The sequence below is a fragment of the Hemicordylus capensis genome, chromosome 11, assembly GCF_027244095.1.
Source record: "Hemicordylus capensis ecotype Gifberg chromosome 11, rHemCap1.1.pri, whole genome shotgun sequence".
NCBI classification, from domain to species: Eukaryota; Metazoa; Chordata; class Lepidosauria; order Squamata; family Cordylidae; genus Hemicordylus; species Hemicordylus capensis.
In genome coordinates, this window is record NC_069667.1 from 14,806,508 (window position 1) to 15,037,710 (window position 231,203).

General features: G+C 54.4%; 8 protein-coding genes and 1 long non-coding RNA gene across 26 annotated transcripts; 3 read left to right on the top strand and 6 right to left on the bottom strand.

Moving 5' to 3' along the window:
• Nucleotides 1-10,654: 10,654 nt before the first annotated feature.
• Nucleotides 10,655-13,745, top strand: LOC128335618 (uncharacterized). Its single transcript, XM_053274196.1, has 3 exons — nt 10,655-11,923; nt 12,537-12,692; nt 13,077-13,745. The coding sequence occupies exons 1-3, from the start codon at nt 10,810-10,812 to the stop codon at nt 13,241-13,243; spliced, it is 1,437 nt and encodes a 478-aa protein (XP_053130171.1). The 5' UTR covers nt 10,655-10,809; the 3' UTR covers nt 13,244-13,745.
• A 584-nt stretch (nt 13,746-14,329) lies between these two features.
• LOC128335710 (40S ribosomal protein S4) lies at nt 14,330-21,125 on the bottom strand. The gene is made up of 7 exons (XM_053274388.1): nt 21,049-21,125; nt 18,871-18,948; nt 17,402-17,582; nt 16,399-16,496; nt 15,346-15,517; nt 14,713-14,870; nt 14,330-14,502 (listed from the first exon to the last, which is right to left on the bottom strand). Exons 1-7 carry the CDS (start codon nt 21,049-21,051, stop codon nt 14,401-14,403), a joined length of 792 nt encoding a protein of 263 aa, XP_053130363.1. The 5' UTR covers nt 21,052-21,125; the 3' UTR covers nt 14,330-14,400.
• Nucleotides 21,126-21,691: 566 nt separating this feature from the next.
• On the bottom strand, nt 21,692-30,847 carry HDAC8 (histone deacetylase 8). Its single transcript, XM_053273918.1, has 11 exons — nt 30,694-30,847; nt 29,674-29,726; nt 28,577-28,707; nt 28,270-28,411; nt 27,463-27,575; nt 26,409-26,486; nt 24,961-25,069; nt 23,701-23,873; nt 23,063-23,157; nt 22,454-22,559; nt 21,692-22,225 (listed from the first exon to the last, which is right to left on the bottom strand). The coding sequence occupies exons 1-11, from the start codon at nt 30,778-30,780 to the stop codon at nt 22,203-22,205; spliced, it is 1,110 nt and encodes a 369-aa protein (XP_053129893.1). The 5' UTR covers nt 30,781-30,847; the 3' UTR covers nt 21,692-22,202.
• A 1,981-nt stretch (nt 30,848-32,828) lies between these two features.
• On the bottom strand, nt 32,829-69,490 carry PHKA1 (phosphorylase kinase regulatory subunit alpha 1). 6 transcript variants are annotated; one of them, XM_053273916.1, is made up of 34 exons: nt 68,552-69,485; nt 67,471-67,567; nt 65,354-65,512; nt 64,330-64,377; nt 62,722-62,890; nt 62,440-62,522; nt 60,916-60,996; nt 59,704-59,802; nt 59,226-59,372; nt 57,113-57,166; nt 55,849-55,971; nt 53,845-53,940; nt 53,034-53,141; nt 52,646-52,724; nt 52,175-52,309; nt 51,792-51,901; nt 50,312-50,456; nt 49,925-50,003; nt 48,547-48,722; nt 45,957-46,130; nt 45,129-45,217; nt 43,942-44,081; nt 42,882-43,038; nt 42,294-42,373; nt 40,962-41,040; nt 40,747-40,876; nt 40,035-40,136; nt 39,763-39,878; nt 38,171-38,209; nt 36,993-37,037; nt 36,652-36,807; nt 36,416-36,469; nt 35,654-35,854; nt 32,829-34,921 (listed from the first exon to the last, which is right to left on the bottom strand). In XM_053273916.1, the coding sequence occupies exons 4-34, from the start codon at nt 64,360-64,362 to the stop codon at nt 34,748-34,750; spliced, it is 3,453 nt and encodes a 1,150-aa protein (XP_053129891.1). In that variant the 5' UTR covers nt 64,363-64,377; nt 65,354-65,512; nt 67,471-67,567; nt 68,552-69,485; the 3' UTR covers nt 32,829-34,747. The 6 variants fall into 6 exon arrangements, with proteins under 6 accessions (XP_053129891.1, XP_053129890.1, XP_053129887.1 ...); XM_053273915.1 differs by lacking the exon at nt 67,471-67,567 and having other exon boundaries at nt 48,643-48,722; nt 68,552-69,486; XM_053273912.1 differs by lacking the exon at nt 67,471-67,567 and having other exon boundaries at nt 43,942-44,078.
• A 13,161-nt stretch (nt 69,491-82,651) lies between these two features.
• Nucleotides 82,652-89,070, bottom strand: BMP15 (bone morphogenetic protein 15). Of its 2 annotated transcripts, none has more exons than XM_053273360.1 (3): nt 88,230-89,070; nt 84,208-85,267; nt 82,652-83,656 (listed from the first exon to the last, which is right to left on the bottom strand). In XM_053273360.1, exons 1-2 carry the CDS (start codon nt 88,576-88,578, stop codon nt 84,375-84,377), a joined length of 1,242 nt encoding a protein of 413 aa, XP_053129335.1. In that variant the 5' UTR covers nt 88,579-89,070; the 3' UTR covers nt 82,652-83,656; nt 84,208-84,374. The 2 variants fall into 2 exon arrangements, with proteins under 2 accessions (XP_053129335.1, XP_053129334.1); XM_053273359.1 differs by having other exon boundaries at nt 82,652-83,758.
• A 12,523-nt stretch (nt 89,071-101,593) lies between these two features.
• SHROOM4 (shroom family member 4) lies at nt 101,594-136,368 on the top strand. Of its 6 annotated transcripts, none has more exons than XM_053273595.1 (11): nt 101,594-102,029; nt 114,290-114,441; nt 118,567-118,698; nt 121,379-123,632; nt 124,373-124,434; nt 126,076-126,732; nt 127,442-127,554; nt 127,642-127,912; nt 128,382-128,562; nt 130,340-130,612; nt 132,515-136,368. In XM_053273595.1, exons 1-11 carry the CDS (start codon nt 101,874-101,876, stop codon nt 132,782-132,784), a joined length of 4,521 nt encoding a protein of 1,506 aa, XP_053129570.1. In that variant the 5' UTR covers nt 101,594-101,873; the 3' UTR covers nt 132,785-136,368. The 6 variants fall into 6 exon arrangements, with proteins under 6 accessions (XP_053129570.1, XP_053129571.1, XP_053129572.1 ...); XM_053273596.1 differs by having other exon boundaries at nt 127,645-127,912; XM_053273597.1 differs by lacking the exon at nt 101,594-102,029 and adding an exon at nt 102,427-102,556.
• On the bottom strand, nt 130,025-144,175 carry LOC128335415 (uncharacterized). Its single transcript, XR_008311608.1, has 4 exons — nt 143,759-144,175; nt 136,855-136,908; nt 134,016-136,744; nt 130,025-130,719 (listed from the first exon to the last, which is right to left on the bottom strand). It is a non-coding gene; the product is annotated as an uncharacterized LOC128335415 (long non-coding RNA).
• On the top strand, nt 143,628-199,886 carry LOC128335414 (diacylglycerol kinase delta-like). Of its 6 annotated transcripts, XM_053273601.1 has the most exons (30): nt 143,629-143,873; nt 144,300-144,525; nt 169,090-169,200; nt 169,729-169,809; nt 171,056-171,160; nt 171,969-172,101; nt 172,608-172,714; nt 172,929-173,054; nt 173,715-173,817; nt 174,496-174,658; nt 175,014-175,122; nt 176,153-176,292; nt 177,254-177,335; nt 177,548-177,639; nt 178,553-178,652; nt 178,804-179,050; nt 179,554-179,655; nt 181,076-181,175; nt 182,150-182,257; nt 185,643-185,739; nt 186,120-186,227; nt 186,521-186,634; nt 186,777-186,911; nt 187,742-187,908; nt 188,083-188,197; nt 190,779-190,865; nt 191,759-191,878; nt 192,301-192,430; nt 193,271-193,401; nt 195,697-199,886. In XM_053273601.1, the coding sequence occupies exons 2-30, from the start codon at nt 144,328-144,330 to the stop codon at nt 195,784-195,786; spliced, it is 3,501 nt and encodes a 1,166-aa protein (XP_053129576.1). In that variant the 5' UTR covers nt 143,629-143,873; nt 144,300-144,327; the 3' UTR covers nt 195,787-199,886. The 6 variants fall into 6 exon arrangements, with proteins under 6 accessions (XP_053129577.1, XP_053129581.1, XP_053129576.1 ...); XM_053273602.1 differs by lacking the exon at nt 190,779-190,865 and having other exon boundaries at nt 143,628-143,873; XM_053273603.1 differs by lacking the exon at nt 193,271-193,401.
• Nucleotides 199,887-200,390: 504 nt separating this feature from the next.
• CCNB3 (cyclin B3) lies at nt 200,391-214,206 on the bottom strand. 2 transcript variants are annotated; one of them, XM_053273365.1, is made up of 12 exons: nt 214,074-214,206; nt 212,923-213,041; nt 212,006-212,089; nt 211,363-211,481; nt 209,153-209,261; nt 207,350-207,448; nt 206,255-206,347; nt 205,374-205,511; nt 202,614-202,769; nt 201,603-201,752; nt 201,255-201,385; nt 200,391-200,644 (listed from the first exon to the last, which is right to left on the bottom strand). In XM_053273365.1, exons 1-12 carry the CDS (start codon nt 214,129-214,131, stop codon nt 200,575-200,577), a joined length of 1,326 nt encoding a protein of 441 aa, XP_053129340.1. In that variant the 5' UTR covers nt 214,132-214,206; the 3' UTR covers nt 200,391-200,574. The 2 variants fall into 2 exon arrangements, with proteins under 2 accessions (XP_053129340.1, XP_053129341.1); XM_053273366.1 differs by lacking the exon at nt 214,074-214,206 and adding an exon at nt 213,167-213,295.
• Nucleotides 214,207-231,203: the final 16,997 nt, after the last annotated feature.

A 231,203-nucleotide genomic window follows, 5' to 3' on the forward strand; every position in this document is an offset into this window, starting at 1 on the left:
AGGGCTGACATCTTGCTTGGTTACAAAGGTGTTGCTTTCCTACTTCGTCTCTTAATACACCATACATAAAGCTTCACCCTTCACCCAGTCTTTATTTCAGACGGGTCTTATTTCCAGGAACCCCGTCCTTTATTTCAGACTGTCTTATTTGTCTTGGCACAACTCCTCCTTGAGATGGTCGCCAACCAAGTGAACTTCTAACCATCGCTCTGAAGCTGCCTCTTGTGATTGACAGCTCTCCAGGGTTCTAAGTTAATTTGCCCAGAAGTGGCCCTGCACCATTTCATCACAGGCTCTTCCTCATGCCTCTGTGGGTTCCGGCACACAGGCCAAACCCCAGTTCCAGCACCAGTACACTGTGAGGCTCACTGGGGCGAATTCTTCAGAGTCGCTAGCATCTGCATAGGGCCAGCCTGGGCAGTCTCCCCCCAGACTGCTGTACTTGCAGCATCACTGGGCGTCAGGAGCAGGAGCAAGAGGCTGACATCTGAGTCCTGCCCCCAAGCCCAGGGCTCCAATGTTCCACATTCCTTCCCCCTACTCTCTTCTTTGGGAACCCCCCACGTCTCCTTCCTGATGAGTCTTAAACCTGAAGTGAACCCATTTTTAACCTGAAATTGTCATCTGGTGCTGAGGATGCTTCCTGCGTTGTGCTCTTCATCTTGCGTTACATTTAAAAAGCCATCTTCTGGTTGAATGGGCGATGGGCCTGGGAGGAGGAAAAGGGCTTGATGAACTTTCGATGGATCAATAAATAAGGTGATGCGCTGGCTTCAGGCAGTTGCTTTTATGTGTTTGTGCTCGTCGGTGAAATGCACGGCGAGGTTTGCCATTTCAAGGCTGCACAGCCAAAGTTTGCTCTCCAAGTTTGATCTGGGTTGCACAGCGTCTTGGATTTCACATTTCACAGGATTGAGTGAGAAGCCACACAGGTGGTTTGGCATGAAGGGATGAAAAGACGGTGAGAAGGCCAGTATGGTGAGGGTACGCCATGCCCAATGACTTCAGAGCCCTGGCCACAACTTGGCATGTGCCATAGCAGGGCGAGGGCAGGGGAAAGGCTCAGGAACAGCCGGCAGATGGTGGCAGGCAGCTGCAAAGTCTGGAGCCAGGTCACAAAATGCTGGAGGGCCCCACACGAGGCAAATGCTGGTGACCAGCTCACGGTGGACAGGCAGTTCCTCGGAGAGAGCCTCTTTCTCCCAAGCCTCTCTGAGGCACCCATCTGGAGAGCGGCAAAGGTCAGTAAGCTGGGGGTCAGGCCGTGTCAGCAGAACAAGGGGCTACTGTTGCTGCTGCTGCAGTTCTCCGTGAGTGGGCCCAGTGGCTGCCTCGGCCAGAACTGGGCCTCCGCCTCCTCCTCCGCCCTCCCTCCGCTCTGTTGTTCCCAGGGTGCCCTGGCCTGTCTCCCCAGGCAGGGGCGTGGGCCCTTAGCCGGCAAACCCGGGTGATGCCGAAACAAAAACACCCCGTGAAAGAACAACAAGTCCTCGACACCGCTCGAGTTCCCGATTGGGCAAGCAAGCAGCGCCTTGGAAGGTGCTCTGAGTTGGAACAGCAGCTCCAGATGGTGCCAAGGGGTGGGGCAGCCCTCGGGCCACTGCGCGCCTTGTTGCTGCTATCAGAGCAGAGCCCGGCCCGAGGAAATTTCCACATCACCCCACAAGGGAGGGAAGCCTCGGTGCAGCAGGGCCAGATCCCTGGGCTCGGGGGACAGGGAGCAGCCACCCTTCCAGGAGCTCCTGCCCAGCTCCGTCTAGGCACCCGCTGCATTTCAACAGCAAGTCACCTGCCCCCTAGGCATGGGCCCAGGAGCCCAAGGAGGCACTTGAGCCTCAGGTGGGACTGCCAGGTTGGAGGATGCTCCCCTCTTTTTTGGGAGGGGCGGCCAACCCACACAGGATGAGAGGACCGCCTGGCTTAGGAACCTAGGAAGCTGCCATATACTCAGTATTGGTCCATCTAGCTCAGTATTGTTGTCACAGACTGGCAGCGGCTTCCCCAAGGTTGCAGGCAGGAGACTCTCTCAGCCCTGTCTGGGAGATGCCGCCTGGGAGGGAACTTGGGACCTTCTGCTCTTCCCAGAGCGGCCCCATACCCTCAGGGGAATATCTTACAGTGCTCACACATGCAGTCTCCCATGCAAATGCAAACCAGGGTAGAGCTTGCTTAGCAGAGGGGACAATTCATTCTTGCTGCCACAAGACCAGCTCTTCTCCTCCCGGCTGGTCAACGGTGCTGCTGCTGCGACTCTTTGGTGCTGCCTCCTTTGCTGCTGGGTTTTTATTTTAATTGCAAACTGTGTTGGTGGCCCATAGCAAGCGGACAAGAGGCTGATCAATGTTAACCGTCAGTGCATACAGTGATCAAAAAAAGGGGATGTCAAGGCTTGTTCCTTGTTCTGAGCAATAGGGGAGGCACCATTCCACACAGCCTTCGGTGCACAAAGAGAGGCTGCGTTGAGCACGCGAGCCGTGTTCGCACATGAAGCTGTGGGAGAGCTGGTCTTGTGGTAGCAAGCATGAATGGTCACAGGATCTGCTTTGGTTTGCATCCAAATGGGAGACTATATGGGGAGGGGAGGAGAGCTGGTCTTGTGGTAGCAAGCATGACTTGTCCCCATAGCTAAGCAGGGTCTGCCCTGGTTGCATCTGAATGGGAGACTTGATGTGTGAACACTGCAAGAGATTCCCCTCAGGGGATGAAGCCACTCTGGGAAGAGCAGAAGGTTTCAAGTTCCCTCCCTGGCTTCTCCAAGATAGGGCTGAGAGGTTCCTGCCTGCAACCTTGGAGAAGCTGCTGCCAGTCTGTGAAGACAATACTGAGCTAGATAGACCAATGGTCTGACTCAGTATATGGCAGTTTCCTATATGTGAGCACTGTAAGATAGTACCCTTGGGGGACGTGGCTGCTCTGAGAAGAGTCCTTGCATGCAATGCCAGTCTGGGTCAACAGTACTGAGCTGGATGGGCCACGGGTCTGACTCGGTATGAGGCAGCTTCCGATGTCCCGATGCTGTTTCCTGAGTCAGAGCTTTGCTGCGTCAAGCTCAGTCCTACCCACACTGACTGGCAGCAGGACTCCAGGGTCTTTCCCAGCCCTGCCTGGAGACAGGAGTGGCTCATCCTAACGATCCAGTGGGGCACCAGAGGAGGCTGCGGGGGTTGCTCCTCTCGCTCCCACCCCATCCCAGAGCGGCGCTGCCTGCAGGCTGGCTATTCGATTGGCCAGATTGCAGGAAGTGGGGGTCTCAGCTGGGGTGGGGCGGAGGGAGAGGAGAAACCTGAGCTGAAATGCAGAGGCTTCCTCCTTTGGCAGCACGCGTGCGCACGCACACCCCGGTTAGGATGAGCCATTCCTGCCTGGAGATGCTGCCAGGGATTGAACCTGGAACCTTCTGCATGCAGAGCAGATACTCTAGAACTGAGCTATGGCCTGAGCTACAAACCTGGAACCTTCTGCATGCAGAGCAGATACTCTAGAACTGAGCTACGGCCTGAGCTACGAACCTGGAACCTTCTGCATGTGGAGCAGATACTCTAGAACTGAGCTACGGCCTGAGCTACAAACCTGGAACCTTCTGCATGCAGAGCAGATACTCTAGAACTAAGCTACGGCCTCATCCCTGAAAAGGAACACAGGAAGCTGTCTTGGTCAGGTCTTTGGTCCATCTAGTTTATCGTTGTCTACACTGACTAGCAGCAGCTCTCCAAGGTTTCAAGCAGGAGTCTCTCCCAGCCCTACCTAGAGATGCTGCCAGGGATTGGGCCAGGACCTTCCGCATGCAATGCAGATGCTCTACCACTGGGCCATGTTCCATTACTGAATTCATCTCCCAGTTTGTTTGTTTTTTTGCATGATTTGGTTCCCTCCTCTTCAGTCCATCATCACAGTAAAAAGCTGAAAGCTGAGTTGGAATTATGATTCCACAGAGAGCATGTACTATACAGGCCTCCTCTCCTTGCGGTCTCCTAATCTGGGGTGGGTGGGGTGTGGTTACTGAGGAGTGAGAGAAACACACTCTGCACATGCTCCGGTAGCGCTTGTTTTTATCACACATGGCAGGGTTGAGCCTGGGCACCACACACTAGCTTCCAGGCAGCTCTTGGAAGAGCCGACCCAAAGCAAGTCCCACTCTCATGCAAGTCCCCGGCATGAGAGTGGCCACGTCTGGGCTCGCTCAAAGCCTTGCAGAGAGTCCCTGGCTGGGTTGGAGGGTCCAGGCGCATCGGCACCTGAGCGGGTTCCACGCAGCATTTCCTCAGCCGCCCGCTGCAGAGAGCAGGTCCAGAGGGAAAGCCGCAGCCCTCTTCTAGGACTCGCTCCAGACGGCCCAGCCCGCTCCAGCGGTGCCAAAATCGTGTGCCAGACTGGGATGGGTTGCCATTGCCGAATCGAGACCGCAATCTTGTGGAATGATATGGTGCACTTATGTAACATCAGGGCAGGCACGACGAAGAGGAAACGCGGTTATGTGATCCTCCGGCTCTTTTCTTTGCAGAGCTGTTTTCCAAGGCTCTTGGCTCCAGCCCCGCAGAGCCCACAAGCCTCAACATTTTCAGGGTGTTCCGCTTCTCCCGCCTCTGGAAGCTTCTTACATAACAACTTGAAATGGAACATTTCTCATTGTTGTTGTCAGTTTGTTTTGTTCCTTGTCAAGCTTCCCCTCCACACTGGGTTGCCTTCCTCTGTTTTGCAGGGCAGGCATCATCTCCATTTCCTTAGCGGTGTGGGGGGGGGGAGTGGGGGGTGCGGGGTCCACAGGTCAGAAGGAACCACCAGCAGCCACCACAGCCAAGATGAAGCTGAAGTGGGGAGGCTTGGTGATGGGGCTGGCCCCCTCCCCAATGTGAACAAAGGGGGCCAATTGCGGGACAGGACCTCCCATGTGAGCAGGTCTGGGGGCAAGCCCCTTCCGTGGTCCACACGGAGGATGTGCCCAGAGGATCGGGGCTGTGATGAATGCAGAGCCACTGTCCACGTCTGCCTTCCTTTCCTTGTCAAAAGCCAAGTTCAGCTGACCCTAGCATTAGCATTGGGACACACATTCTGAACACTGCCCTGTGACCTGATGGGGGCAACTCTAGAGAATTAAGCTGGATTGCCTGCTTTTTCAATCACATTAAAATGTTTTGGACAGTTCTGACTGATCATTCAAAGGAGGGCAGGTGCATGCAAGTGGTCCTTCCTCAGGAGCAAAGGGTGCTCTTCTGGGATGCTCCGTGACAGGCTAGAGAAGCTGCCACTTGGGCTATGAATTCCCATGGGGGTGGGGTGGAGGGGAGTTGTCAACCCCCCCCCTCAAATGTCAATATCAACACTGGCTACAACCTGTTGTGTTTTGATTTCTGCAAAATATACACACAAAGTATGTTTTTGCACATATACCCCCACCTAGAAAAGGTCCTGTGAATGCCCATGCCAGGGAGCTGAAATGATGAGGACCAGGACAGCTGGATGCCACCTTGACTAAGATGCTTGTGGTGGTCCATACCAGGGATTCTCAACGTTGGGTCCTCAGATGTTACTGGACTTCAGCTCCCATAATCCCTAGCCCCAGTGGCCTTTGGTTGGGGATTATGGGAGTTGAAGTCCAAAAAACATCTGCAGACCCAACACTGAGAATCCCTGGTCCATACAGACTTCTGGGCACCACTAGGATGCTGGATGGAGCACAATCATGCAGAGGCACCATTTCCCTCCTCCAAATTACAAGGGGGAGGGCCTGGTCTTGCCAAAGAGCAGCTCTGAAGGACCCTCTGCCCTCCTTCCCGAGGGAGTTGAGGGGAGCTGACCAGGAACAGGGCACACTCTGAAGCACGAATGGTCAGCCACAAAGCCCCTCCCCTCCCCCCCAGCAGGCATGGGCCCCCTTTCTCTTACCCAGAGGTGCCTAGACAGGAAACTCTGCAGGACAGGGAAGGAAGCAGAGCTGATCTGAAGGGACTTAAAATAGCATTGGCTCCGATCTCTTCCAGCAGTGGGACTGCAGAGATTCCTATTTCAAAGGCGGTGGACTGTTCATTGTTCAGAACTGCGTGGCTGGGTGCAGATCTACAGAATGGCAGCCCAGCAGCACAAGCCAGACAAGACATCCTGAGGCCTGGATAGGCTCTGGGTTTGCCACTCGGTGCTCTTTGTTAGAAAGGGTCCGTCGGGGCAAGTGGGGTGTGTGCACAGGACAGCCCCTTCATGCTGCCACTTCTCTCCCTACACTCAGCTTGCAGGATGGATTGATGTTGGCGACCATAAGCAGAACCCTGCTGGGTCAGGCTCAAGGCCCATCTAGTCCAGCATTCTGTCTCCCACAGTGGCCCACCAGGTACTCCGGGAAGCCACACAAGCAGGAGAGGACGGCCTGCCCTCATTCCCGCTGTTGCTCCCCTGCAACTGGCATTCGGAGGCCTCTTGCCTCAGAGCCTAGAGGTGGCCTATGGCCCTCAGAATTAGTCGCTGTTGATGGACCTTGGAGACCCCAGTGGGCAACTGCCTCCGCTAAAGGAGCATCTCCGCAGCTCCTGGGCTGAGGTGCACGCTAGTAGCACAGCTGGGGCTGTTTCCTTGGAAGAGGGGGGAGAAAAAAGGAATTTGCTCCTTGGCCTGCTTGGTTCATGGTGGGGGAGTGGCTTGTCCTAACAAGCCGGGGGGGGGGGGGCGGGGGGAGGCAAAGGATGTGCAGCTGCCTCTGCTTTCTGGCAGCAACTCAGGCCGCGCCTTTCCCACTCCACCTGAGAGTCACGCTGCCTGCAGGCTGCCCATTCATCAGGTAGAGCTGTGACAAATGGCCAGCCTGCTGGCAGCGTGGGAAAGAGCTGCTGCTGCTGGGAAGCAGAGGCGGTGGCACCTCCTTTGGCAGCCCCCTGGCTTCTTAGGACCAGCCGCTTCCGCCTAAGAGAGAGAGCTCTTTTCTGCAAGGAGCTGTCTGAGGAGCGGCTGGAGGCAGATTCCACGTCCTTGAAGGCTGGAGGCAGATTCCACGTCCTTGAAGGCTGGAGGCAGATTCCACGTCCTTGAAGGCTGGAGGCAGATTCCACGTCCTTGAAGGAGGCCTGAAAAAAAGGCCAGCCCCATTGGCCGCCCCGCTGCCCTCGGGTTTGTTCCCAAGGCATCACGTTCAACCTGCCCCTCAGGCAGAGAAGAATCCCCTGCCAAGGATCCTCACAGGCAACTTGCTGCACCAGACCTTTGCTTCCAGGTGTCTTGGCAGTCTGGGTTTTATGTAAGCTGCTCTGGGCAGAGACTCTGCTTTTGTTTTCACCTCCCAGCCTGCCCCAGCAAATTCTGAGTAGAGCAACATGCTCATTGTGTAGGCAGATGGTGCAGCTTTTGCAGGGAGGGGGGCGCCCGCACCACATGGGGTGCTCTTTGGGTGAAGATCCAGGTATATTGGGAATGGCTTGATGCATGCTCACGTCAGGGGCCAAGATGCAAACTTGGCGAGCGCCCAAAACCAAGCCTGCTGCTGCTGAGTTCATGTGGGCTCACAGCCTGGATGTCTGCCGACAGTTTGTCAATGTGAGATGCATGTGAATCTCCATCACCAAGTGACTGTGAAAGAGGAAAAACCTTGCAGTGGAAATCCAAGCCGCTCTTCTACAGCAGCACTCCAGTTAGAAAGCTGCCTTTCCCTGAGAATAGCAAAGATTCTACTACTGTGCTAGCTTCCCTAAAAACAAATAGATCCCTAAACACAAAAAGATAGTTGCCTTGCCTTTCCATTCTGTTAATTCTATTTGTCATTGCTTCAGCATCCAGCATCCAGCAGCAGGATCCAAGGAGGTCAGGTTCATGGCTGGGCTCCTGACCCACAGCAGTCCTCCTGGACCCCAAACACAGCAGCTCAGGCTTCTGAGCCACCATTTCCCAAGTCCCTCTCTGGAGACCCAGGATGAAGCAGTGAACACCTTCCAGGGTCTCTTCAGTTGTCAACAGCGTGGAAATTTTGCTGGGGCAGTTTTGTACCCCAGTGACATATGACTGTGGCACAAATTCACCCCTATGCCAATGGTGATTGCACTTGGGCTACACTGGAGGGCATTTTCATTCACCTGAAATAAATGACACCTGGCTATACTTGGGGCGGGGGGGGGGTCTGCTGTTCAGCAAAGTGCTGGGGACCATATCTTCCAAGGGCAAAGCTGCCAAGTCACTAAAATGCAAGTCTTTGCCAGAGATGGGCTGCTTGGGATAGAAGATAACCCAGAAAAGAAGAGGCAGGGCTTAAAGAGCAAGCAGTCCCTGGAGTTGACCATCTGCAGGAGGGCAGAAGCTGCATGGGGTGGGGGCACAGCAGGCCCTCCGTCCTGCAAGCAGCTGGGAGGGGTCTGGAGCTTAAGGTTCCCAGGCCTGCAGGGTTGCCGTGCCACCTCCAGTTTGATGTGCTTTCTAGTGGGTGGGAAAACCAAAGGTGCAGCAGGCCTGTTCTATAGCTGCCACCTGCAGGCAGAAATGCAAAGGGTAACTTGCCCCAGAAGGGAGATCCTGCCATGCTGGAGACTTCTCCTGTGGACCTTTTGCCTGTCCAAGCAGCTGCTGAAAGCACAGCAGCCCCGAGAGCAGGAAGGAGCTTGCTGCCTCTTTCTGTGTCTTCATGTCCTCTGTCCCTGCCCGGAGGAGGTCAAAGACCTTGAGGAAGATGCTGTTAGGAGCAGGAAATGAAGGTTCCGGCTTTGGGGTCAGCATCCTGAAGGCCTCCTCCCAAAGCCTCTTGCCAGATGGGATCGATCCCAGAAGCACAGCTGCCTTTCCCAGGACTGCAGGCCGGGGCTGAAGTGAACACTATGTACCCTGGCTCCTTGCTGGAAAAACACCAGTGAACATCTGCGGCCCACGCCCTCCTGAAGGGGAGGCCTCCATCTGCAGGGAACGAGCTCCCTCGTGTGGCAAGCAGGAAGCATCTCACCCTTGACGCGCACTGCCCCCTTGATCTCTTTCTGCTCAATGGTGCGGCATGGATCTTCCAAGGTTTTCAGTGCTGCCAAGCAGTTCCCCATTCCCTATGTGATGCTCTGCTACAAAAGCAGGCCAGGAGCCAAGGATCCTGAGCTGGGGAGGCTCAAGGACAAGGGACACTGGGTGGGGGAATCAATGCACAACAGCCAGAACTGGAAGCCAGGGAATTTAATCAAACGAAAGTAATTGTTTTCAGTAGTAATACAATTTAAAAATTAACTCGGGAAACTTTTAAAACAAGTCCTTTGCACTTTCCCCAGGGCCTTGAAATTCCATGGGTTCTACGCAGACCTGGCCCAAGGCCGATCAAGGCAGGCGGAGAGGGGGGAGGGAAACCATCCCTCGGCGCACCCTTCCATAGGTTCCACTTCCAAACCTTATTGCATAACTTCTTTTAAGACTTTGATGCATGACCTGAACAAAGGATTTGACCCTGTCATCGAAGGCGATAGGTTTGCACACACAGACCTGTAACTGAATTGACTCAAATTTGCCATTTTTGAAAATTTGGCAGGAAAAAAAATGGTTTAACATATAAGATTAAAAGCATGTTGGGAGGGTCCCATCATGCTGAAAGTGCAATTGTTTGGTAGTTGTGGATATACTTAGCAAGTACCAGAAATATCTCCTTTCTATTCCTACCCCTAATACTTTTAATCCTATTTCTGGTCTGAGAGACTTTTGAAAAAATGCAAACCCCCTCCCCCATATTGTCACAATGAAACTCAGGAACATAGGAAGCTGCCATATACTGAGTCAGACCACTGGTCCATCTAGCTCAGTATTGTCTATACAGACTGGCAGCGGCTTCTCCAAGGTTGCAGGCAGGAATCTCTCTCAGCCCTATCTTGGAGATGCTGCCAGGGAGGGAACTTGGAACCTTCTGCTCTTCCTGAGAGTGGCTCCATCCCCCAAGGGGAAGATCTTACAGTGCTCACACATCAAGTCTCCCATTCATATGCAACCAGGGCAGACTCTGCTTAGCAAAGAGGACAATTCATGCTTGCTACCACAAGACCAGCTCTCCCACCATCACCATCACCACAATTAAAGAGCACTTGCTTGATGGGTGTGGATGCTTTTAGCAACTCCACGAAAAAAAATCTACTTGCTCTTTATACTCCTTATACTTCTCAATCATGTTTTTGTCTGCTAGATGTCTAAACATTGGCCAATTGCCGCCCCCCCCCCCAATTTGTCCAGCAAAATCAGCATGTTAGGAGGGTTCCATGTGAAGGCTGCTCTAGCCTGCTAGCCATGGATGAGCTTAGCCACTCCGAGAAAACTCTGGATACTATTCCTCTTACAGCCATCATTTTGTGTGCCAGATTGCTGAAGGGTGCACAAAAATGCCTCACCCTTGTCCACCCAAGGCCAGGTTGGGAGGTGTTGGGGCGGTTGAGAATGGCCTTTGGGGAGCAGACCAAGGTGGCTGAAGCGAGCCATTTCCTGCACCCCAGGGTAAGTGGGGTCATCTTATTTGTGGGTCTCATTTCATCTGGAGGGCTTGCGAGAGTATGGGGCCAATGAGGAGCCCAGAACTGGGGCCAAAGCAGCAGGCCTTCCCCACCAGTCATGGCAGGCTGGCCTTGGTGCCCACCCCAGCCCCTGGGTGTCACAGTCCTTTCTGTGATGTAGCACCTCCCCGCCTCCCGGTTGCTCAGCTGCAGGTCCCTCCAGGTGCCACTCTGTTCCCCAGCCCAAGTGATGATGGTGGGGTGACAGGCTCTCCCCCTGACAGGCCCCCCAGCCTCCTTCCACCCCTTCGGCTCCAGGCCGATGGCAGAGAGGGAGGAGGCGGGGTGGAGGGGAGGCACCTCACCATGGTAACCTGGGGAGGTGTTTCTCCTAGCGGGGATGGAGAAGTACGAGAAAATCCTGACTCTTGGCCAGGGCGCGAGCGCAGAGGTCTTCCTGATGAGGGACCTGAGGACCAAGCAGCTCTTTGCGGTAAAGAAGGTCAAGATGGTCCCGGGCAAGAGGCTCCGGAACAAAGAGGCCGTGCTGCAGGAGGTGGCCATCCTGAAGCAGCTCCGGCACCCACACGTTGTCGCCTGCCACGACCACTTCCTGGACGCGGTTGAGAAGCACGTCTTCATCGTGCAAGACTACTGCGACGGGGGCTCCTTGCACGAGCACATCCTGACCAAGCACGGGGGCTACTTCTCCGAGGGCAACATCATGAGGTGGTTCGTGCAGCTGGCCCTGGCCATCCAGTACATCCACGGCCTGAAGATCCTGCACCGTGACATCAAAGCCTCCAACGTGTTCCTGACGCACTTGAGGACCCTGAAGCTGGGCGACTTTGGCATTTCCAAGGTCCTGGACAGTACGGTGGAGATGGCCAGCACCTTCGTGGGCACCCCCTACTACCTGAGCCCCGAACTCTGCAAGGACGTGCCCTACAGCTCCAAGGCGGACATCTGGGCGCTGGGCTGCCTCCTCTTCGAGCTGTGCGCTCTCCAGCCCCCCTTTGAAGCTTTCAGCCTGATTGGCCTGTTTCATAAGATCGTGCGGGAGGACCACGCTCCCGTGCCCGGGTGCTACTCGGAAGGTCTGCGCGGCTTGATCCGAGCCATCCTGCAGAAGGACCCCCAGAAGCGGCCCAGTGCCACCACCATCCTCTTCTTCCCCTTTGTCCAGAAGCATCTCAGCCTCTTCCTCCTCCATCGAGAACCCCAGAAGCCCCTGGCAGAGGTGTTCCACAAGAGAGACACGGGAGGACTCAGCCCACCCAGACAGCCTCCCAAGCCAGCCCACCAGGGCTACGCGGCCTTCACGCCAGGATACGTCCCACCGGCAGCCCACCAGCAGCAGGCTGAAGCCCAGGACCCAGAGGAAGGCCTGAGCGCCTCCAGCAGCGTCTCCAATTACTCGGCAGACTTTGAACACACGAGCACCTCCGCGACAGACAGCAGCTCGGATGGAGATGCCCTCAACAGAGAGAGCACAGAGAGCCTGACAGAGACTGGTAAGCAGCCAGATGGGCATGCGATGGCTCCGGATCTTTGCACTGGGCCAAAGAGAACAGGGCAGCGGGATATATTGTGGCTGGGGATGATGGGGATTGTAGTTCAGCAATAGCTGGCATGCCCAAGGTCGCCTACCACTGCTTTAGAAGACTTTTTACACAATTTCCCTACAAATCCCAAAGGACCAAGTGTCTAAGCCTTGTCCTGTGCCAACCAAACTGGCATCCCAGACTGGGCTCTCAGCCTCCCTGCAGCGCCCTTCCTTAGCCAAGCCACACCTTCATCCCACGATGGACAAGGCTGGAGTGGCAGCACTCCCGGAGGGGAGCCCTCTATGGCAGGAACCCCGCCCCCCACTGTCCTCCGAGGAGCTAGGAACACAACTGGGTGGGGGAGTCGAAAGGATCCTTGGCTGCCCCACTCCACTTTGGGCCACTTGCCACATGTAGCCGACTGGGAGGCTTCAAAGGATGTCCTCCTTGGCAATCTGGCTGCTGGGATGGGATTCTGGTTTTTGAAGCCACGCGCTAGTGGGGGGGGGGTGTCAAGGGGATCTAGGAGGGCGGCCATTAAGCCGCCCCCACCAGTGTTGCCTCTCCCTTCCTGCCACAGAGTCCGAGTGGGGTGCGTCCGATTACCTGGACGACTTTGAGCACTCAGAAGAGGGGGGCCTGGAAGAAACGGAGAATGACGCTGAGAGTGCCGTGCAGGTGGTGCAGAAGGGCAGGTCCTACTCCTCCCCTCTGGGGAGCTTCCCAAAGTGCAGAGGTGAGATGGGCCCAGGTGTGACCATGGATGGGGGGTGGGGTAAGGAAAAGGCATGCGCTGCTTGGGTCCGTTGCTGCCATTTCTTCTCTCCCTCCCCCGGCTCTTTCTACAGACCCCTCCTCCCACATCCCAGCTGGCACCAGGTGGGCCCCTAGTGGGGGAAGGCCCTGGGTGATGGCTTCTGGTCCTGGTTAGCTCAGCCCTCCCTTGCTGCCATCTGACATCCTCCAGCGCTGTCTGTACGCTGAGGACTAGGCAGGACATTCCACTTTGGCTACGGTGGCCACCAAAGGGCGGCCCCCCTTCAAAGCCACCAGTTGGCCCAGCCCTTCAGCAGCAGTCTGCCAAGAGAGCAATGCTGGTAACGAGGGGGCTTGTTTGCAGGTGGCAGGGGCTTTTCTGGAAGCGAGGATGGCAGCTCTTGCTTTTCTGGAAGCGACGACACCACCAGGGACTTGCCTCCCCTGTTTGAGCCCAGCCTGAGTGTGGACGACACGGAGCCGCTGGAGGTTTGCTACCTGCTCAGGAGGCTGGGCCTGGACAGTTCCTAGAGGAAGCCGGACCCCATGGCACCAGCGCTGGAAAGGACCCATTTGGAAAAAGCAAACACCTGGCCCAGAACTGGTCGCTGAGGACCCCACACGGGAAGGGCTCTAGCACCCAATGTGGGCAAGGGGCTCCCATGGCCACCTCTCCTCCTGCCCCCGACCCAGAGACTAGAGCCTGCTCTTCTGCCCTCTCTTGTAAAGCAGGGATATTAAGAGCCTAGAATTGGTAGAGTGATAAGACAATAGTAATCCTCGTTATCTTGGCATGTCCAAAATCATGCCAAGCAGATTTATTCAGAACTCTAGCTTTAAATGCACCTATTTAAATCCAGTGATTGCCCAGTTGAACTCACCTAGAGGAGTCACACCCCCTCCCCAGAAAACCATGGGACCCCCTGGGCCTACTTTTGGGAAAGCATGGGGACTGCCCTCCCCTCTCCCTCTGGGCCAAACGTCCTCACATGCCTTCTTCTAATTTTGTTGGTGAATAAAGAGAGCAAAGAGGCTGGTTTGCCGGGCCCTGCCAGTTTCACAAGTCTAGGTGAGAAGCAGGAGAGGGATAACGCCCCCCACCCCCGGAATACTGGCCAGAAAATATTCCGCCATAGATAGCCAACAAAGGAAGGGAGGAGGTAAAAGCAGGGAGCCTGCCCTGCCGTGGGAGCTGATGGCGCCCAGAGCATCTTACACAAGAACTGGCTTGCAGCCGTAAAGCACTCTGTGCAGAAAGCCAGCCACAACCAATATCCCTTCTCGGGATGCCCGCCACTGAGCCCCCCTCACCCAAGCCAAGAGCAGAGACCCTGGCTGGACAGTCCTTCTGCCCACAGAGCTGAGAGAAGTAACTGGCAAGATGCAGTTCAACCTGCAGGGCGCTCTAGGATGGGACCCCTGCCTTTGCCAGAACAGGCGCCGTGCAGCCTTCTGCCAGAGCCCTCTTCTTCCACAGCACACCTCTTGGCTTGGGTCAGCCACGCGTTTCCCCACCTCTTCTAAGGGAGAGACCATGCAGGGGCTTCTAGAGGGCCCCGTCCCAAAAGCAACGACGCCCGAGTCCTGTGCCACAGGCAAAGGGAAGAAAGGCTCAGCCAGGTGGGAAAAGGTTTTATTTGTCAAACAAGGAAACTCTGTGTGGGACTCTGTGTCCGCAGGCCAGGGGCTCAACCACTGCTCTGCTTGGCTGCCAGCCTCTTGTCTCTCTCCTCGGCAATGGTGAGGCGGATGCCTTTCCCACGAGGCAGGGAGATCCAAGGCTTGTTCCCCTAGAGCAACAAGGGCAGAGATCACAACCTGCGGCAAAAGTCCCGGCCCACCCACAGAGCGGCTCAGAGGAGACTCGGACAGGGTCCTGCCCCACGGGTGGGCGGAGTATGGCCAATCCATGCCGACAACCAATTCCCAGCCGTGTCTGTCATAACGGCCCCCATGGGACACAGCTGAAGGCTGCGCGTGCTTCCTCCTACCCTCCTTACCTTGCCAATAACGAAGATGTTGGACAGCCTGGTGGCAAAGCTGTTGCCATTGGCATCCTTCACGTGGACCACATCAAACGAGCCAGGATGTCTCTCCCGGTTGGTGATCACACCAATTCGGCCCAAGTTGGCCCCTCCAGTCACCATGCACAAGTTGCCTGTGGTGGCAAAGAAAAAGGTCAGAGAGCCATCCTGCTCTCCTAGGCCAAAGCCAAGCACAGGCAGGGTGTTTTCCAGCAGAGGTCACAGCAAGTCACCTCCCTGCCCCAGTCACCATCAGTGTTCCCTCTAACAAGGATTCCCAGATGTTGACTACAACTCCCAGAATTCCGCCCTTGCAGCTGGGGATTCTGGGAGTTGTAGCCAACAACATCTGGGAATCCCTGTTAGAGGGAACACTGGTCATCATCAGCAGGGGCGAAGGCTACGGGGCTCTCTGCTCAACCCCACAGCTCTCACAGATGCTGTGGGACTTGCCCTGGCCATGCCCCCACTGCAGACACTTAACAAGACAGGCACTTGCCCCAGGAAAGGTTCCTGGCAAGGCGCAGCAAGCCAGATGCAACTCACAGCTCAACAAGCCCAATGTGCTGCTGCTTTGAGAAACGCCCCCAAGCAGACAGCTGAACCAACCTGTGTCAAACTTGATGAAGTCTGTGATCTTCCCTGTCTCCAGGTCAATCTGGATGGTGTCATTCACCTTGATGAGGGGATCTGGGTAGCGGATGGTCCGGGCATCATGGGTCACAAGGTGGGGGATCCCTTTGGTGCCCACAAAGATCTTCCTCACCTTGCACAACTTGTACTGGGAAGACGAACCAGAGGGAGATTTGCAGGCAGGATGTGAGGCAGCAGGGCCAGGATGGGCTCCTAGCACCACTGCCAGACAAGACAGCTGGCTGCTCTGTATGGTTTCTGAGGCTGCCCCACTGTCCAGGGTCCCCCTTTACAAGATAGGACCACAAATGACCCACCCACAGCTTTGGAGCAGGTTTCCCCACCGCAAGTAACAGTATTCCCGAGCAGCTCCAAAAAAAAATGCCCAGCCAAAGGAATATCAGCCACTTTAGCACAGACAAAAACCTCAAATCTTCCCTGGAGACACAGACCCAGCCCTCCTAATGCCTTTAGCCAAGGGGCAGAAGCAGCACAGACTACGGATCAGCATTCAGAGAGAACTGAGGGTGTGCTGCAGCCAACTGCATTGCTCAAACGGCATTCCATGACAATCCTCTTGAGCAGGGGTCCCCAACCTGCGGCCCTCCAGATGTCGCTGAATTACAATTCCCATCATCCCAGCCACAATAAGTTGTAGCTGGGGGTGATTGGAATTGTAGTTCGGCAACATCTGGAGGGCTGCAGGCTGGGGACCCCTGCTCTTGAGCATTGGTCAAGAGCCACAAAAATCTGCAAGTGGAATTTCCTTCTCCCCCTGAACAGCGAAGCCCCTGACGCACAGAGGCCCCAGAAGGCAGCTTTCACAGCCTCTGCTCCTGGCCAATCCAAAAGCAGCAATTCAACAAGGACAACATCCCTCCTTCCACCAATGCTTGCAACTCAAAAGAACTCAGGGGGTGGGCAAAATGGCCCAAGTCAACACCGCCAGGTTTCCAAATGTGCTTCTGAGAGTGCCATGTTCTACCCTTGACCTGATGGGTCACCTGTGCTGGCAGGGCCGGGGCTTACCTTTGCCTCTTCTGGGGTGATTCGATGGACAGCAAAGCGCCCCTTGGTGTCGTACACGAGGCGGAAGTGCTCGCCTGTCTTCTCAATGCTGATGACATCTGGCAAGAAGGCACAACTCAGAATCAGTCAGGAAAGGGCCCCCTGCAGTTCCTACTCCTTTCAGAGCCCGAAGACAAGCAACAATCAGGACTCTGAAATCGCACACTTCCAGCAGGCCACATCAAACACAGCACACCTTTAGGACAAAGAGACCGTTGCCCAGCTGCCGGCTCGGACAAGCTGTCGAAAGGCAGAGGCTGCCAGTGAGAAGTCAAGGAGGGCTCTGGAGAATCCTAACCAGTGTGCTTTCTAGAAAATTTCCACCTGTGTGCGGCATGAGTTTTGTTCAGGGCAGCAGTATCAAGGCAGTGTGTGCACACAAGCATTCAGAGTAGGGCCTTCCTGATTCAGCCTGAGTGGGATCTAAAATTAACTGAGTGGCCATTAAAAAACATGTGAGCGCATGCATGTGCGCACGCAGGCCTGCTCAAATTAGGTCCCCCAGCTGTTTTTGGACTACAACTCCCACAGTCCCCAGCCACAGTGGCCAATAGCTAGGGATTGTGGGAGTTGTAGGTCAACATCTGCAGGAGGTCCAAAGTTGAGCAGCCTTGCCTTAGAGGGAACACTGATCCTAGCACAGAACTGTGTGACTTCTACAACCATCGCTGCCACTCGATGCAAGGGGCAAATCGTCACCCTCCCACTCCACACCTCACAAAAGGGAAAAGGGCTTCAGGGACTCTTGGGAACTCTTATCTGATCAGATACAGTGAATCCTTTTCAACAATCACATGACTGGCACAGTGCAGCCACCGACATGATGCCTTGGGTCATACTGGTTGGACCCGAACGGCAATGAATCCAAATGCACATGCCTTAGAGGGGACACTGGTCCCCGCTCCAGTCCCAAAGCCAGCTACTGTTCTCGCTGCCAGGCGGACCAAAATTCATCTCCACTCACCCATGAAGCCGGCAGGGTAGGTGATGTCTGTGCGGACTTTGCCATCAATCTTAATAAACCTCTGCATGCAGATCTTCTTGACTTCATCGCCAGTCAGGGCATACTTGAGCCTGTTCCTGAGGAAGATGATGAGGGGGAGGCACTCCCGCAGTTTGTGGGGCCCTGTCGATGGACGGGGTGCCTGCCAAGAGAGAGGCCAGCAGTCACAAGTGAGCCCTGCTCTTCCAGCCAAGCTCCCTCCCAGAAGCAAGGCTGGCCCACACGCGCTTCACAAGGTGGCGGCTGCTCCTTCAAGGAACAGGCCACAGCATCCCCTGTGGTGGTGCCAAGGGCCCGATGATGCCTCACTGAGGACTTTTCACATCAGCACATTCCTTGGTTGTCCAAAGCTACAGGATTCCTTCAAGTTCTAAGGCCCTCCCAAGACCTCAAACGCAGCCCGTTCTCCAAGTCAGCTCACACTGGTGGCCAAAAAGACAGCGCAGGAAAGCAGCTCCCAGCTCCCTCCCTCCCATGCCAGGCTGGCACCAGCCTCTGCTAGCAGCACTGGGACCATGAGGGTGCTGGGGGGCCCTGGCTAGGAACCAGGCTTTGGGCATCTGTAAATAGGCCTCTTCCTCTAGAGCAGGCTTCCCAATCCCAGCTCCCCAGATGGACCACAAGCTCCATCACCTCTCCAGCCAACAGCAGCCTTTGGGGAATTGTGATCCAACAACAGCAGTTCAAAACACCGTGTGAGAGACCAACCCTTTCCTTCCATACCCCACCCACCAGCACATGTTTGGAAAGACCAAGAGATTCTGAACATATCCTGCAGCAGAGAGACAGAGAGGAAGCAGGGCCCTGACTCCACAGAAAGCAGCAAGGCTCACGCAGCAGAATGAGAGGGCACCTCTTAGGAAGAAAAACACTCAGAAATTGGCCAAAATGGGCTTCTGTTTGCTACACAGTCAGAGAACACAGAAGATGAACAAGGAAGATCTCTGGCTCAGAGTACTGGGCAGGCACCACTACCCCAGATGCCGATGCTTTTGAGAGATGGAAATGAATGGCAGAGACAATCTTTGGAGATGGCTCTGCAGGGCCTGTCTCTTTCAGGCAGTCATTGAATGGATTCACACAATGCATTTGCCTACAATACCAGAGCATCCAAATCTTAAATGAAGATGAGAAACCAGGTTCAAACTAAAGGATCAGTCCTTCAAAACAAGATTACAACAGAGTCCTGCAATTCTGAGGAAGAACATTCATTGCTAATGCTCTGAAACCCACTCTGAAGAACTTCTGCCTGAAACAGCAGCAGAGTTCCCCCTTTGTGTTTACACTGGCTCCCAATGGCTTCTCTTTCTAGCATCAGAACTAGGACCATTATATGCCGTCTCCATCTATGTGCTTTGGACTGGCTAGTTCGCAGTGAGGCAATGCAACAGAAACACTCTACTTTCAAAGAGAACATACAAGACACTCACAAAGACTCCCGTCAGCTTATCCAGCATCCAATGCTTTGGAGCGGCTACGCGTTTCAGGTGCTTCTTGGGTCCACGAGCCTAAGAAAAGAGGAGGAGGAGGATAAAGGGATAAGGTACAGTCCTGCTTTAAGAGAGAAGTGAAAGTGGGCAAATCTCTTGCACAATCCCCAATACTAGCTAGAGCTCACCCAATCTGGGAGAGGGAGACCCTGAGATCCCTTTGGAATCAGCTTGAAGATCCTTCCAGTCAGGCCTCCTGCTTCCCACAATGGTCAGTCACATGCCTCCAAAAAGCACACAAGCCGGGCTTGAAGTCCACCCTCTGCTGTTGCTTCACCAGGCAACTGGTAGCCACCAAAAAAGGTGGTGACGGCCACTAGCTGAGGTGGCTTTAAAAGGGATGAGACACATTCACGGAAAAGTCTATCAATAGCTCCTAATCAGCTATAGGGAGCCTTCATGTTCAGAGGCAGTCTACACCAAGGTTCCTTTTTAGCTACCAAGGCTAAAAGGTGCCAATATTCGAAATTGCCTCATCCCCTTTTAAAGCCACCTAAGCCTGTAGACATGCACACCTTAAGTGGCGCAGCGGGGAAATGCTTGACTAACAAGCAGAAGTTTGCCAGTTTGAATCCCCGTTGGTACTATATCTGGCAGCAGCGATAGAGGAAGATGCTGAAAGGCATCATCTCAGACTGCGTGGGAGGCAATGGTAAACCCCTCCTGTACTCTACCAAAGGAAACCACAGGGCTCTGTGGGTGCCAGGAGTCAAAATCGACTTGATGGCACACTTCACCTTTAAGGCTGTGAGCATCACATCTTGCTGGCAGGTCTATTTAGGATTTTGTGAAGAATTCTCTTGTCCATCCTAAATTTTCAGCAAGCCACTTTCACTGACTTCTTGTATTGTGCGAGGAAGGTACACTTCTTTCTGCCCATCTTTTCCACATCAGCAAGTTTCATATGTCCCCCTACTCCATAGTCCTAAGCTACAAAGGCCCAAACACGTTCGCCTCCCCTCGCAGGGAAAGCGCTCCAAACCTCTAACCGCACTGGCTTCCCTTTTCTGCAGCTCCACAACATCCTTTAAGAAGTGGGACAACCAGAGCAATAGACAGCCTTCCCAATGTGCCTGCCCCATGCATGGATTTGTATGGGGGATCTGTGCAAGGTGGCCAACCTCCAAGAGTCAGCATCCATCTCCAGGGGACTCTTGCAAGTGAGCCTGGAGGTTTGAATGGCTCAATATGGTGAAGAATATTGGGGGAAAGCACTGGAGACCAAGGTTCCAGGGGCGGGTTCAGAGAGGGCAACTCTGCCACCACTCCTCCAATATGGTCAGGGGTACACACATGGGGTTTACCCTCCCAACCACCCTGTGAGTTAAGCCAAGTTGCATAGACCGGCCGGGAGCCTCCAGAAATTGGCATCCAGAAGAACAGCCTTTCTGGACCAGACGAAAGGCCTCTCAAGAGTGCAGCACTCTGCTTCTCAGTGGCCCACCAGATGCCTTGGGAATCCACACAACCAGGAAATGAAGGCATGCCCCCTCCCCCACCATGGTCCCCCCCTGCAACTGGCATTTGGAGGTCTCCTGCCTCTTGAGCCTGGAAGCAGACCGAGCCATCAGGCCCAGTAACCACCCAAAGGCCTGTCCACTAATTTTTCTAAGTACCGCTTGCAGCCATCCAAGCTGGTGGCCTGCGCCACATCCCAGGGCACAGAATCCCACAGATGGATCATTCTGACGGCCGGAACCTCTAAGCGTCGGGAGAGAGGGGGACGTTCTCCCTCCGCACCACGCATATTAGCCATCTCCGAAGGACTCTTAAAAACGACCCTGGAGACTGTAGTGCCTTAATACTGGGTCGGGGAACTGGCAGCACCGGCGTGGCGACCTTGCGCTTCCCTAAGGAGCCCAGCTTTTTCTCCCCGCCCGCCCGCCCGCCGCCCTCCTTCGCCGGCCCGGGGAGAGCTCCTGATTCGCCGTCAGCTCGTCTTCCCCCGGCCCGTGACTCTCATCACCCCCGCCCGGCCTGACCTCTGCCCATATGGGCACCCCCCGGCGGAGCAGAGCCCCCTTGTTCCTCCTGCCGCAGAGCGGAGCGCCTGGCCCGAAGCGGCACAGCAGATGGCGGGCGATGGCAGGAGGCGAGAGCCCACGGCCGCGTACTCACCATGGCTGCGCCGCGCCGAGAAAGGGCCGCCGCTTCCGCTCCGCGCCGGATATCCCAGCCTGGCGACGGCAGCCTAGCAGGGCCAAGGCTAAGCCACCGAGCAGCGCCACCTGCCGGTCGGTGGCGTTCCCGCAACACAGAGGATAAAGGGAGGCTCTCCTCTGCTAGAACGGAGAACAGGAGCGCCCTTGCCCAAGAGAACTGCAGCATAGAGCTTCAGTGCTCAGAAGCAGTCCACCTGAGTGGCACTCAGTGAGTGCCAGATAGGGGCCAATCATTGCCTGCACCGCCACAGCTGAGGGAGCTTGTTTGAAATGCACTTCAGCCACCAACACCATAACAATCTCCTCCGCCACAGGGTCGAAGCCAGGGCAATAGCTCCCAGCAGAGGACCACAATGAGGGCACGGCCTCTTACCTGGGCTACTGAGGAAGTGGCCCCTCCCCACTGTCCATTTACTGAGCAAGAAAAAGGTTATCAGGACCATGTATGTGCAAATGGAGGAACCAAGGAGTCAGCTGGAGCTGTAACAGCCATGGTCTAGAAAGCAGGCTGAGAAGACCAGCCCAAATACAAGAGAATCAACTGGGCACTGGAAGGCAGCAGTAGAGCCTCTGAAAGACCACACACAAACAGGCAGGCGACAAATATAACAAATACTTTATTGGCAATGCAAACAGTGTTAAAAAAGCAACTTGCCCTCCCTCCGGTGTGGCTACAGCCAGTACCACAGGCAGGTAGAAGGCCCACACATCCTCCAGCCCCCCTTCAGCTGTACAGGGCACTCCACACTTGGTATCAGGTGAGTGAGCTGAGCCCGTGCTCCTCCCCGCAAGGCAGAGGAAAGGTCAGAACACCCAGCCCTGACGCTGGAGGAAGAAAATGCCTCCTCTCCACCACCCCCACCAACTTTAAAAATATACATATAGAACCAGCTACTTAAAAAAAAAAGAAAAGAGTGGGCATGGAATTGCAGCCTCAATGCGGCAGTGGTCAAAGGGCTCAGCCTCCACTGACCGCAGGGCCTGCAGCTTCTCGAGTCCTCCAAAGTTTTTCCTTCAGACTCCCTTGAAGGCGGCAGCCGATGGCTTTGTCCTTGTGCGGTCTGGTCCAGGGGATGGTTGGCGAGGCTGAATGAGGAGCTGTCTTTCCCACTACACCACATTCTTCAGGTTCCCTGTAAACATAGCAGCATTCACAAAACTCCCCTTCTGCTTAGGGGAGGGGGCCAGGGCAGTCTTTAAAAACAGAGGGGGCTAGCAGAGCAGCTTCTGAACAATGAGCACAATTGTGACGCTTTTCAGTGGCACTCCTGGGGTGAGTCTATGGCAAAAACCAGCTGGGGAACTCAGTTTGACTAAGTCAGGAAATGAAGGCCAGGGCTGTCGACGGCCAAAGTCCTCACCTTTTATGCGGCTGAGAATCTCTTGGATGATCTGGGGCTCATTGCGGTCTGGTCTGCAGCTTGGTGTGATTTCCAGCACATAGTCAGGACCATATTCTGTAAAGAACTGCAGAAAAGGAGGAGAAAGGCTATGGGAGGGAAATGGACAGAGACGATAAATCCGGGCATCCAGAGTGCCCTGCCCACACCGCCCACAAGGAGCTGGTTTCCCAAGCAAACGGCCGCTTCTCTCCCTGTGAAAAACACACTGCTTCTCTCTGGGGAAGGCTGGCTTCTCCCTGCCGCTTGCGTGCAGCCCAATTTCTCCAAGGAGAATAAAACCCTTGCAAGAGCTGTGCCACATGCGCGCGCACACACCCCAACGTGCTCTTTGTGCTCCTCTAATGATTTGAACTCCAAGGCAGATTGGCTTTTGAAATCCTTTGGGGATGATGCATTTCGTCCCAGGTTGTGGGGACAAGACAGCCTCATGCTGTGTAGAGCACACGTTCCCGATATCAGAGGACCTCTCACCTAAGCAGCACTGAATAGCCAGCACACATCTGGGTTCAGTGGAGGGACTCAGTTCTTGTGCTAAGAGAAAGGAAGGGTTTGCCAGAGGAATCTCACCTCATGATCTGGAATCTCAGAGGATAATGTTCTTCCTAGAATGATCCCCGTCAAATACGTCCAGCAGCGGGCTGTGTTGGCAAGATGGTAGCCGCCTGTCTCCAAAAGTGAACAGAAACAAAAGGTAGTCTTGTGGTAGCAAGCATGAATTGTCTCCTTTGCTAAGCAGGGTTCACCCTGATTTGCATTTGAAGGGGAGACTACATGTGTGAGCACTGTAAGATATCCACCTTAGGGGATCGGGCCGCTCAGGTGAGACCATCTGCATGTGTAGAAGGTTCCCAGTTCCCTCCCTGGCAGCATCTCCAGATAGGGCTGGGAGAGCCTCCTGCCTGCAACCTCGGAGAAGCCACTGCCAATCTGTGCAGACAATACTGAGTGAGATGGACCGAGGGTCTGACTCAGTATATGGCAGCTTCCTATGTTCCTGAGGCCAAGAACCCCTGTAGTAGAGGCTGCCCTACATTTCCTGTTGCTCAGGGAATGGGTGTGATCCGGTGGGAAGTTCTCTTGCACAAGCTCCATCCACACAAACCATGCAAAGGGGCTTCCGAAGAGGAGCTTCTTGCCAGATTGTGACCAATGCCTTGGGAACCTGGCCAGCTGCATCCCAACCGCTCCCTCCAGGAGCCGCTCACCTCCTCCCAGGATGAGGGTTGGCAGCTGCCACTGCAGCACATATTTCAGGCACTTGCCCACCCCCTCGGGGGTCATGTTGAACGAGCACATGGGGTCCCCAGCCATGGTGTCCGCTCCCAGCTGGAGGACAACGGCTTCGGGGTGGAATGCCACATAGACCTCCTTCAGCACCCTGCAAGGGGTAGAAAGAGGAAAGCAGGCCCTGTGACCACAATGGCATGCTTGGGAGGAAACGGAGGCTGGTCCAGAAGGTCCCCCCGCCCCGGCTATTCTGTACACACCGAATGAGGCCCCAGCCGTTTCTGAAGGCATCCAGAATTCCCAGCCCGGCCTACAGCTTGGCTTCTGCACAGAGGGAGCTCCCCATTGCTTGTGCCAGCCTGGGCCCACCCTTCGTGAACTGAGGGCTTGTCAAAAGCCACTGGACAGGAGTTCTTTGCCAGCCTTGCATTCACATTCACTCAGAGACAAGCCAGCCACAGCAGACATGGTCCTTTCATGGCCGAGAGTTGCTGGGATGAACAAAGTCTTGGGAGCAGCATTCCCTCTAAGAGGGAATCCTAGATGTCGATGACTACAACTCCCAGCATCCCCAGCTGTGAGGGCCTTTGGCTGGGAATTATGGGAGTTGTAGTTGACATCTGGGAATCCCTCTCAGAGGGAACGCTGCTCGGGAGGAGTGCCTCCGAGGCGAGAGGGAGCACCCAGCTTCTCGGATGCCTCGAGTGAAGACAGGCAAAAGGCTATTCAGCCTTGAAAACCTCCAGTAAGGTGGCGAAGGGTCAGGCGCTTCTGTTCGGCTCCACAGAACCTGGAGACATTCCCGCATCTGATGTTTTACGTGCTTGCCTGAAGAAGTGGCAGAGCAGCTGCTGTGCCCACGGATGGGCGCCTGAAGCAACTTGGTTACTTGGCTACTGAACACGGGGGAGTCCTGACTGCATGCCATCCCTCCTGTCACCCACTGCCTTTCCAGCATGCCCGGATGCTTGCCAGCTTCCAGATCTTCTAAAATCTGGGCACCAAGAAGCGGCAGGAGGTGGGATGGAGCTGGCCCAGCTGGCGTCGAGGCGTGGCCGGCAAGAGCGTGGCATCACCTCAGGTGCCACCAGCACATAAGCGGGCACTGCAGGCGGTGCAGAGGACACTGGGACCCCAAGGTAAAGGGGGCAGGGAAGAGAGCTTGACAAAGGAAGGGGCAGGAAAAGGCAAAGTGGGTGACCCAGAGAGGCTTCACAGGGGGCAGTGTGGATCCTTACGTCTCACAGATCTGGTAGTACTTCTCATCTTGAATGCCGTCCTGGATGGGCACGTTGACACTGTAATAGCGCCCCTTTCCCAGGCCCACATCAGTCACGTCTCCCGTTCCTGAGCAAGACAAAGAAGAGGACAGGATTACCCCTTGGAGATTCACGGCTCCTGGGATGCAGATCACTTCCATTGCAGCTGAGCATTTCCTCGTCTCAGGGCTTAGCCTCCTCCACAGACCTACATAGCCAAGAGAGTGGAGCCAGGGTGGGGCAGAATGGTAGGAGCTCCTCCACACCACCCTTCAAATCTAGACTGCCAAACTGAACAATGTCCGCAGACAGAGCTCCTACAGTCCCTAGCGGACACTGAAAGAGTGGGGCAGCCAAGCGGAGCGGGGAGGATGGTGCGAGAACCCTTGCAAGGAGAAATCCTGCGTGCCTCCACTACAGCCTCTCAGGCCATGCTTTGCAGTGTAGCCCTGCCCCAGCTCCGGCAGTGCTCCCTCTAACAGGGATTCTCAGATGTTGTTGAATGCAACTCCCAGAATCCCCAGCTGCAAGGTCTTTTGCTTGGGGATTATGGGAGTTGTAGTCAACAATGTCTGGGAATCCCTGTGAGAGGGAACACTGAGCTCCGGGTGCATCAACTCCTGAGCACACCTGCATGGGAGGGGCCAGCTTTTGCATGGGAGGGGCCACCTGCCTCTCCAATTCACAAAGGCTCCCAGTATGCAAGGAATCCCCTCTGCCTGAAAAGCTGCTGCCAGTCAGAGCAAGCAGTCCTAGGCAAGAGGGACCACTCATCTGGCAGCCTCATATGTTCATATTTCTGAAGCCACGAGTCTTAGGACCAGGCTGTTAAGACATTTGAAGTGATTTGGGAAGAGCCAGCAGAAAACATTCACAGCACAAGGGACCACATTAACCCAGGGACCAGCTCTGAAGAGGAGTACCACATACGATGACAATGACAAATATATTTATATATACCGCTTTTCAACAAAAGTTCCCCCCGCAAAAAGGTAGACACCAGTAACAGCCACTGGAGGGATGCTGTGCTGGGGATGGGTAGGGCCAGTTGCTCTCCCCTGCTCAATAAAGAGAATCACCATTTGAAAAAGATGCCTCCTTGCTCAGTCAGCAGGGGTGTGCGATATGGATTTGGGAGAGAATGCGAAATCCAAGAAACAGTGCTGCAATGTACAAGGTCCTTCTGTCTAGAACTTGTATTATCCCCATTTCCAACCAAGAGTTAAACTGTACGTTCCAGGGCATCACAATCGCGAGACTCAAAGAAACCGAGCAAAGCAGGAAAACGTGCAAAATTTCTGCCCTGGTATGAAGCCGAGGTGCTAACCGAGAGAAGGTGAGGAGGAAAATCTCCTTTAATGGTGGAAGAAGGTCCCATAGACAGATTTAAGGACAGCAGCACTCAGCACAAGAAACTGGACACTTGCCTGGGAAGAATCCTGGTGAAAACTTGTGCAGAGACACCGTCATGACTTTGGAGGTGAAACTGAAGGCATCTTCAACGCCTGGATCAGGGGAAGGAGAAAGAGAAGAGACACTGTCACCTCTGGGCCACTGGCCTATCAGAACGAGGTCTAGCCCAGGCACGAAGCACCCCAGAGCAGAATGGAATGAAGGGCAGAAAGCTGTCACCCTGGCAATACCTTTAGCAGAGAGCATTAGCTCAGACTCAGATTCAGACATGGACTGAACGAGAAGGGGCAAGCATCTGGAGAGATCACACTTGGAGGAGCAGGAAGCGGGATGCATGGAGAGCAAAGGATTAGGGGCCCCCTTTGGATGCACCTCCCCGAACCGGGCATTCCATTTTAGAGGACTGTCACTCAGAAACCTTCAACAGACATTTGAATTTGGGGAAGGGGCAGTGGGCGCTGGGAAGGAGAGTTCCCTGGAGAGGTCACGCACCAACCAAATGTGTCGTTGTGGGGTGGGGCAAAGGGAGGAGACAGGGACCAAAATGGAACACACCATGAAAATCAGAAGAGCAGGAAATATTAAGCTGCGTTTACATGACACCTCACTGCCACCACGCAGCAATGGGTTTCTTGCAAGGTTCAGACAAGGTTCCCTCAAGGCTGCAGCGTAGAGGCCCACCTGGACCCAAAGGAAACGACAGTGAGGGGGACAGTAGAGCCTCTCGCCAGGTTGCCACGTGACTTGACTGCACCAGGCAGTATACACACTGGCTGAGCCGTTCGTGCACTTGGTGGGGACAACCCCACCCATTACCCAAGCCAAGATGTGTACAATACAAGAGCAGCAGGCCCTTCAGTGTACTGGAAGGATGGGGCTCTGGTCTAGAGTTTGTGGCAGAGTTCTCCCTTGGGCCAGGGGCCACAAGAACACAGATGAGGCAGCCTCAAGGCATGAGGGCAGGGGAGGCAGAGTGGGGCTAACAGGGAAAGCCCAGCGCCAGTTCAGCCCACCAATGCAACAGGTACAAGACAAGATGGGCTTCCCGGACACTGGCAGGATCCTTACCATCCCCGTGATGCAAATCTAGGTCCACATAGAGGACGCGGTCAAACTTCCGTCGAAGCTGCAAGATGCCCAGGACAGCGTCGTTCAGGTAGCAGAAGCCAGAAGCTTCATCTCTGCAAGCCAACAAGCAGGATGGTGAAGCAGGAGGTTGAAGAAGCCACCAAATTAATGCCTCTATGAATGGATACAACCTCTGCAGAAACCATCATGCAGAGGAAAAGCAGGATTTCACAGGAGAGGAAATTCTTATCTTATAGGGTAGAGGGATGAGGCGTTAGAGTGTTGGACTAGGACTGGGAGACCTGGGTTCAGAACCCACTCTGCCTTGAAACTTGCTGCGTGACTGTAGGCCGGCCACCATCTGTTAGCCTAGCCAACCTCACAGGGCTGTTGTGAGGATAAAACAGAAGCGGGGGGAATCATGCATACCGCCCTCAGCCCTTGTAGGAAAGAGAGAACATCAATGTAATAAATAAATACCGAACAACTTCTAAAAGGGCAAACCAATAGGCAAGACAAACATCCCCAGCTTCAATGCCTTAACCAACAGGCCCTCAGCCCTGAAGGTAAGCAAGCTAGGCCTGCATCTGCTGCACCTCTTGGGCACGTCCCCCACTTTGGCTGCCTTCTCGTGCTGCAGCTCTGCCTCTCCCTTTTTCTGCTCTAAGACGCCCAAGAAAGCAACCCTGCCTGGCTCCCCACTCTCCCCTCCCAGGGAGCTCAGGGCTCCCCTCCCTGCAGAACTGAGGGACACGGAGGGCCTACCAGACAGAACAGAGAGAGCAGGCTAGCAGTTGGCTTCCTTACTTCTTGGCATGATGCCACCCTCCTGGCCAGTTGATCGCTACATTGCACTTGCCATCCGCCAGGCACTGGGCGGCGGTGATGGTGGCTCCTCCCACGGCAGCTGCATAGTCAAAGATCCCTTCAGAGGCCGGGCAGTCGTAGCCTGGAGAGATGGCAGGCAAAGGGGCCTGAAGAGGACCACCAAGAGACCCTCTTCCCTCAGCAGCCCCCTGAGCATCCAGAAGCCACAGGCTTCCCTCTGGGGGTGCTGCCCTGGCCTCTGAGGTGGGACGCTTCCACAAAAAGCACCACATGGTGAGCTCCTCACCTAGTCCATATTCCACAGATTCGGGATGGTCCTCATCACCCTCCTCACTGATTTTCTGTAGATGCTGCAGGTAGGCATCAGTATGGAAGCTTGCCATCTCCTCCATGGATGCCATCTTGGGCTTGACTATCCTGGGAAGGACAAGAGCCAGGCAAGTGACTAGAGAGCATCACACAAAAAAGGAAGAGAGGGCGGTTGTCAGGGGGCAGGCTGAGAGAACAAGGCAGCTACACCACAGGTGACTCTGCCCTGAGGATGCCACTTTCTCTTAGAGTGACGCTGCTCTCTGTTTTCAGCAGAGAAGGCTTTACTCTGGCTTTACAGCGATAGAGAGAGAGTTCAGCTAACAATATAAAAGGACATAATAAAGCTGTTTCCCTTTGGCCACAAAGTGACTACACATGACTTGAGTTGCACCTGAGAGCTGCTGCAAAATACGACAAATATGACAAGTATTTCTATACCGCTTTTCAACAAAAAGTTCCAAAGTGTTTTAAAGGTCCGAGTCGGTGTCGACTCCTAGTGACCACAGAGCCCTGTGGTTGTCTTTGGTAGAATACAGGAGGGGATCACCATTGCCATCTCCCATGCAGAATGAGATGATGCCTTTCAGCACCTTCCTATCTCGCAGCTGCCCGATATAGGAAACACACCAGTGAGGATTCGAACCTGCAACCTCTGGCTTGGTAGTCAAGCCATTTCCCCACTGTGCCATTAGGTGACTCCAAAGTGGTTTACATAGATATAAATAAATAAATTAAAAAGATGGTTCCCTGTCCCCAAAGGGCTCACAATCTAAAAAAGAAACAGAAGACAGACACCAGCAACAGCCACTAGAAGGATACAGTACTGGGGATGGATAGGGCCAGTTGCTCTCCCCGCTGCTTTATAAAGAGAATCACCACTTTAAAAAGGTACCACTTTAAAAAGGTGCCTCTTTGCTCAGTTAGTAGGGGATGCTGCATTCAGGACTTCCCCAATAAGAAGCAGAAAACTCCAAGACGATTTGACAACCTCCTCCCAGAATAATTAAGAGAAGCACCCACATCTGTTGAACAGAGAAAACCGACTGGGGGATGGGGTGGCGTTCTTCCTACCTCATGTGATCGAGCAGTGAGTAGGCTTTGATCAAGGAATGAACCATGCTGGCCTGCAGGGAGGAGACAGAGAAGGAGCCACTGAGCAGAGTTCAATTGCCCTTCCAGCACTTGCTAGTCCAGGACACACTCTGCTTGTAGTAAGTATATGCAGCATTAAAGACCACCTCCAAAGAGTTCACACCAGAGCATGCAAGGCAAGGGTGTACAGACTACCATCCAAACCCAGACCTGGTTTTACATCTGTAGTCCAGAAACAGAAGATGCCCTTCAGGTAACAAACCGATTAGTCTCATCCAGGCAGCAGATCCATGATAAGTCATTGTCAAAGACAAACACAGGGGGAGGGGGAGGGAGAGGGAGTGTGTGTGTGTGTGTGTGTGAGAGAGAGACACTTTCGTATTTCAAAGAGCATTCTTCCTATATTAGGAACTTAAAATAGCTTCTTGAAAAGACTTTCTGCAAGCTGCACCCCACAACACTTTCTTCTTTGCCCTTGCAGCCCACAAGCCCATTTTAGCCTTTGTGAAACAGCAGCTCTCCTTCAAGGGACCTGGGGAGAGACCCAGTTGCATTGCTGGGTGGAGGACAGTCAGAACTCACAGGTGACAACTGCAGTTTTGTCATCCTGAAAGGCTGAGCAAGCCCTCTGAGTTCATGGTCTGGGGAGAGGGCAGAGCACACGCTGCGGGTTTGATCCCCAGCGGCTCCAATCAAAGCTGATGGGAAAGAGTCTCTTTCTGTTCAGGCTCTGGGGAGCTGCTACCTGTCAAAGCAGACAATACTGAATTACACAGAGCCCACGGACGCGAATATTTATCTTTTAAAATCTAAGTGAGAGTCCTCAAAGTTCTATTTTACTTTGCTCAAAGGGAACCTAGGAAGCAGACAGACAATCCCCCACCCCCAAAACAACCCACCCATCCCTGGTAGGGACACAGCAACACCGAGGACTAGTAACATGATGCTAACAAGCAGGGCAGGCCCCAGGCACCCCTCCCCGCTCTCCCGGCCACGCACCCGCTGGGGCACTTTGCAGAGGGCGTCGCATCGCGCCAGGTACTCGGCGCTGTACACGTATACCGGCGGAGGCGGAGGCTCAGCCATTTGCGTCCCGGGACCCAGCCGGCCTATGACTTCCGGGATGCGCACCGCAGCCCGAGCACCTGCGGAGACGGACTTCCGCCGCGCGGCATACTGGGAGGTGTAGTTTTTCTTGGGAGGGACGGGAGCGCTTGGAATGGATGGCGGAGGACGTGGTTTCCCCCGCTCGATCGCTGCTGGCTGCTTTAGCTTCGTGGAGAGGTCTGTCTTACAGCGCTCACACAGAGAGCCAGCGTGGTGTAGTGGTTAGAGTGATGGACTAGGACCGGGGAGACCCGAGTTCAAATCCCCATTCAGCCATAATACTAGCTGGGTGACTCTGGGCCAGTAGTACACCGCTCTGGGCTCCTTGGAGGAAGAGCGGGATATAAATTTAATAATAATAATAATAATAAATGCAAGTCATGCTTGCTACCACAAGACCAGATCTCAGTATGTCATCATCCAGCCCTGTCAGCTGCAGATGTTTCCTTTGTGCACAGGGCTTCTCTCCAGGTGCAGTTGGAACTCCCATCATCCTCTGCCATGATTGCCAAAGACCTGGCATTATTGCAAAGTCTTGGGTATGGGGAAGGATCCAGAAGGATCTGTCTCTAGACTAAGTGACTGCAGACTGGCACAGTTGATGGAATTCAGTGTTAATGTGTGCAAGGTGATGCAGAAACCCAGGCTTGGTGGAAACAGTGGAAGTTCTGCCCCAGGGCATCTCACATTTCTGTCAGTGTCAGTCTCTGCAGAAGGACCACATTTCACCTACTGTATTCATTCATGCAGCTCGTGGTGACTCACAGAAAATCAATTTGGTTTATTTATTTTATTTAACATATTTTTATACCGCCCAAAACTTAAGTCTCTTGCCTTCCACACCCTTCTCTTTGCCTTTCAGCACCCTTCTTGAGAAAGGGAGGGAGGGGGAGAAGCCTCTGGCTTCTGCCTGGTGGGAGACTCACCCAGAGAAAAACAGCCGGGGGGGGGGGCACCTAATTACCCGTTGAGCCTCTTAAAAGGAGTGCTGTTGGAAAGAGATTACAGTCATCCCTCGTTTTACCAACCACGGTTTCAAGTATCCACAAATGGAAAATTGTGTCTGGTCTTTATGCTCCTTTGGCTGATGGTTTCTTGTTCTGAACTTCTAACAACTTTTAAATTTAAATTGAACTAATTACAAAGTAAAATTACTTGTTTATCTTTTTTTTTTTTTTTAAAGGTACCTTCTGTTCACCCCATATCTATAGGGCTTACCACTCTACCAAGGTTTGTTTTTGGCAACTGAGGTTTGAAAAGCTCTTGCAGCAGACTCAGCCCAAAGCCTAAAGGTCTAGTCGGTGGCAGTGGGTAAAACTTGTCATTTTCGGGGAGTTCCATGCCTCGTGTTAGCATCAGGGTGGATCTTCTGCACACGGTGGCAAAGTGGTGGGATAGACAGCTATTCATTGCAGGCACACCATAATGTGCCTGCAATGGCTGCCATCAAAAAAGCAGAGTTCCAATTGGTTCCACACCCTCCCTATTCCCCAGATTTAGCCCCCAGTGACTTCTGCCTCTTCAAAAACATGAAGGAATACCTACAGGGAACCAAATTTTCCAACAATGATGAAGTGATGAGTGATTGGGGGAGCAGGAGGAAAGATCTCTCTCACTTGGAATCCATACATTGGAGCATTACTAGAAAAAGTGCATTGACCTTCAGGGGGACTATGTTCATTTTAAAAAAAAAATCATTACCACTGCTGCTTTCTTTCTATGTCATTCTATGAACTTACTGATCGATCCTCGTAAAGTGAAGTTCCTCTGTAAAATGTTGTAAATTGACTCTAAGAAAGCTAATTATTGGTTCAATAAAGCTTTGATGGATAAGAGCCCCAAGTTCAATTTCCTGTAAAGTATACCAACTTCACTCTCCAAGCTTTGTCTGACACAGAGATCTCCATTAGCCAGACTGGGAATCATTTCTTTACCACCACCCAAATATCCCACTTCAACACTCTTAGGTTTGATTCTAATGCACAGAAGCCAGAAAGCAAAGGAAAGAAAATATGACAACAAAAGAGTCATGAGCTGGAGACCTTTTATTCTGGCTTTCACTCTTCAAAACATTAAAAATTCTGTAAGGTACCCTTTATTATTTTATTGGGCCAAAGCCAACTGTGGCTAGCCGTTTAGCACCCCCCCCCCCACACACACACAAACAAAAACCAACAACCAAGAGTGGAGTTTTGAAATGTTGCACGGTTCAAGAACCCTCATTGATCATAAAAGTGCAATTGATTAAGTCAGTAAACTATTGCAAAAGTGCATGGCAGTAACCATACCCAAAAGATGCGGACACAACACAGTTCCCATAAGACTTGTTCCATTTTTGCACTCCTGTTTAAGATTCAGTGGCATGTCAGAAACATATTTGGCACTTGAGATGGGGAAAAAAAAGCAAGCAAGCACAGCACAGCTATCCAGCCACAGCCCTGTTACCACACACACACACACACACACACACACACACACACACACACACACACACACAAAAGAGGGACCACTTTGCCAGCCAGAAGCTGGGCATGGACGGCACGGCCAGCTTTTAGGAGTCTAGCTCCCTCACCGCATGGGACCAAAGCTGCTTCTTCAAGGAGTGGAGCTAGATTCAAAAACATTCCCCAAGTTGAAACTTGCCACACTCACCAGGACGTCCAAAGCTTCAGTGGGACTCATATGAAGCTTCTCTGCCTGCAGTGGCCTTTTCATCCTGGAGGATCATTGTGACATTTTAAGCTTTTGGAAAGGAGGACTTTCACATCAACCACACAAAGGTAGTGGTTGGCATCTGAAGCCTAGCTACCCAAGAGGAGCCGCCAGCCAATGGCCAAGCACTTTCCTACAGCCAGGCAGCTCCTGCCTCCTCCCCAGGACAAACCATCAATCCTCCTCTTTGGAGTGGCTTTTCGTTCAAGGCAGGTGCTCAGTGGTGTGTTCATATTCACCAGCTCTCTTCTGCAAGCCATGACGGGTGACAGGAGTGAAGTGCCTGTTCCAAGCATCTTAGTAGAACGGTCTTTTCAGTCTCTTGGTAGACTCGGGAAGACAATCTAACAACCTGAGAAGAAACCTAGGACACATTCCCACCAAGCAGAGCTCATCGGTGTAGTGTGCCTGGCAGGCGTTCATTCTGCGAGCCGCTGCCTTGAAAAAAGACCCAATTTTATTTTCTAAACGAACATCTGAGATATGAGGTTTGCAGCCCCCTCCGTCTAGTCCAGGTTGGCACCAGAACAGACAGAGCTGCAAGCCTGCCTTCCAGTGGTTTGGGCATCAGCTCTTTGCACCAGAGCGAGGGAGAGAAAGTACCCGTGAGGCTGGTTGTGCTGCTTTAAGGCACTCAGGAGGCTGTGTCAATAGGGAGACCTTGGTATCTAGCAGCAGATCAGGCTCATTCAAGTCACACAGGCAATAGGTAACCCCCCACCCCCATAATACACGAGAGAGAGGAAAAGCCCACCCAGGAACAAATGCTGTAGCTGCATGCAAGAAGGAGCCTCCCATGAAAGCAGGCACTCAGAGTGCAGGAAATCTTTTTGCCCTTCGGATGCTCACGAAGCATGAAGTCTCCAAAACAGCATGCAGGTGGCTGTCCCCATCAGAGGCAGAGGGGATCAGTTCCCAGGACCCTCTGCCTGAGAAGCACAGACCCTCCTCTGGGAGTGAAGGAGATTCTGGGTCTGCAGCACTCCTCCTCCAAGAGCAGACCAAGCTCCTTGCTGTTTTGCAACGCTGGAAGCGCCTCCTTCCTCCTGCCAGAACAGCTACTGCAGCACAAGGCTCATTTCCAGGATGCTTTGCCAAGGGGTGTCAAATCCCCCAAACTGGGTGGGTTTGTTCAATGATCCGGGTGCAGCCCGCCGACAACAAAAGTAGCTTAAAGGCTGGCCTTGAATCCCAAGCTCGTTCTGCAAACTTGCGTAGAGAAACCCAGAAGGGCTCATTGCATGCTGCAGCCACCACTGGGGAGGAACTCCTGCACGTAGGTGGCCACGGCTTTAGAGAGATAGGTCATGGTGCCGAACCTGCCACTGGGGGCGCTGTCATAGAGTAGAGTGCAGATCCCCGTGGTGGGATCTTTCTCCAGCATGTGGTCGTCGGCACCCAGGGCTTTCTGTTTTCAGTGATGAGGAAAAGATCTGGAGTTAGTGCCGGAGTCCAAGATTTGAGGCTGATGCTCCCCACTCCCCAAATTTATAACTCTGGTATTCTGCAAATGAAGCCAGGAGCTACACTTGGGACCTAATCCAGTTCATCCCTAAAGACAATCCCATTTCTCTTGAATTTGTGCTCTGCACTCCCCATATTCCAATTAACAGCTAAATTTGGCATTTTCAGGAAAGCAGAAGGTCAGATGGACATTTTGTTCCCTTGTCCCAGTAGTTCTCAATGCCACATGAAATCTGCTTTGCACTTTAAGAAACACTTTCTGCTCTCCGTTTGGAAAGTGACAGAGAAGCTTCAAATGTGTTGCATTTCCTGCATCTGATGAAGTGGGTTTTAGTCCACAAAAGCAGATGCAATAGATGTAAGAGAGTGTTGAGACATCATAAAACTGTTACAAGAACAGCAAACCTGGGGGCTTCAGTATCAGGCAGTATCAGTAGGTGTGACCCTACTGTGGCTTTTGGCAAATTTCCACATTTACTCTGGTTTGTGCAATCCACTTTGAGGTTGCTTTCACAAAAATGTCATCATTTAATTCTCCCCTCAAATATAGATAGAAGATGGACTCGGGAGAATTGCACAGACTGAATATTTCAGACCCTGACTTCAAAATGTATCCACACGCAGAGCACGCCCGTGTGTGTTTGGCACCCACAGCCAGAACAAGGGGGGGTCCTACCTGTTCGTCGTAGAACAAGCCATTTGCAATGTGGACGATCTTCTCCACGGCAATAATCCCGCCGATGCTCTGAACCTCCACATCCGCCAGTAAAGTCAGGACCAAGATGGCCTCTACAAAGAGCTGCCGGTACTCTGGCTGAGGGACTCTGTTGAGGACAGAGTCAACATGGACTGCAAACTTGAGCTCTCCTGGAGTCATCTGGGCGAGGAAAGCAAAGAGAAGAGCGTCGAAAGGAAGGCCATGCACTGGCCAGAAGGGCGCAACTCAGACTGTTCTCTCCCTCTGCGCATGCTTACAGTGCTTTCCCACTGTGGAGCAAGCCTGGAGACACCCAGATTCAAATCTATGTCCATCTAGGAATTTCACTGGGTGGCTTTAGGCTGCTCAGCATCTCTCAGCATGACCTCCATCACAGGCTCGAGGGGAGGATTAAGAGAGGGTGGAGGGGCAAGAGAATCATGTACGCAGTTCAGAGCTCTTTGGAGCAAGGGTAGGACAGAGGTGGAAAGAGGCCTCATGTGTGCCACAAGGGACATCAGGTAGAGCCTGCGCAGCTCTACCTGATGAGTGGCCAGCCTGCAAGCAGTGCGGTTCTTGTTAATGTGGGGGGTGGGATGAGAGAAATAGGCACCATTGGGCTGCTGGGATTTGGTCCCCCCCGCCCCACGCATTCAGGCAAACCACTGTTGGGGTACAGAGGGCCATGAAAGAGCTCCTCAGCATCCCAAAAGGGTGAAGAAGCCAAGACTTGACCGTTACCTCTCTGGTTGTAGTATAAGGAAGCACAAAACCATCAACAGAGAGTCCATGGCACTGCAAAGCAAAAGGGAGGCTGGTTACTTTCAAAAGAACTCTGGGGCAGAGGGGTTCTGGCTGTGCATTTCCCCCAACACACACACACACACCTTCCCCAAGTAGGTTCTGACTACATTCCAGAAAGGGTTGGACAGGATTGCCGACTCCACCCCCACACCTGCCTTGTAATCGGGTCTCACCTTCTGCAGGATCTTCCAGACCTTTTGGTAGAATCCCACAGGGACTCTGTTGAGGGCCCCATCCAGCCGCCTTCTCCGCTGCCACTGACCTTGGCGCCCATCCTTGGAGGGGTGGTCCTCCAGTGGGCCAGCCAGAGCTGCTGAGTCTCTGGGCAACTAACAGAAAAGAGAGCACCTTACCCCAGGATCTCCCCACCTCAGGTCGCCACCCCCCAACAGTGCCTGGCATGCACTGTGCGTAGCCGGGCCTCCAGGGAGGAACCCAAGCTTCAACGCAGGGCCCTCCAAGAAGAGCAGAAGCTGGCCCCCTCCCCAGGTGTGCCCACCCTGGTGCTCTTTACCTGGGAAGGTTCCATGCTGGTCTCCAAGGAGTGAAGACCACCAGACTAGAAACAAAGAGAGAGAGAGGGGAGGAGTGAGGGAGAACTGGTCAGGGCCCATGGCCACAGCAGCAGAGGTGCCGGCAAAGCGAGGGCCAGCGGGCAGGCCTCCCAAGGAGGAGGAATTAGAGCTGGTTTAGGACACGCAGCCACCGATTGGGGTCTTCTGTTAAGGCAAAGCAGTGAGAGTTAGGAATGCCCCCCTATTAAAAAGCTGGTGGGGTGGGCGGGCAAAGAGCGGGAATTTGGGGCCACCTATGGGAAAGAGACCCTTTGGGGCCTGGACAAGTGGAGCGTATTGGAGCCAGCCAAGTCTTCTGGTCAGCCATGTGGTCACTGGGTGGCTGCCGGCAAATAACGTCGGTTGCCCGTCAGCAACATGGGAATAAAGAGGAGTAGATGTATCAAGCGTGAAGCCTACCGAGGCAGACCATTGGCCCATCTAGTCCGAGTGTCTCCTGCAGGGGTGTCTACTCTGACCAACAGCGCCTTTCCCAGCCCTGCTCACTCACTACCCTTTTAACGGAAGGTGCCTGGAACTAAGCCAGGGGCCGTTTGCGCTCAAAGGAGGCGCTCGGCAGCTGAACCATGGCCCCTCCCCTGCCCGAACGACTGCTGCGAGGAGGGAGACGTTCTGCATGGCGATCTGGCCCTCTGCAGGTTAAGACGTGCCACAGGAAATTAGTAAAGGCAGAGAGGTGTGCAGCGCTCAGCGTGCCTGCGAAGAAAGAGGTGAAGCCGACAAACTCTCCCCTGACCTGCGGTTTCTGCAAAAGGCACCTTGAGGAAGTGGAGCAGCTCTGGGTAGAAGCCCCAAGGACAGGGTGGGTTCCAAACAGGAGCCCAAAATGCCTTTGGGAAGCCACGTCCGAGGCCCTCTGCCACAGGGTTGCCAGCTGTAATCCTGGAGAGGGCTCCTGTCTTCCTAGTGGCCCCACAGGTGGGCAAGAAGAAGAGGCCTCTGCTACAAGATCTGCCTTCTGGCCAACTGTGGGAACGGGAGCAGGAGAACTTCAAGGGGGACGCAAGCTTGCCGCTGCCCCAGCTCACTCGCCCTTTTGCTCATGCAGGCCGAGATGCTTCCAAGAATGGGCAGGACGGTTCAGCTGGCGGGGAGGGGAGGGGAGGAGGGATTTCACCTTAATCTCAGACACAGACTGCCTACGTCTATCCAGTTGCTGAAAGAGAAGAAGAGGAGACAGGAGAGAGTCACCAAGGTCACGAGAGAGAGAGAGAGTCCGCCCTGGGGGGTCCTGCAGCCCAATCCCTAGAGCTGAGCACCCTCCCTGGGGCTCCAGGATCGGGCCGGTTGCCTCCCAACCCCGTGTGTTGGTGGTGGAGTCCCAATTCTGGCACAGGCAGCAGAGCACGCCTGGACCATGTCCCTGGGCCCCCAAGTGCAGCCAGCACAGCAGGAAGGCCCATTCATCAGGCCCCACAACACACACCAGAGTCTTGAGCTGCCCAGGTTGGGCAAAAGCTGCTGCCCGCCCCGGATGTCCACCGGAACAAGCTTCCTGTAGGCCAGCGGCAATTCGAATCCACAGTCAAGTGGAGGAACGTGCATGGAAGTGTGCCATCAGCCCAGGCAGAAACTGCAGCCCAGCACGGGCCCCCTGCCCTCACCCCCCCGCCGCCTCCCTGCCTTTGCAGAGGGGGGGCTTTTCCACGGCTCTGCTGTCATTGTGCTGCCTTCAGAGGCGGTTTCAGCTATTGCCTTCAATGGCATGTCTTACTGTGTTTTAAACAACCACAACAAAGTCGCCATGAGGGGGTTCTTTGGAGACATTCTAAAAGCAGGAGTAAAACTTCTTTAGGTACACGAAACTACACAGCTGCACAAGGGGGGGGGACAATATTGTCTACACTTTAAATGAAAAGGAAACAAATTTTACACAACTAAATGGTACAATTTAGAGGCAAAGGAAACATCTGCCTCTAACAACCACCTGGATGGCTTGAAGAGGGGTTTGGATGACTTCATGGAGGAGAGGTCTATCAATGGCTACCAGTCGGAGGGCTGTGGGCCACCTCCAGCCTCAAAGGCAAGATACCTCTCAATACCGGTTGCAGGGGAGTAACAGCAGGAGGGAGGGCATGCCCTCAACTCCTGCCTGTGGGCTTCCAGCGGCATCTGGTGGGCCACTGTGAGAAACAGGATGCTGGACTAGATGGGCCTCCTTGGGTCTGATCCAGAAGGGCTGTTCCTATGAGGTCTTAGCCTTAACACAGTCCTTGTCAAACCAGCATTTCGATTTGTACCCCCAAATCGGCTGAGACATTAGGTCTAGGGTCCTAAGACAGAAATTCTTGTAGATCTGAAATCAACTTCTGAAACAATTCAATTCAATTCAATTCAGCCTTGGAGGCAAGACGCCTCTAAATAACGCATAATCAGCTTGTGGAATTCTCTGTCACAAGGTGCGGTGACAGCCAACAACCTGGATGGCTTGAAGAGGGGTTTGGATGACTGCATGGAGGAGAGGTCTATCAACGGCTACTAGTCGGAGGGCTATAGGCCACCTCCAGCCTCCAAGGCAGGATGCCTCTGAGTCCCAGTTGCAGGGGAGTAACAGCAGGGGAGAAGGCATGCCCTCCATTCCTGCCTGTGGCATCTGGTGGGCCACTGTGTGAAAACAGGATGTTGGACTAGATGGGCTTTGGGCCTGATCCACCCCCCTCCCGGGGGCACCTGTGCAGCTGCACGGTAGACTCGGTATCCTCCGCTTACCTGCTTGATCTCACTCTTGAGCCGGACAATCCCAGCACGCTCCGTTTTAGTGGCTCCAGCAGGACCGACTGCACGGATGGAGACTGCTGGGGTCAGCGTTGGATCCACAGAGCGCACTGCAGGGAGAAAGCAGGAGGGGCAGCGTCAGAACTTCAGCCTGCTTGGCCTGAGAGCTCCCAGGAGCCTGGGCTCCTGTGTCAGTATTGGGCTTGGAGAGGCTCCCCTTTTGCACATCCAGAATCCCCACATTAGCCCTTCTCAGCCAGGCTCACCGCTTCTCTCCACGCCAAACTCTTTGCCACTGAGAATGTGATGCAGAAGACTCTTCACATCTGAAGGGCTGAGATTCATCAAGCTCTCAGTAGCTTCCTCAGCTGAAGGAAAGACAGAAGGTGAGTCAAAGGAAGCGGCCTTAGACCGAGTCAGACCCTTGGTCCATCTAGCTCAGTACTGTCTGCACACACTGGCAGCGGCTTCTCCAAGGTTGCAGGCAGGAGTCTCTCTCAGCCCTGTCTTGGAGATGCTGCCAGGGCGGGAACTGGGGACCTTCTGCATGCAAGCAGGCAGGTGCTTTCCCCAGAGCAGCCCCATCCCCTAAGGGGAATCTCTGACAGTGCTCACATGTAGTCTCCCATCCAAATGCAAACCAAGGGGACCATTCGTGCTTGCTGCCACAAGACCAGCTCTCCTCCCTTCTGTTCATTTCCATCAATGCTGTTTGAGGAACAAGCCCCACAGGAGATCCCAGCAAGAGAGGCTTCTGGGGCAGAGGAGTCCTCCAGGGCCTTGCATCTGCCACCATGGGCCCGATGCCCCCCAGCAGGTCATGCCCCTCCAGCTGTTTAGCACCCTTTTCAACAGCTGGAACTGATGCAGCCACCACCGTCTTCGCTGGCCAGGCACAGAGAGGACAGCCAGTTCTAGGGCCTGACTTTAGAGCCCCAATGGGGCTGGTCCCCATTCCACCAGGCCAGGCCGACATACCTGAGCAGGACAGTGAGTGGGCCAGCTCCGTCGCCATCACCTGGATGATGAGCCCAATGCGAAGGCGGAACATCTCTGCAAAGAGGGCAGGCTGCGTCCGGATGTACATGGCCAGGTAAACCATGATCTCCTGCAGAAGGAGGGAGGAGCACCGATCACGGACCCAGCCTCCAAGTGCCCCCAAGTCAAGGTGGCAGAGGGGGTCCAGTTCTCACCTGGGTCAGGATGGAGATGCTCATATTCTTCTCACTGGCTTCATCAATCAGGCATGTGAGCTTCTCATATGGCAGCGGACTGCAAGGGACAGACAGGCGTACAGAATAAGCCCCTCACCGGAATTATACACCCTGTGCTCAGGATTTCAGGTTCCGGGGGGCAAAATCTGGGTCTCTTTCTTTGGCCGCAGCATACAGAGACACACCCATCCACCATCCGTGCTCCTTTTCAGCCATATCTTGGGGACAGAATGCCACCCATCACTCGCCTTGGAGATGCTCAGAGAAGCTGCCATGGTTGCTTCCCCAGCACAGATGTTTCAGGCACCTCCCAGCAAAGGGAGACAGGTGGTGGAACACAGGAAGCTGCCTTCCACCAAGTTAGACCAGTGGCCCATCTAGCTCAGTATTGTCTACACAGTCTGGCAGCGGCTTCTCCAAGGCTGCAGGCAGGAATCTCTCTCAGCCCTATCTTGGAGATGCTGCCAGGGAGGGAACTTGGAACCTTCTGCATGCAAGCACACAGGTGCTCTTCCCAGAGCGGCCCCATCCCCTAAAGGGAATATCTTACAGTGCTTACACATGTAGTCTCCCATTCAAATCAAACCAGGGCAGACCCTGCTTAGCAAAGGGGACAATTCATGCTTGCTACCACACAAGACTCCTAATGGTGCAGCGGGGAAATGACTTGATTAGCAAGTCCTGTATTCTACCAAAGACAGCCACAGGACTCTGTGGTCACCAGGAGTCCACACCAACTCGACAGCACACTTCACCACAAGACCAGCTCTCCTCCCATAAATATATGCTCATTTATTCATCCTAAATGTGGTGAATGTACACTCAGGCCAAACCGCTCTCTAAGAACATAAGAACAGCCCTGCTGGATCAGGCCCAAGAATGCCCATCTAATCCAGCATCCTGTTTCACACAGTGGCCCACCAGATGCTGCTGAAAGCCACAGGCAGGAGTTGAGGGCATGCCCTCTCTCCTGCTGTGACTCCCCTGCAACCGAAGACTCAGTCTTCCCTGTAACAGGGATCCCTAGATGTTGTTGACTACAACTCCCATCATTCCCCACCCAAAGACCATTGCAGCTGGGGATGATCAGAGTTGTAGTCCACAACGTCTGGGAATCCCTGTTACAGGGAACACACAGCTCCTCCTCGTGCATTCTGCATTCCCTCTTCCTTGGATTGATCCCGTCTGCACAGTGAAAAGCAATTGCCCACCGGGAGAGCTGCCTCCTGTCCAAAACCAACCAAGAAGCCTGCCTTGAGCTGTGGGGCAAACACCCCTTTCAGAGGGGCACTGGCAGCAAGGGGGACTTACGCCGAGATGGTCTTTTCGCGAGGCTCTGGGGGGAGCCCTACCGTCAGGTGCTTCTGGTGCGACAGCAGGTCAGTGCAGGCCTAGGAGAGAAGAGACCGTCAGGTGCGTGGCCAAGTCGAGTTCCCCCTTGGGCAAAGGCCATCAGGATTTAGCCCTGGAACCCACTGACCAAGAGCATAATCCCCTGCGGACAGAGCAAAGAAGCACCTTCTTAAAACTGGCAATTCTCTTGTATTTAGCAGGGGGAGGGCAACTGGCCCTATCCAGCCCCAGCACAGCAACCCTCCAGTGGCTGTTGCTGGTGTCTGTCTCATGTTTCCTTTTTAGATTGTGAGCCCTTTGGGGACAGGAAACCCTTTTATTTATTAATATCTATGCTCACTGCTTTGGGAACTTTGGCTGAAAAGTGGTATATATTAATCACACACACACACACACACACACACACACACACACACACACACACACACACAGAGTTATAGCCCATCTTTTTACAAAAAACATATCACTATGGCAAATGGATCCAAACAAGATAATACCAACACGATGAAAGTGCGCTTTGCACATCCTCCAAGGAGGAGGCGTTACCTCGTCGAGAGCTTCCACCTTCTTTTTCAGGATCCCAGAGATGAAGCGGATCAGGCCCCACTGGCGGGTTGCCCCAACTTTGCCATAGAGCTCCATGAGGAGATTGTTGACTGTGGCCCCTGTTTCCCCATAGATCTCCGTGTCCCAGTCGGGCCCCCTGCAAAGCAGAACCACTGGTCAAGTCAGAGAAGGAAGGGCGGGGCCCAACCTGCTCAGCTCCTCACTTCCAGCCTACAGAGTTCTCCTGCGTTTCACACCCAAGACAGCACCTGCCACTCTAGAGATCAGCACAGCCAGGTTAGCCTCGGGTGGGGGGGGGGAGAGCCACATGGGGTGCCTGCGGAACTCCTGTCTGGACAGCAGCTGTCCAGAGCAATCCAAGATGGCGGGGCCCATGACACATGGGGTGAGACCTCTCAAGGGCGGCCAGGTTACCCTAAGAATCCAGCGCGGTCTCAAAAAACAAGAACAAGACCAAGAAAACCCCACATCAACGCTTCAAAGTTGAAGACTCTGCTTTTGTGGAAAGTGGACTTGCACCCTCCAGTCTGGTATGCTCCAAAATCCTCTGTGGTTCCCCTTCCTTCCTCAATTCTAGGCTTCTCCTGTGTGGCCAATGGGTCAGCTGTAGCCGCCTTTAATGCAGAGGTGGCATGGCCCCGGACACCAGGGGCCAGGAAAGGTGTTCCAACAGGGAGGTGGTTGCCCTCTGGTCCCCGCTTGCTTGCAGGCTTCCCAGGTGCACCTGGCTGACCACTGCATGATCCAGGATGCTGGGCTCGATGAGAACATAGGGAGCTGCCATATCCTGAGTCAGACCATTGGCCTATCGAGCTCAGTATTGTCTTCACAGACTGGCAGGGCCTTGGGCCTGATCCGGCAGGGCTCCTCTTATGCTCTCCAATGCAGGAAGAGGAGTTGGGAATGCCTGTACGACGTTGGCTGGGGCGGCGTTCCCCCACACGAAGAGCAGCCCGACAAGGAGGAGGGCAGCCTCCCTTCCTCTCAGCAGGCCAGCCCCCCACCCCCAAGCACCCCAGGGTCCCAGAAGTGCTCCTACTTGAGGGTGTGGAGCACGTAGAGGTGGTTGGCCTGGTCTTGCAGGGTTGGACACTCCCGGAGCTGGGCCACCAAAGCCTTGCAGTCAACACTCCCGTCGGCCTCCTTGGGAAGGTTCAGCTTGGCCGGGATGAAGGGCTGCTTGGGAAGAAAAAGGCCAAGAGGGGCTTCTGAAGAACCCACCCAGGCTGTGCACACGGCATCCCCCACCCCACCCCGAGCCCTCATCCAGCACGGCTCACGGGGCCACAGGAGGGCAGCCGCACCCAGACAGCCAAACCCAGCTTGTATTTCGGAACATTCCAAACCTTCATCCGGGTGGAAATCTCACCAAAATGCTGTGAAAAGCATTCCCAGGGCAGGCGGCTCCCATTTAAATGAACTTGGGTCTTTGACTACATGAGAATCTTTAGAGGACAGGGGAACTCCGAGCGGGCCATGATCGTGTTTGGTTGGCCCACCCTGGAAAAAGGTTTCCTTTGGAAAGAGGCAACGGTAATGATCAAGTGGGGAAGAGGACCAGAGCTCCAGCTTTTCTTTTTGAAAGAAAAAGGGAGCCAGCATGGTGTAGTGGTTGGACTGTACCGGGGTGACCGGAGTTCAAATCCCCATTCAACCAAATACTTGCTGGGTGACTCTGGGCCAGTCACTTCTCTCTCAGCCTAACCTACTTCACAGGGTTGTTGTGAGGAGGAACTTAACTATGTACACTGCTCTGGGCTCCTTGGAGGAAGAGCAGGATAGAAAAGTAAAAAATAAAATAAAATAAAGGTTATATCCAGGATTTAAGACAGACAAGAAATAAATTAGTATAGTATTAGTATAGTAATTAACCGGATAACAACAGCCAGGATGGAAAGGGCACTTGGGCAGAAAACTGATGTTACTTTATTTAGCGATGATGGGTTAAGAACTGGACAGAACCCCTTGCTGACCATAGAGCTGAATAGCTGAATACAGTTCAGAGAAGGGAGGAAAATGAGAGCTCATTTACAGGCAACTGCAGTTTATTCTTTTGGAATATAAAATTTGGGCAGAAATACAACTGCTCACTAATTATTAGACAGATCATCGTCTTCCTCCCCACTACAGACCTGCAGAACTGCATTCACTTAGACTGCTCCTGTGTGTACAGAAGACGGCGACAGGAGCCCGCTCCAGAGAAAGAGCCGAGCCCCAGAGCCTCACCCTGGCGTCCTGTTTATGCGATGAGCCCAGCAGGTGAACAGACGGCTGCGACTCCTGGAAGAGGTTGGACGGGATGTACATATTGACATCTGTAAGAAGCCGAAAGAGAGCGTCCCGTTGGCGAGTGAAGGAGCCTCCCTTGTGTCGCTTTTACCCAAGAGGGGCTCAGGTGACCCCGGCACATGGCCGGCCGGAGCCACAGTCAGGACTGGCCACTCACTAGCCAGGGACGGTGCTGGAGAAATAACTAAACACAAGTTTGAGTTAAAACCAAAATTTAAAAATCACAAGTTAGAACTCTGCTCTCTCTGTATCCCACCCCGCAGAATGTTTACCTAGTGGCTGTTGCTGGTGTCTACTTGGAGCTGCTTTTGGGACAGGGAACCATCTAATTTCTTTTTCTAGGTAAACTGCTTGATGAACCCCTTTGTTGAAAAATGGTATATAGACATTACACAAGAGCTGGTCTTGTGGCAGCAAGCATGTCTTGTTGTCTTACCTAAGCAGGGTCTGCCCTGGCTGCATATGAATGGGAGACTTGATGTGTGAGCACTGGAAGAAATTCCCCTCTGGGGATGGAGCCACTCTGGGAAGAGCGTCTAGGTTCCAAGTCCCCTCCCCGGCAGCATCTCCAAGATAGGGCTGAGAGAGATTCCTGCCTGCAACCTTGGAGAAGCCGCTGCCAGTTTGTGAAAACAACGCTGAGCTAGATAGACCAATGGTCTGACTCAGTATATGGCAGCTTCCTATGGACATCTGCACTAACAACGCATGGGAGAAGAACTGCGGCCACAGGGCTGCCTCACCACGCGGGTGGTTTCCACTCACTTTCCACATGTAGCTCTTTGGCCTTGGTGGCCAGAGACACGAGGTCCTTGGTGGTGTGCACTGCTGCACGGAAGCGATGCAGCCCCTTCTGCGCGGTCGGCGGGAGGTTTTCCTTGGGAGCCGTCTTCTGCAGAAGGTGGTCCAAGTACTGGGCAACTTCGTCACAGATGTCAGCTGGGAGAGAGGCTCAGCGTTACTTTGTGGTTACGCTTCCCAGGGGGAACCCACCCTCTGGAGACCCACAAGTCCTGCGTAGGCTGGAGCTCCCCCAGACAAAGCACACTAGAATCAGACCGACCACTCATTGCCATCAGGTTGGCCATGCAAGACCTGTACTGGCCAGAATGCTCATCTGCATCACAAATGCCTCTTCTCCGCCTTCTCTTCTGCAAGGACAGCCGGGATACATTCATGGAAACAACAGGAGAAAGGCGCAAAGGCTGTTTAAGCCTTATGTGTGAAAATGCAACAACACACACACACACACACACACACACACACACACACACACACTTCAAGGTTTCCCGGACTAAAGTCAGGGGAACCTTGGGAACTGCATTCCACATTCAGGAAGGATGCCATCCAACACTTCTGGCCTTTTCTCCCTGGGGATGGGAGGGAGCTCACTTCCCCTCTTAGTAAAGCGAGTCACCAGCATGTGCATACAGGTCCCTACAGACAAAGAGGACTCCCAAGGGACGCAGGAAATGCTTCAGGGGTGGGGGCAGGAGCTCCCCACCTTCTGGAAGGCAGCTCACGTTGCTTCCCTGGGGCAACTGGGTAGTATCCTGGCAACAGAGAGGAGCTCTGCATGCAATCTCTGGCCCTGACCAGGGGGTTGGAGGAGCACCCCATGTGGGTCAGAGAATTGCAGCCCGGATCCCTCCTTCTCTCCCTATGAACCAAGGCGCCCCCCCCCCGGCAGGCCGCCCTACTCCCACTTGGAGCCCTAGGAGTTGTGTGGGTGTTGCCCAAAGAACAACCCGGAGTCTCCAAGATCGCTCCCCCTGCTTCCAGCACCTGAGCACCACGCACAGCTGCAGTGTAGTTTAAGTCATTGCAAACAAGCAGGGGAGGGAGGGTGTATCAAGCAGCATGCCTGAGCCATCTGTGCACCCCCAGACTCAAGACGTGGGACACAGACACACACCCCAAAATGCACCACACCAGTTCCAGCATCCGGAGGTGGTAGGGAGGGTGTGGCCAAAAGCCGGTTACAGCAGGCACAGTTAATGGGATGAAGTGATTAAGAGAGAGGAGTTCAAAAGGGGTAGAGGAGAGGAGAGAGTTAAGGCCGGGGTAAGGAGGGGATTGTGGGTGAGAGCAGAGTGGCTCGGTCAGAGAAGGACAGCTTCAGATGGGAGACTTGGAACTGGCAGCTATTTGGAGGCCTGTCCTTCCTGCGACAGAGAGACTGCCCTTGCCTTCTTGACTGAAGCATATGCACCATCTCATACATGTACAAATGCGTTACACAGAGCTCTTCTTCAGGGAGAGCCAGGAAAGCCTTAACCAGACTCTTGCATTGGCCAAGGAAGTCAAGGCAATGATAGTCTTTAAAACCTCTGCATTTTGTTTGCATTAGTAAACACCACTGTTTGATATGCACCCCAAAGTGCAGCTCTCTTCCCTTTCTGCCCCCTGAGAAGCTCTGTGCAACTCAGAAACTTACAGATTCCTCTGTCAACATGGCTTGGCCCTGTATGAGACACCTGCCTGCTCTGCTGTTGGGACTATTATGGCAGCAGCTGCCAATAAAATGTCCAACTGTTTCACTTGTTGCCCTTATCAACGCCTGTGTTTCTTGGCTGTTATTGCTCTCGTGTGTGTGTGTGTGTGTGTGTGTGTGTGTTTTGTTGAAACATTTTATTTGTTGCATTTGGTTGTTTTGCTTTGGAAGCGGTCTTGGGCATGGAAAGACAAGATATAACTGTATATATTACCCCTGATTATTATGGGAAGGCAGCTGGGTTTACTGTTCTCCGGCCATGGTTTGGACCATGCCCCTGGTTCAGTTGAGGTCTTCAGCACATCCCCATATCCTTTGCAGAAAGGAAAGGAGCCATGTGCAGACCTTAAGAGGTTTGCCACTATCAGTCTCTTAATGAAATCCCTTCCTGGCTCTGCTGCTTTTTCTGGCCCAGGCAACAGAGTCAAACTGCATTCCTGCAGCACTGGATGGCTGTGAGCCTGAAGCATAGACAGGCCAGGCGTGCAGAGGAGGAGGAGAGAGATGGAGCCCTTCTGGCATGACCAAAATAAATAAATTAGGCAGACGCTGTGCAACAGATCTGTGTTTGCAAGAAGGTCCGTGGTCCCAAAGAGGTCACGCTGTCGAGAGGAGATGGTTGCTCTTCTGGCTGTACTTGGCCACCAGTTCTGTGCATCTCTCAGCTCTGTCTTGCTAACATCATGGTAAATGTTAGAAAGAGGAGGTTAATTGAGGGCAGGGGAAAGAATCAGATAAGTAAGATGAGTGAGGCACAGATCAGAGGGCTGTGGCGTTATGGTCTGGATTAAGAAATCCGGCATTCCTGGCCACAGCAGACCCCAAGTGCAGGAAGGGGGGGGGGATGACCCATCTCCTTACCATCTTCTGCCAACTGAAAGCCATGCAGCCAGTCCTCAGGGTCTAGCTCACTGAAGCTTTCAAGGCTGAGCCCATAGTCATCAGCATAGAGCTTACCCTCCGGCCCGGGGTCCATGAAGCTGAGGTGTGTGCGACACGAAGTCGTGAGAAAGTCAGACAACCTACCCGTCTGGATCCTGCAGGAGTCAGAAGGGGAGGAGTGAGAAAGCAGAGGGGCACAGCAAGCTGCCCTATACCGAGTCAGACCATTGGTCCGTCTACCACCAACTGGCAGTGGCTCTGCACGCTTGCAGGCCGGAGTCTTCCCAGCCCTATCTGGAGACGCTGCCAGGGACGGAGCTTGGCAACTTCTGCAAGCAAAGCAGATGCTCTGCCACTGAGCGACGGCCCCATCCTCTTCGGGGGATGTCCTACAGTTGACAGTGCTCACATGTAGTCACTCATCCAATGCAAACCAAGGTGAACCCTGCTTTGCTAAGCAAAAGGGGTTTGCCTCCCTAGCAAAGGGGACAATTCATGCTCACTAGGATAATGCATCTGGACACCCACATCTTCCAAATAGGCACCCCCTAACAGTCTTAAAGGAGCACAGCGGGGAAATGACTTGACTAGCAAGCCAGAAGTTGCTGCTTTGAATCCCTGCTGGTATGTTTCCCAGACTATGGGAAACACCTATATTGGGTAGCAGCGATATAGGAAGACTCTGAAAGGCATTATCTCATACTGTGTGGGAGATGGCAATGGTCAACCCCTCCTATATTCTACCAAAGGCAACCACAGGGCTCTGTGGTCACCAAGAGTCAACACCAACTCAACGGCACACTTTACCTTTACCGCAAGACCAGCTCTCCTCCCCCTGGTATTTTCTAAAGCAAACAGAAAGGGATTCTCCTGCCAACCTTCTCTGCTCAACCAGAGCACACACACAAGCCAATTAAGTCCAAGACAAGGCCAACAGTTTCCCCAGGAGATGAAGAGACATCCCCCCGTCTCTGGTCCATAACCCCAGGATTCCTGCTAGGAAAACAGCAGACCCAAGAGTTCGGCTTGCAGGTCCTTCATGTATAAGTGAACGCTTCCCACCTTCAATTTGAAATAAAAACTGTTTCCTGTTGTGTTCAAACCACACTTAGGCAAAACAAACCAGGATCTGAAATGATGGTTGGATCCTAGTTTGTTTTTTCCTAGCTATGGAGTCACAGTTTCCTAAGTTTGTACATAAACAAGAAACATGCAGGTTTAACAAAGCAAAGTGTCGGCTTTCCGTTGCACACAGAGAAGAGGGCGTACATGCCTGCCCATTCTCATAGCAAGAAACCATGGTTTCCCATTATATCTCAACCAAGCCTCTTCTGTCTGAAAAGCCACCACCGCTTACCTTGCCCCTCCAAAATACCCGTCCTGCAGCTTCCGCAATGTGGCCAAGACAGCTGGATGGATGCTGGTGCCAGTTTCATCTTTCACAGAGAGAAAAAAATACAAAATATGGCAACAGTATGGGTTTGAAGGATGCCCAGCCAGGATCTGCAAAGTCAGAGTCTACTGTTTGCCTGGTGGGGGGCCCACTCTTGTGGCTGATCTCCTGCCCACAAATGGCCGAGAATTCCCTGCCGGAAGCCTGCAAGATTTAGCAGCTTGACAGAGAAAGCAACATGCAGAAATATTGTTTTGCATTGTTTATTCTGAGGGCAGAATTCAGTAAGCGTGGAGAGCAGGAGTACACCAAAATACTAGAGTCTAGTATTTCAGCCAGCAAGAAACCCACCAAGCATAGTATACGAGACAGGGAAGGTGATCGTTGGGCGCCCCGTCATCCTCCAGCGGCTGCACAGGTAGGAAAGGTCCGTCCGGAGCATCTCCACAATCATCTTGTTGTCAAGGGCCAGGTAGAACTGCTGTTGGTCTATGAACTGCGGAGGGGAGAGCACAGGGAGGTTGAGAAAGAGCAGAGAGAAAGCTGGGGCGGCGGGGGGGGGGGGGGGAGGCGCCCAGGAAGGAGCCAGGAAGGGCAGAGCTGTCACTCAAGAGCATTTAAGACAGATGAGCTACGCTTTAAAACCTTTAAGCCCCCACACAAACTGGGGATTAAGGACAGGGGCAGACAGTGGGCCGTCTGCCCTCATTCACACCTACGTGTGCAAGTGGCAAGCCCAAAAGCATGATGCCAGCTGTGGTTCATGAACCCACAGGAATAGGGAGGGCTCAGTCATGTGGGGAGAAGAGGAGGAACGGAACATTCTAAAACGAGATCAGAAGGCAGGTTTCTTGCTCGTGTGGATGAGCTCCCAAGCGGACCCCGTTTGTTGGTTAATTTAAAAAGCATGCCCCCTACCCCTGCACACTCGGCCAAGGCCAAAATGGGCTGTACTGTCGCCCAGTGGCAGAGGCCTTGCTAACTGAGCAGACACACCTTTTTAATGTCGTGATTCTCATATATTTAGCAGGGGGAGAGCACCTGGCCTTATCCAACCCTAGCACAGCATCCCTCCAGTGGCTCTTGCTGGTGTCTACCTTATGTTTCTTTTTAGACTGTGAGCCATCTTACCTATGTTTTATTTTTCTATGCAAACTGCTTTGAGAACCTTGGTTGAAGAGCGTTATATCAATATCCGTAGTAGTAGGGCACCTGCCTTGCATGCAGAAGCTCCCAATCCCTGGTAGTATCTCCAGGTAGGGCTGGGAAAGACCCCTGCCTGAAACCTCAGAAAGGTGCTGTCGCCAGGCAGCACAGAACATAGGAACATAGGAAGCTGCCATATACCGAGTCAGACCATTGGTCTATCTAGCTCAGTATTGTCTACACAGACTGGCAGCGGCTTCTCCAAGGTTGCAGGCAGGAATCTCTCTCAGCCCTATCTTGGAGATGCTGCCAGGGAGGGAACTTGGAACCTTCTGCTCTTCCCAGAGTGGCTTCATCCCCTGAGGGGAATATCTTGCAGTGCTCACATATCAAGTCTCCCATTCAGATGGAACCAGGGCAGACCCTGCTTAGCTATGGGGACATGTCATGCTTGCTACCACCAGACCAGCTCTCCTCTCCTCTCCCAGACAATGCCTCTGACTCAGCATGGCAGCTTCACATGTTGAGACATGAACCAAAGCAACTCTCATGTGTTCTTGGAAAACCACCTTCTCCCACAGGAGCACACGTGTTGCTGCTTCTCTCAGCAGCCCCTTGGGGGCCTTTCCAAGTGACCCCACCGTGCTAGAGGGAGCTGTGGCCCAACAAGGGCTCCTGCACCCACCTGTGGCGTGAAGGCAAAGATGTTGTTCCGGATGTCGTAGAACTTGGAGGTCCCCAAGACACCCATGTGCCGGAAGGGTCGCCCGCTCAGGTTCATGCGTTTGTTGCGGCCTGCAGGGGCCCAGAAGCAGAGACGGTGGGTTACTGCCACAACTTGGAAGAGAGCTGGAACCAAAGCTCTGATGGGCTGCCGGAACCAAACTTCTGTCTCACGGAACACCCAGGATTACACTGCACATAGATTCCCCCGCTCCAGAACCCAGAAAATTCACACAAGGGGGCCCCCCGGAAAAACCCATTCCCCCACTCCGACCTTGCCTCAAGTGCTGCACGTATCTTACTTTCCATCACCTAATGCCTTCCCTCCCTCTCCACCCCACTCACCCAGGCGGGCATAGATGTGGCTGAGAATTCTCGCTGGCTGCACTCGGATGGGGTAGACATCCGCCACCGTCTCCACCTCGATGCCTTCCTTCCGCAAGATGATCTTAATGGCGTCTGTTTCGGCTAGGATGCACACTAGGAAGGAGGCAGGTCAGCAGCTGAGCAGGGCGAGCTTGGGACCCAGCCTCCCTCCTGCCACTTCACCACCACCCCTCTTCCCTTTCCAGATTCCACAGCCACTGGGACTGCGTCTTGGCCATGAATACAGGAAGATAAGGGTCCCTCTGCTGGAACCGGAGGAGGCCTGGGACAGGCTGCCCAACGAGCAGCAACAGGAGCCTGGAGTTCTCACTGTCCCAGAAGTATGCAAGAAGCATGGCCAGCTGGGAAGCCCATCCGGAAACAGCGCTTGGCAGGAGACACCAGCCCTGCCATTGCCCCATGGATGCCCAACGCCGCAACCTTGCTCACCTTGCACCACCACATCTGGCTTGGGGGTGGTTGAAAACCTACGGTTCAAAGGGTCAATCTCCCCTGGAGCCAGAAAGCCCTGCAAGCAGAGAGAGAGAGGCTCAGGATGTGCCTGCAGGCCAAGGCCACGGTCATCAGCGTCGCATCCTCATGGACAGAGAGCCCCCCAGGCAAGCTGGGGTGCCATGGGGAAAGATGGCCCTCAGGAGCCTCACTGACCCTCAAGTCACTGGGGATGGGGCAGAGGCCAAAGAAGCTCCTCCCAGCCCCCCATGACAGGATCACGCAGAATGGCACCTTCAGCTCTACACAACTCATGTCAACCAGCCAGAGGGCAAAGCAGCCCAACGGACCAAGGAACCAATGAGATCCGACGACAGAGCCTCACCTCTGCCATGAGGCAGCCCAGGATGTAGAGAGACTGACCCCACATCAGCGGCAGTTTGCCCAGTGGCACCCGATCAACGGTATGAGGGTTGCGGTATTCCTCCTCCACCTGGAAGGCAAAGCGGACGATTACGGGGTGGGAAAGGGTCAAGAGCAGCTGGAGAGGAATGCAAGCCGAGAGAGGAGAAGAGAGGTTTCTAAGCAACCCTGGCTTGGCAACATTAAGCACATGGGAGGGAAAGAGATGCTGGTTAATGCCTGGGTCTTCTCAGACCATTGAGAATTCGGCTTGACTGGTTCTACTGCACGCTGATGAACGGCGGGATTCCTTGCTGCAGTCAAGATGGCTGAACCCAAGCCAAGAACGAAATGGTGGAAGTCACAGTAATGACCCCACCATTAGGCCGAGCAAATATCAAGGTGTTCTTCCTCAGGTGCCAAAGTGTCTTGGCCCAATGCTGGGAGCCACTGAAGGAAGCCATGCAAATGTCAAGTAAGGGACCTTAGAACTACTAACCTGCCAGATCTTTGGCGCAACTGTTCTAGGATGCTGAACATTCTTTTCCTCTGGGGGCAAAATCTCAAAAGGCAGAAGACGAGCTCCCTCTTCCCTCCTATGCCAACACTTCTCACACCTGCCATGCAGTGTCCCTCAAAAACAGAGATTCCCAGATGTTGTTGACTACGACTCCCAGAATCCCCAGCTGCAATGGCTTTTGCGTGGGGATTATGGGAGTGGCAGTCAATAACGTCTGGGAATCCCTGTGAGAGGGAACATAGCTGCCATGTGTAAGGAGAGTCCAGGCACCCACCTTCTCCAGAGGGACGCTGTACAGCTCTGGCAGCAGCCGGAGCCCGTTCTTCCCCTTGATGAGGATGCCATCCAGGGCCTCTCGGTACTCCTGGACCTGGAGGAGGAAGAGATTTGCAAGGGATGGTCAAGGCTCGGCTGCAGAAGTGAAGCCAGCTCTGGCTCTTCTCCTGACACGGCACCTCCTCTCCAAGCAGCTCCAGGCTAACTCAGCTATGCCCTTTTGCCGACTGCAAGGTTTGACCGCACACAGCTCTGCACTCCATATCTTATCAGAAACACAAAATGTCGGATTGACACATTCGTTCATTCAGCCAGATTACTAAAGCAGATCCTAACAAGCTGGTGGGGTGGGAAGGCACCAAAGGAGGTACGGCTGCCTCTGCTTCCCAGAGCTCCCTTTGCGCCTCTCTCTCCTGCTCCACCCCAGTGTTAAGGAGAGCAGTGTTGCCTGCAGGCTGGCTATTCATCCGGTAGAACTGCACGGTTAGCTCTACCAGGTGAATGGTCAGCCTGCAGGCAGCCACGGGGTGGGAGAGAGAGGCCCTGAACCATTTTTGGGAGGGTGGTACACAAATCAAATAAATAAAACTCCAGGAAGCAGAGACAGCTCCTGGCTTGTTAGAACGAGCTTTTCCTGGACCAAAAAGAGAGACCTAAGACATCTCAGCAAAACCAGGGTGCTGCAGGAAGAGAGCTGGTCTTGTGGTAGCATGAATTGTCCCCTTTGCTAAGCAGGGTCCACCCTGGTTTGCATTTGAATGGGAGACTACATGTGCGAGCACAGTTATTCCCCTTGGGGGATGGGGCCGCTCTGGGAGGATGCTGACATGCAGAAGGTTCCAAGTCCCCTCCCTGGCAGCATCTCCAAGACATGGCCGAGAGAGATTCCTGCCTGCAACCTTGGAGAAGCCGCTGCAGGTCTGTGTAGACAATACTGAGCAAGATGGACCAAGGGTCTGACTCAGTATATGGCAGCTTCCTATGTTCCTCTTCTGCTTCAACCCATCTCTGCCTTCAACGGTGGAAGGAGACCAGAGGTCTGCCTCAAGTCAGCAGATGACTTTCTCCACCAGTCCAGCAAAGCCAGGAAGAAGGGGCTGCCCCATCTCTAGGAGTTCCAGCACCTCCAACCAGGACTGGGTGGGAGCCCCTAGAGACATCCTGGGGCTGTTCCCATTTGCCTTTGCAGCTATGGGGGCAGCTGCCCCCTCCCACCCCACAATGGCACCAGAGGCAGGCCTGGACCTGCAGCCCCACCCCTCAAGTGACAGAAGGCTACAGAGCAGACTTTCCCCCAGGGCTGGATTAGGACACGCTGAGGCCCTAAGCTACGTCAAGCTTCAAAGACCTCGTAGCAATACCAAAACATTTATTATATAAATATGTTTTATTTATATAACAACCAACATAGAAATAACAACCCCCCTTTTTGTTTTACTTGGCAGAGATCCCATGAACTAATTATCTAACACACACAGTTATCTTGGAAAAAAAGTCCACTTGCACTGGAAATACCTTTTAAATGCACAACTAACATAATAGTTGTGCATTCCACTTGAAATGTAGTCCCTTCTTTTGTCTTCTGAGGCCCCTCATGATGGGAGGCCCTAAGCTGCAGCTTACATAGCTTGTGCCCAAATCCGGTATTGCTTCCCCCACCCACCCCGGCGCTTTTGCTTCCTTCCAGCAAGGCATAGTGAAGAAATAATCCAAGGGGCAATCTGGATCCTTGGCTTTGTGAGAGGCTTTGGGCGTGGATGCTGGCACTGGACCCAGAATGCAACTCCTCTATTCAGGAAGGTTTGCTCTGGAAGCAAGTTGGCTTGGAGTGGCCCAGCAGCCCTTTTCCCCTCTCACAGAGACTGGAAAGAAGCAGGTGCCCCACTCTGGATTTGAGGCTCAGCCTCAAGATGTTCCCAGCACAGATCCCGCTTGCTTCTCCCCCAACCAAGAGCCAACCACTCCGCCTGCTCAGCTCGCAGACCCCTCCCCACATGCCCACCTGCTCAAGGTTGCCACTGAAGATGCCGTCAATGATGAAGTAGGTCCAGAAAAGAGGCCACTCACACTCAATGTTTTCAAAGAGCTTCAGCTCCGCAGGCTCATAGTAGAGACGGTTGGGGTCCTACAGAGAGAGCACAAGGGGCCACACTGAAGACCTTCTGGTTGCCTTGAACCTGGGCCAGAACTGAGCCCCTGAACACACAAATGGCTCACCCATTCCACAACCAGCCACCATTTGCAATGGCCTGGATCACGCTTTGTTTTCCTGTTGATCACCTCGTGCACACACAGTTTGTAAAAACCTTCAAGCATTCAGACATATACACTTCCAAAACTTCTTTTTGCAAGCCACAGAATTATCAAGATATTAATTTTACAGAGCTACAGTTACAAGCAAAAGAGTTTGAACCACCTCTTAACCGGTTAACAAAGGACATTAAATTTTTTTTTCTCTTGGCTGGAAAATACAGATGAACCTGAACAGAACTGAACCCACATCTGGAGGCATAAAACTGTTTCCATCACAGGATTTGCAGTTCCTAAGCCTAATGTGCCTTCAAAGTCATGGCCTCCTCATGACCTGCTCCTACTTTCAGAATTGTAGGGAACTGCAGCCTGATTACCATGTCAGATTTTCTACAAGGGATGCTAGGACTGGATTTCCCAGCCTTGGGCAATCAGCCTCCTTGCTGAAGAAACAAGCAGTGCCAAGCCTCAAGTCTGGCTAGATTAGTCATCCTTCCCATATGGACTTGCCCCAACCAAGAACAAGCTGGCCAACTCAAGGTCCACGCACACAAACGGGGCACCACAACAAGACTGAAGATACAAAAACAAGTGGTGCACGACTCTTTAATGATGGCGAAAGTCCTTTCGCATTTTGAGGAGAAATATCTTCCATTCTGTATTTGAGTTTTACATGTCCATTATCCTCGTCTCTTTGGTAATTTGCATCTTATGTTTTGTAGTGCTTTTATTGTGTAATTCTTCATAATGACCAGTTTATCTTTCTGTGATTTATTACATTCCCTGTAGGTCTTCTTGAATCTTATGTCATTCATATACTGTGTCTTGTCCTATTGTATACCGCAGTCCCCGGAAGAGGAGGATTCTCCTCGAAATGCATAGCAACTTTTCTCATCATTCAACAGTTATTATTGAATCCTCAGCTAGAAGTCCAGCAGGTTCTGCAGTCTGTGGAAGGATGCTGCCTAGACAGGCCAAGCAGAACCGGCCAGCCCACAGACCCTCTCGGCACTCACCTCCCTGGGGGTTCTGTAGCCATCCCGGAGGAAGCGGCAGCAACCGTAACGGCCCTGAGAAGAAAGCAACGGTGGAGGAAAAGCCACCACATCAAAGGCAAAAGGGACCGGCAATCTGATCTGCAGTGCAGGTTTTAGAAGAGGACAGTAAAGTCTCCTGAAACCCCGACAAAGCCTGTGAGATTTTTCCACCCCAAAGTGGGCCTCAGGAGGGAGGCTCTGTGGTGTCAGGAGGAGGGGGCTAGGTTGATTAGGCACTGGGACAAACAGGACACTCTGGGACAAACAGGACCTGTACAGAAGGAATGGGCTTCACTTGAACCATGAGGAAACTAGACTGCTGGTGATTAAAATTTAAAAAGGTGGCTGTGCAGTTTTTTTAAACCGAACCCGGGGAAAGCTGAAGAGGAGCTGTGAAGCATCCAATTCAGGGCAAATCATTTATTTATTTATCATATATGCCATCTGATATGTAAATCTCTAGGCAGTGTACATTTTAATATTAAAAATCACAAGTTAAAATGCAATAAACATAAAACAAATGATTAAAATTCTAATTTAAAAGGATGACAGGGAAAGTGCTTCCAATTGTCCAAATGGAGAAACACAGACAAAGAAAGTACAATAGGACAGGCTGGCCATTCAAAGAGACCAAAAAGCTGCAAATAAAGACATTTGGGAGACAGAGGGGGACATTGCATGTGTGTGCTTATATGTACATTTTAGAAGCCTCTGAGCCAAAATGGGGGAGTTTGAATGCTTGATTCTGGAGGAGAAGAGAGATACAGGGACTGTAACAGAAACCTGGTGGAACGGAGAGAATCAGGGGCACAGTGTTATCCCTGGATACAAACTCTACACATAAGACAGGGAAAGGTGGTCTGGGGGTAGTGTTGCTCTGTATGTTAGAGAGGGCATTGACATTAGCAAACTAGAAATCTCAAGTTGGATGGACTCCTCCACAGTATCACTGGGGGGGTGTTTATACCATGCCCCAAAGGAAATTTAGCACTGGGACATACTGTCACCCCTGACCAAAATGCAGAAGGTGATTTTGAGATGGAGAATGAAATCAGAGAGACATCCAAGAGAGAAAGGTTGCAGCTATGGGTGACTTCAATTACTCTCACATAGACTGGGCAAATACATGTTCCAGCTGTGACAAAGAGGCAAACTTTTTAGGTATCCTAAATAACTGTGCCCTAGAACACAAGGGGAGGCCACCTTGAACTTAATCCTAAGCAGTGTCCAGGATTTGGTACAAGATGCGTGTGACGTTGAACCAAATTTAAACAGTGACCACAATGCAATCAGATCCTGCATACAGGAAATCTAACATAATCACGTTGGATTTCAAGAAAGTCAAAAGGGTCAAATATCTCCAGGATGCTTGGAGGCTGTTCATGACATGAAAAGGGGTGTATAAAATTATGCACAGTGTGGATAAAGTGAACCCAGGATCATCTGTTGAAGCTAAATACTAGAAGACTCAGGACAAACAAGAGGAAGAAGTACTTTACACAACATGTACTTAAGAGTATGGAATTCATTGCCACTGGATGTGGCGATGGCCACCAGTGTAGAGGATTTTAAAAGGGGATTAGAAAGATTCATGGAAGATGGAGTTTTAACACCTACTAGCCTTGGTAGCTATATATTCCCATCAGGATCAAAGGATTCCTCTAGGAAGTGAGCAATTGCCCTCCTCTCCATGCTTGCTGGCTTTCCAGAGGGACCTGGTTGGCCAATGTGTGTGAAGAAGGATCCTGGACGGGATGGGCTTTGGGCCTGATCCAGCAGGATGTTCTTTATGCTGTTACAGACTGACTGAAGAGGGAGGGCAGCGTGGTGTAGTGGTTATAGTGCTGGACTAGGACCAGGGAGACCCAAGTTCAAATCCCCATTCAGCCATGAGACTAGCTGGGTGACTCAGGGCCAGTCACTTCTCTCTCAGCCTAACCTACTTCAAAGGGTTGTTGTGAAAGAGAAACTCAAGTATGTAGTACACCGCTCTGGGCTCCTTGGAGGAGGAGCGGGATATAAACGTAAAAATAATAAATAATAAAAATAAGAACTCCTCTTCGGAAGACCTGGCTCCATCCACAACACTTGCCTGCAACTTGGTGACGATCTCTTGCTTGGTTTTCTCCACCACCTCATTGTCTTCTACGGCAAAAGCTGGGTAAGAGATGACTGAGAGGAGGCTGGCGTCGACCTCTTTGGAATTTGAAGCCCTCGGCAGCATAGAATGGAGAATGGACTACGGAGGGAGAGGAGGAGGGAGGGAGGGAGAACAACCCCTGCATGAGCGCTTCTGTGGCTAATGAAAAAAGGCCACTTTGGCTGGGTTAGGCAGAGGTTCTAATCGGGGTCTCACCTCCTGGGAGTTGACCCGCAAGGTCAAGGCAGGCCAAGCAGAGAGGGTGACACCGTGGAGATACCACTGTTCTGGTGGGCAGCAAGAATTGCGCTTCCTCAAGCCTCCTTGTCTTCCCCCCAGCTGCTCACCTCACCCCCAAGGATGGAAAGTGGCCCCAGCTTTCTGAAGCAGGAAGGGAGGAGGGGTTCAAGGTAGGCAGCCCTGTCCTTACCTGGCAATGCTGCACCTCGTCCGACAGCACATGGATCACTGACTGGGGGCCCCCCTTGGCCCCAAAGAGGTCCAGCTCATCTAAGGCCTCGAGGGCCGCCTGGGGAAGATACATGGATCAGCACCAGAAAGCAAGCGCCACCCTGATGAAGGCCAGATGGCTTTTAAGAAAATGAGATATATTTATGGGAGGGGAAATCTATTGGTGCCTATTGGTTCCTTCCATGATACAAGATCAGAAGAGATCAACCGACAGCTGTAAGCTATGGCAGAAAATGGAATCTCTATATCCAGAGGCTCTGTACCTCCGAGTAGGAGCATAGGAAGCTGCCTTATACTGAGTCAGACCTCTGGGCCCATCCAGTTCAGTATTGTCTGCACTGACTGGCAGCGGCTTCTCCAAGATTACAGGCAGGAGTCTCTTCAGCCCTACCTGTAGATGCTGCCAGAGATTGAACCTGGGACCTTCTGCATGCAAGGATGCAGAGGAGAGCTGGTCTTGTGGTAGCAAGCATGACATGTACCTTAGCTAAGCAAGGTCTGCCCTGGCTACATATGAATGGGAGACTAGAAGTGTGAGCACTGCAAGATCTTCCCCTTAGAGGATGGAGCTGCTCTGGGAAGAGCAGAAGGTCCCAAGTTCCCTCCCTGGCAGCATCTCCAAGATAGAGCTGAGAGAGACTCCAGCCTGCAACCTTGGAGAAGCTGCTGCCAGTCTGTGTAGACAATACTGAGCTGAGATGGACCTATAGTCTGACTCAGTATATGGCTGTTTCCTATGTTCCTATCACTGTGCTACAGCCCCATCTTCTAAGGGGAATATCTTACAGCAGACGGTGCTCAGATGTAACCATCCATCCAAATACAAGCCAGGGCGGACCCTGCGTAGCAACGGGGACAATGCATGCTTGCCGCCACAAGCCAGCTCTCCTCCCCAAGATGCCAGGGAGCTACAAACAGACTGTTGCTTTCATGTCTTTGGGAAGCCCACAAGCAGAACTTCCAGCTAGACACTGCTGGCCACAGGATGCTAGACCCAAGGCTGGATCTTTGTCAGGTCTGGCAGGTTCTCTTTTTGAGGGCCTATTTTCCTGCCTCTTAGTCCAGTGGCAGGCTGTTCTATCAGCTCCTAGACCATTAATAGAAAGCCATGCAAGCACTGCCACCCACCCAACCACTTCCTGGCCCTCAACCAGACACGGGGTAGCCTCACCTTTGCTATGCCCACAGAGCTGGCATTCAGCTCCGTGATCCCTTGGTTGGTCTTGTCTCCACGCTCCCAGATCCCAAAGTCCTGTTGAAGGCAGAGTGGCGCGTCAGAGAAGCCAGAGGCAGAGAAGGGGCCTCCCTGACCTGAAAAGAACCTCCCGGCAATGCTCTTCCCAGCCACGAGAAAGGACGGAGCGGCAGCCCGGATGTTAACCCGGCTTGGAATGGAAGCAGCCCCCAGGGCGCTGTGCTGCTTTTGCTCTTGGCTGGATTGGGCCATCCAGCCAGGCCTTCTTCCAGCCGTGAAGGGCCAAGACAGCCCCAGAGAAGGCGATGGGAGGGAGGCAGCAAGAGGGCAAGCGGTATTTTGGTGGCTTCCCACTAATCGTAGCTCCCACCTCATACTAGGGATGTGTACAGAACCGGGGGGGGGTCAGTTCGACAGTGAGGAGGATGCCTTTAAGGGAGGGGTGGGTGTTGCCCCGAGGCTTTGGAATGCGCTCCCTAGTGAAATAAGAGCCTCTCCATCTCTGACATCTTTTTAAAAGTCTCTAAAGATGCATTTCTTTACCCAGACTTTTAACTGATATTGTTTTGATTGTTTTAATGTTTTTAGAATATTGTTTTAAAATTTTAAGTAAATAAAAACCCCGCCCGGCCATGTTTCCACCACCAGTGTGTAAGTCCTTAAAAGCCCATCGGGTTGGCAACGTACCTCCCTGCCGCCCCTTGCCGGTGTTTACCGGGTGTACCCGGAAGTAGGAACTGTGACTGTGTGTGTTGCGTGCACACACAAGCAACACACAGTCGCAGTTCCTACTTCCGGGTACACCCGGTAAACACCGGCAAGGGGCGGCGGGGAGGTACGTTGCCACCCCGACGGGGTTTTACGGACTCACAAGCCGGTGGGGGGGGGAACGTGGCTGGGGGGCGGGGTAAGTGCACCCACCCCCGCCCTTAAAGCCAATCCACCCCCCCTCCGCCTTTTACAGGCCTCTGAGCCGGTTCATGCGGTCCCCTACCTCACCCTAAGGGGATGCATCACTTCTCCCAGCAGCTGCAGAAAGGCCAGACCCAGCCAGCAGCTGCTCCGGCCTCTGCAGCCCAGCTGGGAGAGGTTTACAGGATGGTGGAGAAGACGCCAGGTATCTCCAAAGGATACAACCAACCAAGGAACACGAGAGAGAGGGGAGGGTGCGCCCCAACACCTGATCGCTGCTGGGCAGACACCCACAGAGACACGAGTCTTCATCACACCCTGGCCCTAGATTTCTTAGCTCCCCACACCCATGAGCCTGAAGCTTGAAGAACGGGATGAGGAGTCTCAGCACACCCCGGTTTCAAGCCTTTTTAGTGCCTCCAGGCGGGGCCAGGAAACTTGCAGGTGCGCAGAAACACGCAGGACACACCATCGCCTCTCAGCTTCCACACGGTGGCCTCAGCCCTGCTACCAAACCCCTCAAGAGGCAGCCAAGAGGCCTCCGTCTTCCCCTCGACCAGCCCCGGCCATGCACAGAAGGGCACTCACAGCCGTCTTGTAAGCCGCTTCAATGTAGAAGACGAGGTTCTGGATGAAATTGACTTCATCCAGGCTGTGGATGATGTGAAGCCCTGAAACGGAGGGAGGGAGAAGAGGCATGACTCCCAGCGACGGGCACAGAGGCGCCTTCCCTGCGCGGGCCTTTTGGGCGGGAGCCAAGCCTTGCCCCTTGGAGAAGAGGGAGCTCTGCTGAGCTGTGGGGTGAAGCCGCCTCCCGAGTCCAAGCGCAGGTGGCTTTGCAAAGCCCGGCAGGCTGCTCACAAGCCTCACCTGAGGCCGTCATCTGAGCCAGCATGAGCAGGTACAGGGAGGTGGCGTCCAGTTGCAGGTGGCCCCACTGGTCGTCTCCTACCACTGTGGCACACGTGCTGGTGTTGTACTTGGCGTGGAGGCAGTCCTTGGTGCTCTGGCTGTACTTGAAGGCTTCTACTTTGTCCACCTGAAAAGGCCCCATTGCAAAGGGGGGGAAAAAAATATCTGTAGCTGCCTTCCACTGAGTCAGGTCCTTGGTCCAGCTAGCTCAGAACTGCCTGCACAGGCTGGCAGCAGCTCTCCAGGGTCGCCGAGGGGGGTCTTTCCCAGCCTTGCCTGGAGATGCCAAGGACGGAATTCGGGGCATTCTGAATGCAAGGCAGAACAGGGTTCTGCCACTCAGTTGCGCCCCCCCCCCGAGGTGGGAGGAGGTATGGGGGGGGCAGAATTGCACAAGCCGGCTCCACTGGCAGGGAGGCGGGCAACCACCACCACCCCCCATTGCAATGCTCCATCACCAGAGCAAGAATCAGCCCGCCTAAATTGCTGCACAGCTACCCCATCACCTGGTAGTTCCTTCCTTCCTTTTTTTTTTAAAAGGGCAATAGTGGGCAGAGAATGCGGTGTCAGACATTGTGGGGCTGCCCTCCGAGCATCACAGGCACTGCCAGCAGGGGCACAGTTCAAGGGGGCATCAGTGCCAGCCCAGCCCCTTGGAGCAACACAGGGGCAGCAGAGGAAGGAGGTCTTGCCTCCCAGCGGCCAACACCCTCCAGAGCCTGCATGCCTTTGCCAGGACGCCACCCAAGGAACAGGGAGGCCCCAGCGAACGCACCCGGGGTGGGGGGGAAACCAAGGAGCTCTGCTCAACACAGCCCTAGGGATGTGCACGGAACGGTTCGAACGGTTCCACTGGTTCGAAGGCGGGGGCGGTTGACTTTAAGGGTGCGGGAGGGTGCACTTATCTCTCCCCCCGCTTTCCCCCGCCGGCACTCTGTTTGCAAAGGGTCCGCCGGGGTGGTAACGTACCTCCCTGCTGCCCCCTTGCCTCATCAGACCCTACTTCAGCAGAAGTACCCAATGCACCTGCATGCGTCACCCTGTGTGCGCTCACGTCGTGTTCGCGCACCCACCCAACGCGTCAGGTACTTCCGCTGACTCAGGGTCCAACGATGCAACAGGGCGACAGAGAGGTACATTACCACCCCAAAGGACCCTTTGCAAAGGCAGCGTCGGCAGGGGAAAAGCAGTGGGAGGGAGAAGTGCTTCCTCGCCCATCCTTAAAGTCAAAGCCTTCAAACATCCCCCGGCCAGCTCTGTGCACATCCCTAACAGGGCAAAGAGACACCCTTCAAAGGCGATTCTCTTAGATTTAGCAGTGGGAGAGCAACTGGCCCTATCCATCCCCAGCACAACATCCCTCCAGCGGCTGTTGCTGGTGTCTACCTTATGTTCCTTTTTCGATCATGAGCCCTTTGGGGACAGGGGACCATCCTATTTATGCACTGTTTATTTCTCTATGTAAACCGCTTTGAGGATTTTGTTGAAGAGTGGTATAGAAATATCCGTAGTAGCAGTGGTCGAGGGCTGGGGACACCCTGTCATGGGAACTCCCCCAGAGCCTACCTGCCTCACCATGCACTGCAGCAGGCCCCGCATCAGCTTCACCACGCTCTGCAGGGAGGAGAGAGAGAGAGAAGCTGGGTCCAGCCATTCCAGAGGGCAGGAAAGAGCCCTTGCTCAGCAAAGGCAGCAGGCTGGTGACCTTTTGCAAGGCCCCAGCCTGTAACCGGACCCCAGGCTCACGCTCTCGCTGGCATTTGCTTGCAGCAGCAGCCGCCCAGAGCAGGTGAGCCCCGGCTACGGAAGGAAAATGCAGAAGGACTCCAGCTGCCTGCCATCCCAGGAGGTCAGAAAGCCAGGGTCCACGGAGGGCTACCAGGTTTCTGACAAGCCGCTTCGGGCACAGACGCTAGCAGGCCTTCAGACACAGGCCTCCCGGCCACCTGCTCACGTCTGCACTCCTGACTGCTGGTCGAGGCACAGTTGTCAACGCCAGCCCACGACGGTACCCAGGATGGGTCACACGGGCCAAATGACGCCAACGCCATCCTGAAGGGGTGGGTCGGTTTGCAGCAGACCCCAAGGGGCCCCGGGCTGCATCCCAGGCCAGGGAGAAGAGACGCCGAAGGTCACATCCGCATGGCCAGAGGCACCCCTCATTCAGGGCTAACCCGGCCCCCGCACTCCCTCTCTGGAGCTGCAGCAGCCCCAGACGCAAGGCAGAAAGTGGCGAGAGAAGCAGAAGAGTGCACCGCTTCCTTACACCAAGAGTGCTACCGCGGAGGCATCAGAACAAGGACCCTCCCATGTGGCCACACATTCATCGTTTTCTGCCACCAGGCCTTCTGCTCTCACCCACCGTCTCCTGGAAGATGGTTCCAGAGTGTGACACCACCAAAGCGCCAGCCCACCTGGTTGCTCTTCCCACCTCCACCCACACAAACCCAACCCAGGCAGTGGCTGGCGGGCACGGATGGAGACGGCGCATCGCCCAGGGGAACCAAGGCAGTGTCATCTCTGCCAGCAGAACCTCCACCGGCCCTGGCTGAAAAGCAGGCTGCAAGCAACCCTCGGGACCCATCCCTACCTGCTCCAGTTCGTAGGCCTTCGCCTTGTCCTCGTCCCGGTCTGCATTCTTGCGATAGGCCAGGCCCAGCCCCCAAACCGCCAAGATGCTGTAGACGTTATCCCGGACCCAAGCATCTCTGTGGTCGCAGCTGGCTGGAAGCAGCCCTGTGACCGGGTTCTGCAGAGAGGGCGAGGGGAGGGGGGCAGATGTTTTGCAGCTTTCAGTTTGCATTTCCTGATGGGTCAAAGTCAAGTCAACAGCAGTGGTCCCTCTAAGGAGTGCACATGTGCGCATGCTCACAAGTTTCTGGATGTCCGCTCAGTTCATTTTAGATCCTGCTCAGGCCCCACTCTGAATTACTATTACTATTACTATTACTATTACTATTATTATTATTATTTATACATTTTATATCCCGCTCTTCCTCAAAGGAGCCCAGAGTGGTGTACTACGTACTTGAGTTTCTCTTTCACAACAACCCTGTGAAGTAGGTTAGGCTGGGAGAGAAGTGACTGGCCCACAGTCACCCAGCTAGTCTCATGGCTGAATGGGGATTTGAACTCGGGTCTCCCCGGTCCTAGTCCAGCACTCTAACCACTACACCACACTGGCTCGCACACTGCTTTGATACTGCCACCCAGAACAAAGCTCATTTTGCACATAGATGGGGAAAAAAATAGGAAAGCACACTGGTCAACAGCATGAGAACGCCAAGAGATCCCAGGACCCCAAGTTGCCAGGAGCATCGCACAAGCAGCTTTAGCTACAGGGTGGGGCTATGGGGTCTGCACGCCTGCGGGATTATTCCAAGCTCCTGCTTTGAATGCTCAGGCAAAAAGATCTTGCCTCTGCATACAGAGATACAAGGGGAAATGCACAGACGGGATCCTGCCCCATTGTCCCATAAGATGCATGTCAAAACACAATCAGATGGCCTGCATTTGGCTTCCGGGTGCACCCACCCATTTCACTGCACCACAATGTATCTGCTGATTGCCTGCTCAAAACCACAGGGGAAGGGGATTCAATTCTCTTCTCAGGCAAAATGGTGTGGAGGGCAAGGAATCTTGGAGCAGCACTGCTAGCCGGGGCAGATCAAGCAGTGGCAAGTGGGGCGGGGAGAGAGAGAAGGGGAAGGTTGCTTGTGGTGCAGCGAATACAGGCCATGCAACCAGTAAGTGTGCTTAAGTAAGTAGTGCCTGAAGAGCCAGCCATGCAAAGGGGTCCGTAGCCCTTTGCCAAACCATGGCGGGGGGGGGGGGAGGCGCTACCACCCGCCCACAGCTTTGCCACACTGGGGAGCCCAGTCAAAGTCTGGGTCTGGAGTTCAGCCCAGAGGAGCTCACCGTGGTGAGGAGGGCTGGGCCATTGGCAGAGCGGGGAGGCTGCCTGCTACCCTCCTGGCAGGGAACTGCAGCCTTGGCATTTCTCATAGAGGTGCCCTGCCAGCCTCTCCAGACAGCCTGATGTAAAACCCCATTCATGAGATCTGGAGCACAGGCTGGGGCCTCTTGGACCAGGAGGAAAAAGCTCCAGGGGAAGCCCAGAGAGCACACCAGCATCCAAACGCTCAAGAGAGGCGGGCAATGGGTCTAGTGCCCCCGCCCCCCCGCAACTCTGCCTTGTGGAGAGTCATCACACAACTGATTCTGCAGCACAAAAATTCTATTCTTCACACCAAGCCAGATGGTACAAGAGGCGCCTTCAGGCCTGCTTAGGACGGCTTCAGTCGCACACCAAAGAGGGGGCAATCTGAGATTAGGTGGCAGCAGCACTGTGATGAGACGTATATAGGAGCTGGCGAATGAGTGTGTGTGGATTACCCTAGTAACCAAGCACAGAAGGTACAGGGATTTTTAAAAAGGCAGTGGAGACAGAGAGGAGAGAGAATGTGTTGGGTTGAGTTGCACGGGAGTAGGAGCTGTTTTGAGAGATCGGGGCTAAGAGATCAGTTGGTGTGTTCTGAACAGCAGAGATCATTCAGGGGGGTTGTGTGGAACTTGAAGGGTGAATGTGTGGAGGCTGGAGAACCAGCAGCGTTCTGGGCAGTGTCTTAATAGCAGACAAGAAGGTCTGGAGGAATTCACTTAAGTTTACAAACCCAAGTTTAATTACCTCTGTCCCTGTTATCTCACCTCCTTATATGTTACATTTGATCCAGAACAGCTGATGGACCTAGTGACTTGGCAGAGAAGCTTGGGTCCTCTGCTTTGCAGAAATCTTTATTCTAATCTGTAAATGATAAACTTATTCTTGTTTTTCATTTTATACCTCTAATTTTGTTTCATTTTATATCCTGAACATATATACCTATCCTGCACTCGAGGGGCTACACAGCCAAAGGTGCTGAGTACCAAGAACAGGGTAACAAATATTTATAGATGGTGGCAGCGAGGGAAAGCAAGAGCCGAATGAACTCCCAGAATCTGGAGACTCCATTGTCACAGAACAGAAACAAACCACCTCCCTAGGACTGAGAGGGGCCTCAGGGTGGGACCCTGACGGAGCCCCCGGGAATCTTCTCTCTCAGGGCGGGGGATTTCGAGGGGAACACGCATCCCGCATGGCGGGAGTTCTGGACCCCTTGCCGCAACTCTGCGCCGCGCGCCTCGAAGCTGCTTTTCACGTCGGGAAACCGCTACACGTGTTCGCCAAGCAACGCCCAGTCTGGCTCCCCGACCACGGAAGCAGGCCGGCCAGCAACTTCTGCCCTCCCCAGAGGGGCTCCCTGCCGGCAAGAGCGGCCAGAAGTGCCCCGAGACACGAGTCCCAAGTAGAGGGCTCCGAAACGATCGCGGCCGGCACAAGCAAGCTGCACCTGCTGCTCCAAGGGGGAGGCCGGGCGGGTTGCTCCACTCGTTACGCAAGGAGTCCGGAGCCGGTGTCCGGTTACTAGGGAAGCGCAGGAGCGGCCGAAGGGAGCTGCCCGCCCGGCCGGTCCATGCACATCGGGGCTGGGGGCGGGGGAGACAGTTGCGGTGCATTGCCAGCGGATCGGGGCCGGCTTAGGCTCTTCGAGGACACCTGAACGTCGGCCGCCGGAGGGGTACCCTGGTAACCTCCAGCCCACGCGCTTCGCCCGCCCTGTCTAAGTGCCGCCCGGGGGACGCCTGTCTCTGCCGCCGCAGCCCCGGGGCAGGAGCAGAACAGTGGCCGGGGCGGGAATCCGAATCTGAATCTGAATCTGAATCCGAATCCCCCTCCCCGCTTCCGCACCTGGTGCCTGAGGATGGTCTGCTGCACCAGGCGGGCGTAGCCGTCCAGCCGCACTCCGGAGTTGCTCCTGCTCCGCATGGCTCTCCTCCTTGATCCGGATCCTGTTCCGGATTCCGCAGCACCACAAAACTTGCAACACGGTTTTTTCACCACACGTAGGCACTGGCAGGAATAGAGCCCCCTCTGGTTCCCCCAGCCAGACAGCTGCCGGGGTGAGGCGGGGACAGCCGGGGAGCCAGCTGGGAGCGCCTTCGACCCGCCCCCTTTAACCCCTCCACGCCCCCCAGAAAACTCCTCAGCTGCAGAGAAGAGGCTCCGCCTCCGCAGGGCCCGGCGGAAAAGGGGTTAACCACGGCTCTCGGCGCATCCTGGCAGCTCCATAGCAAAAGTAGCGGACTTTCTTCTGATATCGGGGGCAGGAAAACAGATACCCTCCCATGGCAACGGCCTAAGGAAAAGCTGCTCGCGGGGTAAAAGAGGAGCCACCCGCTCCTTCCCTGCGTGGGGCTTTCAACACCACGAAGACTAGCGCCCTGCCAGGACGCTCCCAAGGCAACAACTTCTCTAGCCTTCGGAAGTTTACTTCTTCGCATTGCCACTTTTCTTTTCCTGCGCGCGCCCCCTGCTGGCCAGAGGAGGAGCTGCGAGAGAGCACCCGACTCGATTCCCATCGCGCTTTTCTCCCTAAAACTCAACACTGGACCGGTGAGGCTCAGTCTGCGCAGAAATGAAAAAGGAAGCGAACGAAGGCTCTGCTTCCCACAAAGGGTCGGTTCACTTATGCGCTGCACGCGTCGCTTGGCAAAGAGGCTTTTGCTTAGAGGAGGGGGCCCGACCTGTCACCTGACTGCTGGATCAGGTCACAAGAAAGTCCATCTCGTCCAGCGCCCTCTAGGTGCCCCCCCGGAAGCCCGCGCAAGAAAGTAAGAGCCCTCTGTCCTGGTACTCTCCATCAACTAGTATTTAAAGGTAGATTGCCTTTGGACGTGGGGGGTCTAATGGATCCTCCACGTCCAAAGGCAATCTACCTTTGAACACTAGTTGATGGAGAGTCCCAGGACAGAGAGCTCTCCTTCTAGTAGGGATGTGCATGGAACTGCAGCTGTGCGGTCCAGAAGCAGCGGGCTTGGCACTTTAAGGGCGGGGGCGGGTGCACTTTACCCCTCCCGCCGCTTTCCCCCCGCCGGCGTCGTTTATTTCCAGAAACCTTCAGGGCAGCAGCGTACCTCCCTGCTGCCCCATTGCCCTCATCAGCATGTGCACCCGGTACTTCTGGCCACTTCTGGCTGATGAAGGCAAAGGGGCAGCACGGAGGCACGCTGACGCCCCAAAGGTTTTTGGAAATAAATGATGCCGGCAGGAGCGATAAGTGCACCCTCCCCCCGCCCTTAAAGTGCCAAGCCCGGGGCCTTCAAACTTCGAACCAGCCCCGGCATTCGAACTGGTTTGGAGGCCTCTAAAATGGCCTCTGAACCGGTTTGCGCACATCCCTACTTTCTAGCCACTGTCTGAGAGAGCTTCCGCACGAATATGCCTGATCCCCTTCATCGTCTATCAGGGGCTCATTGCTGCTCCCCCCACCCCAGCTGCCTTTCCAGGGCTGGCCCTCCTGCAGATGTTGGCCTACAGCTCCCATGATCCCTAGCTGTTGGCCACTGTGGCTAGGGATTATGGGAATCGTAGTCCAAAAACAGCTGGCAGGCCAAAGTTGTGCAGCTTTGTATTTAGCTCATCAAGACAGAGGCTCTTTTGTTCTAAGTGCGCCTCTTAGTGATGAGTATCTTGTAATTTTTCTTTGCTCAGTGGAACATACTCTGGAAGCAGATAGCAGCAAATAGCCTCCTTGGGCCAGTTTCAGGGTAGCTGGACTTCCTGTTTCGTCTTGGAAGGCTTCAGAGCTGAGCCGGAGGGTGCTCCTTCCCCCGCACGGCTCTGCTTCCCTCTTCGCGCACACACGCATGGGTGTCCAGGCAGGAAATAAAATTATACGTAACTCGGCATATGAAACGGCTCTCCTGCAGGATCCCAGGCAGAGAGGGGCCGATCCTAGCCCTGCTCCGGGAGGCCCCTGAGCGGGAGATCATGGGGATCAAACGGCTTCTGGGGCAATGCAAGTGTTCTGCCCCCCAAGCTACAGCGCCTCCATGTGAGTCAGAACCTTGGCCTATCTAGCTCCTCTCCAGAGCCTCTGACTGACAGCGGCCAGGACCCCTCAAGGGCCTTCAAGCCTTGGATTCCTGGATGTGGTTGGACATGGACTACAACTCCCATCATCCCAGCCACACTGACCTACAGTCCAACAGCATCTGAGGACACCAGCTTCCCAACCGCTGTTTTAAGCAGTTAAATATTCGGGTTGGGTTCATGGCCCTTCCATCACGTTTATCAGTCAGCTCTGTCTATAAAAAGGGGAATATTTTGTTCCTTGCTGAGGAATTCTCCCTGCACACCCTTCATGCAGAATGTATTTATTTGATGCTTCTTCCTTTACTCAATGTATTCCTCTTTTTCCAGTATACAAAAGCATAATCATAAAATTATACATAAGCATAAAAGGAGGAGAGCTGGTCTTGTGGTAGCAAGCATGACTTGTCCCCTTGGCTAAGCAGGGTCTGCCCTGGTTGCATCTGAATGGGAGACTAGAAGTGTGAACACTGTAAGATCTTCCCCTCAGGGGATGGAGCCGCTCTGGGAAGAGCAGAAGGTTCCAAGTTCCCTCCCTGGCAGCATCTCCAAGATAGGGCTGAGAAAGATTCCTGCCTGCAGCCTTGGAGAAGCTGCTGCCAATCTGTGAAGACAATACTGAGCAAGATGGACCTATGGTCTGACTCAGTATATGGCAGCTTCCTATGTTCTTATAATCACAATAAAAACCAGTGGAGACAATCCAACTTGTAAGATTGGGATAAAAACTCAGTGTATGGAAATCTGAAAATGACATCCCCAGTAAATGGTTGCAGGAGATGAGGAAGGACAGTGACCAGTATGCTCTAGTTTTAAAAATTAGAGAAAGCCAAAATATAGAGGTCTATAAAATCATGCATGGTGTGGAGAAAGTGGATAGAGAGAAACTCTTCTCCCTCTCACATAACATTAGAACCAGGGAATCCCATTAAAATCCCATGAAATTGACTGCCAGGAAATCTAGGACCAATAAATGGAAGTACTTTTTCACACAACGCATAATCAACTTGTGGAATTCTCTGCCACAAGATGTGGTGACAGCCAACAACCTGGGTGGCTTTAGGAGGGGTTTGGATAACTTCATGGAGGAGAGGTCAATCAACGGCTACTAGTTGGAGGTGGCTATAAGCCACCTCCAGTCTCAAAGACAGGATGCCTCTGAGTACCAGTTGCAGGGGAATAAGAGCAGGAGAGATGGCATGGCCTCAACTCCTGCCTGTAGGCTCCCAGTGGCGTCTGGTGGGCCACTGTGTGAAACAGGATGCTGGACTAGATGGGCTTTGGGCCTGATCCAGCAGGGCTGCTCTTATGTTCTTAAATATCCTGTGCTGCGATGCTATTTTGTCTGCTGCCTCCACACTGAAAACGGAAATGGTTGCATAAGGCAGTGATCAGTAATCAGTTTTCCAATGTAGCACTCAATCATGGAAATGAGGGGGCGAACTGGCCAGGGTGATCCCGTGGCTAGGAAGAGCCTTTGCTGACCCATGTGGCTTGCCCCATTGATAGGGCAAAGTCCAGAGCTTGCTTGACAAAGGGCCACCCAGCAGCAGAAGCAAGGACTTCACTCCAGATCCAAATGTGCCTGACGGTGCAGAAGGCAGGGAAAGATGTGGGTTTCCCCCCCTCCACACAAAAGCTAAATATTGCAAATTTTGGCCAAAGGTACAGACACAAAGAGTTCTCAGGACGTTCTTTACCCAGCCGTGTTTGCTCTGGCAGGTCAAAGGTCAGCTGCCCAACCTGTGCCTTCTTGGAGAAAGCCGCCCACCCCCATCCAGTTCAAAAATTCTTTGGGTCACCTGCTCAAGTAGTCACTAGATGGCACTGCGCCCACCTGTGTGTTGCACCAGGACTGTGGGTGCAATTTCAAAAGCGGCACTAGAGAGGCCTTTGAGTCTTGGATGCATCCCCTGCAAGTCCAGTTCACCTACCCACCTCCTACAGCCAGCGCAGTCCTAAGCAAGATGCCTCAGGAGCAAGCCCCATAGAGTTCAGTGGGGCTGTCCCTACTAGGGTTGCTGACTGTCCCTCATCATTACGCAGGATGTCCCTAATTTCAGGGATGAAATGCTGGTCCCTATAGGGACAGCATTTGTCCCTCATTTATTCAATAGCATACAATTCAATTATATATACATCGGTGATACTCAGGCTCTTGATTACCACTGCATACACGCCCCCAGCCAGCCCCCACAAACTTGTGGCGATGAAGTGTTGGCAACCCTAGTCCCCACAACAAGTGGACTCTGGGCTGCTGTCTAGAAAGCGCATTTCGGTTTCTGGTGCACACTTTGTACATGGTATGAGCCCCATCTGCCCAGGAGAGGAGGAGAAGGCTCCTTTTCTAGCCCATGTAGGTTTTCTGTTTGCATTGAAAAGCTCTGCTGAGCCCAAACCAATTTAAAGCTCCAGGATACATCACAAAAGAAGGGAACTGTTTAGAACTCAATGGTGCATTGGGCATCATTACTGACTAAAACAAATGGATCCCAAATCGATCCCATCAGATATTTTGCAGGTGGGTTTTAGCTGCTTCCTGTTGACTGCTGAGGGCCCTTATCTTGGGCTTGACTTAGTCCTCCTCACCCGGCTGCAGCCCTTGACTTGCTCCCACTTCCGCCACAGGCTTGACACATCCACTCTGCTCAGGCACCGAGGAGCATCTTCTGCAGTAATTTTGGCTTCTGGGCATCGGCGAAGGAATTGTCATTCTTTGGACAGGCTCCTGTGAACGGAGAAGGGGCTAGACTGCAGGAGGGGGCAGCGAGAGGAATTGGACCAGAGCTCCACATGTGGGATGGAGGGGTGGGTGTCTCCCCAGTGTTCCCTCTAACAGGAATTCCCAGATGTTGTGGACTACAACTCCCAGAATCCCCAGCTGCAAAGGCCATTACACCAGGGGATGCTGGGAGTTGTAGTGAACAACATCTGGGGAATCCCAGTTGGAGGGAACCCTGCCCTCCACCCCGCTCAGAGGTGCTATCAGTGGAGCCATCTTTCCAAGGCTCTGGCCTGGCAGGGCTGGTGCCAGCGGTCCTGGGAATTGGGAATGTTTGTTCTACAGGGGAAAGGTGTTGGACTCTGACCAGCCACAGGACGGTGGGAAATAACCCCTTCCTGGCCAGCCTGCCCCTGCTGGCCCAGAGGGGTTCTTTCGCTCTGGGGCCACACTCTGCCTGCAAGCTTTCCCTCTGGGGACCCCCCTCCTTTGTCGCCTCCCCACAGAGGGCGTTCTCCTTCTCCCGTCCGTGTCCTGCCTGGCAAACGGAGGAGCACCTCAAGCAGGGTGGGAGGCCAGCATCCTGGGCCTGCTCCCGTGAAGAAGCACCCCTGTGAGGCTGCCAGGAAGAGCCAAGGGGCAGACGCTGCCTGGCTCAGCAGGGTGGCAGGTTCCATTTCCGACATGGCAAGCAGGACTTCATGTCTCCCTCGTGGGCAAAAGTGGGGATGGTGGGCAGCCATCGGGAGCAGCAGCACTGCAGCATGGGGTGGGGACCGTGAAGACTCCTTGGGAGGGAGGAGGTGTTGCGGGACAGAGGTTCTCTGTGGGTAGGAAGCGCCAAGGAATCAGGACAGGGGTTCTCAAACTTGGATGCTGTTGGTCTACAACTGGTCTACAACTGGAGAGCTGGTCTTGTGGTAGCAAGCATGACTTGTCCCCTTAGCTAAGCAGCATCCACCCTGTTTGCATGTGAATGGGAGACTTGATGGGTGAGCACTGTAAGATATTCCCCTCAGGGGATGGAGCCGCTCTGGGAAGAGCATCAGAAGGTTCCAAGTTCCCTCCCTGGCAGCATCTCCAAGAAGGGCTGAGAGAGATTCCTCCCTGCTACTGTGGAGAAGCCGCTGCCAGTCTGTGAAGACAATACTGAGTTAGATGGACCTGTGGTCTGACTCAGTATATGGCAGCTTCCTATGTTCCTAACTCCAACCATCCCCAGCCACAGTGGCCAAAGGCCATTGTGGCTGGGGATTATGGGAGTTAGAGTCCAAGAAGATCTGGGGGCCAGATATCGGCCAGGTTTGAGAATCTTGGAGTTGGGATGCTCCCCGCCTTCCACCACTTCAAGATGCCTGAGAAGGAGACAGACCTAAGCAGTGCTTCTTGGGGTCCTGCAAGAAGCTGGGACTAAAGTGCTTCTCTGGTGCCACAGGAGAGCCTTTGGAGCCTTTGGGAGAGAAAGGAGCGTGTGGGAAGAAAGGGAAGCTCCGGGCTACTCTTTTGGCTTCTACTCTTCATGATCTGACAAGGGGGTCCGAGCAGTGGCCGTTCCTGGGATGGGGGGGATGGAGAGAGAGAGAGAGAGAGAGAGAGAGAGAGAGAGAGAGAGAGAGAGAGAGAGAGGATGGATCTCAGTGGGCACATCAGAATGTCTCTGCTGCACCAGACCCCCAAGCAGGCCATCTAAGCCAGCACCCTGCTTCCATGGAAGCCCACAAGCCGGGCGTGAAGGCACACCACCTCCTCCTGTCCAGGGGTGCAGGCAAAGGGGCTGTGGAGCCAGCGCCCACCCCTGGCCCCCACCCCACACAGCCTCCGTGCTCCCTGCCGGTGGCGTCTCAAGGGCACCCCCGTTTCCCCCTCCCTGGGCTCGCGGCCCTGGACTCACCGGCACGCCTGGGTGCTGCACTCCAGCCCCCGCAAGCAGGCGGCTCCTAGGGGCTTGCTGCCCACTGTCCGCCAGAAGGGAGTGGAGCGGGTCGCTCGGCGGAAGAGAACGAGCCACCCAGGAGCAGCCGTCCTGGGAGGAGAAGGTGCCCTTGGGAGCTCCTGCCCCGTCTGCGCTGCCGAAGCCTGCAGGGAAGAAGGCCACAGAAGGGATCGGGTCCACTTCTTGCAGCAGGCACCGGTCCACCCCAGGCACTGAATGTCATCATCTAACCTTTGCTCCTGTCCCAAAAAAACCCCCTCTCCTCCTCCACAGCTGTGGGTCCCCTCCTGCACTCTGCTGGCTGGCGGGCTGCCATTGCTCGCCTCTGCAGACATACCACCACACGGTCTGCTAAAATCCTCTCCCCTCCTCAACAGCCCCCTTCTTCTGGCATGGGTATCACAACTCCTCCCTCAGAGGAACCCAAAGGGCAGACAGGGAACCATGCCGTCTGTGCGGGCAACCCTTGTCTGGAATCCAAGGAGGAGAGCTGGTCTTGGGGTTGCAGGCAGGAATTGTCCCCTCTCCTAAGCAGGGTCCAGCCTGGTTTGCATGTGAATGGGAGACGACATGTGTGAGCACGGTCAGATCTTCCCCTCAGAGGATGGGGCTGTTCTAGAAAGAGCACCTGCCTGCTTGCATGCAGAAGGTTCCAAGTTCCCTGCCTGGCATCTCCAAGAGAGGGCTGAGAGAGACTCCTGCCTGCAGCCTTGGAGAAGCCGCTGCCAGTCTGTGTAGACAACACTGAGCTAGATGGGCCAAGGGTCTGACTCAGGTGGACTCAGTAGAAGGCAGCTTCCTATGTTCCAATCCTCTGGTCACCCAGTAGCAGAGAGAGGCACTCTACACATGTTCAGAGGCACAATCCTTGCTTTATTTCCTGCAGGGCTTAGCCCTGGTATGGAAAAAGGAAACCCTGGACCGAGCCCCCTGGGGAGACCCCTAGAACAACAGGCACTCTGACGGTAGTGCAATAATGAAGAGTAACTGGGGAGGAGTTTCCCCCTCGACAGACGGCGGAGGGGGCACAAATGAGTCACGGCAGTCTCTCTGCCAGCTGGGGAAGAAACCCCAAAGAGGCCAGCTTCACCCCCCACATCCCCAAAGGGAGGCTGCCTCCAGTTGAGTCAGATCCTTGGTCCATCCAGCTCAGCCTTGCCTCTGCTTGGACTGGGAGCTGCTCTCCAAGCAGGACCAGACGGAGAATCCGGGCATCTCCAGGGATCCCCGCCAAGGACTGAACCTCAGCCCTTCTGCATGCGAACAAAGCGGGAGCTGGACCCACTCCTCCAGGGCCCAGCCCTTCCCACAGGTGGGGGGCAGCCATGCTGAGCAGCCAGCCAGGGGGCTCAGACTCTGAGCCAGTTCAGCAGAGCCCCACAGTCAGGAAGTGGCTGGGATCCCAGCGGGAGTGGGGAAGGCCTTGAAGCCCCCAGACTGCAGCTGGGCTCAGGCTGGCAAAGGCACCCAAGACGAGGCCCATAAGGCTGTCCTGGTTGTTCCTCCGGAGGAACTTCAGCTTTTCTCCATGCATGACCTGAGAACGTAAGAACAGCCCTGCAGGGGCGTAGCAAGGTAAATTGTGGACGATGCAAGTCATTGAATGGTACCAGGGAAAGACACGCTGTTCTGGTAGCTCCAGGTCTTAACACCCACATCAATTTCGGAGGATGAATACAACTGAAGGAAGCCCGGGTGGGTGCGTGGCTGGGGGAGTCAGTCATGTGACTTGCCTCGGGGGGGGGCCAAGGCAGTGGGCCGCCAGACAACTGTCTCCCCTTGCCCTATTAGAGTTATGCCCCTGCAGCCCTGCTGGATCAGGCCCAAGGAGGCCCATCTGGTCCAGCATCCTGTTTCCCACAGTGGCCCACCAGATGCTGCCGAGAAGCCCACAGGCAAGAGGTCTGTGCATGCCCTCCCTCCTGCTGTTGCTCCCCTGCAACTGGTATTGAGAGGCATCTTGCCCCTGAGGCTGGAGGTGGCCCACAGCCACCTGACTAGTAGCCATACACAGACCTGTCCCCTGGAGGGCTAGGAAGCCCAGACTCACCTGCTGGCTGCTGAGGAGGAGAAGCAGCAGCCCTGCCAGCACCAGAGCAGCCCTCATCCCAGAGGAGAACCCACGAGCCATGCTCTGCCCTGGCTGTGCACGCACTCAGTGGGTGCTGCTGAATCGACTGCAGTGCGTGCCTGTGTCCGGAGACTTCTCAGAGCAGGGGGTCAAAGTGCTGTGAACTGCCTGCCCCTTGCCCCTGGCTTTTATCCACCGTCTGGTGCCTCCACCTCTGCTCCCCCCTCCAGTTAAACCAACACTCCAGGGTCCCCAGATGTAACCCAAGGGTGGGGTTTTGCTCCCACTGACTGCCTCTTTGTGGGCAGGGGGAGAACACAGCCTATAGCAAAAGGGGAGCCTCAACCCGTCACCCTGCCCCTTTGCAGCCGGCCATGTTTGTGGTGCACACAGATAAACCCTGCATGGCGCAACGGAGCCAGATATAGCGCCCGGGACACTGCTGGCGAGCACAGAGTTACAGAAGGTGGCAAGCTGAAGCGGGCCAACTCACGGGTTACCCAGCCAAGCGCCTGCAGGGTCCGAGTCCCCAGGGCTGGTCCAGCAATCTGGACTCGCCACTCCGTAGCCCTGGTGCACCACCCCCCACAGGGGAGGCACTTCTGGGTCTGGGCTGAACCACTTGAGATCAGGGCAGGGGAGGAAGATACCCTCACAACACCGACTGCCCCCGAACTGGAAAAATCCCTTCTGTGCAGAAAACTGGCATGCCATGCTGGGGTTAGGACCTCCGTCCCCGGCTTTCTCTGGGCAGGGAATTAGTTTGCACGGAGGAGCATGCAGCTGCCTTGACACCTCCAACCGCTGCAATCAAAGTGGCCCAGGTGGCCACCTCACCTGCAGCTTGGACCTTGTAGCTGGGGATGATGGGAGTTGTAGTCCAACAATATCTGGGGGAGAAGAGCTGGGCTTTCAGTAGTGAGCATGAATTGTCCTCTTTGCTAAGTAGGGTCCATCCTGGTCTGCATTTGGATGGGTGACTGCATGTGAGTGCTGTCTGCTGTAAGATGTTCCCCTAATGGGGTGGGCCCAGAGCTCAGTGGAAGAGCATCTGCATGCATGCATGCAGAAGGTCCCAGGTTCAATCCCTGGCAGCATCTCCAGGTAGGGCTGGGAAAGACACCTGCCTAGAACTTTGGAGAGCCGCTACCAGTCAGTGTAGATGATACTGAGCTAGAGGGACCAGTGCCTGACTCAGTTTAAGGCAGCTTCCTATGTTGGGGGGAAACCCCTGGCTCAAGCAGCCATCCCTGATTGCCCTCTCTGGGCTCTGCAGGTCATTTTGGCTCTCTCCAGCTCCTTGTGAGTTTTCTTGGGGGTGCTCATATCTACAGCACTGATTCTCTTCCCAGCTGGCTGCAGCCCAGCATGCTCCTTTCCCACATCTAGGCTTGGGTCCAGGGTACTTAAGAAAGTCCCTTCTCTTTCATGAATCCTGCCACCGATCGAGATCATCCGGAGAGGTCTGATTACAGTTGCCACTGCAGTGTTCTCCCTAACAGGGATTCCCAGATGTTGATGACTACAACTTCCAGAATTCCCAGCTGCAATGGCTTTTGCTTGGGGAGTCTGGGAGTTGTAGGCAACATCATCTGGAATCCCTCTTCGAGGGAACACTGGTTGCTAGCGACTAGTTTGGTGGCGACTCAGAACCAGGCCTTCTCTGTGGCTCCCTGTCAAAATAAGAGCATCTCCATCTCTGTCTGCTTTTAGGAAGACCCTCAAGGCACACCTGTTCTCCCGGGCTTTTAACTGGAATTAATTTTAAATTGTTTAATTGTTTTTATCCCACAAAATTGTTATAACTTGTTTCTTCTGTGGAAATATTTGGCTTTTACTCTGCTTTATATTTGTTGTTTTATGCACTGTTTTGTTTTGTTTTATAATTGTACGGACTGCCTATGATCCACATATCAGGCGGTATATGATAAATAAATAGAGCTGTATATGATAGATAAATAAATAGGCGGTATATGATAAATGAATGAATAACATAGCCCCCAGCCTCCCACGCCCAGCCATCTTGTTCTCACTCTGGTGCTCTGCACATGGGTTGGTGGAAAAAGGCACCTTCTGTCAGGCGCACCCAGAAGGTCAGCGGGCACTGCCATCTGGATCAGGCCAAGGGGCCTTGTTGCATCATTTCTGCTGGGGATGATTCAATGCCCTTGGCTGAATGGTTAACTGACATATTGTGCACCTGGCTGTGCAGGTGGGTTTATTGACTCCCACCAGCTGGCAGGAAGGAACACACCCAGCCCAGCCAGCTGTCAGGCAAGGATCAAAGGCTGTGGGAGCGGAAGGAAGGAGCCAGATCCACCAGCTCCCCCAAAGCCTGGCCTGTGCGGGCTGTGATCTTCCCCTAGGTAAGGTGGTTACACATACTCCGAACCAGTCACTCTGTTAGCCTGAAGAAGCAGGAGACGAAGTCAGTTTTAGGATCCTTCTTTATTCAGCCGATACAAACAACTTCATTCCCAGGATAGACAAGACTGCAACAAACTCTGGGCTGCTTGCACTTAGAAAACAGAAAGTTAAGCCACTCCCAAGCAAACACAGGCTAATCTTAAAGAGACAGGACATATATACAACACAGTCAGCCACAGAATGCTCCGCTTTCTTCCACGGCACTGCCCAGGCTTGCAACAGTCTCCTCCTCTCCTCTGAAAGCCAGCACAAGGAGCTTAAAACATGCTTGAAATGATGGACCAAGGGCAGTTCTCAGCACTTCTCCAGGAAGGGTTGAGGCACACATATGCCCAGTCTTCTGCTCCATTTAAATGTAGGCACAACGTAATGCTTTGATCTAGAGAAGAAAGAAACCCTCAGCTGTCAGGAGGAAGGACAATCTGGCTGGCAGGTGTCTCTTTCAGATGCTAAGGAACATAGGAAGCTGCCATATACTGAGTCAGTCTATCTAGCTCAGTATTGTCTACACAGACTGGCAGCGGCTTCTCCAAGGTTGCAGGCAGGAGTCTCTCTCAGCCGTCTCTTGGAGATGCTGCCAGGGAGGGAACTTGGAACCTGGATGCTCTTCCCAGAGTGGCTCCATCCCCTGAGAGGAATACCTTGCAGTGCTCACACTTCTAGTCTCCCATTCATATGCAACCAGGGCAGACCCTGCTTAGCTAAGGGGACGATTCATGCTTGCTACCACAAGACCAGCTCTCCTCTCCTGTCTCCTCTCCTAGGCTTCTGTCAAGTCCATTGGGAATCCTTCTGATTTCGTACAGAGTATCTCTGCGTTCCAACTGCACATGGAGTTTGCAGACCCCTCAGCTATAGAGGAGGGCACTTGCATGTGGAGAGAGCTGGTCTTGTGGTAGCAAGAATGCATTGTCCCCTTTGCTAAGCAGCATCTGCCTTGGTTTGCATTTGAATGGAAGACTGCATGTGTGAGCACTGGAATATATTCCCCTCAGGGGAGGAGGCTGCTCTGAGAAGAGCACCTGCCTGCTTGCATGCAGAAGGACCCAGATTCCCTCCCTGGCAGCATCTCCAAGAGGGGGCTGAGAGAGACTCCTGCCGGCAACCTCGGAGAAGCTGCTGCCAGTCTGGGTAGACAATATTGTTCTAACACCCGTTGGACCGCTGGGCGGTTCAGCAGCACCAGGAGAAACCTTGCACTGTCCAGGCACCCCCCAGCCAGACGGGAAGCTCCAGTTGGCCATCTCAGAGAGGTCGCCCTCGGTCAGGGATGTGGCCTGTTGACAGAGCAGCAGGAACTGGAGCTCTGCCCAGAGCACAGTCCACATTGGACCCATTCTGGGAACAGAGACCACCAGGCAGCCCACATGGGGAGCAGCCCTTTGGAGTGTGCCAGCAGCAGAGATCAGCCTGGGCTGGCCTAAACTGCCTGTGAGCTCCTCCCACAGGTTTGGGAACATCTCTTCCCCCATCCTCACCCTTCAAACATGCTGGAAGCGGCTTTAAAAAAATGCAAGTTTTAACCATGTTTTAAGATATGGTTTTAAATTTCTAAATTGTTGTCATGTTCTCACTTTCTGCTGTCATGCCTTTTAACCAATGTTTTAACTTCCCTGTTGTCATTTTTGTTGTAAACCGCCCAGAGATGTAAGTTTGGGGCAGTATAAAAATATGTTAAATAAAAGAAACAAGTCATCTGGCCATTATGGGCTTTGGTGTCTCGTGACAGCACTGAGTTGAACACAAGCTCCCCCTACAAGGAGGAACATAAGGAGCTGCCGTACAGAGTCAGACCATTGGTCTAACTAGCTCAGTACCATCTACACTGACTGGCAGCAGCTCTCCAAGGTTTCAGGCAGTAGTCTGTCCTAGATTGTTTTTATTTTTAAGCTTATATTTGTTTGTTTGTTTGTTTGTTTGTTTATTTGATTTCTATTCTGCCCTTCCAAAAATGGCTCGGGGTGGTTTACACAGAGAAATAATACATAAATAAGATGGATCCCTGTCCCCAAAGGGCTCACAATCTAAAAAGAAACATAAGATACACACAGCAACAGTCACTGGAGGGATGCTGTGCTGGGGGTGGATAGGGCCAGTTACTCTCCCCCTGCTAAATAAAGAGAATCACCATGTTCAAAGGTGCCTCTTTGTCAAGTTAGCAGGGGTTAGGGTTATATCCCGCTCTTCCTCCAAGGAGCTCAGAGTACATGGTTATTTTTATCCTCACAACAGCCCTGTGAGGTAGGTTAGGCTGAGAAGTATGTGACTGGCCCAGAGTCACCCAGTGAGTTTTATGGTGGAATGGGGATTTGAACTCATGTCTTCACAGTCCTAGTCCAACACTCTAACTATGACTAACTCTAACCACTACACTACGCTGCCAGGGGTTGAACTCAGGCCCTTCTGTATGCTCTACTACTGAGCGATGGCCCCTTTCCATGAAGTCACAGGAAGGAGGATACCCTTCCTGTGACTTGGCCCACTCAGCCCCATGGCCAGACCCACCTGACCCCCCACCCCAGTGAATCCCTTCCCTGTTGCAACTCCAACCCTCGGGTGTGTCTCTCCCCCACAGCCCAGCCTCACACCTCTCTCCTTTTCAGCAAGGGGCAATTCAACACCAATGGCAGAAGGGCGGCTTCAGGACCCCCCCCCCCGGCCTTGACCCCTTGCTCTATAAACCGTGGGGCAAGCCCCAGGGCCTCCCTCTCCTTGCAGTGCGTCCTCCCACCTCCTTCCCCCAAATCAGAGGCTACAGTCCTCTTTAGCAAAAGAAACCAGATTTATTGACAAGAGCTCATCTCATTTCAATACACTAGGTAATCAACAGAAGGGTGTCCCAGCTCCCTGGAAATTCATTTGGGACCAGGCAGGTGAGAGCGTGTTCAGGGATGGGCGGGGGAGGATGAGAGGACCACAAGGCCAAGCCAGAAGCACCCCATGGCAGTGGGGCGGGGAAGCAGGGGGCTGCTTGGTGCCCAAGACCAGGTTGCCATCACAGCTGTCTCCAGAGGCAGCTTCTGGAGAGCTCCAAGTCAGAAGGGTGATTGTGTGTGAGAGGAGGGTGAGCCTACGTGCTCTGCCAGCCCAAGTCCTGCTCAGGCCAGCCAGGGGCTGGGAGGACAGGCTTAAAGAGGTCCAGGCAGAGTGGAGACCTGCATTTAGCCAGGACAGCTGCAGCAGCCAGCCAGAGTTGGGGTGGGTGGGATCTGACCCGGCCACCTTGACCCTTCCCCTCCAGCCCCAACAATGGCTAAATCCAGCTTAAAACATGCATTCAGACATTCTATTCTCCCCCCCTCACACACCCCAGAAACAGACTTAAAACCCTCCCCATTCTAAGGAGCAACTGTGGGATATGGGGGGGGGGTCCTCACAGCTGACTTCTCTCTCCCTCCCCCTCCCCACAGAACCTTGAAACCCTTTTTTTGTTTTGGTTTTCCATTTCAACACCCAACTGGTTCACATCTCCCAACATTGCAGGTGACAGTAACAGTGCAAGGTTTTATTTGCGTAGTGAGAGGGTACAATCGCTGGGGACCAGCAGCACATCCAAGAGGAAGGAAGACGAGGGTGTGAAGTGCCCATCCAGGACAGCAATGAGAATTCAGGGGCTCAAGGCAGCCCTAACATACACAGCAGCAGCAGCAGGAGATCCCGAGGGTCAAAGGGGGAAGTCTTCGAGACAGATCAGCTCTTAACTCGCCAGTCCTGGGTCTTTGCAGAAGTACATTTCCTTCAAGACAGATGGGCCACTTCCTCTAAAGACTGGGTCAAGCAAAAAGAAAGGAAGAAGAGGAGGCCTGAATCCTCCCAACAGTAAGACCCAAACACAAGCAGCAATTTTCTGCCCCCTCTCCTGGATAGCTCCTAGAGAGAAAGAGAGAGAGAGGGAGAGAGGGAGAGAAGCATTCATTCAACACACATGGGCCACTGGCAAGGGAGTCTGCTTCTCAAGGAAATTCATGGAGCCCCTGCATTAGACCCCAGGAACAAGGCGCAGGGCAAGGCAAACACTCCACAGCTGCCCCTTGTGTTAACATCCACTCCACAGCATCCTCCTGCTTCTCAGTGGGGAAGCCACACCCTTTCCAGCCACACCCCTCCACTCACACACACACAGCTTGTGGCAGGATGAAGGCATTCCTGGTGCGCTCTCCCTTTAAAAAGAAGAGGAGGACAACCGCTTGCCAGCCTGTGTGTGGAATTCCACTTGTCAAGCAGCCCAGCCAAAGCTGCCCGAGTGCCTTCATGCCACTGGGGGGGGGAGGGAGGGAGGGAGGGAGGGAGGGATTCAGGAACCAGAGATAAAACCTGACCTCTTCCTCTTGGTGCAGCTGCCGTTTCTAAAGGCCTGCAAAGCAAGCCAGTTCTGCAGCACTTGTGGGGTCCTCGTGGCCAGCAGGTCGGAGGGCCACCTGGCCTCTAGGAGTGCCCCACCTTGAGGCCGAGCGCCTCCCTGTAGACGGCCCCTCCCCGGAGGGGTCTACCGGCAGGTGCAGGACTTGGCAATCATGTCCTCGTACACCTTGTAGAGGATGTTGCCGTTCGGCTCGATCATGAGGACGCTGATGGGGCTGTACTCGTAGGGGACGCAGGAGGGCCGGGGGACGCTCTGGTCCACCAGCTCGTTGATCAGGTTCTGGACGATGGCGTGGTTGGGGGAGTTGTAGCCCAAGCGCAGGAGTCGGGGGCAGCCGCCCTTGCAGTACTGGGGCCGGTACCAGTGGGGGGCGATGATCCAGTGGTCCCAGCCCAGCTGGCTGAAGCTGACCCGGAAGGGGTGCAGGGCACACTCGCCCTGCTTGGCATAGTTCACGCGGATGTAGCTGGGGAGGTCCAGGGCCAGCCGGCCGGCCTGCCGGGTCCTGCGCGCCTGGGCCAGCCTTCTCGGAGGCCTTGGGTGGAAAGGCGCCTCCTTGGCCGCCGAGCTCCCCGGCCGGAGCGCCCTCCTCCGCGTGTCATTCAAGTAGAGCAGCAAGAAGGGGTCCTCCAGGGAGACGGCGCTTTCCCAGCCAGGCTCAGGGGTGGGGTCCCCAGGCTCCCCCACGAAGGCGCACGCACGGTGCAGCTGGAGCACCTGGCTCTGCCGGGCAGACCAGACCCAGGGCTGGAGGAAGGAGGGGAGGTCCATCTCCACCCAGCTGTCTTGGGCAGGGAAGCGGGTGGCGTTTGTTGTTGGGTCTGCGTGGGGGTGAGCAAGGCTGACGGGGGCTTGAGGCAGGGCCCCGAGGCCAGAGAGCAGCCTGGTGGTGCACAGGGAGGGGCCATGAGCTGCCGAGGCAAGAGTCCTGGAGTAGACCACGGTGGCCTTCACGAGGTGCTCCTCCGGCAGCTGCACTTCCAGGCGGTAGTCGAGATTGCAGAGCAGCCGGGGGCCTGCAGATTCAAACCAGGAGGTCAGCATCACACGCACAGCAGTCAACAGGAGAGCTCCGAGGGAGCTCAGCCTGGAGCCCCCCTACCCCCTAGAGGAGAGCTGGTCTTGTGGTAGCAAGCATGACCTGTCCCCTTAGCTAAGCAGGGTCCACCCTGGTTGCATATGAATGGGAGTCCAGAAGTGTGAGCACTGCAAGATATTCCCCTCTGGGGATGAAGCCGCTCTGGGAAGAGCAGAAGGTTTCAAGTTCCCTCCATGGCAGTTTCTCCAAGACAGGGCTGAGAGAGACTCCTGCCTGCCTCTGTCTCCACTTCCATTTCCTTCCAGCCCAGTCCCACATGTCGGCACACAACTAATTGCCACTTAATTCAAGGAGACTTGCTTCCAGGCAAGGATGGCAGCCTCAGTCTTGCGAGGAGCATGAGAACAGCTTGGATTCTGTCTGTTTTTGCAGTCTCGTGATAGATCTCCAAAGACCCAGGCAGCATTGGCCAGACTGCAGAAACTAAACCCCCTCAACTAGCAACAGGCTGAAGACCCATATCTGCAGAAGGCTCCCTTACTGGATACCACATGGAAATCAAACATGGGAGACAGAAGAGCAAGCTGCATACCCCACCCCACTCACCCCGCTCTTAAGGGCCCTTCCATTGGTTCTCCCCTGTAGCAGCTAATCAGTAACAATATCAACCCTTTAGGTATGACGTCTGCTAAAGGAGAAGAAATTATACACAACACATTATTGTTTAAGGTACTGGATGCAAGCTTCTGAGGCACACAGAACACTTCCCTCTGGACAGCAGGGAGATCACTCCGCCAACATGAACCAGCAGCAGCCATGAATATTTCTCTTTCTAACCAATTATCTCTAATCAAGCTAAAGTTCACACACACATACAGTTAATGACATGATATCATCCAAAATATATGTAATTGCTTAACTCACAGCACTAGTTAATACCTGCAAGGAATTCTCTTCCAGGACAGGGAACTTCAGAGGCTCAAGCAAGATCCTTGAGATGCAAGAGGACGTGGTGACAGCCAACAACCTGGATGGCTTTAAGAGGGGCTTGGATAACTTCATGGAGGAGAGGTCCATCAATGGCTACTAGTCGGCTGTGGGCCACCTCCGGTCTCAAAGGCAGGATGGCTCTGAGAACCAGTTGCAGGGGAGTTATGGCAGGAGAGAAGGCATGCCCTCTACTCCTGACTGTGGCTTCCAGCAGCATCTGGTGGGCCACTGTGCAAAACAGGATGCTGGACTAGATGGGCCTTCTTGGGCCTGATCCTATGTTCTTATCCTGGAAGACCCCACATGGTCCATGCACATACAACCTTTACTTATCAGGTACTTCTCCCCCGTCCGCCTCCTTGTATTTGGTAGTGTCCTTTGCTCTAAATCAGGAGTTCTCAGACCTGGGCCCCCAGATGCTGTTGGGCTAAAACTCCCATCCTCCCCAGTCACAATGGCCAAAGGATGGTGATAGGAACTGTAGTTCCCCTGCAGGGCAGAAAACACCTGCCCTGAATGCTTGCTTCTGGGGCCAATGATGACTCCTGCAGCCATAGCAGAAGGGCTTATTGTGCTGTATTCTATCCAGCATCTTTTATGTTTTGTTTAGAAGTTTGTCCCAGTGGGGAGGAATCCTGTAGAGCAAGGATTCTCAACGTTGGATCCCTGGATGTTATTCAACTTCAACTCCCATGATCCCCAGCAGCCTTTGATTGGGAATTATGGGGGTTGAAGTCCAATAACATTTGGGGACCCAACGTTGAGGATCCCTGCTGTAGAGGGCTGCTCAGCTTCAGCCCTCCTGTTGGCCAACAGTTCCCCTAATCCCTGGCTATTGGCCACTGTGGCTGGGGATTATGGGTGTTGTAGTCCAAGAACTGCTGAGGGGCCAAAGTTGAGTAGGCCTGCTGTAGTGGTGGTGGGGAATCGGAAAGGAAAAGAGAGGGAAAGGGGAAGGAAAAAACGGAGTCGTTTCTGAATAAACTCTTCGTTAAATCTATATCAGGTTACTTTGTGTTTGTGAGAGATGCAGCCAGCAAACATCTGGACACTGCAGGCTCTTCCAGTGCCCAAAGAGAGCCAGAGCTCAGAGTGGCCAGTTTCCTCCCTGTGCCTTGGATGAGAGGAGGGCAAAGGGGAAGCAGGAAGATGACAGCCCAAGCGACCCCCAGCTGGACCCCTGACCCCCTTCAATCCCTCTTCGAGCTTCAGGACAGAGCCTCCTCCACATGGATGGAAGGCAGGCAGCCCCCCCGGTGTGCAGGTGTGCAGCCCCCCCGGTGTGCAGGTGTGCAGGCCCCCCCCGGTGTGCAGGTGTGCAGGCCCCCCCGGTGTGCAGGTGTGCAGGCCCCCCCCGGTGTGCAGGTGTGCAGGCCCCCCCCGGTGTGCAGGTGTGCAGGCCCCCCCGGTGTGCAGGTGTGCAGGCCCCCCCCGGTGTGCAGGTGTGCAGGCCCCCCCCGGTGTGCAGGTGTGCAGGCCCCCCCCGGTGTGCAGGTGTGCAGGCCCCCCCCGGTGTGCAGGTGTGCAGGCCCCCCCCGGTGTGCAGGTGTGCAGGCCCCCCCCGGTGTGCAGGTGTGCAGGCCCCCCCCGGTGTGCAGGTGTGCAGGCCCCCCCCGGTGTGCAGGTGTGCAGGCCCCCCCCGGTGTGCAGGTGTGCAGGCCCCCCCCGGTGTGCAGGTGTGCAGGCCCCCCCCGGTGTGCAGGTGTGCAGGCCCCCCCCGGTGTGCAGGTGTGCAGGCCCCCCCCGGTGTGCAGGTGTGCAGGCCCCCCCCGGTGTGCAGGTGTGCAGGCCCCCCCCGGTGTGCAGGGCCTTATGAGCTCCTGCAGGCTGGCTCAGAGCCTTGACCCTCCGATGCCACAGAGTGGGTTTGGCACGAGGCCCCCCGAGACAGGCCCCAAGTCTCCCCCCCCGGCAGCTCTGCCCCCCCCGAGAGACCCGCTCCATCTCACCTGCCTCAGGCTGGCAGTTTTTAGCAAAAGGCCTGACCAGGCGGACGGTGTTGGTGGCCAGGTGTCGGTTCCTGCGAGGGCGCCCGTGCCGGTCAGCGACACTCCGATACAAGTCCAGCATGAAGCGCAGCGGCGGCCCCCCGGCTCGTCTCCTGTGCCGAGCGGGGAGCCTGGCCCTGGGGGGCACCTGGCCCAGAAGCATCTGGATGAGGGGGAGGGAGGGGGCTGCCGAGGGGGCATCCTCAGGGACAGGCGCCCCCCGGCCCTCCCGCAAACTCAGCTCCAGGGGGAAGAGCACTGCCAAGAGGAAGAGGGCCCCACACGGGCGCCAGGGGCTCTGGCCAGCCATGACAGCAGCACACTGGGCAGTGCGGGGGGCGGGGGGGGGGGTCTGGGCTCACAAGGCAGGAGCTACAGGGCCAGGCAAAGCATCCTATCGCCCAAGGGAGAGAACAGGGAGAGGAGCTACCGAGCAGAAGCCAAGCCCAGGGCCCACTTCTGCTTTCACAGGACCGGCCCCATGTTGGGCTCTTCCAAAAAGCACTGCAGGGATGGGAGAGAACTCGGCTCGCTTGCACACACACACACACACACACACACACACACACACACACACACCCCTTCTAGGGGGCTACAGGCAGTGGTGGGGGCCCCCTCAAGGACTGAGGCAGGGCTCCACCAGGCCCACAGACCAAACTCACAGCAGGGCTGGGCACACCTTAAAATCCCAAGCCAGGGTGGGGGGCAGCTCTTGCAAACTAAGTTAAGGGACCACCCTCCTTCTCCCTCCTCCTCCTCCTCCTCTTCCTCCTGCACTTCTGCTTACTAAGGGAAGAAAAGAGCTGCTCCACCCACCTCATTTTAAAGGGATGCCACCAATCAGAATTTAAAGGGGCGGGAAACACCCCTGCAGGGTTAACTAGAGAGCTTACATAGGAACTTAGGAAGCTACCATACACTGAGTCACTCAGACCATAGGTCCATCTAGCTCAGTATCGTCTAACTGGCAGCAGCTTCTCCAAGGTTGCAGGCAGGAGACTCTCTCAGCCCTATCTTGGAGATGTTGCCAGGGAGGGAACTTGGGACCTTCTTCTCTTCCCAGAGCGGCTCCATCCCCTGAGGGGAATATCTCGCAGTGCTCACACATCGTCTCCCATTCATATGCAACCAGGGCAGATCCTGCTGAGCTAAGGGGACAAGTCATGCTTGCTACCACAAGACCAGCTCTCCTCCAAGCTTGCTAGAGAAGAGTGGGAGGGAGAGATATGCACATATACATTCACATATACATATGCATGGCCTGGTTTGCTGCAAGGATGGTCACTGCTTTTCCTTGCTGTGGGAGGCCTTGCCTAGCAGAGGGACCCCAGACCACATCATCTGGTGCAGGGTGGCAGGTTTCACGGTGGCAGCAAGAACGGCAAGAATCTTTCTTTATTCTGCCACTTATTGTGGCAGAAGTTGCCGTGGATTCAAACCCAGTTCAGAGCCATCAAAAAGACAGGGCTGGAGCAGAGCAGCTCATCCGAAGGAGCCGGGCTTCCCAGAGCTCCATTTGTACCACTTTCTCCCACCCCACCCGGACATTCACGAGAACTGGTCATCTGTCAGGTTCACCATGCAGCTCTACCTGCTGAGTGCCAGCTTGCAGGCAGAAGAGCTCTGGGCAAGGTGAGATGTGAGAGGGGGCTCCGGGAAGGAGAAGCAGCTGTGTCTCCTCCGGTGACCACCCCGGCTTCTTCGGAGGCGTCACTCCTGGGCAGTAGTTCCCATCGAAAATGCCTGCCCCCACGGAGCCTCCGCTCTGCTTACTTCCAGCTGCAGAGTCTTGTAATCCCCTTGGCCTTCTCAATGCTGCCTTTCCTTCTCTTCAGTTTGCTGTTTTTCTTGGGCTTTGGTCGTTGTTTTGATGGGTTGTTGTTTGCTAGTGGACTCAGGTTTGTTTTGCGATCGTTAAGGCAGGATACAAACGTTGTGAATAAGAAGCAAGAAACAGGGAGGCTGCAAGGTCGGTTTCCGGAGCCACAAGCCTCTTCGGCTGAGGAGTGACGTGGCTCTTCACAACTTTCTGCTGCCCTCCAGCGGCTGGGACACGAGGAGCCACTGCGTTCTCCCTGTGCACACTCGTGCAGGCCTTTGGCCTGACAGAGGAACATAGGAAGCTGCCTTTTACTCAGTCAGACCATTGGTCCATCCAGGGGTGTAGCTATAATTGAGTGGATGAGTTCAAAGAACCCGGGGCCTCCAGCAGTTCCACCCCTCCCTACTTTCTTCATTATCTCCCGCACATCGAGGGTCCACTGGGGAGAGGAACGAACACGGGCCCCCTCTCCCCCTTGCTACACCCCTGGGTCCATCTAGCTCAGGATTGTCTACCCAGACTGGCAGCAGCGACTCCAAGGTTGCCGGCAGGAGTCTCTCTCAGCCCTCTCTTGGAGATGCTGCCGGGGAGGGAACTGTGGGAACCTTCTGCATGCAAGCAGGCAGGTGCTCTGCCCAGAGCAGCCCCATCCCCTAAAGGGAATATCTTACACGACACTCACATGTAGTCTCCCAGTCAAATGCAACCAAATGCAAAAGTCCCCTGCTTAGCAAAGGCGACAATTTGTGCTTGCTACCACAAGACCCGCTCTCCTGCTCGATTCTTGCTTGCAGTGCAAGCCTCTGCATGTCTAATCAGAAGCAAGTCCCGCTGGGTTCAGCAGACAGAAACCCGATCAGGATCTCCGGCTCTGCTTATTTTTGTCTTGGGGTGATTTGCATAGATCAGCACAGATTTCTGACTCTTGTTGGATGTTTAGCAGCAGACGCTGCAGCTGCAACACAGATGCAGTGGCCCTCTGCACATGTACTTGTCTGACCCATGGCAGGCATTTCTGAGCCTCCGTGTGACCCACCTGTAACATCGGACCTTATATTCAAGATGCTGCTAACACAACTCCCTGTTCCTGTTCACGACTTACAAGTTAAAAGAAACTTCTCTCCTGTGACTGGCTGGTTGCTTGTCTCTCATCCTCAGGGTACCTCACTTGCAAAAAAAGTAAAGTTGTGCCGTCAGTTGGTGTCAAATCCTGACAACCACAGAGCCATATGGTTTTCTTTCAAAAGAGGAGTGCTAACTGGTTGCCTTTGACCAGGTCTTTGTGCAGTTCTGCTGGCCGGTTTTAAGAAGTTTGTGTTTTAAGCCGGGATGTTTAGTAACTCCGCTCATGAGGTGCAGGAGCAAATTGATTCGAGGTACAAGAGGGAATTGATTCCAACACCACGGAACCACCACAACATTGCATAGGAACATAGGAAGGTAGAAGGTGCCTTATACTGAGTCAGACCACTGGTCCATCTAGCTCAGCATTCTATCTGATCTATCTACTGTTCAGTTTTATACCACCTTTCATAAAGCACCTCAAGGTGGTTTACAAAAGTTAAAATACAACCATTAAAATAAGTTAAAACCTTAAAATCAGTTAAACAGTAAAAAACATAAACATCAGGAAGGAAGGAAGGAAGGGAGGGAGGGAGGGAGGGAGGAAAGTGGGGGGAACAACCATATAAAATAAAAGGACAGACAGTTGTCTACACCAGGGATTCTCAACGTTGGGTCCCCAGATGTTATTGGACTTCAAATCCCATAATCACCAGTCCAGTGGACTTTGGTAGGGGATTATGGGAGCTGAAGGATTATGGGAGAGGAGAGCTGGTCTTGTGGTAGCAAGCATGACTTGTCCCCATAGCTAAGCAGAGTCTGCCCTGGTTGCATATGAATGGGAGACTTGATGTGTGAGCACTGCAAGATCTTCCCCTCAGGGGATGAAGCCACTCTGGGAAGAGCAGAAGGTTCCAAGTTCCCTCCCTGGCTTCTCCAAGATAGGGCTGATGAGAGAGATTCCTGCCTGCAACCTTGGAGAAGCCGCTGCCAGTCAGTGTAGACAATATTGAGCTAGATAGACCAATGGTCTGACTCAGTATATGGCAGTTTCCTATGTTCCTAACATCTGGGGACCCAACGTTGAGAATCCCTGGTCTACACTGACTGGCAGCTCTTCATAGCTTCAGGCAGGAGGCTCTCCCAGGCCTACCAGGAGATGCTGCCAGGGAGGGAACCTGGCTCCACCACTGAGCCATGACCTCATCTGGCTCCTCCCCCTGCCCCCGTGAGCCAGTCATTTGCACCCGGCTCTGGCTGGTGGACCTCGAGGATCTGATGAACAACCACATAGATCCCACTAGCCTCAAGTGGGGTCCCACTGGCCCACCTTTGTTCTGCAGCACAGACCCAAGAACCTTTGGATCTTCCGGCTGACCAGGAGAACCAAGGTTCAAAATACCCTCTGGAAACAGGGTTCCACCCACTCCTTTATCCTACGATAAGCAGCCACCATATTTTGACGCACAAGGTCTTTTTAAAACGGCTCCCCTCTTGATGGAAATTCCCTCTACATCCCAACCCTCTGAGCTGGGACTTGATCTGCACTGTCCTGAGTGCAACAGGTAGTGCAGCCCCAAGCTTCCAGCTGCGCAATGCTGGTCCAGATGTTATAGCCCCGAAGCCTGCTCGGCTCATCCGTAGCGACCAATCTGCTTCCCTCTTATCCCCTGCACCCATCTCACCAGAGACCAGCCAGGCTAGGCCAGGCATTAGCGAGGACGCTGGGCTGGAGCCCTCCTCTCCAGCCCCACGGCTCCCGATGATCCAGCCCTGTCGCGCCCACTTCCGCTTCTGGCACGCCCTGTGCATTCTCTTGTGGGGAGTGTATGTCTGCCTCTGTGCTTGGCTCCAAGATCCAAGGGAGGGGGCTGAGAGACACAAGAGAGGCACAAGAAGCTCAGAGGCTCAGAGAAAGGGGGCAGCGGCTGGGTCTGGGCCCCTAGCTGTCTATGGAGAGGAGAGCTGGCCTTGTGGGAGCAAGCATGAATGGTCCCTTTTGCTAAGCAGAGTCCAGCATGGTTTGCATTTGGATGGGAGGCTACATATTTGAGCACTCACTGTAAGATATTCCCCTTAGGGGGTAGGGCTGCTCTGGGAAGAGCACCCGCTGCCTGCTTGCATGCAGAAGGTTCTGAGTCCCCTCCCTGGGAGCATCTCCAAGACAGGGCCGAGAGAGTCTCTTGCCTGCAACCTTGGAGATGCCGCTGCCAGTCTGGGTAGACAATACTGAGCCAGATGGACCAAGGGTATATGGCAGTATGTGCCTCAGTATAAGGTGGCTTCCCATGTTCCTAGGCTTTGTGGTATCAGCTGGCACCAGCATCAGCATCAGTAGGTGGCCCGATTGGGGGGGGAAAGGGCAACGAAAGGGGTTACAGGGGCGTGTTGAAGGGCTGCTTCTCTGCAGGGCTGCCTCTTGTGGAGACGGGTGTAACAAAGAGGTCAGCGAGATGCTCAGAGGCACTCTTACCCCTGGACTTGGGGGCCAAAGTCCAGGGCCGCCCTGCACAGCCCCTGCCCAACCCCCCAATCCTCTTTGGTCTGTCCTGGGTAATGTGGTCACCCGGTGGAGCATGATGATGCTTAATTTGCAGGGGAGAGGGGGCCTCCCAAAGCTTTTAGGTCCAGGCTCCCAAATCACCTAGGTGCACCTCTGGGTGTAATGAAGTGTATGTACAGAAGAACTGTGGGGCCTGAAAAGGTTGTAGGAGGGGGCTTCTGCCACCAGGGGGCCTCTAGGAAGAAGGAACTCTGACTAGTCCCTCCGCTTCTGTGAGGAACCTCAAGGTGGTTTCTGAAGCTCCTGCTGATGTCTTAAGTTAAGTCTGCATTTCTTTAGTTCTTACAACAAAGCTTTCATATATCTAACAGTTATATATGGATTGCCGGCCACCTGTGAAGAGTAGGAGCACAAGAGGGCTGGCTACAATACTGGGGAGCAACCGAAGCTGCTTGGAGGCATGAACCTCCTGCTGGCCCCTGGGTTTGGAGGTGGGGCAGGGCAGAGGACCAAAGGCTGTGCCCTGCAGCTGCCTGGAGAACAAGGCTGTGCAGCCCTGCATGTCGGCAGGCTCTTGCACCCCGCTCATGGCTGCCTAGGAGCCAGGGAAAGCGAGCCCCACATACACCCACACCTGTGTCCCCAAAGCACTGCCCATGGGAGCCAGGGGATTCCAGGGGTCAGAGGGGCTGGATCCAGAGGGGGTCAGACTTGGGTTGATATCTTTGTCACGAGGTGGTGAATCCTGCACCCTTCCTCAGCCCCTCTCCTGTAAGAAGGAGATACAGTATTCATATTGGACATAGGAAGCTGCTGTACACGGAGTCATTGGTCCATCTCGCTCAGGATTGTCTTCACAGGCTGGCAGCGACTTCTCCGAGGTTGCAGGCAGGAAGCTCTCTCAGCCTAATCTTGGAGATGGTGCCAGGGAGGGAACTGGGAACCTTCTGCATGCAAGCAGGCAGGTGCTCTTCCCAGGGCAGCCCCATCTCCTAAGGGGAATATCTTACAGTGAGTGCTCAAATATGTAGCCTCCCATTGAAATGCAAACCAGGGAGGACCCTGCTTAGCAAAAGGGACAATTCATGCTTGCCATCACAAGACCAGCCGCCTAATGGCGCAGCGGGGAAATGACTTGCCTAGGGAGCAAGAGGTCGCTGGTTCGAATCCCTGCTAACGTTTCCCAGACTATGGGAAACCCCTATATTTGGCAGCAGCGATATAGGAAGATGCTGAAAGGCATCATCTCAAACTGTGCAGGAGGAGGCCATGGTCAACCCCTCCTGCATTCTACCAAAGACACCCACAGGGCTCTGTGGTCGCCAGGAGTCGACACTAACTCCACGGCACAACTTTACCTTTACTTGACCACCAGACCAGCTCTCCTCCCCAAAGGGTGAGCCTGAATCTGAGGACTTTGGATGCTGGAAGGACTCTAAAGTGGATCACTCATCAGTCAGCAGTGGGGGCTGCCCTTGCACCATCCTGCTGTCTCTCTCCCTTAGCCTGGGGACTTCCAGCCTCGGAGTTCTCTGGCTGTTGGTGGCACCTTCCAACTCACTCCCCAGGCTGTGCTCCTGCCACCCATCCCACTACCCTAAATCCTGCAGGGCATGGAACGCCCCTGAAGCCACCATCCAGTTGGGTTGCACAGATGTGAGTCTGCCCCCCCCCCGCCCCATGCAGCTCTGCCAGGCAGTCCCCCTGTCCCAGCCTTGATTTTTCCAGGCCTCCAGCAGGTCCCACCTGCCTGCACTTGAATGCTATAAATAGGGATCCAAGAGGAGCGAGTCTGAGACACACCTTTTTCCGCAGCAGAGTGAGTTGTTGTGTGGCTGTCTGAGGAGCTCTTGGCAGAAGCCACCCAGGAAAGGGGCTGTTGCACAAGCAGGCGGGAGAGTTTCAGACCCGCCGCAGGGTGTTGTTGTTGTTGTTGTTGTTCAAGGAGACAGATCCCAGCAGAGTGTAGGAGGAGAAAGTAGATCAGGTTGGGGGAGACCCAGGAGGGCAGGGGCAGCAGAGGACAGAAAGGACGGGGAGGTTCCTGACTCAGCGGGATCCCTTCGTTTAGCATTTGCCTGGACCTTAACATGTGAGCTGCGGAATCTTGCAGGTTTGCTTTTCTTTCTTTTTTCTTTCTTTCTTTTTTCTTTTCTTGCAGGCTTGCTTTTGAAAAGACATGTTTCCAGTTTTGATCCTTGTGGAGAGACTTTTGCCAACATGCAAGCAGCATCTGAAGAAAAGGGAGGGAGGGAAACAGTGTGCCAAGGGGTGGAACTGTCTGTGCTGTACATGCCTGCCAACGTGGCTCATGGCCAGCTCTCCCTCCCTGCACACAGAGGAGGAGTCCAGGAGGCTGCTCCAAGGAAGGGCAGACTCCTCTCATGCAGGGCTTACCAACCCAGGTGTTGTTGGACTACAAATCCCATCACCCCCAGCCGCAGTGGCCTTCCAGCAACATCTGGGGACTCAAGGTTGCTAGCTGCGGGGTCAATTGATATGTCCCAAAGATCCATTTCACAGAATAATGCATATTTATTATGCAGGGACAGCAATGCCAACAGTGCCTCCAAGGTGATAAATCCATCCTCAGTGAAAAGACGCAGGTGCACAGTCCAGTGTTCCCTCTAACAGGGGTTCCCAGATGTTGTTGACTACAACTCCCAGAATCCTCAAGCAAGCCTCTGCAGCTGAGGACCACAGCATTTAGGAACTTAGGAAGCTGCCATATACTGAGTCAGACCCTTGCTCCATCTAGTTCAGTTTTGTCTACACAGACTGGCAGCGTGTTCTCCCAGGTTACAGGCAGGAATCTCTCGTAGCCCTATCTTGGAGATTGGCATCGTACTGTATGCTTTGGTAGTTTGTTGGTTCAAAAAAAAAAAAAAAAATCTTGTCCTATCTTGGAGATGATGCTGCCAAGGAGGGAACTTGAAACCTTCTGCTCTTCCCAGAGTGGCTCCATCCCCTGAGGGGAATATCTGACAGTGCTCACACATCTAGCCTCCCATTCATATGCAACCAGGGTGGACCCTGCTTAGCTAAGGGGAAAAGTCATGCTTGCTACCACAAGACCAGTTCTCCTCCTTAAATACATTTATTAGGTATTTAAAATATGTATACCCCACACCTCTAGTACACTACAGGCGGCTCACAGCATTTATAGAACAGTTACATTGTAAAATTAGACTAATGAACTCAACCAAATTAAGCTAAACAAGTTAAAAATCCAAGCTACAGCCACAACCAGAATTACAGATTTTAAAATTTCAAATTAAAAGTGTTTTTTTAAATAAAAACCTAAAAACTAAGAATTGTAAAAACTAAAGAACCTACCAGATATAAGCAACAGGTGAAACATTTAAAAGTCTCTTTTAAAAAGATGTGTTTTTAGTTGTTTTTTTAAAAACACTGAGGGAGGGAGTATGGTGAAGCTCTACAGTTAGGGTGTTTCAGAACCGAGGGGCCACAATCGAAAAGGCCCTGTCTCTACTTCCGGCCAACCAGATCTCTGTCAGTGGCGGGGCCATGAGCAGGGCCTGAGATGATGAGTGGAGGGCCCTGGCAGGTTCATATGGGTGAATGCAGTCCGACAGATACCCTAGCCCCAAGCTGTGTAGAGCTTTAACGGTCAAGACCAGCACCTTAAATCTAGCCCAGAAGCAGACCGGTAACCAATGAAGCTGCCGCAGGATGGGTGTGATACTTGTGAAGTGACTTGCACCCACGAGCATCCTGGAGTTGTAGTCAACGTCTGGGAATCCCTGCTAGAGGGAACACTGGCATAGTCCTAGCATCAGTGGATAAGTACAAGTCTGCCTTTTGCACGCTGGGCAAGCCAAGCATTTGGAAAGCCTCCTGCCTGTATTTTCTTGCCAGGTGTGCGGAGCAGCTCACCATGTCCTGAACTTCTAGCCCAGGTACAGGAGTGGTAAGGTTTGCTACCCCACCGGGCAGGAGCATACAAACTGGCTTCCTAAGTGGGGGCAAAATGCAGCCCTTGCTAAGCTTGCACATTCACCCCACATGGTTGAGAACAGGGGTTCCCAACCAGGGTTCCTCCAGATGTTGCTGAACTACAACTCCCATCTTTGTGGCTGGGGATGATGGGAGTTGTAGTTTGGCAACATCTGGAGGACTACAGGTTGGGAACCCCCGGCTTAGAAAACCAGGACAGGGATTCATCTGGGCCCCTCCTGACCAGAAGGAGGACTGGCTGCATGGCTGAGAAAGGGAGGTCCCACCTGATGCCTTTCTCAGCCATGCAGCCAGTCCTTCTCCTGGGCAAGGAAGGGGCACAGTTCTTGGCCAAGCTCAGAATGCATTCCCTCTGGTTTTGAGAAGAGAAGCCAGGAGAACCTCTTGAGAGAATGGCAAAATCTCATTTCTTACACCCTGGGCTTCATAGGAGGCATGAAGTGGACATTCCCATCCAGTGGGGGGTGTTAGACCCCCCCCTGCTCTCTTCTGTGTTTGCTTCATGAGGCAGTGGCTTCCACAGACACCTTTTGGCCTGCAAAGGTTCCTCCTGCAAGAGTCCTTAAGGCACTACAGGGTTCATTGGTCCCCTTAAAGCTGTAGCATGTGCCAGTCTGAACGTTCAGGGCTTTGTGCAACAGACCCCACCAAAGTGCTGCAGATTTCCACAACATATTTCTTTAGCAGCAGGGTCCCAGATTCCAAACCGAAAGCTCAACATGCCAGAACTGAAGGCACCCCCCTGGCAGTCAGGTTCCAGCCCAGCCCCCTTTCTCTGGCCTACAGGGGCAGGTCAGGCGTTTCTGCCTATAAAGCAGAGGCCAGCCAAGGACAGAGGAGAACCTCGTGACCCACACGGAGGAGGAGGAGAGACCCCAGCCTGGCTCTCCTGCTGAGTAGTTGCTGCTTCCCAGGGTCCTGTTAATGATTGTCTGGCCCTGTGCTGGAGGGTGGGGGCAGCCCCCACAGGAGGGATTCTTGGAGCACAAGGAGTGTGTCTGCAGCAACACTGGTGGTGGCACAGTCCTAGGGGTGGGTACAGGTGTGAACTTTAGACATAACTCCTTGCCCTGCCGCTATGCCCCCCCTCCATATTCTGGCTTGGCTGCACCCTGAGCACTGAGGCAGGGCGAGGGTTGTGTTTTCTCACCCTACCTGCAGGACAGCCTCAATCCACTGGGGTCAAGGATTATGAGCCTCTCTTCTTGCTGGCTGCCTGGGACGGGGAAAGTCCGGCTCCTTGGAACAAAGGGGACATTTCACAGGGGCCTGCAGAGCAGCAAGTGGCAGAGCTGGGCAGCCAAAGAGACAGGAGGCCAGCACAACAGACTTGAGCCTCTGAAGCTGCTTCCTGCTGAGTCAGAGCTTGGCTCCATCTGGCTGAGTGCGGTCTGCACCAACAGGCAGCAGCTCTCTAGGGCGGGGTTCCCAACCTGTGTAGTCCTCCAGGTGTTGCTGAACTACAATTTTTTAATGTGGCTGGGGATGATGGGCTGTAGTTCAGCAACATCTGGAGGACCACAGGTTGGGAACCCCTGCTCTAGGGCTTCAGGCAAAGAAGAGTCTTTCTATCACCCCTTATCTGGAGATGCTAGGGGGTGAACCTTGAGCATTCTACGACTACTATGAATATTTATATACCGCTCTTCAACCAAAGTTCTCAGAAGCGGTTTACATAGAAAAATAAATAATACACAAATAAGATGGCCCCCTGTCCCCCAAAAGGCTCACAATCTAAAAAGAAATATAAAGTAGACACCAGCAACAGCCACTGGAGGGATGCTGTGTTGGGGTTGGATAGGGTCAGTTGCTCTCCCCTGCTCAACATACAAGAATCACCACATTCTGCATGCAAAGCAGGTGCTCCGTCACTGAGTTATGGATGCTCCGATGAACCTGTGAAGCTGCCTCATCCTGAGTCAGACCTTTAGTCTATCTGTTTCAGTATTGTCTGCACTGACTGGCAGCAGCTCTCCAAGGTTACAGAGGAGTATTTTTTCTCAGCCCTACATGCTCGGTTGGCAAGCTAGAGCCCTTGAACTCCTTGACATTAAAGTGTAGTGAAGCCTTATTGCTTACAAATGATACGATAGCTCTACTATTGACTTGTTGGTCTTCTCCAAGCTCCCGTTCAAGTTTTTTCTCTTTGGCATCCCTCAAATATTCCCTCATCCCATTCCCTTCATTTCTGGAAAAATTTCCCATGTAAATCCCCCCTCATTTGCATAAAACTTGCATTAATCCCCCCCCCTCATTTTTATTTTACTATACAAATTGTCCTGCTATCCTAGGAAGATTGTGATCTGATTTGGCATGTTTTTCCCCTCCCCATTTATACAACAAAAAAATCTCCACCATATTAATTCCCCACACTGTATCTCAAAAGTTTTTCAAGTGGCTGAAATGAAATATTTGATGGGGAGTGGGGAGATCAATAGAGACATTTCAGGTGCTTTGATTTTTATTCTGAAACAAATCCCGAGTTCTATGTGAAAAGATTTTTTTATTTGAATACCCAATAAATCAATAAAACAGAAGAACCTCTCACACACTGCCTGGGTATAATCCCCTGAAAAACATTAATTACAACTTTGAAATTACTGAACTTACCAAATATTGCATTGGTATCCATTCACTGTCACTAAAGCTGGACATCTGGACTAGCAATGAGCACATGCAGTGATGTGAGTTTCAGACTTGAGTGGGGGAAGGAGCAATTTTTGTCAATCTTCCCTTGTCTGGAGCCCACTGTGTGCCACCCAAATATGTCCCGAAGGGTCCAGTGACAGGGCACCTGCAGGTGTGCAATGCAAGCCCAGATGTCAACCACTGAAATTTTAGAAATAGGAAAACTGCCCACTGGGAAAATTAACTATGGGACATTTTTGCACCCCAAATCATTGTCTGAAGGCAAATTATGTTTCCACCCTCAGAAGGGAAGTTACCAACTTCCCCCACTTTTCCAGCAGGTAACCTAATGGTGCAGTGGGGAAATGACTTGATTAGCAAGCCAGAGGTTGCTGGTTCAAGTCCCCGCTGATGAGCAGAGATATAGGAAGATGCTGAAAGGTATCATCTCATACTGCGCGGGAGGAGGCAATGGTCAACCCCTCCTGTATTCTACCAAAAGACAACCACAGGGCTCTGTGGTCGCTAGCAGTCAACACCAACTGGACAGCACACTTTACGTTTATGGATGTCTGGCAAGGCAGCAGTTGTGAACAGAGCGGCAGGGAGAACATCAAGACCACCTCTACTGGATCAGGCCCAAGGAGGCCTATCTAGTCCAGCATCCTGTTTCCCACAGTAACCCACCAGGTGCCTCTGAGAAACCCACAGGCAAGAAGTATGGGCAGGCCCTCTCTCCTACTGTTACTCCCCTGCAACTGGCATTGAAAGGCATCTTTCCAACATGTCCCTATTTTCTCATTCAGGTGAATGTGAAAATAGGCACATGTTGGCAGGTATGCTCTGAGGCTGGGGAGTGGTGGGTACTCTGGGATAATTTGGGAATAAAGAGCAGACACCAAATTTTGTATCCTCAGAATCTTGGCAACATTCCACCTAAAGCAGGCAGGGTTCAGCTGCGGGAAAACCAGTTTTCAGGGCTCTTCTGAGACCCAGGTGTCTGAAGGAGGCGGCGGTGGAGACAGAAGGCAGAGCTCTCTTACCGGTGTGGCAAAGCAGGAAGTCTTGAACGGGAGAGGGGGGAGTGACGATATGGGGTGTGTGTGCCGTGGGGCACCAGAGCATGTGCAGAGCGATTTTCACCACTGCGTCTTCCCTGTCTCGCTGGCTGTGGGTTCAAACCCCAGCCTGAGCCCTCTTCCATCCTGCCCCCTAAACACTCCCCAGAAAGGCTTGTGGAAAGGCCACGAAGCAGAGCAGTCCTTTTATTTCCGGTGAGTGAGGCCAAATAATGGGAGCGAGCGATCCCCTTCCGCAAAGACCGCTCTTGCGACGCGTCTGGAGCCCTGAAGCGCCTTGAACGTGTGGAGGGTCCTTGCTAACACGCGTGAACGCCGAGAAAAGGCCTTGGCAGTAGCGGGCTGGAGGGAGGGAGGCGGCGGCGGCCGCCAGCTCCCGCTGCCCGGCTCGGCACGCCCACCTCCGCCCGCCCGCCCCGCCCCCCCAGACAGAGTCCCATTGATGCCGAGCAGCCCTTCGGTCGAAGAGAGGCCGCCGCCGTGACCGTCCTCGGGGCTGGGCCTCCGGCGCGTGCCTGCTGCGGGATGGTGCCATGGAGCGCGGGGCGTCGGGGGAGTCGGAGGCGCGGCTGGCCAGCCGGCTGCTGGTCTCCTTCCAGTACGTGCACGTGCAGCTGGCCGGCGGCGCGCCCTGGGGCTTCACTCTCAAGGGCGGGCTGGAGCACGGCGAGCCCCTCATCGTCTCCAAGGTGAGTCGCCCGCCCGGCGCGGGCTGTCCGGCGCGGCGCGGGAGTTCCCGCTCGCCTCTGCTCCCGCCGGCGAGTCCGGCGCCTGGCCGAGCCTCCCGGCCCTTTGTCTGCCTCTCTCCCCTTCCCTCGAGGCGGTGGCTGACCCGCCTCCTCCCGCTCTTTTGGAGCCGCTGCGTTGGCGCCCCGGCTTGGAAAGTTTGCTGCCGGGCGAGGGGCTGCAGCCCCCGCCCCCGGGGCTGACTTTGCTCTGGAGGTTCCTCTCGCCTGGCCGGCCCCTCTGCCCGCCCACGGCAAAGGGCACTGGTCCCAGTTGCGTGGGGGGGGGGGTCCAGCCTTCGGATAAGGATTTGCCTCCTCCTAGCCAGGGCTGGCCGGAGCGACTTGACCGCGTCCCTCTTGAAGGATGCATCCGGTGGAGGTGGCCGTCCAGGAGCAGCTGAATGCGCTCCTTGGATTCCACGATCTGTGGCACTTGGGTCAGACTCGGATGCCTTCGGAATGGGCGTTTTGTGGACGGGAAGGGAAAGGTGGGTCGTGTGGATTTCACACCCGAAGCAGGAACTGGCCACGCTGTAGGCAGCCCCTCCCTCTGGAGGGCGGCGCTGTGGGGTGCTCCGTGAAGAGCTGTTGCGCCCCCCAGCCTTGAACTAGGACGTGATCTCTGACTTCCAAAGTGGAGCCATACCTGGTGCTCTCTAGAAGGACTCCATGGGGTCTTGCCTGGTTGGCTGATGCAACGAGGAGAGGAGAGCTGGTCTTGTGGTAGCAAGCATGACTTGTCCCCTTAGCTGAGCAGGGTCTGCCCTGGTGGCATTTGAACGGGAGACTTGATGTGTAAGGTATTCCCCTTAGGGGATGGAGCCAGTCTGGGAAGAGCATCTAGGTTCCAAGTTCCCTCCCTGGCAGCATCTCCAACATAGCACTGAGAGAGACTTCTGCCTGCAACCTGGGAGAAGCCACTGCCAGTCTGGGTAGACAATACTGAGCGAGATGGACCTATGGCAGCTTCCTGTGTTCCCATCCCTTTCTCTGCCAACTCTGGCTTTTCTGGACTTGGCCCGCTCTGCTACCAGAGAGAGCAGAGTGAGGATTCATTATCTGCTTGTGCTGTGTGTGTCTGTGTGTGTACCAAAAAACATCTAGCTAGCTAGATGGACCCTATCTGAGCCTGCAAGGCTTTTCTTACCTTCTTATGTGCATACTCTAATATAGGGGTTCCCAACATTGTGTCCCCAGATGTTGCTGGACTACAACTCCCATCATCCTCAGGCACAATGTTATTTGGCTGTGGGTGATGGGAGTTGTAATTCAGTAGCTGAAGACCCAGAGTTGGAAAACCCTATCCGAACAGAAGTTCACAATTGGGATGAAACCTAGTTGTGGTATGAGGCTGGCTGTGCAAGAGAGTTAGATATGGAAAGAAAAGCAGCCAGATGGAATGTGATTCCGAGAAGGCCAGGGGGTTCTCAAACTTGGGTCCCCCAGATGTTGTTAGACTACAGCTCCTATCATCCCCAGCCACAAAGACCATTGTGCCTAGGGGTGATGGGAGTTGTAGTCCCAACAACATCTGGGTACTCAAGTTTGAGAACCCCTGGAGTAGGTCATAGAGTAAGAGGGGTTGGACCTGTGAATATGGGGCTGCCAGTGTAATGGGGCACTTCTCGAGATGAGACACACCTTCTGCCACCCTATATGCTGCTTTATCTTCTTCCTGGGCATTGTGGTATGTTTTGTGGTGATCTTGCAGTCCCCTGAAGGTTCTGGTCTGGTGTGTGTTTGTGGGCTCTTCTGCCTGGGGTGTCATGTTCAGTTCTAAGCCAGGGTTGGGCAGACTTGGCTGTTGAGCGACTGTTGAACTACAGCTCCCATCACCCACCACCACAGTTGACTGCGGTGGAGGATGTTGGGAGTTGTAGTTCAACAGCAGCTAGAGGAACCCATGTTGGGAACCACTGCTCTTAAGTGGTACCCAACATATGAGCGACTTCTTCTCACCTTTCAGCCACCATTCAGAGAAGCAGTGGTCCATGGGGACTCACTCCCATTTCCCACACCACCTGGTGATTGTGTGATCTGTTGTAACGATGGGATGAAGCACCTGGGAGGCCTGTGGGTAGCAGGGAACTCTGGGCCCCCTTCATCTCTTCACTCTTCAAAGAAGACGGTAGGGTGGGAGAGAAGCTGACCTCTGCTGCAGGATACTTGGTGTCAGAAGCAGTGTTCCCTGTAGCAGGGATTGCCAGATGTTGTGGATTACAACTCCCATCACCTCTAGCTGCTGCGGCCATTGCAGCTGGAGATGATGGGAGTTGCAGGCCACCACATCTGGCAATCCCTGTTACAGGAAACACTGGTCAGAAGTAACCATAGTTGCATTCGTATGAGCAGCCAGTCTGGCTGTTGTTTTGCTAATTTGGGGATGAGGAAGGGACTGTAAAGATGTGATCCCAGCCCCTCCTCTTTGGTCATAGGGTAGGTCCCTGCTTGTAGGCAATGGCTTGACCTCCGTATCATGTATCCCATGTAGCACCGCACCTCCCTCGTGCATGTTTTGCTGCTGGTGAGTTTCTTTCTTGTGTTGCCTGGCGGGGTGCTTTCCTCAAGAGATCTGCTGCTTTTTCTGTGAAAGGCCTTTGGCGGAAGAGGTTTCTGCTCTGCATCCTCCTCCAAAGCACTTCCCAAAGGGTTGCCCTTCCCAGTTTCCCAGCTTGCATTTGCTCCAAATCTCTGCAGCAAGCCCTTCCTGGCCAAGGCGGGAAGGAAGGCTGATAACTCTAGTCTTGGGATCCTGTGCGGTTTTTTGCCAAGGCACTCAGAGGAGGCCTCTGCTCTCAGGCATGTCAGGGGGCCTGCCGGTTTCCGGGTCAGCGCAGTCTTCTCTGGCTGCGTTGCGCTTTGCCGGCTGTCTTCTCCTGGGCCTGGTGGCTGGCTGCCACCCTCTACAGGCCCTTCTTTCCCAAAACCTACAGGCAGAGCTCTGTAGAGGAGACCCAACCCTTCCTGCAGCCTCTTGGTTTCCTCCTCCAGGCCCCTGGATTAGACGATGCGGCTGTCTGTGGGTGAACTGGGGTGGCTGTGTAAAGGAGAACCCATAGCTTGGAGGCTGAACTCCTGTCCTCTGTGCAGAAGGCCCCAGGTTCCATCTCTGCATCTAGGGCTGGCCTGGAGACTGTGCACGGTGGGCGGTCTGGCACTTAACTGAACCAAAGGTCGGTTGGCTACGAGGCAGCCTCATCTCTCCCAGTGTTTGGGAGCCCTGCAAGGGGGGGACGGGGACCAAAGGAGGCACAGCTGCCTTTTCTTCCTGGAGCTCCGTTTGCTCTTCTCTCTCCCATCCCACCCTGCCCCGATGTAAATGAGAGCTGCACTGTCTGCAGGTTGGCCATTCATCTGGTAGAGCTCTGCAGCTCTACCTGATGAATGGCCAGCCTGCAAGCAGCACAGCAGAATGGGAGAGAGAGGAGCAAATGGAGCTCAGAAAGGAGAGGCAGCTGTGCCCTCCTTTGCCTCCCTCCCATGTCCCATAAGTCGAGCTGCTCCTGCTTAGGAGAGTGGCCAAAGCGTTGTTCACATGCACAGACCCCCAGGTTCAGCAGGCAGCGGAGCTGAGGAAGAGCCCTTCCTCTCAGTGTTCCCTCTAACAGGGATTCCCAGATGTGGTTGACTACCACTCCCAGCATCCCCAGCTGCAATATGACGGATATTTATGTACCGCTTTTCAACAAAAAGTTCCAAAGCGGTGTACATAGGTAAAATAAAGAAATAAAGAAACATGGCTCCCTGTCCCCAAAGGGCTTACAATCTAAAAAAGAAACATAAGATGGACACTAGCAGCAGCCACTGGAGGGGTGCTGTACTGGGGATGGGTAGGGCCAGTTGCTCTCCCCCTGCTAAATAAAGAGAATCGCCACTTCAAAAAGGTGCCTCTTTGCTCAGTTAGCAGGGAATTGCTTAGTTAGCATAAGCCCCTCAATCGGGGATTATAGCCTTTGCTTGGGGATTATGGGAGTTGTAGTCCACAACATCTGGGAATCCCTGTTAAGAGGGAGCACTGCTTCCTCTCCCTGAGACCTCTGAGAGATGCTGCCGGATGGACCTTCTAGTTGAAGGCAGCTCCTAAGGTGGGGAAGGGCCCATAGCTCTGTATGCTTTGCAGACGGGAGGTCCTGGGTTCAGTCCCCGCTGTCCAAAGTGGCAGGGCTAGGAAAGTGAGGGTGCCGGCGAAGAGGCAGCCCTGGGCTGCTGTGCCCCACCTGATCCCCATTTCATCCTGGAGTCTGGCAAGATGCCCATGTGAGTGGGTCCAGGTCCAGGAGGGGGTTAGACTGCACTCATCCTGCCCCTGTTTTGTCCCTCGAGAAAAGCTGCAGGAGCGCTTGCTTGTTTTCAGTGTGGCTGCAGGTTCCCAACACGAAACTTCCGCTTCGCCTTAAAAACAAAAACACATTTGAGATAATTTGGAACAGACCTTTCTTTCTTTCTCCTGACTTCTCCAGTTATTGATTGATGGCTTTCCAAGTTTGTTTGTTGGTGTTTTGGCAAGACTGCTATTGGCCTCTCCGCCTGCCCTCTAAGCTGTCGGTGGGAAGGGCTGCCTGCGGAGGGCGGAGGGCGGGGTGGGGTGGGGCACCGAGCCTGCTGGGATGCTGACCAGCAATGAAGGCGGGCCCCGGCTTCTCCCCCTGCCCATGGGAGACTGCAGAAGGCCGCCTGGATAGTTGGGAGGGCTGCTGCTGCTGCTACTCTTTTGTCCTTTGCAGCATCCGACCCAGCTCAGGCCTTTTGGTGGAGGCCCTCACTGCCTTGCTGCCCCACCCCCCATGGTGTTTGTGTGGAAAGTGCTCTGGGGGGGGGAAGCTCTGCCCCCGTGACACGAGTCTCTGTGTGCACCAGCGGCTTGCCAAATGGCAGGGCCAGAGGTGGGTGGCCCTGTGCCAGATGCGTCCAGTTGTGCCTGCCTGAGGCTGGGTGCTGAGCACTAATCGCCAGGAAGCAGTGAATTATTAACTGCCCTTGTCCTGCTGGCTTTGGTGCTCAGCTCCCTGAGTGGAGGCGCGGCCGCTCCCCTGCGGATGCTCCCTAGAGAGGGGAGATTCTAGGTGCCTGGTGGGGTCCCAGTTGCCTCCTTTCCGGTGCATCTGGCGTGTGCTGTCTGTCGGGGGGCCTTCCTGAGCGGAACGGCCTGCCTCGTCCTCTCCCAGGGAATGGGCTGTGCATTCCAGGGGCCACCTGCAGGCTTTGGCACTGGAAGAGCGCTTGTGTTTTGGGTGGCAGGCCAAGAAGTAGGTCTCCCTGTGATTGAGCTGGCCAGGGTTGGGGGCCGCTGGGAGTCAACGGAGCTCCTCCCTTGCAAGGCTTGTGGGAACCAGTTAGTACTGGTCGCTTCCTTGCTGGTTTTGTTTTCGATGCATTTGGTAGATCGGATGAACAGCCCGGCTGGATGGGGCCCGAGGCCTATCTAGTCCAGCATCCTGTTTCCTCCAGTGGCCCACCAGATGCCTCTGGGAAGGCCATAGGCCAAAAATGAAGGTGTGCCCTTTCTCCTGCTGTTGTGCCCCTGCCACTGGTATTCAGAAGCATCCTGCCTCTGACTTGGCAGCCTATAGCCATCAAGGCTAGTAGCCACTGATAGACCTGTCCTCCCTGTATTTGTCTAAGCCCCTGATCCTGGGGGCCACCCCTGGAGATAAGCAGAGCTTCATGTGAACTGAGCTGTGACCCAGTCCCCTGACAAGAGAAGCAGGGAAGAGAGGAGAGGGGGCATTTCCATCTGTGCAGAGAGCACCTTTCCCTGGTAGCCACAACTTGCCCAAATGCCTCCAGAATTGGGGTCGGGGTCTTTGTAGAGCTTCGGGTCAAAGGATATGGCTGCAAGGCAGGTACAGGCTAGGGGTGTGCACGAACCAGCTCGGCGGCCCTTTTCTGGACTGCCAAACCGGTCTGGTGATTTGGTTGGGGGCGGGGTTACCTTTAAGGAGCAGAGAGGGTGCTCTTACACACACACACACACACACACACACACACACACACACCCCGCTACATTTCCCCTGCCGGCACTGTGTTCAAAATTACCTCATGGCAGTGTACCATCTTGACACTCTGGTCAACATCAGGCTAGTGTCCGTGCACTAGGGTTTATGCAAACGGGTTCGAAACTGAACCGGTTCAATGTCAAACCAGTTCGGTTTGATGGTTCGGGGTCAAGTCGGACCCCTCCCCCCAGGTTTGGCTCGGCCCCAAACTGAACCCCCTGAGGAGCAATTTTTTTTCTTTATTTTTTATTTTAAACTTATCCCCTTCAGGGGCTTCTCCAAGGTGGTGGTAGGTTCGCGGAGGTTCCCCCTCCCCCTGCCGGCCTTCTGGGGAGTTAAAACTTGCCCGGTTTGGGTGTCTTTGACCCTTTCTGGGCTTATTCCCTGGCACGGTGGCCTCCAAAATGGCCACTGCGCCTGCGCAGTAGGACCCAGTGCATCCTTGATTCCACTTACAAGGGAACATCTGCACGCTGGGCAACTTGGGGGCAAATGTGGAGCTGGTCGTGTTGCTGGCACACATTTTGAATATGATGAGATGCAAATGGAAAACCAGGCCTGGCTTGGAGGAGGGGGCCAGAGGGGTCTCCTTGGGGGGTGCAAAGGAAGCCCCCACCTGGGCTGGTGTGGCGTGGCAGGGCGAGACGGGTGGCCAGTGAGTGGCCACCTTCCTGCTCTCTGGCAAAGTTGCCAGCAGCCGGAGCAGGAACAACGGCCTCTTTGTGCCATAATTAGCCAGCAGCCGGCAAACTCCTTTCCTTGTGTGCTCAGGCCCAGCCCTCTTTCCTCCCCCCTCTGGAAGCTGGGGCCTGCCGATAGGCCCAAATGCGTCCTGCCTCTCTGCTCTCCCGGTTTTCCAAGTATGGCCCCGAGGCTGGAGTTGCAGGCCTCTGGCTGACCGGCGTGGGTCCCACAGGGAAGCCTTTCCTGGTTCTTGTTGTGTCCTCACGAGAGCTGTTCTGCCGGCTTCCCTTGGGGGGCCTTGTGGAGGTGCCTGGGTCTCGGACGGAGCTGCTCTCTTGCCAGGGCTCGGCTGGCTGGAGGTGAGCAAACTGTGGGCGGAGGTGTGAGCCTTCTGCCTTGGTTCGGATGCTGAGCCTCCAACCTCGCCGCCGCCGCCGCCTCCAAATGCCGGTGCTGCTCTGGGGTGAAGAGCAGTTGCTGCCAAGTGGGGCTGGAGGGGGAGGAGGAGGAGGCAGCATTTCCTCCCCCAGCAGGGGGTCTGTGGGCTCAGTCCAGCCGCAGCCCAGCTGTTTCCTGTGGGGGAGCCACATGTCTGTTCCTCATCGGAGTGTGCTTGCTTGCGGTGTGGAGGAGCAGGAATGCAGGAGCTGAGCCCGGACAGTGCTGTGAAGCACTTAGGAAGCGCTCTGGACACCCTGCAAGGCAGCATGGTCTTGGGAACATCCTCCCACCCCCCAGGCCTCGGATGCCCCATGTGACACGCCTCCTTCCTTGCCCTCTGAAAATTGCAAACAGACTTGGAGCCCCAGCTGTTGCAGCCAGCACTTGACTATGTAAATGAAACACCTACATATTTAAGTGGCTCCTTTGCTCTGAGCTCTGAACAAAGCCCCTGGACCCAGAGCCCGGCCATCTCTGCCGGGAGGGATCTGCTGGTTGGATCCCAGGGGCTGGCGCTGTGCAGAAAGGCCTCTGTCTCCATTCCCACCTGGCCCCATCCCAATGGGGGTCCTGGTTGGGTGCTGTTTTCCAAGCCTCATCTTGCTGACCCCAGGGTTCCTGGAACATAGTGTGGGGTGCACTGGCCCCTTGTTGCTTCAAGGCCTGCCTCCACTCCCAGCTTTTTCCAGGCCGGCTGTTCTGCTCCACCCCAGCAGCCCCGGGTCTCCCTGTTACCTCCAGCTGGGAGTTGAGGAATGAGCCACCCGCTGAGTGTGCCAGCAGCAGACCCTAGGACTGTGGGCCGGCCGCCTTCCCCATCTGGACCCCATTTTCCAAATGCCGTGGCCGAGCTGCACAGGATGCAGACCCGGAGCGGAGAACCCTCAGCCTTTGTGTGTTCTCTCTGATCTGAGCTCAGGCCCCGTCAGCATTTGGAGAGAATGTGCTGATTTTTTGCATAGCTGTGCTCTCGGTGTTGGGCGTCCTGGAATGACTTGTGTAGGGAGATCCAAGAGCAATGCAGGGAGCTGGCAGGGGCTCAGTTGGAGGGAGGGGCTGAGCAATGGTGGTGGATCCCCTTCCCTCCAGGGCAGGGGGGCCAGATTGCTGCCTCTCCCACCCTCCTCGCCCCTGTCTTCCCTTGAGCTTCTTCCTGGCAGCCAAGCTGAGTCCCCGGGAGTGTGGAGGAGGACTCTCCTCTCCCTCCAAGGCCAACTTGGGGTACACTTGCAGAGGAGAGCAGTCGAAGCAGACCCCTCATTCCCCCCTCCTCTTGACTGAGGTGGTAGATCAAGTTGATTGTTTTAAATGGCCATGAAACCTATCCCATCCTCTCCTGAAGCAGGAGGCATTTTTTGCCTCCCAAAGAGACCGGCCTCCTCAGTGCAGCAATGAGTCTCCCAGACTTGTCTGATTGCATGTAGACAGGAAGCTCCTCTAGGTGGTGGAAGAGACTTGAAGTTTCCTGTTCAGGGCCTCCAACGTGCCCCCAAATGACAAACCGAGATACAAGTGGGAATGCCAAAGGAGGCTGTGAAATTCTTGTGGGCTAGTAACTTTGTGGTCTTATTTGCAAAGCTGATTTACGCACCTAACTGCCAGGACTCGCTGTAAAACATGGAACTGGGTTTCATCTGCCAAATGGGAAGTTATCTTTTTCTGCAAGCAAAGGCCTTGGATGTGGAGCAGAAATGGGTTGGCCAAGGAGTCGTCTTCTGTTCCACTCTAAATGGCTTCCACAGGGACAGATGACAGATTCTGCTCTCAAAGCCTGGCGGGTGAAACTGAATGCAATTAACATTCATTTGGACGGTTGTTAAAAAATCAAATTGAGGACACCAGTGCCTGACTGGCAGAGGGAATCCATTACTTTCGTACTAGATCATTGTCAAATGGACCATTTTCAAGATGTTTTGGATTTGAATGAACTCTGAGTGGTGGAATGTCTTCCAGATTATATTTATTTAAAAATATAGTCCTTCCTGTTCCTGGGGCTTGAAGTGATCAGTCATCAGTCAAGATTTCAGCTTAAATGTGTTTGGAGCAGAAAGTTGAAGAAAAGAGAGAATTTAGTTACACTAACCGTTTTTTTAAAAAGCCACCTCTGTCCAACAGCTGGTGAAGCTCATTGCAGTGGAGCCGGGCGTCTTTCCACGGCTGCCTTTTGCCGTCCGCAGCTGGGATGATGAGGCAGCAGGAAGTGCAGCTTTCAGCTGGCAGCATCCTCTTTGTAGGAAGCCGTTTCTGTCATTTGGGGAAGTCCCCACACTCCACTGAGAGGTCAAGGGCCCTGGTGCCACCCAGCGGGCTTCGCTGCTCCCAGCCTTGCGAGTGGTGTGGCTGGCCAGGCAGCAGCCAGTCCCTTGGGGAGGAATTCTAGCTCAGCAGCGGAGCCGGAGTTCCGGGTTCAGTCTCTGGCAGCCTCTCCAGGTAGCAGGCCTGGAAAGCCCTTCGCCCTGCCTGAGGCTCTGGAGAGCTGCCGCCCGATGGACCCGCTGTCTGGCTCTGCAGACGAGAACTGGCTCTTTCGGACCTGTGACTTGTTTGTTCCCCGGGGCGGCTGGCCACTTTGGCTGGCTGCGAGTCCGAGAAGAGCCCTTGGAGCCTGGGAGTGCAGCGGCACTGGCTGAAGCTGCCCGGAGGAGCCTGGTCCCCCTCCCTGAAGAGCTTGCAGTGTTCCAGCATGCCTGCTGGAGCCAGCGTGTTGGTTGCTGAGCCGCTAGCCTCAAGGAAGTGGGGTGTTTCCCCTGGACTTTGGGGAGGGCCTCCCAGCCGCCTCCCCGGTTGCTCTGCTCTGGCCAGGGCGCCCTGGCACTCATGCCTGGGCATGGCGGGACGGTGGGCTCCTTGGGAAGGCAGTGATGGGAGGAGGGCTCTCTGGACTGTCCTGCTGGCATTTGGGCAGCACAATGGCCCCTTGTGTTGGCCAGGCCACGGGGGAAGCCGCTCCCGTTCATGTGACTCTGGCGGGGAAGGGTGGGCAAGCCCAGCTCTAGGCTCGGCTGGGCTGCAGCCCCAGCGCGGTCCCGGTCCGGAGTGTCTCTTCTGGGCAGAGCTGGTCTGGAGCCAGAAGAAGGTGAGGCTGTGAAGGTGAGGCGGGGCACCAGCTGAGAACCTGGCCCTGCGGTTGTGCTTGGCTCTGCCAAGCTGAGCACCCGACCCTCCCTCCCTTGGGCGCCTTTGTGCATGAAAAGGGGGCATCCCTCTCTTGTTCAGGGCAAGGGGACCAGGGGATCCAAGGGCAGGGGATGCCTCTCTTGGAAGCTGTTGGGGTGAGCGGGGGGTTATTCTCCAGGTGGCCTCTGTGTGGGTACCCTGCAGAGGGAGCTGGGATGGCTGCCGAAATTGGGGGTGGGCTGTTGCTGAGAGCGCCAGCCAGTGTGGGGAGTGGGGCAGGTTGAGACGGTGGTGTGGATGGGGCCCCTCTCCAAATGGGGAAAGGTTGAGACCCTCTTGCAGAGGAAAAGGGTGCTTGAAGAACAGTAGTTGTATGCCACTTTTTAACAAAGAGTTCTCAGAGCAGTTTATAAAGCAAAAGGGGGGGAATGGGTGATTGCCTGTCCCAAAGGGGCTCCCAGTCTAAAAGGAAACACAAGGGAGACCCCAGTGGCAGCCACGAAGAGGGGTGCTGCTCTGCTGGGGTTGGGTGTTTTATTATTATTATTATTTCTTCTTGTTTACACAGTCAGACGGGTGTTATTGACTGGTTTGTTTTATCCAGACATCGAGTCCTTTCCAAGCACCTGAGATGGCTGAATTTTATTGTCAATGTTGTTGTTGTTGTTGTTGTTATAAATATTGTTGTAGAATATAGGCTGTTCCCAGTAAAGTTGCTTTTTGTAACTGGCTGATAGTGATTTCTGTGGCCCCTATGGTGTTGAGGTGCTCTTCAAGGTGTTTTGGAATTATTATTATTATTATTATTATTTTACACAGTCAGACAGGTGTTATTGACTGGTTTGTTTTATCGTTGTTGTTGTTGTTGTTGTTACATTTTATATCCCGCTCTTCCTCCAAGGAGCACAGAGCGATGTACTACATACTTAAGTTTCCTCACAACAACCCTGTGAAGTAGGTTAGGCTGAGAGAGAAGTGACTGGCCCAGAGTCACCCAGCTAGTCTCATGGCTGAATGGGGATTTGAACTCGAGTCTCCCCGGTCCTAGTCCAGCACTTCCCCACCCTCAGTTAAAGAGAAGAGACTGACCATTTGGAAAGGCGCTACTTTGCTCCGCAGGGCTTTGTGGGAGGGGAAGCTTTAATGCCACCTGAACACCTCATTCCCTGAGTCTCCCCCCCACCCCCCATTTCAGCCACATATGATTCCCCCTCCATAGCTTTCTGAAACAAGCACCAGTCATGTTCCCTGGGGAAGGGGCTGTGGTGCTGCTCGCTGTATAGTTACTTTGCATTGTTAAAAACAGCCATTCCTGCAACTTGTTCGCATAGGAAGTAGAATCTTTCGGGAAGTTGGCTTGGTGGCTTTTGTTCCTGTTGCAAAGATGCTTACTGCTGAGCGGTCACTTCTGCCTCCTTCCCCCGGGGTTTGTGCTGGACAAACTGAATGTGGGGACTCCGCATGTGTCGGCAGGAAGCCCATGTGGCTTGGGGAGTGGCTTCCTCCTCTCGGGCCACCTTGGCCCCCGTGACAAGTGTCTGGGGGTCGCAGGGTCGTTTGGGCTACGGATCAATGCAACAGTCCCTTAAGGAAGAGAGCTGGTCTTGTGGTAAGAAGCATGACTTGTCCCCTTAAGCTAAGCAGGGTCCGCCCTGGTTGCATACGAAAGGGAGACTAGAAGTGTTTGCACTGGGAGATCTTCCCCTCTGGGGATGGAGCCGCTCTGGGAAGAGCAGAAGGTTCCAAGTTCCTTCCCTGGCAGCATCTCCAAGATAGGGCTGAGAGAGATTCCTGCCTGCAACCCTGGAGAAGCTGCTGCCAGTCTGTGTAGACAATACTGAGCTAGATAGACCAGTGGTCAGACTCAGTATATGGCAGCTTCCTACGTTCCTATCTGCGCCTTCAACCAGCCCCAAGCGGGAGCCCCTCCTGACCTGCTGATCTCATGCTTGCCGCTCTCTCTCTCTCGCTCTCTCTCTCCAGGTGGAAGATGGCGGGAAGGCAGCCTTGTCGCAGAAGATGCGTCCTGGGGACGAACTGGTGAACATCAACGGGACCCCGCTCTACGGCTCTCGGCAGGAGGCGCTCATCCTCATCAAGGGGTCCTACCGCACCCTCAAGATGATCATCCGGAGGTGAGAGGCTGGGCTGGCCGGGTGTCAGTGCTCCTTTCCTGACTCCAGAACTTCTCTTTCTCCTGCATCCTTTCCTCCTTCTTCCTCTCCCATTGGATGCTGCAGGTGTGCCCTGCTTTGTAGCCTTGGCTAAAGGATCGGAATCCCTGCCGGTTTTTCTGGCTTCCTTCTCAGACATGAGGCTCCCTCGCTGCCATCTTGTGGCAGGAATTAAGACTCGCATGGCAGGGCCTCCCCACCTCCGCAAACATCCCCCCCCGCCCCGTACCAAACTGGTGTAAATCAGGATTAATTGGAAGCAGCCCCCTTTTCATTCCCCTTTACATCCTCCTCACAACTGAATGTGAATAATAACTTAAGAGTTCTGGTATTCTGATGCTGCAGCACATAGCAATGAACAGACATGCAATGCAGAAAAGGTACTTGGATTTCTTTCCTGGGACCAGCTGTTGTTTGGGGGCGGGCGGGGGGGGGGATGCAGACTTAAAGTTACATGGAACTTCTTGTTAGGGCAAACTGAAAGAGAAACTAGCCTGCAGCCCTCAAAGGAACAAACATTTACTCAGCTCTGCCCTACACAGAGTGATAAGCAGACTTCAGTGTTTTCGCACAAGGAAGGCAGGAGGAGATATGCTCACTGCGTTGCTTCCCTGCTGGAGGATTGCAGAGTGAGTTGGGTGGTTCATCAGCTTCTTAGCCTCTCTTGTCCACCCCCACCCCAACCTTGGGCCTGGTGGCAAGTGGTTGCCATAGGGCTTTGAGTTTCTGTTCTTGGCTGCTTTGCAGTAAGATGCTGGAATGAAGGTGGCCTTTTGGGCCAGAAGCTAGTAACCCTAGAGGAGGGGAACAGAGGTGTCTCCGGCTACATGAAGGTCTTGCCCAGCTGCCTTCTTAAAGGCAACCCCCCCCCCTCTTGTTTTTGCTAGATGGCAGTTCCAGGTTGTCAACCTCCATGAGGACCAGTGCCTTGCTTGTTGGTGTGGCCATGCCACAACTGGATGGGCCATGTGAAGCTCTGCCCTCTGTGGCCATTAAGCTGCACTAGAAGGGCTGCAGGGGGCTTCTGCCTCTTGGATGGTGGCAACCTGGGGCGTCCCCTGTGCCCTGCAAGCACAGAGAGCCAGGATGCAGCCCAGCCTCTAGCTTCTGCTTAATTTCTCGGAGAGGGGCTGTTTGGGTGATGCCGGAGATGGGGAAGCCAAGTGGAGAGAGCGGGGAGCAGTGGTGCTTGGACCCTGGGGCTGCGTCGCATGTGGGGACCCTTGCAGTTTGAAGAAAGGCGGTCTCTGGCAGCACAAGTTTGTTATCCACTAGTTGAGGTTGTAGAAGTGGGGTGGGGGCGGTGTCTGTCCCCCACAGGATGTCTCTTAGAGCTGATCGTGGACTGAACGCTTCTTCCCGGCCCCCAGGATTGTGCAGGTGGCATTTGAAGTGCCCCTCCGTGGCCGCAGTGTCACAGGGAGGGGTGTGGGTGCCTTCTTCCTTTGCCACGGTACCCGCCCGTCTGGGCACTGTGGGTCCTGACTGCACAGCCAGCCTCCTTTGGGCAAGCAGGAGACAGAAGTGGCTAGTCCATGGGCATCTGGCCGCTCCTAGATGCCCAGGCATTGCTCTTTTCCCTGACTGACCCCTCGCCCCCAGAGGCTCCTTTGTCCACAGTCTCGTGGCTCCCACTGCAGGGCCAGCGATGAGCTCACTCTTCCTGCCTCCTCTCCCAGCCACTTCCTGTGTGGGGCGAGTGCTGAAGCCAAGACTGGAGTCGGCTGCAGCTGCTGTTGCACCGGGAGAGGACCTGGGATCTCCCCCGCCAGGCTTGAGCTCCCTCTGTCCTGGAGGTGGGGAGTTGCCTTGCAATGCCCCACCACCACCACCACCCGAGCGGTTTGCCTCCAGCTCTGGGCATCCACCAGCCAGCAGGTGCCCGCAGGGTGGGTGCAATGGGTGCGCCTTCTTTCTCTGAGCTGCCTTTTGTCCCTGTGCCTTTCAGGAGGGGAAGAGGCAGGAAGGCCGGTTCCCTTGGGGGTCTCTGGCCTCCGAGATGTCCACCGCTATTTGTTCCACATTTGCCTTTATCTCCCTGGACATCACTTCCTCCGCGCTTCCTGGCTGAGAGGGGATGAGATTGGTGTCTGGCTCTGGGAACAGGGCAGGGGGCAGGAAGCCCTTAGCCAGCCAGAGGGCCCCCCCCCACCCCGCTCCTCCTCGTGCTGGGCTGGCTTGCAGGTTCCAGCCCTCTAAGCGGCGTCTTCCCAGCTGTTTGTGGACTGTGGCTCTGGGGCACTCTCGGTCCTGCTGGCAGACCCCCCCACGGTCTCCCCACTGCCCGGTGACAGGTGAGTCAGCTTCTTGCCCTGGGTGCACTGAGCTGCTTCTTGGGGTGGGAGGGAGCGAAATGGATCCGTTCCCCTCACTGAGCCTGAGCGTTCCAGGGCCTCTGTCGTCCACTTCAGGGTGCCAGTAGTGGGTTTTCCCCTGCATCGGGAGTTTGCCGGTGTGTTTACACAGCTCCGTTGCTCAGGTTCTCTCGAATCGTTGAGTGTTGTCGTTGGAAGGCCTTCTTCTGCAGGTGGCTGGGTGGGGTTGGCTGGACCCGGCGTCTGACCCCTCGGAGCGTCTGCCCAGAACTCTCTGAGCTCTGCTGAAGAAGAGGAAGGAGCTTCTCTTGCTCCGCGAGCCCTCTCTGGCTGCCCCTCCTTCCAGGGCGTTCTTGCCTCACTGGTGTCCCATGGCCATGAAAGGCATGAACTGTGAGCTGGGGGGTTCTTGGGCTGAGCTCACTGGGGGCATTCTTGTAAGCTGCCCCCTACCAGGGGCATTTTCAGACAGCCGGCTTTACTGCGAGTTCAAAGTTTTCCCCCCAAAACCGGCGCAAAAAGTGGTTTTTGGTTTTTGGTTTTTAAATCTTGGATATAAATTGGGCTACGCTCTGAACAAGCAATGAAAAACCTGAATGGTCTGTGAAGTGCTCCCTGAGAGCGTGCAGGGACTTCGAGGTGAATTTGACCGATATGTGAATGCACACCCTCCATCCTGGAGGAGATGTGAACTAAAAGCTGGGTGTGGGAAACCTCCTGGTCACGCTGGCGGGGGATTTTGTGGCAGGCGGTGGCGACTGCTGCTTGGGCTTGACTCTTCCTTGGTGGTGTGCCCGGCTTCCCCTGCCCCAAGTGCCTGCCTGCCTGCCTTCTCTCTCTCTCTCTCTCTCTCTCTCTCTCTCTCTCTCTCTCTCTCTCTCTCTCTCTCTCTCTCTCTCTCTCTCTCTCAGCTTTTTGATGTCAAAAGGCAGCATCTTGACACCCGGGGGGTTCGCAGGCAGAGTGGGGCATGCTGCACGGCACCTCCCGGCCTGGGTGCATTAACACACATGGCACTATGGAGGCCTTTGGTTTGGCTTCTGAGCCATTAAAGGGCAGGAGGGGGGCCTTGGATCCCCTCCTTGGATCCTGCCCTGAAAGCTCCTGCATGATCCCACGACCCTGGGGGTCCAAGGTCACCATCTCTGGCCATTCAAGAGCAGGGAGCGTCCCAGCTGGTGGGAAGGGAACATAGGAACATGGGTAACTGCCATATACTGAGTCAGACTATTGGTTCTTCTAGCTCAGTATTGTCTACACAGACTGGCAGCGGCTTCTCCAAGGCTGCAGGCAGGAGTCTCTCTCAGCCCTATCTTGGGGATGCTGCCAGGGAGGGAACTTGGGACCTAGAGGCTCTTCCCAGACCAGCTCCATCCCCTGAGGGGAAGATCTCGCAGTGCTCACACTTCTAGTCTCCCATCCATATGCAACCAGGGTGGACCCTGCTTAGCTAAGGGGACAAGTCATGCTTGCGACCACAAGGCCAGCTCTCCTCTAGGGAGCAGCAGTGGGGCAGGTGCCTGGGGCTGGCTTCAGGTATGGGAAAGCAGTTCAGGCGTGTGGGTGGGAATGGGAGCTGAGATGGGGGGGCGGTGCTGGCTGAGGGGCAGAGAGGCCGTCCCTGTCTAGGGGGTTAGTGAGAGACTCCTCGCTGGCCGGCCAGCGGCTCCCGCCCGGCGCACACAGGCGCGCCCCTGGGGGCTGGGGCTAGGAGGGGCCCCGGCGGGCGGCTTCCTCCCTTCACTTCCTCTCCCTTCTGGCTGCCCGGCAGGAGGAACGTGCCCGTCATCAGGCCTCACTCATGGCATCTGGCCAAGCTCTCCGAGGTCCGGACTGAGGCCACCACCATGCACTTCCCTCCCGACGCCTTCAGCCTCTCCTGGCACTCGGGGTGCGACACCAGGTGAGTGGGGGACGGCAGAGGGGGCTGCTGGGGGGCCGGGGTCCTCTCCGGGGCAGCATCTTGGACGTGACCCTTCAGCGCCCGCCTGGGGGGTGGGGGCGGGCCACAAGGTGGCAGGCCTTGTGGAAGGGCTGCTTGGCCCCAGTTGGGTGCCCCCCCCAAGGGAGAAAGGGGGTGGGCGCTTGACCCTCCCGCCCCTCCATGCCTGCTCTGTGGGTCTGATGCCGTCACCTCTTGCCTGCCTCCCCACCCCGTCGGCTTTGGGCAGCGCTCCGGCTTCCTCTTCCTTTGGGGTGGGCGGCAGTGTGTTCCGGGGCTCCGGAGCTGACAGCCCACCGAGACGGAGGTGCTGGGTCGTGCGGGCGGCAGATCTTCAGGGCCAGATTTCCTGGGCTGCCTTTGGGGCTGGCTGCCTGGCCCTTGTCTGGGAACGCAGAGGCAGACGTGGGCTGTGCCGCAGGCTGCCTCTGGCTGGGCTCTTGCCTGCCTGCCCGCCCGCCTCCAGGCACACGCAGCCTGGGAGCTTCTCCTCGCTTGCTCGTTCCTCCCCTTCCCAGAGCTCTGGCTGGCCGGAGGCATAACTGTGTCCCCACTCGAAGAGCCGGGTGTGGGAGGCGGCGGCGGCGGCGGCTCCGGAGCAGGGCTGGGCCGACTCCCACCCCCGGCCTGTTCCTTTCGTGGCTGCTTGTCTGGGCTGAGCATTCGCCCATCTCCCGTCAGGAAGGGAGGTGGCTGGGGAGCCGCTCTGGCTGCCAGCAGAAGAGGTAATGAATTCCAGATCTCTTGCCCAACGAAGGGAGCTGAGCTGCCAACTCGCTTGGGGCTCCCGGCCATGGCGGGAGTGATCTGTGCACCCCTCCCTGGCCTGGAAGGGCTCTTCCTAGCTCCAGATCGGATGGTCTGAACCTTTGGGTGCCTGGGACTGCTTCTGTTCCTCCTCTGCAGCAAAGAGAGAGAGAGACAGAGACACAGACAGAGACATCCCCGCTCTCCAAACAAAAACTGAAATCTGATAGAAAGCCTCAACACACGGGGCATGCAGGGAGCAGATGTCTTGACGTGAGGGCCCCAGGAGTCCTGTGAAGAGAGAAATTAAGTGCTACATCACAGGAATGAGGTTTTTTTGTGGGGGTCCTTGGAGGACCTGGGATTTAGTAGTGTGCATTCCCTGGGGCTTTAAGCAACTGCTGTACAGATCAGTCGCTGGAACAGGAGGTTGGACTGGCTGGAGCTGAATGAAGTTTGGAGGGGTCTGGTGGAACTCACTGCCACAAGATGTGACACTGGCCACTAGCTTAGATGGCTTTAAAGAGGGATTTTAACAAATTCATGGTTTATCAATTACTTAGTCATGATGGCTGGGTGGAACCCCTGTGTTTAGAGGCAGTGTGCCAGTTGTGAAGGCGGGGGACAGTAGGGGAGGACTCTTGCCTTCATTGACTTATTTTGGGCTTCCTGGAGGCATCTGGAAATGTGGGAAACAGGATGCTGCACTAAGCGGACCCACTTAGGTCTGATCCTGTTGGGTAATGCTTGCGTTCTTCTGAAAGGCGTCAGTCATGGCATCAAAGGGGAAAGTGCTGGTTGATTGCCCTGTTAGGAAGGAAGGAATGAGGCCCATCCTGCTCTGTCCTGGGCTTTTGTGACTCTTCTGTTTGGCGGCTGCTTTTCCTGGGTCAGTTAAGGGTCTCCTCTGAACAACACCCCGCCCCTCACTTTACTTGCTGATTTGAGGGTATATCACCTGGAGGCATGAGGGGGCGTCTCCGGGAGAGTTCCCTGCTGCAAGGTGTAGCATGAGGCGAGAGGCTGTCCTTGCCCCGGCCCCAGAGGAAGCACGAGGACCAGTGCCGTTGGCAGAGCTGTGCGACTGGGCACGCTGCTGTGCGGGAGCAGGGCCTGTCCTCGCCTGCTCAAGTGTGGCGGGGGGTGATGGAGCCATCCCAGCAGCCACGCTGCCCGACTCTGCCCTTGGGTGCACCGCACGCGCTCTCTGTAGCCAGGACCGTGGGGTCTCTCTCCAGCCTGGCCCACTGCTCAGCCGAGGCCTGGGCAGGAGGGAGCTACGCTTCTGGGCCAGGGCGAATGGCAGGCAGGCAGGCAGGGGATGGAAGGAGGGAGAGGAAGGGAAACGGGCACGGAAGTCTTGGAGTGGGCAGCAGGCAGCATGACTCAAGCGAATGGGTGGAGGGCGGGGGAAGGAAGGAAGGAAGGATGCCGGGCAGCTGGGGTGGGAGGCAACCTGGGCCTGAGAGGGCAGGTTTGCATGCATGCAATGGCTGGTAGTTCTTGTTTAGATGGTGAGCCCTTTGGGGTCAAGAAACCTCCTTTCTATTTATCTGTTTTATTTCTGTGTAAGCCGCTTTGGAAGCTTTGTTGGAAAGCAGGGTGGTGGTGGTGGTGGTGGTGGTGGTTGCCAAGTACCCCTCAGCCCTTCGCGGGGCGGGGGGCAGTGGCAGGCACAGCTCAGCGACTGAGCATCTGCTTTGGGTTTAGCAAGTCCGGGGCTCGGTCCCTATAATGGGGGGGGGGCGCGTCTCCCATTAAAAGGTTCTGGGTTAGCAAGGCTGGGCAAGAGACTCTCCCGCGCTCTCTGCCACGGATATCGGGAAGGGGATGCCGAGCTAGCCGGGCCCGGGGCTGACGGGCTGTCCTGTGTCCTCCTCTCTCCTCCCCGCAGTGACCTCCCCCTGCCGTGGACCCCCCTGTCACGCCACTGCAGCAGCACCGACAAGAGCAGCTCCCTCGGGAGCATGGAAAGCCTGGACCGGAGCAGCCAGACCTACTACGAGGGCAGCCTCTCCCCCATCGACCATGCCATGTACCACAGCAAGCGCGACTCGGCCTACAGCTCCTTCTCGGCCAGCTCCAACACCTCCGACTCGGCTGTGAGGCCCGAAGAGAGCGGCCCGGCCGAAGGGGGCCAGCTGGCGGAGCCCCGCTACTTGCAGACGGGCGGCGAAGCGGGCAGGCAGCCCCCGGACGCGGCGGTCTTGCCTCCCCCGGCCGGCCCGCTCAGCCCCGGCCCCGGGCCGGGCTCCTGCGCTCTGGAAAGCCCCTCCGAGAAGGCCTGCAGCCCTCCCCAGCCCCCCGTGAGGCAGGACAGCCTGCAAGCCTGCAGCCCACCCCCGGCCAGGCCGGAGGCACGGAGGGCCTTGCCGCTGGCGGACTCCCTGCACCCCAAGGGCCGGTGGACCTCGGACACTTCCCTGTGTGCGCGCAGCAGGGACCCCGGAGGGCCAGGCGGGCCCTCGGCCGACGCAGGCCGGGCCAAGGAGTCTCTGGCCACGGAGCAGTACTACCTGCTGAGCTCCCACATGGACCCGCACCCACCCATGGAGAAAGGCGAGCCGAGCGTGGAGCCCCTCTTGAGCGAGGAGAGCAAGGGGACCCCTCCGGAAGAGCCTCGCCCGTGCACGGACAGCAGCGATTTGGAGGCGAGAAGCCGCCGGGTCTGCCCGTTGCCCTGGAAGCCGTGCTGGTCAGGGCCCTTGGGCCACCGGCACAGCGCCCCGGAACAATTGCTGGCCGCCCAGCTGCAGGCCCTCCACGTGGCCCCTGGCCTGGAGGGGCCCCTCTGGACGGTCTCTCCACTGCACAAGGAGCAAGCAGGTGCCAGGGCCTTGGAGCCGTGGCAGGATCGGGACCGCCCCTGCCGGAGCACCTCTGCTCAGGCCCGAGAGCTGGATCCTGGCCCCGCAGGAGAGGAAGGGCCCCGTCCACCCCTCGGCGGCCCCATCGCCCTGGGGAGACCCCGGAGCGCCTCGGTCGAGTTGGGCTCCTCGCTCTCGCTGCAGCCTCCGGGAGATGCTGGCTCCGGCCTCCAGGAACCCCCCAGGACGGGCCCCTCGCCAGATGTGGAAGGGAGCCGGCCGGCCACGAGGAAGGGGGGCTTGCCTCAGCACCGCTCCGCCCAGATGCGCCGGCGCAGCGACCGCTTTGCCACCAACCTGCGGAACGAGATCCAGTGGCGCAAGGCCCAGCTGCAGAAGGGCAAGGGCTCTGCCATGCTGCTGTGTGGGGAGGAGCCCGTGCAGGAGACAGAGGAGCCCCCCGACAGCCCCACTGCGCCTGCCGCCCTTCCTCCTCCTCCTCCTCCTCCCCTTCCTCCATCATCGGTGGAAAGCAAGCCCCACGGGTGGGCCTCCCCGAGAAGCCGGCCCCCCAAGCGCTGGGGCTCCGAGCTGAGTGTCTTGGGAGGAGGGGGCGCCCCGCCGGGCCCCAGCAAGGCCGCCCTGGAGCCCCAGAGGCCGCAGAGGGGGCTGCCCCTGCCGCCTGGTGGGGCAGGAGGGGGTGGGCGCTGGCGCTGGTCTCCGGAGCACAAGCTGCAGCCGCACGGCCCGAACCCCCAGCAGCAGCCGGCGGAGGCCCGGCCCCCCTCGCGGCCTCTGGAGGAATCCGGCCTCTTGCCTTTTGCTGACCGGAGGAGGTTCTTTGAGGAGACGAGTCGGCCGCCGTCCCCCGTCCGCCTGAGCCCCCAACACAGCCGGCCCGGGGCTCTGCGGCCGCCCAGGGTGGCGGAGCACAACGCCTTCCAGCCGGTGAGCCCCGAGCGCCGGGACCCGCGGCGGCACTCCGTGGGCCAGCCCTGCAGCCCCCCAGCGTCCCCTCTGGCCGCCTACCCGGACTTCCAGGCCGAGGCCCCCGGCGGGTTCTACCAGCCGCTGGCCCGCCATGGGGACTGGGAGTGTTGGCGGGCCCCGCCCTGCTCCTGCGCCCCCCGAGACGCCTGCGCCTTCTGCTGTGGGGAGCGGTGCCCCACGGTGCTCCGCAGGAACATGCCGGCGCCCTCCAGCCACTGTGCCCACCACTGCCACCCTCGCCCTTGGGCCCGCTGCGGGGACTGCTGCTACCCAGCTCAGCACCAGCTCTTGGAGGAAGGCGGCGTCGGCGTTGGCGGTGTCCCCTGGCAAGGCAGGAAGGCCTCCCCGCCGGTAAGAGGCCTTTTGGGGAGAGGGGGTCGGGGGGGGGCTCCGTGGGGCCGGCTTCTTGTCCGAGGCCTAGAAGGCTGGGGGCTCCGTCCAGGGCTGAGCCGGAGGTCCTTTGGAGAGCGGCGGCTGGTCCTCGTGGAAGGGTGATGGGGCCGGTCCTGGAGAAGGCAACGTGCACGGCTGCCTTGTGGGTGGAATGGGGATAGGGGGGCTATTTCCCCCGCATGCCTGAGAAGGGAGCTTTTCCCCAGGGGGACCAACAGCGGGGGTGGGGGGAGGGAGGGGCCCATTGCTGCCGCTGGTGAACTCTCTGGGCCTCTCTGCGGATGATCCTTTGGCCTGTCCCAGTGGCGTGGGGAGGAGAGTCCTAGCGCTGGAGTGGGGATGCTACTAGAGCTGGAGTGGGGATGCCTGTCTGCCATTCAAGTCCCCACCTTCAGTCTGTGGGACAGAGGGAGTGACCCTCACCCCACCCGCTGCCGCCGCCGCCCTCTGTTCATTTGCAAGGCCCCGATCCTGTCAGTGGTACACCTAGCAGGGGAATCCCCCCTCCCCGCCAGCAGCACCACCTCTGAGCTCTTGGGGCCCCTGGCAAGGAAGGGGTGCCCAGTTCCTCTGAAGAGAGCCCCTCCCGATGTTGCCTGGGGCTGGGTGGGAGGTGGAAGGGCGGCCCCAAGAGGCCCTGCTCCGTGTGTCCCCCCCCCATCTCACTCCTTGCTTCCGCTTCTGTTTCTTCCTGCCAGGAACTTCCTGGGGATGTGTGGGAGCCCCCTGCAATAAGCCGGAAGAGCAGCCAGCTGCTGAGGTAGTCTCTACTGCTGCAGAGGGTTGGGGACAAGAGCGTTGGATGGGGGTCCCTTGGGCTGGCGCCGTGGCCTGGACGGGCTGCAGAGGCCAGCATGCTTGTGGGGTTGCTTCTGGTCTTGCCCCCCCTCCCGCTTCTTGCAGATCCCAGCTCTCCACAGGCCGAGCTCTCTTTCCCCATGGCCCCTCCGGCATCCAAGGATGGTCACACGGGACGGGGAGCTTGTCGGCCGGAGGAGCGTGCCTTCCCGCCTCTGCTGAGCTCGGATTGTGGCAGCGACCCTTCAGGCAAGAATGTGGCACGTTGGTTGCAGCCTGGGGGGCTGGCCACCACTGCAGCTTTGTGGTGTCCAGCCCTGCGCCCGTCGGCGCTCACCCAAGCTGAGATCAATGAGGGCCTTTCTCCGGCCGGCTGGAGCCACCCACGGACAGCCCTTTCCAGAGCAGGCCTGGAGCATGTGACTCTTGGCTCGCAAGGCGGGTCCTGTGTGGGGAGGGCAGATCTGCGCGGCCCCCTCCTGGCACAGAGGGGGTTTCCAAGGGGTGGAGGCAGAGGGCAGGGCAGCCCCCTGGCAGTCTGGAAGGCTGTTTGGGGGGCTGCCTTTCTGAACAGGGGAGCCAGTCCTCGCACTGGCACGGAGGGTATGCCAGGCGGGGGTGGAACTGCCCCCTCAGCTGAGCAGCTGTCTTTGGGTCTGTCCTTCTAGGGCCGGCGGGAAGATGGCTGTGTGGGGTGACAGCAGCTGCCTCCTATTCCAGGAGTCCAAAAATGTCACCCTTGCGTTTTCATCCCGCCCACCAAACATGCTGCCACTGTGGGTTGGGGAACTGTCCCTTCGCAGCTCAGCCGTGGCTCTCGGCGTGGGCCTGGTGCAAAGAGGCGAAGTGTGACCCTTGATCTGCCAGTCTCGCTTCACGCAGCAGGTTCCTTGGAGGACAATGGCCAAGTGGCTGCGCATGCCAGCATCTAACTTGGCTGCTGGCAGCGGCAGATTGCCTGGCTTCTTCCACAAAGATGGTGTTGGATTCTAGCACACTGGAGCTTGGCCAGAGTTAATTGAGCTAATGGAGTCCAGTGGCTGAAGCCAGGCTTGTTCCCTCTTTGGGAGCAGGGAGTCCTTTGCTGGATGTTTGGATGGCATAGAGGAAGCTGCCTCCCACCATCTCACTTGGTGTTGTCTACACTGACAGGCAGCCCTTCTTCTCCAAGGTTTCAGGCAGGGGTCTCTCCCAGCTCCACCTGGAGATGCCGCCATGGAGTGAACCTGGGACCGTTTGTTTGCAAGCAAGCAGATGCTCTTCCACTGAGCTCTGGCCCCATCATCCCCTAAAGGGGACATCTTAGAGCGCTCACATGTAGCCTCCCATCCAAATGCAAACCCAGGCAGACCCTGGTTAGTGATTAAGGTCTTGCCTGGAGGGCGGTGGTGGTGGTGCTGCTGCTGCTCCATTGGTCTTGTCTTCAGCCTCTTCCACCAGATATTCAGGTATTCCTCATCCAGGTTTACTAGAATGGAAAAATGTATGGCCAGGATCAGGCTGTGACTGACTTGCATCCTGGTGTTCAGCTGTGGTGCCATGAGCCAGACTGGGCTTGGTTTCAGACAGGCTATATCAACGAGGATCCTCTTGTTTCTTCCAGCGCACATCACAAGGTGGGCTTTGCGAGGGTCGGCCCCTTCTGGCCGTGCTATGAGAAGCCGGCGTGGGCCCCTTTATACCGCGCTGCGTCCACCCACAACCTCTCTTGGGAGTGCGAACGGCCGGGAAGGACTGCGGAGAGCCCGGCCTACGAGGAGGGCAGTGGGGAGCCTTGCAAGCGCCCCCTGCGCGAAAGGGCCTACTCGGAAAGCCACCTCTGTGCGGAGCCTGCCGGCATTCCCCGAAGGGAGAGGCGAGAGACCCCACTGGCCGAGGTCGAGGAGGCCGGGCCAGAGTTGCCGAGCGCAGCCAAGAAGAAGGGGCCGCCCCCTCCCCGGCCCCCGCCCCCCAACTGGGAGAAGTACCGCCCCCGCCGCGCTTCCCACCACCAGCTGCTCCCCTCCGAGGCCGGGCTGTCCACCCTCCCAGCCGGCTCCCGGGCCCCTGGCCAGAGCAGCGCGGAAGCAATGCGGCAGCGGTCGCAGAGCTTGCCCCTGGAGCAGCTGTGGGGTGAGCCAGCCCAGCAGTCCGGCCACCAGCCGCGGGATTCCTCCTCGCTCCTGGAGCAGGCCGGCCGCCACTACTACTGCCAGCGCTCACCGTGCAGGACCCCGGAGTGGCCGACGCCGGACTCGAGCGACAGGAGTGGGTCCTCCAGGCAAGTCGTGGCATGTGTTGAGCTGATGACGTAGAAGAGCGGAGGAGCGAGGGAGCTGCCTTGGGCTGAGTGCATACCCTTGATCCATCTAGGCCAGTCTTGTCTACACCAGGGATTCTCAATGTTGGGTCCCCGGAGGTTACTGGACTTCAACTCCCATAACCCCCAGCCCCAGTGGCCTTTGGCTGGGAATTATGGGAGTTGAAGTCCAATAACATCCGGGGACCCAACGTTGAGAATCCCTGCCACTGACTGGCAGCAGGCAGGAGACTCTCCCAGCCCTACTTGGAGAGGCTGCTGGGAATTGAACCTGGGACCTTCTGCGTGCAAAGCTTTCCCCACTGAGCTACAGCCCCACTGTGAAGGAAATACCTCGCGGGGCTCACCTGCAAGTCCCCCATCCCAATGCAAACCCAAGGCAGATTCTTTTTTAGCAAAGGGGACCGTTCAGGCTCACTCCCAAGGGCAGAATGGGGGAGGTGGCTAATGTTGAGGTGTGTCCCGAAATGGGCAGACTCCCCGACCCATGAACTGCTCCAGGCCTGTAGCAAGGGGTGGTGGCGGTGGTGGGGGGAACGGTGCAGTCAGGGAAAGTCAGTGTCAGGTGGGGGGAGAAGCATAATCTCCTGTGGCTGTTTGAGTGAGGGCTGGGAATGCAGGACCTTTTCTTTGCCTTTTTTTTTTAACCTGGAGCTGATCGGCTTTGCAGGCCAGCAAGTTCCCTGGAGGAGGAAGCCAAGCCAGAGCCATCCTGGGAGAAGGACCAGCCCGGAGCCCCTGGCAGGACCTCGGAGCAGCCGCCGGCCCGCTCCTCCAGCCCGCGTGAGGCTCTCTCCTTCCCCTGGGCGTGCCGGGGCCCTCTTTTGCCCAGCCGCCCTGCCAACTGGCCCCTGCCCTTTCTTTCCCCAGCAGCCGCTGCGGAGTGCGGACCACCGGCGCCAAAGGGCCCCGAAGGAGGGAGCCGCCCGGCAGGCCCAGCCCCGCCCTCCCGCCTGAACTCGGAGGAGCTGATGAGGGATGTGGCGGGCAGGGACCGCTCCTTGGCCGGCGTGCTGAGCCCGGCCCTGGGCCCCGTGACGGCCGCCGAGGTGATGGACCAGCTCTTCTCTCCCGGAGAGGGCCCCGAGTGGAAGGAGCAGCCCTGGCAGCCCCAGGCAGCTGGCAAGGGGCTCCCCGCAAGGTAGGCCCCACTGGTCAGGCCGGGCTTTGGGGCCAAAGCAGCACTGGCTCTCCTTGGCGGAAGGCCACTTGGTGGGAGGTTGAGGCACAGACTCTCAGGAGCCACAGAGACCCCGGAGGAGGTGGGTGGGTTTCCGAGCCTGGTCACCTTAGAGCAGGCCTGTTCAGCTTTGGTGCCCCCCCCCCCCCCCCGCCAGCTGCTCTTGGACTACAACTCCCATCATCCCCAGCCACAGTGGCTGATAGCCAGGGGTTATGGGAGTTGTAGGCCAGCATCTGCAGGAGGGCTGAAGTTGAGCTGCCCCCCTGGTCTAGAGCCTGGGGTCTCCTTGGAAGCATCTTAAAAATATTGCCTCTAGATTTAGCTGAGGTGCTCCCTGAGACCCAGCCCTCTGGCCAGCCTCTACTTCTCCCACCATGTGGAAGGGTCCCCTGGGGCTGAGTTCCCACAGTGCTTTCTGTTGGTACAGGGAGCAGACCCAGCCGGCCTCCCCGACTGCCGGGGGAGCCATCAGCCCCACCTCCTGCTCGGCCTACTACAATACGTCAGCCGGCAAGGCCGAACTGCTGAACCGGATGAAGGAGCTGCCCGAGTCGGCTGGGGCCAGTTCAGAGGAGGAGGAGTTGGACCAGGAGCTGGCCCGGAAGAAGGTGAGGCTGCGACTCCTGTCTCTGGGCCCTGCGGTCCTACTAGGTCTTTCCTTCCTTCCTTCCTGTTTCTGGGCTTTCCGGCTTTGGAGACATGAGGGCTAGCATCTTGCACTCGATTTTAACTCGGCACTGAGATCCTCGGGCTGTAGGAGAAGCCAGTTTCTGCACAGCATGCCCCAGCCTGAAGAGGAGGTGCTTCCACACTGGCAGGAAGGTGGCCTTGCTGTGGTTTGAGGGTCAGACTTCTTTGTGGGGAGCTGAGAGCCTGGCTAGAGGGTAGGAATGTGCACGGAACCGCGGAGCTGCGGTCCAGCACTGGTGTGGGGGGCTCTTTAAGGGCGGGGGAGAGTGTACTTGCACACACACCCCGCCGCCGCTGGCGCATTCATTTTGAAAAGCCTTTGGGGCGGCAGGATACCTCCCTGCCGCCCCTTCCCCCAGTTGTTGGCAAAAGGCTTCAAAAAGCCTTTTGCACGTGTGCACATATCCTGCCACCCCAAAAGCTTTTCAAAATGAACGCGCTGGCAGGGGAAACGCAGTGCAGGGGGTGGGGTAAGTACACCCTTAAAGAGCCCCCCACACCAGTGCCGGACTGCCGGACCGCCCTCATGTCCGGACCGGTCCGGAGGCCTTCAGAATGGCCTCCGGACCGGTCCTGGCTCATCCCTCCTAGAGGGAAGGGGGTTGCCTTGAGCTGAGTTAGAGCAAGCTCTGTGGCTTGAAGCCTCCTGGGTCGCTTTTCACTCCTTGGCGTCACTCACATCCCTTTGCTCCCCTGCAGCTTTTTGCAGCTTCTGCTGTTCCTGCATCTGACAGGGAAATATGGCTCCCTGGTTGGGTGTGAAACGCCCACGTTGGTTCCACTTGGGGTCCCTCAAGGGGTGGGGTGTGAGAGAGAGGGAGGGAGAGAAGGCAAAAGGATGGGGCCATCTAATATGCCAGCTGAAAAATCCAGCTTTTGCCGGGCTGAGAGAAGCTAGAACAAGTTTCAGAGGCCTTGACTGGAATGGGAGCAAATCGGTCTCATCATCTGGTGGTGGTTTTCCCCTAACGTTGGCAGTTGAAATATTTCCCCCCCTAATATTTCCCCCCCTAATATTTCCCCCCCTAATGCAGCTCAGCCCCTGCCTCCTTTCTTGGATTCTTTAGCATCCTTCAAACCTTCTTTGAGGTTCCATCCTAGTCTGAAGGAGAGTCTTGTATACCCGGCACATACAAATAAAACATAAGAAAAGTCCTCTTGGATCAGGCCCAAGGAAGCCCATCTAGTCCAGCATCGTGTTTCGCACAGTGGCCCACCAGATGCCGCTGGAAGCCACAGGCAGGAGTTGAGGGCATGCTCTCTCTCTCCTGCTGTTACTCCCCTGCAACTGGTATTCAGAGACATCCTGCCTTTGAGGCTGGAGGTGGCCCACAGCCCTCCGACTCGTAGCCGATAAGAACATAAGAAACATACAAAACATATTTGTATATGTTTTAAGTGTCCCATCGGATGCACAAAGAGCAGCTCAACCTGCTTTCAGGTGGGGGCGGCTATATGTCCTGCATGTTCGAAATGAATGGAAGTCACTGTGGCTTCTGATGGCTCCCCCCGGAAAAAGAAAAAGAAATCCTGTGGTTTTGGGGAGAGGACAGACAGCTCAGCTCAGTTACAGAATTGCCACTCCCAGAATGGCACAGCTGGGTGTCGATGTTTAAAACGCCCTTGGAAGGGGGCTCCCCCTCCCCAGCCCTTGCTAGCTGCATTTTGGCCACGATGTCTCTCTCCCCTTTCCAGGTGCAACTGATCGAGAGCATCAGCCAGAAGCTGGTGGTGCTGCGGGAGGCGCAGCGAGGCCTGCAGGACGACATGGGCGCTAACGTGGCGCTGGGCAAGGAAGTGGAGAACCACGTCAAGGGGGTTTGCAAGCCCCACGAGTTTGAGAAATTCCGCCTCTTCATTGGAGACCTGGACAAGGTGGTCAACCTGCTGCTGTCTCTCTCAGGGCGGCTGGCCCGGGTGGAGAATGCCCTTGGGGGTCTGGACTCGGATGCTCCGGAGGAGGAGAAGGTATGTCAGGTGGGGCAGAAGGAGTGGAGGCTGTGGAACACTCGTTTGGAGGGCCTCTTTGCGATGTTCTCTTCTTTGATGCCTTCATTTGGGCCTCCTTTTAACACCTGCATGAGCAGCAGAATTTGGTCATGAACATAAGAACAGCCCTGCTGTATCAGGCCCAAGGCCCATCTAGTCCAGCATCCTGTTTCACACACTGGCCCACCAGATGCCTCTGGGGAGCCCACAGGCAAGAGGTCTGTGCATGCCCCCTCTCCTGCTGTTGCTCCCCTGCAACTAGTATTGAGAAGCATCGTGCCTCTGAGGCTGGAGATGGCCCACAGCCACCAGACCAGTAGCCATTGATAGACCTGCCCTCAATGAATTTGTCTAAGCCCCTTTTAAAGCCATGCAAGCTGGTGGACATCACCACATCCCATGGCAAAGAATTCCATAGATTAATTATGCGCTGTATGAAGAGAAAAGGCAAAACATCTGCAAGGTGAAACTGCAATCACATATTCTAATCCCTGTTTCACTCCCCTCCTTAATTTCCCTCCGCTTTTTGTCTGGTGTCTCGCTTGAGGTGGTTTCTAGACTTCATGCCCCTGGAGGCAGAGACCTTTCCTTTCATTCTTTTATAAAGCACTGAGGACATGGATGGTTTTCTATGACATGATAACAGAACTGGAATAGATTTACTTATTTATTTGATCATCAAATTTGTAAACTGCCCAAACTTTAGTCTCTGAACGGTTTACAGCTACATAAAACAAGTTTGAACATAGGAAATCTTTAAAAAAATTAAAATCAAAGTCAGATTAAAAAGCTTGGGTGAAGAAGTAAGTCTTCAAGTGCTTTTTAAAAGTTGTCAGAGATGGGAAAGCTCGTATTTCAGTAGGAAGCGCATTCCACAGTCTTGAGGCAGCAACAGAGAAGGCCCGTCCCCATGTGGTCACTGGATGAGCCGGTGGGAAACTTGAGACAAACCTCTCTGGATTAACTCAAAGGGTGATGTTGCTCATAATGAAGAAGACGTTCTCTTAAATACCCAGGGCCTAAGCTGTTTAGGGCTTTATTGGTTATAATCAGCACTCTGCATTTTGTCTGGAAACTTACCGGAAATTATGTAGACTGGCCTAATATATTTTCATAGTGTGTGTGTATATCGAACTACAGAATCCTGCTTTCCTGGATGCAAAAATGTGTCACTTTGAAGTGTGCCTTTTGCTATTCGCCCCAAGGGAGGTGATCTTCCAACATTTTAGGAAGGCAGAGGAGAAGCCCCTCTCCTTGTTCAGGCCATGGGGCTAGGCTTGTGCTCGGGGCTGTCCCGAGTGGGGTGCATGGCCCGGGACGGGGTTGTGGAGAGAAGCAGCAGCTGTGTGGGAATTCCCACCTTTCCCCATGGCAGCTGGCCCAGAGTGTGGCGCCTGCCTGCCACAGCAGCGGCCCTCTGACTTTGCCAGCTCGGCTGTGTGCAGTGGCAGCTCTGGTTTGTCCTGCTGGAGTGCGCAGTGCGCAGCCCAACAGAGCACACCACGGTCCTGAGCAGAGATGGAGGGCGACACTCTTCCCTCTCACAGGGATTCCCAGATGTGGTTGACGGCAACTGCGGCGGCCTTTGGCTGGGGATTGTGGGAGTTGTCGTCAACAACCTCTGGGAATCCCTGTGAGAGGGAACTGCTGCTGTGGTGGGGAAAGGGAGCTTCCAGGCTGGGATTTCCGCGCTGCTGATGCAGGGCTGGTCCTGAGCTGCTGCCCCCAGGGATGGAGCTGCTTGTGCTGTGCCGCCCACAGTGCCTCTTTCTGGGGGGATCTTGCCCCAGAGGCCCGGCTGCCCGGGCGAGAGGGGCCTTGGGCTGCTGCTCCTCCTGCGCTTCACCCGCTTGCTTTTCCCTTTTCTCCCCGCCCGGCAAGCTGGCCCTGCTGGAGAAGAAGCGGCAGTTGACGGTGCAGCTGGAGGACGCCAAGGAGCTGCAGGAGCACGTGGCCCGGCGAGAGCGCCTGGTCTTCGCCAGCGTGTCGCACTGCCTGCCCAGCGAGCAGCTGCAGGACTACCAGCACTTTGTGCGCATGAAGTCGGCGCTGGCTATCCAGCAGCGGCAGCTGGACGACAAGGTCAAGCTGGGCGAGGAGCAGCTGCGCTGCCTGCGGGAGAGTCTGCGCCGCCACCCCACAGACTGCTAGGCCAGGCGGCCTCTGCCCGGGGCTGGCGCCCTCCATGGGCCAAGCCTTCCCTTTGGAGCGGGCCCAGCTTTGCACTTGCCGCCTGGTGCCTTCCTGCCCTCAGGGTCCTGATGTCTTGCCCGAGACGGCAGCCTCCCCGTCTTCCCCCAGATGGGCTCACCAAAGTGCTTCCCCCCCGCCCCCCAGGATGCTCAGGACCGTGGTGCTGGGATTCCTGGGGCCACGCTGGAATGATGGTGTAACCAAAGCTTTCTCTGCTTGTCAGAAGATTTTTGTGGGGGGGGGATCCTCTCCTCCAGAAGGGGGCTGGCTGTGCCCTCACTGGCAGGCAGCCTGCCTGCCCCCAGCAGAGGACCCCCCCCCCACTCAGGCAGTGGGCCCCTGTGCACCTTGTGTGGCTTGGGGCATCCTGTTTCTCCCCCTCTTTTTATTTATTCTCCTCCCTTCGTTTCACAGTTGCTCCCCTCTTAACTTAAGTGAGGAATTCTGCTGGCTGGTGGGGATGGCGGAGGGGCATCCTTCCACCTGCTGGCCTGGGCCTCGGTGGCATCTCCTTGCCTGGCGGAAGCTTGCCTTACCTGCAGCAACCAGAGCGGACGCTGGGCCTTTCCCGGATTGCCCCCGGGGAGCAATTTCTCCCGATCCAAGCAGGGAGGCTCTACAGAGTCCAACTAGGCGTAGAAACCACAGGGGTGCTGGTGGTGGGTCCGGGCGCTTCTCCCGTTCCCTCCTGGGAAGCCTCTTGCGGTAGCTTGCTCCAGCATTGCCCTTCCCAGTGCAGGAACTGGGAAGGAGCCCCTCCCTCCCCCCCCCGCCTCTCTCTCTGGGGAGTGCTTCAGTTGCTTCAGCCCTGCCATTACTCATTTCCCACACTTCCATGTAGGGGGAAAGTTTCAGAATGGTGTGTAGTGCATCCTCCTGGACACGTGGCAAATGCACATGGCTCACTTGCCTTGTGGAGGTGTTGGGGGGGGGCTGCAGTCCCAAGCGCCGTGGAGCACCTTCAAGCAGCCCTCCAGCTCACGGGCACTTCCAGCCCCAGAAACACAACCACGTCCCCATCAGGCAGAGGCAGGACCCCTCTTGTGCCAGCCGTGGGCCTGGTCCTTGCCCCCTCCCACCTCCCACACACAGACCCACAAAAGGGAGAGTAGGGCTAGAGCCCACCCACAGTACTGGGAAGGCCCTGGCACTTGGGCCGGGGGCCCCCTTTTCCAAAAGGCTTGCTTACCCGTCCAGGCAGAAGCCAACGTGTCTGGGGTGGGGGTCTCTTGTCCGGAGGTCCAGCTGGAAGTGCAGCCCTGTCACTTGGGGGGCCCTGGGCTGGGCACATGGTCTGCTAGCCTCTCCTTGGGGGAGGCATTCTTCAGGAGGCCTGGCTGGCTGCTGTCTGTGTGCCACTGGGGACTGCCACTTGCTGAGCCCTCCCTTGCCTGGCGTGCCGCAGGCAACTCGGCCTGCACGGGCTGGCTACTCTTTCCCCCACATAGAAGCCCGGAGGGTGGGTGGGGAGCGCCTGGGCTCAGTGTGGGGCCTCGGGAGTTAACGGCTGCTCGCTCTCTCCCCCCCAATTCCCCCCCCCGCACGTGTGGCCAAAGGAATGTGCTGGCACTCAGCCACCGATATTCTGGGCCCCGACATCCTCTTCCTCCCCATTGTGTTGGGAACAATGTCGGAAGGCCGGGCTGTGTGTAACCCCCTCAATGCTGGGTTGCCCTCAGCGGTTCCACACTCTCTCCTGCAAAGGGCTGGGAATGGGGCTGCCCCTCGCGGGTGGCAGCAAGACAAGGGAGGAGAGGAGCCCTCGACTCCGTGCCCTCTGCTTCAGGGCTGCTCTCCCAGCCTGGCCTCTGATGTCGGGGGGGGGGGGGGGGGCTTGATGCTTCACCAGGGCAAGAGCCAACCCGTTCGGATGAGTGGGGAGGGGAGGGGGGTGCCGTAGGAGGCACAGCTGCCTCTGCTTCCTGGAGCTGCGCTTGCTCCTCTCCCTCCTGTCCCGTGCTGCCTGCAGGCTGGCCATTCATCCGGTAGAGCTGCGTGGTTAACCTGGGCGGCGGAGCTGCGCCTTCTTTGGCGCACACCCCCCCCCCTTAACACACACTTGTTAAGATGAGACACTCCTAGCCGGTGGAAAGAGCCGGTCTGGGGAGCCTCGACCACCCCACCACTGTGGCTTGATGCAGCTCACGTCTCTCCCCCCACCCACCCATTCGTCTCCCAACATGGCAGTGAGCATCCTCAGCTGTGCCTCTTGCCATGTGCAGGTAGAGAGCCCTTGCTAACTCTGCACATCGCAGTCAAAATGGGCCCAAGACGCCTTTTGGGCACATCCAGGCAGAAGCTCCCTCTTATTGCAAGGCCTGCGTGAGGTCGGAGCAGAAGACATTTGGGAACAACTTCCTGCTCTGTTGTATGCGGGGGAGGCTCTGGGGGGGGGGCCACATTCCTGGCGTCTGCATGTGATTGAGCAGACTCTCCAGGGGGAGCAGCCCTATTGTTTTCCAGTGGCGGGCATCCCAAAATCCCCAGCCAGCTCTGTTTTGTTGCTTTTGCAATAGGATACTCCCTCCACAGCCTTCTGTTGCACGGCAGAAATGCAGGCAGCCGGGCTTTTCTGCTCTCCACCCACACTTCCTACATCCTTACTTGGCTTTCACCCCTTGGTTGATGTCTTTTGACAGAGGTGTGGGTCTGGTGTCCACCGGTCCTGCAGGAAAGGTTGGATCCAGCATGACCTCCGAGTCGGTGGAGAACTTGCCTCCTGGCAGGGTTTCCTCAAACTTGGGTCCTCCGATGTAGTTGCACTCCAACTCCCATCTTCCCCAGCCACAATGGCCTTTGAGCTGGGGGAGATGGGAGCTGTAGTCCATCACCATCTGGGCCCCAGGTTTGGCCTTTTGTCTGTCTGTGGAACCCCCCACCCTCCCCAGGTAGAATAAAAAAGGGGGAATACGGATATGATGACTATGTATATTAATATATTCGTGTCCGTATAAAAATGGGCAAGTCAGACTTTCTCTAGTCCAGGGGATCTCTCAACCTGTGGCTGAACTACTGCTCCCATTGGCTGCAGGCACAATAAACTGTTACTCTCTAGATCGCTGCTTGGGTTGTTGGAAAATGCAGATTTTCACATTACATGGGACTCTCTTCATGACATGGGAAGGAAGAGCTGGTTGCTGAAGAGTTCTGTTTAACGTGGAAGTGGGTGTATTTGAAGTTCCCTACACATAGATGCACTCCGCCTGTGTTTGCAAGCCTGTCCACCGCTCCCTCCCCGCACATCTTGCCACTCCAAGCTATTGCCTACTGCCCAGGTCAGCCCCCAGGCCCCCCCCCCCAGTACAGACATAGCCTTAAGTGCCGGCTCTGTATGTTGCTATGTTATTAAATGCTGTGTAGGGCTGGGTCTAATTTTCTGCTTCCCACACACTAAAGAAATCCGCGGTTGCTGCCCAGCACTGCTGCAGCCAGGGCTTCTCCCTTGCATGGCCAAAGGTGCCTCTTGCCACACGGCTGTTGGCCGCTTGTGCCTTGGGAAGGGGGCAGAGTTGCACGCTGCATTAAAATGGTGCTAAAGTTGAGCGGCTCTGGGTCCTGTGTGGTCACTTGTGCGGCGGAGACAAAGAAGGCAAAATGCCACGGCAGCCCCTTGGGGCCGTGGAAGGGCTTGGAGAAGAGCTCCGCGTGTGAGTGTTTCGGCTTCCCTGGTGCTCTGCAAAATGAGGCACGGCCCCTCGCTCGGTGGCACTTGCATGCAGAACACCGCAGGATCGAGCCTCGCCATCTGTTTTAAAGAGCCCTTGTGGAGCTGGGCTGGGAGCAAGCCTCTCTCTGCCTGGACGGACCAAGGCTCTGACTCCCGGCGGCTTTAGAAGTTGGCTTCCCCGTCTGTGTCTCTGTGGGAGCAGGCGGCCAGCAGGGGGCGCTCCAGCCCTGCCGCAGCATCAGCGCTGACACCTACACACAGGAGAAGGGTGACTTCAGAGGACCGTGATACTCACATGATGACTGCAATTATGGCATGATCGCCTGGTCCTTTTGGCGCTTCTGAGGAGAGGGTGACTCACCATGACAAAGTCTTTTTGGGGGGGGACAGAAGCCTCCCATCTGGTTTCACAGGCCTAAGAAAGGAGAGAGGGGCCCCAATAAAAGATCCAGAAGCAAAGCCAGTTTTGACCAGCAGCTGACGTGTTTTGCTCTGAGTGCCCATTAGCCAGCAGAGGGGTTCCCAAGCTGTTGGACTACAGCTCCCATCCCTCCTAGCCACAATTTGTTGCGGCTGGGGATGATGGCAGTTGTAGTTCTACAACAGCTGGGGAGCCCAGATTGGGACCCACTGGCTAGTGCAAGCGTCTTCCCTAGCCCCAAGAACCAAAGGGGCATTCGGACAGGGCGGGCCCGCCCCCGCCCCACCCCGCCCCTTCGGCAAACCGATAAGACTGCAGTGAAGCAAAGCATTCTTCTTGTTCAGTGTGTGCCTTTTAATTGGAGTTAAATAAGCAAGACTGCAGAGGTGAACAGCCTTTATGATGGGGCTTCTCCCTTTAAGAGCTGCGTGCCGTTTGTCATGGCCTAAGGGCCTTGTCTCAGCCCCTGCAGTGCTGCCATCGCCTACACAGCTCTGAAAGGCAGGGAGCCTTGCTGTGGAACAGGCCTGTGCAGCTGGAGCTGGCATTCACCACTGCTGCTCTACACACACACGCATGCAGAGAGAGCGTGTGTGCTTCAGGTTCCATCTTTGCACAATTGCATTTGCACAAGAAGGATGGTGACCACTGGAAATTTAAATCTACGGTCGAACACTTGCATTTTCTTGCGTGAATTTGAATTGATTTTTTTTTTTAATCGCTTCTGCCTGGCTCTTCAGCCCAAAAAGGGTTCCTGGAGTGCCTTAATCCTTGCAGCATCAGTGCCAGGAAACTGAGCAGGGTAGGCCACAACCATTTCAAAGCTGGTTCAAATAATGGAGAAAGGCAGGCAGCTGAATCCTCTGCATGTTCACATGGACTGTGTTGCCAGGTGTGTGTGTGTGTGGGGGGGGTTTCCTATGCTCAGTGTGTCCAATGGAACAGGTTTCAAGTGAGCCTCCAGGCTGCCACAACCCCCCACCATTACCTGCCTCACTTCTAAAGGTGTGTGTGGGGGGGACTTGATGAAAGGCCTCTGTCTGGGCAGGTTGATTAGTACAGGGGTTCCCTCCCTGGCTGCTGTCAAAACTACAACTCCCATCATCCCTTGCCACGATGGCTGAAGATGGTGGGAGTTGTAGTCTGACAGCATCTGAGAACCAGTGTTCCCTCCAACAGAGATTCCCAGATGAACAGGGTGTGGACTACAACTCCCATAATCCCCAAACAAGCCATTGCAACTGGGGATTCTGGGAGTTGTAGTCAACATCTGGGAATCCCTGTTAGAGGGGACACTGCTGGGAACCCAAGTTTCAGAATCCCTGCTTTAGAAGGCTGAGTCCAAGTCATTTTAAAGAGATGTCCTTTATGGATTGTTGTAAGCTATTCAAGACTGGAAGAAGGTGAGATTTAAAAAAATACTGAAAATCAAGCCAAGTCCTCATTTCCAGCCCCTGTGATCCTAAAAGCACCTTTGAGCTTCTCTTGCATTATTTGTATGTTTTAAGTCTTGGCCATTTGGGGCAGAATTGGGAAGAAAACCTTTTCAAGATCCAAATCTAAATTCTAAGCCAGGGTTTCTTAACCTTGGGCCCCAAGATGTTGTTGGACTACAACTCCCATCACCCCCAGATGATATTATTTTATTTTTTACATTTTATATGCTGCTCTTTTCCCAAGGAGCTCAGAGCATACTTGAGTTCCTCCTCACAACAACCCTGTGAAGTAGGTTAGGCTGAGAGAGAAGTGACTGGCCCAGAGTCACCCAGCAAGTCTCATGGCTGAATGGGGATTTGAACTTGGGTCTCCCTGGTCCTAGTTCAGCACTCTAACCACTATACCACGATATGGCCTTTGTGGCTGAGGATGATGGGATTTGTAGTCCAAAAACATCTGGGGGCCCAAGGTTAAGAAACCCTGTTCTAAGCAATACAACCTAGTTGCTATAAAACATTTAGCATTTATTTTAACTCATTAATATCCTGCTTATGCAACCTAAGCTGGCTAACAAGAAAAATGAAGACATCGCTTCATCCTAAACAACATCATAAAAATACAGGAACAGCCCACCAGCCCCTAAAGATGGCAGTCCCCAAACCAGCAACCCCAAAGCCTGCCAGCAACAACCACCCAGTTTTCTCGGAAATCTTTACCACAGTTCTATTAAGAGCTGGGTGGGAGGTTGAAGCCCCCCCCCCGATTTGTGCCCAAGGCTAGCTTTGCTCTTTCTGGGCCACGTCAGTTCTCTCAGCCGCTGGGCTCACGTCCTCCTCCGCCATCATGCTGGAGACCAGCGAAGGTTTCACAAGTGGTGGGAAGGCGAGCAGCACTGATTTAAGCTGGGGAGATGCTGCCTGCAGGGGTCTCATTCCTGGGCCTTGTTTGGGGGCTAGGCAATCCCTGTGAAGGCGGGGGGGCTGCTTTCTAATTCCAGACCCCAATGCCGGCTGTTCCCCCTCCCACCTCACGCCCACCCCCAAGGGCCCCTTGGACTGCCTAGCAGTGCCACCCAACGTGAATAATAAACCCAGCAGCAGCAGTGACTGGCAAACCTGATCAGTCTCCCACACACTCAGCCTGCGGGGGCCTTACTGTGGGCAGCGCTTTGCCACAGCAGCAGCATGGGGGTGGGTGGGGGCAATGTGGTGCCCAGCACAGGAGGTGGGCCGCTTTTGTCGCCTAGCAAGGGTGAGGTCAGGAGCCGGCCTGCTGGAGGGAGCAGCCTCTCTAAGGGGTGCCCCCTGCCTTCCTTGCAAAGTGCCTTCTCCAGGCAAAGGGGGCAGAGGGCCGGGATGTGGGGTGGGTGGTCAACCCAGTTCGCTTGCAAACGCTCCACCTGAAGGAAAGAGGAACATAGAACCTAGGAAGCTGCCATATACTGAGTCAGACCATTCTACGGTCTATCTAGCTCAGTATTGTCTTCACAGACTGGCAGCAGCTTCTCCGACGTTGCAGGCAGGAGTCTCTCTCAGCCCTCTCTTGGAGATGCTGCCAGAGAGGGAACTAGAAACCTTCTGCTCTTCCCCGAGTGGCTCCATCCCCTGAGGAGAATATCTTCCAGTGCTCACACTTCTAGTCTCCCCTTCATATGCAACCAGGGCAGACCCTGCTTAGCTAGGGGGACAAGTCATGCTTGCTACCACAAGACCAGCAAAGAGGATACACTTGCCCCATCAGGAACGCTTCCTGCTAAGGCCAAGGTGCTCACAGGAGGCTCTGCCCTCCAGCCTCCCTCCACGTTGGAGAAGGATGCATCTGGGCACCCACATCTTCCAAACAGGCACCCCCTAACCGTCTTAAAGAGCCACCTAATGGTGCAGTGGGGAAATGACTTGCCTAGCGAGCAAGAGGTTGCCAGTTCAAATACCTGGTGTGTTTCCCGGAATATGGGGAAACACCTATATCGGGCAGCAGCAAGATAGGAAGATGCTGAAAGGCATCATCTCATACTGCATGGGAGGCGGTAATGGGAAACCCCTCCTGTATTCTACCAACCACAGGGCTCTGTGGTTGCCAGGAGTCGACATCACACTTTACTTTACCTTAACAGTCTTCATCTCTGCCTCTAGTATTCACAGGTAATTCTGTTAGATATTGTCACAGGATGGGTGGGGCTGGTCTGTTTCTCCTGCAATTCATGCTTTTGGTCAAGAGCCCCCACAGCCCTGTCTGCCTCAGTCTTCCCTTCCCTTCCCCTCTTGGCTTTTCCCCTGCCTCTTCACTTTGTTTTCCCAACTGTGTTGCCAGTTATCGTTTATCTCTCTCTATAGTAAGCAAAATGCTTTATTGTTTTTTCACCTCCACCCAATAGCCCAGGAAGGAAGAAATTGCTCCCATTTCACAACCTAGAGAACTGAGTCTGGACGGCAAGGAAGCTGACTTTTGCAGTTCAGAAACCCACTCAGGCCTTTTGAACCCAGTGCTGTCCACGCAGACTCTCATATTGTATCCATCTGGATCCCAGACTGTTTTTTCCAAGTTCTTTGACATTAGAAATCAAGGGGTCGTCTTAAATTCCCCGTCCTCTCCCTTTCAACTATATACAGTATAACCTGTATTTAACCTGTCTTAAATACGGAGTTGCCTTATTTGGGAAAATACGACGTTGAGTAAAGCAGTAACTTGATCTTCTGCCAGTTGAAGGACATGACCACACAATGCACTTCAAGACGCATTTGTGCCTCTTCTTCAGCACCAACTCACCCATCACAGTGGCAGCTGCACTGGGGTCCAGGATCTCTCTCTCGGCTTTAAAACAGCACAGAGGCAAATGATGAATTAAGTGGAGTTCGGACTCTCCCAAACCACATCAGAAGCTAGGAGGTTAGTGTTAGAACAGCAGATGAAAACCAAGGGAGCCCCACTACTTAGGAGTTCAGTCTGGACCTTATGGACTTGCACTGCACAACAGAATAACCCAGCACAATCTGTGGTAAAGTTGTGCCGTCGATTTGGTGTCGACTCCCGGCAACCACAGAGCCCTGTGGTTGTCTTTGGTAGAATACAGGAGGGGTTGACCATTGCCATCTCCCGTGCAGGATGAGATGATGCCTCTCAGCATCTTCCTATATTGCTGCTGCTTGATATAGGTGTTTCATACCAGCAGGGATTTGAACCAGCAACCTCTTGCTCCCTAGGCAAGTTATTTCCCTGCTGCACCAATCTGTGGTAGCAAGCATGAATTGTCCCCTTTGCTAAGTAGGGTCCACCCTGGTTGCATTTGAATGGGAGGCTAGATGGGTGAGCACTGTGAGATATTCCCCTCGGGATGGAGCCGCTCTGGGAAGAGCAGAAGGTTCCAAGTTCCCTCCCTGGCAGCATCTCAAAGATAGGGCTGAGAGAGATTCCTGACTGCAGTCTTGGAGAAGGAGAACTGGTCTAAGGAGAGCTGGTCTTGTGGTAGCAAGCATGACTTGTCCCCATAGCTAAGCAGGGTCTGCCTTGGTTGCATATGAATGGGAGACTTGATGTGTGAGCACTGCAAGATATCCCCCTCAGGGGATGGAGCCGCTCTGGGAAGAGCCTAAGGTTTCAAGTTCTCTCCCTGGCTTCTCCAAGATAGGGCTGAGAGAGATTCCTGCCTGCAACCTTGGAGAAGCCGCTGCCAGTCAGTGTAGACACTATTGAGCTAGATGGACCAGTGGCCTGACTGGGTAGATGGCCCCTTTGACGGGCAAAAGAGAAGCCCCTTTGAGGGCCAGGCCTACAACTGGGCTAGCTGAGATGACTCCTCTTAGTTGGCAGCGTTGGGGAGGGGCCCCTTAAAGGGTCCACCAATGGGAAATGAGATCTTTACCTTTGGTGAGGGGAGGGCAGCTCTCTGCACTTCCTGCCTCAGACACCAAACTCTCTGGGGTGGTTTCTGTCACTTTCCAGTGGGGCTTGGGAGGGTGCAGCTGTGCCTAGGCCTGGTGGCTACTGTGGCTAGTTAAATCTCTGCTGGCTGGCCTTCATGCAGAGCTTGCAATGTTCTGGGCAGCCTAACACTGCCCTTGGAGAGGGGACAGTGCCCAGGACCCTGGGTCTCTCGGAGTAACCACCAAGAGGAGCAGTGGCTGGTCCAGCTTCCTAGTCCATTCACCACCTGCTGTGATCCGGCTTGCACATTGTTTTATAGAGGCCAGATATGCTGGGACTGGGCCCAGCCCCTCCCCATTCTGTGGGGGTCTCCCAGGGGGCATAGCTAGGGGAGAGGGGGCGTGTTCTCCCCTCTCTCCCATGGAGGGAGATAATGGGGGAAATAGGGAGGTGTGGAGCTGGAGGCACACCCGTGATCTGGGACTGAGCGTGCCCATATACCATCTCATGGAGCAGCAATACATCGCATGCAGGCCGTGCATCAAAGCCATGGAAGGGGTAACAAGAAATGAAAAGGGGGTTCAGAGGTGAGCCCAGTGGCACAGGGGACCAAGGAGGCTTCTCTTTCCAATGCCCTGTTTGCTCTAGTTAAGTACAGCTGTCCTCTTCTTCACTCTCAGATCAGCTCTTTAATGCTTTCCTGCCCTCAGTGGCTGCCTGCCCCTAATCTAGCTTTGCCATGCTTGTGGGGCATAGCAGCAGGAGTTGGAGCTTTTTCCAGGGGAGTTGATAGATACTTGGGGGTGCACCTGTGAGATCGAAGCTCCCGCTGCCACCCAAACGGTTTAAACAGTAGCTGCTGGTCCTGAGTGAGAAGCCACGAGGGCGCCAAGGAAGGCAACTTGGGTTGCGCCTTTCTCTCCTGTCCTGCCTGCAGGCTGGCCATTCGTCAGGTAGAGCACCTGACGAATGGCCAGCCTGCAGGCAGGACAGGAGAGAGAGGCGCTCCCGCCCCGGGCTCTTCCTGCCCAGAATGACCACCCAGCTTTGTGGGTCTGAGTGACCAGACTCTGACCGCCACCCTCTGTCACTTTTCTTCCCGATGAGCGAAGGGGAGGCGTCCAAGTGCCTTCAGGGCGAAGCGCTTGTTGCTGCCACGCCAGGAGGCGCGGGCTGGGGCTGTGTGCCCGGACCCCTAAGAAGCGTGCCAAGCAAGGGCACGGGGGGGGGCCTTCTTCGCACTTGCAGCCCCTCTTCTTCAGGACCCTGCCACGGGGCCACCCCCGCCCCGTCTGAGAAGAGCCTGCTGGGCAGGGGGGCGGGCGCGTGGTGGTAATTGGGAGGGGAGCTCCGCTCTCGCTATTGTTAGCTGTTTGCGGCGGGGGGGGGGTGGCGAGAACGAGCGAGCGCGAGCAAGAGGGGGGCGGCACTGCAGTGCTGCTGGGGGGCGGGCGGCGGAGCGCCGAGCAGAGGCCGATGAAGACGCAACACGTGCCCGGGAGCTCCGCTGAGCTGCGACGCGCGGAGACAGAAGCCAAAGACCCACCGGCTGGCGCGCTAACCGGCGGCGCTGCCTGAGAGAGCGGCGGCGGCGGAGTCTACAAGCCGGCAGCGGGCAGCCATTCCTCCTGCCTCCCGGACGCGGCTTGGCTGCTTGCGAGGTAGGTCGCGGCGCCTGCTGCAGAGGGGGTGGGCGGCGGCGGCGGCCCGGGGGGCTGAGCCGGAGGCAGCCAGCCAGCTAGCTCCCGCCCCCGACACCCACCTGCTGGCCGAGGTGCTTCGCGGGGGAGGCAGGCGGGGTTCTCCGCGGCAAGGTCCCCCCCCGCCGCAGGCTGGAAACCCGGGCGGGGGCTCCGAGCGGGATGGCTTGCGCTGGCCCCGGCTGAGTGAGTGCTGCGGAGCGTTTACGATCCGAGGGCGAAAAGGAGGAAGCAGCCTAGAGAGAGCGCCCTTACGCAAGCGGAGAGGCAGGCGGGCGGGGCTGCCGCCTGGGGCGAGCTGAGCTGACCCCTCCCCCGGAGGATGCCCGAGGCCCCCGCCCGCGGAGCTGCTCTGGAGCCCACCCGCCTTCTCCCTCCTTCTCGCAGGTGAGCACCCCCTAGACGGCAGCCGAAGATGGCCGAGAAGCTGGCGCCCCCGGGGGAGCTGTTCCTGCGCAAGGGCCGCGAGTCGGTCTCCTCCCTAGACCTGGACAGGCTGACCCCGGGCGGCGAGGCGGTTGGGGACGAGTCCTCAGACAGCGAAGGCGAGCAGGAGGGCGGCTCCCACCGGCTCATCCGGAAAGTCTCTACTTCTGGCCAGATGAGGACCAAGGTGAGGGCGAGGAGGAGGAGGATCGGGACCCATTGCATTCTCTCGGCCACGTGGTGGTGCGCGCCGCCCCCCCCCCGCTCCTTGCCCAGCGTTGTCCCCCAGGGTCCGATCCCTTGTGTGGGGTTCTTTGGGGTTGATGGCTCATCAGAAACAACATTGCCCCCTTTGCACCCCAAACAAGGAGAGTTAGGGTCTGTGGGCTGTAAAGGACGGGGTGTGTGGAGCTGTGGGCTGCCACCTGTCCCCAGACGGGCTTCCTGGCAAGCCGGTGATGCCAGCAGCAGGCTCTGCCAGGCGGCCACTCGGACACCTTGCAGAGGCAGCAGCCAACGCAGTTAAGAGGCAAGTGTCCAGATTGTGCCTGTTGACTCCACTGTGGGGGCATCATCCAGCCCTAAAGAGGCAATCCGTCCACTTTTAGGAATTAAGAAGAGGGAGTCAGGGCCAGGTGTCCCGCAACAGGTGTCAGCATGGCTGGGTGGAGCGCCCTGTTGGATTTCTGTGTTTCTCTGCAAGTATCCAGAACTGGGCATGGCTGAAGGCAGGATGCAGGGCTCAGAGGACCCATGGTGGACTTGCTAGGGGGTCCTCTTTGTGCATTTAAAGCAAGGCGTCTTGCCCTTGACTGGCCATACGGCTCCCGGTTTCCCTTCTGTTCTGCCCTGCTGGGCTTTGAAACGTCTTGACCGTATTTGGTGAAGGATTGGTGTGGATTGCCATTTTGGAGCAGAGTCCTCCCAGCAGCAAAGACCTGTTACTCCGAGCTCTGCTCCCAAATGTGAATATCTCCACAGAGATCTTCATCAAGGAAGGAATGAGCCCCTGCTAGTTACATAGATCCACATTTCCTGGGCTGTGTTCACTCCCAGTTCTCCCAAAGTGAGTTTTGAGTCACTCAGTAAAATCAAACACAAAATGTCTAACAGCAAGACTGGATTGGGAATGGCTTCGGGATTGTTCTTCTCTACCTCCATTGCTGCTGAATTCCAGAGCAACAGGCCTGTTCTGGATTTCAGTGAGCTGGGTTGGAGAACTGGGTTTGATCCAAAATTCCCCCTCCATGGCGAAGGGCATCAAAATCCAGGTGGGATTTTGCAGGAACCCAGCCACATGTGGAGAGTCAGATGCCAATCTGCCCTGCAGATTCTGCATGTATCTTGTGTCCCAGAACCATGCCTTTTGAGGGCATTCCTCTGAGACTTAAAAGACACACATGATTTTGGAATTATTCCTCAGTAGCAAAGGCCTCTGCACTCTCACCTATGTAGCTAAGTGAGGGGACTGCAGGAATCCCATGAAGCCTGGTGAGACGCACTGGAAGAATGCAAGAGCCAGGGACCTGACAGGGAGAAAAGCAGCTGGGAAAGATGTTTTATGGTTTTTTGGAGGTAATAGGTATTTATTTATTTTTAAATCCAATTCTGAGCTATTACAACAATTAGCTGACGAGTGTTCCCTGAAATCCATCCCTGGCTGAAGGTTTGTAGCAGCCTTGAGACAGCCAGTGTCATGACAAATGATGAGATGTTTATGTGAGCAAAAGCAGCCTCTGCAGCTTGGCTTGCTGGGCTAGCAATGACAAGAGCTTCCGATGCCATCCTCCAGGGCCCACGCGATTCCCCAGCTGGGAAGATGCTTTGTTCTGGAAATGCTGGTGCCTGCTCTTGGCCCTGAAGCCATGGTTGCTGCTGCTGCTGCTGAGTGGGCTTCTGGCTCAGGCTGGAGAAAGTGGGGCCTTGCCATGCGGGGGTGGGGGGGGCGGCGGCAGCACAGCCTGCTGCCAATTGACAGATGAGACTTAGAAAACCGGGCACTGCTCAGGCGTGCTGCAAAGGAGTGGTGTGTGGGGAGCAATATTGGAATATGCCAGGCAAGCTGGCCAGGAATCAGGCACAGAGCCTTGGAACAGACTGAGCTCTTCTTTTAATTTGCTAAGAGCGTTTCAGGCTTGTCATTTTTCTGATCACATTAGCGGCCTTCCAGAGCATCCGTCTTCGTGCAGGATGCACACTTGCTCTGGACTGCGTGCAGGATCTGGGAATTAATTGTTGTTCCCAATGGGTGCAGAGCTTTGGAGCGAAGGGGGGCTGCTTTGCTCCAAAATCAGAGGCCAGGTGGGCAGAAAGACCGTCAGTCTCATCCCCGCCCCCCAGACTACTTTACTCTCCTGCTCTTATCATTACACTTGGCATTTTACTTTTCCCATAGGGTGAGGGAAAGGGTTAAATAGTAAGGAAGATGAATTCCACTGGGTTTGCACAGGGCCAGGGCTGCAGGGAGTCATTGAGGGTCTAGCCATCCCTGGGAGATTCCAGGCCCCTGAATCTTCAGTGCTCACTTAAGAAAAGAAAACGAAGACGCCCTTCTGTTTGTGAAGGAAAACCGTGCAGGCAGGATTCTGCCCAATTGTTCAGTTAACTTGCCAGTGTTTTGACCAAGAAGTGCAAAGCGTAACTGACGAGCCCCAATACAGCAATTGTATCAATATTTTAATACAATAAAATAGCTCTGGACATATTAGAGGCTGCCTAGGCACCTGTTAATTGCTCCTAGTTCTCTTTTGGAAAGAAAAGTGTGTGTGTGTGTGTGTGTGTGTGTGTGTGTGTCTGAAAGCATGCCTTGAGGTTCCTGTTCATCTGCACGCATTTCCTTGCCCCTCCATTGCAACTACGTGGCTAGCATGTGTTGGACACCACAGCAGTGCCGTTAGGAAAGCAGAGCATCATTCGCATGGAACCCTGTGGTTTCGCACGACTGCCCTGCAGTGTTGTCTGTGTGAATTCCATGGCAAAACGTGGTGTGTTCTCTCCGGCCACCATGGTTGTTGCCAATCTGCTTGTGGAGGCTTTCTGAGCATGTGATGGGCCATCTTGACTGGATCCCACAGGGATCTAGTTTGGAGCAATTGCAGCAGATGGTCTTGTGTGTCAGAAAAGCCAGCACAGTGTAGTGGTCAGAGTGTCAGACTAGGACCAGGAAGACCTGAGTTCAAAACCCCATTCAACCATGGAACTCACTGGGTGACTCTGGGCCAGTCATGTAGCTCTAAGTCTAACCTACTGCACAAGGTTGTTGTGAGGATAAAAATAACCATGTACACTGCTCTGAGCTCCTCGGAAGAAGAGCGGGATATAAGTGTTTAAAAGGAGGAGTGGGTTGGAGCCTTTTCTCTTCCATGCCCACAAACATGGCCCCTTAGCTTAGCCAGGGGTAGACAACCTTTGGTACTCCAGCTGTCGTTGAACGACAGCTCCCACCTTCTCCAGGTGCAGTTTATCGTTCAGACCTTGCAGGACTCTGTCTTTGAGCAGGGCCCTGTTTTGTAGTCTCTGCTCAGTGGCTTCCAAAGTGGGTATTGACAAGGACAAGCCATGGCTCGGTGACCCCCCCAGGGAAATGTTAGAAGTCACGCTGGGTTCCCTTGTGCCCCAACAGAAGTGCGAAGTGGCCGGGAGAGGCCATCGCACAGTGGTAGCACATCTGCTTTGCATGCAGGTTGTCCCCAGTTCGATCCTTGGCATCTCCCAGGATCAGGTGGTCAGTGACGGGCAAGGTTCTTCTGTGCCTGTGATCCTGGCGAACTGCTACCAGCTGCCAAAGACAGCATGAGGCGAGAGGTATTTGAATATCTCTGGATCCCAGTTGCAGGGGAGTAGCGGCAAGAGAGAGGACATGCCTCCCGTTCTTCCCTAGAGGCACCTGGTGGGCCACTGTGTGAAACAGGATGCTGGACCACCGGGGCTGCCTTGGGCCTGGTCCAGCAGGGCTGTTCTTACGAGATGGACGGCCCAGCAGCTTGGGCAAGAGGCTCTCATCCGTGCCTCCTGCTTGTGAATCTGGGGAGGGAGTTTTGCCCCAAGGAGAAGGAGGGGCATCCTGATGGGGCAAGTGGCATCCAGGCATCCCTGGGTGATGCACTCATTCTGCATGCCTCGGGATGGTGCTGTTGAGATGCGGGGGGGGGGGGGGGATGCCACGGTTTCTGTGGCACGTTAGGGGTACCTGAGTCTGTCTATGAAGAGGGAGGGGTGCTGGGAGAGTAAAGGTAAAATGTGCTGTCGAGTCGGTTTCGACTCCTGGGGCGACCACAGAGCCCCGTGGTTGTCGTCGGTAGAATACAGGAGGGGTTTCCCATCGCCATCTCCCGCGCAGTATGAGATGATGCCTTTCAGCGTCTTCCTATATCGCTGCTGCCCGATATAGGTGCTTCCCGTGGTCTGGGAAACATACCAGCGGGGATTCGAACCAGCAACCTCTAGCTTGCTAGTCAAGTCATTTCCCCGCTGCTCCAGCAGAGTCTTTTTCTGGCCATGCCTTTTGGTGGTGCTGGGGGTCTTGTGCTGAGGCACCAAAGCTAAAGCAAGGACCAATGCAGTGAGGAAGATGTAGGCGACGTGATGCTTTGTGTCGGTGTGTCGTCAGTTCTGCCTTTCTGCTTAGTACATTTTCTTGCCCAGTTTTCTCTAAAACATAGACCCAGAGCAGGGCCTTTTGAAGTCAGCCTACTGTGTAAGAGCATTAGAAGAGCCCTGCTGGATCTGACCAAGTGCCTGGTATTTAGAGGTAGTCTGCCTTTGAATATGGAGGCTCTGTTTTGCGGTCATGGCTTATAGACCTCTTCTCCACTGTTTGTTTATTTAACTCTCTTTAAAAGTGTTTAACCAGGGGCCATTTCCTGCATCCTGTGGTAGTTAAGAGTTTTGTAGTGTGTGAGGAAGGACCTTCTTTGGTGTGTTCTGAACCTCCTGCTTCATCGCGTGTGATGTCTTCCTCTGTCCTGGGGTTGGTTTGTTTCGGGGTTTTTTGCTTGCTTGTTCTTCTCAGAATATCTTATTTGGTGTGTTCATTACTGCATGTTTGATACATGTACTATATTTATCTGAATCCAAGACTAGGCTTTTTCCAAGTTCTTCTATGTTAGAAATCGGATGGTCACCCTAAATTCAGAGTCCTCTTTGTTTGGGGTAAATGCAGGTATAACCTGTATTTCACTTCTATATTTTAAAGGGGTCATCTTAAATTCAGAGTTGTCTCCTATTTGGGTAAATATAGTATTGCCCTTGTCCTGTTTCCTGTGAGAGGAGAAGCAAAATCTCCCTTTCCATCGTGTTCTCATCCCTTGTAATCTTGTTCTAAATGAAAAAGCTCCCATGTGTTCATACTTCCTTGTAGTGAAGGTGCTCCAACTAGGGATGTGCATAGGACCGGTGTGGCGGGGCGGGGGGGGTACCTTTAAGGATGGGGGAGGGTGCTCTTACCCCTCCTGCCGCATTTCTCCCACCAGCACTGCACTTTAAAAGGATCCAGCGGGGTGGCAGTATACCTCCCTGCCTCCCCATTACCTCATCCAACTGGAAGTACCCGAAGCGTGTGCACACGCTCCCAATGCGTGTCCGATACTTCTGATCCAACAGGGCAGCAAGGAGGTACGCTTTTAAAGTGGACCCTTTTAAGGTGCAGTGCCGGTGGGGGAAACATGGTGGGAGGGGTAGGAGCACCCTCCCCTTTAATGATACCTTAAAGGTATTCCCCACCTTCGAACCCCCCCCCCACCTTCGAACCTGCTGAACTGCCAATCTTTCAAACCTGTCCGGAGGCCCATAAAAGGGCCTCTGAACAGGTTTGTGGACATCCCTAGCTCCAACCCTCTGGCTCCTTTCTACACCTTCTCGAGCTCTAGGATAGCCTATTGGGAGATGATGCGATCTAAACTGTACACAGTATTCCAAATGTGACTGCACCATAGAGTGATGTAAAGGCCAGGTGATACCAACAGTTTCCTTTCCAGGCTTCTGCCTACCCCCCACCTAGCATGGAATCTGCCCTCTTCATCCCTGCTGCATTCTGAGTTGATGCTTTCAGTAAGGGGCCCACTATGACCCCAAGATCTGTTTCTTGGGTAATTATAGCCAATTAGACTGCATTGGCAAGTATATAGGATATTAAAGGTGGTGGTGGGGTTTTGCCTCAGTGAGAATCACTGTACACTCTGCACATCATGTGTCATTTTGTTGCCCACTGCCCATTCTGGAGGGATCCATTTGGAGTTCTCCACAGTCGACTCGGGTTTTCCTGAATAATTCCGTGTCATCTGCAAACTTGGCCACTTCACTGCTCACTCCTCTCCAAAGCATTTATGAAAAAATTAAGCAGCGCCAGGACTAGTACACAACTTCTGGGGGGGGGCCCCTGCTCCCTCCCTCCCTCCTTTCCTTCCAACGTGAAAATCATTTTATTCCTCATTTTATTCCTTCCTTTTCTTTAACCAGTGATCCAAAGTTGGTGTAGGATCCCACATTGTGGGCTTTGTCAACAGAACATGGTGGGTGATCCCATAATTATATCCTTGGGTTTCCAGAAAGCTGTTGACATGCTCAAAGATTTTAGGAGATTTATTGAGGCAGGACCTGCTTTTACAGAAGCCATGCTGGTTCTTCCCTAGTAAGATTTGCTACAGGTTAAGCTTTAATGATGCTTTCTAGTCCTCTCCAGGACAGGAAACCGGGCTAACAGGTGTGTAGTGTCCTCACTTCTTCCAGAGTGGCTTTTTTAACGCCAAATTTTGGGTTACGGCCATTTGACTCACAAGTATACCCCTCAGGTTCTGGCCATGCTGCTTCCAGATCCCTTTTTAAAACGGGTGTTGTGCTGAGCCCTCTCCAGCCCTCTGGGAAGGAGGCTGATTTCCCATTTCAGTCATTTTAAGGGCTCTCAGACAAAATACATCCCCACTGACTTCTCACCTTGTAAGCTGACAGCAATACAACCTCCTCCTCTGCTGCTGCTGCTCTTTGACAGAGAGCGTCAGATGCCTTCCCCAGCGATGTAGCTGCAAATTCAGAGGCGCACGTGCCCCCTCCGCCGCACCCCTGGCCTGCCCTCAGACCAGTGGCTTAGATGCAGCGGCAGCTCGTCCTGATGAGCCAGGAGGGTGTCGAATGAGACACAGCTGCCTCTGATTCCTGGCAGCCCACTTGCACCTGTTTCTCCCACCCCGCCCCTGTTGAGAGTCATGCTGCCTGCAGGCTGGTCATTCATCAGGTAGAGCAGTGCAGGCTAAGCCCACAAAGCTCTACCTGATGAATGGCTAGCCTGCAGACAGTGCAACTCTCCTTAATGCGGGATGGGATGGGAGAAACAGGTGCAATTGGGCTGCCAGGAACCAGAGACAGCTGCGCCCCCCCCCCCCGGTGTGTCCAGTGCGCGCACACACACACACACACACACACACAGAGAGAGAGAGAGAGGATGAGGTGCTGCTGCTCGGATGTGAGTCTCTCCAGCATCTTCCCCAGTGAAGTCTGCTGCAAAGGCTTAATCCTGCAGTCTTTCTGACCTCCTTCAGCAGAAGGCATGGATTCTCTGTCCCTTTTAAATAAGAGAGATTTATGAGCTGTTTCACTGTTGCCTAAACCGAACTTGTGATAGAAATCAAAGATGTGGAGACATGAGATGTTCTCATTGGCTGAGGACAATGAGCTGTAAGAAATGGAGGGACCCATCCTGTTTGCTTGCGTGAGCCAGAAGCTCATTCCCTTGAGCTTCTTTTTGGGTTCTGTGCTTCCCAAGGCTTGACCGGTCTGGCTACTGGCTTGGGCCGGGGTTCTCCAGCTTGGGTCCCTAGATGTTGTTGGACGATGGCTCCCATCATGGACGCTGCAGTCCAATCATATCTAGGGACATGAGTTTGAGAACTGCTGGGGTAGGCTGCTCCGACTCTTGTTCAGAAGCTCTGAGCAGGTGAAACTGCCTCCTGCTGAGTCTGACCCTTGGTTCTAATCCAGTGCCATCTGCTCTGATTGGCAGCAGATCTCCAAGGACTCAGGCATAGCCTGGGTTTTGCCATCACCTGCTACTGGGCCCTTTTAACTGGAGACTGAACCACGGACCTTCTACATGCCCAGCAGGCACTCTGCCACTGAGCTAATGCACCTCCTTTGTCCCTAATTGGTTTTTTAAATGCATGACTTTAAATTGATTTTAAAATGGCAATTGTTATACAAATTGCTTTGAGGGGCCTCTAAAGTACAGCCAAGTGGGGTGCCCATTGGGAAGGAAGGGATCTTAAAGGGAAGGTGTTCTCCTTCTGGTTGTCTGGGACTCTCCTCGCTTTTGTGGTTGAGGCGAGGTGAGGGGGGCTTACCTAGGGGCATTCATTAATGAAGGAGAAATGCAGGATCTGAGTTGGGGGGCCCCCTCTGGGGGCTGCGGATTCAGCAGCAGCGGCGCCTCCCTCCGTGTGGTGGCTTGTGATGAGTCACCACTGCAGTCTCCAGCCGTGAGTGAGAGGGGGAGAGAGGCAAGCAGTTCCTGCCTACCATCTGCCTGGGCTGTCACAGATCCTACGGTTCTGGTTAACTGAGCTGCCATGGTGGAGGAGAGTCCCCGCGCCGAGAACTGCCTGAGCGCCTCCACCAGCTCCTCCACTGCTAAGGAGATCCTCTTTGGGGAGTCCCGAGCACCTCCTCTGTGGCCCCAAACATGGCTGCCTCCTTGCTCTGTAAAAGGATTGTCTGGGAAAGCCGTCCTCCCCTGCGCTCTCTTGCACCAGGCAAGGCATGAGTGTTCCCAGCACCCTGGAGAGCGCTTCTCTAGCAAGCTGGCCTCTGGCCGCCACAGCAGTATCCATGCGAGCGAAAGTGCAGAGTCTCCTCTCTGTCTCCTGGGTTGAGGTTTCTGCATCCTGCCCTCTCTCCACCGAGCTCAGGGCAGGACTCTTCCGCCTCTCAACAATCCTTTCTGATCGATTGATGGATTAAGTGTCCTCAAGTTGGTGTCGACTCTTCGCGACCACGTAGATAAATTCTTTCCCGGATGATCCGTCTTCAACTTGGCCTTGAATGTCTCTCAGTGGTGCATTCATGGCTGTCGTCATCGAGTCCATCCACCTGGCTGCTGGTCATCCTCTTCTTCTCATTTTCTTTCCCCAGCATTATGGACTTCTCAAGGGAGCTGGGTTTGTACACATCGTGTCCGAAGTATGAGAGTTTGAGCCTGGCCATTTAGAGAGCTTTGTTGCTGGACTCCCGTCCCACACTCATCTGCTTGCCCTGCAGAGCCAGGGTGTCTTGGACTTGCTCTAATGCATGTGCAGATATTCTCAGTAGTAATTACAACAGCCCTGCTAGGTTGGCCAGGGTTGCTGTCCCCATCATAGAGACTGATGGCTTGCCCAGACTCCCCTGAGAATTGACAGGGGACTGCCCAGCTGCGGTTCTTAGGTAGCTTTTGCAGGGACCAGTCTACATTAGCAGGGGGCTGTTGTTTGGGGGGACTTGAGTCTGTTTGTACAGGAGCATGCAGGTTTTCTGGTAATACAGAACTCCTTCCCAGGCAGAAACCAAGGCTGGTGATGGTTTCGGGAGGCTGGACAGAATAGTTGTTGGGTCATGAAGCCCCCTTTCCCATCTCCTTTGCCCCTAGCCTGCTTCTCATTTCCCAGGTAAACATAGGAAACTGCCATATACTGAGTCAGACCATTGGTCTATCTAGCTCAGTATTGTCTTCACAGACTGGCAGCGGCTTCTCCAAGGTTGCAGGCAGGAGACTCTCTCAGCCCTATCTTGGAGATGCTGCCAGGGAGGGAACTTGAAACCTTCTGCTCTTCCCAGAGCGGCTTCATCCCCTGAGGGGACTATCTTCCAGTGCTCACACATCAAGTCTCCCTTTCATATGCAGCCAGGGTGGACCCTGCTTAGCTATGGGGACAAGTCTGCTTGCTACCACAAGACCAGCTCTCCCCAAAGTTAGCATCCCTAACTTTGCCAAATGCAGAGAGGAGGCCTACCCAGCACTTTGGCCAAGATTAGCTGGTTCCCAAAGCAGCTCACCATTTAAATCCACACAAAGGTGAGCTGTTTTGCGGAGGTGTCGTCGGTGGCAGACTCTTCTGGCCCCTGATGAGACCCTCCGGATTGCAAAGGGAAGAGGCGGAAGGGGCTGCCGGGGGGGGGGGGAACAAGATACGAGCCCAGGGAAGCAGCTCTTCCACTGATCTGCATTTCTTGGGGCGGGAAGGAGTGTTTCTTTGAAATGTGTTAAAGAAGGGTGATTCCTTACCGGCCCAGGCATGGCAATGAGAAAAGGGACATCCTGATGCCCCCCCTGGCACAGCCCTTTATTGAGAGGGGTGGGGGTGGGCTGTTCATCCAGATGGCTGCAGAAAGAGGTGTGCGGAGTGTCCACCTAGATGGACAGCCCACCCCCACATGATAAAAGGGAGATTCCAAGATGATTAGAAACATCCCCTTTCTAATCACCTGGGCCAGTAAAGGATCGGCTGAACCAACTCACTGACTGCCTTTCTCAAAAGCAGCCAATGATGGCCTGAGCAGGCATCTTCACTTTTTTCCCCAAGCGAGAGCCACTTTAGCAAAAAACCTTCCGTGGGAGAGCCCTTTCCCACCGTGCTGACCTCTGCACAGAACTGTGCTTTTCTCAGTGCCCAAGAGGGGCCCTTTAAGAGGAGACGGAGCCCTCTCTAGGGGGAAAGCAGTGGGGACCGGGCAGGGCAGCACTTCCCAGCACTCGGAGCAAGCCTTTCGAGATGGGGCAGGAGTTCAAAAGGGCTCACTTTCCCTGAAAGGAGCACCTCCATGGCCTTCTGCACGGTGAGAATGGCTGTCTCCACATGGTGCCAGGGGGGCTGTGCAGAGAATCCAGTTTGGGCCAAAGCCTCACACAGGCCCAATAGGCAACTAGTCAGACAGCGGCCCTTGGGGTTGACGGGCTCGCCCATCTTGCAGTGGAGATTGTAAGAGAAAAATGTGAAGGCGAGTTGCCCGGTGATGGCTCTCTCTGCAGCTCCCTTGAGTTTCTGTGAATCTTATTCTCCATCTTTCCCTATGTGTTTCAACAGAACAACCACCAAAAAAAAAGCACCACCCAGATTCTGCATTTTTTTAAAAGAACAAATAAAGCCTGCAGATATCAATATAAGCAGATGTGTGTGTCTTGCAAAATCTGTGATGTGAACAGAATTTGGATTTCCCAATGGAAGAAACTGACATATTTTCTAGCAGTAGTCCTGGCAATAAGCAAGTCGTCGTCGTCTTCTTGATAAGTGAAATTGTGTGTTCTAATGGAGCAGTGGAAAAGAAACAAGCATGGTACGGTTGACCCTGTCGAGCGGGTGGCTTTCCTCTCCCAGCTGGAGTGAACTCTTCCATTTTCTCTTTGCCCGGAACTCCAGAGGGGCAGGTGCATTGCAGGAGCAGCTCATCATCATCATCATCATTATTATTATTATTATTATTATTATTATTATTATTATTATTTTACATTTTATATCCCGCTCTTCCTCCAAGGAGCCCAGAGTGGTGTACTACATACTTGAGTTTCTCTTTCACAACAACCCTGTGAAGTAGGTTAGGCGGAGAGAGAAGTGACTGGCCCAGAGTCACCCAGCTAGTTTCATGGCTGAATGGGGATTTGAACTCGGGTCTCCCTGGTCCTAGTCCAGCACTCTAACCACTACACCACGCTGGCTCTCTAATGAACTGGGGGGTGCTGGTGGAGGGGCGGGGCGGAGAAGGCATGCCTGTCTCTTCTTCCCAGAGCTCTGTTTGCTCCTCTCTCTCCCATCCAGCCATGCCCCAATGCTAATTAGAGCCTGCAGGATGGCCATTCATCAGGTAGAGCTGTGCGGTTAACTGCGCAGCTCTACCTGACTAAAGGCCAGCTTGCAGGCAGCTCGGGGAGAGAGAGAGAGAGAGAGAGAGAGAGAGGAGCCAATGCAGCTTTGGAAGGGAGAGGCTGCTGTGCTTGCTTTGCTCCCACTCCTCAGGACAAAGAGCATTGCGTGAGAAGGAGGACAAAAAGAGTTGGGGAAACGGGACTGATTTCCCCCTTTCGGAGCTGTTGCCAGGGGAATGGGCACTGGGCTAATAATAGGCCACCGGAGTGCAACTAGTGACTACCCATTTCCTTTCCTTAATGAGTTTGGGCCTCCGAGGCGGCCCCCTTGCTGGGAAGGAGATTCTTTGCCTCGCGCATGCTAGGATCAGGTCTTCATTATGCAGTGGAAAGTGGTGACCCAATTAGTGGTGTTTCAGTTGGGTGCCCCCAGGGGGGAAAGCAGCTGGGATGGTGGCGGGGTGGTGAGGGAGAGAGTTGCTTGCCAGAATAGGATCCCAGAGCCCAGAGCCCCCTTTGGTTTTCTGCCAGGGCTGGTACAGGTAGCTGCTGAGCACAGATCTAGGAAAGAGCAGGTGCCAGGGGTGTAGTTAGTATTGAGCAGGTGGGTTCAAAGAACCCGGGGCCCCCCAGCTCCACTCTTCCCTATCTTCTTCATTATATCCCTCACTCCAAGGGGCCGCCGGAGAGAGGGGTGAACACAGGCCCCCTCTCCCCTAGCTATTATTATTATTATTATTATTATTATTATTATTATTAATTTTGATTTTGATTTCTAGCTATGCCCCTGGCAGGTGCCTTTAGCTACAAGCCTTCTTGTGGCCGAAGAAGAGCCCTGCTGGATCAGAGCAACACCCAGCCTCCTGCTCCCCACTGTGCCTCGGGGTAGCCCGCCATGAAGGCAAAGCCCTCCCGCCCGCCCCCCAGCTCTTGCGCCACAGCGGCATCTACACAGCCTCTGCAGCCCACTTGTGCCTGGGAGGCGGAGGGAGGGGCCCTCCTCACGGTAGCAGCCATGTGGCAGCTCCTTCAGCCCCCAGGCAGTCGTGCCAAGAGACTTTGGAGAGGGGGCTGTTGCTCAGTGGCAGAGGGCCCCCCCCCCGCCGCTTTGCAGGCAGAACAGAAGGCCCCAGGCTCAGTCCCTGGCAGTAGCTCCAGCCAGGGCGGGGAGGGAAAGTCCTTCCGGAGAAGCCGCTGCCAGGCACTGTACAATACTGAGCTAGATGGTCCAGGGGCCTGACTCCGTGGGAGGCAGCTTCATGCACTGGAAATTAGGGGATTCTGAGCCAGGTTTTCGGTGTTTTTTTTTTTTTAACCTAGCCCAGTTTTTGATGCTCTTAGCAGCTGCACTGAAAAGGTTCAATAGCAGGCTCCTTAAAGCTTTAACGGCCAAGGAGGGAATGAATGGAAGCCTCCATTGTCTTGGAAATCTCACTCGGGCGCATGGAATGATTTCAGAGCTCTGTTGCGAATGCTGATGGCTGCCTCTGTGGAGGGGGGGGCCCTCGGGCTGTTCCTGCGGTCCTTATTCAAGAAGGCGGCGGGGTGGGGTGGGGGGTGGCAGGTGGCCACGATCCAGGCCTCCCCCTGCCCGCCACCATGCTCTTGTCCTGGGGCTTCACAAGTCACAGAAGGAGAGGCGATGCGAAGTCAGGCCTCCTCCCACTTAGTGCTGAGCTCTGATGAGGCTGGGGGTTTGTGTGACCCCCGTCCTGCTAAGTCTGTCTGCAGCACACCCTCGCCTTCAGGTTCCTGGGCGGGAGGAGGCCAGGTGGGGGAGCAGAGCCAGAAGAGCTGGGCTGCTGAGCCGTATCTTGCCACTCCCAAGCTTACAGCGGAGTTTCCTGCTCCGGCAGGATTTGGCCCATTGTGCCTAAGCGAGTAGGCTGGTCCCTCCCCCCTGTGGTTTCCAACAATGAGGCCTGCAAAGGCACCTCTCTTCCTCCTACTCCTCCTCCTCAGGTTTGCCATCACCGCAATTAGCTGCCTGCCGGCCTTGCCGTAATGGGCTGTATTGTGCTGCTGGAGGGCTGGGAGGAAATTGGTTTTTATGCAGATGGCTGGGTAAATAAGGCTTCTTAGGCACTTGGCTGCTTCGTGAGAGACCAGCAACTAACACAGCTTCTCTCTGCTTTCAGAAATCCAATCCGCATTGTAGTTCCTTGAGTGGGTGAGGGCTGGGAGATGCTCACCCATTTTACTTGCGTGCCAAGCGGAAGCCTAGGAAATGCTGCCTGGACGCTTGGTATGGGCTGCAGGTCTGGTCGCCAGGAAAGGGGAAGGCTGTGGGGAAGGTTAGCGGAACCAGGACTCTTCACTCCCCTTCTGCAGATTGAGAATCCATATTTAAAGAACAAACCTGTTAGGACTTCGCTCCTCAGGCAAATTCATGAAGGACAAATCTATCAGTCATGATGGCTAAACAGAACCTCTGTGTTCAGATGCAGTCTATCCCAGCGTGGTGTAGTGGTTAGAGTGCTGGACTTGGACCGGGGAGACCCGAGTTCAAATCCCCATTCAGCCATGAAACTAGCTGGGTGACTCTGGGCCAGTCACTTCGCTCTCAGCCTAACCTACTTCACAGGGTTGTTGTGAAAGAGAAACTAAAGTATGTAGTACACCGCTCTGGGCTCCTTGGAGGAAGAGAGGGATATAAACGTAAAAATAATAATAATAAATAATATCCCTGAATGCCAGTTTGCTGGGGAGCAGCAGCCGAGGAAGGCTCCAGCCTTCACCCCCTGCTTGTGGGCTTCCTGGGTCGGCCACTGTAGAAACAGGACGCAGCCTTGCAGGGCTTCTCTGACATTTCTCCTCTCACTGGACCAGGGTCCTGGAGGCTGGATTGGGCCTCCCAAGTGCCAGCTACAGATCAGCCTGTGTTTGGCCTTGCAGTGGATAAAGCAACAGGTTGAGAGAGTCGGATCAAGCTATTTGCCTAGCTTCAAGAAAGATGAGCACAGTTTAGGAAAGACAGCTTGTGGGGTTGGTTCTGATGCCTGAGCCCATTGTACCAGGAAAGGTAGTTTCCCCCCCCCCGCTCCCCAGAAATGACCTCTGCTTCCCCGTCCCTTGCCAGAGCATTGGACACTATCCCTGATGGATGCAGGCTGTTGGGTGGCAGATCGGTGCTTAGCCCCCTCCATCATCCTGGGGAAAATGTGGCCAGGCAGGTTTTGTTTCGGGTCTGATGGATGGTCATTCTGGGAACTGGGGAGGAACTTTCCTTTCTGTCTAGATGAGTGGGCATGGCTTGCTGCACCCCTGTCTGTCCTTTGGCGCTCCCTTCTCCAAGCCTAGCTGGGATGCGGGGAGATCAGGGAAACCTCCCTGCATGTGGATGCTGTCACGAAATTGGCATTCACGGCTCTGAGGTCATGTCAATGACACAGGTGTGTTTGACTGGCAAGGGACTCTCAGATCCATCCCGAAACCAATAGGTGGTGGCTTCTGCTGCAAATGAATGCAGGCAGCCATCAGTGGATTGGCTGTGAGCGCTTGATGTCACTACTGAATAGCAAACACTTGGAACGTGACTGTTCCTGCTTGCTCTTTCTCTCTCCCACCCCAGCCACCCTTTCTTCCTTAACAAAATATCTTTTAAAAACAGTTTTGCAGGAGGGTTGCATTGCAAGGGAGACCAGCAGCTTGGGAAGCAGAGGGTTTCACAACTCAGGCCCCCCCACCTCAGGATCCCCAGCAGGTGAATTAGGAAGCCTGCTACGGCCAGGATGCAGAAACCCCTCCAATTCGGGTGTGGGCACTAGCATGGAATGCAGTTCAGGACCCCCACTGAGCCAACATCAAAAGCAAGATTGGCCTTTGGTTTGGAAGCCGTGCAGAATGCACTGCTCACTCCAAGTCGGCTGGCAATGGGGCAGAGACGCCAGAATTGCCTCTGTTTTAGCCGTGTGCTTCCGAGCAGAACATTTGGATACTGACCAGTGGTATGTTAAGCAAACGGGGTTTGGTTTGGAGAATGGTGGTGAGCAAAACGGAGGAACGGAACCCTCCACAGAGGCCTGGCAGGGTGTCCCACCAGAAGGGGTTTGCAATACAGATATCCCCACAACATTCTTTTTCTACCCCCCACCGATGTAGATGTCACTCAGAACTGGCTTCATTTTTTCTGGCCTTGCTCTCAGAACACTTAACAGCAGCATCTTGAAGTGTGGCTGTGTTGTGAGATGGGGTTTCCAGGGAAGTCACAACAGGCAGACAGGTGCAGCTGGCAGGCTAGAAGACTCAGAAGGCGGTGTGTGTGTGCGTGCGTGCGTGCTGCTCAGTGCATGTCAGCAATCACAGGGCAAGGAGCCAGCAGCCAGCCCCACAGAGACCCAGGGGACTGCTGGGCAAGCTGGTTGCTCTGGTGCCTGATCCTGGTTGCTCTGGTGCTCTGGTGCCCGATCCTGCCTGTGCTCACGTGAGTTGAGAAGCTGGATGAGGTGGTAACCTAACCCGCTCCTTGCAGCCTGCAACAATCACGTTTCTGAGCACCTTTCAGAAGGGGGCACCAGGCAGGCACTGCCGCCCTCCTCACCCCACACGGTCCCGTGGGGCCACAAGCTGCCTTAAGTCCGAGGCTGGCCGGCCGGCCCTGCATAGGCAGCCCCACACCTCTGCACTTTGGGCCTCCCCCCCACCTCAGCACGCTGGTGGCACTTCTAAGCCACAAGCCCCGGGAGCTATTTTTAGCTCTTCCTCCCCGATAAGATCACACCCTTCCACCTCCCTTGTTCACTGCCTCCTCGAACTGTTATGAATGACTTTGCGGCCTGCCCTGCCGGCGAGCGAGAGTTTCTGTCTCGGCTTGGCCTGCAGCTGTCCTACTTCGGGGTGGGACGCTGCACAGCAGCGGCAGGCGTTTGCAAGCACATGGCTGCTCTGTCTCCTGGGCATCCTTGGGAGCACGTTCGGACCACCCGGAACTTGGGGTCAAGTGACGCATGGCTGTCCGCGAATGCTTGTGCCAAGGACTGTTTTTTTTTTAACTAAGAAGCACTGGGGAGGGGCTGCTCACCCCTTTCTCTGCAAGCTGCTGCCCCTTTCTGAATGGCTCCCTTTGAGCAAAGATACCTCCTCTATCTCTCTTTATTCATGAGGCAAAAGGCAGCACAGAGGGGGGATTCTGATAACTGAAATGGCGACATAGGAAGCTGCCTTCTACGGAGTCAGACCCTTGGTCTATCTAGCTTAGTATTGTCTACACAGGCTGGCAGCGGCTTCTCCCAGGTTGCAGGCAGGACTCTCTCTCAGCCCTATCTTGGAGATGCTGCCAGGGAGGGAACTTGGGACCTTCTGATGTTCTTCCCAGAGCAGCTCCATCCTCTAAGGGGAATATCTTACAGTGCTCATGTGTAGTCTCCCATTCAGATGCAAACCAGGGTGGACTCTGCTTAGCAAAGGGGGCAATTCGTGCTTGCTACCTTGCAATTTAGCCTGATCCCAAATGCAAGCCCCCTGGGGGTGGCTCCTGCCTTGCCCAGGCTCAAAGCAACCCTCCTGTGCTGCATGCCTGAAATGGAGGCTGACCCTCAAAACACAGGCTCTGGTTCATGACGCATTTCTCTGGTGGGCTGGAGGCTCAATTCTGAGCTGCATAGGAACATAGGAAGCTGCCATATACCGAGTCAGACCACTGGTCCCTCTAGCTCAGCATTGTCTACCCAGACTGGCAGCGGCTTCTCCAAGGTTGCAGGCAGGAGTCTCTCTCAGCCCTGTCTTGGAGATGCTGCCAGGGAGGGAACTGGGGACCTTCTGTGTGCAAGCAGGCAGGAGCTCTTCCCAGATCCCCTGCGGGGAATATCTTTGCAGTGCTTTCAAGGAAGGAGAGGAGCTCCACCACCTCCCCTCTACAGAAGTGTTTGCCCCAATCCTGCTCCCTGGTTTGGCTGTGACCCTGCCGTCTCTGTGCAATGGCTGGCCGCTGCCTGGGGCTGCCCAGAGGAGTCCCGCTTAGGATGAGCTCTGATGTTGCCACATTTTCTGCAGCCTTGTGAGCTTGTTTCCCACGCCCACACCCTTTGGGTTCTTTGGGGATTGCAAAACGTTTCAGAAGTCCACTGTCCCTCTTTGTTCCCACAGACCTCAGACTGGGAGGAGAGCTGGAGGAGAGCTGGTCTTGTGGTAGCAAGCATGACTTGTCCCCATAGCTAAGCAGGGTCTGCCCTGGTTCCATCTGAATGGGAGACTTGATGTATGAGCACTGCAAGATATTCCCCTCAGGGGATGGAGCTGCTCTGGGAAGAGCAGAAGGTTTAAAGTTCCCTCCCTGGCAGCATCTCCAAGAGAGGACAGAGAGATTCCTGCCTGCAACCTTGGAGAAGCTGCTGCCAGTCTGTGAAGACAATACTAAGCTAGATAGACCAATGGTCTGACTCAGTATATGGCAGCTGCCTATGTTCCTATGTTGCTTCCTTGGCTTGGGGAGGCGAGCTGGGACAGGCATTAGGACGGTGGATCTCTGCGCAGGGATGTCCCCTCTGGCACAGTGGGGGCCTCCTCTTTTGGAACACCAGAAAGCAGAACAAATGGGACTCTTGCAGGACTTGCCTTGATTTTGCAACCCTGTTCTGATGGCAACCCTAGAGAGAGAAGGTGGGGGGGGGGGACGGAAATCACAGAGCAGAGCCGGAAATTGCACCCGCATTTCCTGAGTCACACTGGGATGGGCATAATGCTTTCTGTGTGGAGGGGCTGCTCTTGAAGCACCCTCCCTCTGCTCAAGTCTCTCTTCAGGAGCGGCTCCTCCTAAGGGAGGGGGGCCAAGGGAGGCACAGCTGCCTCCTTCCTGGAGCGCCCCTTGCTCCTCTCTCTCCCACTCTGCTCTACCTGTGCATGGCCAGCCTGCAGGCAGCAGCGCAGCTCTCATCAATACTGGAGCAGGGTGGGATGGGGAAAAGAGAAGCCAGCAGAGCTCCGGGAAGGCGAGGCGGCTGATTGGGACCAGCCACTCCGGTCTCTCTTCCTCTCCAGGCTTGAGTTGTTTTGCAAAAAAGAACCCCTCACAATAAAAATGGGTTTTGCAAGTTTGGAAGAGAAATCAGCCATACATGGTGCTGATTGGCTTGACCCCTGTGAAACATTACTACCTCCTCCTCCCCCACAAAAAAAACAACCCTCAGAGCAGTTTGGCACTTAATTTTGGTTTGTTTTATTTTTTCAAGCTCAGGAACATTTCTGCTGTCACTCGTTGCTTTTTTCAAAGCAACGGGTCAGTCACGGCTGTTGGTTTCTTTTTAAGTCCAGGCGAAACCTCTCTAAATGTCTTTCCCTCCCCTTCCTCTGCTGTTGCCTTTCTGTTTATTTCTAGACTGTGAGCCCCTTGGGGCAGAGACCTCTTTTTCTCATTCACTGTAAAACGCCATGCCTCTTATTAATAATAGCCTGCCCTACCCTAGAACTGGAGGATCTGGTGGGTTTGGCCTCTCCCCTGGTTTAGTCCTGGCTCCCACAAAGTCAACCCCCAAAGGTTCCAGGGCCTGTTGTCGACGTCCGCCCTTGCCAGCGTGCCCTGCCCCCCAAGGGGTTGCAGCTTCTCCACACTCCACAAATCAGGCTCCTGTGCAGAGTTATACCTTGCCCTGTGGAGAAGCCCCACTGCTCTTCTCTGAGTGGGGTTGCCACCTCTGACTGAAGCGGCCATTCCTGGAGATTCCCACCCTCCACCATATTGCTCGGGCTATGAAGCCATGAGCATCTCCAGGACAGCTTTCAAGGGTCACCTGGAGACAACCTGGGCCTCCCTGTCAGCCGCTTCCTGGAATGGCTGCCCCCACCCTGCCCGCACATGCACAGGCACAGATTGGCATGCAAAGTGAGCCCCCAGAGGAAGGAAGTGTGGCACAGGCCGTGGGGTGGTGAAGGGGGCGGGGAGTAGGCAGGCTCTGCATACAAGACGCAGCAGCGGGAAGGAAGTGAGGAAACCCAGCGCTCAGCCAGAGCGGCTCACCGACACTTGTGGGCTGCTCTGCCCCCCCACCCCCCGGGGGTGGCAGCAGCAGCGGTGGAGAGTATGTGTGGGTGGGGGTCCCTGCAGGCACCCCTGGCGCTTGGAGGAGCGTCTCTGCGTGATGTGGCGTCTTCGCACGTAAGTGTTGTCTCAGTCACAGGTTGCTGTTTTTGCTGTTTATTCAAAAAGAGAAACCTTAGCTCTGTTTGGTTTATGTATAATCACACTTGTAAAATGTAACGTGTGAGTTGGCCCTAAGCAAGTCAGTGTCTGCAGGAATCTGTGTTGTGTTTATTTAAGAACATAAGAACAGCCCTGCTGGATCAGGCCCAAGGCCCCTCTAGTCCAGCGTCCTGTTTCTCACAGTGGCCCACCAGATGCCGCTGGAAGCCACAGGCAGGAGGGCATGCCCCTCTCCTGCCATTACTCCCATGCAACTGGGACTCAGAGGCATCCTGCCTTTGAGGCTGCAGGTGGCCCACAGCCCTCTGACTAGTAGCCATTGATAGACCTCTCCTCCATGAAGTTATCCAAATCCCTCTTAAAGCCATCCAGGTTGTTGGCTGCCACCACATCCTGTGGCAGAGAGTTCCACAAGTGGATCACGCGTTGTGTGAAAAAGTACTTCCGTTTGTTGGTCCGAGACCTCTTGACAATCAATTTCATGGAGTGATCCCTGGTTCTAGTGTTGTGTGAGAGGGAAAAGAATTTCTCTCTCTCCACTTTCTCCACCCCATGCATGATTTTATAGACCTCTATCATGTCTCCTCGCAGTCGTCTTTTTTTCAAAAACTACAAAGCCCCAGGTGTTGTAGTCTTGCCTCATAAGAAAGGTGCTCTAGGCCCCTGATCATCTTGGTTTCCCTCTTCTGTACCTTTTCCAGTTCTACAATGTCCTTTTAAAGATGTGATTATTATTTTATTATTTTCTTTAACATATTTTTATTCCACCCAAAACTTGTGTGTCTGAGCGGTTTACAACAATACAATACAAATAACAGGAAAAAGTCAAGACATTGCAACCATTTAAAATTTTAAAACAATGTTCAAACTATTAAAACAGTATTGAATTAAAAGCTTGGGTGAACAGCGGTGTCTTTAAGGACTTTTTAAAGGTTGTCAGAGATGGGGAGGCTCTTATTTCAGCAGGGAGCTCATTCCAAAGCTTCAGGGCGGCAGCAGAAAAGGCGCGTCCCCAAGTACCACCAGATGAGCTGGTGACAGGCCTCTCCTGATGATCTCAATGGGGAGTGGGGTTCATAGCCGAAGAGGACATTCTCTTAAATACCCACCCAGGGCCTAAGCCGTTTAGGGCTTTATAGGTTATAACCACCAGCACCTTGTATTTTGCCCGGAAACCTATCGGCAGCCAGTGCAGTTTTTCAATATGGGAGGAATATGGTCTCTCCAAGATGACCCAGAGGCTACGCTTTGACTATTCACACCATACCCTTCCTCTGCCTGCCACTCAGCCAGGGCTGTCCTTAGAGAGCCCTGGCGAGGTGCAGGATCTGGGGCAAATCTTCTCTGTGCAGATGCCTCCACTGCTGATCTTCCCTTCTAGAAGACATCCTGGAGGAGGGGGGTGGCTGATGAGATTCGGGGCCCTAAGCCATTCATTGGGGGGCCTGTGCCCCTAATGACACCCCTGAGTGGGGTGCTGGCTGTTTTGAGCATGGCACGGAGTCCCACGGATCCGTGCAGCCTCTCTGGGGGCAGATCTTGCTGGCTGCGTGATGCCATGCCATGCCCAAGCAGGTAAGGCAGACACGACTCTCATTGGCTGGCAAGGCTCTGTGGAGGCTGCTGGGATGGTCCCCCGTGAGTAGGGTTGCCAACATTTCGTTGCCAAAATGAGGGACACAAGGTTTGGGGGTGGGGCTGGCTGGCTGGGGAGGTCTATGCAGTAGTAATCGACGGCCTGAGTGTCATTGAGGTATGTGTAATTGAATCATGTGCTATTGAACAACGCCAGCATTGTAATTATTTAGAACATATTCAAATTATACCACTTTTCAACCAAAAACATCTCAAAATAGGAAGCTGCCCACCTCGCCAGCAAAGTGAGGGTGCTGCCCCGATAGGGACCAACATTTCATCCCTGAAATGAGGGACGTCCCGCATCAGGAGGGACAGTTGGCAACCCAACCCGTGAGCCATGCAGGGCAAGAACGGTGTCTTCTTTTCAGGCATGCATTTTCATTACTCTGCTGGGCAGAAGCCGCCCTTCTGTCAAAATGTGTAGTGGGCATGTGGAATTCACTGCCACAAGACAGGGAGATGGTTGCTGACTTAAGAGAACTCTGAAAGGGGGTTAGGCAGATTCCTGGAGAAGGAGCCGCTGAATGAGTCTCAGCCACAATAGTTTAATGTCACGTCCACATCCAGAGGAAGCCCACCCCTGAACACCACTTGCTGGTGGGCAAACAGTGGGGAAGGGCTCCACTTGGGGCTTTCCCAGAAGCATCCAGATCACCACTGGGGCAAGCCCCAAATTGGCCCAGATTGCGCTCCGGCTCTGCAGCTTCTCTGGAGTCCATAACGTGACACTCTGCAAAAGGAGTTGTCTGGTCCTGACAAGGGATCCCTGAGGATTAAAGTACGGTGACTTTCTGCTCAGCAGCAGGAAAGGAGGGAGGCCAGCCAATGAGCCCTCCCTCTAAGTACCCTTTTCTGCTTTGTCAATGAGTCCTACTTAACTATGCCTTCCTTGTTTGTTGGTGTGTGGCACAATTAGTTAATTGGAGAAGGCAGCGTCTGATTTAAATACCAATGGGATCTTGCAGGCATCCAGTGAGGTGGCAGGGAGTTGGAGGCGCAGCTCTGTGTTGGGCAAACAAGGAGGAATCCTTTGCAAACACAGCAGCAGGGAGCTAAGCAAATAGGAGATGGCTTGCGGGTCTGGCAAGGAGTGAAACTCTTGGACCGGGACAGGAGCAGAAGCCCAGCCAGAATCCCAGGGATGGAGTGATTAAAAGGGAGCCCTCAGGTCGGGGAGGAGGAAGAGGATGGCCAGGCTGTTTCAGAGGGAAGATAGGTCTTGAACTACCTGTCACACATAGGATTGACCTAGTTCATGTATTAATAACAACAATGTAGTATTTTATATAGTGCTATAGAATTTTCAAAGATCAGCTCAGTAATGTTTGCAACAACCTAGCAAGGGGAATGAGTGGGGCTGAGCAAGGGACTGAGGCTTGCAAAAGGCCACTGACAAGAAGATGCATGATATGGATTGGATTGGGGCAGGGGCCACAGCTCCGCGGCTGAGCCCCTGCTTTGCACGCAGAAGGCCCCAGGTTCATAAGAACAGCCCTGCGGAATCAGGCCCAAGGCCCAACTATAGCCCGGCATCCTGTTCCCCACCGTGGCCCACCAGATGCCTCTGAGAAACCCACAGGCAAGAGGTGAGGGCATGTCCCCTCTCCTGCTGTTGCTCCCCTGCAGCTGGTATTGAGAAGCATCTTGCCTCTGAAGCTGGAGGTGGCCTATCGCCACCAGGGCTAATATCCATTGATAGACTTATCCTCCATGCATTTGTCCAAGCCCCTTTTAAAGCCATCCAAGCTGGTGTGTCCATCGCCACATCCGGTGTCAGAGTGTTCCACGGTTTAATTATGCGCTGTGTGAAAAAGGACTTTTGTCGTTCCTAAATTTCCTGGCAATCTGCTTCCTGGGCTGACGCCTGGTTCTGGTGTTATATGAGAGGGAGAAAAATCTCCCTCTCTCGCAAGTGTCTCCAGGTATAGCTGGGAAAGACCCTTTAGTGCCTGAAACTTCTGAGAACTGCTGCCAGCCAGTGTAGGCCATGCTGAGTTGGATGGAGCAAGGGCCTCGACTCAGTAGGAGGAACGGCAGGTTCATTCATTGAACCAGGTGCTTTCTGGTTCCCAGCATGGTCTTCTGGCCACTGTGTCCTATTAGCCTCATTCAAATGTATGGAGAGAGTTACCCCTGCTAACTGAGCAAAGAGGCATCTTTTTCAAAGTGGTGATTCTCTTTATTTAGCAGGGGGAGAGCAACTGGCCCTATCCAGCCCCAGCACAGCATCCCTCCAGTGGCTGTTGCTGGGGTCAGTCTTATGTTTCATTTTAGATTGTGAGCCCTTTGGAGACAGGGGGCCATCTTATTTATGTATTATTTATTTTTCTATGTGAACAAAGTTCTTTAAGAACTTTGGTTGAAGAGCGGTCTATAAATATCCGCCGCCGCCGTCATCATCGTAGTAGTAGTAGTATGTGGTATAGTCCTGCCTGGATCCCATTCACATCAGTGGCGCTTGTGCTGGACAGTTTCCTGCCTGAGTGGGTAGCTGATCCTCCCTCAGGGCAGCATATGGGGCAGCGGCAGAGGTTCTCGGCCGTGGGTCCCCCATTGCTGGGCGACATCCCATCTTCCCCAGCGGACAAAGGAGGGATCAGGTTTTTCTGGTTCAAGCCGCTCACACATGTTATCGCTTGGCTGTCTCTGCGTCTGCAATAAAAACTCACCTTTGTCCTCCTTCGCCCTGGAGTTGCCTCTGCCCCAGGTCTAAAGGCCTGCGTTGGGAGCAGTCTTAACGTGGCCAGAAGTCCACAGGGTGATCAGAGGGCAGCAGAGGGAGAGAGCTTCACTGGGCAGCAGCACCTTGTGGGAGTGGAGGGAGGCTGGAGGGGGAGCAGCTGACCCAGGTAGGGAGGCCTGAGTGCCACAAGCAAGGGGTCCCAGCAGTAGTGGGAGGGGGGGGCTGGATGACAGAGGGGGCCCAGGGCTGTGTGGGAAGGGCAGGTGAGCAGGTTGGGCCCTTGTTTGTGGAGAATGCGCCCCTCTGCTGTAGGGAAGGATGTAATGCCCACCAGCATCAAAAGAGGAAAGTTAAACTGGTCCAGGCCAGTTTAACTGGAGGGACCTGGAGGGGCTATGTGTGTCCCCCCCCACACACACACCCCAGAAGGGTTTGGGTACAAATGCATCGGGGCTTTTCTCGGTTTGATCTGCAGAAGAGCGTGAAGGAAGGGCTCCTCTTGAAGCAGACCAGCTCCTTCCAGAGGTGGAAAAGGAGGTACTTCAAGCTGCGAGGGCGGACGCTCTATTACGCCAAGGACTCCAAGGTAGGGCTGAACTTGTGGGGCTGCCAGATTCCATGCTGGGCAAGGCTCCTGTGCCTTCTGAAGAGAATGCTGGCAGACGCTGATTCTCACATAAGGCTGCTGGGCTGGGAGAAGCTGTTCCTGCTGAAATTCTCCCTTTCCTAAAGGGCAAAGCCTGCGCTCTGCTCATTATTGAACTTGGATGCTCTGCTCATTATTGAACTTGGCCTCCCGGGTTTAGGGGCAAGAAAGTAGGCCAAGGAGAGAGGCAGGGAACTTGTGTGTGCCACCTCCCCTGTGTTTTTCAGTCACAAGCTCAATTAAAAGGGACCAAAAAAACACAACCCCAAACCCCAAAGTAGGTGACTTCGGAGCTAAAAATATGTAAAAATCTATGCAAGGGCTAATTCAGGGCAGGATTTGGGGACAGTTTGGCTGGCTGGAGCAGAAGGGAGGGCAGAAGCCCTCCCAGCCGGTTGGTGTCCAGCAGAACCAGGTCTTGCCTCTGGCAGGTCAGTCTCACTCTGCCTTCTCCGCTTGTTCCTCCAGTCCCTGATCTTTGATGAAGTGGACCTCTCGGACGCCAGCGTAGCCGAAACCAGCACTAAGAATATTAACAACAGCTTTACGGTAGGTCTGACAGCTGTCCCCCTAGGATGGGGACTCAGCTGTGTAGATGAGACCTTGTGGGGATGTCTGAAGGTCTCCCAGAAGTCTCTCATAGGAAGCTGCCATATACTGAGTCAGACTATTCTTGTTCAGTGTTGTCTGCGTGGTGTAATGGTTAGAGTGCTGGACTAGGACCGGGGAGACCCAAGTCCAAATCCCCATTCAGCCATGAGACTTGCTGGGTGACTCTGGGCCTGTCACTTCTCTCTCAGCCTAGCCTACTTCACAGGGTTGTTGTGAGAAGAAACTCAAGTATGTAGTACACCGCTCTGGGCTCCTTGGAGGAAGAGCGGGATATAAATGTAATTAATAAATAAATAAATAAATAAATAAATAAATAAATAAATAAAATAAAATAAAATAAAATAAAATAAAATAAAAATACACAGATTGGCAGCGGCTTCTCCAAGGCTGCAGGCAGGAGTCTCTCTCATCTCTATCTTGGAGATGCCAGGGAAAGAACATGGAACCTAGATGCTCTTCCCAGAATGGCTCCATCCCCTAAGGGGAAGATCTTACAGTGCTCACACTTCTAGTCTCCCATTCATATGCAACCAGGGTGGACTCTGCTTAGCTAAGGGGACAAGTCATGCTTGCTACCACAAGACCAGCTCTCTTCCCCGACCAGCTCTCTTCTCCTCTGTTCCTTCTCCTGGATTGGTCAATTTGGATCACACAAGGGCAGGATTCCCATCCATGGGTCACCGGATGTTGTTGGCCTTCCATTGTGGCTGAAGATGATGGGAATTGTAGTCCAACAGTATCTGGAATTCCAAGGTTGGGGTGTCCTTGCCCCAGAGAAATAAATGCAAATCTTGCGTGGCGTGGAGGAGGTGGATGCAGAAGGACGTTTTCTCCTTCTCTTAACACTAAAACCTAGAGTCATCGAGTGAAACTGATTGGCAGGACATTCAGGACAGACATTGCCACAAGATGTGGTGATGGCCACCAGCCTAGAGGGTTTTAACACATGGAGGATAGGTCTGTTGGCAACTGTTAGCCTCGACAGCTTAATAGAGCCTCTGTATTCAGAGGCAGCGTGATGCTGAAGGCCAGTTGTTGGAGAGCTGTGACAGGGGAGGGCTCCTGCCTTCCTTCCCTGCTTGTGGGCTTCCTGGAGGCATCTGGTTGGGCACTGTGGAAATCGAGAGATGCTGGACTTCTATCTGACCCAGCAGGGCAACTGCTCTTCTTCTTCTCCCCATAGGTGATCACACCATTCCGAAAGCTCATTCTGTGCGCAGAAAACCGGAAGGAGATGGAAGACTGGATTGGTGCCCTGAAATCTGTCCAGAAATGGGAAGTCAATGAGGTAGGGAACATAGGAAGCTGCCATATATTGAGTCAGAACCTAGGTCCATCGAGCTCAGTATTGTCTACCCAGACTGGCAGCGGCTTCTCCAAGGTTGCAGGTAGGAATCTCTCTCGGCCCTATCTTGGAGATGCTGCCAGGGAGGGAACTTGGAACCTTCTGCTCTTCCCAGAGTGGTTCCATCCCCATGAGGGGAATAGCTTACAGTGCTCACTCTTCTAGTCTCCCATTCAAATGCAAACCAGGGAGGACGCTGCTTAGCTAAGGGGACAAGTCACGCTGGCTGCCACAAGACCAGCTCTCCTCTCCCCTGCCGGTCCAATCAGAGGTGGACCAGTAGGTGAGTGGAGCACTGTGCCTAGAGAGAGAGGGAGGCATGGGGATCTGCAGAAAGGTGGAAAGGGACGTATTTGCTCCTGCCTTTCTGCTGCTGGATCCACCCACAGTGGGGTCCCTGTTTATCACTTGTGGCTCTTTGTGGCCAGCAGCTAAAGACCTCACAGCCAGATCCAGCCCACTCACACTTGCCAATCCAGAGGCAAGAGAGGAATGTGGAAGAAGTGGGCTACAAGACGTCCGTGAAGACGTCCGTGAAGCCCCCTTTGGAGGATGGGGGAGCCTGGCCCTCCACCCCCTCCTCCGGCTGGCCCTCCAGGAAACCTTGTCTCTGGCGGAGGGAGCAGAGCAGGGGGGCTCTTTTCAGCAGCCCACGGACTCTGCTCCAAGCCTTGGCCTTGCGGCTCAGGGCAGCGCTGCCTCTCTCCCTGGCCCCCCCCCCAACAGCCCCTCTCCTTCTGTGGCGTTCCAGGCCTCCCAGTTCAACATGGAGCACTTCTCCGGCATGCACAACTGGTACGCCTGCTCCCATGCCAGGCCCACGTTCTGCAACGTCTGCCGGGAGGCGCTGTCTGGGGTCACTTCCCATGGCCTCTCCTGCGAAGGTAACCGGCTTCTGTCTCTGACTCTTGCCCCGGAGTGGGAAAGGGGGGATGCGGGAAGGGAGCCGAGATGCTGGCTGCAGGGCAGGCTGGATCGGAACGTGGGAAGCTCAGCGGGGTCTGCCCTGAGGGTTTCCGGCAGAGAGTCCCTGCCTGGGGCTGCTGCCCAGATATCAGCAAGTTCGCTTATGCAAATTGCTGCCTCAGGATGTGGGGCAGGCAGTGGCTCAGGCAGTGTAGAAAGCGGGCTGGGCTTACCTGCCACAAATGTGTGTCTAGCAGCTCAATGCAGCCTCCAAGGCCAGACATCCCAGAGGCTGTGGACTGGGGACGTCTGCTGCCTTCACTCCCTGCTTGCGGACTTCCCAGAGGGATCTGGGTGGCCGCTTGGGGAGAAGCAGGAGGCTGGGCTTGCCGGGACCGGCTCAGGTCTGCCTTGGCAGTGCGGGCGGCTCCTCCCCTTCCACTCAGCCCTCAGCGGACTCCTGTGCCATTGTTTCCCCTCCCAGTCTGCAAATTCAAAGCCCACAAGCGCTGTGCCGTGAGGGCCACCAACAGCTGCAAGTGGACCACGCTGGCCTCCATCGGAAACGAGATCCTCGAGGACGAAGACGGGGTAACTCCCAGGACGCCTTTCTGCTCCCCGTTCCTTTGGCGGGAGTAACTGTGCCTCGGGGCAGGGAACCCAAGGGCCGGCTGTTCTGGTCTGGGGCCAGCAGCCGGGGAGGTGTGGCCCTCCCTGCGAGGGCGTGTGGGGCAGTGCTCCGAGGCCAGGTCTGCGGGCACACACAGGCCTTGCTTGCCCTCTGAGTGCTTGTGTCTCCCCACAGGTGGCCATGCCCCATCAGTGGCTGGAGGGGAACTTGCCCGTCAGTGCCCGATGCGCCGTCTGCGACAAGACCTGTGGGAGTGTGCGGAGACTGCAGGACTGGCGCTGCCTCTGGTGCAAGGCCATCGTAAGGGCCTCTCTTCTCCAGGTCCTCCCCCCCCCCGCCCCCCACCCCTGCTGCCATGGGATCAGGGGCCCCAGCCTGCCCCTGGTGTGTCAAGCTGGCCCTCTGAATCTGGCTTGTGGCCAGATTCAGAGTGGATGGCTGGAGCATGTGCTGGGTGGAAGGTGCCAGCAGCTCACTTGGAACACATGCCAAGGTTTTCAGCACATGCGCACTAGGGAGATCGGATCCGTTTCCAAGCCCATGGAAGAGAGCCGGAGCATCTCTCCTCTCCTTCCCGCCTCGCATTGAGACGGAAAGTCAGCCAAGGCTGTGGTGCCGATGAGCAAGAGAGAAGGGAGAATTGTGTGGGTGGCAAGAGTGAAAGTGGGGCTGTTAAAGATGCCAGAAATAGATGCCAACTCCGTTCTGCCTGCTTTGCATCTCGCAAGGCGCTGCAAGGGTTGTCAGTGCCAGGAGCCCTACAAGATGTCCAGGGGCCATCCAAGCGCAAGCCCCAGGAGCCGAGTCCCTGCCTGGCCAACTCTCCTCCGGGAGTGGCTCCTTCCAGAAGCCGCCTGGCAGGGATGTCGTGTCCGTTCCGCGAGTGGCACTGAGAAGGCCCCGTCCCTCTGGCAGCCTGCCTAGCCCTTCCGTTTTGTGTTCTGCTTTCCTTCCGGCCAGGTCCACAGTGCCTGCAAAGAGCAGCTGGGCAAGAAGTGTCCCCTGGGCCAGTACAAGGTCTCCATCATCCCCCCCACCGCCCTCAATAGCATCGACTCTGATGGTAAGGGACAAGGGCTGGGAGAGGTGCCTGAAGCCCTGGCAGCTCAAGGAAGTGGAGGGTGGGGCTTTTGGCCAAGATACGATGTGGGGCGCCCAGCCACCTTTTTAGGAAAACATAACTGAATTTTCAGTTAACAAATGTGCTCCAAACATTCTACACCTTATTTATCTTTCTTCATTCCTATATCCTGCCTTCCGTGTGGATTTGAGGCAGTTGAAAACAAACCCCTAAACCGATCACGTCATAAACTCCTTACAAAAAAGGCAGAGAGACGGACCATCCTGAAAGCAGCCGTTCTGCACAGTGACGGCTGCACAGAAGGGCGTGCCTCCTGCGTTCTTGCAGCCTCCAGAAATGTCTGGACCCAGGTCGGGCAAAGCAGCATCTCACCCAGGGAGCACCTAGAGGAGGCACCTGGGCGGAGACCAGTGTTCCCAGCAACGGGGATCCCCAGATGTCGTTGACTACCGCGCCCATCCTCCCCAGCTGCAGTGGCTTTTGGCCGAGGATTCTGGGAATTGTAGTCAGCAACATCTGGGGATCCCTGTTACAGCGAACCCTGGCGGAGACCTCCCCCTCTTCCTGAGTAGGCCCATCCGGAGGGGAGCTCCCAAGCAGCCAGAGACTTCCTGCCTCTGCTGCTGTCTGAACAAGCCTCTTCTGCCTCTCTTGGGCCAGGCTTCTGGAAGGCCACCTGCCCCTCTTCCTGCTCCAGCCCGCTGCTGGCCTTCATCAACTCCAAGAGTGGGGACAACCAGGGCGTCAAGTTCCTGCGCAAGTTCAAGCAGTTCCTCAACCCTGCGCAAGTCTTTGACCTGATGAATGGGGGGCCACACCTCGGGTAAGTGCCCCTCCCTCCTGCACGCCTCCTCCCCGGAGGCAGACGCACCCTTTGGCACTGCAACGCCTCTCCTGGCCCCTGAGGGCTGGAGGGCTCAGGTATTTGGAGGCCGGCTCCTTGGCCCTGGGCTCTGGAGCAGCCTGCTTTGGCTTGGCTGGAGATGCGTCTTGCAGCAGCCCACAGCATGGACTCATCACCGGAGCCCGTGCGGTCTTTGCTGTGCGGTGAGTTAGCAGAACATCTTGGCCGGGAGGCCAGAACTGCACCTTGCAGTGGTGAGCAACCGAGGAGGAGGCAGGCCGCTGACGTGGTTGCTGCCGCCGCCAGAGCCAAGCGTTCTTCTTTTCCCTGCCAGGCTGCGGCTCTTTCAGAAGTTCTCCACCTTTCGGATCCTGGTGTGCGGGGGTGACGGCAGCGTGGGCTGGGTGCTGTCTGAAATTGACTCGCTGGGATTGCACAAGCAGGTGGGGCCCTTCTCCCCGCTCCCTCCATAAACACACAGCTTTTGCAGGGGTGGGGAGATGGGCAGGGAACAGGCTTCCGTCCTCAAAACCCTGGATTCCGTGCTTGGGGGAAAACCCGCTCTGTGATGTTCAAAGGAGTCCTAGGGACTGGTCAAATCTTAGGAACATAGGAAGCTGCCATATACTGAGTCAGACCATTGGTCTATCTAGCTCAGTATTGTCTTCACAGACTGGCAGCGGCTTCTCCAAGGTTGCAGGCAGGAATCTCTCTCAGCCCTATCTTGGAGAAACCAGGGAGGGAACTTGAAACTTTCTACTCTTCCCAGAGAGGCTCCATCCCCTGAGGAGGAATATCTCGTAATGCTGACACATCAAGTCTCCCATTCATATGCAACCAGGGCAGACCCTGCTTAGCTAAGTGGACCAGTCATGCTCGCTACCACAAGCTTCCTCAGTTTTCTACAGCTGTCCTCTCCTGTTTGCTTTTCTCAGCCTAGCGTGGCCTGGGTGGATGGCAGAACCCCGTCCTTTTGTGACCAGGACTGTGTTAACTCCATGTCAAAAGCAGTGGCAAATGTTTATCATAGATGTCCGGGTTTTGTGCTCCGGCTCAGTGTTGCAAAAGCAAGCCGTGGCGGGTGTTGCTTTCAGTATTGGATTTGCCCCAAAACTGCACTTGTTTCTCGGAGAGCACGTGGTGCAGGAGCAGAAATGCAGAAACGGAGCCAAGGGAAAAGACGGAGAGAAGTGCATGATCCTGTAATATCTAATTACTGGAAGCCTCATTCAGAGACGATTTGGTTTCTCTGTCTATTTCTCAAGCACTGTGGTGCCCCAGTGAGGCCAGGAGTGGCGTGTGAGGGAGAGAGCAGTAGGGGCGAGGCCGTGACCGTGGAGCCCCAAAGGAGGGGAGACTGAATCTCATGACCCATGGCAGCTTCAGGTTTCGTGGAGATCTAGCTGTGGCAAGATTCGCACTCGGCTCTGGCTGTGCCCACCCGCTGACCACCCACCCCTCTGTTTATGACAGTGCCAGCTTGGCGTCCTGCCCCTGGGCACTGGCAATGACCTGGCCCGAGTGCTGGGCTGGGGCAGCCTCTGTGATGACGACACGCAGCTGCTGCAGGTGCTGGAGAAGCTGGAGAGAGCCACCACCAAGATGCTGGACAGGTGAGCACCAGGCGGAAGCCGCCTCCACGGTGCAGGGCAGAGGAGACTCAGCAGGTGTGACCAGACTAGTGCAGGGGCCCCCTCAGGCAGTTTGCCCTGTTGCAGCAGACTGTTGGGTGTATTAATTAACAAGACGACATGCACAGACATGTACAGGTGCCAGAGATGAGTCCCCCCCACTTAAGAGCTTAGGGAGCTGCCATATACTGAGTCAGACCCTTGGTCCATCTAGCTCAGTATTGTCTTCACAGACTGGCAGCAGCTTCTCCAAGGTTGCAGGCAGGAGTCTCTCTCTCTCTCTCTCTCTCTCTCTCTCTCTCTCTCTCTCTCTCTCTCTCTCTCTCTCTCTCAGCCCTACCTGGAGATGCCAGGGAGGGAATTTGGAATCTTCTGAATGCAAGCATGCAGCTTCTCTTCCCAGAGCAGCCCCATCCCAGATTATATCTTACAGTGCTCACATGTAGTCAAACCAAGGTGGATCCTGCTTAGCAAGGGGACAATTCCTGCTTGTTACGACAAGGCCAGCTCTCCTCCCTTGTCTGGGCTCCACCCAGGGCTGTCCTTAGGGCGACCATTCTTTTAACCCCCATTACAATTAACTGGAAGGGGGTCCTGCCTTGGCTGATCAGCCCCAGGCCCTGCAAGGATAGCCCTGGCTCCATCTCGCCTGTTCCTTTTTGCCACACCAAGATGAAAGCTTTGGGTGGCGGGAGAGGAGGGAAGGCCTGTGCACAAGCAGCTCAGCCTCCACATGAGGAGCAGAGCCTGAAATGCCAGCATGCTTAGACTCCCTTTTGGGACAGGGAGCCACTTTATTGCTTCTTTCTCCATGTAAACTGCTTGGAAAACTTGAGTTGTTGGTGCTGTTCTCTTCTCCAGCCTCCCCTGTGCCCTCAGACTGGGCAGGTTCAGTGCGATCTGGACCTCCGATGGCACTGAGAACGCCCATCTTCCCTTGCAGGTGGAGTGTTCTGACCTACGAGGCCCCCAAGCGGTCTCCCCCGGCCATCAAAGAAGAGGAGAACGAGGACCCAAACATCCAGGTCAGTTCCGTCTTGGGCAACCTTTGCTGTGGCCTACTCCGGGCAGCGGTGCAGGCAGGAGGGTTGAGGAAGGGGCTTGGGGGGGCCAAGAACACGGGATGGTGCCCCCTTCCCCGTGCCCTTCTCTGCAGCAGAACAGGTGGAGGCACAGAGGAGCTGAGGGCACACGTGGGGCCTCCTGCTTTGACCCCCTAACTGCTGGTCATTCCCAGGTGCAGATCTCCCACTATGCTGACTCGGTAGCCTTCCACCTGGCGAAGATCCTCGAGTCTGACAAACACTCCGTGGTGATTTCTTCAGCCAAGTAAGGGATGGTGCTTCGACCGGAGTGTGTGTGGGGAGGGGGGGAGAGAGCATGCACAGCTCTCAGGGAGCAGCCGCTGCAGCAGCATCCTTAGACTCAGGGAGGGAGTCTGGTGAGCTTGAGGGATGAGACCCTGGATCTGGCAAGCTCCGGACTTTCCAGGGCCCCTGCGGCACGACTCATCCTGTGGGCAGAGCGCTCCGCTTCCCTTGCCCATCTCGAGAGCTGGAATAGGAGCGACTTCCTTCAGACTCAGTAAAGACTGTTCCAAGTGCTCTGCTGATTCAGAAGTTACGTCAATGCAGCCAAGGCCCCCACAGCCTTTTGAGGGAAGCTGGTGTGTGGGCAGCAGTGTGAGAGGGCTCCCAAGGCCCAGCCTGTTCTTGTCTCGCTGCCCGGGGAGGTGGGGAGGGGGTGGCAGATGAACAGGCACCATGAGAGCCCCCCAGTGAGCAGGGGGGCCTGTCCTCGCTTCTCCCTGTCGGGGTGGATGTGATGCTGCCCCTGGAGATCTCTCTGCCGAGAGGTATCCGAGGGGGGAAGATAAACTTACAACGTAAAATTAAAGCAGTAGCTGTAGAGAGAGAAATCATACCTGAGAAAAAGGTACACACTGGAAAGAAAAGGGGGGTGTAAGTACTGTATGCTGAAAGTAACGTGTTTAAATGGAGAGGCTGCATTTTAAAATAGGTGGAATTGAGGCTAGCCAGTGGTCACAGCACGTGGCCATTTGGGGACGGAGGGGCCCCGCGGCCTTTCCGGGACTGTCTCGGTGGCATTGGAGTGAACCAGAACTCCCCCATGGCTGGTATGCTGGGTGTGTGTTTGTGGGGGGGGGGGGGAGAGGGGCTGGGGAGCGGGCCCTGTGGGGACGGGGAGGGGGCTGAGGCTCCTCCTGCTTCCTTCCACCCAGGTTCCTGTGTGGGACGGTGAATGATTTCGTGGCCGACGTCGGCAAGGCGTACCAGAGGGCGGCCGACAACAAGCAGGAGGCGGACACCATGGCTCGGAAGGCAAGTGCCGGCCAGCCCTGCAAGCAGCCCCCGAGCGGGCTTTGCAGATGGGTGCAGAGGGATGCTGGGCTGGGCAGGGCAGGCCCTGGTGTGCCCTGGCTCCTGCCTTCTCACCGGGGCCCCATCTCTCTCTCTCTCTCTCGCCTCCCAGTGTGCCATGCTGAACGAGAAGCTGGACTCCCTGGTCCGTGAGCTGAACGAAGAGTCGCAGGCCATCGTGGTCCCCGAAGGCAGCTCTCCCGCGGCCCTGCCCAGCCCCGAAGACCCAGAGGAGAGCAAGGAGGCCCCCTTCCACCCCAGCCCCGTGCCCAGGATCTTCAAGTCCAAGGAGCAGCTCATGTTGAGGGCCAACAGTCTGAAGAAGGCCCTCCGGCAGATCATCGAGCAGGCCGAGAAAGGTGACCTGCCTTCAGGGAACGGCTCACACACACACACCCCCAACGTGCTGCAAATCTCTTCCTCCTCTGGGCTCAGCCTCGTGTCAAGCCGGAAGTTAACACACACGGACATAGGAAGCGGCCTCTCGCAGAGTCAGACCCCTGGTCCTTCTTGCCCCGGGTTCCCTGCTCTGACTGGCAGCTGTGCCTCGGTCTACTCCGGCCAGGCCCTCCTGGTGCTCCCTCCCTGAACCCGGAGGCTTCCGGCTCAAAAGGACTGGGCACGGGTTTCTCCCGGCTTTGCCCTGCCAGGCTCCTCTTTGGCACTGTGGCTTTCCCCAGGCACGAGCACTGTCTCTGCCCCCCTCTCCCCACGTGGGCGGGCAGCCAGTCTCCCATGATGAGGGGACTGGACTCAGGGATATGTGGTGCTAGTCTGCCAAATTTGGGGGTGGGGAGGGAAGCTTTGGAGGCAGCCGCCTGGAGAAGCTCCCCGCCGACTTTTTGTTGCTCCTCCGTTGCAGCTGTGGATGAGCAGAACAAGCAGACGCAGGCCTACCGCAGCCTCTCCGTTGCCGGCAAAAAGGACAGTGGCGAGGACTTGGCCAAAGAGACAGAGACGCTGAGTAAGGCGCTTCCCATGTGGCTCGGAGGGGGGGGAGGCAGAGGCGCCAGGAGCAGTTGGAGGGGTCTGACTGGGGGGATCGGGGGGTGGGGAACGGCCTGCAGGGCCAGGGGTGCTCCGTGGTGGGAGAACTGACACCATGCAGGTGTGCCCATCTCGGAATCTGGATCAGGGCTGCACAACTCCGGCTCTCCCGGAAGCTCTTCACACCCAGCTTCTAGTTCGGCTCTTCTCCGGAATGGAGGGTGTGTGTTCAGATATCAGCCAAATTTACCCCAACATCCCTGCAAACTATTGGGGAGCACTTCACACACTATTTGGGTATCTCAGTGCTTGTTGGAGTGTAAAGTTGTGCTGTCGATTTGGTGTCGACTCCCGGCAACCACAGAGCCCTGTGGTTGTCTTTGGTAGAATACAGGAGGGGTTTTCCATTGCCTCTTCCCGTGCAGTAGGAGATGATACCTTTCAGCATCTTCCTATGTCGCTGCTGCTCAGTATAGGTGTTTCCCATAGAGTGTAGCCTGATTTATATCCAGAGGGTTGTTTTTTAAAAAAAAAATCTACTTTTTGTGTCGGGTTTTTTGGATGGCTCCATCAGAGGCATGATGCCTCTAAATACCAGTTGCAGGGGAGCAACAGCAGGAGAGAGGGCGTGCCCTCACCCCCTGCCTGTGGGCTTCTCAGAAGCATCTGGTGGGCCACTGTTTGAAACAGGACGCTGAACTAGATGGGCCTTGGGCCTGATCCAGCAGGGTTCCTCTTCTGTTCTTAACTTTGAACTCGCAGTAAAGCCTTGCAGAAAATCCACGGTAAAGCCTGCTGTCTGGGAAAGCTACTAGAGATGTTGGACTACAACTCTCATCACCCCTGACTATTGGCCACTGTGGATGATGGGAGTTGTAGTCCATAAACAGCTGGAGGGCCGAAGTTGTGCAGACACAATTGAGGTGAAGGCTGCAGTGAGAGCAGGACAGCCCTTCCCTGGTTTCCTCTACTCAGATGCTGTCAGGGATATCTCCTTGGGAGCAGGAATGTTTTGGGATTGGTCCCTGTTCTGTGGAATTTCCTCCCCACTCCATACTCCTTCAGGCCCTAGGCTCTTCCAGAAAGCTTTTGTCTTCAGTGGGCCCGGTTGCTTCTGAGGCTGGCCTCTGCTTCTGCTGTCTCTCTTGGCTAAGCGGTTCAAGGTTCCTGTTGGGTTTTAGTGCTCATGACCCTTAGGATGGCTTCATGGCTGCATTTCATGCTTGGTTCGTTACTGCTTTGCTAGATGGTTTTCATATTTTGTTGCTGTCTGCTTTGGACTCTCTTTTGATGAAACTCTTGAAAATCAATCAGTGAAAGATGGCTGGCTGCTCCCACCTTAGGGGGAGGCCAGGGCTGCAAGGGGGCAGCTGAACCGGCTTCTTTCCTTGCTCCAGAATCCCGACGGGACACTGTCATCTCCACCACTTCGTCCATCATCCTGGACAGACCTGACAGCTTCAGCACTGTCCACTTTGCAGAGGATCCTGGAGCCATGTGAGTGAGCCCTTTGGAAGGGGGGAGATGTGAACACCCCTGGCGTTGCTAGTGCTTTGGAGCAGAGCGGAGGAACTTCATCTTCCAGAAAGCCCTGAGCCTTTTGGAAGGGCAGTAAAATTATTATTAATAATAATAATAATAATCTGAAGCTGAAGCCCTTTCCACTTTGTTAAAGCTACACAAATGATCCATTCAGAGGAAGACTTTAGGAACATGCTTAAATGCCTGATACTGAATATCACTCATTGTTGTTGGTATTTATGAAGAATGTGGCCCACCACCACTACCGCAACACACACACACACACACACACACACACACACACACACACACACACACCCCCTTGGTATTGATTTTACATTTTAAAACATCCAGCATTCGTGTTTGTGGCTTGTTGTGATGTAAATTAGGGGAAAACCCACGGCCACATTTTACCTTTTCACCATGTAGCAACCAGAAGGAGTTATCAGATATTTAAGCTTAGTCCATCACATGATCAGGGGCAAAGTACTTGGCCAGCTTCCAGACTGGCTGGACAGGACAATCTGGACAGATGATGCCCGCTTGTGGAGAAGGATGTCTCAACAGAGCTCACCTATTTCCAGTGACCTTGAAATGCCTGGCCTGGGATGTTCCGTGAGCATCCTGCATCGAGGCCGATGAACATTGATCTGGAAGGTGGCCAGTGCGCCACCACGTAATGGTAGTCTGCCTTTAGAGGTCTGCCAGTAACTTCCTTTGCAGCCAGTCAGAAGTGGGTGTGGCTTCATGGTTTCACAGCCCACACACCTCTCTCCCCCTCAACCCACTTGGCAGTCCTGCCCCAAAGCCATTTCCTAGCCTTGCCGGGTGCTGGAGAGGCGGCTGCATTAAAAGGATGGTGAGCATTTTGTATTCTGATGGCATTTTGCTGGTTCTGCTTCAGTGATTGTTTCTGAACGATTTCCTCTCCTCTCATCTACTGGTTTCAGACAATTCTCCGAAAGATGCGTCATGAATAATTATTTCGGCATTGGCTTAGATGCGAAGATCTCTCTGGAATTCAACAACAAACGGGATGAGCATCCCAAAAAGTGCAGGTATGTTCAAGAGCTCCTCCCTGACACACACACACACACACGCACACACACACAGACGTGACATGCTCGAAAACGCAGCCCTGTGTATTCTGACGTGGAGGTGCTCCTGGGCTGTCCATGCGCAAGGACTGCCCTTCTCCACTTGCATGAAGGTCAGATGCCTCGGCTGGTGCATGTCGTCTTAAGACCATGTTCTTCTTGCTCTTCCTCACACTCTGATATGCACACAAAGCAAGCCTCTTTGCAAGTGATTAAGCAGAGTTTCTCCTCCACAACAGTTTCCTCTTGTATGATGCCAAATGTCCACTAACCCGGAACGTCGGGAGTAGTTTGGAAAAGAGGTGGCTATGGGGAGACATGGTAGAGGCATATAAAGTTATGCCTGGAGTAGAGAGAGTGGACAGAGAGAAATATTTGTCCCTCTCTCACAACACTAGAACCAGGGGTCATCCCATGAAACTGAAGGCCAAGAAATTTAGGACCGACAAAAGGAAGTTTTGTTGTAAACCACCCAGAGGTTTGCGTTTTGGGCGGTATACAGATGTGTTAGTTAAGTCCTTTTGCACATAGCACGTAATTAATCTATGGGATTCTCTGCCATAGGATGAGGTGATGGCCACCAACTTGGATGGCTCTAAAAAGGGCTTGGACAAATTCGTGGAGGAGAGGTCTATCAATGGCTACTACTCTGAGGGCTATAGGGCCACCTCCAGCCTCAGAGGCGGGATGCCTCTCAATACCAGTTGCAGGGGAGCAATAGCAAGAGAGAGGGCATGCCCTCACCTCCTGCCTGTGGGCTTCGCAGAGGCATCTGGTGGGCCACTGTGTGAAGCAGGATGCTGGGCTAGATGGGCTTCCTTGGGCCTGATCCCGCAGGGCTATTACATGGCTCCTGTGCTCCCAGCCTGAGGGGCCTCTCCTCTACTTGTGGCCCACACTCAAGTCAGGATGGAGGGGCCTAAACTGAGTGTTGGGGTGTGCTGTCGATGGAGGATCCCTGCCATAGGGCAGAGGGTGGACTTTGCAGACCAAAGAGCCGCTGCCTTACTAGCCCTTGAAGGCTGAGCACGAGAAGGCCGGGTGTTCCCTTGCAGGCTGGGAGAAACCGTTGCCGTCTCCACTGTGCAGATGTTCAGGCACAAAAAGCAAAGAGGATACAGCCTTCCCCTCAAAACTGCCACTATGCTAGAAACGGCTTTGAATGCAAGAGCTGATTGAGACGCCTGTGATTGGAGGGCTTTTCTGTTCTGGCGGAGCCCTCTGCATTCTTACAAACACCCAGGCAATTAGGGCTCGAGGGTGGAGGTTCTGCCTTACGCTGCACCCTTCATTCAAGGACTATGTGCACACTTTTGTTAATTAGGCCTCCTGTTGGGAGCCTCGGGGTGCGAGGAAACGAGGCCGAAAGGCCTGCTGAGCCCAGGGCAATCACAGCAGAAGCTGCACGGAGATGGCAATCGGGAAGGAGCGTTCTGCAGAGGGGAAGCTGGGAGGCCCCTCCTGTTAACCTGGAGCCCTGGGAGAGAGCTTGAGAGTGCTGCTTAATTATGCTTAATTGCATGCCCTCCAAAAGTTCTCGTGAGACATGAAGGAGGCTGCTGAAGAGAGATTATTAAGGGGCTTTTCAGTGGCAAAGGGGACCAGAACGGTGCCGGGTGCAGAAAAGGGCAGCCAGAAGTGGGTTAAATCTGGTAACCCGATCCTGTAGTCCAGGGCTTTTCAACTTTGGGTCCCCGGATGTTGTTGGACTACAAGTCCCATCATCCCTAGCCACAATGGCTAAAGGACATGGGAGTTGTAATCCAGCAACGTTTGGTTGAGAAGCCCAGCTGTAGTCTGTTGTGCAAGACAAAATGTCAAGAGGACAAGACAAGACTCGTGCATGGCCTCATATGCCTTGGATGTGGAAGGAAGAAGGGCGTGGTCTATGCAGGATGGTTGAGTGGTGAATGCAGCTATAGCGGATTAAAGCCTTTGTCTCAGAGCAAGCTCACGTGAGAGAAAGAAATGCTGAATCATCCTTGTTGAGCTGCCTAGCTAGTTTTCTCCTAAAACTATTCTGTATTACTGATAGGTTCAAAATGCTGCCGCCACCACCCCTTTTGTCTACAGAAACTCTTTGGACTTGGGGTGGGATAACCCAGGAAAAAAAAACTCTCTTAATTTGGCTCTTGGACAAATACAAAAATCTTCCATGTGCTAGCCTACACATGGTGAGAAAACTGATAGTTGCTGAACACTTGAGGATGTGTTTGCACCAGAGAAATCCCCCTTTGCCCGCCCCCCTTTTCCTGAGTTAAAAACCAATTCAGAGAGGCTTGTAAAAAGAAAAGAACTAAAAAAAAATTTATTCAAATACTGCAGACGGCTTCCATCTGAGGCTTTCTCATCTTTTAAGTACAGTTAAGAATACTTAGTAGGGTTACAAAAATAGGTTGCCTTAATGCACACTTAAATGTTGAGAGTCTTTTGCAACGCGCTAGGTAGGATGGGTGTAGGCTAGTGTTTCTTATTTTAATTATGTTACAGGTAAGCAATAATAGAACCAGTATCAGGATTATGCAAACGCACACACGCAAAGAAATACAAGTTTCTAAAGCAAAATCTGACTAACAAACAAACTGTTCCCTATGCCGAATTACATTTTCCTTGAACTCACCCAATTCCTGAGGAGAATCAAGCTTCCTACAATCATTTCTTTTAAGGATCTACAGAGTTATTCCATGAGAGAAAACTCCATGCTGGCTTCAACCATGAGGGAGCAAAACTCTATTGCCCCTCAGTAAGCCTTTCCGCATCCACTTCTCTCCAACAAAGACCGCTGTTCTTGTTCCCAGAATTCCCAGCACTTGCTTTCTAGGTCCCACCCACCTGGTGTACTGATTGGCTGCCCTGGAGTTCACCAGTGTGTCAGTCAAGACAAGGGTTCACTCCCTGTTAACTCTTTAGGGGGAGGGTAGTCTGATCACTACAGCAGCAGCATTGGACTGTTTAGAAAACCCCTTTAGAGGGAGACACCCTTCTGAACACTAAGCCTGTAGAGTTTAAAGGCACCTTTCAAAGCAGTGATTCTCTTATATTTAGCAGGGGGAGAGCAACTGGCCCTCTCCACTCCCAGCACAGCATCCCTTCAGTGGCTGTTGCTGGGGTCAGGGAATCTCCTCCTCCAGCTGTTGCTGGGGTTTCCCTTCTGCTTCTTCATAGACTGTAAACTCTTTGGGGACAGGCACAAAAGGCAAAGGGAATCCTCTTCTTTTTTTATAAACTGCTTGGAGAGCTTTTAGTTGGAAAGTGGTTCATAAATAGCAGCAGCAGCAGCAGCCACCCCTGGATTCCCTGAGCATCTCCTTCCCTGAGCATCTCCTTCCCTTTGTCCTCTTTGCAGCAGCCGCACCAAGAACATGATGTGGTATGGCGTCCTGGGGACGAAGGAGTTACTCCAGAGGACCTACAAGAACTTGGAGCAGCGTGTTCAGCTGGAGGTAGCTGCTGGCGACATCTAGAGGGCAGGCGTGAAACGGCCTGCTTGCAAACATCCCGGTTTATCTAAAATAGCAAGCAGCATCCCTTAAGCATGAAGTTACACCACGCTTGCTGCAGAATTTTTAAAAATTAACCTGGCATGATTGGATGCCACAAAAGCAGCCAGTGAGTGCTTTGGGGTGTCTTTTCAAATTGCTCAATTAGCAAGGGCCGAAGGTGCCCTTCCAGTTCACCCCAGCTCTTTCCTGCTCTGCGGTACAGCTGGATGCTTTCGCATTCTGCCCAACCACCATCTGGCTTTTGGCCACTTTCTCTGGGGGTTCCTGCAGAGAGCATCTCTGGCCCTTCCGTCTCCACCATTCCCTTTGCTTCCTTCCAGTGTGACGGAGTGCCCATCTCCCTGCCCAGCTTGCAGGGCATCGCCGTGCTCAACATCCCCAGCTATGCAGGTGGCATCAACTTCTGGGGAGGCACCAAGGAGGATAACGTGAGTGATGGGCCGGGGCTCCTTGGGGCCAAACTGATTGCCTTTGTGTCTGGTTTCCTCGAACCATTCCTTTCCTTGCTTAAGTGAAAGAGGCCTCCCTTTTCCTCATCCCCACTTGGTGTGGCAGGGAGGGGGCGGGAGTTGGACTCCACGCTGTGGGCCTTGCCCCCGTCTTCTCTGGCCTCCTTGGCAGCCCCTTTCAGGGTGGGAAATGTCTCGGTAATACTGCAGGCGGGGATTCAGGGGGAGCCCTTCTAGGTCCTGGAGGATTTATAAGCTGGTGTCTCTTTCAGAACTTTGGGGCTCCTTCCTTTGACGACAAGAAGCTGGAGGTGGTGGCTGTCTTTGGCAGCATCCAGATGGCCGTGTCGCGGGTCATCAAACTGCAGCATCACCGCATTGCCCAGGTAAGGATGGTGCCCAGCTGGCTCCACGCTTGCCGAACTGTCTGAGGAGTGGCTCAGTGGTAGCCCAAATGAGGCAGGGCAGAGGGCTGCCTCTGGGCCTCCTCCAACACCCCTTTCTCCTCCCCTTGTGCCCGCTTACCAGTGCCGGATGGTGAAGATCACGATTCGGGGAGACGAGGGAGTCCCAGTGCAGGTGGACGGGGAAGCCTGGATCCAGCCTCCCGGCATGATCAAAATCCAGCATAAGAACCGTGCTCAGATGCTGACCAGAGACAGGGTGAGGAGAAGCAAGCAGTGGGCCCTGGCCGTGGAAGGACTGGAGGTTTTCCAAAGAGAGGCTGAGAGGCTGCCTGTTGGGGGTGCCGTAGGGGTTTCCTGCACTGAGCAGAGGCTTGGACTAGGGGCCCTCAAGGCCCTCTAGAGCAGGGATTCTCAACATTGGGTCCCCAGATGTTATTGGACTTCAACTCCCATAATCCCCAGCCAAAGGCCACTGGGCCTGGGGATTATGGGAGTTGAAGTCCAATAACATCTGGGGACCCAGCATTGAGAATCCCTGCTCTAGAGGGCCTAAAAGGCTGTGATTCCATAGGTAGTGCCATTTTGGCCTGCACCTGCTGGCCTGTGGGCTTCTTCGAGAGCACAGGAGTCTGTTTCAGCTAAGCTAAAGTCAGAGAGGATCTGTAGCTCAGCGGTAAAAGCTCTGCTTTGCATGCAGAAGGTCCCAGGTTCAATCCTTGGCATCTCCAGCTAAAAGGGATCTCAGCAGGCATTAGGAGCAGAAAAGAGGGATTGGGATTTGAGAAAGCTTAAGCTTACACATTGTGGGCTTAGTTTTGGTTGTCAACTTGTTAGCGCAGATCAACAGAGTAGACTCAGAACATTTTGTGGCAGACAGAGAGCTCTGGGCGATTCTGGGATGTGGGTTTTCGGGGGACAAGTTTGGTCGCCTCCTGGGCCCTGCCTTGGGCTGGCTTTGTTGCCACAGTGGCGGAGGGCTTGTGCTCCGTGTTTCCCTGCACGCTGCTGAAGTTGCACAGCAGGCTGTCCGCCGTGGGTGTCCTCCTGGAGGGGGGACGGTCACGGCCATTGTGTGTGTCCCTGCAGGCCTTTGAGAGCACCCTCAAGTCGTGGGAGGACAAGCAGAAGGGGGAGAGCTACCGGGCCACATCCCGCCCCCGCCTCAGCTCCCAGCAGTCCATGGAGTACCTGACAGATGAGGAGTACGGCCAGATGCAGCAGCTGGCTCAGGCCACAGAAACCCTCATCAGCAGGTACGGGCTCTGCCCGCTCCTTGGGGTGAGGGGAGCCGGAACCAGGAAGGATGCCAAGGAGCCTTCTCTCCGGCAGCTTGACCAAGCGGGAAGCACTGGGGCAGAGAGGCTCCCCACTCCTGGCTGGGTCTCCCTGCGAGTAACTGGCCGGCTCCTTCCCTTGCTCCTTTGCAGGATCCGTGAGGCTGCCAAGACCCGCAGAGCCATAGAGCAGGAGCTGGCCCATGCTGTGAATGGCAGTTCCCTGGCCCTGAGCGAGGCCCTGCCCAGCAGGAGCAGCAGCCCTGAGGTGAGCTGAGCACCACCAGGTAGGACTTGAAGCTGGCCCCGTGGGGTGGGGCGGAGAATCACGGCGGCTTTCCGTTTCAGGGCTTGGTCTCCAGCCCGGGTCACTTAGGAACGTCGGGAACTGCCACATACTGAGTCAGACCATTGGTGCATCTAGGTCAGGATTGTCTACCCAGACTGGCAGCAGCTTCTCCAGGGTTGCAGGCAGGAGTCTCTCTCAGCACCATCTTGGAAATGCTGCTAGGGAGGGAACTTGGGACCTCCTGCATGCAAGCATGCAGGAGCTCTTCCCAGAGTAGTTCCATTCCCCTAAGGGGAATATCTTCCAGTGCTCACACATGTTGTCTCCCATTCAAATGCAAACCAGGGTGGACCCTGCTTAGCGAAGGGGACATTTTATGTTTGCCGCCACAAGCCCAGCTCTCCTCAGCTAGTCCTCAAGGTGCCTTGTTCTGTGGACTTTGGGACATTATCCGGGGGTGTGTGTGAGAGAGAGATTAGCAAGACCCAGAGGCATCTGGTGTAGGCCTTCTGCTTGCCCTGAGACCTAGAAGGGTGGGCTAACCCACCTGCACTGAGAGACAGTTTATGCAGCAGAACTGAGTGACAAACCTTTTCCTGAACTGCTCCACTTAAACGCTTCCCCGTCTAAAAATAGTCCTGTGCACATCAGGGAGAGAAGTCCAGCCCTGCATTTTTCCTGACACACTCTATTTATGTGTGCCGGGGGGCGGGGGGAGCTTATGAAGTTGTGGGGAAAGAATCTTCAGACATGGAGCGCCTGCCTGAAAGGGTGAAACCCAAGAAAAGCTTCATGGATCCCAGCACTGCTGTGGTGATGAGATTCTGCAATTCAGTAACTTTTTGTTATTGCTTGCGGGTCGAAGTCGCCGGTGCAAAACCTCTAAGGTTGTTTTGTTTTTCATTTACAAAGCACAAAACACATTTCTGGTTTTAAGAAAGTAAAATCCATCTAGGGTCCGTCCCCCCCCCCCGACATTGTCCCCAGTTAATTTTTTTTTAAGTAAAAGTTGTTAAAAAGGAATCCACTTTTTTTTTTTTAAGGTTGCAAGCCTTTTGGGACAGGGAACCATCTTATTCATTTAATTATATCTCTATGTAATTCATTTAATTATATCTCTATGCTTTGAGAACTTTTGTTGGAGAGTGCTATATAAATATTGGTAGTTATAGTTGGTACTGGTACAACACACTCCCAGGTTCAACCCTTGGCAGCATCTCCAGGAAGGGCTGGAAAAAGCCCTGCCTGGATCCTTGGAGAGTTGTTGCCAGTTTGTGTTGGCAGTGTTGAGCTGGGCAGAGCAATGGTCTGACTCAGTAGAAAGCAGCTTCCTAACACCTATACCCGCCAACATTTCATGGACGAAAATAGGGACCTGCTGGACATCTGCTGCAATGCCGAAACAACCAGAAAGAGTCTTTTAGCACTTCCATAACGAATGATCAGCGTTGCTTTGTCAAAAGGCAGAAGAAGGAAAAGCCCCCAGGAGAGCACTTTCTTTGCATGCAGAAGGTCCCAGGTTAAGAACCTAAGAACAGCCCTGCTGGATCAGGCCCAAGGAGGCCCATCTAGTCCAGCATCCTGTTTCCCACAGTGGCCCACCAATCTCCATTTAGGGGAGATGCTTAATTCTTCGTTTTGCAGCCTCCCCGCTTCAAAAGACTGTCGTATTTTTCAAGGGTTGGGGAGTATTTTATTCCACTGCCAACTTATAACAACAGATATGCAAACGTTGTAGGCACGAGCTGCTGTTAGAAGCAAAGAACAGAATAATAAGAGCCGCTCTCTTTTATGAGGAGAGCCCTTTTCTCATCCCTTTTCCTACCTCTATGGCTTTGAGAATCCTTTTGTGAAACGTGGGTTCGGATTCTGAGGGGAGAGCCAAGAGGACGATCAAGAGGCTCCGGCAGAGGCTGAAGGCAGCGCGGGGTGTGGGTGTGTGTGCTGGGGCAGGGGCAGGGGCAGATTAAGCTTTTTGCCGCCCGTGGGCAAATACCCGCAGAAGCCCCAAAGGGACTGAAAACAGCCCAGCCTGTCATTTGGAAGGCAGCTGGGCCCATGGGACTAGGAGCTCATGACACCATCTCCGCCGTAGATTTGCTGCCCCTCAAAATTTGCTGCCGTAGGCAAGTGCCTATATTGCCTATGCATCAATCCACCCCTGCCTAGGTGTGGTGAATCAGCCAGGGAGGCCTGCCAGGTGCCCCTTGGATTTGCCCTTGCCTTCCCATCCATCTCTCTGGGGTCCTGGCTCTGGGCTTGAGGCCAACACGTCTTGGCCCACAGCAGGCGTTTCCTGGGATGCAAAGCACCCGGCTTCAGCGCCATGTCCTCCGAGACCCCTGCTTGCTCCTGCAGCCCCCCAACCCTACCCCACCACCAACTTTCCTTCCTGCTAAGGTCACATGCGTCACAATCTGGGCGCCAGGAGAGGCGAGGAGGAGCTCAGGGGTCCTGTTGGAGGGGGCATTTGCCTTCTTCCCGGGGCTCACCTTGGTTGCTAACAGCCGTGTGTCTCTTTCTCTCCCCGCCACCTTCCCATCCCTGTTTCCCCCCCCAGTTTCTGAGCAGAAGCACGGCTGTGGAAGTGTCAGTGAGCGTGAAGGCCCTCTACACAGAAACCCGGGCTTTCTTGGAAGGGAAACTGGTACGTGCAGGACTGAGAGTGACAGTTGTGCAGCTGGGGGTGATGAGAGTTGTAGTCACCCAGCAGCTGGACAGCCTCAGCCCCCCACCCCACCCCACTTTAGAACCTGGAGAACCCAACCCATAGAGATAAAAGAACAAGAGTAACTCACGCTGGGGGTGTCTGGCGATGAGCCTTTCCGGTTTCTCAGGCACTTCTCTCCCTCTCTCCCCCGCCCCCTCTCCTGGGGCAGGACTGAAAGTTGCCCCCAGAAAACAAAAGAGAAATACAGGATTCTTAGCAAAGCAATGACTGAGCTGGAATGTCACTCCTACCCACAAAACTCCCAAGATATAGCAACATGCTCTTGCTAACTCAGACCTTTATTTCATGTGTAAAGGTGTGCTGCTGTTGTGTTTTAGCTTTAAAATTCCATTGCCAGTAACACAGTCTATTATTCCAATATTTCAGGTTGTGGCGAGGGGAGGTGGTCTTGTCAGAGCCCTGGAGTATCATTCATTGTTGATACTGCTGGTTGGAGGCAGGCTTCCGGTTGTTTTGAATTTCCGGCTCCAAATCTCCTGTACAAAACCATCCCCCTCTGCCCACTAAAATAGCCTGAATCCAATGCTCACTTGCATGAAGAAGCTTTGTGCTCTATGGATTTGCATTCAGAGGCCTTGCACTTTAAATGCTTAAAAAAAAAAATTCCCCCCACCCATATCTAGACCTGGGAGCACTGAGCTCCTTTCTTTGCTGCTACCTTTTGTTTCTGGACACACTGATATTCTCTGCTCTGAAGCATATGCCCAGCCTCTCTGTACAGTGGGCCTTCTCTGGTGCTTCGCCATCAAGGAGTGGGAGACCCAGATCTTGGGGAAAGAGAATTACAATCCTTCCTCTCTGTTCAACAGCAGTTGGACTCCCCCCAGCAAGAGGAAGTTCTCCGGCATACCCTGAATGCCGTCAGCCAAGAACTGCAGAAACTTGCCGATATCCACTGGATGGCGCCCATCATCAACTCTGCTGAGGAGGTGGGTACCCCACGGAGGCAAGGGCTACATGGAGGAGGAACAGAGGAGGAGTAGCAGGAGAGAGGGCGTGCCCCCCTCACCTCTTGCCTGTGGGCTTCCCAGAAGAAGCTGGTGGGCCACTGTGGGAAACAGGAGGCTGGACTAGATGGGCTTGGGCCGGATCCGGCAGGGCTGTTCTTATGTCACAGGTGCTGCAGGTGGTGGTTGTGAGAGTGGTGCCTTTCAGGGGAGAAAAGGAGGCGTTTGGGAACACACAGGAATGGGTTTCATCAGCTTTGGAAAGTTAGCAGAGTAAGAGAGAGGCCAAATCATTCACAAAGCTCCGAAGCATTGCTGGGTTATTGTCCCCACCTCACCCCATTCTCTAAGCAGCCTTCCTCCTCCTCCTCCTCCTCCTCCTCTTCCTCTTCTTTCCCCCTTAGGGCATCCACCAGGAGATCTCTGGGAGTGGCAGCAAGGGCAGCCTGAAGCTGCGGATCAACCTGGCGAAGCCCAAGAAGGAGAAGGAGAAGGAGAAACTCCAGAAACAGAAATCCAGCGGCCTCACAGCAGGTAAAGGGCACCAGTGTCAAGAGCTGCTTGCAGGAAGGAAGACCCTCCCCCACCCCCCGACACCCACCCACACACCAGGCCAGGCAGCAAGGGGGCTGTGAGAGAGGCTGCCCCACCAGCGGCACTGCCCAGTCCAAACGTTGTGTCCCGGGGTATCATGGAAGGTGTCGGACCTCTTTGCTCATGGGCAGCTACATCTGCAGCAGTGTGGCAAGAGAACGTGGGTTGCACCTTTTGGGGGCCTGTAAGCTGTGCGTAGCTCTCCCTGCCCCGCCAGCACAGTGTAGTGGTTCGAGTATTGGACTAGGACTGGGAAGACGCAAGTTCAAATCCCCCATTCAGCCCTGAAACTCATTGGGCCAGTCACTTCTCTCTCAGCCCAACGGCTTGTGTTTCTTGGGTGCCCTCATGGATGACAAACTCTACCGCGAGGAGGGGATGCCAGTCACGTCTCGGGGCGGGCAGCCTCAAAGCAAACCTTGGTCTGGAAGTTTTCCCTGTGTGTTGTGGGAAGTGGTGTCTAGTGGCTGGAGGGTGGGCCCAGGAAAGTTCAGAATCTGCGGGTCGTGTGTTGGCTCACAGAGCAGTCCCTGCAGCCTCTCTTATATTTGCACCAGTATCCACAGGGGGTCGGGCGGGCAAGGAGGGGCTTGGCTTGGCTCTTGGTGTTCCAGCTTCCCCCCCCCCACCCCGCTTGCTTCGGCTCCTGCCCTGTTCTGCCTACCCCTGCCTGGCCCTCCCCTGCCTGCCTGCCTGCCCCCGCCTCCCAAATGGCCCCTGCCCTGCGCCTCTGCCTTGCCTGCTGCTGAATCGACCCTCTTCTGATTTACCTTTTGCCAGTGGACAACTGGGGCCCTGAGGAGGTGGCCGCCTGGCTGGAGGCGCTTGATTTAGGGGAGTACAGAGAGATTTTTGCACGCCACGACATCCAGGGCTCCGAGCTGATCCTGCTGGAGAGAAGAGACTTGAAGGTACTTCCCTGGCCCACTCCTGCCACCACCCCCGCCGGCCCCAGGGGCTGCTTGCAGCTGCTTGTGTGGTGTGGATGTGGCTGGGTCCTTGCCTGGTGCTGCCTGGGCTGTGCTGCCTTGATTTCTCCGCTGTGCAAGTTGCTGTGCAGGGACTGGGCTGTAGGCCTTGGCCAGGAGTGCAGTTTTGGGCCCTCCAGCCATTTTGTTTGTTTCGTTTGGTTTGTTTGGTTTGTTTCGTTTCGTTTGGTTTGTTTGTTTTGTTCGTTTCGTTCATTTCGTTTGTTTCGTTTCGTTCGTTTCGTTCGTTTCGTTCACAGACCTCCGGATATGTGTGTCTCCACACATACATCCAAGTCCCTGACTATTGTGGCTGGGGATTATGGGAGTTGTAGTCCAACAACGGCAAAAGTTGTGCGCTCCTGGCCTTGCAGGGGACGCTGGGAACCTGGGTGTTTGAGCACATCTAGGCAAACCACCTCCCTCCCCACCCACTCACAGTGTCCTTCAAATTATTTTAGAGGTCCCGACTACACTTGTGTTCCCTCTGCTGTTCCTTTCACCCAGGGGCCCTTAAGCTTTTTGGACCTATGGACCCCTCCCCATCCCCCCGCCCAGACCCTCTCATATTATCCATGGACTACCCCATATATATGATACTTCCATAAGGCTCCAGCTCAGGACTATTCCGAAGAACTCTCTTCTGGCTCACCAGGAAGCAAATTAAATCCAGTGCAACAGAGATTTTCCGTGGATCTCCAGGACCTACCCCTAGGGTTGCCGACCGTCCTTCATTATGTGGGACGTTTCTCATTTCAGGGATGAAATATTGGTCCCTATAGGGACACCATTTGTCCCTCATTTTGGTGGCGGAACAAGCAGCTTCTTATTTTGGGAAGTTTTTAGTTGAAAAGTGATATAATTTGAATATGTTCTAAATAATAACAATGCTGGCATTATTCAACAGCGTATAATTCAATTACATATATGTCATTGATATTCAGGCTGTTGATTGCCACTGCATGCACCTTCTACCCCCCCCCCCCCCGACAGCCCCCCCCCCCAAAAAAACTTGTGTCCCTCATTCTGGCAATGAAATGTTGGCAACCCTACCTACCCCCTAGGTCCCAGATGGAAAGGAGAGCTGGTCTTGTGGTAGCAAGCATGACTTGTCCCCTTAGCTAAGCAGGGTCCACCCTGGTTGCATTTGAATGGGAGACTTGATGTGTGAGCTCTGCAAGATATTCCCCTCAAGGGATGGAACCACTCTGGGAAGAGCAGAAGGTTTCAAGCTCCCTCCCTGGCAGCGTCTCCAAGATAGGGCTGAGAGAGAGATTCCTGCCTGCAACCTTGGAGAAGCCGCTGCCAGTCTGTGAAGACAATACTAAGCTGGATAGACCAATGGTCTGACTCGGTATGTGGCAGCTTCCTATGTTCCTATGGAGAAGCCCTGCTTTAACCCCAAGATTCTTCCCATCAGAGTTGCATGATGCCAGGGCTCCACCTGCTGGTGGCTGAACCCCACTTTGTGCTGCAGGGTGGTTAGTGGCATGCATTTCAGCCCTGTGTTGGATTGGATTGGGGCTGCAACCTTTGGCCAATTGATAGGTTAGATTAATTGGTTGTAAACCTTTTCAGCCCTATAGCATGTTTGAAAAGGCATTAGGGTGTTCTCACGACCAGAAACCTCCCGCCCTAGTTTGGAAGCTGTACGTGCCCCCATTTTCTGCTTGTTGCAAGTTTAAAAACAAGGTTGAGGCTCCATCAGTGACCGTGTGCTAAGCAGCAGCTGAGTCAGATCCTGGCTCCTTCCTACTCAGCAGCTGTACCCAGCTCTTTAAGGAGGTAGGAGGAAAAGCTCCGACCTTGTATTTGAGTTGCAACGAGCAGAAAACGGAGGTGCACAGAGCTCCCCAAATAAGATAGGAGGCTTCTACCATCCTGTTCATCATCATGTGAACGAACCTGCTGTTCACTACGCAAGCACTCCTAGAAACTGCGGATGGTCAGTGCCCTCTTAGAAGGGGGAAATCCTCTTCTTTCACACCAGGCAGAATGCCTCTTCTGTGAGCATGCCTCCTGTAATATATACCTGCCCCATCTAAGAAACAAAGGAAGAATGTTTTTCCCCTTCAGAACTGTTGTTTTGGTCATAACTGCAAGGGTATGGAGATGGAGGGCATTGGGAAGGGTCCGTAGGGTGGCCATAAGGCCAGAGCTGCCCATGGTGGGTGTTTGGATTTGCTCTCTGCTATTGTCCTCCTGACCAAAGTGCTCCTCTCCTCTTCTCCCCGGAAGGATCTTGGGATATCAAAAGTGGGCCATGTGAAGAGGATTCTCCAGGGAATTAAGGACACCACAAACCAGCTCCAGAGAAGTTCCTTTTGACCAAGAGGGAAATAGAGCTGCGCCCTGGAAGCTCTTCGCCTCAGCTGCTGCTTTCCTGGACCATCAGCAGTCTTGGGCTGTGCAACTTGTTCTGTCTGATTCGACTGCAAAGTGTGGCCTTGAGCCAGAGCGCCTGGGATCCTCGCGCAAGGACCATTCCCCTCCCCTTCCCCTGCCTGCATCTCATGCAAAGAGTTTACATTTCCATGTTTGCCAAAGATTGTGGCTTGGCTGGTTTTTGGTCTCCCCTCCCCTCTCTCTCTCCTGCCCACCCCAAAACCTCCCCTTCTGTCTCCCTGTGGCCGTTCTTGTGGTTTTGGCCCATGTGCTTCAATGGCTTTGCTCAAAGCAGTTTATCTCCATTCATCCCCTTGAGGCCTGGGAGGGCCCAGCAGTGGAATCTGCTGTGCCCCCCTCTCGTGGCTCCTGTGATGCGGTTGTCTTCTGGGCCTGGCTCCGCTGCAGGCCAAGGGGCTATTACCAAGAGGGAGAGGACGTTGACTAGTGGAACTGGGTGGGAGTAGTTCAGCAGGGAGGAGCGGAAGTTCGTAGAAACCTTTAGCCCACAGCCAAGCTCAGATTCTCAGCTTGTTGATTAATCGACAAGCCTGAAAGTCTGTAGTCTGACCAGCCCCCGTGTAAGGTGTAAGAAAGAAACTTGGAGAGACTCCTGTGGCTTTAACAGCTGCATGTTAGGCCAAAATGCCAATTTCCCTAGTATCGCATTTCTGCCTATCAAACAGTTGTTTGAAGGTACAATAATTTGGGAGGGGTGCATTACTGGGAGAAAATGGGAGCTGATGGCAGCCCCCTCTTTCTCCTCTGGAGCTGGCTTCAGTTTTTATCCCTCACCATGATAGGTATAGCCTCGGCCCAGGAGTGGCTTGTCCCAAAGAGGCACAGCTGCCTCTGCTTCCTGGAGCTGTTTGCTCCTCTCTCCCATCCTGCTCCAGTATTAATGAGTGATTTGCTGCCTGCAGGCCAGCTTGCAGGTTAATGCTGGAGTGGGAGAGAGAGAGGAGCAAATGGCTCCAGCAAGCAGAAGTGGCGGTGCCTCCTTCGGCGGCACCCCCCACCCCACCCCATTCTGCCCCTCTTTTGTGTCTATTGCTTTGGCTGGGCACAAAGTGGGTGAGCAGCAAGGTCTCTTGCACTTTATTTTGTATGTAGAAGAGTGTTCAGATCGGGTTAGCCACAAGTGGTGGCAGAGAGGTGCGTACACTGGTTTAGCCACAGAGGTTTGGATTATCGGAAAGAGGTAAAGGGTCACTTTCTATTAGGCCAATTTTGAACCAGTATAAACATATGCACACTTTAGAAATCCACCCTTCCCTCGGCCAAGTGTCCGGTGACTCGGCTGTCTAGCTCTTCATTAAGTAGTGAATTTAATTACAGGAAGCTGAGCTCCTGTGAGGCCCTCTGGGTTCCTCTTAAGCGGAGCGACAGCAAAGTACACACCTTTCATGGCAGGGTTCTCAACCTTGAGCCCCAGCTCATGTTGAATTACGACTCCCACCAGCCGTGGCCACAGACTGGGGGTGATGGGAGTTGTAGTCCAACGTCTAGGGATCCAGGCTTGAAAACCCCAACTTTAAAGGGTGGGTCTCTGTCCTCTCCCAGAAAGCACTACCCTGGCCCCAAAGTGGTTTATCCCGCCCCCCTCTGCTTGTGCTAAATGGCCCCCTGCCTTCAGCCCTGTCCTGGGAAAATGGGCGGGGAAGGGGGAGCCTTTTGCGCTGTGCAAGAACCCACTAGCCGCTCCTGCCGAAGGCTTGGGAGACACCCTCTGCACGAGGCAACCCAGCCCTTTCCCTCCTCTTAGCGTTGAGCTTACTGAGAATGTAAATAGTTTGGAGAGTAAGAGAAGCTATTTAAAGATTTAATATATAAATATATGTATAAATATAAAGCTTAATTTATTTTTCACCTGTGTTGCGCAATTGCACTTTGAAATCCACCCACGTGGGCAACCTGCCCACCCCCACCCCACCCCCCAGCTGCCTTGCCCGGCCTGGCTCCGGGCTGCAGGGAAGAGCGCGGCCACCGTGGGATTCCCCGTAGCAGGCCTGGGTTGAGCCTCCAGCCCCTCCTGGCTTGCCTTTCCCTCCAGCTGTTGTTGCTTGCCTGCCCCCCCAAGCTTGATGTATGGGGAACCATCGCCTGCGTCACCACCCAGTCACGGCTGCACGAGAGGGGCTCAGGACCACGGCGTGACCAGCGCAGCCATTTGGGGGTGCGGAAAAGGAGGCGGATGCCAGCGCCTGGACTGCTGCTGCTGCAGCAACCGCAGCTTGTCCCCAGTGGCCCTGCAACCCCTGCCTGTCTCGGACATCCCCACGCCTGCTTGCTGGTCCTTGTGGGCCTGGCCCCACCACCAGCTGCAAAAAACGCCCGGAGGAGCCTGTCCTGGAAGAGAGGAGACGCTCCCATCGGGAAGCAAGACGCGTCCTTTGTGCCTGTGCGGGGCCAGCCCCCTCCCAGCTTGCGTTTGAAGCCCGAGAGCGAGACGGGGGGAAGAGGCAGGGGCCGGAAGTGGGCATTGGCCTCTGTGCTTTGCCAGCGTCGCATCCCCAAAGACCCGGCGCCTGTCGCAGCGGAATCCGCTGATTGAAACCGTCATGGACTGGAAGCCGGCCAGTCGGAGCCAAGACGCCCTTGGGGCAGAGGGGACGATGGGGTCACCCTTGCTGTATCGTCCATGCTGTTTGGGAGGTGGGCGCCCTAATTGTCTCCATGTGCTCGTGAGTGATTTCTATTGTGAATATGAGTACAAGGGAAACCTCTGGGAGTGGGGAAAGGGTGAATGTGGGTACAGACAGCTCCTTTTCTCACGATCCTGTGAGAGGGCTTGAGGGCAGGTTGCAGAAGCTTGCCGCAGATGATCCTGCGGCCACCGCGGCCCACAGATCACACCTCCAGATGTTCGGCGCGGGGGCCAGGAGGTGTCATCCCAGCCCCTGGAAATCCCACAAGGCGCTGCGTGAGTGTGTGGTGCTTTGTGGGGGATCCCCCTGGTGCAAATGGACCCCGGAGCTGTTTAGGGCACAAGTGCACCCTTAACCTCAGCTCACGAGGGTTTGCCACTGGCCGTTCTTACACACAGCCTAACCCAGGTTAGACTGCGCCTGAGAACAGCGTCCTGGTCTTGCCTGGCCTCCATACAAGGGACTGCTGGCCTCCCCGGCTCATGAAAGAGCCCCTCCCCGCAAGGCGGCCAGGACCTTCCCCTGGTTCAGCTCATGCTCTGCCCCAGAGGACAATCCAGTCGCAGCGCTGGTGCCTGGGGATGGAGTGCCCCTAAAATCCTGCCCCGTGTTTGCTTCAGCTATCCCAAGCAGTCCTCTCCTTTATGGGAAGGAGGCACAGAAGCATGCTGCTAGCCCTCATGAAGGTGAAGAGCCACTGGTAACCTCCAGGGCCATTCCTCGGAGGGCAGCTTCTACTGCCTCTCCCTGGGTCCCTCCACTCTGTCTTAACTGCTTTGACTCTCCAGGAGCCCAACGAGACCCAGCTTGATGAGGGCAAGCAAGGACGAGGCACTGAGGTCCTAATCAATGCACTGAGCGGCAGATGCAAGACGTAGGGCAGGAGCCCAGGGGCCTACAACTTCCCTTTTAAGAGCTCTGGGGGCTGGGCTGGTTTCTGATTCCATATTCAGCTTCCATATTCGGGCCCCATGTTTAGCCTAGCCGGGACCCTGAGGCAGACAGAGTTTCAGGGACCCTCTTGCAGCCGAGGAAGGCACAGCTGCCCTCTCTGTGCCCACCTCCAGAGCTGCAAGGCAGGAAGGCCCCCCTCTTGCTGCCTCTCCCTGGATGGCCACGAGTCAGAAGCCCAGGAAACCGCCTGTGGGGCAAGAGCGGGGGTGGGGGGGGGGGAAGATGGTACTCCTACCAGTACAGAAGAGGTGGGGGTGGGAGAGTGAGGGAAGGAGACGGAGAGCCATTGAACTGACAGGGTGGGTAGTTGTGACCCTGGAAGTCATGGAGGGATGCCAGCTTCTCCCCCGGAAACTCTGCCAGAAGAAACATGTGTTTTTAAAATCCAGAAATCAGACATGGTTACAAAATAAAACCTCCAAGTGGATTTGATTTTTGTGAGTGGGTGTGTCTGCTGCCTCTTCTGTGTGTGAGCCCCACCACCCCCTTGTGGGATTGGGTCCCAGCAGGGAGCCCCGCTCAAGAGCAACTGCAACAGAAGGCAAAGACCGGCCTTTGGCTAAGGTAAAGCCCCAGTCTGTGGGGGGGTAGGGGGAAGCCGGAGGAAGGGACAGGCTTTGGTAACAGGGAGCTGGGGGCAAGAATGGCAAGCCAGAACATTGCTGAAGCGGCTGCCTGTTGAGTCCGACCCTCGGCCCATCTAGTTCAGGACTGTCTGCACTGTCCAGCAGCAGCTCGCTAGGTTTCAGAGAGGGGCTTTTAGCAGCCCTGCCTGGAGATGTTAGCCGGGGACCCTGAGCCTTCTGCATGCAAAGCAGGGTCCTCCCCTGGTGCTGTAGCCCCTCCTCGAAAGCTGCCTGCTGAGAGAAGGCTCTGAAGCAAGCTCCCAGTGGGGGCACCCGCCGACTGCACCCACTTAAGGTTGCTGTGACAAAAAGGCAGAAGTATTTTAAAGCGTTTTATTCAAACATGTCCTTTTATTTTTCCCCACAACACTACATTTGCATTTAATTTTTTCCCACATCCCTCCCCCCTTTTTAAAAAAAATGAAAGTATGTACAAGCCTTGTGGGCTCTCATCTATTTACAGGCAATTTACACTCCGGCTGCTCCACCCTGCATGGCCAGCATTAGCTCTGCAAAGCTTCCTCCAGCTTCAGCATGTCCATGGGCTCCATCTTGGCCACCTCAAAGAAGACCCTGCAAAGCGGGAGGGGTGGGGAGAGAGAGACTGTAGTTAGGCAGCTGCAGGAGAGGGACTTGGACAGGTGAGGGCAGAAAGCGACAGCTTGGAGGATGCCCCCACAAGGCCAAAGCAAAACCCTTCACTGGATCAAATATGGGTTTATGCTGGAAACATCATGGAGCTCAGCAAGGTCTTAAAAGGCAAATGTGAGGGCAGATCCGGCTCGATTCCATGCTGGGACTCTCGGCCACATGCACAACGGGTGTCCCCCCAATACCTCAAGGTTGCTCCATCAGGCCCCAGAACCAATTCTGGTTTTAGGTTTGGGGAGAAGCAACACCTCCTGATCTCCGCTCTAGGCTTGTTGCTTTTTCAAAAGGCAACTCCAGTGTCTTAAACTAGCCCATTCACTACTTCCCCAATTAGAGAGAATTGCTGGGTTTTAGAAAAGCGGAATGTGGAAGTGATAAGAATCGAAAGATTTAAAAAGGCCTGTTGCAAATGACGCACTTGCCACTTGAAGGCTGCAAGCTTTAAAGAGGAAGGCGTACGTTTGTGCAACATGCCCAAGCTTTACAGATTGACGCGGCCAGGGTGGAGAAGGAGACAGGCAGGATTCCTCACCGGTGGGAGTATTTGCTGCGCACAGCCTTGAGCCGGTCATCTTGCCCGTAGGTCAGGAGGAAGTTGAGCCTCTTCACCAGAGACGGGAGGTCCTGGGCTTTGTAGCCGCTGTAGTATTCGAGGGTGGGGGTCTGCAAGGAAGCAGGGAGGCGAGTTGTCTCCTTGCCCACCCTGGAAGTGGAGGTCAGGGGTTCCCAGCAACCCCCTTCTGGGGCCCTTGGGACTGCCTTCCAGAGGGGCCCTGCTCCCGCTGCCGAGTGGAGCTGGGGCCTCGTCCGCTCCAGCGGCCGGAGCCTGAGCGGGTCTGCCCTGCCCCAAGTGGCTCGAAGGCCAAGAGGAGAACCTCACCCAGCCTTGGAGGCTCTTCATCTTGAGGGCCAGGAGGAGGCAGCTGGCGGCCAGGCGGGAGGCGCTCTCCTGAACAAAGTCGTACTCTTGCAGGGTCAGCTCACAGATGAAGCGGGCCAGGGTCAGGGTCTCCATGGTGGCGTGGGCACACTGCAGCAGGGGAGCAGGGTCAGGGAGGCCTCCTCAGGAGGGCCCCCAAGGTGGCGGCAGCAGCAGAGGCACACCCATCATGCCTAGGGCCACTTTGCAATCATGGCCTTTAGACCAGAAAGCCACCCTCCCACCCACTCTGGGCTCTGCAGCCAGACATCTAGCAGCGAATGCCCCCAGCCCTCGGGCAAGCAGGACACCCAGCCCCAGACACAGCTCCTCCCCAGAGGTCTCCTTTCCACTGCCAGCGTTGAGACAGGAAGGAACAGCAGGAATCCTTCCGGAGCACTCAGAGGGCCCCACAGCTCCATGCCATCTCCCAGTGCAAATGGCGAGTGACAGAAGACCTGCTTCTCTCCTAAGCTGTCTGCCTGTGTGCTGGGAAAGCGAGGGGATTGGTGGTGGCCACAGATAATTGCTGGCGAGAGCCTCCTCTGGCACAGCCAGGCAATGACTTGATTAGCAAGCCAGAGGCGGCCAGTTTGAATCCTCGCTGGTATCTTTCCCAGACTATGGGAGACACCTATATCAGGCAGCAGCAATAGAGGAAGATGCTGAAAGGCATCATCTCATACTGCGCGGGAGGAGGCCATGGTCAACCCCTCCTGTATTCTACCAAAGACAACCACAGGACTCTGTGGGTGCCAGGAGTCGACACCGACCCGATGGCACACTTTACTAGTGAACCAAGCCTAAACGCGTGGATCCCTGCCCGCAGCCGCGGCCCTCCTAGGAAGCATCTGCCAGGTGCAGATGGCAAACCTGGAACAAGAGACAGGGGACACCCACACGCTCCTGCTCCAAGAGCCTCCACACACCTGGCCCCAGAGCAGTGAGGGAGCGGCCACTGCAGCTGCCCACCTTGGCAAACCGCCGGAGGAAGCGGTAGGCGACGGGGATGTTGATATCAAAGTCAAGCGTCTGCAAGATGCTGATTTCCATGGAGAGGAGCTCGTCTCTCTTGTACGCGTCGTCACAGATGTACAGGATGTCATCCACGCAGGGCGAGCAGCGCTCCTGTGCAGGAAGGCGGGAGGAGAGAGGTCAAAGGAGCTGCATTCCTGGCTCTGCAGGTAGGTGGTGGGGCCCGAACATGGAGCCCCTTTGCACCAGTGGCTGATCGGAGAAGGCTCCCAGTCAGTGGCCCTGTCCAAGGGATTCCCAGATGTTGACTACAGGCGCCTATGGCCATTGCAGCTGGGGACTATGGGAGTTGTGGCACAGCGGGGAAATGGCTTGACTAACAAGCAGAAGGTTGCCGGTTCGAATCCCCGCTGGTGTGTTACCCAGAATATGGGAAACTACTATATCGGTCAGCAGCGATATAGGAAGATGCTGAAAGGCATCATCTCATACTGTACGGGAAGAGGCAATGGCAAACCCTTCCTGTACTGTACCAGGAACAACCACTGTGGGTGCCAGGAGTGGAAATCGACTTAACGGCACCTACTTCACAGGGTTGTTGTGAAATAGAAACTCAAGTATGTAGTACACTGCTCTGGGCTCCTTGGAGGAAGAGCGGGATATAAATGTAAAAATAAATAAATAAATAAATAAATAAAATAATAATAATAATAATAAATAGTTATCAACACCTTGGAATCCTTGTGACTCCTGACTTACTCCAAGAACCTGCCCCCTACCCCCACCAGTCACTTTGAGGCAGGATGATGGTCTGCCCTTGTGAGAAGACACTGACTCGGGCTCTGCAGTCATGCAGTCTGGGGGCGCACACACAAGTTATGGGGGAATCCCGGGGGCCATCCATTGAAGCTAAATGCTGGGCGATTCAGGACAGACAGAAGGAAGTGCTTCTTTACACAACATGGAGTTAAATTATGGAAGTCACCTCTGCCCGATGTGGTGATGGTCACCAATCTAGAGGGTTTTAAAAGGGGTTTAGTCCAATTTATGGAGAACAGGGCTATCAAAGAGACTAGCTGACTGAGCAAAGAGGCACCTTTTAAAGTGGCTATTCTCTTCTATTTAGCAGAGGGAAAGCAACTGGCCTTATCCTACTCCAGCACAGCATCCCTCCGGTGGCTGTTGCTGGGGTCTACCTTATGTTTCTTTTTAGGCTGCGAGCCCTTTGTGGACAGGGAAACACCTTTATTTTTCCAGTGTAAACCATTTGGAGAACATTTGTTGAAAAGTGGTATATAAATGTTTGCTGTGGGATCAGAGGGGGCATGCACCTGAACACCAGGTGGCTGGGAACACCAATGGGAGAGGGGCGGCTTCTCTACACACCACCCCCCACCTGCTTGTGGGCTTCTCTGCGAGGCGGGATGCTGGATGGGATAGGCCTTGGCCTATATCCAGCTGGGCTCTTCTTATGTTCTTCTAAGAAGAACCACAGTTCTGAGATGCAATATAGCTGATATTATGGGCAGAATCCTGGAAAACTGAACATAGGAAGCTGCCATATAGGTTGACTCAGCCTTCCATCCTTCCGAGGTCGGTAAAATGAGTACCCAGAATGTTGGGGGCAATATGCTAATCATTGTAAACCGCTTAGAGAGCTCCGGCTATAGAGCGGTATATAAATGTAAGTGCTATTGCTATATACCAAGTCAGACCCTTGGTGCTTCTAGCTCTGTATTGTCTACCCATACTGGCAGCAGCTTCGCCAAGGTTGAAGGCAGGAATCTCTCTCAGCCCTATCTTGGAGATGCTTCCAGGGAGGGAACTTGGAACCTTCTGCTCTTCCCAGAGCGGCTCCATCCCCTGAGGGGAATCTCTTCCAGGGCTCACACATGTAGTCTCCCATTCAAATGCAACCCAGGGCAGACCCTGCTTAGCAAAGGGGACAATTCATGCTCGCTACCACAAGACCAGCTCTCCTCATTGTTGTGGGGCGGCCGGGGGGAGAAAGCGAGAAAGAAGCTGGATGTTTGGAGATCAGAAGGGGTGCAAGTGTGGGGTGTCCTGCAATATGGGAGAGGCAGAGATGAGCTCCTCCTCCATGATGCCTCCAAGAAGTCCCTTCCCTAGAATAAGACCACTGACGACCAGCTCATTCGGCACAGTTCACTTGGGTTTCGCAGCCCACAAGGCAGCAGCACCCCTGGGGTGGGTGGGAAGAAATTAGAGCCCCAGATTTCCTAAATTTCCCAGCATAAGGCAGTAGGGATGTTTTTATTTATTTATTTATTTAATAAATAATGTGCACGGAACCGCGGAGCTGTGGTCCGGCACTGGGGTGGGGGTTCCTTTAAGGGCAGGGGGAGGGTGTACTTACCCCTCCCGCCGCTTTCCCCCCGCCAGCACGCATATTTTAGTAAGCATTTGGGGCGGCAGGGTACCTCCCTGCTGCCCTTTCCCCTGGTCGTCAGCAAGAGGCTTCAGAAAGCCTTTTGCGCACGCGCGTGAAGCGGAGATATGCTTACTAAAATACGCGTGCTGGCGGGGGGAAAGCGGTAAGTACACCCCCCCACACACACCCTTAAAGGAACCCCCACCCTGGCGTTGAACCGCCCCATCTCTGGACCGGTCCAGAGGCCTTTCGAATGGCGTCCAGACGGGTCTGTGCACATCGCTACAAGGCAGCAGCCTCGGCTTCGAGCCCCTCCGGTTCTGCGCGCTGCACAGCCCCTGGACCCCACCTCCGACGGGGCTCACCTCGAACTTGGAGGCGATGAGGATGGCCGTGGAGCCAATCAGTTGCAGCTTGTCCCGCATGGTGGCCACTTTCACCAGGTAGTGGTCCATCAGCTTGACCGCCAAGTAGAGCGTCTCGTGGGTGAGCTCAAAGTTCTCCTGCAAGAAGCAAAGCCAGGCCGGCGGCCCGCTGAAGCCCACCACGTCTCTTCTGCGGCTTTCCCCCAGCCTCGCTGCCTGGGATCTAACCTGGGACCTCCTGTGTTTCTTTCCCCTCAAGCAATCTCACCCTTCCTTCCAGGGACTCAGGGTGGTGCACACAGAAGATGTTACCCCCGCCCACCCACCTTCATCCTCACAACCAGCCCCGTGAGGTAGGACAGACTGAGAAACAACCACCTGCCCAGGCCGTGGCCCAAGCAGGGATTCAGACCCAGGTCTCCCGAGTCCAGGGCCAACGTTCCAACGACTGCATCCCACCGGAAGCAACGGTGGCTACCAGGATTTGAACGCTTGGCTTTCCATTCCACCGTGCAGAATTTTAGAGCGCAGGTGTCCCCAGACAGAGACTTGTGGACAAGGCCATTAAGTGCACGAGAGCCTGGCAGCCGAGAAGAAGCGGAGATGTACGGAGACATGGAGACTCCTTGCCTTGGCCAGCTCTCTGTCCGGGTAGCCAGTCACAGAGCTTGGAGGGAAGACAGACTCACCCCTGGAAGGAGAAAGCCCACCCCATGGAGAGACCCTTCCCTTCCATCATCACCAGCCCCGACAGCTAAGGAATAGTGTCTTCTTCCTCAGTCAAGGGAGGAATATCCACCCACCCTGCCCCAAGCAGGGCATTCCGGGCTGGGTCATGAGGCACCCTCCCCACTCCGCTGCTAGTGCAATGGATCCCCTACCTGCACTTCCACCATCCAGTCCACCAGGATGGCCCGCATGTCCCTGGTGATGTCCGGCTGATTCTCCATGTAGTCTGGGAGCAAGAATTTCTCCTGGGAAGGATGAAGCAGAAGACAGAGGCCCAAGAATTATGATTACATTTATATCCCGCTCTTCCTCCAAGGAGCCCAGAGCGGTGTACTACATACCTGAGTTTCTTCTCACCACAACCCTGTGAATTAGGTTAGGCTGAGAGAGAAGTGACTGGCCCAGAGTCACCCAGCAACTCTCATGGCTGAATGGGGATTTGAACTCGGGTCTCCCCGGTCCTAGTCCAACACTCTAACCACTACACCACGCTGGCTCCACAGAATGCAGCAAAGCACCCTCCACAACAGCCTCAAAGTCCCTCCAGAGGGAAGAGCTGCTCCCTGAGAGCACAGGGCCTGCAGGAGGAGAGCTGGTCTTGTGGGAGCAAGCATGACTTGTCCCCTTAGCTAAGCAGGGTCTGCCCTGGTTGCATATGAATGGAAGACTTGATGTGTGAGCACTGTAAGATATTCCCCTTAGGATGGAGCCACTCTGGGGAAGAGCAGAAGGCTTCAAGTTCCCTCCCCGGCAGCACCTCCAAGATAAGGCTGAGAGAGACTCCTGCCTGCAACCTCGGAGAAGCCACTGCCAGCCTGTGTAGACAATACTGAGCTAGATGGACCCATGGTCTGACTCAGTATATGGCAGCATCCTGTGTTCCTGTGCTTCAAGACCCCTCCATGCAATCTGCATGGACCGGGGCACAGAGTTCGGGAAACTGCCACCATCTCTGCCACTTGCTCTGGGAAGCCAGACAAGCCCTGTGCAGACGGGACCCCGGGGTTCAGCGGAACATGGGGAGAGGGGGAGGAAGGGGTCATGTCCCCCCCTCGCTCTCTGCAAGCCTACTGTACTTTGGAAAACTGTTGGATATATTCCAGATCACAGAATTTAGCCTTCTGGGCTCAGAATATTTGACTTGAGTTCTCCTAGCTTTGGCCAGCTTTCCCTCCCACCTTCTGGTCTTCCAAGGCCTGGGCAAAGGGAACCCCCCACCCCCAAGCCTGCCCCCACCTCCAAGTTACCTCACGTTCTCGCATGTAGGTGAAGATATCCTTGGCGTATTCCGCATTGGCGTAAGGATCGCTCAGCTGGCCCTGGTCTATGTCTTCCACTGGAACTACCTAAAGGTGGGGGGATTTTATTTTAAAGGAAGAATTATTTCATTTATTCAGTTTTTATTTATTCAGTTTAGATACTGCCTTTCCTAAAGTGGCTCAGGGCGGTTTACATTAAAAAATGTATATACATAACAATTAAAATAAAATAAAAATGTGAACCAGATTAAAATTAGAACTAGAGATTTTAACTCTAGAACTAGATCTTGGACTTCATCTCCTGAAGGCCTCCAAGGAAAATAATCCCCATATATCCTTGGGGAATGCACTCCACAACCCAGGGGCAATGACTGAGAAAGCCCAATCCTAGGTTATCCACCAGATGAACCCTTTGAAGACGGACCCCTCCTGATTATTTTAATGAGCGGTGGAGATCTTGCAGAGAAAGGCAGTCTCAGGTAACCCAACCTAAGCCATTCATAGCTTTAAAAGGTAATAACCAGCACGTCGTACTGTGCCCAGAAACATATCGGCAGCTAGTGCAACTGTTTAAGAACAGGCATAATGTGGTCTCTCTGGGATACCCCAGAGACCTATTTGGCTGCCACATTTTGAACTAACTGAAGTTTCCAAACTACGTACAAAGGCAGCCCTTCATAAAGAGCATTGCAGCAGTCTAACCTAGAGATTACCAGCTGGTGTACCACTGTTTTCAGATAATTCTCTTCAAGGAACAGGCAGAGTTGCTGAATCAATCACAGCTGTTAAAAAGCGCTCCAGGCCACAACCTCAACCTGAGACACCAAGGTGAGACCCAGGTTCAAGCAAACTCCCAAACTATGAACCTGCTCTTTCTGGAGGAGTGTAACCTCATCAAGAACAGGAACAAGGTTATCCCACCTTGCAGATTATGACCCCCAACAATGAGCACCTCCATCTTGCTTAGATTCAGCTTCAGTTTATTATCCCTCATCCATCCCATTACTGCCTGTAGGCAGGCATTTAAAGGGCCAATGCCCTTTCCCGATATTGACGACAAGGAAAAAGTGATTTAGGTCTGAGATCTACCAGAGACCATAGGAGCGGAACTATTGTAAAACAGAGCCTTCTATCCCCAAATCCCTCAGGCGATCCAGAAGGATACCATGTTTGATGGCATTGAAAACCACCGAGAGATCCAGAAGTACCAGCAGAGACCCACTCCCGCTGTCAATTCCCTGGCGAAGGTCATCTATCAGACAGACCAAGGCTGTCGCAACCACATAGCCCGCCCTAAAGCCAGTTTGAAATAGGTCTACATCAGGGCTGCTCAACTTCGGCCCTCCTGCAGATGTTTATTTTGATGTTATTTTGGTGTTTTGACACCAGAAGGATGACTTAGGCACTCAAGCAGAAGCAGCTCTGGGAGACTCCAAAGGAGTGAAGGGCACAACTGGACTCTTCCAGCCACGATACAAGGATCAGATGCTAGAGGCCCACAGGCAGGCCTTCTGCCGAGTTCGGCCCTTGGTTCATCTAGCTCAGCATTGTCCGCTCTGACTGGCAGCATCTCTCCAAGCTTCCAGTCTTTCCCAGCCCTCCCTGGAGATGCTGTCAGGAAGGGCCTGAACCTACCAACAAGCTGTGGCCCCTTTCCAGCAGCACACTCAGCCCCTCCATAGATATTGCCAGATGACCTATGTCCCGCCTCCATCCAGGATGAAGCCCTCCCAAGATTTCCCCTGTAACCTCCCATCCCAAGCCCCCACGGCGGCCTTTCAGTCCCAGCACCTTTTGACGCACAGGCACCAACAAAGGATCCTCCTCCTCGACCAGGCTTTCCTTGGCAACATGATCAGACTTGGCGGGCTCATCCTCCGAGGGGATTTTGCTCAGGGACCTGGAAAGAAAGAAGACAGGCCTCGCTTAGCGATGCAACTGGTTCAAGAGTTCCCAAGCTCAGGCCTCCGGAAGTAGCTGGGCTTCAGCTCTCATCATCGCCAGCCTACAGATGGCTGAGAAAGGCATCTGCCTGACGCTGAAACCGTGGAGAGCCAGTGTGGTGTAGTGGTTAGAGTGCTGGACTAGGACCGGGGAGACCCGAGTTCAAATCCCCATTCAGCCATGAGAGTTGCTGGGTGACTCTGGGCCAGTCACTTCTCTCTTAGCCTAACCTACTTCACAGGGTTGTGGTGAGGAGTAACTTCAGTATGTAGTACACCGGTCTGGGCTCCTTGGAGGAAGAGTGGGATAGAAAATGTAAATTATTTTACATTTTTATTATTTTTACATTTTATATCCCGCTCTTCCTCCAAGGAGCCCAGAGCGGTGTGCTACATACTTAGGTTTCTCCTAACAACAATTATTATTAAATAATAAACAATAAGGTTTTAAAAGCTTTGAAAAGTTTTAAAAACTCAAAAGCTACAATGACATTTTATCGATGTCAGAGGAATGGAAATGAGAATGGGTAGGAATTATTATTTCTCTGTGTAAGCCACCCTGAGCCATTTTTGGAATGGCGGTATAGAAATCGAACAAACAAACAAACATCCTGCAAAGATTACTCTCTCCATGGAGAGAGGACCACTATTTGTTCAATACTTCCCTCGGTGCAAAAAGTGACTGCAATTTCCCCCAAATTGTTGGGGAGTCAGGATAAAGAGGTAACACAGAGTAAGCTGCAAGCGCAACCATGCTATCACCTGCTTTCCATTGCCGAAAGTCACCATGACCATTGAGATGGAACTGATAGCCAAAACTAGCACAGCGCCTGCTTGTTTAGGAACGTAAAAGCAGCCCTGACCTATCTAGTCCAGCATCCCACATCCCAGTGATCCATCAGATGCCTCTGGGAAGCCCATAAACTAGGGATGTGCACAAACCGTCTGTACACTCCCTGGAGTGGCGCATGGGGGTGCTTTCAAGTGAACAGGTAAAGCGCTCATTACCTGCTTGCCCCTCCCCATCGCTTTCCTCCGAAATGTGTTCAGTTCTGAAGGAGACATATGGGGCTGCAGCATTCCTTCCTGCAGCACCGATCGGCGTCCAAGGCATGCCGACCATTTGCATGCTGACCATGCACATGGATGGCACGCACATGCCCTGGCCATGTCCGTGTCGATGCCTATTGAGGCTGCAGGAGGGAACGCTGCAACCCCGTACATCTCTTTCAAAACTGAGCACCGGGGGGGTGTGTGTGTGTGGAAGCGACAAGTAAGGAGTGCCTTACCTGTTCGCTTAAAAGGCACACACACACCCGCCACCTGCCTCGAATGCCAGTGTTCGAGCAGGTTCAGTGCTCCAGAAAGGGGACTGCCAAACACGTTCATGCACAGCCCTACCACAAGCAGGAGACAAAGTCCCACTCCTGCCACTGCTCCCCTGCAAGTGGTCTTCAGAGGTAGACCTCCTTCCTCGCCAGTCAGCACAAGGGGAGAGCTGGTCTTGTGGTAGCAAGCATGACTTGTTCCCTTAGCTAAGCAGGGTCCACCCTGGTTGCATATGAATGGGAGACTAGAAGTGTGAGCACTGTCAGATCTTCCCCTCGGGATGGAGCCGCCCTGGGAAGAGCAGAAGGTTCCAAGTTCCCTCCCTGGCAGCATCTCCAAGATAGGGCTGAGAGAGATGCCTGCCTACAACCTTGGAGAAGCCGCTGCCAGTACGTGTAGATGATACTGATCTGGATGGACAAATGGTTTGACTCAGTATATGGCAGCTTCCTATGTTTGCCAGGACAGCTTTAGACCAACAGCTTTTTGGATCAGCGGACTCATCAGTGAACAGAGCTTTTCTGCTTCCTCCCTTAGAGCCAGCAAGCCAAGAAGCCCAATTGGGGCATGTAAATTCTCCCTTTCGCCGGCACCCAAAAAGCTTAAGGTCGCTGGTCCGTTCCCAAGGGGCCACGCGCCACCAGCTGCAGACAACCTCCCTCTCTTGCACTAGTGCCGTAGGAGTCCATTCGGGCTTTCACAACCATAAGGCAGGTGCTGGTGCCTCACTTTTTCAGGTTGATCTCATTGTTCTTGGCCACAACCAGCACAGCCGACGCCTTTGATGCCTTCCTCGAAGTCGCTTTTGCTGCCTCCTTCTTTCCCGTTATCTGCCGAGCCTTGTGAGCCTGAGAGAGCAAGTGAGAGAGGCTGCAGTCAGCAGACACCTACTCAGAAACAGGAGGGAATCCAGGGGTTTGGGCCAATTCCTTTCTTTTTTAAAGGAATCTGTCCCTTTGTTGTGTGCATGTTTTATGCTCTCCATATGTCCACAGGCCTGCTCAACTTTGGCCCCCCAGCCATTTTTAGACTACAACTCCCATAATCCCCAGCTACAATGGCCAATAGCCATGGATTATGTGAGTTGTAGGCCAACATACGTTGAGCAGGCCCGATCTATAAGATCTTTATTAATTGAGAACCTGCAAATTATTTTATTTTACTTTGTAGTTCTATTTTATGATTATGCATGGATTTTGTTAGTATATTTTTTTAGGTTCATGCTTCAACGAGGTTGATGACGTTTGCCCTTCAGAACCAAAGAAGTCAGATGGACCCACAGCCAGAAGAACATTTAGAACATGGGCAGTTTGAGACCTCCCCTCCTGCCCGCCCACCCACCTCACAAACAGGATGAAGAGCTCCTACTTACGTTGGTGATGTCCCCAAAGGCAGAGCGCTTTTTGGGTGCCCCCTGGGGCGAGGAAGGGGACCGCTTGGCCTGGGCGCTCTCCTCCTAGGACGAAAGAGACCAGTTAGCACAGCACTCCCACTGGGAGGGGGCCTGCCCATGCCTTTGCCCAAACCCAGAGGCTGCTCCCTAGAGAACAGGGAGGCCACGTGACTCTGCAAAGCAGATCCAACCACATCCGAGAAGTCCTGGAGGGTCGAACGCTAGGAGAGCCTTTTCTCTCAGCCCCCTGCCCCCTCCCCAGTGGCCAGCTAGAACCTTCCAAAGAGCCCACAAGCCGGGCATGAGAACAGTAGCCTTGGCCTGCTGTTGCCCCTCCTCTCAGCAATTGGCACTCAGTAGCATACTGCTTTGGAACATGGAGGTTCCACGTAACTATCACACCTAAGAAGAGTCCTGCTGGATCAGGCCAATGGTAGTCCAGCATCAGCTTTCTACAGTGGCTAACCAGATGCCCCCAGAGAGACCACAAGCAGGGCCTGAAGGCAGGATCCTTCCCTGCTACTTGTCCTCAGCTTGTGCTGTCAGAGGTACACTCCATTTAGCCATCCTGGCCAATAGCCAGCCATAGACTGCTGCTTCTCCACGAATGTGCTCAGTCCCCCCTTCAAACCATGGGCCAGAAGGTTTCCATCGGCCACCAGAAGCGACCCAGGAGGGCAGGTCTGCTCCATGTCGCCGGCCTGAAGCTGCTTCGGGAGACTTTGTGGCAGCCACTCACGGGCTCAGGCAGGCAGCCAGCCCAGAACTGCAGCCCACCTCGGCCAAGAGATTTCCAGGGTGGGAGAGCAGCATTCTTAGCAGGCGCCAGTTCTGTCATGTGGCATTTGTGTACATTGGGATGGGGAAGAGGGGAGCCCAGAGCAGCCACTGCTCACCTTCTTGGCGTGGGCATTCTCCACAGCTACTGCTCGGCCCAGCCCGGGCTGCTTGCTTGCTGCACTCTTGACGTTGCGAGGAGCAGGCATCCTTCTGGCTTCAGTCTTGCCAAGCAAAGCTGGATTCAGAGAAGGAGAGACCACCAAGATTATCCCCTTGGAGGGCCAGCAGGCCCCACCCTGGTCCCCAGGAGAGATCTGGGACGACAAACACCCTCGCCCTGGAGGTTTCCTGCCAGCTCACCTTTGTTAAATGGGTTTAGGTGTGACTAGGAGGGCAGGCGGAGGGGGTGGATGTGGGGGAAAGGCAGCTGAGGCACCCCCAGGCCACACAGAGCCCCTGGAGGGGCAAGGGGGCCATTTTTGAAGGGGTGGGCAAAAACAAAGCTCCACTTGTGGAATTTCAGCTTGGCACAACACTGGTCAAGAAGCCCTGCCAGGGGAAGGATGCTGGCAACCGCAGATGGATGCAGAGAAGAAGCCCTGAGCTGCAAGAATGGGATCTAGCAGGGTGGAACCAGCAGGAGCTGCAGCAGAGAACATGCAGCCGAGGTTCCCTGCTGGGTCAGACCTGGAAGGCCCATGGAGGCCAGTGCCCTGTATCCCACAGTAGCCAACCAGATACTCCCCAGCAGCTAACTGGTATCCAGGGTTAGAATCAGGATCAAGGTTGGAGTGAACCCTGGAGAGAAAGTGAAGATGGGCCACTGCTCCCCCACCTGACTTCTTCCTTGGGGAGACGCCAGGGGGAGAGAAAAGAGCGAGCAGCCCCCCCTCCCCCCGGGACATCTCTCCCCCCTCCCCGCCCCGTTCGATTTTAGCTATGCCCCTGGGTGGACTTCCTCTGCACGTTTGTGGATTACTGTACAGCTAAGAACCTTGGATAGACCCACCGCATCTGACCTAGAGCAGGAGCCAGAGGGCTGGGGAGGGCGTGAGAGGGTGAACTGAAGTGGGGTGCGGGGCGGGGGCTTTCCCGTGGGAACAAGGGGGGAGTCGCGGGGCCCAGCAGCCCCCCAGGGCAGTGGGGTTGTCCACTCCGGCAGTGCTTAGATTCCCAGCCCGCCCGCCCCATCGAGTGATTCCCATCTAACGGGTAGTTTTTCGGTCTTTCCAGGAGAGCGGGTGGGGGCTGGTAGTCCGAAACTCACCGAGGCAGCTGAGCTTCCTGCGTTGAGCTTCCCAGCGAGAATTTGAAAATTGCAACATTGGCAGGCTACGGCCATCGATTGGCTCCGCGGCAGCCAATCCCAGGGCCGCAAGAATGCGGTTGCTAAGGGTGGGGCCTCATGACGTTATAAAACCGGCACCCTCAGCCAATAGAGAGAGGGCGACTGCTACTCAGCCTGAGGGGGCAGGGCCACATGGGGAGGGCCGGGGACCCTGATCATGAATGACAGCGGGCCCTGGCCTTGTTGTTCCCATAGGGCAAGCGCCGCCTATCGGACGGAACTGGGAAGGACGCTTTGCTCGCTTTTGTTATTTGAAGTCCCCGGGATTTACTCCGGCTTATTCTCCAAGTGACTTTTGCATGCAGGTCTGGAGATGTTTGTTGATTAATAAGTGGCGCAGCGGGGAAATGCTTGACTAAAAAGCAGAAGGTTGCCGGTTCGAATCCCCGCTGGTTAAACCGGGCAGCGGCTAGATAGAAAGATGCTGAAAGGCATCATCTCAGACTGCGCGGGAGGAGGCAATGGTCAACCTCTCCTGTATGCTACCAAAGAAAAACCACAAGGCTCTGTGGTCGCCAGGAGTCGAAACCGACTTGACGGCACACTTTACCTATAATGCAGCATGAGACAGGACATCTTCAGGAGGAGGAGCTTCAGTCTCTCGAGTAGACAACCAGTAAAGTGTTCCGGATCGCAGCCTCGGTGTGGCCATCCTAGGCGAGGACAGGGTCACTTGTTTTGTGCAGGAACTGGCTCCGCCTGCGGGAATGTGGCTGCAGCACAGAGCGCGGCGGAGGGACACCCCCTGGAAGGAAAGACAGGCTTTTTCCCCTTTTCCTTGTTTTCTTTTTTGGTGCAAATAAAGGCGCTTTGTGGGGAGACCCGAGTCCTCTTCTCTGCGACGGCAAGCCTGGCAGGAGCACCTCTGAAGGGGCTACAGCAGCAGCTCAGGTCAAATGCAGCGCATCACCTGCGCCTGACACAGCGTCCTCCTGGGCAACTCCAGCCTTTGGAACACGGGTTGCCCTGCTCCACCTGCCAAAGCAGCACCTAATTGACTTTGGGCTTCCTTTCCACCAGGGTGCACCGGGGCCCGTGGTTCAGGCCGAAGAAGAAATCCCTTTGGGGTGAAGTTGCCCAACTGTGCAAATCCCTCTGGTTCCTGGCAGCCTGATTGAGTCTGTTTCTTCCGTCCCCAACCCCGTTAAGGAGAACCGCACTGCCTGCAGGCTGGCCATTCATCAGGTAGAACTGCCGCTCTACCTAATGAATGGCCAGCCTGCAGGCAACGTGGCTCTCATAAATGTAGGAGCAGGGCAGGATGGAAGAAACAGGGGCAATTGGGTGGCCGGGAAGCAGTGACAGCTGTGCCTGGTTTGGCCGCACACACACAGACAGACACCCCCCCCCAACTCGTTACAATGAACCGCTAGCAACTGTGCTGTTACATTGCCTATATTGGGGTTCCCAACCCAGAAGTGTACCCCATCTGTTGCAAGCCTTCAGCTCAGGTACCTCATAGAGATTTTGAGTGTGTGTGCAACACACAAACTTAAATGTTACAGTTATGAAACAAACTATTCCAGTCACTGGCTCATGTCCAGACTAAGTTGGATGCCAGCGTGGGGTAGTGGTTAGTGTGTTTGACTGGGGAGACCTGAGTTCAAATCCCCATTCAGCCATGACACTCACTGGATGACTCTGGGCCAGTCACTTCTCTTGCAGCCTAACCTACCTCACAGGGTTGTTGTGAAGAGAAACATGACCATGTACCTCTGGGCTCCTTGGAGGAAGAGCGGGATATATATGTAAAAAATAAATAAGTTACTAATCAGTCAAGGTTAAAAAAAAGTGTGCTTTCAAGTCGGTGTTGACTCCTGGCGCCCACAGAGCCCTGCAGTTTAATACAGGAAGGGTTGACCATTGCCTCCTCCCGCGCAGTGTGAGATGATGCCTTTCAGCATCTTCTTATATCACTGCTGCCCAATATAGATGTTTCCCATAGTCTGGGGAACACATCAGCAGGGATTCGAACCGGCAACCTCTGGCTTACTACTCAAGCAACTTCCCCGCTGCGCCCTTAGGCGAGTGTTCTTCCTGAAATACACTTTTTGAACTTACTCTCATTTGACATGAACATGTCCCAGTAATTTAAATGACTGCTTATGAGCAGGGTGAGCACCCCCTGGGAGCCCTTCAAGGACCCCAGAGGCACTAGTGGACCCAGTTGGGAACCCCTATTATATTATACACAATATAATAGAGAGACAATCTGGTCTTGTGTGGTAACAAGCATGCATGGTTGTCCTCTTGCTGAGCAGGGTCTGCCTTGGTTTGCATTTGGATGGGAGTGCTGTAAGATGTCCCCCTTATTTGGGATGGGGGCCGTAGCTCAATGGTAGAGCAAGGTTCCAAGTCCCCTCCCTGGCGGCATCTCCAAGATAGGGTTGAGAGAGATTCCTGCCTGCAATCTTGGAGAAGCCGCTGCCAGTCAGGGTAGACAATACTGAGCGAGATGGACCAAGGCTCTGACTCAGCAGAAGGCAGCTTCCTATGTTCCTAATTAGGTTTGTTTTATTATTTACTTGTTTGTTTGCAATTTTGCATTGTATAAACTACAAGGCGACAACAAACAGAAATAAAAGCAAGAGCTCTACTCCTGCCTACAAGCTACAGAGAATATGCTATCCAAACTAAGGCACAAGACAGACCAGACTCTCATGTATTTTTTATTGGACATATTCTGTAGCAAAGGTTTATATTACTATTCCAACCCATTACAAATTGCTTCCTTTATTATCATTCCTTTCAGCTGTAAACCATCCTTTCTTATCGTGGTTCTGGGCAAAAATTTCATTTCACAGAGCTAGACTTTGTGTTTTCTTCCTTGGTTTGCTTGACTGGAATGTGTCGTGTTAGGTCACAATGACTTTTTATCCATCTTATTTATTACTTCGATTTAGAGTCGGCTTCCTGCAGACAGAGGGGAGATTGTCCTCTGCTTGCAGTTCTCTCCTGTCCATCATGCAAAAATTCTGCATTAGGGTCACTGGTCCCTTCTGCCAGTCAGTTATCTTGTTCTGCAAACAGGGATCACCAAAGATTTCCATTAATTAAGAGAGCTGAGATCAAAGGAATGCAATTCTTTCATTGCATGCCATGCTTATAAAGGCATAGATAATACTGTTTCTTTTGCAATGGGTGTGATGAAATGGGGGGGGTGGTTTACTCTATGCTTTCCTGGGATCTGCCTTCAATAGAGAGATTGCTCTGATCTCCATTCTAAGAGCACGCCGCTCCTTCGAGGTAGGCTGCCACCAGTTGAAGACTGATCTAAAGCCACTGACCAGGCGTAGGCATGGCTTCAACAACTTAGAACTGTCTGGCTTGGGACTTACAGGCATTGTACAGCAGAGTCCACACAACCCAGCTCTAGACAGCAATATATTATTCAGAAAACCCGAACCCCTGCTAACTGGGCAAAGAGGCACTTTTTTCACATGGCGATTCTCTTCATTTAGCAGGGGGAGAATAACTGGCCCTATCCACCCCCATCTATCTTATGTTTCTTTTTAGATAGTGAGCCCTTTGGGGACAGGGTTCCATCTTATTTGTTTGTTGTTTTTCTGTGTAAACCGCTATACAGTTTATAGCTGTATAGCCCTTTTTGGAAGGGCAGTATAAAAATCGGATTAATAAATCATCATCATCATCATCATCATCATCATCAAAACAACTCAGCAGTAGCAAATGACCTTACCGAGGTCAGAGCCAGTTAAATCAGACTGAAGCCACTTCTAAGTATATGAACTTTATTGAGAAACAAGGGCTGAACACAGACTAAGGGACTGCGGAAATTCAGGAAAACTGGAAGTAAAGAAAGGCATACAGGAATTCAAAATAAAACGCACACAAAAACAACTAACTCACTAGCATGGAGTTTTACCTTAGTCTAGCAGTAGGCGGGTCCTTGACTGAGAAAACGTTCATCTCTACAGCTTCTCCCCTGGAACAACCTTTAACAGATAGAAGATGGTGAACTATGGCCAAGCCACACACACACACACACACACACACACACACACACACACCCGTTTTTATAGCCCCTACAGAGGGGGTCAAGGCAACTTCGGGTCTCACACCCGTCCATAGTGCAAATACTATTCTATTGACCTCCACTCCGGGTGATGAGATGCAGCGTGTCCTATCTCCTGTGTTAGATAAGATCAGGGAATTGGTGAAGGGTGGGTCTGTTAGATGTTGTGAACAGGATGCCTTTGCTTCAAGGTTATTTATTTTACATTTTATATCCCGCTCTTCCTCCAAGGAGCCCAGAGCGGTATACTACATACTTAAGTTTCTCCTCACAACAACCCTGTGAAGTAGGTTAGGCTGAGAGAGAAGTGACTGGCCCAGAGTCACCCAGCAAGTCTCATGGCTGAATGGGGATTTGAACTCGGGTCTCCCCGGTCCCTGTCCCTGGGACCAGACTGGTCAGGGGGCCCACAAGGCCCCCACCGGTGCCTGACTACCCCATTGCCAGCTTGCTAGGCGCCTGAATGGAAGTTTGTGCTTCCTCACAAAGGGTCAAATCTTAAATTCTATGGAGTCGACGGATGAAAAACTTCATACCTTCGAAACTGTAGGTCCTCTGAACCCATGTGGGTTCAGAGGAGAAAAATCCACAGTCCAAAAAATTAGGCAAGGTATTTCTTTAATCAGGAGCAACCAAAGTCAAAAAGCATCAGCTAGCAGGCTTTTGAATTCTGCAGAACTGTTCATCAGGCTAATGGTAAGCAAAAGGATGGCGGAGGTGGGTGGGTGGGTGGGATGTGGAGGCACTTCTATTGCTTTTAATTCTTGCTGTGGGCTCTTGGAGGGGGGTTGCAAAAAAGATCAAAGAAGATCAAAATCTCTTTCTGCTCTCCGAGCAGGATGATGGCTTGGATAGAAGAGAACAGTGGTTAAGTTTGAAAAAGTGATGAAGTTTCGACATAAATAAATAGATGTCAAAACTGCTACTTGGAAACATAGGAAACTGCCATATACTGAGTCAGACCATTGGTCTGTCTAGCTCAGTATTGTCTTCACAGACTGCCAGCGGCTTCTCCAAGGTTGCAGGCAGGAATCTCGGACGTAACCCCCCCCCCATTACCTGATGTGCCTTGTAATCCCCCACCCACAAGTTACAGTACTACCTGCATATACCTCATAACCTTGTAGGTTTCCAAATCCTTGTTTGTAAATCTTTGTAGATATATCATGTACAAACAACCACTTTGTATATAATTGTGCTTTGGCAATGTACTGTATGCTTTGGTAGTTTGTTGGTTCAATAAAAAAAATCTTGTCCTATTTAAAAAAAAATAAAAATCTTGTCCTATCTTGGAGATGCTGCCAGGGAGGGAACCAGAAACCTTCTGCTCTTCCCCAGAGTGGCTCCATCCTAAGGGGAATGTCTCCCAGTGCTCACACATCAAGTCTCCCATTCATATGCAACCAGGGCGGACCCTGCTTAGCTAAGGGGACAAGTAATGCCTGCTACCACAAGACCAGTTCTCACTGATCTTTGTGGATCAAGATTGCACTCTTCAGGCACTTACACACCGGGCAGGAATGGTGGGAAGACTCCTGCCGCTTCCCTCTCCCACGGCTGCTTGTGTACATGCAGATCGCTTGTACAGTGGCCTCTGTGTAATGATTGAGTTTTCAGTTTGGCTGAGGGCCGTGAAGGCTGCACATTTTAAATTCTAACCTGAATGTACTTGATGTGCGCACTCCCGCATACCAGATGCTTAGGCGAGCAACCGTGGTGGAGGACTCCTGCCTTCGTGCCCCACTTGTGGGCTTCCTGAAGTATCTGGTGGGCCACTATGGAAGAATCAGGAGTAGAGGTACTCCTGATCATTGTGGTCATTATGGAGCCTGGACCTAAAGGCCTTTGGAGGCCCCCCCCCGCCCTGCAAATTAAACATCATCATGCTCTGCTGGGCGACCACACCACCCAGGACAGATTAAAGAGGATTTTGGGGGGCCCAGGGGCTGTGGCAGCCCTGGACTTCAGCCCCCAAGTCCAGGGGTAAGAGCACCTCTGATCAGGAGGCTGGACTGAGTGGACCACACATTTGGCCCGAGCCAGCAGGGAAATCTCAGGTCCTCTTATTACATGACAGTCCCCTGGACAGTAGCCAGGGGACTGAACCTCCATGTCCAACCGCAGTCAACCTCAGAGTGCCCACAGCTGGGTACCAAACACTGAGGAGGTATACTGGTGTAGTCGTTAGAGTGCTGGACTAGGAGCGGGGTGACCCGAGTTCAAATCCCCACTCAGCCATGAAACTAGCTGGGTGACTCTGGGCCAGTCACTTCTCTCTCAGCCTAGCCTACTTCACAGGGTTGCTGTGAAAGAGAAACTTAAGTATGTAGTACACCGCTCTGGGCTCCTTGGAGGAAGAGCGGGATATAAATGTAATATTAATAATAATAATTAATTAATAATAATATTGCCTTCATGCCCTGCTGTGAGCTTCCCATTGGGGTAGCTGGCAGCCGACTGCGTGAAGAAGCAGGTGCTGGACACGTAGGGCCAGTCTGGGGCTAATCCCGCATGGCTCTTCCTATGTGTACCTATCAGGGCCATAGCCAAGTTGGGCAGGGCCCTGGGACAGGAAGTGAAGATGGACACCCCCCCACCCCCCCTTCTTCTTCTTCAAAGAGGCATGAAGGGAAGGGAAGTTCTCAGCCAGCCATTGGGGCCAGGGACACTTGTCGCCTCTCCCCTACTCCCCCACCCCGTCCCGGTTCAATTGTAGCCACAGTATGCCCTGGGTACCTGTAAACAAAGATTTTTTATGCCATGTGCGCAACTGCGTCATGACCAGACTGTTGCAAAGGGCAGCCTTCGTGCATCAAGAATAGCTGTGCACAGATATGAGTCATCAGGAAGAGGAAAAACTCCAGGGTGATGACTGTTGTGTCTGCAGATGCCTCTTGTCTTTGGGCCCCCTACAGTCAAAAAGGGCTGGGGTTGGGGATTATGAACCTGGAGGAGGGGAAGTCCTGGTGCTGGATCTGCAAGGAAAGGGCAGGGCGTGGGATTTTTTTATAACTGGGGGCCAGCTAGGCAGAAAGTGCAGGAAACGAAACTGCCATCATATACGTTAGTCAGACCAAAGAGCATTTTTAGGTATATTTGTGTCCTTCCTCCAAGGAGCTTAAAGGTAAAGTAAAGTGTGCCGTCAAGTCAGTGTCAGCTCCTGGCAACCACAGAGCCCTGTGGTTGTCTTTGGTAGAATACAGGAGGGGTTTGCCGTTGCCTCCTCCTGCGCAGTATGAGATAATGCCTTGGAGCATCTTCCTATATAGCTGTTGCCCGATATAGGAGTTTCCCATTGTCTGGGAAACATACCAGCAGGGATTCGAACTGGCAGCCTCAACCTTGGCAGTCAAGCCATTTCCTCACTGAACCATTAGGTGGCTTCCAAGAAGCTTAAGGTGGTGTGTATATAGGAGTGATCCCAGAGGTCTCCCCAGTGGCCCCTTGGAGTGAGGGAAATAATGAAGAAAATAGGGAGGGGTGGAGCTGGGGGTCCCTCAGGAGCTGAGGGGCCCAGGTTCTTTGAACCCATCTGCTCAATTATAGCAACACCCCTGAGTGATCCCATGTTATCCTCACAACAACCCTGTGAGGCAGACTAGGCAAGGATTTGAACAAACAGAGGTAGCACTTAAGGACTAGTCTGAAACCCTAACCAGAGGCGTATCTAGGGAAAATAGCGCCTAGGGCAAGCACTGAAATTGCGCCCCCTGTCCAAGCATCTGACACCCATCTTTCAGATAATTTTACCATAATATCAGCTGAAAAATACAAGTCAGGCTCGTTAATCTTTTAATATTTAAAAAACTATTTAGCAGTGGACTTAGCCAGACCAAAAAATGCTGGAAAAAATACAAATTTCAGTATGCTGGGGCTCATGAAATACCCAAATACTATGTGGAGGTGTACTTGGAAAACTAAACAGAAGTGCCTGTCTAATTCTCTACTGTGCATTGTAGCATCACTAGTACATAAGTTTTAAAAATAAATGGGGAATTTGACTTTTCCCAGATACTCTGAAAATAATTAAAGGATATGCAGAGTAAACTGTGTCACTACTTGGAATATATTCTAGTATTTCAGAAAGACAGTTAAAATGAGAGAAAGAGAGCAAGGAACTCCCAGTGGGCCATAATATTAAGGATTTCACACTGATTCAAAGATAAATTCACCATTAATAGCCATATTAGCAAGACATCACATTTAACTCACTTATCACAAGAAGCAAAGTAAGAGCAAATGAATACAATCCTAGCTCATAAGCATCAGCTCAGTATTCACAAGCCCTGATTCTCTGTACATAGTGCCAATCTGAATATGTGTACAGTGACCTATATTATATATAATTATTTTTTTACCTATAGCCCCTTCGGGGGACTTCCTAAAGGCTGGGGGGGGTTGCGCAAAGGTTCCTCCTCCTCCCCCCACTGGCCTCTAGGGCCTCGCAGGGAACATTTGAGCATGTGTGGTGGCCATTTTTAAAAATAATCTTTTAAAAAAAAAAAAGGCCACTGAAAACAAAATGGCCACCGCGCATGCTCAAATGGTCTCTGCAAGGCCTGGCATGACCTAGGGCCTCACAGAGGCCATTTGAGCATGCATGGTGGTCATTTTGTTTTTGGCAGCCTTTTTTTTTTTAAAATTAATTTTACAAAATGGCACCCCCTTCAAGTGGCGCCCGGGGCATGTGCCCTGCCTGCCCTACCCTAGATATGCCCCTGACCCTAACTCTATAAGAAGTGCTATAAGAAAGAAAATGCTTGGGCCATTTTCAATAGAAAATGTAAAACAATGATTGAACATGTAGCAGTAGAAGTATAAATGCATGACATATGCCAAGCTAAGCATATAAGGAGGAAAAACAGAGAGACTTACAATCCCCCCAAAGTTTTGTTTCGTATAGCACTTGTTGCATTTGGGTTTCATGCCAGGCAGGCAGAGGCCAAAGTCACTCTGGGAGCTTGGTGGCTGGCCTTCCTAGCGCACATCTGACGCTCTGCCCACTGCACCACACTGCCTCTCAGACAGGGGATCAAGGAAGAGGGCTGGCGAGCTGCATGAGCCAGGACAGGCCCCAGTGCACAAGAGGGCTGCCCTGACCAGCTGCTCAGGGGCTGAGAGGGACCCCCAGGGCTTCCTGCCCCATGGCAAAGGGTCCTGGGAGGAGGGACCCTGTGAAGCAGCAATGGGGAGATGTCTGATTGGGGAAGACTGGCTCGCAGGTTCCATGGGAGGAGCGCAGGAGCGAGCAAAGGAGGCAGGGGTTGAGCAAGAGGCCCTGACTAGCAGCCCCCCCCCCCCACCGTTGCAGAAAGGAAGCCGGCAGGCCTGTCTGGGGTTGACCACGCCACCATCTTCGTGCAGCTTGTGCCCAGCCAGGCTTGCTTCTTTTTTTAGTGTCTGGGTTTTGCAATGGGCTGCAGAGCAAAAGGCCTTAGTCAGGACACCAGAGCTGCAAGTTCCCCTTTCCTTGCTCCCCCCAACAGAGGCCACGGCTCTTGCCTCCTCCCTCCTCTCCACAGTCGCCCGTCCATTTGTTTGGGCGGCAGGAGCTCAGCAGCAGAGCACCCACTTGGCCTGCAGAAGGTCTCAAGGCCAGGCAGGACTTGTGGCGGAGACAGGAGACCTTTCACTCACAGCTGCCAGGGAGAGAGCGATAAGAGACTGAGAGAGACAGGCTGAGAGAGAAGAGCCTGGCCCCAGACGGCCCAGTGAAGGTCATGTCAGAGCTCATCTCCACCACACACGCTCCACTATGTCCTGGAGTGGCTCTGGCCTTCTCTGAGGTGGCCCTGGAATGCTTGATAAGGAAGCTGGCTTTCTGAAGCACTCAGGCCTGGGGGACGGTGCTGGGATCCTGAAAACCAGACCCCACAGAAGCCGGCTAAGGGAGCACAGCCAGCTCACCCAGTAGTGGCTCATCCTAACAAGACGGTGCGGGGGGGGGGGGGACAGTGGAGGTGCAGCTTCCCAGCAGCAGCCCAGCTTGCTCCTCTCCACCACCACCACCACCCCAACGCCTGGGAGCCATGCTGCCTGCAGGCTGGCCATTTGTCAGGTAGAGCTGTGTGATTAAACCTGGGTGGGGTGAGCGAGGAACAACCTGAGTTGCCTCCATCCTTTGGTACCCTCCCCCGGATCCTTAGGACTAGCCACCCCCTGAGCAAACCCTACCCAGGTGCCTTTCCCAGACTATTCCTGCACCTGGGGCTGTTATGCCCATGGACCCGTAAACAAAAGGGAAAGGATGCAGTTAGAAGGCACAATGTCCATGCATGCCTGGCCACCCTTCCTTGCAGAACACGGCTCTGAGCAAAGCAGAAGAGAGTTTTTGGAGTCATGGACCGATTCTTTGTGCACAATTTCCCAGACCAGCAGTTAGTAAAGGGGTCGCCCCCCCCAACCCCAGCCCCCCCCCAACAATTTGGGGCCAGTAGGGGCAACCACTGGGAGCTCTCCAGAGCTCATTTCCAGGCAGCCCTCATTGCTGGATAATGTTCATTCGAGGAAGCTAAATGAATGTTATCCAGCAGCGCAGGCTGCCTGCCTAGAAATAAGCTCCGGAGAATTCCCCCAGGCGACGTGGATGCCAGGCCCCACCCCTCTACGTGTGACAGACCGGTACGCTCATGATCCTGTGACCCAACAGCTCACGGACCGGCAGTTGAGAAACACTGGTATACACCACTGAAAACCACAGATAAAACTCAATCAAAACAATCAAAACAATGTTAAAAACATAAAATACTAAACACAGTTTTAACAAACAAATGTTTTTAAATAGTTTTAGCAAAAGGCCTGGGGAAACAGGTGTGTCTTAAGTGTTTTTTGAAAGGCAGCCAGAGATGAAGAAGCACTTATACGGATAGGGAGCACATCCAAAGCCCTGGGGCAGCCACAGAGAAGGCCCAGTCCTGCATCACTACCAAATGAGCTGGTGGCAGCTATAACCGGACCTCCTCAGTAAGTGGCAGGGCTCATGACCAAGAAGGCACTCTCTTAAATACCCTGGACCCAACCTGTTAGCTCTGTCCCATCCCTCCCCATTCCCAAAGAAGGAAGACACCAGCAGCTACCTCAGTAGCATCAGCAGCACCCCAAGACAGGCTGGAGGGGAGTGCATTTCAGTGGTCCCAGCAGCAAACACAGCCCTGGGTAGGCAAAAGATCACTACAGGAAGCCTGGGCCATCCTCAGCCTGGTTGATCAGGGAACGGGGTCTGTTGTTTTCAAATCTAGCCCTGGCCTTTACTCCCATGTCTGTGAGCCATCACCTTTCGCGGAGCCATTTTCAAAGGTTATGAGCCATTAAAGAGACATTTTCGGCCGGATATGAAGGATGACGCAGCTCCCCTCAACTGGAGAGTGGGTGGATTTTGGACCTGACCCGAAGGACCCCAAAGATGCAGAGGGAGGGGGCTGCTCTTTCCTGCCCAGCTCCAGCTCTCAGCATACGCAGAACATGAACTCATGAGTTGGAAGGTTTTCACCTCCCAGAGCGCTGAAACCCCGCAAACATCTGGTTCTGGTTACACCCTTTGCATTCCAGCGGATTCTTTGCAAAGAGGATTTTGCTCTCGGAGATCCTGCCGTTGGAGGGTTGGTTTTCTCGCTCTTGTCCTTCCAGCAAGCAATCCAGCCAGGCCTCTGGATGGGCGGAGCAGCTGCCTGCTAGGTATTGGGCCCACGCTCCGTGTGGGGCAGTTTTGTCCAGACGGCAATGCCAGCCGCCTTCAGCTGCTCTGCCTTGGCCATTATTTCCTCCGTTGGGCTGCACTGGGGTGGAGGGAGTTGTGAGACCAGAGTGGCAGGTTGAGGCAGGCTGGAGTGATTCAGAAGACCCACTCAGGGCACAAGCTGGCTTGTCCTCTGCAAAAGGGGAGCATTGGGTGCCTGTGAGCCCTCCCGAGAGGAAAGAGCCGTTGGCCTTTCCCTGCCCTGTGGCCATGGAGCTTGTGGCTTGGGGGTCTTTGTATGGATTTTGCCAGCATTAGGGGAGCTTCTCTTTTTCTACAGCCATTTGCCTGAAAACGCACTCCCTGCATCATGCTGAAACGAACCAGTCTTTCCCCGGAAAAGAGCCACACTCCAGATGCTTGGCTCCCAGCCAGGGGTTCCTAGGAAGCCCTGCTTTGCTCAGATCAGCAAAACTGGCTCTGGTTGCTTCACAAAGAGGAGGAGAAGAGCATGACAGGGCAGGAACGCCAGACTCAAATTGGCCACTGCCGCGCTGGCAGAGAAATAGTAACCTAGAAACCTGAAGGAGTGAGTCCCTGTGCCGGTGTGGCCAAAGACAGTTGCAAAGGAAGAATATTCAGCAGCAGCTCATCCTAAGGAGCCGTGCGTGTGTGTGTGTGTGTGTGTGTGTGTGTGTGTGTGTGTGAAAGGTGATGTAGCTGCTTCTGGTTCCCAGCAGCCTGATTGCCCTTAGGAACATAGGAAAGATAGGAAACTGCCATATACTGAGTCAGACCATTGGTCTATCTTGCTCAGTATTGTCTTCACAGACTGGCAGTGGCTTCTCCAAGGTTGCAGGCAGGAATCTCTCTCAGCCCTATCTTGGAGATGCTGCCAGAGAGGGAACTTGAAACTTTCTGCTCTTCCCAGAAACTTTCTTCATCCCCTGAGGGGAATATCTTGCAGTGCTCACACATCAAGTCTCCCATTCAGATGCAACCAGGGCAGACCCTGCTTAGCTATGGGGACAAGTCATGCTTGCTACCACAAGACCAGCTCTCCTCTCCAAGACCAGCTCTCCTCTTTCCCATGCCACCCTTGTGTGAACAAGAGCTGTGCTGCCTGCAGGCTGGCCATTCATCAGGTGGAGCGGTGAGGGCTAAGCCTGAACAGCTCTACCTGATGAATGGCCAGCCTTCAGGCACTGCAGCTCTTGTTAATGTGGAGCACGGAGGGAGAAAGAGATGCAATTGGGCTGTAAGGAACCAGAAGCAGCTGTGCCTCATCCCGCCCCCAGCCCGTGAGGATGAGCCATTACTGAGATTATTAATGCCCGTGCCACTGTTAATATGCAATTGGCTAATGATGTTATTCCTAGGGGAATAACTCACACAGGCACAGTGTGAACCACTTGTGAGCTGTGTGTGATTTCCAGGTTGTTCCAGAAAATGGACAGAAGTTGGAATAAATGCTTGTTGCATTATTAGTCCTAGATAATGAGAAATCAAAATAGGTAAGCTGGTCATTCTTAACTGGGTCATCTTCTGTTGCTGTCACAGCAAACAAGGTTTTGAATAACACAGAATTCATCATCAGCTACCGTGGGAATGTAGCTACATATGAATTATAATATAAAGATAAAATATTAAAATGGGAATATAATATAGAACAACTCTCCCCACCATAGTGGCATGGAAAGGCATAAACATAGTCGCTCAAACCTGAAAGTCTTGCTATCTATACAGGTTGACTGGTTGCTTGTAGACTGAGCTCTTGAGCAGATGCATTTCCTGCAAATCAGTCACTTGATCTAACAGTTGCTGATGTCACAATTTTCTCCGTGTTCAACCAGAACAACTTTGGTTGGCACAGGAGGGTGTTTGCTTGCCTGCAAGTTGGACAGAATTCGTCATCAGCTATAAGAGAAAAATTTGGCCAAATCGGTCCAACTTAAAATTAACAAGCAGGATACAAACGGTAAAGTCAGAACTTTGCTATTTGTACCCTGAGATTTGTAGCTGCCTTTCTCTTACAGCTGAGGACAAATTCTGTCCAACTTGTAGGCAAGCACGGGCAATCCAAAGGTTCCCAACCTTTGAGGTTTGATTGTAACACACAATGGATTGGGATAAGCAGAGATTGAAAGTCTGTTGCTTTAAGGACGAGGGCAACAGCAGCAGCAACAAATAATGGTTTCAGCTGGAAACAAGTTCTCAGCATTTATGTAGCAAAAGGGACCACACAAAGGAGACACCAGCAGCAACTGCCCCTGGAGAGAGGACTGTGCTGATCTGAAGAGGACCAGCTCTGCCCACCCCTGCTGGGTATGTGAGAGCGACCACTTTAGAAGGTGCCTCTTGGCCCAGTTAGCAGGGCCAAATGACAAAGCTGGTATTGGCCAATAACAAAGGGAGCATTGGAATGCAAAATAGTGCACTTTACTCACTTGGCATTTTGTGGTGGAATGGAAAGGGGTGTGTGTGTGTGTGAGTGTGTGTGTGTGTGTGTGAGAGAGAGAGAGAGAGAGAGAGAGAGAGGTGTTCTCCTTCTTTGGTAGATATGTACACTGTGTGTGTGTATGTGTATGTGTGTACACCTCCACCAAAGAACAACAGTTCAAGCATCTAGTGGGCTCCAGGCCACCTAAATCTGTCTGCATTGAAGGTGCCACTCACTGAAGGTGTGTTGTGGTTTCCCCTGCCTCTGACAACAGCAATGACAGGCCGTTGCCATCCCACTCCACAGCACTGAAGCCAACACTGCGATGGCAGCCAGCCAGTTTGCACTCGGTGCCTTCCTAATCAGCTGCCCCACCCCTGGGAATACGTTCATTTTCTGGCCCAGAAGAATTGAGTGTGCAGGTCTGTTTCCTTCAAATGCATCTCATTGCATATGTGGTGCATATGCTGGTAACCTCTAGGCTTGACTACTGTAATGCACTCTATGTGGAGCTGTCTTTGTATGTAGTCCGGAAAGTACAATTAGTATAGAATGCGTCAGCCAGATTGGTCTCTGGGTTTACCCAAAGGGACCATATAACACCGATTCTAAAAGAACTGCACTGGCTGCTGATACGTTTCTGAACGAAATACAAAGTGCTGGTTATTACCTATAAGGCCCTTAATGGCTTAGGTCCAGGGTACTTAAGAGAGCACCTTCTCCGTCGTGAACTCTGTCGCCTATTAAGATCATCTGGAGAGGTCCGGTTATGGTTGCTGCCAACTCGTTTGTTGGCAACTTGGGACCGGGCCTTCTCTGTGGCTGCCCCAGGGCTTTGGAACGTGCTCCCTGCTGAAATAAGAGCATCTCCTTCTCTGTTTGCTTTTAAGAGGACCTTGAAGATGTACCTGTTTTCCCAGGCTTTTAACTGAAATTTAAATTTTGATGTCTTTTTATCTGTTGTGATTTTTTAATCTGTTTTTTAAAATGAATTTTAAATGTTTTGTTGTATATTACGTTTTAATCTGTATACCGCCTAGAGATTTCTGTACTAGGCAGTATAGAAATGCAATAATAAATAAGTAAGTAAATAACCCAGAGGGAAGGGAAATCTGCATCCTGTGAAGCTCAGATAAAGGAGGAGGCCCAGTGGGACCATCATCTGGTGGGAGTACCAGGGGTGCTAGGATCAGGCTGCTCCTCGCCACCAAGAGCTGCAAGTTAAAGGCCCTGCTGATTTGCATTGCCAGAATTTAATTCCTTAAACCTATTTGGAAAAGATACCAGATTGAATCGAAAGCCTGCCAGCAGCACCATCCAAGGCGGGAGTCAACCCCATCATGGGATTACTGACTCCAGCCTACACTCTGGAACAGCACGCAAAGCCACTGTCCAGGGTTGCACTGACCTTCCCCTCCAGTTGGCCAAGGACTCCAAGAAATACCAGCCGGGCATACGGAGCAACCCAGAAGACTCTGCCTCCTGCTTCCCAGATGGCTTGCATCCGACTGCTCCCTCCTCCAGTGGCATGGCCAGGCTGAGCCTCTTGGGATTGCTCTCCCTGTGGGACTGAGCTGGCTGGCCCTGCTAAGGCCAGATACTTTGGATTCAGCAACATCCTTGGACTGTTTTTCAGTTGGCGGCCACAGCAGGTGACAAATGCACAGAAGGGAAGCCGGTAGCATCTGACCACCCCACACCAAGGTGATTTCTACTCTGCATCTTCAATGGATCAGACATCCAAATGTGTGGGGATATGGGGGAAGAATTCCTTCTCCTGTGTCTGGATGCTACAGGTGGCCAGCTTCCTACAGGGTTGTGTGTGCTAGCAAACCAAAACCTGACCGGCTACCCGCTCAGTTGGTCCTCCTGTCCTACTCATTTGTCATCCCAACGAGCCAGAGGGCTGCCAAACACGGCGCAGCTGCCTCTGGTTCTGTCCTAGCAGCCTGAAGGTGCCTGTTTCTCCCATCCCAACCCTGTTAACGGGAGCCACGCTACCTGCAGGCTGGTCATCCATCAGAGTTGTGTGGGGCCGGCCAAGTACATTCACCTACCTGATGAAAGGTCAGCCTGCGGGCAGCGCAACGCTCGTGAATGCATGAGTGAGGCGGGGTGGGAGAAACAGGCTAGACTCTGTGGGTGTTTGCTCATGGGGGGCACCAATTGGTAACTCTCTTGATCAGGGTTTCTTAACTGTGGGCCCCCAGATGTTGTTGGACATCATTAACTTTTTTGATAACCCCTAGATAACCACTGAGAGATGTACATAGGTGGTGTAAAAATATGATAAACAAACAAGCAAACCCTTTTCCTCCTGAGAATGATCTGCACACTGTTACATCTGATGATGCCACGTGCATGCAACTCACTCTGTTTCTGTGTGGGGTGCATCTGCGAGGAGACTGCTGTGCATCATGGCTTCTGAGTACATCGCAATCAAAATAGCCAGGCTGTGCTCAGTGGCCATGGCAATCTACAGGTGGGTCTCATGCGCTTTCTCACACAGAGGTGCTTTTCTGTGAATGGAGTCCCCGAAAGGTGAAAAAAGTGACTGCAGCCCCCAGTTTATACCCTGCACCATTCACTCAGATCTGTCAAAAGGAACAGAGTGGCCATGGGAAATGGGCCTGACTGAGTGGCAGAACAAGTTAGTTCCATTACATGGTCCTTACATTCACATGTGCATCCAAGGAAGACAGAGGGCCGTTTCAGATGCTCTGTTCCCCCAATGCAATGCAATGGCACTGCCCCTCAACAGGTGGGTTTTTTTTAACCCTCCAGGATTAGCCTGGAATCTCCAGGAATCAGAGTCAGTCAGTCTGCAGGAGGTGACTATCGGAAGCAAGCCTAAAGACTTCCGTGGCTTGATCTCATCTTGGGGGAAATATGGGGCAG

Coding starts and splice junctions, on each gene's coding strand:
- LOC128335618 (XM_053274196.1), top strand. CDS start 10,810: ATGGAGAAGTACGAGAAAATCCTGACTCTTGGCCAGGGCGCGAGCGCA. Junction 11,924..12,536: donor AGAGAGCCTGACAGAGACTG/GTAAGCAGCCAG, acceptor TTCCTGCCACAG/AGTCCGAGTGGGGTGCGTCC. Junction 12,693..13,076: donor GAGCTTCCCAAAGTGCAGAG/GTGAGATGGGCC, acceptor GCTTGTTTGCAG/GTGGCAGGGGCTTTTCTGGA.
- LOC128335710 (XM_053274388.1), bottom strand. Junction 16,497..17,401: donor CTACCCTGCCGGCTTCATGG/GTGAGTGGAGAT, acceptor CCTTCTTGCCAG/ATGTCATCAGCATTGAGAAG. Junction 14,503..14,712: donor ACATCTTCGTTATTGGCAAG/GTAAGGAGGGTA, acceptor TTGTTGCTCTAG/GGGAACAAGCCTTGGATCTC.
- HDAC8 (XM_053273918.1), bottom strand. CDS start 30,780: ATGGCTGAGCCTCCGCCTCCGCCGGTATACGTGTACAGCGCCGAGTAC. Junction 28,708..29,673: donor TCACTGCTCGATCACATGAG/GTAGGAAGAACG, acceptor TGTCCTTCCCAG/GATAGTCAAGCCCAAGATGG. Junction 23,874..24,960: donor TACTACCAGATCTGTGAGAC/GTAAGGATCCAC, acceptor TACCCCTTGCAG/GGTGCTGAAGGAGGTCTATG.
- PHKA1 (XM_053273911.1), bottom strand. CDS start 68,629: ATGCGGAGCAGGAGCAACTCCGGAGTGCGGCTGGACGGCTACGCCCGC. Junction 46,131..48,546: donor CTTTCAGTTGGCAGAAGATG/GTAAGGAGATGG, acceptor CCTCTCTCCCAG/CTGACATCTGTGACGAAGTT. Junction 40,137..40,746: donor CCACTCACTGTCCTGCTCAG/GTATGTCGGCCT, acceptor TCTTTCCTTCAG/CTGAGGAAGCTACTGAGAGC.
- BMP15 (XM_053273360.1), bottom strand. CDS start 88,578: ATGGCTGGCCAGAGCCCCTGGCGCCCGTGTGGGGCCCTCTTCCTCTTG. Junction 85,268..88,229: donor AAACTGCCAGCCTGAGGCAG/GTGAGATGGAGC, acceptor TTGAATCTGCAG/GCCCCCGGCTGCTCTGCAAT.
- SHROOM4 (XM_053273595.1), top strand. CDS start 101,874: ATGGAGCGCGGGGCGTCGGGGGAGTCGGAGGCGCGGCTGGCCAGCCGG. Junction 123,633..124,372: donor GCAGGAAGGCCTCCCCGCCG/GTAAGAGGCCTT, acceptor TCTTCCTGCCAG/GAACTTCCTGGGGATGTGTG. Junction 127,555..127,641: donor GGCCCGCTCCTCCAGCCCGC/GTGAGGCTCTCT, acceptor TTCTTTCCCCAG/CAGCCGCTGCGGAGTGCGGA.
- LOC128335414 (XM_053273601.1), top strand. CDS start 144,328: ATGGCCGAGAAGCTGGCGCCCCCGGGGGAGCTGTTCCTGCGCAAGGGC. Junction 173,818..174,495: donor CAATAGCATCGACTCTGATG/GTAAGGGACAAG, acceptor CTCTTGGGCCAG/GCTTCTGGAAGGCCACCTGC. Junction 175,123..176,152: donor CGCTGGGATTGCACAAGCAG/GTGGGGCCCTTC, acceptor TGTTTATGACAG/TGCCAGCTTGGCGTCCTGCC.
- CCNB3 (XM_053273365.1), bottom strand. CDS start 214,131: ATGTTGCAATTTTCAAATTCTCGCTGGGAAGCTCAACGCAGGAAGCTC. Junction 213,042..214,073: donor CAGGAAGCTCAGCTGCCTCG/GTGAGTTTCGGA, acceptor CTCTGAATCCAG/CTTTGCTTGGCAAGACTGAA. Junction 200,645..201,254: donor CGCAGCAAATACTCCCACCG/GTGAGGAATCCT, acceptor CCCGCTTTGCAG/GGTCTTCTTTGAGGTGGCCA.